General features: G+C 37.3%; 13 protein-coding genes across 14 annotated transcripts in view; 7 read left to right on the top strand and 6 right to left on the bottom strand.

The window, feature by feature from the left end:
- The first annotated feature begins 12,825 nt into the window (after positions 1–12,825).
- On the top strand, positions 12,826–35,482 carry LOC586885 (hyalin). Its single transcript, XM_030979900.1, has 15 exons — positions 12,826–13,291; positions 19,639–19,761; positions 22,514–22,897; positions 25,068–25,316; positions 26,220–26,468; positions 27,303–27,560; positions 28,002–28,259; positions 28,529–28,786; positions 29,190–29,447; positions 29,809–30,060; positions 30,343–30,456; positions 31,602–31,715; positions 32,542–32,670; positions 33,428–33,626; positions 34,616–35,482. The coding sequence occupies exons 3-15, from the start codon at positions 22,804–22,806 to the stop codon at positions 34,671–34,673; spliced, it is 2,490 nt and encodes an 829-aa protein (XP_030835760.1). The 5' UTR covers positions 12,826–13,291; positions 19,639–19,761; positions 22,514–22,803; the 3' UTR covers positions 34,674–35,482.
- A 3,944-nt stretch (positions 35,483–39,426) lies between these two features.
- On the top strand, positions 39,427–50,079 carry LOC100889562 (methylthioribose kinase). The gene is made up of 7 exons (XM_030979901.1): positions 39,427–40,699; positions 42,261–42,386; positions 44,326–44,455; positions 46,749–46,920; positions 47,738–47,975; positions 48,658–48,926; positions 49,818–50,079. Exons 1-7 carry the CDS (start codon positions 40,634–40,636, stop codon positions 49,966–49,968), a joined length of 1,152 nt encoding a protein of 383 aa, XP_030835761.1. The 5' UTR covers positions 39,427–40,633; the 3' UTR covers positions 49,969–50,079.
- Positions 50,080–54,906: 4,827 nt separating this feature from the next.
- On the top strand, positions 54,907–64,509 carry LOC584753 (graves disease carrier protein homolog). The gene is made up of 9 exons (XM_030979902.1): positions 54,907–55,068; positions 57,644–57,736; positions 58,111–58,244; positions 59,809–59,845; positions 60,570–60,691; positions 61,208–61,274; positions 61,891–62,053; positions 62,493–62,555; positions 63,470–64,509. The coding sequence occupies exons 1-9, from the start codon at positions 55,002–55,004 to the stop codon at positions 63,648–63,650; spliced, it is 927 nt and encodes a 308-aa protein (XP_030835762.1). The 5' UTR covers positions 54,907–55,001; the 3' UTR covers positions 63,651–64,509.
- A 3,708-nt stretch (positions 64,510–68,217) lies between these two features.
- LOC588905 (coiled-coil domain-containing protein 6) lies at positions 68,218–104,388 on the top strand. Its single transcript, XM_030979903.1, has 8 exons — positions 68,218–68,472; positions 77,041–77,190; positions 91,953–92,081; positions 94,216–94,319; positions 98,070–98,227; positions 99,012–99,260; positions 100,024–100,160; positions 101,019–104,388. Exons 1-8 carry the CDS (start codon positions 68,251–68,253, stop codon positions 101,121–101,123), a joined length of 1,254 nt encoding a protein of 417 aa, XP_030835763.1. The 5' UTR covers positions 68,218–68,250; the 3' UTR covers positions 101,124–104,388.
- Positions 104,389–107,116: 2,728 nt separating this feature from the next.
- LOC580007 (RNA-binding protein 45) lies at positions 107,117–123,391 on the bottom strand. 2 transcript variants are annotated; one of them, XM_030979904.1, is made up of 10 exons: positions 123,015–123,391; positions 121,115–121,241; positions 120,151–120,276; positions 119,156–119,482; positions 117,138–117,281; positions 115,924–116,062; positions 115,397–115,492; positions 114,443–114,582; positions 113,874–114,024; positions 107,117–107,194 (listed from the first exon to the last, which is right to left on the bottom strand). In XM_030979904.1, exons 1-9 carry the CDS (start codon positions 123,315–123,317, stop codon positions 113,903–113,905), a joined length of 1,524 nt encoding a protein of 507 aa, XP_030835764.1. In that variant the 5' UTR covers positions 123,318–123,391; the 3' UTR covers positions 107,117–107,194; positions 113,874–113,902. The 2 variants fall into 2 exon arrangements, with proteins under 2 accessions (XP_030835764.1, XP_785181.2); XM_780088.5 differs by lacking the exon at positions 107,117–107,194 and adding an exon at positions 112,781–113,304.
- An 11,147-nt stretch (positions 123,392–134,538) lies between these two features.
- LOC105446902 (multiple epidermal growth factor-like domains protein 11) lies at positions 134,539–142,730 on the top strand. The gene is made up of 7 exons (XM_011684311.2): positions 134,539–135,000; positions 135,860–136,204; positions 137,921–138,052; positions 140,234–140,404; positions 140,579–140,689; positions 141,386–141,503; positions 141,902–142,730. Exons 1-7 carry the CDS (start codon positions 134,943–134,945, stop codon positions 142,344–142,346), a joined length of 1,380 nt encoding a protein of 459 aa, XP_011682613.2. The 5' UTR covers positions 134,539–134,942; the 3' UTR covers positions 142,347–142,730.
- Positions 142,731–159,814: 17,084 nt separating this feature from the next.
- Positions 159,815–171,454, top strand: LOC580314 (C4b-binding protein alpha chain). Its single transcript, XM_030979196.1, has 7 exons — positions 159,815–159,889; positions 162,431–162,463; positions 165,333–165,518; positions 167,499–167,678; positions 168,393–168,563; positions 169,009–169,194; positions 171,255–171,454. The coding sequence occupies exons 1-7, from the start codon at positions 159,826–159,828 to the stop codon at positions 171,452–171,454; spliced, it is 1,020 nt and encodes a 339-aa protein (XP_030835056.1). The 5' UTR covers positions 159,815–159,825.
- A 16,580-nt stretch (positions 171,455–188,034) lies between these two features.
- Positions 188,035–204,667, top strand: LOC588414 (inorganic pyrophosphatase). The gene is made up of 13 exons (XM_030979905.1): positions 188,035–188,270; positions 191,077–191,138; positions 193,017–193,073; positions 194,501–194,620; positions 195,048–195,134; positions 196,324–196,387; positions 197,722–197,784; positions 198,661–198,701; positions 199,987–200,073; positions 201,394–201,479; positions 202,318–202,387; positions 203,523–203,562; positions 204,074–204,667. The coding sequence occupies exons 1-13, from the start codon at positions 188,078–188,080 to the stop codon at positions 204,109–204,111; spliced, it is 1,008 nt and encodes a 335-aa protein (XP_030835765.1). The 5' UTR covers positions 188,035–188,077; the 3' UTR covers positions 204,112–204,667.
- Positions 204,668–216,884: 12,217 nt separating this feature from the next.
- Positions 216,885–220,967, bottom strand: LOC115921598 (E3 ubiquitin-protein ligase TRIM71-like). The gene is made up of 2 exons (XM_030979198.1): positions 220,331–220,967; positions 216,885–218,141 (listed from the first exon to the last, which is right to left on the bottom strand). Exons 1-2 carry the CDS (start codon positions 220,961–220,963, stop codon positions 216,885–216,887), a joined length of 1,890 nt encoding a protein of 629 aa, XP_030835058.1. The 5' UTR covers positions 220,964–220,967.
- A 5,521-nt stretch (positions 220,968–226,488) lies between these two features.
- LOC115921599 (E3 ubiquitin-protein ligase TRIM71-like) lies at positions 226,489–231,808 on the bottom strand. Its single transcript, XM_030979199.1, has 3 exons — positions 231,529–231,808; positions 229,924–230,315; positions 226,489–227,845 (listed from the first exon to the last, which is right to left on the bottom strand). Exons 1-3 carry the CDS (start codon positions 231,806–231,808, stop codon positions 226,583–226,585), a joined length of 1,935 nt encoding a protein of 644 aa, XP_030835059.1. The 3' UTR covers positions 226,489–226,582.
- Positions 231,809–235,951: 4,143 nt separating this feature from the next.
- On the bottom strand, positions 235,952–240,060 carry LOC115921600 (E3 ubiquitin-protein ligase TRIM71-like). The gene is made up of 2 exons (XM_030979200.1): positions 239,428–240,060; positions 235,952–237,208 (listed from the first exon to the last, which is right to left on the bottom strand). The coding sequence occupies exons 1-2, from the start codon at positions 240,058–240,060 to the stop codon at positions 235,952–235,954; spliced, it is 1,890 nt and encodes a 629-aa protein (XP_030835060.1).
- A 3,725-nt stretch (positions 240,061–243,785) lies between these two features.
- On the bottom strand, positions 243,786–249,121 carry LOC115921767 (E3 ubiquitin-protein ligase TRIM71-like). Its single transcript, XM_030979906.1, has 2 exons — positions 248,151–249,121; positions 243,786–245,961 (listed from the first exon to the last, which is right to left on the bottom strand). The coding sequence occupies exons 1-2, from the start codon at positions 248,781–248,783 to the stop codon at positions 244,705–244,707; spliced, it is 1,890 nt and encodes a 629-aa protein (XP_030835766.1). The 5' UTR covers positions 248,784–249,121; the 3' UTR covers positions 243,786–244,704.
- A 4,054-nt stretch (positions 249,122–253,175) lies between these two features.
- Positions 253,176–255,646, bottom strand: part of LOC753112 (long-chain-fatty-acid--CoA ligase 5) — a 30,435-nt gene continuing 27,964 nt past the window's right edge. The window contains exons 16-19 of the mRNA XM_030979201.1: positions 255,371–255,514; positions 254,877–254,978; positions 254,016–254,087; positions 253,176–253,316 (exon numbers count right to left, since the gene is read on the bottom strand). Coding sequence (XP_030835061.1) covers positions 253,179–253,316; positions 254,016–254,087; positions 254,877–254,978; positions 255,371–255,514 — 456 coding nt within the window. The 3' untranslated portion in view covers positions 253,176–253,178. The remainder of the gene's footprint in view (positions 253,317–254,015; positions 254,088–254,876; positions 254,979–255,370; positions 255,515–255,646) is intronic.

A 255,646-nucleotide genomic window follows, 5' to 3' on the forward strand; every position in this document is an offset into this window, starting at 1 on the left:
CCGTCACTTCGTGAAACTAGGGACGACATTATGGAATTGAAGTCTACAATTATGTATCCTCTTTTGTAATTTGGGAGAAGAAATACAATTTTTGTCTTTCATCTTTTAGAAATGAATATATGCCTGCATAAATCATTAATGTATAATAGCTCAATTTATATAGCGCAGCTACTATATGAATATACTCTCATGCGCTTAATACGATGTATCATATTATTACCCTGGCTGTATCTGAGCTGCCATGATAAGGCGCTAAAGCATTTAAAGGAATTAAATTCCTGCCAGGTACCCATTTACATCATCTGGTTTGAGTGTGGAAAACGTAGATCAATGTCATGCCAAAGGACATCAGTGTTGCGGCGGGACTCGAACCGCGGACCTTGTGATCGACAGTCAGGTGACGTATCCACTCGACCACGGAACCCCTACGTCAAAGTGTTTTCATTAACAATAAATTTAACTCGTAGTTTAAGTACATAAACGTTTCTGCTGTTTTCATTCCTAGTCTCTTTGGTCGTTCTCTATTTATATAGGAAATATAATATATTAATTTATAGACCGTCCGTAAACTATATCATAATTTTTAGTCAAGGTTATATTTACTACCAACTCTACAAATCCAACACAATCTATGTGGTTCTTGTCTTAAAGAGAAGGTTGAATTACTGGGAAGAGGTGAACAATAATTTAGGAGCGTTATTATCGTATTATGCAAGTGTGGAAGAACACCAGATAAAAAAATGTTTCCTGAAAAGCATGGCTCTTCAAATGCCTTAATATTCTAAATATGGCATGTAACATCATAAAATTTGGACGGAATTTTATGCTGTCCCATATACATCTTCCTGTGTATAGTGATTGAAACTTTACCAAGACTGGGCCAAATTTCTTATCATTTTGATTATTCCCGAACCTTGCAGTACACACCAACACTTTTATCCTAGATAGTCAACCTTTTCTGATCGATTCCACAACGTTTCTTTCACAATGCAATCGCATGACTAGAACTCGACTTCATCTTTAATCATGACGTAAGCAATTTAATTTTGCCACAAGTAAACAAACAAGGATTTGTGATCAAATTATAAAGCATGTTGAAGAGTTGTAATGAAAATGACGGAGAGAATTAATGAAGAGAGAGACAGAGAGGGAAAAAAGAGATTGAGTAAGACAATATGAGTAAGATTATCCTTCTTGTGAAAGGATAAGCACGGCCATGATGGTAGGCCGTCGATTTAGGAGTTTTATGTAAATAAAATTGGGACATGAAACTTTATCGACTAATTTCTAAGTTTTTCCACGATATATTCATTCTTATTATTCAGGATATACAGGTACATTCAGCGTGGTTGGATGTCTATTTGTTTACCTTTATATATAGCGATTAATAGAAAATGCTGTTGTTTTCTGTAATGGGTCGATCAAACACACGCTCACACACACACGCACACATATACAAAATCACGCACACAAACAGGCAGGATGGCTGGCAGGCTGGTTGGTCACAAAAAGGGAAGAGGCATGGGATTTGACCTCTGCAATTAAAATTTCACTGTCGGTAAATAGCAAAAATTAATATATATGTATGTATGTTCTTTTTGTTGTTGAATTGCTTGCTGGAATTGTTTTAAAGCTACCTCCATCATGAATGAACTACCGACGTCCTAAACGACGTCAGCCTAACTATCATTACCTATTTTTAGAAAAGTCTTACATAATCTTCATTAACAAAGATTGACAATATGGTCCAATTTAATTTGTCCGCGGATTCATCACATGTGGGGAGTCTTGGGCCCTGTTTCATCAAACCTGTTATCAATAGCAAGTTTAAATAATTGTTACAAGCTACTGAAATCGTGGCATTTGATTGGCTGAAAGCAAATTTGTCATATAAGTTTTGGAATTTGTTATCAATAGCAAGTTTTATGAAATAGGGTCCTGAAACGGTCTGCTTGGTCTGAAAGGGGACAGACAAAAAAGTTTTGTCAAATGGAGGACTACTTGGTATGTTTGGAGAGAGGTAGAGAAATTAAGACATGTACTCTTTCATGAGAGGAGTCCTGAGAAAGACTGTGAACCAGTTTACGAATGCAAAGAGAGGTCGAGGCTCGATTTTCCGAACAGGTTGACTGTTCGTCATCAGACCTCTCTCCGCATTCATAAGTTGGTTCGTCTATTCCATAGTTCAGGACTACCAACATGGTGAAACCGCAAACGTATGAATGAATTTATGCATACCACAATGCAAAAACTCACATTCAAAGATCGATGCAATAACTTATCCCTTAAATATAGATAAAACAAATTTCATGTATTTCAAGGATGCGAATTCTCATGTCATTGGCTTTCCTTACAACATAATCGTTTTAAAAATGAGTTTTTGTGTCTCCGTCACCTTCAGTCACCCGAAACTTATATATGAAGAGTAAAAAGATATACAATTATGAATGGAATATGTGGTGATGCGTAATATGAGGTATCAATTTCGGGCTTGGATCGCCGCCTTAACAAACCGAACCATTACGCCTATCAAAACGAAGCAATGTTGATATCGTGTGGGGGAACGGACCATAACAAAATGTACATAATATGTAATTGGAATTAAAACAGGAAAGAAAAATAGACAATCCAAACTAGTTTAGCGACTCTCGTGGAGTTAATACACAATTAAAACAAAAAAGTTAGAAAACTGATAATAATGGAGCGTATAGCTCAATCACAGTTTCATATGCTACCATGGCAAGAGGAATTTTCGGGAAGGTTAAAACAGTCTCCTTCAGGAATAGACCATTTTCGTTATGGTATCACATTTAATGCACAAACCTTGCTTTAGTGCCACGTAACAAATGTTTTAATCCACCTAGAAACTTCTTGACACCGCTAACATTTCAGACGTAACATTCATTTTCATGTCAGGACAATAACCCCAAATATCCCTAAAAAATTACCCCTAGGACAATTAACCCCGTGAACAATACCCCTACCCCTACAAATCACCTCTTAGGACAATTCTCCCCCAAGAAAACCAAGGAAAACCACCGCTAGAACAATTTTTACCGACCCCCCAAAAATAACCCCCCTCCTCCTTGTTCATTAAAGGGGAAGTATATCCTGATAATAAGTTCGTTTTAATAAAAGCATTTTTTTTTGTCTGGGGGTAATTGTCCTCGCGGGGGGGGGGGGGGTAATACATCTTTCACGGCTACAAGAGTGCGCATGCGCAGACATGGGCGCCATTTTAATTTACGAATTAACAAAGTTAGCCTATGGACATTTACCCCAACAAATCGTTAAAAATTCATTTTTCGTTTAAACGAAAAGCACATCCACCCCGACGTACGTTATCACTAGCTCTTTCATTGGAACCCTCATGTCCCATTGACTTTTGAAAGTTCACCCACCGTAATTTGATCAAAATAGGTCGCAAGCTCGTCATTGCCTATATAACACATGTACAACAAGTCGAAGTTTGGACTCAATTTACCACGCGATTGTAAGGTTATAAGTCAAGCACACGAAGGATGACAAGCATGAATTATCATAGATCAGTTCTGATTTGTTTATTATGTTCATTTCATCCAACCCCCCCCCCCCACCGTAATTTGTCCATTTAGTATAGGCAAGCATTTTGCCGAGGTAAGCAAAAACATGAATATTCATGAACACCATGGACTATTCGGTTATTAACAGAGGGGTGCAATTGTACACCACATCAAACTCCCCTACTTTCAGTCAAGTATTTCATTGTATTATGTAGTTTGGAAGGTTTATTTTACTAACTGTTTAATTATCAGATATCAATGATAGTTTAAAGATATGGAAAAGATTCTTGTATTCTATATTTAGCAAAGCAATCTCACATACAAAATCACTATCAAGTGTCGTCTGATCCGCCGATTGCCGTCTGCTATATACGCGAACTAGCCTACGTTTGTGCTGGCGAAAATGAGACAACCGGAGCAATATAGATTGTGCGAAATGTCATGCATGCAATATAATGCATGTACAAATCATATAACCTGAACAAAGGCATGGGGAAATCAAGTTTTGGGGATAAAAAGGGACATTTATGGTAAAAACATTTCAAAAGCGATTGATAAATGGTGAGGCAATGACGTCACAAACTGATGACCAAATTGGCAATTTGTGTAGTGATTTTCTAAGTTCCATAGTTTTTCATACTTTAAAACAAATTCAAAACTTCCTTATTAGTTGTGTGATTTTAATCAATTTTTTGTTGTTGTTCTGTTTCTGTTTCTCTTGTTTTTCTGCATCTTTTCAAAGCAAATTATTTTTGGAGTGGACTTGGCCTATGTTCACTGTTAGTCATAGAGGTGGAATAATTATTTTAACCCCAATTTATGGAATGATTTTGACAATGATTTATTCCTGAGAGATCTAAATAATAGTTTACATTTTCAGATTTTATTGAATATTAATTTGTGAGTGTGTGTTATGCGTGACTGAAAGAATATGTGTGCTATTATGCTAATCAACTAGGGGACCTACGTCCTTAAGTCATACCTGACGGTAATGAGGATTAATAAGTATAAGTATAAGTATAAGTATAATCATTTATTGTCCTTTTCAGGAAATGTGTTGTCCACTGGTTACAGAGTATTGCGATACAGATATATAATGAAATATTACAGGAAAGTGATAAACATACACATAGTGATAATCATACGATAGATGAGGTAATATATATGTAAGCCACGGTATATATGGTGGTTAAAGAGGTAATATCAGATTCCATTTTACAAAATATGAAGCTAAATTATTTAATATCAATGATTATTCCATAGTAAATCTTAAAATGATAATAAATACATGAATCATTATTATTGTCATTTGTATTATTATTATTATAATTATTATATATTACCATTTTGAGTAGTATAATTATTACCGGCATCATTTTTATTGTTAAGTTTATTGATGACACATAGATTGTAGTTACTGGCGGTAATGAGGATTAATAAGTAATTGATAGTTAGATGCAATATTCATGGCATATATTTGAAATTTATATTATATTACATTTATATTGATACATTGACATGGTAGGTTCATAGTAATCAACCACGTTTTGCTTTGGAATTGAAAAGATGAATGGAGTCTGGGATAAAGGATCTTCGGAAACGTGCACGTTGAGTTCGTGGTGTGCACAGGCGTATTCCAGATCTGTTATAATTGAAATGCTCATTCAGTGGGTGCGAGGGGTCATGCATTATTTGTTTTACTTTAGAGAGGGCATTTTTCTGATACAGATCTTCTATGGATGTTAGATCGGCTCCTGTGATACGTTTTGCTGCCTTTCTGGGACGTTCGAGTAGTTTCTTGGCAACAATTTTAGCGTTTGCATAATAGCAAATTAGGTTGAAGGTTAGGACACTCTGAATTAGGGACTTAAAGAACAGTTCTATCAACTTACTATCTACTCTTAACTTTTTCCTTACCCTAATAAAGTATAGTCTCTGGTTGGCTTTCTTTTGGATGTCTACAATGTTCTTAGTCCAATCAAGTGACTTTGAGATAGTAGTACCTAAATACCTGTACTCTGTAACTTGTTCTACAGGAGAATCATTAATCAAAATCGGAGTATGTTCGAAGGGGTTTCGACGAAAATCAATTATGATCTCTTTTGTTTTAGTTACGTTTAGTATAAGGGAATGGTCATTGCACCATTTAACAAACTCATCTATAACCTTAACGTATGGGTCTACATCTTCAGAAAGATAACCTGTGATAACAGTATCATCCGCATATTTGATGATGCTGCACTCTCCTACATTACATAGACAGTCACTTGTGTAGAGGGAGAAGAGCGCAGGGGAGATGACACAGCCCTGGGGCGCCCCTGTATTCACAATTCTTGGACAGGATAAGGCGTTTCCTAAGACCACTCTCTGTGGTCTGTCACTTAAGAAGCTCTGTATCCACAGACTTAACTGGGGTGGGACTTCCATATCAATGAGTTTTTTTATCAGAAGGTGGGGGGTAATAGTGTTGAAAGCACTAGAAAAATCCACGAAAGTGGATCTTACGTAGGTCTTAGTCTTGTCTAAATGGGCATATACCTTATGTAGGTATGTTAATACTGCATCATCAACTCCTCTCTTACATCTGTATGCAAACTGCATCGGGTCAATGTAGGGGAAGTGTATTCAAGAAGGTACTTCATCATGATCTTTTCGAAACATTTCATTACACTACAAGTGAGTGAAATGGGTCGAAGATCATTAAGCTCCTTCACTTTCTTCCCTTTAGGAATTGGTCTTATCAGGGATGTTTTCCAGTGATTGGTTGAAAAGTACATTAAATACCCCGGCTAACTGATCCCTACAAAGCTTGAGTACTTTGTTACAGATACCGTCAGGCCCCGGGGCTTTATTGGTTTGAAGTGCCCCAAAACATCGCCTAACATCATGTTCAGAAATACAAATTATATTTTCAGATTCACTTAACATTTGCCTTAGTCTTAGTGTAATTACGTCATTTTCAACTGTAAACTTTTTATCATATCTACAATAGAAGTCATTCAGTTCATCTACAAAGTCCTGTGTTATGTCAAATCCCAGAGTCTTGGGCTTTTGTTTATACCCAGTAATCACCTCCATCGTTTTCCAGGCAGCAGCAGGTTTGTTATTTCGAAAGTTATTTTCGAGCTTGTTTTTATAAGACATTTTGCAAGAGTCAACTAAGCGTTTAATTTCCCTTTGTACCTCTTTGACACGCGTCTTGTTACCGTTGATGAGTGCACCATTCTTTACCTTCAGCAGGTCCCGCAGTTCCTTTGTAACCCATGGCTTATTATTGGGAAAAATTTTAAACGTTTTACGGGGTATAATCGTGTCGACACAAAACTTGACATAACTTGTGATAGCATCAGTGGCTTCGTCTAGTGAGCTCGCTGAGTTGAACAATAGATCCCAGGCCTCACAAAAGGGCACTAATCTAGCAATTTTCCCCTGTCCCCATCAAGGAAAAATTCCTCTGTAGGGCCATGCATTATGGTTCAAGGCATGCCCAAATACAGGATTTTTTAATATTTTGGGGGTCGGAGCAAAATGCAATGAATTATTGATAATTATTGCAGTTTTCTTTTTTTTCCCCTTCTATTTGTGGGGTCGGCGACGTACCCTAGCCCCCGCTGCGTACAGTCATGATTCAGTGGCTAAGCAAAGGCCTCGTTGCTGTGAGCCCCAGGATCAAAACCGTGTCGATGTGCTATATCAGTGCCCTTTTATGAGGCATTAATCCTCATTACTGTCAGTTATTACTTAAGGGCGTAGGTCCCCTATTTGATAAGCATAGTAGCATACACATGCTTTAGCAGTCACGCAATAAAAACACTCACAAGTTATTGTTCAATAAAATCTGAGAAAGTATACTATTATCTAGATCTATTTGGAATAAATCATTGTCAAAATCATTCCATATTTGGGTAAAAATAATTATTCCACCATTATGACCCACAGTGTAATACGGTTTGTGTATGTAAACACTTGATCCCTTTTCGATATTTATAAATAATAATTATAGACCCTAACTCCAGTCAACCATACGTAATAGAGTATTGTTATTGAAAACATAACTGAAAGAAAGAAAATACCCTACCTGACAGATACAACCAAATGCAAAGTTAATAGTAATGTGCAAGATTAAATTTTGTTTAAAGTTAGAGCGTTTTCATAGCATGCATACCTGCAATGAAAACCAAACCCACCATAAACTGACCAAGAATTTAATCTTTCTGCCAAGAGATGGGGCTAACATGACAATTAATCATGTCGCCATTGATCACGGAGGATGCAATATGATTGGCCATGTAGGTTTCCATCGATTTATTCCATGAACACTATGGTTAGAAGGGTATAAAGGTTTGAAGGTTTAAAGTTTATAAAGTAGCGTTTGCAGATTGGGGAATGTTTGTAAGAGGAGGTGAAGGGCATGATGGTAAGTCTTTGGGCATGATGGTAACTCTCTTGGCGTGGATGGCACACAGGTGGGAGGCGCAAACTTTCCAAAATATCTGAAGAGAATAAAGAAAAAACACTCAACCCGAAAAAACAATCTCTCACGAGCAACAACAACAAAGGGGATGGGTTTAGGGTTAGTGTTAGCACAAAGTCAAGAATGTTTAAAAGTACAGCAGAATTTCGTTGGGGGGGGGGGGGGAGAGAGAGGTGAATCCTTAACTGGAACAGTGTTACTGGCATATTGAACAAATTACGAACAAGTGATTCTAGATTTTTGAATAGTCAGGAGCCGGCACGTAGCCACGGGGGGGGGGGGGGGGGGCACGGGGGGCATTTCCCCCCTCCAAAAAAAAAAGAGTAAAGAGAAAGAGAGAGGGAGAGTGAGATCGCTCTAATTATACGACCCCAAAATCAATTTGGAATCATACAGCTTGGTTCTTGTATGTTAAGGGGAAAGGCTTCTCTATCACAGATAAACGAATTTGCTTACACCCCTGTCAATTTACAGGGCAAAGCTCCCCCTTCTTCTCCTCTACAAAATCAAAACAAGTGCTGAATGAACAGGATGATGCTCTGATTCCTTACTGCCACTTAAATTTCAAATTCAAATTCCAAATTTATTCATGTTTCCAACAAAACATTACAAATCAGTTATAAGCATTTAAAACAAATGTAAGAAATACATGTTGGAAACAGAGGGGTCCACTAAAAAGCAATGCTTGTACAAGTGTGAACACCTCAAATGATACTTAGGAATAATGAGTTATTAAATCAACTAATCCGTAACTACAAAAGGAACTACAAAATAGGGGAAAGAAAAAGGGGGATGCCAACAGAGACGAGAAAGGGACAAGACAATGCTTTACTCGACAAAGATAGAAGAACACGGGGTCTGACATGGGATTAGTATAATCAATGATGAGCTCCAAATTGTTGATATAAATTGTTTGTCCAGTGGCTTATCCACAAATCCCTTCTAGAAGGCTGGAAATCCGTAGCAAATTTTTTTTTGGAAGGAGGGGGGGGGGGGCGTCAAACGGGAAGGGGCCAGCTTATATTTACGTCGGCTCTAGTCTATCTTGTTATGAATATGCATATTTTGTTGTTGAATATTCATATCTTCTACATTGTTGAGAGTTGGTATTGGAGCAAATAAAGTGTAGTGCTTCTTAGGCCATTATTTGACTCGTTTGAATCGCTTTTATTCATTAATATTTTTTCATGAGTGAGTGTGTGAAGAGGGAGACTGAATGTTGCATCGCCCGACCTCGCAATGCTGTATATGCTACTGTATGGAAAAAGTACTTCAGCTTGGGCCTACTACATCTAGTACTAAGGATGCTCTGAGTTTCAGCTTAATGGTCTATTTAATCACATGTCAAGCAGGTATTACCATCACTCCCACTCTCACCAACACACACGCACACGCACGCGCCCGCACATTACACACATATATGTCCTCATGCACACACGCCCACGCACAAATTTTTAAAAAATGTTCCAAGAACTATCATTGAGGTCGCTACTAAAAATATTGACACGCACTCTTGTCGCGTTCAACAAAATCTCTGTAATAATAAACAGATTATCTCCGACTTTAATAGAAGAAAAATCAATAAAGAGTAGGCTTATTAATAAGAACAATAATAAGGAATATCAAACATGACCCGAAGTGAATGAAATGGCACACCCTGAAAGGGGGGGGGGGAGATGTTTTATTCTTTACTGAATTTCCTTCGGAATTCAATTTGGGTAATCTCGGCCAAAGATATCTTTTCATCCCATATTGAAACCGTCACCATTGTCAGATTATGGCACTCGGCGGGTTTCTGTTTATGAATATGAAGGGGAAAGAATGAAAGGCGCATACCAATTACACGCAAGAATGTCATATTTGAAAGACAAACCTCAAACAGGGGATTTGTGGTACAATTGATGTACACTCCTTCGTAACCCTGTTATTTGTTGAATAGTGAATATGTAAACGTAATATTCATAAGACTGACACGCTCTTTCACACGATCGTGTAATAAATTAACGTTATCAAACCAAGCATACGGTTAATTCGTATACGAGGGTACACTGGAAGTTGTAATATAAGATATTTGATAGAGATGAACGTGAATATAGGAACTTGAAGGAGAAAATCCGGGGAGACACAATACAATACAAAAGTTTTAACTTTTAGCAAGGCAAAACCACAAACCCTTGAAGAAATAGAGAATAGAAGAGCAAAGAAGAAAGGGAGAGAGGGGAACACATATAGACAGGTGGAGGGGAGGCGGAGGGAGAGAGAGGGAGTGAGATAGAGAGAGAGAGAGAGGGGGGGGAGGGAGAGAGAGAGAGAGAGAGAGAGGGGGAGATTGCATTATAGCTATTGAACACCATCTAAATATAGTAGGGTCACAGAATACGGTTGAGTCTGAGGTCAACGGTGAAATATTTCTATTCACCTAATATAAAGTTTAAAAGCGCCGAAGATGATGATAATATTCACCCACCTAGTTTGCCCTTAAGGGCTTCTTAATTATGTTTCTTTCTCGATCGTCGCTTTACAAACCGCTCTTGATCGTGTTCTGTTATATGTGAAAGGCTGTAGTCTGTTACGTGCCTTGATTATGACAAGCAATAAAACTTCATATTTCTGACGATTTTATATTTGCACCCCTCAATCAAAGTTCATTTTGAAGATAATTAAAAGAAATGAATTTAGCTTTTGCACCTTACGCTTGAGCGCCTTTTAATGGTATAGCTCAGCTAAGGCCGGGGTAATAATTTGATTGCAGTGCCCTCGAGGAGAACAGTATTAATACTGATGAGGCTAACCTGGATAAACAAGACAACAATATTTCAAGCATCTAAATACATATTTATCTCTGATTAACTTTATGTTTGACTGTTTAAAGGTGAAATTCAAAGAAAATCACAAATATGTCAACTAATGTATCACTAGAAACTGGTAAGCTAACATATGGCCATCGTACAAGTTTTAGGTCAACTACATATCGGGTGATTTATAAATATACAAATGCAACCACCTCCATATAGCAGCTGGGATATACGAGAGATTCGCCGGAAAAATAACGATGTTTTAATGACGTCACTATATAGACCAATACTGCCCAAGCAGACGACATCCCATAAAGAATGAACATAATTGCAAAGCAATTATTTGTCAAATTCTAATGAGTTTAGTGTATATAAATGTAATGGCATGTCAAATCATACAAAAGGGGATATGACCCGATTCTGATAACTAAAATCTTTTGCTTGTAAATACACAGGATAGCGATTAATTAACAATCAAAGAAACCAGACTTTCAAATTGAAAAAACCCCCCGGAATGATATTAAGGACGGCATTTGTTCCCTCTTGAACGGCCGAATATACCGCGGTGGGTGCAGATGAATATACAATGGCGTCTTATTTTGTTTACAAGCGACAGATTCCTTTATTTTTGTATTGCTGCATTTGTCATCAAAATAAAACCATGCGCGTGGTTTAGAGTGAGGCAATAGATTATACATTTAGCCTGACGGTAGTGAAGTAAGAGAAAGAACTCAAGAGAAGATGAAAACACAGGCACTGAAAATGTGTGAGATGTCATGGGACATCGTCTGCTTGTGCAAATCATGTCCATACTGTGATCTCACACATCTCAGCAGCGTTCGGAGAGCTCTTCAGGTGCTATGCCGGGGCTGTGTTTAAGCGTTTTTTAATTTATAATAATCATTACTTCGAATGTTTCCAAGAATTGAATTTTGATTACCTTGTCGAATCAAAGTTTCAACTTTGCAATAATGAAAATAAAGTTAGTTTTTAAAATCCATGAATATCTACTTTAAAGTGGAAGTGAACGTTTGATAGGATTTATGGAATGAATAACTAATTTCAGTTTTAAAACATAGTTGGATATAGTAGTAGAAGTTTCGTGGTATTCAGTTGACTCTCGATCTAAGGGTTTATGGTATCGATCCCGGCCTTGCACTAACACTTTTTGTCAAGACATTAATCCACATTTACCACTCTCCACCCAGGTGTTAATGGGTACCAGATAATATGCTAGAGCGCGACATAATGGCCACAGCGCTTTGCTAATATTATGACTGGGGTTATCATGTTGGAGCCCCAAGAGCATCGCACGGCGTGACTGACATGTGCGTTAAACATGTAATAAGCCACCACTATTAATAGTAGATCTATTCCGCCTGAAATCACCCTTTTGATTATTGACCTTTTTTTAAAGTGACGAGAGCATGTCGATCTGGCGCGAGTATCATGCTCATTTGGATTAACTTTAAATGATGCAACCTAGGAGGGGGGGGGGGGGGATATTCGGGAAAAAAATCGAATGTCCTTAAAATAATGTTTTAGAGCCGGAAGATGAGAAACTCTGTGTACAATGATATGAGTTAATACCCTTTTGGCTTCAAATATACGGTTTGAGAAACTGTCGTACATGATATTAACGCTGAGCCTATTGATATCTTCATCAAAATCATTTCGCATGAAACTTCCCTGCAAGTTTTTTTTCGAACACTTCAGAAAACAGCTCGCAGAACTCCCTTTTCATTTCATATGTTTGTATAGAAATGGGAATAAAGGCGAAACCAACTTCAAATCCAACTCATCTTCTTCCTGTATGGAAATACGCGAATACAATCCTTCGGTACGGCAAATATGATATTGTGATTGACTGATTGGAAGCTGTTTGTGTTTGTGTGATCATCCGTGAGCTGAGGTGAATTGAGCAAGAGCAATGTACTATTTACGGCCGACTGATTGCTGTTTCCGATGTTGAGTATACAATACAAGTAGTGTGAAAAATACCAGCTAGAGTGTTGCAGAGTCAACCCAAGCAAAGGCACCGCAAGACATCCTTCCGATTTCTCTCAGGACTACATACGAGTGGAGAGTTTCATTTTTTGAATGGGGAACTTCCCCGGAGAAAGTTGAAGTAAGAAATAAGCCACCTTCAGGCTTCACTTCGAATTTAATGCAAACATCTCGCTTAGGATTGGGATATGTGTATGTAGAGGCAATGAGCTTCATAGATTGGTAGACACAGCAGCAACGCCCTTGTCGCCGCGTTTCTCTAGAGTCTTTGCGAAGATACGACAGGAGTAGTTGCGTGAGGCGGTGTTCGGGCGTTTGTTCGTGCGGGGGACAAGGCCTCATTGATCATGAACCGGTTACGGCTTGAATACACCACAGGGAATAGTCGGAAGGAAGGAAGGAATATGAAGTTCGGTGTCTTTTTGCCGTCTTGGTGTGCTGCTTGGCCAGTGGAGAAGCCCAGTTTCAGGAAGGTTGGTAAAATGTAAAATTCTCCCTAGATCGTCTGATAAAATCACTGTCTAATTGAGTGTTGATGTTGAATTATTTGACTTAATGCACATATAAATTCTCTGGTATATCATTTTATTATCAAATGTGAAAGGAATTCACTGTGCTTTAAAGATGAATTATATGAAATGATAGGAATGTTTTTGACTGTGTTTGTATTGTGAATTTTCATATTAGTGTCGTGTAAAAATACAGGACCTCTTTTTTTTTTTTTTTTTTTTTTGGGGGGGGGGGGTATTGACGTCTTTTTTAATTTACAGTTTTAAAGCTACTTCCTGACAATCATGCATTTTAAAATGACGACAATTTGCTTTTAGTTTTCTTGTCTTTCTAAATAATATGACATTTAAAGTATTCTTAAGTGTGTACAGGTTTCGAAATAAACAACAGAAATGTTCTCATACAGAAATATTGTTATATTTTGTTATCACAGAAGAACCTACCCTGCCCCCCCCCCCCTCCCCCGGGCATCTTGATCTAGGCGTAGCATGCCATAGTAACGTTTACCAGTTAACTCATACGGTTGTATTTTTTATTCTACCTTCTAATAAGAATTCTTGGAATTAGTAAATTTGTTCTTTTCAATGGAGAGTTATTTCCTCTGGTACGCAACTGTTTTGGAATCGCTTTTTTTAAGTTTTGCAAGGTCAAACAATACATTGCTTTTCCCCTAATTTAATTTGAGCACTACTTCTAAATGTACCGTTTCTAAAAAAAATGTCGTTAAAGGTGAAATTCAAAGAAAATCACAAATATGTGAACTAATGTATCACTAGAAACTGGTAAGCTAACAGATGGTCATCGTACAAGTTTTAGGTCAACTACATATCGGGTGATTTATAAAAATACAAATACAACCACCTCCATAGCAGCTGGGATATACGAGAGATTCGCCGGAAAAATAACGATGTTTTAATGACGTCACTATATAGACCAATACTGCCCAAGCAGACGACATTCCATAGAGAATGAACATAATTTCAAAGCTATTATTTGTCAAATTATAATGAGTTTAGTGTATTTAAAAGTAATGTCATGTCAAGCCATTCAAAAGTGGATAAGACCCGATTCTGATAACTAAAATCTTTTGCTTGTAAATACACAGGCTAAGGGATAATTAACAATCAAAGAAACCAGACTTTCAAATTGAAAAAACCCCGAAATGATATTAAGGACGACATTTGTTCCCTCTTGAAACGCCGAACATACCGCGGTGGGTGCAGATGAATATATAATGGCGTCTTATTTTGTTTACAAGCGACAGATCCCTTTATTTTTGTATCGCTGCATTTGTCATCAAAATAAAACCATGCACGGGGTTTAGAGTGAGGCAATAGATTATACATTTAGCCTGACGGTATGTGAAGTAAGAGAAAAAACTCAAGAGAAGATGAAAACACAGGCACTGAAAATGTGTGAGATGTCATGGGACATCGTCTGCTTGTGCAAAACATGTCCATACTGTGATGTCACGTATCTCAGCAGCGTTCGGAGATCTTCTCAGGTGCTATGCCGGGGCTGTATTTAAGTGTTTTGTAATTTATAATAATCTTTACTTCGAATGTTTCCAAGCATTGAATTTTGATAACCTTGTCGAATCAAAGTTTCAACTTTGCAATAATGAAAATAAAGTTAATTTTTAAAATCAATAAATATATTCTTTAACATACACAATACCACTTTGAAAACAGTTCTTAAAGAACACCAATTTCTTTCTTAAAATAAAGTTCTGTTTAAACCATAATATTTCTGCTGAGGCATTTAAACTATATTCACTTTACCTTATACCATGCTAGTAAGATTTCACAATAAAAACATGCGCAATTTTGATACACAATAATGTAAAATTTCTTTCACAGTATAATACTAAAGAGAACCCACTTATGCATATATTTGTCTTAGCATTTGTGCTGGTGAATTAGTGCTTGTCCGACTGGAGAAAAATCGATGTCATTTCGTGAATATCCTACATAGATTTGGCCTTTAACTGCCTTTTATTGACACGCCATTGGCATTAGTTTTTGGAGTTGGCATAGCCCATTTACTCGAAGAAAAACCTTGAATTGAATTGAATTTATTTACGGTAACTCATTTCTAGCCCAAATGACTGTCTTTCAGCCAGTTCGAATTGAACGGATCCCCAAATATGCTATACCTCTAATTTTGAATGCGTCAAGCCCCTTTTTCAATGAAACTTCATTAACGTATCTTAATACCCGTTAAATATTCAAATGGAGTACGCTTGCTTTTAAATTTCCCCTGTGAGATTATGCTGTTTACTCTAGATTTTCAGGTTGATGATTCTAACATGTAAACAAAACAAAACAAACAAATGCTAGAAGCTGAAATGCCTGAAATGTTCCATTGAGGCTTCGACAGATACAATCTCTTGACTTTGTCCCCAAAGTTATGGGGTGATGATTTCATTAACCTAACTTATGTTGTGAAAAAGTCCTCTTATCGTCTAAACGCTGTGCTAAATTCACACGTTTGGCAACAGGACCGGCTTAACAATAACAGGAAAGCATTTCCAAAATATAAACTCGTATTGGTGAACTGACACATTACTCGCTCCACTGGCACGTAACCATACACCGGCCCCGTAGATAGTTGCGTTAAATTGCTTATAATTCTATTTTCATCAATCGTATTATTTCCAGAGATTTATTAAATAACCTATTCTTCTTGTAGTATTTATTATTAACGCTTGGAGAAGTTTCATTTTATATTTTGACAATCTATCTACGCGTTATAACCACAATAAAAGAAGTTAAACCATTCAAAATTGAAATCTTTAAATGATGTTTATTTATCCAAGTAATAAATCTAATATGTTTGGTCAGAGTCAATCGACATGCTCATTCGTCATGTATGTACTTTTGTTATTTGTTGATTGCTTTTTAGTCCGATGTCATCATCCAATATCCTGCTCGTTTAATTCCATGTATTCTACACAAGTCCGTCGTCTATCAAATTGTTGTAATACAATAAGCGTATAGGCATATCGTCATCCAGGGGAGGGGGGGGGGGTGACGCCTCGCGCCCCAATCCCACGTTTCCAGTGTACCACTATATCATTGCAAAAGATATATTTGGTAGTCAAAATGAACAGGGTATAAAGATTGCATATTCTGGCGCCTCACTACTCGAATGGGGGCCTAAGTATTGGATGGCCCTATTGAAAAAAATAGGGGCGCGGCAATGTGAGGGAACAAGGCCATCGAAGGAGGGGTATGGGAGGGTATCGTATTTCTCCCTTTTCCATCTCTCTCTCTATTTCTCTCAGTTCTCTCCCTCCCTCTCTCTCCCTTTTCTCTCTCTCTCTCTCTCTCTCTCGCTCTCCATCATTTTGTCTCTGTTTATCTGTCTATTTGACTCTCTCTCTCTCTCTCTAACTCCCGCTCTCTGTTCGTCATTCAATGGAGAGGGGATTAGGGGACGTAAATTCAGCCCTCCTCGCTAGGCAGCTCTTCTCTAAAGTGAAACAGACAACATCAAAGCTGTTGTGGCCTGTGGTGTATTTTATGATGGGTCCATTATCATTTTGCCAATGCAGCACCACACGTTTACACTTGTAATTTCTAAACAAATTTGACGCAGGTCCATAAGCATATAACAATACTTTCAACCACATTTGATGTAATGTGCTAGCATACAATTTCTCGTGGTTCATCCTGATGCGCTGGTTTACCGAAAACATGGACTTGATTCAGAGTTGCTTGACTACCGATGGGTAGTGAGGGGCGGGGTCGTGTGGTCGGTGTGGTAGTGGATGGGGAGGGGGGGGGGATTGAAACCGCAAAAGTCCATGACATCTCTGTAGCATAACACGTAGCGCCTTGGTAAAAATTCGTTTCAATAAGAGGGGGTGAGGCAGCGAACCCCCCCCCCCCCCATGTTGACCCCGCCATGTAGTAGACGGGACCCCTGTGAAACTATGAAAAAACACTGGTCTCTATAAATCCTATGTTATCTCACGGGTCACTAGTTTAGTCGTACTTGTAGCGAACAACAAGCTCTATGACCAACCATGCTGAATAAAACAAAAGTCATAAATCATGACAAAAAGAAGCATACCTCAATGCAAATGGAATCATACACCATATCTTCTATTAAGTTTATAATGGAATAATAGATGGCGTGTCAATGCGACATGCATTGTAGTTTTTAAATGCGATTTTGTATCAGGTTTGTTGTGTTCAACTGTTTGAGGAAATAGCATGAACTTAAATATCTCCGGCAGAAAAATGCATGAGCTGGAAGAGGCATAATTCTCACATCAAAGGTTTGAAATTCTCACAATTCTCATGATAGTCAGTTCATGCAGTTTTCATTCGGGAACCCTTTTTGTCGGGAACTGTGCTTGATCTTAGCAAATATCAATGTGCCATTGACCACTTTAAACCTTGCCAGGCAATCTAAATTCATTCCTTTGTTGCCCTGGTGACGTTTGAATAAAACAATTGGATCTGGGTATTAATTCGGTTTTTGCAGATCCAAATAACATACCTAACAAAAGTAATTATGCCACACATATCAAAAATCGAATATCAACGAACATTTTGTGCGCGTGTGTGGGTGTTTGTGACTTTGCCCTTTGCAAAAAGCATATTTTATGCAATGCATTTCATTTGATACATTCAATTCATTCTGTCAGTCCGCTAATCCCAACATAATACATACTATAGGCATCACTTTGGCGCAAGTCGATTTTTGCACTCTCGCAAACAATGCCTCATGTTCATCCAAGCATGATCACGTACCACACAAAAATTGTACCAAATGATTTGGGATAAAAACACTCTTTCATAAGGTGTATAATAATTTACTGTTCATAGATGATTTTAAAAATAATTAGCAATTTTCTAGGTGTGAACTTTTTTTTGACTCACACGGTATATATTTATACATATATTTGTGGGGGTGGTGTTTTTGCACTCATTTTCTACATGTGCCTCGCTTAAATTTACAATATAAAACCAACAATTTATGTTCTTTGTGAGGAGTGGGGCTTTAACCCAAAGCCCTCTCCAGATCGGTTACTGTGGTTAACCATTATAATAATTGTGTTCAGTCGAGTTTATGCTGTTCCTTTAACAACTAATTTAATGTGAGAAGATTGACGCCCGAGCATAGTTTTGACATAGTTTTAAAGTTCAGGGTTAAGGTTAGCCAGAAATGTTTGTCTTCAGATTTCAGATTTCAATGATTCGAATTGATGAGTAGAAAGGTATATACAATAATGTTGTACAATGTAGCGGTAAAAAATCATCCTCTTAATTGGAAAGATCCACCACCACTGTGTAAAGAAACGTGTGCTTTCCTTTCTGTCCTGTCGATCCTTTTTGTATATTTAACACGTTTGCAAAGACTCTAAAGAAAGCAACTCAAGTGCATTTTATAATAATAATAATAATAATAATAATAATAATAATAATAATAATAATAATAATAATAATAATAAATTTATATAGCGCAGCTTTTATACAAAATATATTCAGCTGCGCTGGTTAAGAGCTCCTTTTTACTAAATTCTACAAAATAAGATCTCTCAGTTGAACAAATAAGTTTTTAAATTGGATTTGAAAACATTGAGAGATGGAGTGCTTCGTATTTCTATTGGCAAGCTATTCCATAGTTTGGGGGCAGCAATAGCAAAAGCACGGTCCCCAAGAGTTACTTTAGTTTTGCCATGGGGAATCTGAAACAAGAATTTATCTGTGGAACTGCGCAGGCTACGACTGTGTGACTGGACTTTGAGTTGAAGTAATTCTGTAATGTAATTAGGGGCTTGAACACTTAATGATTTATGGACAATTGACAATATTTTGAATGAGATTCTTTGACGGACTGGCAACCAGTGGAGTTCTCTCAGAAGAGGTGCGGTTGAAGTGAATTTTCATGTGTTCTGATTACGAAATACGTCATTAGGAGACCGATATGGCTAGTATTGAAACTGCCTTAGATTGACTTTTCGAAAGTCTTGGCGATCGTATGCAAAGCAGATTCAAGTATAACAAAACAATTTAATAATATCTTACTGTATCAGGTAAAGGTCTGAGCTGTACACGCTATGTGCAGCAAAATTTACGCCAAAGTAAGGGCATATTTTTGACAATAAGCATTCTTAATATAATAAATGGGGATTATGCAAGGATCTGCATTTATTGTTGAAATTATATTTCAATGTGATTTAATATTAGTATTTCCCTGCGGTATTACGTTGCATTGTTGTACTGAAAATAATTAATGAATGGAGAGAAGAAAAAAAATCAGATAATATTCCTTTTTTCATCCTTTTCCTCGCCAGATTGTGCCGTGAACCAATGTCCAGGAAACGAGCAGTGTTATAATAGATACTACTCGACGGCGTCCAACTATGCCTGTCAATGTACCAATGACAATGTGGGATACGACTGCTCTGTTGATGTGTGTAAGTAAATTTACTACCCCGACAATACCCAAGTTGAACATTCTTATGACGTTCACAAAATCTCCCAAAAGCGTTTAAACGTTTGTAGAACGTCCTTCGCGTCCACAGAACGCCTTGGCCCGAATTCACAAAGGAGGTTTGTCGACAAACCTTGGTTTTCGTGCGTCATATGACGCGTTTCGACGCGTTTTTACAAACCAGGTTCGTAAAAAACGCGTCAAAACGCGTCATATGACGTTCATAAACCTCGGTTTGTGTTTACTTGGTAATTGAGCAAAATGGTCACCTTCAAGATCAAGAGGGAAGTGCCGATATTGAGAACAAAGTTTTGGTATGGGGTCATGAATTTGGTTCAAATGAACATATTGGAAGCATATGCGTTCCTACAATATTCATTGATCGTTGTTGCTGTTGAAATCGAGTCTAAAGTTATGAAATTATAAATAATAAACTCTTTATGTTGTATAGCTCCCTCTCAACGTCAAGATATTAATTTAGCTATGAAACAATGTTTCTTGACTAAAATCGACCGATTAGCTATTCCAAATTTGGAAATTATATATCACAACTATTATTCTGAGATTTTCATGGTCGCAGCTACCATCGTACGGCCATAGGCGCTATTTGAAATTTATCAAAATTTACCGGGAGCACCGGTACATTTTTATATTTAATTTTTCTCGAAAACAGAAGTGTTTTAGGGGCTATTTTTTTTAGTGCGTATAATACATCCACAGGGGCATCCAAATATATCAAACTTGTAGATTCACTATCCACCCAATTTTCAACATTTCCCAAAACTTTGTATTACCTTTAAACCGCTATTAGAACACGGGCAAGGGATGTGAGCCAATTAAACAGCGAAACGTAAATAGGATCAAAATACGAAAAAGTCAACAATAACGACTATTGTTAAAAAAGAATGATGCATGGGAGAGGAATTCGTACGGGGAATTACCATTAAATTCCTTTTGAGGAAGAAGATTGATTTGTTTGAACACTGCTTGGCATCATCATACGAGTGCTGATAATAGAGGCAAATATGACATCATTATGAGGCCAAATCTTTAACAATTATCTAAATATAGTCCTGCAAATACGCTTAAGGCTGGAGAATATTTACTTGGGAACCAGGAAAATGAAGGTATTGGTCAAACATGTTACCGCAAGCAGAAATATTTTGACCTTGATGTTTGCCTTCATATTACCTCTCATATACATGGTCTTTCATTTGAGGTCAATGAATAGTGGTCAAGGAACAGTTTCGACCTTTCGCAGGCACATGAAGGAAGCAAATGAGTATACTCCAGGAGAATAAAGTACAGATCAAAATATAACCAGTCGGTAGATCTTTAATTTCGAAGAAAAGTGTAATGTTCCATGAAAAAGGCATAATGAGTTTCTTTTGAAATGTTGATGTACGGCTTAATGGAGGTTTCACAAATACACGAACATATTATTGATGATTTATTTGATGTTATTACACGAGACGGAATATTCCTGCAGTAATCGTATGTTCTCCTCGGAGAGTTCAGGTTAACAATTCAAAGATACTTTTGAATTAAATAGCTTCAGGAGAAAATCAATAAATATAAATGCACAGGGAATATAATTCATATTAGATTTGAAACATGAAAATGCAGCGCTCCATGACAATAAATGTACAGAATAATTGAGTTTGAACAATGTTATTGGACTAGATAAAAAAAAAAAAAACTTGCAGTCCATGAGAATTGTAAACAAAGTTAAGGCTCAATCTTTATCTGTACTTGCGTTCCTTCGAGTCTTTTAAGGCCGCCCAAGAGAAACTAACAAAGTTGCCATTGTAGACAGATGACCTTTATAGAAAGGTTTCATTGTATCTATTATGCATTGGTTTATTATTGCTGGGTATTGGTTTCTCTAATTGTCCAAACGTATTATTGGATGGATATTTTCGCATCACCATATACTATTAAACAGAACCGATCATATTATATACATTTTACTTAACGTTATAAGCAAGCGCGTAGCTAGGATTTCATTTTTAGGGGGGCGGTAGTGAGCACGCGAAGCGTGCCAATGACTTACAGAGCGCGCTCCCTAGGGGGGTGGGTGCCCCCCTCCCGCGTGAAGCGCGGAAGCTTTGACGTTTCATTGCATTATTAGAGAAAGAAGACGATTCGTTGGACGTTCTCGACTCTTAATCCTTATCTAAATTCAGTTTCTTTTGACGCTTCATTAGAGAAAGAAGACGATTCGTTGTACCGTCCTCGACTCTTAATCCTTGCACAAGGATATGAGTCATAAAACCTGGGCAGAAGGCATGGGGAAATAGTCAAGTTTTGGGGGATAAAAATGGAAATTGATGGGATAAAAATATATAAATATTTAAAAATATATAAAATCAATCAAACAAACAATCAAACAATAAAGCAATTGATAAATAGTGAGGCAATGACGTAACAAACTGATAACCAAATTGGCAATTTGTGTCGTGATTCCCATTGTTTATAGTTATTTAGCCTAAATACTTTTTCAAAAATTTATAACTTTCTTAATAGTTATCCGATTTTACTCAAATTTTGGGGCTCTGTTTCTCTTGTTTTTCTGCATCTATTAAAAGCAAATTATTTTTGGTGTGTACTTATCGTGATGTTTATTTGTAAGTTGACGTCAGACAACCATGGTCTACAATGTCTGTAATTGATATTTTGAGAGTTGTTTTATTTTTCTCGATCCTTAAGTAAGTAATTTAAACATCTCTTTACAGTTGCCACATCTCAGCAGACCTGTTACGGATCAGGATGCAACGATGGGACTTTCATATCTCCCAACTGGCCCTCCAATTACAGGAGCACGGATGCAAGAGTCTATCTCATATTCGTCCCTCTTGCAATTCGGCTGACGTTTACATTCCACTCAAACTTCGCCGTAGATTCAGGAGATGAGTTATACATTGGCGCGGGGCTGACTTTCAATGCCGATTCGGACTTGAATGCTGCGAGCGACTCATTGAAGCAGGTATACTTCTTCAGGGGGAACTCGGCCCCAAGTGCGTTGATGCTAGACGGTACGGATTCTGCTTGGTTGTTTTGGCGCACCGATGATGTTGGAACAGACACCGGTTTTCGAGTGACCTGGAGAGCCACGTTAGGTAAGTATTGCGAATGCGTCTATAGCAACAACAACAGCAACATCATCAACAAAAACAACAATATCAATACAACAACAGTAAAAACAGCAAGATTATTATCAACAGCAACAACAACAACAGCACTAATATTACTGATACTACTACTAGCAGATTTGATTAGATTTTAAGAAATGCATTTTACTATCGCCCAATGTACTCAATGAATTCAAATTCAATTTTTCAAAATATTGAATTGAAATATTGAAATATTGAAAAAGATTTTTTTTCTTTAGTACAATTTTTAATCTCGAACCTTTTTTTCTCTCTTATCTTCAAGCGAGGTTTTTATTTCCATAATTTCAATACATATTTACATTAGTAACTCAATGATTGAGTGAAATATAACATAGGCTAAGATTTAAAGTATATTCAACAATTCTTCCAGTTTAGTATTATTTTCTTTGCTAACACATTCATATCTTAAAAATAATCTTAGCAACGACTTGAATAAAAAAAAACAAAGTATGTGGGTAGTAAACAGAACCATTAACAATCTTCTTAATGTAACATTTGTAAATTGCATATTGCGCATGATTTAAAATAATATTAAGGAGTGTGTATTTCTTGTTTCTAATGTCTTTACCTACAACTATTATCTCTTGGTCTATTTGTATTTCTTTTTGGAATAGGTTAAATATCAAATTACATATTATTTTCCAAAACAAAGTAATATCCTTGCAATTATAACATAACGTGAAAAGTTGTATCAGCTTGTCCACAACAGTTGCATAAATTATTATTCACAATTTGCCATTTATATACGTTTTCTTTTGAGGCAATAAACCTATGAATCATCGTGAAATTAAATTGTTTAACTTTATTATTACGAATTTGCTTTAATTTAAATAAAAATACATCCTTCCAAACAAAGACATTATCCAAATCTAAAATGGAATTCAAAATCCAAAATTCCAATCTCTTATATATAATAATAAGCAATGATTGGGATGATTATTTTGTATTGAAACACTTCATGTCATTCAAGTAACAGTTAATGCTTTTCGAGATCTAAGTATTTTGTATAACTTATCTGTTGTCAATATTCAAATACCATTTTAGAAAGAATATGTGAAAGGTCTTCTGCCTGTCGAACTCACGACCTAATTCTTTAAAAGTAATTTGAAAGTAATTCCATTAGACTCATATTTTAGGAGACGTGTATAATAACCAGTTTTCATAGAAAGCATTATGTAGGCCTAATCACCATCGTCCTCGTCATCTTCGTCATAATCATCAGCGTCATCATCATTATAATAATAATCGTTTACACACTGTGAAAAGGTTGGGCAATATTTTCCAACACTTTGCCCAACGTTGTGCCAATAGTCAACCCAACCATTTATTGGGTAATTTTTTTTTATTGGGCAATGTTTTGCCCAACAGCTGGTCAAGATTTTCCCAACAAGTGGGCTACTGTAGTCGGGCAGTTGAAGGGTCATATCTTTGCCCAAATTGTGGTCAAAATACGAAACAATTATGCACATGTGAAGTAGGGTAAGTACGTTTACCACTGGGCAAAATATTGCCTAATAGATGGTTGGGTTTACTATTGGCACAACGTTGGGCAAAGTGTCGTAACAATATTGCCCAACCTTTTCACAGTGCATTATTTCCATCCTCCTCTTCCTCCTCCTCCTCTTCTTCCTCCTCCTCCTCCTCCTCCTCCTGCTCCCCATCATTATCATCATCATCATCATCATCATCATTATCCATCCCTAACCAGTGACGTACGCAGGATTTTTTCAAGGGGGGGGGGGGGGGGGGGGGGGGGGGGGTTAACATTTTGAAATCGGGCCGAAAATTTCGCAACGACTCAGCCAGGGGGGGGGGGGGGGTCTCGAAATTTGAAAATTTGACGTTTTTCGTGGCTTGGGGGGGGGGGTAAGATGAGCTTTTTTAGGTCAGCCATGGGCATCATTTTTTTTTTAATATAATAAAAGAAAAAGAAATTACACACATAAAAATACCAAAGGAGGGGGGTTCAACCCCAACCCCCCCCCCCCCCTGCGTACGCGCCTGTCCCTAACTAACATCTACGTTATTATGAATTATAACAATCACAATGAGGAAAAAGTTCTTTCGTATTTTGTTTCACTCTTTAAGATAAAGACAATATCTGCTTTTCACCCAGATACGAGCCCGCCAACCGTGGATTGTCCACGGGACCAATCCTTAGAGGTTGATACGGGCACCACATCTATACCTTTCTTCTACGAGGAGCCCACAGCCACGGATGAAGGAGCAGTTAGAATCCTCTCACAATCACATCGACCTGGAGATGTATTTGTTTCTGGTCGAGTTACCGCTGTCTTCTATAGATTTGAAGATGCTGCAGGCAATGTTGCCCCTGCTTGTCTGTTCTTCGTAAACGTATTACAAAGTAAATATCATAGATTACATCTTTGAAATGTTTGATTTATGCAAATATGGACCGTTTCAAAGCGAGTAGCAACTAAAAGCAGTGTTGATCATTTTGAAATGGTCGTTGAATTTGAGTTTGAAAACAGTATTGAACTACTGATGGAGCCACCCTACTAAAAAAAGACTAATAAATAAATAAATAAATAAATTTGTGAATTGTACATTTATTTGTTTTTTGTATGTTCAAGCAAATAATCACTGAATGTATTAGTAACAGTGACCAGCGTCTCCATTTCATCTTTTAATTCATTTCGCCTGTTCATTTGATTACAGTAGTATTTCAAATCGAATAGAGATGCTGACACTTACCACTCCAGCAAAGAGTCTACTAACTTAAACAAGATAAATGACAAAAGTTAATTCACTTTTAGGAAGCGAGGTCGCAAAGACTTTCGAAAAAAATCTACCCAATTTCAATATCCTTGTCCATCACCTATCGACAATACGAACGTTACAATCACGTTATACAAATTTCAAACATGATTTCTATGGAATATTCTACACACTATGAACATGACGGACAAAGAAAGAGGACAAAATATACAGTTCCTCATTCTACCCTCAACAATTGCTGTGGTAGACAAAGGAACATCCCTTCACTGCTACTATGTAAAAATGTGTAAAACAGGTGTCACATGCATATTCACCTGTACTACATATTTTTACCTAAAAGCAGTGAAGGGATGTTCCTTTGTCTACCACAGCAATTGTTGAGGGTAGAATGAGGAACTGTATATTTTGTCCTCTTTCTTTGTCCGTCATATTCATAGTGACAGGCTATTGAAATCGCCCTCGACTTTATTTCTCGAAAATCTTTGCGATCGTGGTATAAACACAGCACTATGATCTTTTCGTTTTTCAGAGGACATGACTCCACCTGTTGTCGTTTGCCCTGGTGACTTCACAGAGTACGTCTCGCCAGGTGTTACCTCTGCAGAAGTATTATATGACGAACCAACTGCAACAGACAACGGAGGTCCTGCACTTGTTCTGACCCAAAGCCACGCCCCTGGTGATACCTTTCCTTTCGGGTCAACCAGGGTCTCTTATACCTTTGGAGACCGGGACGGGAACACCGCTCCGGATTGTATATTTTATGTATTTGTTACAGGTAAGAAAGCAGTCACATGAAAGAGACCGAAAGCAGGCCGAACAAACTATTACGTTAACCCCAATGTACAATGTATCTGTCGGTTTGGAGTCGGCTTGGCGGTGTGACTGAGGGCGTTTGACCCCAGTCAGGTCAACGAGACCGACACCAGACCGACTACAGACCAAATAAAAAATGACATTCTCCAATATTGCCCAAAAAATCTATGGGTTTAGAGTCGGTAAAGCAACACGAATTAAGTATGATCAGCAAGGAAAGTTTGGTGACATAGTGGTTATATAATTATGTGCTTGAGCAAGGCATTTCATATCTTTTGCTTCTATCCACTCAGGCGTCAATGGGTAAGCTTACCTCACAGGATGCGAACGTCATTGTAGGTTGATCAGCATTGTGCGCGTCTGTAAAGTGGCGCCTGGCTGGATTGCTCTATAGGGAGTGGAGAATGTGCAAACATTATTTGCCGGGCAAGCCTGACTCCGATGACAGGGGTCATGATTTTGGTAGTAGGGCAAAGTCATGCTCCTATGACGGGCAATTGCTCGTCATTATCGTTGCATTTATTTTGTACATGTGCCTCGCAAATATATATACAGCCTCTAAACCCATCTAGAACCGCTTGTGTTTCCCATATTAACCAAATATTTTAACTCGAAGCCTGGTCCTAAACATAAAACCTAATAATAAACCTAAACCTAATATTCAATAAATTTCCTTTTGTGGCATATGTGTGGCAATAACTTTTATAGTTTTAAAGTAAAATAATTTCTAAACTGAGAGTGCGTATGGATGTTTTCTTTATAATACAATATTCCTTGAAAACATTATTTTCGAAAGATTCTTTAGCGGACATTATCCCTCCGGATGTGAATTGTCCGATGGACATTAGCCGGCCAGTATCCCAAGGGATTTCCTTTCTACCCGTCTCCTTCCCGGACGCCACAGCAACAGATAATTCAGGCACGGCGTCTTTTGTCAGCGTGGACCCTCTATCTGGTAGTTCATTCGCTTTGGGTACAACCGATGTTACCTTCAGCTTCATCGATCCCAGTGATAATATAGGAACTTGCACGTTTACCATCACTATTTACGTAGGTAAGCAACGTTTGAAGAAAAAAAAGAAGAAAGAAAGAAAAGAAATATTCGAAAGGAAGGAGGGGGTATAATTTACTTCCCCCCCCCCCCCTGTCAGCTTGGAAGATTTGTTGTGTTTCGTTTGCATAACGAGACAGATAAGTAAACTTATCAGAACTCTTAAATTTGAAGCGTTTTGAATAAATGTTTTTCGTTCAGTCGCTACGCTCCCTCAAATATTTGAAACAATCTTAAAATTGTAGAAGACCTGTCTGTAGCAGAATAAGCAGATGTTTTTTTTTATTTTTATAGTTATTTAAATGTTTGGAGGGTAAAATTGTGCACCCCTCCCCATGGTAAGACAAGAGTATGACCAATATTCCAGTTTTACATGACTTTTAGTGCTCCTATCAATCATGCTAATACCTCATTTTATTGAATAATCTTTGAAATATCTTTCAGTTGACACCACCTCTCCAGTTGTAACTTGTCCTCCAGACATTGCCCGGTCTGTCCTTCCTGGAGTAACTTCTCTAGACGTTACCTTCCCGTCTGCAACAGCAACAGATGACTCCGGCACTGCGTCTCTGGTCAGTGTTAACCCTCCATCCGGTAGTTCATTTCCTCTTGGACCAACTGATGTTAGCTTCGTGTTTGAAGATCCAAGTGGAAATGATGGATCTTGTACGTTCAGAATTACCATAACCACACGCACAATAAGTAAGTATTGAAAGCATTCGTAAGCAGTTGTTCATACCCTGACGATTTTGTAGTGATGGAATCTCATTAATATAAATGAATCTGTAACACAAAACGATTTATTTTCTATTTACTACAATTTCTAAGTTTATTGTCATAATTATTCAGTTGTTGTATTAATGAACGTTATTTGTATAGCGCATATCACTAACACAAAGAAAGTTTATGTAGCAAGGTCATACTGATGTGGTCCTGTCTCTGTTTTGATTATCCTTTGAAATATCTTTCAGCTGACACCACCCCTCCAGAAGTGACTTGTCCTCCAGACATTACTCGGTCTGTCCTTCCTGGAGTAACTTCTCTGGCCGTTACCTTCCAATCTGCAACAGCAACAGATGACTCCGGCACGGCGTCTCTGGTCAGTGTTAACCCTCCATCCGGTAGTTCATTCCCTCTAGGACCAAGTGATGTTAGCTTCGTGTTTGAAGATCCAAGTGGAAATGATGGATCTTGTACGTTCAGAATTACCATAACCACAAGCACAATAAGTAAGTATTGAAAGCATTTGTAAGCAGTTGTTCATACCCTGACGATTTTGTAGTGATGGAATCTCATTGATATAAATGAATCTGTAACACAGAATGATTACCTATCCTCTCCAACTGCCACTATAATTCTCCTTAGAACTTTAAGCTATTAAAGAAAGATAGCCAACAGTCTTTTCAAGACTACACCATCAGTCCTTTTCAGGACTACACACACTCAAAAAAGAAAGAGTATCGAGAGTCCTTTTCAGGACTTCCCAATCCTCCCTCTCTCTCACATGGTACACCCGCGAGCCTACTGTATACAAAATGATTTATTTTCTATTTAGTTGTTGCATTTATGTAAACAAAGTCAGATTGATGTGCTCGTGTCTCTATTTTGATTTTCCTTTGAAATATCTTTCAGCTGACACCATCCCTCCAGTTGTGACTTGTCCTCCAGACATTGCTCGGTCTGTCCTTCCTGGAGTAACTTCTCTGGCCGTTACCTTCCAATCTGCTACAGCAACAGATGACTCCGGCACGGTGTCTCTGGTCAGTGTTAACCCTCCATCCGGTAGTTCATTTCCTCTAGGACCAACTGATGTTAGCTTCGTGTTTGAAGATCCGAGTGGAAATCAAGGGTCTTGTACGTTCAGAATTACCATAACCACAAGCACAATCCGTAAGTAGTGAAATCCTCTATAAGCAGATATTCATATCCTACATGATTATTATGCAATGTTGAAATCTTTTGAATTATCCGAAATTGATAGTGGAAACAAGGGTCTTGCACGTTCAACAATTACCATAATCACAAGTGATTATCTTAAAACACCTCTACACGTAGAGCGGAATTCCATTCATTCGAGGAATCTCTTAAAGACTATGACATTTTGACAATAACAAAAACATTGAAATTCTACGCCTAAGTTCCTAAGTTCATTGTCGTTATTTACTAATTAATTTATTCATTCATTGGCTAGTTGTATTAATGATGAGAGCCATATCAACACTCATTCAATGATCATTGATTTTTCGTTTAGTGGACACAACTCCACCGGTTGTGACTTGTCCTCTAAACTTCACTCGGTTGGTCCCCCGAGGAGTATCTTCTCTGAGAGTCGTCTTCCCAGATGCGACAGCAACTGATGATTCTGGCAGGACAACTCTAGTCAGTGTGGATCCTCCGTCTGGTAGTTTATTCCCACTCGGACCAACTGAAATCACATTTAGATTTGCTGATCGAAGTGGAAACGTTGGAAATTGCACGTTATGTGTCACAATTGCTGCATTAGGTAAGTTGGTGACAAACCAGAAGAGTAAGTTAATGATACGTACCCCAAGTGAAACCTTCACAGGTGTATACGACACTTGGCGCCACTAATGTATACTACACTGTACTAATTTAACGATTTTCATCAATGAATCGGCCGATATTTTATTGAAGAAATCTTAAAGATCATATTCATTTGAGGAGGGAAACAACTCATTACAATCCTCCAGACCAAGTACAGTTTAAGAGAAGATGGGTGGAACCATTTCAAGAATGGTGATGCTATTTAATCTCTTTTCAATAGGGCCGACTGGATGCGGCAACACTTCTTGTGAAAACGGGGCGACGTGTGTGACTGTAGGAGAGGACTTTGTGTGTGAATGTCTACCAGGCTTTGTAGGCGACCGGTGCGAAATTGGTATGTACATGTGTCTGTCTGTATTGCCCCGATTCCACAAATAACTGCGATTGTTCTCAACTCAGGGTGTAGTATACCTAGGGATTAAACGATACTATGACTTGCTAAAGATGTTGAATTGTTAGAGGGCTGTTCATAGCTTCAACATAGGAATAATGCAACATCTTTGTCATTGTATAATATCTCAATCTTGGACTGAATTTCGAACAATAGTAAACTAGAAAATGTTACAGTTGATGCAATATCAACTTTTACCTGAATATGGTGAAATAAGTATTACCATGATTACCATATTACTAAAGTTTTCGATTATTTCATGGTTTTTTCGTTTGTTTCTTATGTATGCATAGTACATGGGCAAGTCCAAGCAATTTTGTCCCATATCCACGATTTCATTATAATCTGACGACTGTATCAAGCTGACAGCCCTACTAGAGCTTGAATCAGACAACACATCAAATAAAATGCTCTTTTGATTTCAATTTAAGCTAACAATTCCTTAATACAATTCAAACACATTTGGTAAGGTTTGAGACATACCTAAAACTGCACATATATCATAGTTGTCTATGGGTTTTTCTCAATTAGATTCATTTTGCGGTACATCATCATATTAGTATCATTAGTACATCATACCCTTCGTTCATTTGTAGATGCACAAGTAATCACAATAGACTCTGCTCACATAGCAGACAAAAAAATGCCCCTCTCGTTACTGACAGTCATCGTCCAAAGTCCTGTGGGAAGTGCATCGAGAAGTTATATAAAAAAAGAACGGATTGTTATTATTGTTATTATCATTATTAGTTTTATAAGTACAATCATTAGTACTCTCTTAAAAAAAAGACTGAATTTTTACTCTATTTTCACTTTCTTGGGAGTGACGTCCGTGATCACTTGTTTAGGAGTGAAAATCGATTGATTTTAGAGTGCTCTCTAAGAAGAAAAGGGTGAATGTTCACTCTATTTTCACTACATTTTCAATCTCCAGAGGAGTGACGTCCGTGATCACTCGATTTTTTTAGAGAGTATAAATGGTAGTTTTAGTATTGGTAGTTTTAGTATTATCATTATTATTAGTAGTATAGTATCATCATCATCATTATTGTTATCATTATCATTATAACTCCATTATTCTTGTACAGACATCAACGAGTGTTCCAGTCTACCCTGTCTCAATGGAGGTACTTGTATCAACGATGTTGATCAATTCTCGTGCCTCTGTCGTCAGGGCTACTCCGGTATCAACTGTGGGATCGGTATGTAGGATATACATTTTGTGTGTGTGTGAGTGGGGGGGGGGGGGGTTGTGTGCGTATGTATGTAAATATATATAATCTACTATACAACAGCTTTCCATGGAAAATCTCATGGAAACGCAACCATCATTCTCCCCTTTCCTAGTGCATTGCATAGTATATATACAGAGGTATATATGTATGTGTATATTTTCTATATAGAGTGTGTTTATATATTGCATATAACTGTATATATATATATATATATATATAGAGAGAGAGAGAGAGAGAGAGAGAGAGAGAGAAAGTGACATAGAGAAAGAGAGAGAGAAAGAGAGGGGAGACTAAGAGAGAGAGAGAAAGAGACCCAGAGAGAGAGAGAGAGAGAGACAGAGAGATATATAGATGGCTGGGAAGATAGATCATTATAGAGGGGAACAAGAAGACAAACAACGAATTAAAATGAGGGGGCAGACGTGAGTGTATGATAACAATGACCAAACGAAAGAATTTAAAAACTTTGACCTTTTTATCATATTATTATAAATATTTGTCAATAAACCTTTGTTTTTTGTATATGCATACACATTGAAATAGATAAATAATATATATATATATATATATATATATATATATATGTATATATATATATATATAGGGGGAGAGAGAGAGAGAGAGAGATGTGGTTAAAAGGGCATGAGATTATAAAGGATTTTCTATGAATGCTTTACATTTTACATACCTTTTTTAGCACGGCAAAATACGGCAAAAAATACAAAGAAAGTAACAGTAGCATTAACCATTATATTTCACTGAAAATGTATCACTTTTCTCTAATCACAAACAGTTGGATTCTGTGATCTTGAAGGTGATTGGTATAATGAATGCAATGATCGGCTCAGTCTGTCTCCTACGTCGACTGGTTTGATCTTAGGGGATTATTACAGCAGCATTGAACTCATTACAGGATATAATAGTAAGTAGAGCTTGAAAGTGTACCAATCACCTAAAAATAATTCATGTACTCACAGAATTTAGGAGACTCGATAGTTCAGTGGTAGAGTAGTAGTGTCGTAGCAGGGAGGTACCGGGTTCGAAACCTAATCGTTTCCATGGTAGGGTCCATGGTATGGCATTACTCCTCATTACCAAGTCCCTCGGAGAGGACTTAGAGCCGTCGACCCTTGGTTGCTTACTTTCAAGCATGCACATGCTTTCTTAGCAATCAGCTATAATAAACCATTAAACCAACCAAATTTATAATATCTAGCTATACAAAAACTTGACCCGGCATTCTATCGGCAAACAGATGAGGAGTATTACGAAATAAAAAATAACATAAAAAGGAACCCAAGTCGGACTGGGGTTCCCTTCCGGGGCCTTATTCCATGCTTGTTCGTCGAGTAGTTACTATTAAACAAGTTGAATTCATTATAATGTTTGATAATCTTAAGAAATTCTTTGAGTGAATATTCTAATAAGGACTTTTTGTTTATATGAGACACCTTCCTTTATTTAGTAATGACTTTATAAAAAATATATATTTGTAGAATGCAATCCCCAATATGGTTTTATTACTTTTTATACATGCGGTTTCCGGGCAGCTTATTGAAAATTGTGCTAATGCGGATATTGAGGTCTAACACCCATTCAACATTTCCAAAATGTAAACTTAGGACAGGTGTTTCAGTCTTTTATAGAAATATCTGTCTATTATCTGTTCATTATTTTAGACCCTTATTTGGTCGTGGGCTACATCAGCCGAAGATGTGACTTCTCATCATTCGGGTTTATAGTAACCCAGAACAACGGGAAGTCGACAGGCAGTTGGTCTGGTCAGTGTCATCTATGTGATGGACAAGAAGTTCTTTATACCACATGGACCCATAGATTACGAGTAGATACCTGTGCAGATACTAGAAAAGCTACACGGTAAGGAGGTTGTGCCAACTTGAATATTCCTATTTTGTCATAAAAATCTTCTTTTTTTAAATGAAGGCGTGGTGAGTCAATAATATAACAGTGGTCTCGTAACCATGGTCTCGTAACCGTAGCTTCTTGTTCGATCTCGATTCATATCATATCAAATCAAATCAGATCATTTTTTTTTTACCGTTTTCTAAAACAACACAAAAAGATCAATTATACATTATTATTTATAAATACAATTTGAGGCGACAGTGCCCTTTGATAAGTCATCAAATCTTCAATCAGTAAATCATTCAAATTTGATTTTTTTTGTTGTTTTGTTTAGGTTGCTTATCTAATAAGAATATATACTTGTGTTATTAGCTGCAAAGCAAAATAAATACGATGGTACAATAGTGCAATAATGATCATAACTATGACGGCGGAAGCTAAAAGGTAAAAACAAACTTTAAGGGGGTACATAAACTTCCTTTTACTTTGAGTGGCAACGTTTATATGGAAAAACAACACACATGGCAGATCTTATTTTAGTACATGATTATTGATTCAAACAAATTTGGAATGAACAAAATTAATCATGATAATAACATAGACATGTGATATGACAATAACAATAATAAAAATGATAACAAAGATAATAATAATAATACTGATCAAAATAACGGTGATGATCATAATGATGATGATGATGACGAGAACGATACTATCCTACTACTACTACTACTACTACTACTTCTACTTCTGCTACTACTAGTAGTAGTAATAACATTAATAATATAAATAATAGTATTTATATTCATGTCAATAATAGTGTAAAAAACAGATTTTTTTTTTTCGTACCTTATTGCGACAACAGTTTTCTTTGGCTTATATATTTCATAATTGTTTGAACAGGGAAAATGCCGTTTACTATTAACTTATGTAAATGATTTATGTAAATATTTATTATTTGTGTGCGTGTTTTTTGTTGTTGTCTTTTCTTGTATTTCCAGTGTCGGACAAGATAAATGGACCCGCTATAAACAAGACCAAGCACCGCGTGAAGCATGAACAATCAACACCTCGGATATATCAATTTCTTATTTTTCTTCGCAATACCATAATCCTTTCAAGCTAAAGCACAAACGGGGTCATTCTTACTTTTCTCAGATAGATATGTATTTTTCTTGGGTAAAACCAATGAGTCTTTGAATTCGAAAAAAAGATTAGTGTCTATATGATTCATTACCATGTTAAAATGTTTATATGTTGTAATGCTTAAGTAGATGCATGATATGTAACAGTTTTAGCGTGATCTAACGAAAATTGCTGCTGGAAAGCACCTTTGTCTAAGATTTATTATGGTGTATGAAATTTATGATTGAAATATTTATTATTGCTAATTAGAAATGTGTATAGGTTTAGTGATATCATATATCAAACACTCAAAATCTTATAATCATTCGTCGGATTTATTTTAAACTTTCGCCATTCTGTTTCTCTTATTTTCTATTTTTATACAAATGATTTATCACTAGGGTTGGATTGCTCTTTAATTTAATGGGTAGTTACACATCTATTTGATTATTATTGTTCATGAGCTCAGGTGTTTGTAATGGTACATTAATTTCAAATGCTACAATATGTGCTTTAATATGATGAATAAGTGGAAAGGCTACACACCATTTACTTCTACATGAATATAGTAACTAATTTCAGACGGTTTAACGTATCTTTCTCTTCAATTCAGCTTATATAGCCGCCTTTTATTCAGATTAGAAATCGTAGTAAAATTTGTAGCTGTTAACACAAGATCAAAAGAATGAATATACAGCATATTTATTCTTTCTATCTTTCCTTTCGTGTCTATGAAATACTGTCTTATTTTTTTTTTTTTTTTTATAGTGGCGTCATTTAGCGATGCAATTCGGTTATAGCGCGTTCTTCTATTTTTTTGTACACGTTTATTTATTTTCATGGGAAACTTTGGCTGTACTTATTTGTATTCATGCTGTAGAGATATGTTATTATCTAGCAATTTCAAAATTGTTATCCATTGTGTCTTTCACCTATTATAGGATAATGGAGGAATACATAGACTTTACTTTAATTTAACATAGAATGAACTAGGACTAACGATAAAATGGTTATCTTTAGTAATGAGTTACCACAACATGAATTAACATTGTGCCTAATGGTTTGGTTGTTGGAGCTAAAACATACATTCCAATGAACATGTCAAGTCGTTGCCAAAAATGTTGAATTGTTGAATAAAATAAAGATATTTAGGATGGAACATATTACTTAAATAGGCTGTAGTAGTAAGTGTTTTTAGTTGGGCCAAATATAATCAATCAGGCTCTCTTTCTCTGTGTTACGATGTAATTCTAATTTCAGGAACTGTATTCTGATTAGACAGGTAAAGATGTTCAGTGGCGGAAAAAATCATGTAAAATCACGTGATTTTTACCTTTTTGGGGGGTTGGGCCCCCCCCCCTGGCGCTCAAGGGGGGGGGGGGGGTGCAAATTGAATTTTTTTTTGAGGATCAAAAAAAAAAATGTGCTCACTACCCCCTCCCCCCCCCCCCCCCCCCCCCCCCCCCCCCCCCCACTGAGCGAATTTTTGGCCGGCGCGTTTTTCAAATTTTCGGGAGCAAAAAAAAAAAAAGTTGGGCCCCCTCCCCTAAGAAATCCTGGATCCGCGCCTGAAGATGTTACTAGTTGTGCATGTTCTACGTTTAGCAACAACAAATTGTTAACGTACATGACTGTATCTGTATACACTAAAGGGATATACCGCCCTCACGTGGAGTATCATTCCAATTTAACATAACTTAATTTATATGAATTGGCTTAAAAATACAACAATAAGAATGCAATGACACCATATCGTCTTTCGTAGATGGATTTTATATAGATCTCAGTTGTAGCAATTAGAATGCATATGTCGCTGTAGAAGATTACTTACATAATAGACCACTATACAGAAGAATGTCATAATTATATCATTGGGAAATGTACTAATAGAGGTTTTTATGTATATTATATTGAAGTCAGCGAAACAAAAATGAACGAGGAATGTAATTTTCCCAAAATTCTCTTATTATCTATGATATCCTAGAAGTCTATGCATCTTGTTACTCACCAGGGGGGCGTTTCACAAAACTTGTGATCGGTGACAAATGACAGTTTTTGTTATAAGCTACTGAAATCCTTGCTTCTGATTGGTTGTCAGCAGGTTTGTCACTGATTTTTGTCATTTGTCATTGAAAAAGGCTTTGTGATACGGGCCCCTGAATGTTAGTGTCCCACAATCGTGGTCGAAACGTACAGACAACAAAGTTTCAGAGACTGCCTCGAGTAAAATTACAGAAAGTCACTTTTGAAATATGCGATGGTGTTCAGCAGCATTGTAGTCTCATTGAGCTGAAAGATATACATGTATTCGTCGAACAAAGTGGAAACGTTGTGTACAGTATGTTTGCATATTAAAAACATGAATACCACTTTATGAAATGTCTGATTTGTGTGGTTAATGGTTTGGTTTTATTTGCGATCATAAAATATGAAATACAAACATCGTAAAACATGAAGAAACAAAAACCTAATTCTTTACAAGGAATATTCTAAAAGTATAAATATATATATATTAAAATTAAGATGAATATCGAGGGATCACCCGTTTTAGATCGACCAACAAAGTTGACGTGTTCTTTTTCGGGGCCCCAAAATAACTACAATAAATTGATTAATTAATTAATATGTACTACGACAATAATAATAAAAATGATAATATAAACAAAAAGCATGCGTACAGACATATAAATGATTATTATTAACGATCATAACAACAACAACATATTCCTAGAACTATAACACCCTCCTTCTCCCCATATCCCCCATCCTAGCTTATTCAGTTTTAGTTAAGGGTCTATTTTTAGGAAAATAGCATATACTATTAATACAGATTATAGTTCAACTTTTAGTCTACATAATACATGATATGTGCTATTAAATTTTAAGCTAGCAAAGTACATGAAATGAAAAATATATTTAATATTTTCTAGGTATTCATTTTTACTTCTTTCTTAAACTATCCAAACTTATCTTTTTCGAACATTAAGATCACAGAACTATTGTCGTAACTCATTGCAGAAGAGACATAGATAATTGTGATTGTAGTGATTGTAGTGTGTGACAACCAGGCGCGTACGCAGGGGGGGGGGGGGGGGGGGAGGGGGGTCGAACTCCCCAGTTAAGTTTTTGTTTATTTAAAAAAAAGTGACCCAAAAGATGACCTTACCCCCCCCCCCTCCCCCCTCCCCGCTTATTCAGCAGCTGGCTGTGTCGTTGCGAAATTTTCGACGCGATTTTCAAGTTTTAACCCCCCAAGACGAAAATTCAATTGAATCCCAATTGGCAATTTGGAGTAAATGGAAAGTGAAACAATGGGTACCCATTAAAACCAATTGGCAATTTGGTCCCCATTGAAACCAACTGGCAATTGGTTTTAATGGGGACCAATTGCCAATTGGTTCCAATGGGGACTAATTGCCAATTGGTTTCAATGGGTACCCATTGTTTCACTTTCCATGTACTCCAAATTGCCAATTGGTATTGAATTGGGATTCAATGGGGGCATTCAATGGGGATTCAATTGGTAAATCGATCCAGTTAAAAGAACCAGTGATAAAATACTGATACCTCATAATCGATATTGGCAACTGTCCACCAATTAGGTATCTTCCAATCTTATTTGCATTAACCTCATCACATAGATCATTTGAAATGATCAAGATTTACATTTACAGTGACACAGGCTTGTACACATATACTAAATATGCATGTTGTTTCTTGGTTAGTAATCATATAATCAATATATCTATTGCTAAAACGTGAATGTAATTGTAACATGATCAGACAAAAAAATCTATTGGTTAATAAAATTGCCGAAAGAAAATAGAAATCACAAAATTGATGTGCATTGTCATAATTTGCTTAACAAATCATGATAAATTTATTTTTCTGTGACACGTCTAAAGTGATAATGAATATTCATGAAATGCCTAGATTTGTTTGTTTCTATTGGTTTCTGTTGGTTTCTATTGGGCCTACTGGTCATATTGTTTTCTATTGGTCTTATTGGTCCTAATGGTTTCTATTGGTCCAACTGCATGGTTTCTATTTAGCATTGGTCCTATCGGTTTCTATTGATTTCAATTGGCCCTATTAGACTTTAATGGAATTTCAATTGGTTTCAATTGGACCAATTGAAGTCCAAATTAAGGCCAATTGGTCCAATTGAAACCAATTGGGGACCCATTAAAGTCTAATGGGGCCTAGGCCAATGGGGCCAATGGGTCCAATTTATCCAAAGGGGCCAATGGACCAATTGAAACCAATTGGGGACCCATTAAAGTCTAATGGGACCTAGGCCAATGGGGCCAATGGGGCCAATGGGGCCAATTTGTCCAATGGGGCCGATCTGGACTAATTGAAACCATCTGAAGACCTATTAAAGTCCCATTGAAACCTGTTAAAACCTATTGAGACCAATTGAAACCCATTGAAACCAATTGATACCAATTGAAGTTTCAATTGGTGTTCAATTGGTTTCAATTGGATTTTCGTCTTGGCCCCCCCCCCCCTCGGAAAAAATCCTGCGTACGCCCCTGGTGACAACCGACAAGTAGGACTTTTTTATTGTCAGAAAAAAGTGACGTCGGCCAAATTGGATTTGAGTTGGAATAAGCCACGTGGGAGACAGCGCTTGTACAAATGACCCCCCTTAAATGAGTCCACAAATATATATATATATGTATTTCTAATATTACAATGCAGTGTGACGTGACAGTGAGAAACTGTTGTGAACATGCACAATTCAGCGTTTGGCCTCGAATTTTTCTCTCAAATTAAACCCTTTTTAATTGAATTGAAAAGAATTGAATAGGCCATTTTCGTAATTAATGTAGTCAAATTCAGTGCCTCGTTACAAGTTATTTCATTACCTGTAGATGTTACGAATAAATGTATTTAAATAGTTGAGAATGCGAAATGACATACATTCCAATCCGTGTTGTTAGGTAGGCAAGCAATACTTTTTGACCCACCTAGCAGCAATTACTGTATGCAAGAGGCATCATACAGCAGTCGTCTCCGATGGGTTGAAGCATGAACCTCGTACAGTCTTGTACAAATGGCCTATGTGTATCTCCGAAGTAGCTTATATATGGTTTGTCAAGAGTAATTATCGACCAAATGTGCCAGAATTATTTAAACATGCGAAACTGCCCTTGCAAAGTATGATTTAGTTTTAGTGATTTGATTGATTTTGCTATAATGGTTTAGATTGATTTTCTACCAACTTTTGACCGCGTTTACGTTAACACAGAACCCTCCGCACCCACTCGGGTTTTTGTTGTTGTGCATTTCGGCGTGATCGGTAAAATATAGCTCTCCTCTAAATTATACAATGCACGTGATGACATGTTACATCATATCGAACAATAATGGGATCACGAGCCTGATTGAACGAAACTCATTGGCACGGATCTAGGTAAACATTGACATAACAGTGTACCTCGTTTTTGCCACAGACACTTTTTATAATCATGTATGCACAGTACTATTGGTCGTTCAACCAACAGGGATTATTGACCTTTACACATGCCATGTGATCATCGTATTAATAGCATAGGACAATAAAGTCACTGTATCAGTGCATTCATCATTTAGTCAAGACGCGAATTTTGCTCTTTTCTCTTTATAGGAAAACGTAGCACCAGAACGTTTTGTTTATAGTGTAGGATAATTAAGCCATTCTGGAATGATCACATCGAACTTCAAGACCTGCCTCGTTGCCTGCGATAGTTCGAATCATCCTGCGATTTATTTCAAATGAATATAATTACGAGATAACAGGCAGAGGGACTATTATTAAGCGCATTGTAGGTCTACATCATAATTGTGTCACTGATTGGAGATGTAAACTATCCAATAAAACAACTTTCATTAGCTTTTTCTTTTAAACGATGGCGAAAGAGACATTCAACGATTGGATCCAGAGGGTGAAGGAGTATATGCAGACAGATGAAAAGGTAAGATTTAATATGTTATTTATTATCTTTTATCATCATTCTTCTCCCAATCCGTCGTATTTTACACGATAAGCATATTATTATTTTCGATACGGTGATCGATATACGGACTTTTCATCAATTAATTTAGTGAAACGTGATTGATTTGTATAAAATATAGCTTATAAATATAAAACTGCTGGAAAAATTATTTTACACAGTGACATGCAGGTAAATACGTCTAGGCAAGCTATAGTGCCGTGTATATCCGTTTTACCTGATTAAATACATCATTCATATTTTAGACAAATAAAGCATAGGGTATTAGGAGAAGAACCTGTTTGTGCTTTAGGTTAAGCTAATTTGAATCTGTAAGTAAAATTGCTGTCGTTTCAGCATCATTGCTCGTATTTTCATTCTTTAACCCATTCCCTCCTGGAACCTGGTGGTCTCTGTGTATAGCCTATGGGAATGAGAGAATTCAGTACTCAAAGGGTTAAATAAAAATATACTATATCTCTGAACTTATCAAGGGTCAATTACTTTCTTATATTATCATCCAATTGGAAATAAGCCATCGGTTTAACTATCATGTGTTTTCCTGTCGAGGCACATGTATGCATGTTTCCTTTCGTGATTATAATATTTCCCCATGCATGCTTTACTGGACGGCATGATGATACGTACATAATTATAGGCCACTTTCGTTATGTAACCAATACAACCCAATGGAGTACCAACATACACTGTAGATTAGGCTTACTGTAGATTATTGACTTTTGTGAAATAATCGACGGTGCGTAGATATTCCTTTAGAAAATATTTTAACAAATCCTCAACAACTACTTTGGGTCATAATTATTGTTTGCGTATGGACTTTGAATCCTTCGCGTATTGTCCCTATGTATTAGACCTACCACTTCGAGCTACTGTGCGCTAGCATTGAGAGGGTATACGCCCCCATATTTACGATGCCCAGGATACGATAACTAGTATCCGACCTCGTTACATCATTGTCCGGGGCGGGGCTATGTGTCCGGGTGTTGGATAGCTTGCCTGGTTATGGGCTGGGAATAGTCCGGGTTGTCAGTAGCCTATACAGTTCAGATTATTTTTCATAATATTTCACGTTACACATGCCAGTTTTTTTTGCAAGAAAATATAAACACGATAGCAACTACTATCGAAATAATCAACTCAAGGCAATTTCAACACCCTGTTCATAAGGTTCATAAGGTTCAACTTTACTGTCCATTTAACAATGGAAATTCATCGTGTTACATGGTATTGCGATACACATTATATTTAACATATTTCCCATAGATATCACGTTCTGATTACGCAATAAGTGATTGTTATTATGTTGATTAAATATGAAGGGACATTGTGTAATACACGATTAAATCATCTACTTTCTTTCTTCCCCCCCCCTCTCTCTCTCTCTCTCTCTCTCTCTCTCTCACACACACACACACACACACTTTCTCTCTTTCTCTATCACACTTTCTCTCTCTCCCCCTCTCTCTCTCTCTCTCTCTCTCTCTCTCACACACACACACACTCTTATTCTGTACTATTTTAGTTACAAGCTGCAGGGTTTATCGTCGAGGTAATCGGTGATGGAAACCTGAACGACGTCCATCGCGTCATCGAGCAGGACGTCGAGAGAAAGTCAGTCATCGTCAAACATGCACCGCCTTATATCAAGGTATATTAACGAAATAAATCTCGTTATGACAAAAAGATGAGAGAGAAACTTTCAAAAAGAAACTAAAAACCCAACTCTTCCTAGTTCATCATATCGCTATACTGTCAGTCAGAGAGCTATGCGTTAACTCTGTATTAAATGTGATTAACACATATCTGGCTTTCAACAGGACAGGGGAGTGTTTCACAAAGACTACGATTGACTTTAAGTTGGACTTAACTATGGCTATGGCAGGCCGTTCGTGCCAGTGGCGGATCCAGCCGGCGGGAAGAGGGGGGGGGGGGGGGGGGGGGGGGGGGGCAATCCGTGAGAAAATATTAGTTGTGACTCAGCCACCGGTGAATAAGCGGGGGGCGGGGGGGGGGGGTGAGACCACTATTTTTGTTTTTTTCACCTAATTCGTGAGAATTAAAAAAAAAAATGTTGTTGTTGTTGTTAACCCGTCAGCCCCCCCCCCGTGGATCCGCGCCTGCAGAGGATCCAGACGGGGTCAAGGGGGGGGGGGGGGGGGGTAGCCAAATCTTAATACAAAATTTAGTGCCGACTCAGCCGGCCGGTGAATAAGTGGGGGGGGGGGGCGCTTTTGTTTTTTGTTTTATAAAGGTTAACTTTATGTTATTATCCTATTTTTGTTATCGTTTTGGGGGGCTAGGGAGGGGGGGGGCCCGATCCGGAATAATCGCTACGTGGATCCGCCCCTGGTTCGTGCCACTGTTTGCTCTCACCATATACTGATATTGTGTTCTCAACGGACGTACAAATCGTGATCACAAATGTACAGAATATATATTTTTTGATAATTCATTTTTAAAGGAAAAAATATTGGTTAACGTCCCTTGAGAGACCAATGGTGAGAGCAAACAGTGGCATGAATAGCCTGCCATAGTTATAAGTCCAACTTAAAGTCGATCTTAGTCTTTGTGGAACACCCAGGTTAATTTATATCTATGCCGTTGCTGGTTTCATGTCCTTATCTTGTATCATTGTTATTAATATCTTGTCCAAGCTTCGCATATTGATAACTAATATGTTTACTGCTAAGTGCCATATGAATTATACAGTATATCGTTGGAAATACATCTCTGTGTTTATTGTTTCATCGCTTGAATCAGTGTACTGTAATAGTGCTTATGAAGAAATAAATAATATTACAGTTATTATTACTAAATGATTGCATGAATTTAATTCAAACATTAAAAAAAAATCATGGTAACCATTACGGGATGAAGATTTTAGACGCTTGGCGCTTGACGCTTCCAAAATCCAATAAATGTGTTTATTGTTTCAGCGCTTGAATCAGTGTACTATAATAGTGCTTATGAAGAAATAAATAATATTACAGTTATTATTACTAAATGATGGCATGAATTTAATTCAAACATTAAAAAAAATCATGGTAACCATTACGGGATGAAGATTTTAGACGCTTGGCGCTTGACGCTTCCAAAATCAGTGGCCTATTTCCATTGACTTATCGGTATTTTAAAACTTTATCTCGACTTCAAGAACACCGGCCTTTATCTTATTTTTGACAGTCGAAATCACAAATGATTCATAAAGAATAAAGATGGCACTATGAGTATTTATCTTGCGTTAACATGATTTAGTTATAAGTTACGTAGTGATAATAACAATTATGATTACTGATGATGATGATGGTGATGATGATGATAATACTAATACTATATCAATAATACCATTGATAAGAATGATGAAAACAATAATTAAAAATGATAATAAAAGTAATAATTATAGTAATACTACTACTACTACTACTACTACTACTACTACTACTACTGCTACATGTACTACTAATAGGCCTACTACTACTACTACTTCTACTTCTACTACTACTACTACAAGAACCCATTATTATTATTATTATTATTATTATTATTATTATTATTAATACTACTTATACTAATAATTTTCTTTTCAGTGTCTAGGTCCAGAGTATCCTCTATCCGCGGTTAGATCTGAGATAGAGTATGAAGCTCTATGTTGGTTTGATGAGATAGCACAGGGCAGTGTCCCCAAACCCTACCATAAAGACACTGCCAATCATTCATGTGAGTATTTAGATCTTATGCATCTCGGAATAATTATGTAGCCTGTAAAAGAAAAAAAATGTTTCTAATTAGGGCGTCAAGTGAATGTACAGCGCTTTGAAATATTATCATTACCTACTTTATTTAATTTTTTTTTTTTTTATTATTATTATTTTTATTGTTGTTGTTGGTGTTGCTGGAATTATCATTATCATTATTTGTAGAAGATGTAATATAATCGTTATTGTTATTATTATTATTATTTATTATCATCATCAGTGGCATCATCCAGGCGCGGATCCACGGGCCGATTCTACCGCCCCCCCCCCCCCCTCTAGCCTCCCAAACCGGTAAAAAAAAAATAGGATAGTAACGTAAATTTTACCTTAAAAACAAAAACAAAAAAAAACGGCCCCCCTGACCTGCCAGTGACACAAATGCGGCATCAAAATATTTGTGCTTCTCTGACCGTAATTAAATGCCTAAAACCCCTGAGCTTCCTGGGGCTCCGCCCCCTGAAACCCCCACACCAATTTACGCTCGCTACCCTCTACCTGATCGTAAATACTTTAGCCCCCCCCCCCCCACTTTGATAAACGTTCCGCGGGGCCTGTGTGTATATATACACATACAACACTGATCTTTATGATGTCTTTAACGTGACATATCTTCTTCTTCTCCACTTGCAAACGAGAAAGAAAACAAGGTCATTAGAAGGGGTTAAGCGACAAATAATGATTGTGATTCAAATTGATGCGAATATTTGTTTGAATAAGCACTGCTATTCACCAGAATCTTCTTTGTAAAAACAACATTTACAAATCTCAGCCATGCTTACTGAGTTGAGACGTTCCATTCAATTTAAAATACTCATTATAGAATACAATTCTCCTAATCTGAAAGTGATTTTACAACACAATGGCAGAATTGCATGGCTGAGATTTGTAAAAGTCGTTTTTACAAAGAAGATTCTGGTGAAAAGCATTGCTTGTTCAAAAAAATCCTTGCATCAATTTGAATCACAATGATCATTTTGTCGCATGATCCTTTTATTGAATAACCCTGTTTTCTTTTTTATTTGCAGGGGGAGAAGAAGCTATGTTACGTTAAGAAATCATAAAGATCAGTTGTATTATGCGTATATACATATGATAACAGAACGAAATGTTGATTATCAGAATGTCATTTTGGAAAACCTCTATAAAAATACCCGATCCTACTGTGCCGATACCACATTGTCTTTAGCCCGTATCAGTATTAGATTGAGCCAATATAAAGTTATTATTCTTTATTCAGTTCAGTATAATGCTTTTCCTCAAAAATAGTTTCGCTATTTTTTTAGGGTTGAGACACTAAGAAATGGTTTCAAATGTATATTACACAAACCTTGAACCATTGCATAATGATGGTGGTTCTCTCTCTCTCTTTCTCTATTAATTTTAATCATGCATTATCAACTACATATAAAGCAGCAACAAAAAACTAAGGGTTATCTGGGATAGGTGAAAGTGAGGGTTAAAAAGAAAGTCATGCTAAAACGGCGCTTCACCTTCCCCCCTCGAAAAAACGAAGAAGAAATTAGTGATCCTGCTCTCCAGCATCCCCCCTCCCGCTTCAATATTCACCGGCCGGCTGATTCGGCGCAAAAATGTTCCCGAAAACTGGACCCCCCAAAACAAATATATGTGCTCTTATCCACCCCCACCCCCACCCCCCCCCCCCCCCGCTCATTCGCCGGCGGGCTGATTCGCCGCTAAATATTTTCTCAAGATTTGGGCCCCCCTCTTGCCGCCGGCTGGATCCGCCCCTGGCATCATCATCACCATCATCATCGTCATCATCATTATTACCATCACATTTTTGTATAATATTATCGGTTACGATCTGACTGTTACATGTCATACTAGAAATCTTTTCCAAGTAGTCCAAAGTAGTAATAATTCAGAAATTTACACTTGTAAATTACTTACAAAAATACATGGACGCTCTTTCCAGAACACAATTGTGTCAGAAGGTTTCTCTATACAGATGAATCAACATTTCATGTAATCATTGACGTTATATTGATATGTCGGACAAGCCTGCTGCAAGCTTCTGGGACAATGATTTATTGATAAACATGTAATCAGGCGCGTACGCAGGAGGGGGGGGGGGGGAGCTGGCTTTTGGAGGTTAATATCGGTTGGCGCGATTTCCAAATTTTCAAAGACCCTCCTCGAAAAAAATCCTGCGTACGCCACTGCATGACAATTGCGATTATCTTCAAAGTAATGCTTGCTCATCCTCCTGCTTTAAACTTGTTTGTTCTAATCAGTTCTAATGGAAGATCTTCGAGGTTATGAGGTGATGAAGAAGCAACTTGTTCGCGGTCATCTGAATCTTGATGCAGGAAGACAAATCGTCAGATATTTAATCCGGATACACAAACACACCACCGAAAAGGAACTAGGGCGGGAAAAGTTTGATCAACTCAAACAAGCTTTCGAGTAGGTATACCTTTGTTCGAACTTTGGGGGAAAGGGCAGTTTGTGACTTTTGGGAGACCAAAAAAAGAGTGGCAAGAAGAAATCCTCTCTCAGAAAAAAATTTGGCATTGAAATGCAGTTCTATACATCACTTCAACTTGATATCCGAGGAAAAGTTTTACAACAAAATTACCACCCCCATCCCCTCCTTTCAATCTAAAGGATCAAAGAATTTGAAAGATTGGAAGGATACATTCTCGGTCGAAATGTTTTATATGAAATATTGATTGAGGATGCATTTCTTGTGTGGGTAATCGTTGGTATATTGGTTGTTTGCCTTCTTCGTGTTGTTCTTCCTCCGTCGGAGTCGGAGATCAACAGCAGTTTGAGGTTAAAAATGGAGGGGAAGGGCTGTTTGTAATTTGTGCACCATCATAAAACTTTTGTTAATCCAGTGTCTGTAAAGCAAAACAATTTGCTCATTTTGGCCCGAATTCACAAAGGAGGTTTGTCGACAAACCTTGGTTTTCGTACGTCATATGACGCGTTTTACGCGTTTTGTACAAATCTGGTTTGTAAAGAACAAAAGGAGGTTTGGCGAAACAAAAGGAGGTTTGAGCTCAAACCTTGGTCTGAGCTCAAACCTTGGTCTGAGCTCAAACTTTGCTTTGTGAATTCGGGCCATACAGTTTGTACTTTGAAAATAAACAGGAGGCGCTACACGATGGACTACAAAATAAGGGTTCAAAACTGTAAAGAACTGTGACTTCAGTATTGTCATGATTTGGGGGAATTGGTGCCATGGTATAATTTGTTTGCTTTTTTTTCTTTCTTGTAGAAATACTGAAATGGTGTCGTTGACGCGTGATTTCATCTTCACGTATCCCTTTCTCCGTGATCATCCAACGAACCAGTGTTCGCCCGAGGTCGCCGACTGCCTTGCCCTCATCTATGACAACGACGAACTTCTACGAAACGCGTCCGATCTGCGATCAATATTTTTGGAGAAAAAGGACTGCCTCTTACACGGTGATTTACATACGGGTTCTATAATGACCAAAGATCAAGATGCAAAGGTAAAACAAAATTCTGTCAAACTATTTTATACAGATTTCTTCACACGAACTTCACTGTCAACTTGACCTGATTATGTAGGAAGTTTATATTACCGTATACGTTTCCAATAACATCTCAAATTTTTGCAAACACACAGCGCTATATAAGACAGTATTGCGTTATCAATTTTGTGGACGATCTTTCTCAATTATTGTTCATGTTTTTCATTGTATGTGTACGATACAAGTTCAGGTAGAAAATTGCCGGACGTTCAACTTCTAATATCAACGGGGGGGGGGGGGGGGGGGGGGGGGGTCCTCGGAACCGTCATAACTTCTTGGATATCCCGTTGAAACGTGTGTTATAATTATATAGAATTATCTATATCGTTTCTATAGGATGTCCACAAGCTTAGACTCACGACGGTTTCGAGAAACTGGCCCCGGATTCCGTACTTGAACCCTGGACCCAACTCTCTACCTAACATTGTGCCTAACTTGACAGGAATCACAACCCAGGTCGTAACTCTACAAAATCATATGATTTAGACGAGAGAATGTTCGGAGCGAACATCGGATATCCAAACCATATTTCACTTTTTGAAAAATACTTTACTCGAAATAATGTTATATCTAGACCTACCGCCATTATCTCATTAAATAGGTATTATTGTTTCATACTCTCTATATCTGAATTTTTTAGATGATTGACTTGGAATTTTCATTTGTCGGGCCTCTGGGTTTCGATCTCGGTGTCCTCCTCGCGAACTACATCTTCTCTTACCACGCCCATCGAATCGACATGCAGAATAAAAACTCCAGTTGCACTAAGTTTCACGACAAGGTTCGTCATGCAATGTCGGATGCCATCTCGGACTATTTCGGAGATGCCGAGTTGAGGTTGCCGAGCGACGATCTTACATCGCTTGGTCGGGAAGTTGTAGGATTCGCAGGCTGTGAACTCATAAGAAGGTATATAAGCATTTAAGTTTTGTTCTGTTTATTTGTTGTTGTCGATATTGCTTTTTAGATGTGTATTCAGAGAATGACGAGAAAAGACAAGATTAGAATTATCTCTCCCTTTCGTATACAATAGTGGCGTATTTACCATTGGACACTTCCCTTCTTTTGCTTGCTGTAGAGTGGAGAAATGGCATTAGAGGAAAAAATACAGATTATCTTTTATGGACAGTGGTGTATCCCAAATAATATCAGCACCCCCCCCCCCCCCCCCCCAGAAACACACGTTTGGATGGCCAAACCGAACTAACTAATCTTGCTCACGTATTTATTGATTTGTATGGCTAGGTTGCCCAGATAATTAAATCCCCATCGCCTATTCCAAAACGATTTCGTCACCCGTTCGTCATTTTTTTAAAACCCAACTTCTCGGCAGGATTTTAATTAACTTGTGCACGAGACATTCCTAACAGGTTTTGGTGGTAGATATCCTCGTTGACTTACCAATGAACATTTCTTGGATTGCAATTTTTGCAACTCTTTTGTTTGTTTGTTTTATATCCGAAAATCTCCATAAAAATAATAACACAATATTACAAAATCAAAGACTTATATAACAATAATAGAATGATAGAAGGGTTGGATAGTCCATTTCAGAGCCATTAACCTAATCAAATGCTCTGGTCTGCCATTGAGTCCAATAATTGTTTATTATTCTACCTACTCCTAAAGGAATTGATTAGCACCCCACGGATGATGGGGTTCAGATAAGAAAATAACGACCTATACATTAATTTTCTTGATGACCAATTAACTTGTAGTTGTTAATGTCCGTGATTGTCGTGACATTGATTATGTTGAAGGTGATGATGATGCCACTACTATTTGTATTTGTTTATACAGAATTGTCGGCGCTGCCCATGTAGAGGATTTAGACGGAAACCCAGCAGCTGAAATCGAATGTCTTAAACTCGGTGTAAACCTCATCTTAGGTTACAAGGACGTTAACTTCGTCTCAGCTCCAGACTTAATGGCCGTCTTTGGCCTAAGATGATCAATTATAATGAACAAATGGACAAGAGGAGCTTTTTCTTTACATTCTCTGGACCGTAATGAGCTTGTTCTGGGTCCTGTTTCATGAAAGATACAATAATTGTTATAAGCTACTGAAATTGAACATTTAAAAAAAGTTTCATGAAACATGTACCGGAGTGTTGGCTCAGTCAGTAGAGCGTCCGCCACACAACCAGGAGGTCGTGGGATCGAACCCCGGCTGCTTCATACCAAAAGACGTTAAAAGATGGGAGTTGTTGCTACCTTGTTTGGCGTTCAACAATAAGGGATAGAGCAACGTCGATCTGGCGCTGCTCAGTGGCTGCCGGGCTCACGATCAATTGGGCAAAAAGAATTTCCGTTTCGGTTTAATAAAATTTGGAGTAGGCTATTATTATTATTATTATTATATTATTATTATTATTATTATTATTAGGTTTGGGTGCGTGATGTATACGCTGCTTGCAGCGCTTCTCTGAAACTCAAAATGATTCTGAAACAATATTTTTTAAATTTCGATTCTAATCATTTTTGTTTATGTGAATGTGTATGTGTAAATGTTTTTTTTTACAGACGTGAATCAATCAGATATGTGGTCGGTAATACAGTTATTTATGTTAACTGACTATATTTGCAATTCTTCTTTTTATTTGTATTCATTTATGTGTCTTTTAGTACCCAGGGTGGCCTATCCAGTGATATTTACACTGTTGTACAGTAGGGCCCTGCACATATAAACACACGAAATGCAACACAATATATGAATACGAAAATGATGCAACACAAACATCATTTCAACAGTATCATAAATTAACATAAAAATGTTCTACATATTTAAGAGCATATAACATGAACCAACAAAGTTTGCAAATTGTGTAATATAATGTGCAAATATCAATTTATCAGCCCTAACAATTATCAAGTTTTTACCTATGGCATATTTATCACTGACATATACCTCTGGCATTTCACCTCAGAATTGTTTGATTCCTCTGACATTTTTACCTTTATTATGTCTACATCTGACATTTTTACCTCTATTGTCTACACAGGCGCGTAGCCAGGGGGGCGGTGGGGGCGGTCGCCTTCCCCCCAAAAAACGCCAAAAAAAAAAAAAAAAGAGAGAAAGAGAAGAAAAAAAGGAAGAGGACGTAGGAAGAAAAAAGGGAAAAGGAGTCGAAAACGGTACAACTGATCGTCTTCTTTCTCTAATAATTTGATAAAACTTCAAAGCTTCCGCGCTTCACGCGTAAAGGGGGAAATTGAGTTCAAATTAAGGATTACTAGTCGAGAACGGAACAACGAATCGTCTTCTTTCTCTAATAATTTAATGAAACGTCAAAGCTTCCGCACTTCGAAAGAGGGGGACTGAATACAGATAAGGATTAAGGGTCGGGAAAGGTACACTGACGAATCGTCTTCTTTGTCTAATAATACGTCAAAGCTTCGCGCAGGAGGAGGGGGGGGGGGGGGCTGAATTCAGACAAGGATTAAGAGTCGAAAACGGTACTTCGAGTCGTCTTCTTTCTCTAATATTTTAATGAAACTTCAAAGTTTCCGCGCTTTGCGCGGGAGGGGAGAAAACTGGAAAGGTACGACGAATCATCTTCTTTGTCTAATAATACGTCAAAGCTTCTGCGCTATGCGCATGAGGGGCGGACTGAATTCAGACAAGGATTATGAGTCGAGAAAGGTACAAGAATCGTCTTCTTTCAAAGCCTTCATTCAACAAAGGTATAAAAAAAAAAAAGCAAATTCTTTTTATTTGTTTGTTTGCTTTATTTTGTTTCGTTTTCTTCTGTTTCTTTTTTCTTTTTGTTGAACCAGAGGTCAAGTTTATCTTTAAACTCTTGAAGTTCAACATGCATTATTCTATTATAACTGTGCTTATTCACAGTATGAGTTGCCGATATGATAGAAATAAAAACCAGTCAGGGAGAAGAGAAAAAATAAGTAGGACTAGAAAAGGGAGGGATAAAATAGAGAGAGAGAGAGACCGTATTATTTTGTTCTTAATATAGTTTGTCCTGCTCTATACATTTAAAAAAAAAATTATTCATAAAAACGGTAACAAAAACACAGATGTGCAGAGGCCCTAAAGATATAATGGATATTCACTATTCTCTTTGTAAAAAGGCAAAAGAGAGGGCGAGAAAGAGAGAGAGAGAGAGAGAGAGAGAGAGAGAGAGAGAGAGAGGGGGAGGGAGAGAGAGAGAGAGACAGAGAGAGACAGAGAGAGAGAGAGACAGAGAGATAGAGAGAGAGTTGTTGTTGTTGTTGGGTAATTGTTTATTGGCGTTCATTCAATGTTGAATATTATACGCCATAATTATTTTTAATTTTATAAGGAAAATCAGTTATAAAAAGAAAACTGAGGATAAAGATTTGTAATGATATAATTAAAAAGTAACGCAATTTTTTAGGAGTCTCTGGATGGTTTACAACTTCGTGTTTCTGCTTTTTTTAAAAGTTTAATCTGGTCAGCCCGGTTTCGATGGCATGGAAAACTAGCTTTGCCCGATGTGAAACAGGCTTCTCGGCTACTCGGCGTGCGTGCGCAGTGATCTTTTAATTTTATAACGCACGGTGCCTAGACCACTCAGAAACACAGAAACACTATAAATTGAGACACATCGTACAGGGGCGCTCCTGAAACCGAATTTCCAATCCATTCAAGTAAATTGATATACAAATCTTATCACATTATCACTAATTGTAAGCAAACATTTAAGTGGGCTCTTTGTTAGTATCAATGCATAAAAATAGAACAATTGAAAAATTAACGTCTTTATTTAATATTATATATGGCCTATATAGGCCTATATATTACATACCTACATACATTATATTTCTTTATTTATTCCTCCTTTTATTCTCTTTATGAGAATCTCCTAAAGAAGCGATAGGGGAAAGAAGTACTTTTGGCTTATTTTACTTTACTTGTAGGTAAACTTATTAGGTCTCTTGTTTTATTTGAAGCGACCTGTTCTATGGATATATAGTAGGATGGCATATTGAGCCTTCTGTGAAAACTTGAAAAGTATTCTTTTTGTTTCTTCTATTGTTTTGGTGTCTAAATCTGAGAAAAGCATTGCTCGTTCAATGATATACTTATTACAATAAAATATAAAATGTTCTTCTGTTTCACTGATGTTACAATAATCACAATATTCTGTTTCACTTAAACCCACTTTAGCCTTTTGTTGGTTCAGTTGAAGAACACCCATTCTCAATCTATGTAATATTACTTCACTGTATCTGTTTACCTTGATTGATATACATGAATGATTCTCAAATCGTTTTAAAGGTGATTCTATCGTTTTCCATCTTTCTTCCCCAATTTCTCGTACTCTTTTACTCAGTATTGATTTCAGTTCTTGTAAATTAAGATCATTGTTAATTTCTATGTTTTTCTTTAATGCTCTCTTAGCAAAACTATCTACTACTTCATTCCCTACTAGTCCACAGTGAGATGGGATCCATTCTAGCGTTATGTTTATACCTCTATAATGAAGATGTGTTATTTTTATCAGTATTTCTATTACGAAATTTTCTTTTATCTGCGATTCTATTGCATTTATTGTACTCAGAGAGTCTGAAAGAATAACTATACCAACATAAATATTCAAGTTTTCAATCCAATCTAATGCCATAATAATGGCTACTTGTTCTGCCCTGTATGACGATGTGTCATTGTGTAATCGTTTCTGTTCATGAATTTTCATCGCTGGTACGTAGAAGCCTGCTGCTGCGTTGCCTCTTTTAGGATCTTTAGATCCGTCTGTGTATATATGTAGGTGTGTTTTATATCTAGTGTTTATTACTTCTAAAGATTTGGCTTTTTGATAGTGTGGGTTGTCATTCTTGCTGATTAAAGTATGTAATTCAGTGGAGATGGTGGGTGGAATGTAATGCCATGGTGGAAATGGTATTGGTCTGTTTTCTTCAACTTCATCCGATTCTTGAACTATTTTCTCGTTTAGAATTCTAAAACCAAAGGGCTTTTTTCCTTTCTTTTTTTTAAGATTTTCATACTGCCAACAGTTGATTGTACATTTTCGGACTGGGTGTTCGGGAGTAGATTTCACTTTAAAATAATATCTATTCGTCAGCATTTTTCTCCTTATATCTAGTGGTTCTTCTCCTGTTTCTTTAAGCAGGGATTGTAATGAAGTTCCAATAGGGCCACCAGTTATAATTTTTAAAGCCTGATATTGTACTGAGTTCAACGTATTCTTTACTAAGTTTGAAGCTGAATCGTATGCTTCACATCCATAGTCAAATAGTGAACGTATTAATGCTTTATATACAATAAGCATAGAGTGGGAGTCATTTCCCCATGATATACCAGTTATTTTCTTCAAAATATTCAATTTTATTTTACATCTTTTTACTATATCCTGAATATGTGGTCTCCAACTTAATTTTTTATCAAACATTAAGCCTAGGAATTTGTGCTCCTGTACAAAAGGCAAGGGTACTCCTTCAAGATTCAGTTCACATTTTTTATTTTTACTATTTGTAAATAGAAGCGAAACTGTTTTTTCATGAGAAATTGAAATTCCCCAGTATTTAAACCATTCATTTAACCGATGTAGGTATGTTTGAACTTTGTCTTGAACAAAGATAGAGAGAGAGAGACGGGAGAGAAAGAGAAAGAGAGAGTCGAAAGCCCAAAAAGCCAAGTCGAAAGCTACGAGTCGGAATGCACGAACGCCAACAGAGTAGAAAAGTTCGTTGAACTCTTGAAGAAGAGATGGTTCAAGGCCAATTCATTTTCATTTTTTAAAAATTAGACATTTAAGTTTATCCAGACCATTAAATATTAATTTTACAACAAAAATATAATTCATTATATTGTGTTGTTTGTTTAAACTTTTTTCGAATGGTAAAAAAAATCACAGATAGAGATCTGCAATACAAAATAATAAAATGTTATTGAAAAAAACTACGAACCGTTTCTGTATCGTCGCCCCATCAGAGAGAAAGCCCCTCTTAAAACAGTGATTTCTAAGCCGTTTAATCGATGTAACAATGAGGGATTCATCTAGTAAAGCAAATCAAAGTGGAGATGAAATTCTGAAGAATTTCCTTTCAGGAGGTATGATCGACTTGATGTTTAATGGTGGCGAATGTGTGTTCTGAATTGAGCGTTTGAGCTGCGTGTGCCGTGTAGTCAGTAACTGCCGCTACGGACATGACGGATCCATCGGCACGAGCTAGGCGAGCCGAGGCCAGCCACAGTCATGACACCGCTGCGCGGTGTCGGCGGTGTGTCAATTTCAATTTTGTCCAGCTGGGTATTGCAGAATGTAGTTTAGCTAAGGCTACCGGCTAGGACCTAGGTGATAATATGAAATATGGATTATTCTATACTTTAGTGTACTAAGAGGTTGTTTCGGTCCGCCCAACAGCGAGCCACTGGAACACCTCTTGGGCAGTAGGGCCAGGGGCGCTGGTCCGAGAATAAGGATCGTCTTCATAAACGAGGATCGTCTTCGTAAACACAGACCGATGCGTTGGCGATGCAAAAAACAGATTCTGCAATGATTTTCTTGAATAATTTTACATTACAGAGATCTTCACATTATGAGCAGTAAATCCTTGGGAAGACGGACAACCCATAAAAGTAGACGGTGAACTAGGTTTATTTTCCCCTGGGGAATCCATTTTTGGCATCGCCAGCAGGCCGTTCTGTAACATGAAACCCCCAGAGCGCCGATGAAAAAAAACGTCCTCGAAAATGCAGACAACCCATATTTTTGAGGACGCATTTTGTCTGCGTTTATGATAGGCAAATTCATGCAAAAAAATATATTCAAAAAATTGACTTGAAAACACATCACACAATTAGTCTGAACCGAGTCAGGAGCAAATTTGAAGAAATTATATTTTTAAATGTTGTAAAACCAAAGATATAAGAAGAAAACTGACCAAGTATCTACTACTAAAAATCGTACATGTAAAATTGGTCGTAGACATTCGACAGCTGAATATGACGCGCACGGTTGCATTACGTGCGTTCTCGAATCCAAAATCGTACCTCACACACACAATCTCGCCATACCGCGAATGGTCCGTCTTGGGGAGCTAGCCGGCTGAGAGTTTGCAGCGATACCAACGCAGCTTCGGAGCTCCGCAGCGCGCCATTTTAGCGGGACTCGGAAAGGTTTGCGATGGGAAGGCAGCGGCCTAGCTTTTTGCCCAAACAACGCTAGATCGGCTGCTGGCAAAATGAAAATAACTACGATCGAGAACATCGTCGGTTTCTTAACTTTTCAGTGAGATAATTCTGAATTCTAATTGAGACTATATAGTAAATTAAATCGACAAAGAAACCTCGGTAGAACTCTTATAACTATACAAAAGCTTGTTTATTTCTTCATTTGACATTTTGTTTTCGACCATTTTTTTGTGCGCGAGTCAATGTAAACTATGTATTACCAAACTTTCAACACGCAAGGAACGGGGAACACTCGCGGACCTCGTAACAAATTTGTTGCAAAAAAAAAATTTCAATTTGAAAGAAACTTAAAAAATAATACCTGAATTTTCAGAAAATCGTATTTGTATTAGTGTACCTAGATGTGACTTGTTTATAAATCAGATTTTATGAAGATTTGTCGGGAAAAAATGTCAATTTTTTCCGTTTGGTGGTCATTTCTAGGCTAATATTTTAAAAGTTGCATCAGTAATGGGCCCGATGTTTCTCTTATCGTACTCGCATGTTATTTCTACATAGATTAAACATAGGATGGTTAAGGGTAAGACTTTATAACATTATAAAAAAGATATATCCTTCCACCCTCCCATTTCCAAGTTTTGGGCTGATTATTGCCGACCCACCGCAGCAAGGCCATTCAGATTTTCGTACGCGTGCAAAGCGCCCTCAAGTGCCCCATGAATGTGCCTATTTATGAGGATATCCTTGTTTATGAGGACGATCCTCATTCTTGGACCAGCGCCCCTACTTTGGGGGTGGTCCACGAGAGAGCGCGGTCTAGCGCACGCTAGAAAAAAGGGGGTGCTATGATAGACCGTGCTATCTCATTGCGGTGTGAACAGCCTCTAAGTGAGAGAATATAAAGAGGACATTAAAGGCCCTCCCCTCGACTCCCCTCCCTGGCCTTCTCTTCGGATCCGGGCTTATTTTTTAGGATGCGATTTGTCCGCCTTTACGAGGATATCCTCGTTTATGCAGACAATCCTCATTCTCGGACCAGCGCCCCTACCCCCCCCCCCCCTCACCTAGCCCCTAACTATCGGCAGTTAAATAAGGCTCGTTCAGACATGAGGTAGCAAAACAAATTGCATTTTTGTTATATGACGATATAAAGTGTATTACATTTGTACGCTTCTCATTTCTGTATCTTATAACTCATAGCTCAATGAAATAAAAAGCTGGTCCTTTGTTACCTGCAGTCTCCATTCATTAACTCGTTTCAACAAAAATGTGACGGCTTTTTTGCAGCAGTTTACTGCGCCATATCCGAACAAGCTTTAACAGAAAACCTTCAAAATGTTAAAGCAAGATTGGATCGCTCACAAGATTCATGAAAATTTCATGCTGCATTTAAATTTTTGGTTTATTAACAGATTTTAGAAATCATGATAATCTTATTTGAAATAAATATGCATCTTCACTTGTTCATTGTATGATATTTTGCCCTTTTTAGGTATGGCTGGATGTTGTGCTAAGACTGTTATTGCTCCTTTGGACAGGGTTAAGATCTTGCTACAGGCCAGACATAAACACTTCCAGCACTTGGGTAAGCTAACAATGGCTACTAGCCAACTATAATATCTATTTTTATTTTGAAGGTACTAACTACTTGATATTAAATGTAGGGCACTATGTAATAAAGAACCCCCCCCCCCCGATTTTTTTTTTTTTTTTTAAACTCGTAAATCTGCTTGTAACAAGACATCAGATTGAAAAAATGATTTGTCTAAAAATATTAAATGCTTTTAATAATCCAATCCAATTAACCATTGAATAATATAGTTGCATTTTGATAATGGGGAAGAAGTGTGCAAACCCAAATAGTTTTAACCTTAAAGCTGGACATGTAATTACTTTTATTTCTTCATTTTTATATACATGTACACTATAATGCACTATGTACTTTCTGATAATTAACAGGTGTTTGGTCTTCAATAACGGAGGTAGTGGAACATGAGGGATACCGTGCCCTCTATAAAGGCAACGGAGCGATGATGGTTCGGATATTTCCCTATGGAGCCATCCAGTTCATGACTTATGAATGGTGTAAGAAGGTAAGATGGTATAGGGGAGGGGGGGGGGGATGGCATACTGTATACACCAGTAGCCCCTAGGCGCGATAGCTCAGTCGGTAGAGCAGTGGTCTCGTAATCCGGTGACCCGGGTTCGAAACTAAGGCGATGCGCTAGTGCCCTTTGGTAAGGCATTAATCCTCATTACCAGGTCCCTCAGAGAGGACCTAAAGCCGTTGGCTGTCTGGTTGCTTACTTACAAGAATTTATGCTTTCTTAGCAGTCGGGTAAAATAACAACCACCACCATTCATTCCTTGGCACAAGTTACCCTTCACTCTTCAACACCTACTTCAAACAGCACATTGTTGGGGGGGGGGGGGGAGGTTCAAGGTTCAAGTTTATTTGTCTTTCTTCCAACATGAATGTAATACGATTTAAAGAGTTTATAACATGTAGAGTATAACAGGAACACTTATAAGGATCAAGCTCATATAATGCATTTAAGTGAGAGAAAAAAGAAGAAAAGATGAGGCTTTAGCTTGTAGAGGTCAGGTCCCTCAAAACAATAAAATATAGACAAAAAACACAAAAACAGCCTGCTTATATGATAGAATATAATATAACAAATCTTTTTCCATTTTACCCTTCATTGGAGTTGACATCACATAAAAAGAATATAACATAACAAATCATTTTCAATTTTACATCCATTTGAATTGACTTCACATGAAAAAGAATATAACAATGTTTTATCAAAGACAAGTTGCAACTATTATACAATTTATATTTATAAGAATGAACACATAAAGGTGATGAAACATAAGCATAGAGCTTGAATCATTACAACACCTCCATGCTGATTGTGTCAGACAACTTAGGGTGTGTTCAAGCAATTTTTTGACGCTAGAATCATAAACATGAATCACAAATCAAAGCGCCATTAAAAAACATGGTTACTGCAGAAGAGCGTTTAAGCGATTTTTCATCAACGCTGATTCTCACTCATTTCAAGCCCAGCCACTGCTCATCACACTGCGCAGTTTGACCCAGGAAGTAAAGGTTAACTTCACCGCATGCTTTTTTAATTTGTTTATGGTCAACTGCCAGCCATACCGGGAGAATCATGATTGAGATCTCTGTTGTGTTCAAGCGATTTTTAGCGACCATGATTTTGCAGAATCACGATACGAAACGCATCTTTTTTAGAGTTTTCATGTTTGCATTTTGAAACATATTTATTTTTACGACCGACGAAAAATGGCTTGTAATTGCTTGGACGCAACTGTGTTTTAAATTAAACGTCTTTGAAAACTATGTTTCTAGGGTAAAAAGGTGTCGCTTGAAAGCACCCTTACACAACCATTTTCAAGCTGATTGAAGGCTTCATTCTGGCCACCCGACTTAGTTACAGTACAATCATTATCAATAGAGTCTAGTATTTTGTGCTTTTAACATAACACTACTATGCTGACACAGCAACTGACCTTGCAACATTTTTTATGAGTCCTTTGAATTTACTGAAAGAATAATATCATTTTTATCTCATACTTATTTTCAATATTTAGTCTACTAATGTAAAAATATTACTTCTGTTTGCATTTTAGAAAACCAAAATGAAGCTGTTATCTGGATCTGTCGCAGGTAATTATTTTTTTGTTCAACCTTTGTTTATTGTTTGAGAGTTTTGTTTTTTCTGTGAATTTTTTGTTTACATTAATAATAAATCTATTGAATGTTTGCTCTAGTCATGGTATACCATTGGGGCAATATATTGTATTGAATTTTACAACCTTGGAAGTTTATCAAATCATTCTGATAACAGTTCATGTTCTTGAAATGTTGATTTTATGATCAAACATGTCAACATTGAATGAAACAAAGTTCAATCAGATTAATGTCTGTGAATACGCTGTTCTGTTTTCACTCGGACATGAAGATGACTTACAATGTATATGTGTGAAGTTGTGAACTCATACATGTATGAGGTGTTGATTATAACGGACATGAAAAAGGTTCATGTGATGGGTCATTAGTTGTCCAAAATATACAGAGAAAACAAGAAAATCACACAAAAGTTAACATTGTAAGTGTCATTTATATCTCTTGTTTAATGGTCTGATCAAAGCTCTAATGGTGCTTCTGTTCTTATAAAATCATTTATCCGTTTTCTTACCAATTCAATTAATAAACCTGACCTCTAATCTAAATATATTTAGAGTGGACCTCAGACTAACTACCTTTGTTGAACCCAAATACCTTCCACTAGACCACAACAACTCTACAGGTTAAAAATAGCATTTTAATGTTTTGACTTGGACTTGTATGCTTGATACTGATGTATACGTATGGTATATGTTTCCCACAGGGCTAGCAGCCGTTATCTGTACCTATCCCCTAGACATGGTTAGGGCTCGTCTGGCATACCAGAGCAGAGGGGAGATAAAGTACAAGGGGATTATACACACCTTCTACACAATATGGCATCACGTAAGTCTGGAAAACATCTTGTATAGTGAATAAAATGGAACAGTGAGAATGACATTTCAGTAGACTGGTTCATAATAAGCATCTGGTTCAAATTACCCCAAATATCCACACAGCTTTTAAAAACGTTGAGCAGTCTGTCTTGTGCATTGAGGAATAATCAAATCCAAAGTGATTGAGGTGCTTCATAATCATTTGTTTGCCCTCTTTAATAAGCAGAATAGTTCCATAGAATGTACAGAAACTTTTGAAGGCCTACTTATATTGTGAGAGAGCATGGATTGTTATACGTTTATAATTTTGAAGCGCTATTATCATTGTTTAATCATCCTTGTAGTGTGTTGTTGAGCAAGTTGTGGAGCACTTTGTAATTGCAAGGAAAAGGCGCTAGAGCAAATAGTCCGTGGATTGGATTGGATTGGATTAGATTAATCAGCTGCAATTTGTAGTCTTAATGGATACCAGTACACCTTTACATATTATTACCACTTTTTAAAAAAATCTCATCTTTGTTTTTAGGAAGGTCAGTTCAAGGCCCTATACAGGGGAGTAACTCCAACACTCATAGGGATGATTCCATACGCAGGTAAGGATTGTTAATACATTTTATTCAAAATCATACTTCTCATTTCCGCACTGTCAATAACTATACCTACGTCATTTTGTAATTATATTGCTAAGCAACAACAATATTTGGAGTTGGGAAATATGTGGTGTATTTGTAGTGCTGTACTAAAATTTGAAGCCTTTGAAACCATAAAATTATCATTTATTTGTTGCCAGGTAGAATAAACATTATGGCTTGTCCTACTTAACAACACGTCATATATACATTTTGAATTCTGACTATTGAAATATAATTATTCAGTACAGGTGAATTTAAAGTTTGTAATTGAGCACTTCACAAAGACGTATGTATTAAATTTGGTTACATCATGAAAGTGGTCTGTTAAATGATTTGTTTACCTATCCAGGCAGGCATGCAACAAATATTGTAATGTAGGATTTAATGCATGGCTGCCTGGGGCAGAATGGTGCGAGATAGGAAAAAGAAAAAAAAGGGAATTCCCCAGATTGGTTTGTATTGTAATAAAGCTGGGGTTTCATACACCACTATATTTGGCTCAGCTAAGATAGCTCTATGTAAGCAGGTGACCTGTGGTGCCTATAGTTGCTAACATCTTGTGTTCCTCTGTTAACAGGTGCATCTTTCTACACATATGAGACAGCCAAGATCTTCCTATTGACCAAAGGCCCTCCACAGTTCTCCAAACCTATACCCAACAACCCCAGCGAGAGAACACTCACCATAACGGCAAATCTTTGTGTTGGGGGATTAGCAGGTGCAATAGCTCAGACAATCACGTAAGCGAGACAACTTACTAAGTTTACTAATGTATTCAATTCATGCATACCTTAGAATAAAAGTCCTATTGATGCTACTAAGGCTTGCTAGGTCTTTGCTATACCCCAGGCACACAGACAAGACAGACACAACCAAATAAACCTCTCCAAAAACGTTTGGAAATTCAAGTTTGATTGATTATAATTATCTCACTTGTTATGGGATAATTATCGCTTTGTTAAATGTCATTAGAAAATATGTTTATCCCTCTGCAAGATGATACCCTGTTTGTTATGATTTGTCAGTCATGGAATTTGCAGTACATCAGAATAAGGGGCAAGGTCAAAAGTGAAAAATTGCAAAATGCACTTCTCCTGTCTGTCTGTGCATGCTTCTTTCTCTGAAGAGTGTTCTTTGAAGACACTCTAGTGATGTCCCTTTCTCTTTCTTCTTTTGCAGATACCCACTGGACATGGTTAGAAGAATAATGCAGTTAGGCCACATGGTACCAAATTCATCTAAGTAAGAATGAGATTTGTGCTGTGCATTCTTTCTCTCAACTTTTCTTCATATTATAGCATTTGCTCTGCCATGAGAGTACAGTACCTTTTTTATGCCTCCGCTACAAAGTAGCCGGAGGCATTATGTTTTTTGGTTGTCCGTCCGTCCGTCCGTGATCACGTTATCTCAAGAACCAATTGATGGATTCTCTCCAAACTTGGATCATGTATGTATCTAACAGAGCCAATGAACTGATTTGAATTTGGGGTCACAGGGCTCATTATTTATACAAAAATAGCTCGTGATCGCGTTATCTCAAGAACCAATAGACAGATTACTATCAAACTCAAGACATGTATAAGTATCTTGCAGAGCCAATTAACTGATTAGATTTTAGGGTCATCAGGTCAAAGGTCACGGGGCTCATTATGTATGACTATAAATAGCTCTTGAATGCATTATCATTAAAACCGACAGATGGATTACAATCAAACTTGAATTTTAAAAATTGCTTCCGTTTTGGTTTGTAAAATTGCTCTATGGCGGAGGCATCATTTTTGACTGCGCGCAGTCAAAACTCCATCTAGTTCATTTTTAGGCCTGTTCTTTGCCTGTTTTGGTCATCAATATGGATAGCTTGATTATGTTTAGTGAATAAAACAAATGATTAATACATTAAACATGGCATGAGCTTGAAATTAGCTAGTTGCTTTCAGTTTGATGTAATGACTTTTTAAATTTTTATTTTGTTAAAATTGTGACTTCAATTATCACATGTTCTCAAACCGTCATAGATTTGTTAGTCTTGTAAAACTCTTAATTTATTTGTGTGTTAAGGAACTTACATTTAGAGATGTTTCCTTCAAATTCAAGCTTTTTATTAAACACACTCATTGTTCATTCCTCTTTTCATTACCACAACAATCTTTTTCTAGCCACATCATGCAGAACCTGAAGACTGTCGTCGAGAAGCACGGATTCTTAGGACTATACCGGGGTCTTAGCATCAACTACATCAGGGCAATACCAACCGCTGCAATCTCTTTCACTGTCTTTGAGAAGACGAGGGAGTTCCTTAATGACACATTCCCTCCCGCACCAAGCACTAAGTCATGACGATGGTGACTACATCAAGAACATTACCGGTCACTGTAATCTCTTTCTTTGTCTTTGAGGAGATGACGGAGGCCCTTCTACCAGCAGTAAGTCATGACGATGGTGACTAAATGTACATCAAGGACATTACCGGTCACTGCAATCTCTTTCTCTGTCTTTGAGGAGATGACGGAGGCCCATCTTCCAGCACTAAGTCATGACGATGGTGACTATATCAAGGACATTACCGGTCACTGCAATCTCTTTCTCTGTCTTTGAGGAGATGACGGAGGCCCATCTTCCAGCACTAAGTCATGACGATGGTGACTACATCAAGAACATTACCGGTCACTGCAATCTCTTTCTTTGTCTTTGAGGAGATGACGGAGGCCCATCTTCCAGCACTAAGTCATGACGATGGTGACTACATCAAGGACATTACTGGTCACTTCGATCTCTTATACTCTCTTTGAGGAGATGAGGGAGTTCCTTGATGCCATTTTTGTTCTCTCGTCCAGCGCTTGGTCATGACAGCAGTAAATACCTCAAGGCCCTTTAACACAAAGCTCAGCATGTGGTTGTAAAACTGATTGATTGTTTGCATGATTAATTGATTTGTACATAGTGATCACTTTGCAACATGGCACAATGGCGAGCAATGAGTGACTTAGCTTTGTGTTTAATACAGGGCTTGGGATAACAGGATCTGTGCAGTCTGTCCTGTTTAAAAATGATGGGGTTCCTCAATGCCATATTCCCGTTTAAATCCAGTGCCTAGTCATGCCAATAGCTGCAACATCCTATACTGTCTTTGATGAGATGAGGAAGTTCTTTGACCACACATCCCCCTTCCCTGGCATCTATTACCAACCACATAAGACAATAATAATAATAATAATAATAATAGCCTAATAGTCCACTCCAAATTTTATTAAACCGAAACGGAAATTCTTTTTGCCCAATTGATCGTGAGCCAGGCAGCCACTGAGCAGCGCCAGATCGACGTTGCTCTATCCCTTATTGTTGAACGTCAAACAAGGTAGCAACAACTCCCATCTTTTAACGTCTTTTGGTATGACGCGGCCGGGGTTCGAACCCACGACCTCCCGGTTGTGAGGCGGACGCTCTACTGACTGAGCCAACACTCCAATGCTATCATCCATGGGTGCTGTTCAGGAATACTCGGACAGTGAGAAATCTTCATGCATTAATGATGCTATTTTCATATGTGATTTGCTGTCTGCATAAATCAGATAGTATGAACCACCTGAAAAAGTGGGGATGGGGGGGGGGGGGGGGGACTGGGACAGTAGGTTTGATAAGATGTACAAGCTTCTCCATTTAGAGTCTGAGTGACTGTGCAGATTATCCAACCTTTATAACAGATGGACAGATGTAGGAATATGGCTCAAGATGAAACTTTCTAGTAATGAAAATGCAGTACTCAGGGAAATCAGAAATATCTTGATTCTTCCTTTCCTTTCAGTCTTTCTCTAATCTAGTTTTACTCTGCCATTGCCTTTCCTATCTTCCCATGACAATATTTGTCTCCCCTCCCATATTTTCCTTCTATCTTTTTCTCTTTTCCTGCACCCTTTCCCCCTATATACTTCCTTGAATTGTTCACCTGTTATGTACATCCCCGACTTTAATAGCTTTATTTTTAAGGCTATATTAATGTTTTATATGTACATACTTGATTCTTTACAGGTGATAACAGAAAGGGAGAAATAGTTTTCAAAAGTTTTTTAACCAGAGCCTTCTGTCACACTATAGACAGGGCACTTTTTAAAGCAATAAGTTATAAAGCCGAACTATTGCCCTTTTCATGATGGGGATTACCAAAACTGAATGTTATTGATATAAGATATGTATTATATTATTATATTTATATATATATATATGCATTATTTTATTTTGGTTGTTCTTGTCACTGAATTTTTGTTGTTGTTGTTGAGTGATTGCTAACAAATTGGATGAATATTGGAGAAGATAATATTGGTGCTAGAATGGGAATGATGAAATTTGCATTTAATAGGAATTAAGTATTACTACTAGCAACTTATTATTTATTATGATATTAATTACCCTGATAATGATATAGTAACTATAATGTCAGTCTAGAAATGTATGTGATTTAACTTTATATATGCTGTGTAGTGTGTGATACATTTTTAAATGTATATTGGATTTTTCCCCTTTTGAAAGATGTATGGTAAAGATGTACTCGTGATTCTCTTTTTGTACTTTGGCCTATGGACTGTCAGTCAGCTCCAATGTCCCATAAATATTTATCACATCTCATAGAATGTTATGTCAGAAAAATTAAGTAAATTCATGCCCTAGTATTCATGCTTTAGGAGTTATATAGTTGATTGGTTGCAATAGCTTAATGGTATTAACAGTACTTTTTTATTGTTTTATTTCACCAAAAATCTAAGTTTCCAAAGTGTTCAACATCCATTGATGATACATCTTAATCATATATCATCTGAAAGAACTACAGATATATAATGATTACCAATATCAATGTTTAGTATCTAAATATGCTGTGTATTCAATTCCTTTCCAATATTCAGTGATCACTGAGACTAGCTATTGATAATGATCTGTAATAATGCAGATGAAGTATGACCTCGTTTCCCTCATTTCCCTCTTTCCCGTGTTTTTCATATCTTCTGGAGCTATAATTTCCATTATTTTACCATTTTAGAACTCCACCATATCTCAATGTTGCCTTTACGTATTTCTTTCATTCATGAAGACATTTGCAGATGTTTGCAATGAATGATGTAGGATAAGATATTCATTTTCTTTTTTCTTTTCTCTTGGTTAGTTTTTTTAAATTATTTGTAGTTTGTAGTTTTAGCACCACAGAATATTTTTGTATTACTGAGGGGTATTTTGAAATGGTATCCCCATGTGATTTTATTACACTTATTAATATCAGTGATTTATATGTAATGCTGTACATATGGAGATATATATTCAAATGCAGCATAGCAATAAGCTGTCATGTACCTGAATAATAAAGGATTTTATTAATAATAAACAAAATTGATGTGTGTTGTGTTTATGATGGACTAACCATAGGTCATTAAATAGCAATGTGTATATGGTTATCATTAATCTATGATATGGAAAGGTAATGATATGAAATAAAAAACGAATAAATTTATAACCAAAATGAACAAAATACTAGTAAGAGACTATGAGTATGGTACAGAACGCACAGCCACTAGACAGTATGAAGATAATAATAATTGCAGAATTAGTGTTTATCCTTTTGGGGTAGTCCATGTTGAAGAGATAGAAATGAAGCGAGGAAGGAGAGAGAGGGGAGAAGAAAGAAAGCGAATACGAGAAAGGGAGGGAGAACTAAAGTTACAATATGTTGTTAGGAGTTAACCATTAGTTTATGAATTTTCTACGTCCTATGAGAACGAAAAAATAGAGGAAATTATAGAGAGCTGCTAGAAGATAATTTCTCTGCCCAAAATGTAGGCATTTATTGGCGAGAAAGTTTATAATGGGGAAGTAATATACTAGTATTCAGAATTTTCTAGTGGAGAAAGAAGTAGACAATTATTTAATTTTGAAGCACGTGCAAGGTAACAAATTACAACTGGCCCCCCCCCCCAAAAAAAAAAAAAAAAAAAAAATATATATATATCATAACTTATAAACAGCGAAAGGTAGAAATCAAAATATGGATTCATGTCTGAATCGTCGACTGTCTGCATACCGGTATGCAAAGATTCCAATGATCCAATGTAATCAGCAATAGAGTACCTACTTAAAGATCAAGAGCGCCATCTCTTGTTTTCCTCAAATAGCATCGTTCGACCCCAATGATGGCTCAATAATGAAAGATGAACAGTGAAATAAATATTTTTAAAAACACATGACACCAACGAGTTTCCATTTTCAAAATGATAATTCTGCCCTCCTAGTGAATTTGACATTTCACTCTTTAATATTTTATCAAACTGATTTGATATTGGATTCAAAGGCTAGAAGAGAATAGCTGAATAATAAATTACCCCTAACTAACCTAACTCCTCAAAATTATATATTCCAGTATATTAGATCTATGAAAATTTTTTTAAAACAAATTCTTAAGATCACCCTGCAATTTCAGTCAAAAGAAGTGTACTTTCTTTTGGGGCCCCATCAGAGTGTGTTTTTACATACCTCCTTGGAATGCAGATATCATTTCATTTCATTTTCATTCTATTAACAATTATTGTCAACTAAAACCAGGGATATGTGAGTTTAAAACGGAATGACTAATAAAAACAGGTGTTCCTCGCATGAGAACAGAGAAGCATGTGGACGAAATATGACGTGTTCATGAATTATTCATGTTAGACAAACAAAATGTAGTTTTGACCTGTTTCTTTCCAAAGCTTGGATCCATTTATTTTGGTCATGACGAAAGGTTTAACAAATGTATTTTCCCCACAATCAGAGACCTGGTTGTTTAGTTTATATGTAAATTTTCTTTAGTTTTATAAGGTTTCAGAGATTTTATTTACAGTATCACGTGCTCAAGCAGTTGTCTGGATTATAAATATTCATGATAAAAATTAGCATACAGATCATAATCACAGTCAACAACATGGCTACCGACATGGACAGTGCCAGCGCGAGTGAGATTGAAAGTGACACGGATAGTACCAAGATGTCTATCCCCATACCAAGAAGGGAAGAGCTCTTCAACAGGATTGCAAGTTTGGAGCAGGAAAATAAGGTTTTGAAGATGGAATTGGAGACGTACAAGATAAAATGCAAGAATTTAGTGGCCGAAAATCGAGATCTTCGGAAGGCGAGCGTCAATATTGTGAGTTGCCGTGTGTTTTGTATGGAATCCCATTTGTTGCACACCCGTAGCATAGGGCGCATGGCATGGGCCATGGCGCAAGCGAGGCAGAAATGTCAAAAAAATCTGACCCAAATTAAGAGGCTAACGAACGAAAGAGATGATCATGATTAAAATTGTAAATGTATGCATTCTGCTCATTTGTGTTTTCATGTTAAATTCTAACTAAAATATTTAATGAATACAAAATAAAAAAATAGTCTAGACCCTAGGTCTAGAATTTGGGAAAAGACCTTTGCCAGATGGATGGCTTGCTTGAATAAGTTGTATTGAAGAAGATGACTTAGGCATGAGATATTTATTATTGCTGTCGTTCCGATGCAGGATCCTGCAATGCGCGCTCCAGAACGATCGGCGCAATGATCAGTGACAGGAGTACAAATATTATACAACACTGCGCCAGAACGCGACGGCGTGAGAATCGTCCGACTGCAGTTGGATGAATTGATTTAATATTTATACGCGCAGCGCTGGCAAGCGTTTAAGCCGGTACACTGTACATGCGCACGACACAAAATTATGTATCGAGTGTCCCGACATTGACATTTCTATATTATAAACAAGTCGGAGTTAAAATAACTTCTACCACAGCTGTGCGTGTGTTTATAAACATGACATTTACTAATAATTTCTACGTACAATCGTGCGTTTGTTAATAAACATGACGGAGTTAAAATAATTTCTACTACAACTGTTTGGTTGTTTTTAAACATGACGGAGTTTAAAATAATTTCTTCTAAGACCGTGTGTTTGTTTATATTACATGACGGAGTTTAAATAACTTCTACTACAAATTATGTGCGTTTGTTTATGAGCATCACGGAGTTAATATAATTTCTACCACAATTGCATGTGTGTAATTTGTTTATAAACATTACATTTAAAAATGATTTCTACTACAAATATGCGTTTGTTTATAAACATGATTAATCATGGAGTTAAAATAATTTCTACTACAACTACCGGTATTTGGTTGTTTTTAAACATGACAGAGTTTAAACGTATTTGTTCTAATTAAGACCGTGTGTTTGTTTATAAACATGACGGAGTTTAATAACTTCTACTACAAATTCTGCGTTTTTTTACAAGCATGACAGAGTTTAAGTAATTTCTACTGCTACAAGTACAACTGTGCGTAATTTGTTTATAAAAATGACAGAGTGAAATAAATTGTACTACAACCAAGAAGACTGCTACAACCAGGGTATGTGAGTTTCTAAAACACCTCCCTGCTACAACTGTGCGTTGGTTATAAACGCGACAAAATAATTTCTACTAAATCTACATCCGAACACACATGACGGAGTTATGATAGAATTTCTAGGTCATCACAACTGAACCCAACGCTATATCCACACACACAAAAAAAAACATGTGCTCAGATAATGTCCAACACACTGCTTGGGCGTACGTTGGTGGGCGGTGTTAATTGCAAGCCTGTGCCAATCGATAATCAGCTTTGAGACTAATTTCTTTAAAAGTTTATCGGAGTGCTACTGTATATCCAAATCATAATGAAACTGTCTTCTACTCGAAAAGGGTCTTCTCATTGGCTAAATAATAATTTGCAAAGTTTATTTTTTGAAAGCAAATGTTTGCTTGTTTTCAGTTGTCATTTATTCTCCTGAGGTATTCCAAGTGGTATGAAGTCTGAATTGGCAGACTATACAAGCCCTGTAACTTCTTGGTTTCAGCTGGCTGGGGCGTGTCATATATCTTAGATAAGAACTGTCAAAACATGTCTGGGAAATGTAATCACGTACTGTAACCATGGAGATCTCTTCTTATATCTCCATGCTGTAACCCGTATTACGTCTATGTGTAACCCCTCTTACTTTTATGACAATGAGATTACCATCCAGGGGGGGGGGGGGGAGGATTTTGATGTGAAATATTTTCAATCAAAAGTCGCCACCATATTATGTTCTACCTCATTTTCTTTTTCTTTCGCAATTTTGGAATCCTTTCATATAAATATATATTTTAAGTCATGACCTTTTTATACAGGTATGCGAATTTTATATTTTTGACGTAACCTCAAAGGGGCGAGTTAAAAGCACACAGCTATGATGACAATTTGGCAAATCCAAATTCATAATTACTATCGTTTTGTCTACAACTAGTTCATCTAATAAACAAGGAATTACACCCAAGAGTCTGTTGGCCATTGGATAGGCCATGAATTCTTGTCGAACGTGGAGACTTTTTGCGATCGGGGGCGGGGGAACTGAATTCAGACAAGGATTATTTTTTAATTTTTTTTAAATTTGTTTTTTATTGGGTGCTCAAACATAACATGAAAGCCAACTTGCTGTTTACAATCATGTACAGGAATGTGAAATGACAAAAACATCATATAGTCCACTACAACTCAAATATAAACTTTTTAAAATGGAGGCTTAACTTGCCATATTTGGCTGCAATTACATATTCAGATTTAGACTTAATTTTTATCCTAAATATAAGACCATGAAAATTTGGTTTCTCTTTCTTAAATTTGCAGCAGTAAATGTCGAACCTGGTAGGCTGGTACACAGAAGAAAGAAATTTATATATATTGAATTTTGATAGTCCTTGGGACAACCAAACATTCTTTCAAAGCTTCCGCGCGGGGGGGGGGGGGGGGGGGGGGGGGTACTAAATTCAGACAAGTATTAAGAGTCGATAAATGTAAACGAATCCTCTTCTTTCTCTAATAATGTGATGAAATGTCAGAGCTTCCACGCTTCGCGCTGGAGTGGGGGGGGGGGGGACTGCATTCAGACAAGCATTAATAGTCGAGAACGGTACAACGAATCAACTTCTTACTCTAATAATTTAATGAAATGTCAGAGCTTCCACGCTTCGCACTGGGGGGGGGGGGGGGGGGAACTGAATTCAGACAAGGATTAATAATCGAGAACGGTACAACGAATCGTCTGCTTTCTCTAGTAATTTATTGATATCAAAGCTTCCGCACGGGACGGGGGGGGGGGGACTAAATTCAAACAAGGATTAAGAGTCAAGAACGGTACAACGAATCGTCTTCTTTCTCTAGTAATTTAAGGAAATGTCAAAGCTTCCGCATGGGACGGGGGGGGGGGGGGGTGGGGGCTGAATTCAGACAAGGATTAAGAGTCGAGAACGGTACAACGAATCGACTTCTTTCTCTAATAATTTAATGACATGTCAAAGCTTCCACGCTTCGCACTGGAGGGGGGGGGGGAACTGAATTCAGACAAGGATTAATAATCGAGAACGGTACAACGAATCGTCTGCTTACTCTAGTAATTTATTGATGTCAAAGCTTCCGCACGGGACGGGGACTAAATTCAAACAAGGATTAAGAGTCAAGAACGGTACAACGAATCGACTTCTTTCTTTAATAATTTAATGACATGTCAAAGCTTCCACGCTTCGCACTGGAGGGGGGGGGGGAAACTGAATTCAGACAAGGATTAATAATCGAGAACGGTACAACGAATCGTCTTCTTTCTCTAGTAATTTAATGAAATGTCAAAGCTTCCACGCTTCGCGCTGGAGGGGAGTGGGGGACTGAATTTAGATAAGCATTAATAGTCGAGAACGGTACACAAATCGTCTTCTTTCTCTAATAATTTCCGAAATGTCATATTTCCACCTTGGATGGGGGGGGGGGGGGGGGGGGACTGAATTTAGATAAGCATTAATAGTCGAGAAATCGTCTTCTTTCTCTAGTAATTTAATGATTATGTCAAAGCTTCCGCACGGGACGAGAGGGGGGGGGGACTGAATTTAGATAAGCATTAATAGTCGAGAAATCGTCTTCTTTCTCTAATATTGAAGGAAATGTCATATCTTCCGCGCGGGACGGGGGGGGGGGGGGGTGGACTGAATTCAGACAAGGATTAAGAGTCAAGATCGGTACAACGAATCGTCTTCTTTCTCTAATAATTTAAGGAAGTGTCAAAGCTTCCACGCTTCGCACTGGAGGGGGGGGGGGGACTGAATTCAGACAAGGATTAATAATCGAGAACGGTACAACGAATCGTCTGCTTTCTCTAGTAATTTATTGATGTCAAAGCTTCCGCACGGGACGGGGGGGGGGGGGGGGGACTAAATTCAAACAAGGATTAAGAGTCAAGAACGGTACAACGAATCGTCTTCTTTCTCTAGTAATTTAATGAAATGTCAAAGCTTCCACGCTTCGCGCTGGAGGGGAGTGGGGGACTGAATTTAGATAAGCATTAATAGTCGAGAACGGTACACAAATCGTCTTCTTTCTCTAATAATTTCCGAAATGTCATATTTCCGCCTTGGATGGGGGGGGGGGACTGAATTTAGATAAGCATTAATAGTCGAGAAATCGTCTTCTTTCTCTAGTAATTTAATGATTATGTCAAAGCTTCCGCACGGGACGAGAGGGGGGGGGGGGACTGAATTTAGATAAGCATTAATAGTCGAGAAATCGTCTTCTTTCTCTAATATTGAAGGAAATGTCATATCTTCCGCGCGGGACGGGGGGGGGGGGGGGTGGACTGAATTCAGACAAGGATTAAGAGTCAAGATCGGTACAACGAATCGTCTTCTTTCTCTAATAATTTCATGAAATGTCAAAGCTTCCGCACGGGGGGGGGGGGGGGGGGGGGGGGGGGGGGGTGGGGGCTGAATTGATACAAGGATTAATAATCGAGAACGGTATACAACGCCAATCGTCTTCTTTCTCTAGTAATTTAATGAAACGTCAAAGCTTCGCGCAGGAGGAGGGGGGGGGGGCTGAATTCAGACAAGGATTAAGAGTCAAGAACGGTACTACGAATCGTCTTCTTTCTCTAAAAATTTCATGAAACCGCAAAGCTTCCGCACGGGACGGGGGGGGGGGGGGGTGGGGCTGAATTCAGACAAGGATTAAGAGTCAAGAACTGTACTACGAATCGTCTTCCTTCTTTAAAAATGTAATGAAATGTCAAAGCTTCCGCACGGGACGGGGGGGGGGGGGGACTGAATTCAGACAAGGATTAAGAGTCAAGAACGGTACAACGAATCGAGTTCTTTCTCTAATAATTTAATGATCATACTTCCACGCTTCGCACTGGAGGGGGGGGGGGACTGAAATCAGACAAGGATTAATAATCGAGAACGGTACAACGAATCGTCTTCTTTCTCTAGTAATTTAATGAAATGTCAAAGCTCCTACGCTGCGGCTGGAGGGGAGGAGGGGGGGGGGTGGACATTAATAGTCGAGAACGGTACAACGAATCGTTTTCTTTGTGTAATAATTTAATGAATATTTATTGTCACTAAACAGAGATCCATATTTGACTATTCATTAAAATACTGCAGAAAAGGGATTTAATTCTAAAATCACCACTGAGATAATTCGCTATCATGAGTCATGACTGGTATCGTGATCTTAGCATTGCGAACTTAAGACTCCTCAATCATATCGATCGTAACAATTTTTAATAAAATTGCTGAATTTTATAATCAAAATTTTGTATCATTGCTTCAATTTTCGAAAAAAATAACCGACATGACATGACAAGTAGGGCCTAATTCAAACAGGCACATCACAACCACACAAACACACAAACAAGCAACAAAATAGGCCTACACCGCGAATAGATCGAGGAGCTCAAAATGACTGTCTAAATAATAGGAACACTAGACAAGATTAGTTTCGCATTATTACGATTAGAATTTTATAAAAAGAATCATGGGTATTAAATAAATAACTTGATACTTTATCGTCTTTATTAACAATTGATTTTCACATCTATCCCGATTTTGACTCTCGTAGACTTAATTTCCCCATGAATCTATTCTCTCGCTCTTTCCCTCCCTCCATCTTCCAAGTGTACCCCTTCCTCTCCCTCTCTCTTGTCTCCATCTTTTCTCATGTTTGTTTATCAACACCCAAGGAATTGCGCGCAGGGCCTTTGTTCAAACAAAGTTCAAGGGTTCAAATGGGCGGCATTTTGTCTCCTCGCATTCAAATCTCAAAATAGAACTCCAGTTCAGAATTGCGCAATATACCTCTCAGCCAAACATAAACAAAAGGTTTAGATTTTAATGGGTCAAGATTTACGTGTCGATACGTCTTTTTTACACGAGGTCGTGGACAGAATGGAGGTTAGATTTATCATGGAATGTGTTGATAAAACCCAAGCAATTTATATTTTGCATACTTAGATCTATAGCTTGAAATTAAATTGTTAGCAAACAAACTTCACTATTGTAAAACCCATCGATCTATAGCTTGTAATAAAAACTAATCAGGAATAATCTCAATCACATTGCTCTGCAATTCCAACGCTCTAGCTCGCTCACTCCATTTGGCTTGCGCCTATACCATGCGCGGAGATAGCCAACGTGGCTAGCTAGGCTGAGAGTACGTAGCGGCCGCGCTGTGTCTTCAGCTAGCGCATCCTTTTATGATTGCTGTGCATGTGCGCACTGAAATTCGTCCTCCTGCGTCGCGATGATTTCAAACTAATAATTAAATTTGGAGACTGCAGTCAGGCAAAGTGCGCGTACCAAATTCGTCCTCTTGCGTCGCGACGATTTCAATTTGATAATTAAATTTGGAGACTGCAGTCAGGCAAAGTGCGCGTACCAAATCGGCGCCGATCGTTCCATGCAGGATCCTGCATCGGAACGACAGCAATAATAAATATCTCATGCCTTATTTTTTTAGAGTTTTGGTTAGAAAAGGTGTTTGAGTGTTATCATTTAACTGACTACCGCCAGTACCAGTATGTGTCATGACTTATGATCGTCTTGGGTTTGTAAAGGCATTAATGGCAATCTTTCTTTTATATGAATCCTGTTTATGCTTTTTGTTTCTACATTTTTAGCAAGAATAGACCCTAGATTCATTATCTTTGTCCTTCGTGACTTGTATTTTTCCATAATGATTTATGGGCGCTAGTGTAGTTCCGTATCCATTTTGTTAGCAGCTTAATATCCATCATTAGCAAAGGAGTTTTAGCCCAATTTTTTACTCATTTTAATCATAATCATATAGACTAGGGTCTATCGCAATTTCCACCTGAATTTGGATCACATCCGACATCAGGAAGCCTCCGTTTAGGGCTTGGATGTCGACGTCGTCGCTCAGTACCGTCTCTACGCTATAGCTCCGCACTTCAAACTGAAGCTATCAGTCCAAAAATATGCAGACTTCTCGAATGGTTTATGTATTACGAGCATCCACGATACCATAAACCATACGAGAAGTTTGCATAATTTTGGACTGATAGCTTCAGTTTGAGGTGCAGGACTACAGTGTAGAGACGGTACTGAGCAACGACGTCGACATCGAAGCCCTAAACGTAGATCTAGGCTTCCCGATGTTGGATGTGATCCAAATTCAGGTGGAAAATCTATATGATTATGATTTAAATGAGTAAACAACTGGGTTAAAATTCTCTTATTTAGAATGGATATTAAACTGCTAAAAAATGGATACGCAACTACACTAGCGCCGATTTATGTACCATTAATAAAAAGACTGATATGACTTGCCTGATTGCTTCCAAAGAGTCCAAACTTTTTCATACCTTAGACTATTTCCTATTTTCCTTTTCTTTTTTTAGTCATTTTGGTGTAGAAACACTATGAATAGAAATAGAGTCTAGGTCTAGGACGAAAATAAACTTTGAAACTAAATTGAGCCTAAACTTAAAGCCTAAACTAAAGGCTGATGTCAGTTTTGAATTTCATACATTATGATATGATGTCATGATAATTTGTTTTATCCTTTTTTTCTTTCTGTTTCTATTACATGTAGATCTAGACCTACTAGTCTACTTATACCTTGTCTTTTCCTTCATTTTTGCTTCATTCCCCATTAGTGTTCTTTTGACGAAAGAACTTATCAACAGCCTTTTCTGAAAGTCTCCCACGCCATGATATCGAGAGCCATTAGTTGTAAAATTGCCCACTATCAACTTTATGGTTTTGTTTTACACTTTGAAAAAAAAGAAGAAACTACTGTACAGGAGTGTACATGTACTGTAGATCTAGATCTATGCAATATTAATGCACATTATATCTTTTGTGGTTTTGCTCAATAATTTTTTATTCAGAGCCTTCAAAAATATACCACACATACATGAGTAGAAAATGAAAAAAAAAATCTGCACATGCTGCATCCATTTATGTATCATTATTACAGCGTATATTGCATTTGAATGCTAGGAATTTTTAAAAGGAAAATACATGTAAGCTTGAAAATCCTTTAAAATGGCAGCATGTTGACAATTTCAAAATCATTTCATTTTTTTTCTCTACCATCATGTTTTTAAGAGACATAACATTTTATTTTAAAAATGGAGCGTAAAATAAATTATATATTATTTTTTGCCAATTTGAAGAACAACATGTGACCAAACAGACCAATTTAGTTCCCTCCCCCACCACAATTACCCCAGTTCTGAAAGGGTTAAGTATTAACTATTATGCAATTTATCAGAAGCTTATTATTATTATTGTTGTTGTTGCTGTTGTTTTTATCGTCATTATTATTATTGTTACTCAAGTTCCATTTCGTTTTTTTTCTATTTTTAGCAAGCACAAGCAGAGCAAGAGGAGGAATACATTAGCAACACGTTGATGAAAAAGATCCACTCGCTGAAGAAAGAGAAAGAGAAACTTGCTGTTAATTATGAACAGGAAGAGGAGTATCTCACCAATGATTTGTCAAGGAAACTAACACAGGTAAGATAGCAAGGGATTACATCCAAACTGTAGTCCACTTAAATATAATCCATGCAAAGCTAGGTTTATACAGATTTCCTGCATTTTTGCCACTCAAGCATAAATGCCATTTCTAATTTTGACCTCTTGAGAACATTTAGCCAAATATTTAAACCTGTATGATACACACAAATTGATATAGTGTTTTTATGTAATGCCCCAAAAATAATTTTTCATACAAATGTATACATGTACATGTACTGTATGTACAGCATGTGTTTTTCACAACCTCATGAGTGAATGAATACTGGCAGAGTACATCCATTCATAAGTTTTATTTCTCTCAGGAATGTGTTCTTTGTATGATATAGTGGTATTCTGTTGGCTGCTGACTTTTGAAATGGCCAAATGTGCAATCCTAGCAATATTTTTTGCAATTTAAGCAGAAAGTTACAGCGTACACAATTTACAATTTACAATTTGCATGTGCGTGGAGAAGTACTACCCTTTGTTTTCCTACATTTATATTTCTAATGGACTCATTTTCAATGAATAAACAGAAAATATATCAGGAGATTGTGAATTGTGAAGTTTAAAGCTGTGTACATGCACAGTAAATGAGCCAAGATAAGAGTCCTGTTCAAACATGTACTTGACGTGATGAACTGTTGAAAAAGAAGGAGAAAAGTACCAAGGCAAAATGTGCAGATGAAGGACAACTGGAGCCTGGAGGTGAAAAAATAAATTACCTGTTCTCTTTTAAAGGTCACTATTATAAAGCACTCTGATACAAGATACAGATATGTGAAGTGTACTTCTATTAGTGTAGTGTGGTATTTTACTCTGTTTTATTTCTTTGTTAGGCTGTTTGTTTGTTCCATGTCATGTGGGATTGAGTACTTGATAATTTTTTATCTTTGCTTTAGCAAGTACATGTAGACAATGATTCTGTATATTAACCAATTGGCATTTGGCAGATCCCCCCTCCCCCTCCCCAAAGGAAAACAAAATAGCCCAGAGATGTTTATATATAGATCAATTTGAAGATGACTTTCATATTTCCTTGGTCATTACACATTACTAAAAATGAATATAAATTGTATCCTCGTAAGATCTTGTCTAAACTTATTGTAATTAGAAACAATTGTACAGGGTACAATACATGTATGTAACTTTCACTCTCCTTTTATTATTTGTATTACTTGTATGACTTGTGCATACATTATGCCTTTTATTTTTTAGATGTAACGTATATGGACCCAAGGCTCAAATTAATTTTTGTCCACGGGGGCTCTTCCAAAAAAAAAAGAGCCCCCGTGAGCTCTCTCACGGGGGCTCTTTTAGTACCGACGGGGGCTCTTTTTTTAATACAAATTTTCATTGAATTGGTACCCATGAAACTCCTAAATTCCTTGGTATTTTATCATTATCATTTATTTAAGTCGGCATTTTCCCTCTTAGAAATGTACTTGTTACATAGCTGTTATTGACTTTTATCTCCGTAATGACATTCTCTCCATTTCTTCCCGCTCTGCACATAATGTCCTCCTCATTATTTGGAGCAACCTTATTTACATTCTTTCTTTACTTTTGGTTTTTACCATATCCTTCCAAAACACAGGGGCAGATCTAGCTTTTTGCTAAGGATGGGGGGGGGGGGGTAACCCAGATACGATGTGGAGCATCGTCCACGAGCCGCGTAGCGGCGAGGCGATTTTTGTTGTTGCTATTTTGAACTCCCGTAATTGATGTGTTCCTGGCATCTACTAACATGCGGAGCATCGTCGACGAGCCGCAAAGCGGCGAGGCGATTTTTTGGCGCTATTTTGAACCCCCGTTAGTGATGTTTTCCTGGCATCTACTAACATGCGGAGCATCGTCGACGAGCCGCAAAGCGGCGAGGCGATTTTTTGGCGCTATTTTGAACCCCCGTTAGTGATGTTTTCCTGGCATCTACTGACATCTACTAATACTGTGTAGGTCTGGACACAATGACACATGATAGCATTTTTCTATGCACAACACATTTTCACTCGGCAGCCCAAGGGGGAGGGGGGGGGGGTGGTTAAACCCCTAAACCGCCTAAATCCGCCCCTGCAACATCTTTGGTGATCTTCTTCTCAATATTGATTTACTGGTCAAGTTACATTATTTGCTGATCTATTAGAATAACCAGATTTCAGAGGATTCACACTTTTCACAACGAAAAATTTCTCCATGTTTCAGTCCTTGCGCGATCGTCTCCAGCTCCAATATATTGGGCGTCAGCGTGCACACCGGTACTACCGGCGCAGTATAGCCATTGCTGACGGCCGCACTACAGCTGCACTGCGAGCTCTGTTGTTTGTATCGGTAATACTCATAGAGATGGGAGAGAAAGCGCCATCTAATTAGTTCCATTTTATTTGTTTAAGGTTTGAAAATTGATACTCAATATTGTGTTAAAGTTATATCAGAAAAGATAATCTTTTATTTTATAATTCCACGGGGGCGATTTTTAATTTTGCAATCGCCCTCGTGAACCATCTGACGGGGGCGATTGTGGGGCTCACGGGGGCGAATCGCCCACCGCCCCCGTGTATTTTGAGCAATAAATGTTCGATTGGTTTCAATGTTTTAATCATGGAGCTGCATTGCTAACAGAACAGCAATTTATTATGAAAATGCTGTCACTATTGTAATGGATATTTTAATTGCACTATCAACTAGGCAATACGGGCACTGCATTTCAACACACGCCTTGACTGTGACATAGCAATATTTCTTTTTTTTCTTTCACGGAAGCTCTTATTGCATTAGTTTAAATTTAAGTGAGCACTCCTGGGGGCAAATTTATTATTTATTCTCTCTCTCTCTCTTTCTCTCTCTCTCTATCTCTCTCTCTCTCTCTTTCTTTCTCTCTCTCTCTTCTAAGTAAGATGTTTTATTGACTGGGATCTACATAAAGCTGTATATGTGAAGTGCTAGTCTTGTAAAAAGATAATACAAAGTTTTGGGAAATTTTGAAAATTGGGTGAATAGTGAATCTTTATTATTTTGATATATTTGGATGCCCAGCTGTGGATGTATTATACGCACTAAAAAAATTAACCCCTAAAATACTTCTGTTTTCGAGAAAAATTGAATATAAAAATTTACCGGTGCTCCCGGTAAATTTTGATAAATTTCAAATAGCGCCTACGGCCGTACAATGGTAGCTGCGACCATGAAAATCTCAGAATTTATAATTTCCAAACGGGAATAGCTAATCGGTCGATTTTAGTCAAGAAACATTGTTTCATAGCTAAATTAATATCTTGACCTTGAGAGGGAGCTATACAACATAAAGAGTTTATTATTTATAATTTCATAACTTTAGACTCGATTTTAACCGGGACAACGATCAATGAATATTGTAAGAACGCATATGCTTCCAATATGTTAATTTGAACCAAATTCATGACCCCATACCAAAACTTTGTACCTTTAATCGAAGCTGAAAATGTTGTTTACAAATTCAGTTGACTAACTTGATTTTAAAGATTTAGATTCTTCTAACGCAGATAGGGAAAGCGAAGGTGCCCATGTTTAAATTAAAGCAATATAATGAATAAGCCTGAAGAAGCATTAGGATTGACACTAATATAGACCTACATATAATAGCCTCCAAGATTTGAACTCCAGACCAAAGAGTTTTGACATTTGAACAGGGGCCTTTGGGGCACAAAGTTAGAAAAAATAGAAAATAATAAGTGTGGAAGTGAAGCTCTGTATTGGTAGCAGATTTGTGTAGAACCCAGATTTCGTTTAGAAAAAGGATGAAATGATTTCAAATGATATAACCTTGTTGTGAACACCCTGTAGGTAAACATATGACCAGTTCACACGCTGCATTTTCAAGGAAAGGGAAATACCCTTTACTCACTGTACTGGCATTTGATGACTCATCTTGGGATGAGTAATGGTCATGTGAATTTCAGTGTTAAGACTCTGACCACACCCTATCAAAACATCATTAGCGCTATCATCGTCTGAGTAGTTTCTGTTTGTGAATCAAGGCATTGTGTAGAAAATCTAAATTTAGATGCATGTATTGAATTGGGTTTCAAGTCTTTGAAAGGGTGTAATTTTATATTCTATGAATCCAGACTTTTGTTTGATAATTTCAGTAGTAGAGAAAAATGCTCAATAGTTATTACTAGTCAACCTCAAAATATGTGTAGATTGAGCCTGGCTAATGTATTCTTAATCTGATTTAGTATATTGTTCACCTTGAAATTTAATTCTTATGTAGGGAATAAAATAAACCCTTTGAAGTAAGAAAAACAGTGATATTTACAGGTAACTCTCCAAAAGCATGTACGGTCGGTTTGTGCATATACATGTAGATGTGTGTACATGTAGGTCTGTATCCATCAATGATTGTTTGCGGTCCCCAAGTTGTTTTAAGATAAGAATAATTATATTTTGTTACAGCAATTTTATTGTGTTCTGCATATGTACATCTCTGTTTATTTATTTTTCTGCTAGTACTACAGCTCTGTTTAAGATTACCAGAGCTGTACAGCTTCCAGAGACCAGAGTGTTATTGCTCATCGCTTATTTCTGTCACTGTTTCAATAAAATAAAATATAATTGCAAAATCAGCAAAGTGACAGTGCGCTTCGGGTAGTTATCACCTGTAAAGATGTACAACATGCAGGCTTGTGCATGTACTTTGTATGTACAGATATAGATGTGGCCATGTGGTCATGTGAGCAGATCTAATGTTACAGCCATTCGGTGAAGACACCTGTAAATAATCTGTCCCGAGCATGCTTGCTCATCCATGAGCCTAGCTGACATGGAGAATGCTGCAAGGGCTAGGCTGACCTTCTTAAGATACATGTATCTAGGCCTGTCCTCATCAGCTTGAGATTGCCAAATAACTCGCTATTTGAACTATCCCGATCGCAAATTATCCAGTTGATTTGCATCTTTATATGCCCGAAATTGCAATTAGCGGGATATTTGGCCAAGATAATCATCCCAAGATATCTTGGGCTAGTTTGCAAAATATCCCCCTATTTGTCAGGTGCGCTTCACCAGCCTGAAGACTCACACGATGCACGAAGGCTGAGCAAAACATCTCGAGCTAATTTCTCGAGCTTGAGTTTCAAGTTTCGAGGTCAAGTCTCGAGCTGATGAAGATGTGATTTGTAATTTTGGGATTATTTCCCAAATCAGAAATAGTGGGCTCTTTTGCAATCTCGAGCTGATGAAGATGTGATTTGTAATTTCGGGATTATTTCCCAAATCAGAAATAGTGGGCTCTTTTGCCATCTCAAGCTGATGAAGATGTGATTTGTAATTTCGGGATTATTTCCCAAATCAGAAATAGTGGGCTCTTTTGCAATCTGGAGCTGATGGAGACAGGCCCCATGATTACATGCACATTGTATTTTCTGTTAGACGAGCCAATATGTGGTAGGCTACTGTTCAAGGTGTGTAGAAATGCACAGACTCCTGCCAGTTCAGTCTGTGCATGCCAAAGTACTATGTACATGTCTGTGTAAATAACAAAACAAAGCAAAATAGCATAAAACCACATATTCACATTAAGCGCGTCTTCATCATCTCGAGATTGCCAAATAGCCCGCTATTTCTGATTTGGGAAATAAGCCCGAAGACACAAATCGCGTCTTCATCAGCTCGAGACTCGACCTCAACCTCGAAACTCAAGCTCAAGAAATTAGCTCGAGATATTTTGCTCAGCGTTTGCGCATAGTGCGAGTCTTAGGGCTGGTGAAGTCGCACTGGACAAATAATACCCTTTTCTAACTGCACTGATTTTCATCGGATGCATCCGGACGCATCCGATGAAAGTGCCAGTTAGAAAGCAACATAGGAGAAAAAGGCGATTAAATAGCCGATGAAAAGAAGAGAAATAGGCGATTAAATTCTCATTCTATCGGTGTGACACCGATGAAATTGCCAGTTAGAAAACGCTCGGGAGAAAAAGGCGATTAAAACAGCGATTAAAATGGTCAAAGGTCGCAGTATACGTGCGCTTTATCGTAACCAGCTGTGTTTGTTGACTTATGGTTGAACATGCTGCATGCTAGCTAGATGGAGCGCGGGCTTAATAATTACGTAATAATTCTTCACTTCCGGCAAGGGCACGCCACAGCGAGTGAATTTCACCGGCAGTTAGAAACCGACAGGGGGAAAACTGCAGTTTCACCTTTGTTTAAATAAGGAAAATTCAATCGGTATTTTCATCGGTGTGACTCCGATAGAGTGCAGTTAGAAAAGGGTATAAGCAAACTAGCAAACTTTGCAAACTAGCCCAAGATTATATCTTGGGTTGATTATCTTGACCAAATATCCCGCTAATTGCAACTTCGCGCTGATGAGGACTTAATTAACTGGATAAATTTTCAATCGGGATAGTTCAAATTACGGGATATTTGGCAATCTCGAGCTGATGACGACAGGCCTTGTGATTACATGCATAGTGTGTTTTTCGTTGGACGAGCCAATATGTGGTAGGCTACTTTTCAAGGTGTATAGAAATGCACAGACTCCTGCCAGTTCAGTCTTGTGCGTGCCAAAGTATGTAAATAACAAAAAACAAAGCAAAATAGCATAAAAACACATATCCACATTGCTACCCAAGTCATTAAGAATCCAAGATATTGTTATGAGAATAAGGTGTTGTGCCATTGCCAATATGATCATTGGTACAGTACATGCATGCACAAATTTCACCCGGCATTCTAAGGGCTCATGTTTACTGTATGAAGAAAATTGAGAATAACATGAAACTACACACACTATCAAAATACAGAACAAATATCTTTGGGTGATACTGATTAGCACACTTTAAATTGCAAGGTACATGTAACATTTACATGTCACATTACATGTATATTTCTACATGTACATTTAAGAACACATGGTGGCTGCCTGTCCTTAGCATGTCTGGGCACTTGCCTCTTAAAGGTAAAGACCAGTATTGGAAACGCCCCAATTTCAAAAAATGAAATGGAAGCTCTCATTACCAATCATGTGAAAGAATATGTTTTGAATAATACATGATGATAACAAATTTGCCGGGAAACCGCCTACTAATTCATATATTTGGTAAATTTGTTTCTCTCATGGTCTGTGAGAGATATAGGGTAGTCCCATATACATCTTTCTGTGTATAGTGCTTGTAACTTTACGAAGAATGGGCCAAATTTCTTATCATTTTGAAGACTCCAGAACCTTGCAGATGCTAGATGCTAGATGATCAACCTTTTCTGATCGATTCCACAACGTTTCTTTCACAATGCAATCGCATGACCATAACTGGTCTTTACCTTTAACCTTTGGACCATGCATACAAACTACCCTGACATTTGTTTGAGGCAATTATCTTGATCCTGTTTTAATATTTCCTGAGCCACTTTGTTACTTATCGCAAACGAGCATATGATTTAACTTTCCAAACCAATATTGCCAAAGTGCAGGAACGATTTTGCTCCTTACAACATTTATTTTGTTTTTTCTGATAAACAAGTAATTGTCAAATTTGTGTAGCTCTTTAATACCGCCTTTCAAAGCGCTTTACGTTGTAATTATTATTACCCTGGTCATTGGATTCAATTGCTAATCTGTGCGTGATAGTGCACATGCTCTGCTCCCTGGGGAGTATTCCAGCCAGGTGAAATTTTACTTGGTCACACATGCGAATCCAACCACATTATTTGGTACACATTTAACGCCTGGGTGGAGAAAGGCTAATGTACCTTTAATAATAAAGGGTTAAAGGCTTAAAGGTAAAGACCAGTTATTGTCATGCGATTTCATTGTGAAAGAAACGTTGAGGAATCGATCAGAAAAGCTTGATCAATATACATACAGTATTGGTGTGTACTGCAAGGTTCTGGACAGGAATCATCAAAATGATAAGAAACATGGCCCAGTCTTCGTAAAGTTACAAGCACTGTACACAGAAAGATGTATATGGGACTATACGCACACGTGCGTTTATCTCTCACAGACCATGTAGATAAACTAATTTACCAAATTTATCAATTGGTAATTTTTTATCATCATGTATTTATAGTCCAAACATATTCTTTCACATGATTGGTAATAAGAGCTTCCATTTCATTTTTTGAAATTGGGGCATTTCCAATACTGGTCTTTACCTTTAACAGTACTTTTTAATATATGAACATGTTCATGTGGCCTACGTACACGCTGTAAGCACAAATACATGTACCTGTGTTATTTGCACATACATTCTTTTTGCTTTAACTGGTTGTGTTGGAGGCCAATAACCGATTACCTGTGGGGTTTCATATGCCTGTACATATAATTGTCAGATAATGAGGGCAGTTGACAGCGTCTGCAGATGTTACCACATGTATTGTTGGCTGATCTCGCCCGCCAATATTCCGACCCTGGATTGAAACAATACACTGCTTAATTGGAATAACAGGTTTGTTTAATATCAAGAGCTCAGATAGGAATAGAGTGCACACCTTTTCTGATACGTGCAGAATACGATATGTACATGTACATGTTTAGTTTCTTGAATGTATTTGGTACAGTACATTCTTGTCTGCGATGTGTACATTTTGTTTAAAGGGAAATACAAATATTTTGTTTAAAGATAAACTAATTCTAATGTCTGTAGGACCTAAACATTACTGTTCTAATGGAATCATTTGCAAGATACATTTATACTTTAAAAATATATTGTGATGTCCCCTCATTGACAGGGATATTGACATAAAATAAGGATGATTAGTCAGTGCATGCATTTAAACCTGCAAAATGTGGTGTTAGGTCTACCCCCCCCCCCCCGACACCCCATCCCGACACCCCACCCAAGACACCCCACCCCCATCACTCTTGGTGATGTTGCAAATTTATGAACCCTGGTTACACCAAGACCCAGACCCATCTTTAATTTTGATGTAAACGCTCCAAACTTATTCCAGATCGCTCTTCTCTTGATGAACAGAAATTGAAATCTGAAATGGTATTTTTCATGAGGTTTTGTTGTGTTGAATGATGTGTTTAAAGGAAGTAATCAAGTTCAGAAGTAAAATGGATGTCACATGAAAATTGTTTTTAAACATTTATCTGTACCTGTATGAGTTTGAAGGGCATAGGGCATAATCATGGATTTCCTTAGTGACTTTGTCCACTAGGGATATAGTAGGTGATTTGCCACAAGGCTTGTTCTTTGACATTGAACAGAGAAACACTTGAATGCCAGCCAATAGTCCACTCTCATTACATGGATCAACGATGTAGTATGAAACACCTGATTGCACATTGTGCTCGTTTACGATCAAAGAAAATCATTTTAATAATTTTATTGCCAATAACGTTGATGCCTTCATTTTTATGGCCGTGTGTACATCAAATGTTTGCATGTACCAAAAATGATGACTCCCATTTATTTGATGTACAGTAGTTATGGTTGAAAGTTTTTGTCATACTACATTTGTATACCGGTACCATACGGTCTTCAGGTTTGTAGAGGCAGGAGGGGCGTTATTAAACTCATAACATGTCACACAGAGTTAATGCCCTTTCGGCTCTGAACAGGCGATATCTGACTTGCAGTTTCTGCGCTAAGCCCATGAAATGTTGAGAATGCTGCCATTTACATTGCAAGGGGGTGGTGAGATGGATGGGGGCAGCGAGGAGGCGATGGTGACTGGTGTTCCTCACATCAAGAACCTATCATCAGTTGCATCCACCAAGAATCCATCAGCTGGATATTAAAGAGCTATCATTTTTGACGTACTTGGGGTACAGCGAGGGGGGATTAAGTCTACACGACAGCTTCTATATCTGGATCTACAGATGAAAATGAATTTCCCTTCCTGTATGTTTTAATTATTTATCCTTTTAGAAAACATGTTTCCCTTTTTTTTGAGAGCCACATTTTAAATTCAAAATATGAAAATGGTCCCTAGAGGAAAGATTTTAGGAATGCATGTCTTGCATGAAGGCCACTGTTTCTGCACATTGTAGGCCTATGCATACCGATACATGAACATAAACCTACATCTGTATTGTACAAGTAGCTCAATCTGGGCCCCTGCCAGATAGGTCCTTTATAATTTGAGGGAATTATGGCGCCCCCTCCTTGTCTGTTCCTGTTTTATGTCGTCAACGGAGATTGGAAGAAGAATTTTATTTTGATCCTCAATAATCTGAAATTCTGAATATGTTGTCCTGGTATCAAAATAAGATTCCAGTAACTTGTTTAGTCTAGACCCTGATTGCTTGAACAGATGGTAGACTCCAGGTGGGAATCCTTTTCCTGGTTAATTGTTAATTAACTCCATGTATTAAACGATGGTGGTGTTAAGTGTCTTTGGAAAACATCACAATGTCATCACGTAATGCTAGGTGTAACTTAGCCTGTCTCCTAGGCAAAGGAAGTATTTTTATGCCTCTGTTTGGGCCCGTGTGCCCTGGGTGCCTGTTGTACATACCTCTGGCTACATTGAGAAATTATTAAAAAAATCCTGGAAGTCAGACTACATAGAGGTACAGTGTACATGTACATGCTAAAGATCAGATGGAGATGTGAAACGGTTGCACTTGGCTTGAACTCACTTGGAATGATTTTGATTGTCTTAAAGCATTTGATAATATCAGCTACTTGTCGGTATACTGTACCTGGCCTTTAGTTCAACACAGTTCATGAAGGCCCCATGTCCGTGGCATATTTAGTCCCTACTAAAAGAATATTTTGACCTGATGATATTGGGCCACGTATTAATCTTTCAGTAGAAAATATGCACTCATTGCAAGTACATGTATATTGCTTAGGCAGAGATGTACCTCTATTATGTTTTGTTCAGGGAAAAAATTAATATTTATTTTTCGGGGGCTACTTTTCAAGCTTGCCTGCATGAAAATAACATTCTAAAATCTGTTTTGCATTGAACTCTATGCAAATTTATGGGCTTTTTTCTGATTTTCGGGGGCTCTTTTGGGCATTTCGGGGGCTAAATCGCCCTGAGCCCCCGTGTATTTTTTTCAGTGGTTTTGTTTATAAATATGCAATAAATGACTACTTGCTAAGGAAGCCTGAAGGTTTGCTGAACTTAATGCCATAGATATCCAGAAATTTGGTTAAAAAATGACTTTTCAAATTCTAGTTTAAATTAAATTTGGTTAAATAATATTCCTACATTGAAGTGGCAAACTTGTACAATGTATGTCTATGCAGTACAGTACTGATGGAATCAGCAAAAATCCCCACAGCATGCAAACTGAGCTAAAAACAAACACAGGTCATGTTCTGCTTCAAACATTGTCTTTACCCCAGGGAATATCCTCCGTTCAGAGCTGAAAGCGCGTTAACTCTGTGCGAGAATATATGAGTAAAAGTCTGTCTAGGCCCGTCTAGGCCTGTTTTCATCAGCTCGAGTTGGCCAAATAGCCAGCTATTTCTGATTCGAGAAATTAGCCAGATCACGAAATAGCTTTTTTCTGGGGAAATCATCCCACGATATCTCGGGCTAGTTTGTAAAATAGCCCGCTATTTGTTCGGTCCGAAGACTCGCAATATGTGCGAAGACTGGGCAAATTTCTCGAGCTAATTTCTCAACTCGAGTTTTGAGCTGATGAAGACGCGATTTGTATCTTCGGGCTTATTTTCTGAATCAGAAATAGCGGGCTATTCGGCAATCTAGAGCTGATGAAGACAGGCCTTCTAGCTCCAAGCGGGCGATATGTTCTAGATCCACAAGCAATGATCATTGTACATGAAGGAAAGCCTTTGCCCAACAATCCAATGAGTAATATCTATTGAAAAGGTCTTCCCCGAAGATGGATGACCTGCAGGCTGTAATGAGAGGATCGTGTCGTAGTTCATTTGCCTCAGCGGGTCCAATTGTCTTCAATGGTGGCGGACTGGCGGTACAAGAGGGAGGTTGATTTTCCAATTACAAAGATAGTGAATAGATGTTATGGTACAGACTACAATGTATGAACATTGACAGGACATTGTGCAATGATATACATACATACATGTACAGTATGACCGGATGATAATAAATGATGGATAAAATGCTTACTCCCGCTGGCTCCAAGCGGACGACATGTTCTAGATTCATAAGCATTCATATTATTTTGTATTTAGGGCTGGGACATCAAATCCATAATTGTTCATATTGATGTACAATTTTGTACATTTAAGGTCATGTCCCAAGAGCATACAGTATACATCAGGCCATATGCATGTACATGTACATGAAAGTATACAGGGAATGGTGTTCAATTAATAGTGTCAAGCATTTCTGTTATTGTTTCGTTGACCTACATTTTGTATATACATTGTAGGCTATACTGTATGCCTCTTCCACATTATAGTTATGGACCTTCCACACTCTGTTTTGGCTTCTGAATACCTGTGTAAGGCTATGTATATTTTCTCTAAAATATTGTGAAAACATCATATTTAAAACCTCATCATCCCTTCATTCCTACACAGAATGTCCACATATTCAGGCTTCATCCACACATACCCTTTAAAACGCTAGATTCTAATCAATATTTTGGTCGTTTTCCTGTAGACTGGAAAATCTCAAAAGAAACTGAGACACCCAGGGTTGCCTTTTCTCCTCCCTAATTTCCTACCGTTTCCCCAGGGTTGCCAGCCATTGACCAAGTGCAAATTGGCAGATGTTCACCTGCTCGGTTTGAGCTCTATATAATTGCGAAGGTCAAAGCTCAGAATACCTTCTCCTGTTCATACTCATGAAAATGGTGTACTTAGAAACGTATTACTGCAGGCTGATTTTCTAACATTTGACTAACATGTCAGCCTACAATGTATACGGCTGAACGTCCAATGTGTGAACATCTCACTGAATGCATTTACTTTCATGAAGTGAAACATTAATGTTTCATGATCATTTTAATATGATCTTTTTGGCAAAACGGATGATCAGTTGAAAGCTAGAAGGGCATTATTTAACCCTTTGTCTACTGGAACCAATCAACTCTTGTACTAAGCCTATGGGAATGAGAGAATTTAGAAGTCAACTGGCTACTGGTACTATACATACCGGTACATATTGTTAATGCCCATCAGATAATGGCTCTCATCAGATGATATGCAGCAATACCTACACACTGTATGGATGAAAATACATGTACAGTGTAGCTCTTGAATGCCCTGAGGGAGTTCTTGAAACAAAGGTAGAGTGCCAATTTCCAAAGTTGCCCCTTTCTGCATTTCTTAAAATAGGAAATGAAGAAGCATAAGCCTGGACTGTGCGAAGAGACCATCTGATTGAGATTAATTCATCATGCTACATGTACCTGTCTTGGATGTAGCACCTAAGGGCAGAATAAAGGCATCGTGAGCAAGAATAATGCAATTTGTGAAGATTAGTTTGGTCTCTTTTCCTTCACATTTGCTGCTGAACAGGAAATCTGTATTCTTTGTGAACCACGAAATGTGTGATGAAGTCTTTGTTTTTAGGGTTAAGGTAGAGAAATAAAATACTGCAGTTAATTTCCTGTTGACGCTGTGCACATACATGTAGTATCTTACTGGTATATTCTTGCATCAGAGTAAATTAGGAAACAAGTATTGGAGCAGTCTATAGTTGATGTCGAATGTTTGATGTTTGAGGTGGGTTTCACCGTCATGAATTATTCTGGGCATAGAGAAAAATAAGGGTTTTTGGTTTGCGTTGTAAGTGTCAAAATAGGCTGTTCCATTTACGACGTGATCCGAATATTTGTCATGGGAGCCCATAAGGGGGGAAATAGCACTATGGAATAGTTGCATCAAGATTATTAGATGCACACATGTACATGAATATTTGGTAGAAATCAATATTGTACAAATCTTTCATTTCCTGATCATTGTTTTGAGACACCTTCATCAAATTATTCACATTCTTCTATGCTTTAGTGAAGTTTGTTGAGAGCTTTCCACGTGTCTACTCAAATTGACATAGAAAGAAGTAGAATAGTATACTAGTCAAGATATAAGATGCATGTACATGTATTTGTATGATTGTTTGGCAGAAATCAACATTGTGCGAATCGTTCATTTCCTGACCATTGTTTCCGACACCTTCATCATGTTTATTCACATTCTCATATGCTTTAGAGAAGTTTGTTGAGAGCTTTTCACGTGTTTATTCAAGTTGACATAGAAAGAAATAAAATAGTATAGTCAAGATATAAGATGCATTATGATTGTTTGGCAGAAATCAACTTTGTGTGAATCGTTCATTTCCTGACCCTTGTTTTGAGACACATTCATCGTGTTATTCGCATTCCTCAAGGTGTTATGAAGTTTGTAAAGAGATTGCCACATGTTTATTCAAGTTGACATGGAAAGAAATGGAATAGTGAGTGGGAAAACACCTGATATCATGTTGATTTGATCTCACATCCTGGCCTCAATCGAGGCAAGAAGATGCACAAAGGAAGAGGAAGTATAATCTACTCTAGAGATCAATATGTACTTCAAGAAGTAAATTCTTAATGAAAAATATCTTGAGGCCCTCGCTTGCTCCGAATCAGAGCAGTGTGACCTCATTTTTTCTGAAGAGAGTGAAATCTTTCCACAGGGGGCTGTTTGCTACATGCTTGTATGATCATAATTCTTTCTTTTAGAAAAAAAAGAAGTTGTGAGTATAATCTGTTACCTTTGATGTTTTATTTGAATTATGTTCAAATTCAAATGCAAGATACAGTATCTTATCTTTATTCACTGTTTTTGTTTTTGTTGTAATTTATTAGATTTTCTTTCTTTTGTTCTTCACATCCAGTTGAGACATGAGAAACTTCAGCTGGAGCAAACGCTAGAGCAGGAGCAGGAATACCAGGTCAACAAACTGATGAGGAAGATAGAAAGATTGGAGAACGATACAGGAGGAAAGCAACGAAAACTAGAAGAGGTAAAGATAGAGGAATTAATAAGTGAGATTGTTCTACGTACCGTTTTTAGCTCTTCCCTTGTGGTCAAATCGTGTAAAAATCTCTCATTAATTGGAAAATGTTGGAGAGTTTTGTTATTGCATCTGTTCAGAGCTACAGAGGGGTTAGCTCGCTCGTTGTTAATGTACAGTATGTTAATGCCCTTGTGGTGATCTGTACCCAGACAATTTCATACTTCAAGTAGGCCTATTCCTAGAAATGCATGAAGATTATCCCCAGGGCAAGATTTAAACAACCTATCTAGCCACATGTTTGTGTAGTTCCAATTCCATGCTCACGTGTCCATACCGATGCAGCACTTTGCAAGTGTTTGCAGTACTAGTACTTACAGTCCACTGAGATTTTTCATTTTTAGATAAAATATGAAGAAAGAAAAAAAGTTGTCCCGGACGTATTGCATGGATCCGCCTTGCAATGATATTCAGCAAGAGTTTATGCATTTTCATGAATATTTGCATGGTTCTAAACTTCTAATCCCTAAAGCTTAAATATCATTTTGATTTCCTTTATTATTATGACCTTTCAGAGAAAATGTTCTAATTTGAAATTCTAGATTGAAATATTACCACCAGTGCTCAAAAAGATGACTACCGTTTTTTCTGGCGTAAAGGCAGCCTTGAGTTTACATGAACTAGTTGTCAAACTAGGGTGCGACCTTTACGGTACCTTTCAGCCGAGGAATACAGTATTGCCTTTGAAGTACGCTTGTTCAAATCTCGGTGTGGGATTTCCACTCCTGTCATAACAAAGTTCACATGAAGTTGTGAGGGTTTTAAAGATAAGAGTTCAGTACTCATCATTGGATTACAGTGTATTACATCTTTTCAAACCACATTATAGCCAGGCTGGAAGATCTCAGAGGTTGATGGATTCTCAGAGATTGAGCTGTTTGAAATTGAATTGAAGGAATTCATTTTAACAAAAGCACAGCACAAGAGTAAGAAAGTACTCTTGCCTGCGTACTGTACCAGCATTGGAAGAAGAAGAAGAAACTGTCTATTAGTAATTAGGAAAGGTCAATCATGTATACATGTAAGATGAGTTTTGGTATCGTCAAAATGACAAGAAAGGGGCACAGATAATAATAATAATAATAACAATAATAATAGTAATAATAATATTTTAAAGTCCACTCCAAATTTTATTAAGTTAAACCAAAAATGGAAATTCTTTTTGCCCAATTGATCGTGAGCCCGGCAGCCACTGAGCAGCGCCAGAACGACGTTGTTCTATCCCTTATTGTTGAACCCCAAACAAGGGAGCAGCAACTCCCGTCTTTTAACGTCTTTTGGTATGACGAGGCCGGGGTTCGAACCCACTACCAACACATTGCACATTGTTTTCAAAGATTTTTTGAAAACAACAAGTGATCTGCACATGATAACCGATATAGGAAGCTGACAATGTTGTGGTCTATTTACGTTCACATCCCTGCATTGTAAAAGTTAATTGTTATTTTCCTTTTTTTTCTTGCACGTCTGGCAGTTTGAGTCGGCCAGGAAGCAATCAAGCCTCCTAGCTAGATACAAGCTAGGTTCATGCTTGGGTTGACTTGAGAATGTCATAGAACATATTTGGATGTGTTGTGGCATGTGAGCAGCCCAAATAAGATTGTGTGACATTAAAGAGGAGATTGACTTCTAGTGACTATGCAAAATAGTGTGTGTGAGCTTTCTCATTTTACAAAATGAAATATGGAAGAATATTTGCAATGTTGCATGAAAAGAGATGCTCTTGAACTCTTGAAATGCTCTTGTATTCTTAATGACTTGAAACATTGATACATCAGATCAAATTTTGATGCTGTGTTGCTTGCAGTCCTGTTTATACAATTTATATAAAATTAAAAAGGAAATCTCCTGTATATTGCTCTCAAGTTTGCTTTGTTTCAGATTATATTCATAATTGTAAAATCATTTTTGTGTGCTAGCTGCATGACAGATTGACAGGTAAAATTATTCATTCAAGAGAATGTCCTAATATTACCTTTAACCTTGTAACTGATATATCATCATTTCCATCTCCACCCCACCCCTTCTCTTTCTCTCTCTCTCTCTCTCTCTCTCTCTCTCTCTGCTATCTTGTCTACTACAGCTGAAGAGAGAGAAGATAGACCTGGAGAATGCTCTAGAGCAAGAACAAGAAGCCTTAGTCAACAGATTGTGGAAGAGAATGGACAAATTGGAAGCAGAGAAGAGGTAAAGTACTTTCACTATTTCTTGTAACATGAGTAGACGAACCTCACTAATCCATCTTTGTTCACTAATCCATCTTTGCTCACTAATCCATCTTTGATTTAAAAAAAAACTCCATTATATCCAAGATTTACGTACAAGTTTTTGAACTTTGAAGGAGCGGTAAAGTGTTTTCACTATTCGTGGTAAATAAATAAGGGGATCAAATTTTACTAATCCATGTTTGATTTAAAAAATATTGTTTTGATTTTAAAATTGGTGGAACAAATTTTACTAATCTTTCTTTGATTAAAAAAACCCATTATATCCAAGATTTACGTACAAGTATTTGAACTTTGAAAATTGAGGCTTCCTACATTTTTTGCTACAACACCAACATGTACATGTAGTCATGTACTCTACAAATATTTTTAATTATTCTTTTTAGACAAAAATTCCAAGATTTATTCATGAAGATGGGGATCCTGGTCCAAAGTACAAGAGCAAACAATTTCAAGTTTCTCATTTCTCTTAATTTTTTTTTTCTGCGTTCAGTGTGAATAAGTTATTATCAAGCTTAGCGCATCCTTTAAGATAATAAGAATATGCTTAGCGAGGTGCTTGAGAGGCTTTGGTATAAAGTTAAAGACATTAAAACCACATGCTTTGAGGCAGATAGTGAAATCCAATGCTGCCATCATGCTGATGTGGGCAAATATTGGTGATACTTGATAGGATATGTTTATGAACAATGTAAGGGCTCCGACCTGGCCGGTAGGATGTTCCCTTAAAGGGATCGTTTAACAATGTTAAATCTGAGATACACGGCCCTAAGTGTTATCAGTGTCTGTGATATGGTGTAATATTGAAGCCCTAAAAAAATTGCGCTTCAAAATGATCAAGAAGTGCCTCAAAAAAGTAAAAATCTTTGAGTGACCGGTTTTACCATACTCGTTTTCCCCAATAGACTGTAGTGTTATGAAAACCGTCAGGCGAACGGTTTTCAAAATTTGTAATTCCAACTCATAAATATCTTGATAATCAGACAGGCGATCGGCTTGTAAAAGTCATGGGGCTCCTGACTGACCTAAAGGTTTATAATCATCACTGCATCACAAGCTAAATCGAGGATTTTTTTTCAGAATCTGAGACAAAGTTACCGGATCCCTTTAAAGACATGTGTGTTTTGCTAAAGGTAGGAAATGGTTTGTGAGCTTTCTCCATCTTTGTTTTATTCCTGTTTGGAGAATATAATCGTAGCAGTGTTATTGAAAAGGATATCTCTTGAAATGCACTCATATTCCAAATATGTAACAACTGAATTAGTCATACCCTTGTAAATTTGATATACTTTGTGTGTTTTCATAACTCAAGAATGAATGACGGACTGGTTGAAATATTCTCAAGTACATTCATCAGGAAAATCAATATTTCACATACTTAAAAAAATACAAAACTTGGCAAGGGTATGAATAATAGAGTTCTTAACTGTACATGTAAATAATAAATATTAGTTTGAAACTTGGACAGAATGTTGATGCCATATGTGTGTGTAGTCACATTTACTCATATCTGTGTGTATTTTGTTTGCAAATTATAAGCTCTATTATTGAGTCTGTGTTTACAATCATTTCAACGATTGGAAAAGCTCTCAAGACACAACAATTCTTATCTCATGATCAACCTAGCCGTGCCTTTCCTGATAACTTCTTAGACAGTCTCTTTCACAATGCAGTTGCATTGGGCTTCCAACGATTTGATGTGATTTCTCTGTGACTTTGACCTTACCCCCCCCCCCCCCCCTACATGTATGAAAGGAGCTTTATCAGCTCAGGGGGGTGTTTCACAAAGATCCTAAGTTCAACTTATCTCTAAGTTGGACTTAACAGATATGGAAAGCCGTTAGCATCTATGAAAATATTTTGTAAAAGTTATGTTAAAAGGCATCAAATGTTGATTCAAATCATTCGGATATTCTATCATCAAGGAGATTTCATGTTCTTGATGTGGAATTTATAAAAAGTCTAAAATAATTGAATTTTTCGCTTCTGAATATATTTTATTTTAAGACTGCAAATAGCTCCCCATAATGTTTAAGTCCAACTTAGAGTTAAGTTCAACTTAATAGGATCTTTGTGAAACACCCCCCTGATATTGAAAGGCGACAAAAAAACAGAGAAAACAACACCAAGGGTTAATTTATAAATATTTTATTCACATGTAATCTATAGATAGCATGATGGGAAAACATGACCATCACAGATGTGTCTTATTCCAAAGTCTATCTGAGAGATTATGTACAGAAAATTACCAGCATAAATCTTTATGTACATAATCCTGCAGGTTAGTTAGGGCCATATTCCTGGAGAGTTATGATCCATGACAGATTTATGTAAGGTCATCATAAATAAAAGATGACAGACAATTTGGATGGTGCCATTATGCATGTTAAAGCTATACTCAGACATGACTTAGTGGATCAGTTAGAAAATATGCCACAGCGACTACAGTGTACCGTACATGTCAAACCATTTTAGGTTTATGTTTTTATGAATGGCTAATGGGGGTAACAAATTAGTAGCTGCATACAACAAACATAAGGCTCTTCTTTTTGTAGCTTACTGACTGATCCGTTTGTTGTAAAGAAATGGAACCATCTACATTTTTATTTCAAAATGTTATAGACCCATTATACAAATATGAAACTGTACAGCCTTGCATATAATAAAATGCTCCCAGCTGTGTTTGTAGGCCTTGTGGGTTACATTGGTTTACATGTTTATTGGTCATTGGAAGTCACAAGAACAAACAATTAAACTTTAATGACTAACTGACTTTAATGGAAAATAGATAAAGATATTATTCTTTGGGTGATGCGCTAAGCAAGCTGTATATCATACAATAGAATAATTCACATGACTTCACAGTTTAGACACTGTATTGGACGATTAGATATCTGTTTGTTTTTAGAATGTACATGTACAGAAAATATTTCCTGAAGATTGTTAGGGAAAAAAAGTGAACAATTAAAGAGGGTACTATGATTAAAGGAAGAAAGAAAAAAAGAATAAGACGCATCCATGGGATAACATGCTCCTGGACATCTTGGAAGGGAAGATACATTTAGATAGTAACCGTGCAAGAGGAAGACCAAGAATTCGGTTGGTGTCAGACTTGGTAGATGAAGGATAATAATAATTATAATACTATTTAGCTTTTATATAGCGCTTAATACAATGTCTCTAAGCGCTTTAAAAATATACTTTTACCTCGGTCATTGGATGCAGTGCTTGCCCACACACACTGTGTGCACAATCTCCACTCCCTGGGGAGCATTCCAGCCAGGCAATACTTGACGCTTAAAATCTGTTTGACCAACAATGGCGGTCGCATCCTACCAGGTACCTATTTAACACCTGGGTGGAGAGTAGCAAGTGCAGGTTAATATCTTACCAAAGGATATTTCCCTCGACCTTCGCATCTCCAGTCAAGCGCCTTAAACCAGATCATATGACATAATGAAGAAGAAGGTTAAATATAGAGAGGGATGGATGGAGAAAGAACTACAAATGACCCAGGTGCGTGGACCTGTCCTTGGCAGAACACTTGAGAGAGATGATTGGAAACTTGTTCAACAGAATTTCAAATATACAATTCTGTGGCATAGTAAGAGAGAAGAGATAAAAATGTCTTGAGATCTTCTGATAACACAGCACGATTGCTGCTGTAAAAATCTAATAAATCACTTTTTCTTCATTGTTATTTCCCTAATAGAAATCTGCAGGAGAAGTTGGACGAGCCTGTTTCAGCACCACCATCCCCACGTGAAATAAAAAATGGCGAGACGACAGAAACGCTTTCCCGCTACGTGGAACAGCTCAGGAATGAAGTCCGGAAGCTCAAGAACCAGCTTCTTTCCACTCAGATGGAACGTGAGTCTTTGTGTATTTCATGATTTGCATTGGTTCTGAAGGAAGGCGGTAGAGGTGACCTGGGGGCCGTTTCACAAAACATGTCATCAGTGACAAATGACAGTTTTTGTTATAAGCTACTGAAATCCTTGCTTCTGATTGGTTATCAACAGATTTGTCACTGATTTTTGTCATTTGTCATTGAAAAACAGGCTTTGTGAAACGTTTCCCTGGTCTAGTGGATAGGTCAGCAGACTGTGGATCACATGGTTCGCAGTTCGATTGTCTTTTGAAAAGAAATTTATGTATCGGTAGATTTGCCACTCTCCACCCAGGTGTATTTAATGGGTACCTGGTAGGAATTTATTTCATTAATGCTTTTAGCATCTTAATGCAAATGGACTAAAGCAAGGGTAATATTACTACTTTGTAGGTGCCTTAAGCATCACCTGGGATGGATACAAGAGTTTCAGTTTGTAGCAGTGCGTAGTCAAGTGGTTTAAGCACTTGGCTTGAAATTGAAAGGTCGTGGTTCAATCCCCACATGGCACTAATGTCCTTTGGCAAGGCATTAATCTTCATTTGCCACACTCGACCCAGGTGAGGTAAATGGGTACCTGGCAGGAATTAATTCCTTGAAATGCTGGAGCGCTGTAATGGCAGCTAGGCTAAAGACAGGGTTATAATTAGTGCGCCTCAGAATAGAATTTCTAGATAGACGGCGCTATAGAAATCCCTATTATTATTATTATTATTATTAGCAATTAACAATATTTTTGTCTCCTTTTTCTTTTCTTAAATCCAGACCAAGAGAGGATTGTCCACATCCAGCAGGACGAGAGGGAAGTACGGGAGGAGAACGTCCGGCTCCAGCGCAAGCTCCTTCTGGAGCAGGAGAGGAGAGAGGCCCTAAGCAGACACCTGTCAGAGAGCGAGTCTAGTCTGGAGATGGATGATGAGAGGCAATTCAACGAGATGGCTCAGGGTCTAAGACCTAGGACGATATCATCACCCATCCCCTACTCACCTAACCCAGCCAGGCCTATCTCACCTGGTAAGAATTTGTACCAAAGATTGATAGATGACTAGAGAGGGTTGAGATGGCTCGAGGTCTAAGACCTAGGATGATATCATCACCCATACCCGATAGCTCAGTCGGTAGAGCAGTAGTCTCGTAATCCAGTGACTCAGGTTCAAAACCAAGGTGATGCGCTAGTACCCTTTGGTAAGGCATTAATCCTCATTACCAGGTCCTTCGGAGAGGATAGCCGTCGTCCGTCTGGTTGATTACTTACAAGCATTTATGCTTTCTTAGCAGTCAGGCCTATCTTACCTGGTTAGAGTTACATTTGTTTCAAAATGAGATTTAGAGCATCTGTCCTCAACCAGGCAGATACTGAAGATCATAAGGCTCAGAGAAGAGTCTTAGAGGCCCATCTGCACTAGTTTGGCCAGGGGGGATTAGACCTTTCTGTAAGGTCACTAACAGGTGGTTATCTCATCAAATCAGCTCTCAATTAACATAAGAAAAAGGGAATCATGGGGGACCAACAGGCTCCGATAAAGCATTGTTTGCTATATAGAGGGCGCAAGTAGCTATAAGTAGTGCAGTGGGCTGGGAAATGACATTTTCAACCCCACAGCAGGGAGAAAAACGGACACTAAACGATGATGATGAATCTACGGCACTAGTAATTTTTCTTTAAAGGATTTGGATTCTGAAGCAAACTGAAATGGATCATCACTGGTCTTCATTCAGAGTTGGTATTTTCACGTTTGTTTTTCATGTTTTATTTTGTCTTTTCTTGATATGACAGCATACCCCGCCATGACTCCCCCATCCCCAGCCACCCGTGGTGCCTCGTTTGCCAGCTCCACGGCCAGTCATCCATCACCCATCAGCCCGTATGGCACCTCTCCACCGGTTGGACCAGCACCACTCAACCCTCACATGGTGAGTTGAGGAGGGGGTGGGAGAAAGGACAGTGGGGGAAGAAGGGAGGGAAGGAGGGAGGGGGGGGGGGGGAAGGGGAGAGATTGGGAGATGAAAATAAGTTAGGAGAGAGAAAGTGAAGAATTAGAGGGATTGATGTGTAGTGTAAGAGAGAGAGAGAGAGAGAGAGAGAGAGAGAGAGAGAGAGAGGAAGGGGGAGAGGGAGGTGAGAGACGTAGAGAGAGGGTGACCAGCACCACTCAACCCTCACATGGTGAGTTAAGGAGGGGGCGGGAGACAGGACAGTGGAGGGATGGAGGGAGGGAAGGGGAGAGATTGGGAGATGAAAGGAAGTTAGGAGAGAGAAAGTGGAGAATTAGAGGCATTGATGTGTAGTGGAGGAGAGAGAGAGAGAGAGAGAGAGAGAGAGAGAGAGAGAGAGAGAGGGAAGAGGAAGAGGAAGGGGGAGAGGGAGGTAGAGAGGGGAAGATAGAGAGAGAAGGAAAGAAATTAAACAAATAGAGATGTTAAGAAGTTAGGAGAGAGTAAGTGAAGAATTAGAGGGATTGATGTGTAGTTTAGAGAGAGAGAGAGAGAGAGAGAGAGAGAGAGGGGGGGGGGAGATGTAGAGAGGGGGGATATAGAGGGGGAAAACAAAAAACAAGAAAAGAAAAGGAAATAAATGAAAAAATAGAGATTTGAAGAAACAGAGAGAGTAGAATAGAAGCTAAATGGGAGATAATGAGACAAATCTGACTTCACATTTTAGGACAACCCCCTCAACTGATTTGTTGAAATTATCAAATGTAGTCCATTGTCAAAATCAAAGTCAAATTATATATCTCTTTTGAATTTCTTCCATATCTTCATATTAAACAGAGAATTAGGCCCCAGCCCCAAGGTCCTTCGCCATCAGGCCACCACGACCGCTTCGTCAAGCCAACGAATCCAACCTACACCAGCACACCATCCAGTAACTCATAGTCGCGAATTCAGCCGTCTGAACTTCAGTTCTGATCTGGGGATGATGATGTAATCGGACCCTCTATGCCTTTAGCGCCTCCGTGTATTTCTCCTGATATTGTATCGGCTTTGTATGGACATAAGTTGCATCATTGTGCTCGGCATGGCCAGGAATTATCGTAGCAGGACCGGATCGTTGGAATAAGAGCACGGGCCGTCCATTGCCTATTATGAGGAGTACGGAAGCAGCGTTGTACATGTTTGCGGTTCAGGTTCATTGCTTCATGCAGTGATCATACTTTATATCATATCTGCCGCTCGTATATTCATAACCTTACAAAACTAAATGCGTTTAAGCTCAGTGTTTTACTTATGAATATGCCTTTATGCATGGGATTTCTGACGATCTCATTTACTTTTCTCAAAGGGGGATTCCCCTGCTGATGATATTGAGGGGATTTCCCTTATATCGCTACGATGTACATTATGATACATTGCGTATCATCAATATCAGACATCTTTCTTTGTATCGCATCCATCCTAGGGTTAGTGCATTGCTGTATTTATCAAGGTCTAGTATTAATTTTGTCTCTCGTATGACTTTACAAATTTTTTTTTTATTCATCATTTTATTGTCTTACATGGATGATTGGGCAACTAGAGTTTGCAAGATACTTGAGAATATTTGTTTCAAAACGTTTTGAAAATGAGAAAATAAGAAATGGTTGAGAAGGTTTACATGTTGTGTTCAACATACAAATGGAGCAAGAAATGTGAAAGTGATTTTCTCACGGCTATGCACGATGTGTATATATTTTGCAAGAAGAAGAAGAAGTTTGTAACAGCTTATATAAGTATGGGATTATATATGTATTAAAACAGGTGAATGTATATGAAGTTTGGCAAACTCACCAAACAATTGATCATACATTGGGAAGGAAGGTTCGTTTGGTGTGAAGAAGATATTTTTGTATAGGTTGGATTGTTTCTATATATCAGAGGATATGTATTTACTTGTGCAGATACATGTATAACAAAGTGTGGTTGTTGTGCTGCGTGCGTTCATTTCATGTATGATCAGGATTCACTGTAACTGTACCTGTATGTCGACATCTGTTCTAAGTTGAGTACATAATCTGCTCTTATGGATGATAGGAATAAAGAAATATCTTATGAAAATAGTTGAAGTGTATTGATTGGGCCTTTAACGCCGGAGCTTTGATTTGAAACCTTTCAACATTCATTAATGAATTTTTATTTCAGATTGCAGGAGCTTAAAAAGCCCTTTGTCTTCTTACTTTCATTCTAAAGCACTTGACAAATGTATCGTGTTCAAAAGAATAGGGTAAAAGCACAAATTTCTTCCAAAATTCGCCACAAATATTTGATATCATTAAGTTAACTTTCAGCATTGAGCTGAAGTTTCCAACTTTCCATCATAATTATTTAACTTTATTCTAGTTTATCTGACATTAGAACTCGGTCATTGTATTCAGTCGTTGTGAATTTGTACTTAAATATGTCCAGCATTGTTGCAAAGCACATTATTATAAACTGCACACAGATAAATGTACGCTGTTGCTCATTTTATAGTCAATATCTCACTGTTAATGTTGCTTACAGCACAGTGTATTTACCTAACAAATACATTCTTGATATTTAATCACTTAAAAATCCTCTTTTGATTTAGGTTTACAGAGAAGTTCTATGAATAATATTGTTGTAAAAGGACTTCCCCGTTCATTAAGTTAATATTCTTGTAAACTCAAATCATGTTAAAGATACTCCATAAATATCTTTTTTATCCGACTTGTACTCTGATTGGCTTAGCTATTATGAGGTAGTAGTCTTATTTTGTTCCTCTTGAAAGAGCAATCAAAATATGAAATTTTTGTGTCTTCTAATTTTCTACTTTTCCTAAGAAAGTAAATTCATTGATGCTGTTTTATTACAATTTTTATGCAGTTTTCTTGAGTGGAAATTGCCTTTGCCCCCCTAAATTTTCAACAATTTTGTCCTTACATGTGTATTAAAAAAAATACATGTATATTTGAAGTTGTTATGTGTCAGTTCAGAAAACTTACGACTAGTTGCAAAGACTATCTTACATGTTCAAGTTCAGTAATATACATGTAGGAAGCGACCGAAGGTAGATTGAAATGTACATATTGTAAATTTCAGATTGAAGTAGTTAATTAATTAATGATTTTATGTAAATACTTGAGTTTTTGCTATCCAAAGTAAGTGTTCTTTTTTAAAAACCATGCCATGTTAAGAAAACAAATGGTTGTGAGTTAACGCTCGGAATGTTTTTGTTAATTGTGTCTTTTGAGTGCAAGGGTATTTGACCTTTTAATCAAGAAAAAGAAGAAGCTAATCAGTATTATCACTCCCTTATAATCGCATGCCTGTCCAGAAAATCCATGAAGGAGATTAAGGCCATCTTTGCACTTTAAAATTACCGTATATCTGTTTCCAATTTTCACCTTCATGTCAGTTTTCAATTTCACTTGAAGATATATTCTCTGTCTTGTAATGTACCATGCCTGCCCATCATTAATGTTGTATGTGTTGTTAGTTACGGCAGCAGCATGTATGTGTTTGTTGAGAGCATGTTAACACTGTTTAGAAATTTGATTAAAGCAATTCTGATTTGATGCAGGAAGTAGATTTTTGTCTCAATGAGAACCATCCCGACATGCAGCTTCTGTTTGACATTAGGACTTTATTGGATCGGTTTATGTCAGTAAAGACTTCAGTGTGGTGTACAACCCCTTTCATGTACATCATGTCATATTATAACGAATATTCCCCATAAAGGCTTGTTCATATAAACCAACGCAAAAAAAAATGAACCTGCCACGGTTTTACATGTAAATGAATGACAACTGCATGTGCTACAAGGCTTGTGCGTATTCCCAGAGCCCTGTGTTACAACATGCAGAAATGGGTAGCATATTACACTTTGTCTTATGAAAAACTGCAGGGGTGTTGTCGTGTCATGTTCTAACAAGGCTTAAAGGGGCGAGGGAGTCTGTCCACACTAATATATTTAGCAGCAGTGGTTGTACCGATTTATTCACTCATGTTCATTTATGTAACTTGCCATTTTTATTTTTGTGTATGATTTGTGGTTAACACACAAAATTTGGAAAATACGAGGAAAGTTATGTTGGAGGAATGTAAATCAATGAGTGGTGTATCAAAGAAACTTTTACTTCAAAGTTTTGTTTTTTCTTGTCAGCTGTGAGTTGAATCAATACGAATATATATTGAAAATACGCAAGAATGATGTGTCGAGTTTTTTTACTTTTACTTAAATGTGTCGCATTTTCCTTCTCTCTCTCACTCCCTTCGTTTTCTCTTCTTTCTGTCTGTCTGTCTGTCTCTCTCCCTCTCTCTCTTTCTCTGTCTCTCTCCACACACATGCACTCTCTCCCTTCTCTCTCTTTCATGTTCTCCTCACTACCGTATCTCTAATTAAAAACTTATCTCTAAAAAATAAAATTCAGAAGGAATATCCTCTTCACATTGCTTTTATTCTCCTCAAAGCTGAAAACAATGAGTGGATAGGTTAACCCAATTCTGTAGGAACACCAGATTGGGATGTAAGTGTAACGATAGCTATTAAGCGACCAGACAGTCTTCTGAGAAACATGTTCCCAAGGGTGTTTCATCAATTACATTACATGCAAGATCAATTTGATGGCTTGATGATCCCCTGACAGACTGTTTCAGATAGTTCATGACCAAATCATGAGAGAGAGAAAGTGAGGGGGAGAGAGAGAGGGGGAGAGGAGCGAGGGGGATAGAACATGAGGGGGAGAGGATTGAGGGGGAGAGAGATTGAGGGGGGGGGGGGGGGAGAGATTGAGGGGGAGAGAGAGTGAGGGGGAACGAGTGAGTGGGAGAGAGACAGAGAGTGAGTGAGTGAGAGAGAGAGACGGACGGTGCAATGCAGAAATATAGCTGATTTCATTGAAGTTTCTTCCTTCTACACTTCACACATGGACAGAGTTGAAGCAAGATTCTCAACTTCTTGCTGACTGCATCCAGTATGACAACACCTGAAGGAAGAATGAAAATAAAGGAAAGGAAGATTTGTTACGCTCATGTACGCATTAAAACAGGAATCTTTATGCTAAAGATCACAATATCTGGTTCTTGATAAGAATATCATAACATTTGTTAAATACAGAACAGAAATATTATCATGATTGATACTTGAATGATGGTACAATGTAATATCCTTACCACCTACTTTTGTCTCTCATAATCACATAATCACCAATTTGAGGTTTCAACAACTTAAATAACCTGCTGACATGGTGGAGATGTATCTTGTTATACGTAACCTCATGAGACAGACAAATCGTATCTTCCATTGCAATGAGAAAATGGGTCGTATGTTATTTTTTACAGCCGGTCGGAACGCACCTGGCAATCACAACATTACTTGGGAGTGTAATCGATTTAACTATTTTGTATGACTTGTTATAATGGGACCTCCTCCCCCCCCCCCCCCTTCTTCATCCCCTACAAAAGACTGCATAAATGAAAATCCTTTCACCTCAATCGCTAATTTTCATTTCATGCACAAATTCTTACCTTTAAGCAGTAAGAGTAATGGACAGAATGGCATCTGTTGCTCGATAGAACAGTTGAGTATTTATCTTTGTCCACTTTTGAGAATACAAGCCTCAGTTCACGTCCAAACTTTCTCTACCTTTTGTTGATTTTGTTGTGGATTGACTGGGATGGTCATTCAACCTAGAACAGGCAGCGATTGAGGGATTGAAAAGAACATTACAGACACTATGATTACATTGCAGTATTTTTTAATTTTTTTTAATTTTTTATAATTTATTTATTTTGAGCCACCAAAACCAATGTGAAAAGAGAATAGTGTCACACTCGACCCAGGTGTAGTAAGTGGGTACCTGGTAGAATTCATTCCTTGAATGTACTGGGCGCTACGTTTGCCGGAGCTATAAGGCCAGGGTAATAATATCCATTTCCTTTGGAAGCGCAGAGAGACGTTACACATGTATCATAATGTGGTATGCACTATACATAAACTGCATATTATCATTATAAATTCTTTTTTGTTCAACATGTAAAAGTAGAAGCAGTGGCAGAGGGGTTAATGGTGATGAATCAAGATCATGGCTGCTACACTTTTAACTTCATTTGTATGATAATCCATTACACTTTCAAGCTGCCGGTATGCTTATTATAAGGCTTTAAAAAAAAAGATGTTGTATTGCCCTTTGCGATAGAACCAACAATCTTGAAATCTACGGTGGGCTTTTAAAAAAAAAAAAAATTTATTTGTCTTTTAGAGAATTTTTTTAAAGCATTCAAAACTGAGAAATATCAGCCTAATGGGAGAAAAAAAAAAAATTAAAAATTCCGGCCGACTGACCCATGTTTTGGCACCTAATGGTCCTTCGACATATTCGTCATCCAAGTATTTCATCCAATAATGCATGCATTACAACCCTGAATGCGTGTATTACAACCCGTAATGCGTGTATTTCATCCATGAACGCTAAATCTCATATTATTGTGACCACAAGCAGTGATTCCAGAAAGCACATTAATGGAAGAAGACCTGTCTTCATCAGCTCGAGTTTGCCAAATAATAGCCCGCTATTTTAACTATCCTGATCTCAAGTTAGCCAGTTAATTTGCATCCTCATCAGCCTGCAGTTGCAATTAGCAGGATATTTGGTCGAGAAAATATCCACAAAATCTTGGTGTTGTTTCCAAAATATCCCGCTATTTGGGAAATAGCGGGCAAATTTGGGCCCGTCCGAGCTAGATTGTGATGAGCGTATCGGTCTAGTGGAGACGCAATTTCAAGCTTCGGGATAATATCCCCGAGTCTGAAAATAGCGGGTTATTTGGCAAACTCAAGCTGATGAAGTCAGATCTATAGTCACATAAAGAGATTCTTCATTGTTGGATGAAATATGGGAGAAAATGAGCCAGAATTAAAAAAAATATCTCACCTGGCTTTCTCCTAGTACTGCTTCATAGCGGTCCGCATCCATCTATGTAAGTTGTCCATCTTGATTTATATAGTCCCTCTAGAACATAAAACATGGGTCTCAATCAGTATGGTCAGACATACAGGTAATACATCATCCTACAGCCCTGTTCATACACCACACAGTAAGCCGCCTTTAAAAAAACTACCTCAGCAAAAGAAAATGATAACTGATAAGCGTAGTGTGCTTAACGTCTATAGATTGTAATAACTACGTTTATACTGCGCACGTACCCTGTTCAAGGCGCCTGCAAAGTAGCATCGTTACAGTGGCTTTATCCCAGCTGCTAAGGCACTAAAAGCATTCAAGGAAAAAATTCCTACCAGGTAACCATTTACTGAATCTGGGTGGAAAGTGGCAAATATTGATTAATGTCTTGCTAAAGGACATATGTGCCGTGGTGGTACTCCGCAAACCATGTGATCCACAGTCCGCTGACGTATCCACTAGACCACGACACCTCTTTCTAGACTGTAGACCACAGATAAATGAGTTTGCATATTGCCCCTTGTTGCCTCCAGCTAATCTTCACCGCAGCAGGATGTTTTAAGGCAGTTCACAGCATTGTGTATGTACAAGACTCAACATATTCATTAACATGTAAAACAGAATACATGCAGTGGGCATCCCTATCCCCACTTACAAGATTCACAATTGCTCAAAAATTTGATTATCAACTTCTGAAATAAAAATAAAGACTTGCTGATCATGGCATGGTAATAATCCACTTTTCACTATACTCGTAGAGGAAAAATTATAAGGGAAAACAAAAACATAGTTGAAGCTTTTCAAGCACTTTGGGATGGATAGGAGATGATAAAGAAAAGGAGCTGTAGCTGGAATTTAAAGCCCATCTGTACTAGTTTCCAGGAGGGATTAGACCACCCTGCAAGATCACTGACAGGTGGTTATCTCATCAAATCAGCTCTCACTTAACATAAGAAAAAGAGGATCATGGGGGACCAGTAGTCACAGATTAAGCATTGTTTGCTATATAGAGGGCACAAGAAGCAATAAGTACAGTACAGTGGGGCTTTAAATGGTTGATGGTCGGTTCCGGGCACAGTGGATTACACAAGACCTGTCATTCATAAAAGTGAAGTCCAATCTTTGTGATTGACAATGCCTTTTGTTGGGTAGACACCTGAATGGTGTCAAATTCCAAATGAAAACCCACTAATACGAGCCTTTAATTGAAATAAAAAGCAGTCTAATGATCTTTCACACAATATATGAATTTTAGTGGCTAAATCGAATTAATTGGGAGTATGGAATTCTGGTGCCTATTAATTATTATTATTATTTTTTTTTTTTTGGGGGGGGGGGAGATTAAGATGAAGCACATTCCGGTATCATTTGCAAAATTTTAATTTAAAAAAAGCTTTCACTGTATACACATTTGACAAAAACACAAAGCAAGCTTCAAATAAACATATATTAATAGTGTAATTAAAAGACAATTACCGGGTACAAGTATTTTACTATTCATTCTGCTTTGAACATACAGTCAATGCCATGTGTACAACGTGCCACTGGAATACTTACCTTAGTCAGGTATAAAAGTCAATGTAGTCATGTATACTGGAGTATGTGAAGTCCATTGTGGTCAAAACAGTCAAACCGATGTTAAAAATCTTGTGCTTGTCATTCTTCTCGATAGACTATAATTCTATCAGCTCCAAGTCAGTATTTTCTTCCATCAGAAGAACAAGTGTCGAGACAATTTTATTTTGATCGATACAAGTTGGAGTTGTCAACTTCATTCATGCACATATTAAAGACTGTCAATACTACTGGGCCAGAAGGGATTAGACCACCGAGCAAGGTCACCGACAGGTGGCTATCCCATCAACTCGGCTCTCAACTAACATAAGAAAAAGGGGGATTGGGGACATCTTCTATATAGAGGGAGCAAGTAGCTACAAGTACAACAGTGGGGCTTTAAAAGTCAGCAACATTCTGGATGAGATGCTTTAACCCTACATGTATATAGCCTGGGGGGGGGGAGCAATATCTTTTCTTCTTTTTGCCCTCCCAAATTTGAAAATTGCCCCAATCAATATTTCGCTCAGTGGGGGATGGAGGGGGGGGGGGGGGGGGGGGGGGGTAGTGTAATGAGCACTAATCTTAACACCTCCCCCCCCCCCTTGACAACAACAAATTTGAGGGGGGGGGGGTTTAACCCACAAAACACCCCCTGCCTATGCGCCTGGACTGTAGTGTACTATTATATCACACATGTCTGACGGGCTATAAGAATGATTTGAAATGTCATATTTACTACAACATGATTCAAAAGTACTTCATGTATTTAACTCCAGGAAGAGCTACATCCCAGGCTTAAGGGTTATTAATACTACTACATCGGATAATCCTAAATGTATCTCAATGGATTTGTGGAGGATTAGTCTGTTTCATGTGTTTGGCAACGATGAGAATGTTTACAAAGCAAACATTTCCTACATGCTTGTACCAGAACATTCAAATTATGAGATACTGAAACAGAACGATCGAGTTTGTAACAGGATTCACTGTTTTCAATATCCTGTATATGCTACAGGAAATTTGTAATTTGAAAACATAACTTAAATTCTAGTGCAAAATCTTGACTGAAGTGATATGTTTTTGTAATGAAACCAACTACCGTAATATGTGCATCTTAATTTGGTGTAAGTAGTAGTCAAGGTTTCAAAGAAAAATTCCTGAAGTCCCTTCACTTACTGTAGTAAGACCTTAAATCTATTTTATTTCTATCTGACATTCAAAATGGGGGTCGATTCACCAGTGTCCATGAGCAGTTTCTCCTTTCATGTTATCATATATACATAAGTACCGTAATTAACGTTGTATAAACCGCCCTCGTGTATTAACCGCACCCCTCTTTTTCGCCAACTTTTTTTTTGCCGACTTTTTTTTGCCGACTTAAAAAACAGTAGAGGACCTAGGATAGAACCTTGTGGTACGCCGTGTAATAGAAGAAAAATTGGAGGAATTATTATTATAAACTACATATTAAAATCTATCAGATAGATTACTTTCGAACCAAGATGACAGACAAATTTGAGTGTTGTTCTAGTTTCCGAGTGGTGAGTCAACACACTGATTACTGAGCTGGGAGACATTGCCAGGCATAGCGCCCAAAAAAAGTTTGCAAAAAAAAAAAAAAAAAAAAAAATTTGGGTGTACCGTGTATATACCGCACCCCCGACTTTTAATTTTTTTCGGCGGCAAAAAGGTGCGGTTAATACACCGTTAATTACGGTAGTCAATTTACCACAGATATTCAAAATAAAACTATATGGATAGAATTGCAAACATCAAGACTTTTATTACCATAATACCACATTTCGTACAATGTACTACAAAAAGACAGCTTTAAGAAATATGCATAATAAAGTCATGAAGCGACTGCTAATACTATAGAATTTGAGCTGTTTTGCATCTGCCATCTTGTGTCCAATTTTTTTTGTCAAAAAAACAATCTTTGTACATTTAAAAATTATCATAGCATCTACAAACATATTCCAGTAACAAGAAGTAATGAGCAATATTTTCACATGTAAGTAAAAGAGTACTTTGTTTCCATTTAAAGCATGAGTTTTTTTTCCATTCAGTTCTGAATACATTTTTTGAATGTCTTTTAAATCCAATTATACTGATAACAAATTTTATCATGATTTACAAACAATGATACAAAGGACATGCATTACATTAGAAGCTAAGATACATTGAGGCTACATTGAACACTCTAAAATGATTAAACAATTCTTAAATGTACCTACAAATACTGGACATCTAAACAAACTGATATCAGTTACATTCTTAAGTAACCGTAAGGTGATACTCACTTGAATTAACTTATAAAAAAGGAAAAAATGGTTTTAAAAAAGTAGCACAATTTAAAACGAGCACACGTTCTGAGTAAATTATGTGAGTGGTTTTATCTATCAAATACACATAATAACGGCACAGGATTTGTGCTTGCAAATAGAATTACAAATATTACCTATAGAGGGCATATACAAGTCAAGTGTTTGGAAGTCGTTTCATTCAGATGGGATTTTTTTTAAAGTGCCTAGTATGACATGATATTTTAAGATGGTATATTGATGCGTGTATTTATGGGAAATTTCAATTATATGTTTAGGGGGAATTCACAGTCAAACTACCAAACCACAGAAAATGTCATTCTAGGTATCATTTTTTTTTCTTTCTTTTTTTCGGGGGGGGGGGGGGGGGGGGGGTGCTGGTGCGGCTGCATAATTGAGTCATAATACATATGGGATTCTTTTGTTAACCCTAATGAGGCCGGGGTATTTCAAGGGTTTCTAAATTTTATTGAATAAAGTATACTGAAGAACATGACAACAATATTTTGCTACGTTCTTTTATAATAAATTTATTTCTGATGTGATATGCAAAATTTTTGCAAAATTTTCAAAACGTAATTACAGTATTTTGCAGTTTTACAGTGTAAAATGGTTGGAAAATAAGTTGTTTGATACATAAATGTTTTCTATTGTCATTATATTTTATGTTTTCTTTTATTAAATGAACCTAAGATATGTCTCACTTAGTGGAATAGGAGTGTAAACTTTCCATAGGCAGACCCACTAGCAAACAGACAATATGCACATTTTGATTGGCATGTGATCAATACTTGTAATTTGACAGCCTGCCGTAGGTCCGAATTGCACAAATTTGGTGTCAAAATGTGCAGGAGGCTTGAAAGAAAAAAGTCATGATACATGAATCCGGAAATTCAAGCGGTTAAGACGCAGCGCGACCTCATTAGGGTTAGGGAGTATATCTCGGCAGTTTTTGCCGAAGCATTTGTCAGTAAAGTTCTGATAGAGAAGAGTTATTTGGCTTTATAGAGTCTCGTCTTTTAGATAAACATCTGGAGACCATATATTTAAAATTAGTGTCACACCTTGGACAGATGAGAGCTAGTTGTTGTTCAGAAAATTTTGGCTTGCACCCAGTAAATAAGGATCGAGAATGCGATCTTCATCTACTCGGTGCAAGCAAAAAATTTCAACAGTTGCAACTTCTCCCAGAAAGCCTAACATTCAAGAACAGCTTGTTCATTGACAAAGTAAATCATGTAGAGTCAGAGTTTTGTCCAAAGCATATGGTAAGGAAATGATGTCTTGTAAGGCAGGTGAGTTTGGTCGCTTGCATGTTTGAGGGTCAGGCTGTGTGTACAAGCCTTCCCAAATAGTGCAGACGTGTTAGCCGACTAAACAACTTTCTTGATGAATGTTTTTCCATAAGTGCTTCGTCAGAGTACTTCCGTGTCTTGTAGTGACTGTAGGTGTAGAAAACCTTGTCAAAGTTGTCCTGATGCTTTGTCTGTACATGAGATAACGCTTGCCAGGGGTTCTTGTTCGCTAATGCTTTGTCAGAGAGTCTGGGCGTAGGTAGAGGTTCCCGTCTTGAGGTGGCTTAAGTGCTATTTCTTGTCACAGTTCTTGTTTGCTTTACAAATGTATATACTTTGTATGCATGAGCAGCTCTAGGATATTGTATCGTAGTGACTGTAAACGCTTGTCTGGTTTCTGGTTTACAAGTTTATGTCAGTCTCTGGAAGTTCATAGAGATTTGTTGTCTCGTTATGGTTGAACGCATTTTTCACAAATGCTTCGTCAGTCATGCGCCGTAGAGATGAGGTTCATTCTCTTGTGGTCGCTGTAAGTGATGTAATGCGTGTCAGAGACTCTATTTCACAGATGCTGTCAGATGGTCTGCGGGTACACAGACGAAGTGGCTCTTAGTGAAGTAGACAATGCTATTGTCGGATAGTTGCTGTATATGCGATAACGCTTGTCGGAGTACTTCTTCGCAAAGTCTGTCAACATCTTTGAGCTCAAGTAGATACTCACCGTCCCATAGTGGCTGTCAATGCTTGACAAAGTTCTTGTTTGTGATTTGTCACGGTATCTGGGCGTAAATATAATGTGGTAGTGCAATGTCTTGGGTATCTGTAAAGTGCGATACGCTTGTCACGTTCTCGTTCATGGATGCTTTGTCAAAGTCTCTTGGCGTGCGCAACAGTTCATTGTCTCGTAGTAGCTTATAACGTGCAGGAATAGCTCGGTTACTTGGTTACTGTACAGAAGTCTAAGTCTTGTGTCTTGGAATGAGTTCTGTGTCAATGAAGATAGGTATAACAGTTAAAACATGTCATATCAAACGTCAAACTCTGCACAGAAAAGTTTCCAGTAAAAGAGGTCTTTCAGTTAAGTAATGTCAACTAGAATAGGATAATACAATCGAATACATACAAAATATAATTTTACCTTGATTAGAAGAAAGAAAATGACTTCGCTTGAATTATTAAATTGAAATGAATTCACATGCAATGCTAGAGAATGATGAAAGATGTAAGATAGCTACTAAATGACAGATAAGCCTGACCATCCCTCTCAGAGGAAATATAATCTCCTTGTAAAGAAAAGATAACACTGTATTTATTTCATTATAACCTTATAGTGCAAGTTAGGCTTGATGAAGATGTGAAGTAACAAAGTCTTAATTTGATAGCAATTTATGTTTGGTGTGCATATGAACATGAACAAATCTATCTCTATTTTTTGTTTTCATGAAGTGTACGCTAATTTCTTTCCTAAACCCTTGCTTGTTTGTTTTCTATATCTAAGCTATCATTTTCTATAATACGCGACAGAAAAACCATGCAATACCATTACAGACTTACCCGACTGCTTGGGAGCTTGACTGGCAATTTCATGTTGTACGAGGGCGCTTTCTCTCTTCTGGTTCAGGGTCAGCGACGATGACCTTGAGCTTCTCACCGGCTATCGTCTGCCCGTGGAGAGTATTGAGACATATTTCAGCCGATTCTTTCCCTGGGGGTGATTAGAGAAGGAGTTAGAAGACAAAATGAAAGATTAAAGGTGGGGCTTGGAAATTTCATGAAGAATGCCAGCTTACAAAATGGTGGACTAAGTGATAAGCTCAGTATCTTGTGATCTGTAAGATAATAAAAATGTCAATTCTATTTCATGTTGACAAGATTTGTTTTGTTCATAAAGTTGTATAAATATGGCAATTTTAGCACGATGAGGAGGTTGACATGTGGCGCTCCATAAATCTGTGGACAAACTATACCCACTTAAAACAGGACTATACTCACCTAATCCTGGACTAAACCTGATATGCCATTATAAATACCAGCAATTTTGTTTGAATAAGCTATATATCTGATACGAAACTCTTTTTTTAAAAGGCTGCAGTCTTTGGAAAGTTAATATTAATGAAACTCACTTGCATACTTGGCGTAGCCATAGTTACGTCCATGGACGTTCTTGTAGCTGATGAAGTTTCCAAATCTTCTGAAGACATCACAAATGATGGGATCTGGAAGGGGGCGGGTGCAGATCACAAACAGGCGCTCTTCAACAGGACTGCATTGTGAGAAAGGGTCAATATTTAAGAAAGTTCATACACATAACAAAAAAAAGAAAAAAAAGAAATCTACTGGGCAAGATCAAATAACCGTTGAGGATGGCACCTGGCTTGCCACAGGAGTGAAACCCTTTGAGAGCAATCCGTATCCCTCCTTCCAAACTCTGTCACACCTTCTCCCTCCCCCCCCCCCCCCCTCTCATTCCCTCTTTCTCTCTCTCTTAACACTATACCCCTCATGGATTGTAGGGGGTAGTGTCAAAGAGCAGGATGGTGGCTGGCTTGATTTAATAGGAGTGAAACCTCTAGGATCATAGTCAGATGCTCGTTCAGCCGACCAACCTTTCTGTCTTACACCTTCTCACCTTACAACCTGCTCCATTCTCTCCCCACCTCCTCTCTCTCTTCTCTCTCTCTCTCTCTCTCTCTCTCTCTCTCCATTCTATCCCCTTTTCTCTCTCCATTCTATCCCCTTTTCTCTCTCCATTCTCTCCCTCCCTCTCTCTCTCTCTTTCTTTCTCTCTCTGTCTGTCTGTCTTTCTCTCTCTCTCTCTGTCTGTCTCTCTGTGTCTCTTCTCCATACCTGTCAGGGTCAGCCATGGGTTGTAGTGGAGGTAGAGCCACAGTGCAGGATGGTGGCTGGCGTGATTTAATAGGAGTGAAACCTCTAGGATCAGAGTAAGATGCTTGTTCAGCCTGTCAACCTTTCTCTCCCACCTTACAACCCTCTCCATTCTCTCCCCCCCCCCCCTTCCTCCCTCCCTCTCCCCATCTCGCTGTATCTCTCTCTTTCTCTGTGTCTCTTCTCCATACCTGTCAGGATCTGCCATAGGTTGAAGAGGAGGTAGAGCCACAGTGCAGGATGGTGGCTGGCTTGCTGCAGCAGGGGTAAACCCTCCAAGAACAGACCTGCAAAACATATTTTACAAAGAATTAATAAAGTCCAGGGGGTGTTTCACAAAGATTTTAAGTTGAACTTAAAAATTATGGAAAGCCGTTAGCATCTTTGAAAATATTTTGTTAAAGTTATTTCGAAAGGCATAAAATGTTGATTCAAATGATTCATATTTTCTATCATCAAGGAGATTTCATGTTCTTGATGTGGAATTTCTACTTTTGAATATATTTCATTTTAAGGCTACAAATGGCTCTTCATAATGTTTAAGTCCAACTTAAGTTCTAATTAGGATCTTTGTGAAACTCGTTAAAAAACTTAACTGCTGCTCTGCTAAATACAAAAAGCTATTAAAGAGGTACAACAATCATGAAAATGGGTTCAGTTGAATGAGCTTTGACTTATAAGAATAAATCTGCTACCAGAATAGTTTTTCTTGACTTACCCTGTATTAATTGTGGTCGATGAGTTGTCCTCTACAAACTTGACTTGCATGGGGCAGCCGGGAGGGTACTCAAAGTTATCAAGTTTCTGCTTTGCGTAAGCAGCCTGGGCAGCCGAACTATATCGCACATAAGCAGTACCTGCAGGATATACAGAGAAAGAAGAACTATGTAGTACATATTACTTGGATAAGGAATAAAGATATTCATCAAATGAATACCACTCCCATCTTGTTCTAACTTACGCTTGTAAAAGAATAATTTTACTCAAGGAAGAAAAATAATTATTAAATATATACTGGATTGGAATGACATCAAGTACATGTAGGTGATGTTCATATATTAGAAAATAGATACTGAATAGTTGTTGAGCCCTTTTATCTTTTACTAACAAGGTTGCTACTTTGAAATCGGGCAAATGCTCACTCACATTTCATACATGTACATGTATGTGATTATTTGTTGTATGATGTACATGTACATGTACATTTAATAGCAGTTACATGTAGGCTACAGCCAACAAGAGATGTTTATTCCTTGGAAAAAGCAATATATTACAGAGTCAGACACAAATGAACATTGTTTTGGCTTTTGGTGTACTAAATTATTTATCAAAGGCTTTGAACACTTCACAATAATTGTTAGAACTACCGGTAAATATCAGGCAAATATTTTTCTAAAATAATAAATTTGCCAGTATATCATTATTTCCCCCTTTTCTCCACTCTCCAAGATATGTGATCTTATAAAATCTACCAACACAAGAAACACATGCAACAAATTCTCTTTCAACATGCAAAATAATATTCACTGTACATCAATCTTTAAAAAAATTCTTTTTCATATATTATTCCTCTTCTTTTCAACATAATTTAAGACTAACGCACAGCTTCATAATTTACTAACTAATGCGATTTACAGTAAAACCTGTATATAAAGACCGCTCAAGGAAGAGAAGAAAAGTGGTCTTTGAATTGAATTTATTAAACCATATACATGTAAAAGCAAAAAACATACAATAGAAAATAGAATACATAAAACGTACAAAATACAAAGCAAATACATGATCAGGACCACAAAGAAGCAAATTGCTATACAGGTTTCAATGATAAACTATATTCAAGGGAAATGAAAAATGTGGTCTTTATAGACAGGTGCTCTTTTTATACAGGTAGTCGCTAAAGCAGGTTTTGACTGTAGTTGTATGAAGACATACCTTTGTATCCCCAGCTGACCTGTTCTTCTCTATAATCACAGTACTCCATGCCTGGGATGATGCTAAACAGACCCTTGACCTGCGTCTCTGTGACGGGACCCACGATGTCAGCAACCAGCCTGGGAGAGAGGTTCGTTGGCAATCCTACACAGACGGAAATATATAAATAGAAAATAATAATGATAGATGATATAATGATTTGGATTTATATAGTGCTTAATAAGAGATTCATTGGAAATCCTACACGTATGGAAATAGAATAATAATGAATAATAATGATAATAACAATTTAGATTTATACACCGGTAGTGCTTAATAAGAAATACCCTCTCTAAGCGCTTAACAGATATTGTGACCCCAGTCATCGGATTCATTCATTCACAATGTGCACCATCTCCACTCCCTGGGGAATATTCCTACCATATGGTCAGCATGAGGGCACATGGCAATTACTAACACAAAGGCTTTGGTTATCCTATCAGGTCCTCATTTCTCTTCTGGGTATGGAGTATTAGAGTGGCCAATGTAGATGAATGTCTTGCCAAAAAACAGTGCCGTGTCTGGGAACAACCCACGTCCCACGACCTTTGAATTTCAAGTCGAGTGCTAAAAACCACTTGACCACTACACCTCTACATACATGTATGGAAGATGGAAAGAGTGATTTACATGAACCCCCAGTACCTTTCAAATTTGCCACATCTGTTCATAGCCATAATCAAAAGTAAGGATTTCAGTAGCTTATAACAATAATCTTACTTTGTTATTGATAACAAGTTTTATGAAACAGGGCCCAGGTGTATTTCAAATGAACACAAATGGAAGACAAATAATGTAGTCCAAACCGTGTCCATCTAAATGCTATGAATTTGAAGGAAGGAAAGGTTCATCGGTTTAACTTAATAGATTATCTGTCTCTCTGAAATTAAGTCAAACATGGAATGAGTATTCTAGATTAGGAATTGCAGTAGTACTGAATCAATGCCAATTCAAATTGCTGATTTGGTGACTTACATGACTAATTGAAATCTAAGCCATACATGTATATGTACATGTAAGCCATAATTTGACAAATAAAAACAAATGTGATTTCATTCAACTCAATTCAATTCATGTGATCTAAATTGTTATTAAAAAAAGAATAAACAAAACCAAAAAAATTCATGTGCATAGAAAACAAATCAATAAAAAGCAAAAATATTCATCAAAACATAATTAGGAAATACATGCACAGTCACAGTGTAATCCTTGGCTTTTAATGCAGTGGTCTTGATGCTAGGAGTTAATGCATTGAAACCACATCCGTGCTTCATCAAGTATTTATTCAAGTAATTGATCCTCAAATACCACATTCCTCGCTTGATTATCCCTAAACATTCATGTTCCTAATCTGCTTTCTTAGCATCTCAGGCAGTATCAATTTCAATTAAGCCATATCATACCACAACCAAAGTTCCTCTCTTTTTGTTAGTTTATTAATTTTACTACACTAAGCTGGCTATTACAAGAGTCACAAAATATAATAATAACTACTGTAAATATACTTGTGAAGAAAGCAATCTATGGTTAAGAAATTAGTTGAGTTAAACATGAAAATGTATCTGAAGCTGCTTCGCAAATACCAAAATACATGATGTATGTTAACTCTCCATCTGGTGGTACGCGTGACACACTTCCAATGCAGAAATGTTCATTCCTCATGCTGTTTTTTCCATACAAGCAGGTATTTTTTGTGTGGTTATTTTGGTATTATCTGCTTTTCATTCTTTATGAGAATATTTTTCTCAAGTATGTTTTCAAGTATGTTTTAAAATTAGTTTTCTATTGAATTTGTGATCAAATCACCATTTTAGGGCAGTTGTTTGACTCGCGGAATGTTTAAATAAAACAAAAAACAACGTATTTTATGAAGAAAAAACGTAATACCGTAATTCGGAGGAAAAAACGGAGTAATTCCGGCAAAAACGGAATGGTTGGCAGCTCTGCTTCTCTATATTACAATTATATGATTTGCTTACCTGGACCTTGAGGGAAGAACATGCCATCCACTTCAAAGTTGCCAACTTGAGGAGCAGTGGCCCTAGGGAGGGCAGTGGGTGAGGTATACTCCCCTCTCATAGGGTAATCACTCTCCACCCTGCTGTGGCTAAATCGTCCGTAGTCCGCTGCTCTTCCTCCGTCAGAACCCCTCCCGTAATCCTTCCGCACGTGATCGTATCTGATGTAGTCCGGACGGCCGTAGTCCAAGCGGTCATGGTCAGATGACCGAGAGTAATCCCTCTCAAACACGTCGTCTCGGCTCCGCTTCTCTGACCTCCGTGGTTCGGCCATAACTGCCTTGAAGCCTGATGAGGGAAATATGATAAAAAAAAAATGATTACATGGCTCAATTCATATGAAAGTTTATGACACAGAACTGCTGATCAATTATGGATATAACATACCTGAGTTTTCATTGAACACAATAAAATCTTAAATGAATGAAAACAGTATCACTTCCATAAAGGAGGTTAGAATTCAGTTCATGAGAATGAAAACTCCCATTGTCCTGGTAGCCCTTTCTATCCTCCAAAAATGATTTGGTATACTGTCGCTTATACTTTTGATCTACTGACAAATATTTTTTTCTGGAGTTATTATAAAATTGTGATATTTATCATTCAATCAATCATGATGACTAGAATCGCACGAGGCAGTAAAAATAAGGCAGAATCTTGTGTGCTTATCTGATTTCAACTATTGCTATCCAAAGATACGAAAGGTCAAAATAATTTCTTTTAATTTTATTTTATTTTGTATTTGTTATTTTGGGGGATTTCTCCAACTGTTTATTTACCTCATAAATTCTACTAAAGGAACCCAATTTTGTAAATGAAATAATCTTGTGTATACCGGTACATGTATTTAATCACCAACTTGATAACTTCATCAGCTAGGTATTGTAAGTGTAAATCTCAGCTATTGGTGCCATTTCTAATATATGATGAAACTAATATCCTCATTCTTCACTTACTTCTGTCACAATTCTCCAGTGCGTTGGCAGCCCCCGACACTCTTCTGAACTTGACGTAACCGAATCCTTTATTCGCTCCAGTCTTTTTGTCGGTTATGATGGTCACGTGGTCGATCTCCCCATACTCTGTCAATTGAATGAGAACATTTTGAGACAATGTTTACAATATGAAATTCTTCCAAATGGAATGCAAACTCAAATAGTTTGTATGTGAACACTTCAAAGTGTGTTTACTTTTCTCGAACCAGACTGCGGTACCTTGTCGTTTGATGTGCACTGCAGTAGTGTTTGAATAACAATTTTGTTTTCCTTCAAACTTATCTAGGTGTACATTGTACACACCTACAGGAGCATGTACAACTGTATGAGGGGAAAATATCTAAAGACACCGGAATATACATGTAGAACACATTTTTGATTTATTTTTTATTTTGATTTTTTTTCTTCTTCCGCAGGGGAATTCGAGGGGATAGGGGGGGGGGGGGGGGGGGGGGATGGGTGTTGTTGTGACTCATACATCTGACATCTATACCTCATTTGTGTGGGTTTGTTGATTTGGTACATGAAGTTCTCTAATTTCTTTTGTTTTCATGCTTAAAACTGCTTCACAACACTTGTTTAAATCAAGTTAAATAGAACATAAAGTATATTTGATTTTTAAAATCAAATATTAAATAAATCTGACTGACAACTAAATACTACTAGTAACAATATCCTTACAATCACACACTTGAAATTCCAGAGGCATTGTAGGCTACTTCATACATGCCAACATTTGAAAATCAGAAATCTGTATAAATTATGCTATTTAAAAAAAAAAGAGGAACAATCCTAACTCTCCTATTCAATACTACAGACAAAGTTGTACAGGAAGAGGAACACCTGCATTAAAATGATAATTATCTTCTCCCAAAAAGAGGAATGTTCCTCTTTAATCTGAACAGTTGGCATGTATGCTACTTACCATCAAATTTCTTGTACAATTCATCATCATCGTATGAACTAGGAACAACTACAAAGAGACGGGTGAGTTCAGTCTTCTCGTCAATGTCTTTGGAGCTGTGTGAACCTCGGGAATTTGCAATGATAACCTAAAGGAGGAAAAAAAAATGATGAAAAGAATAATTAGTTAGCCCCTAAAGTGACATCGCTCATAGGTAAATAGATATGTGGGTGTCAGCATGAGGTTGTAACCAATACAAACACTAGTCAAAATCAATCAAAGTAGAATTGCGTTTGCTTACATTGTTGGATGATTTGATTCTGGGGAATCTATCAAACATACATGTACATACACTTGGTGATAAATTTATAGCTTTCAAAATAAAATGGAAGTCTTGAAATGCTTATGTCCCCTTCCTCATTCACCAATTTGCTCCAGATCAGCCGGAAAACTTTCATTTTTATATTTTGAGATTTTTAGTATTTTGAGATTTTAAGTATTTCAATTCTATATTTGTCATAAATATCACAAAAAGCAATCAGACGTTTAACAAAGCTAGAAAAATCGATTTTAGTTCAACATTTTGATCGCCAAAAGTGGATTTGTTGTCATGGAGTCTATACCATTTCCATGTTAACAAAGCGCCATTCAGTTGAAAATTATAACAACTTAAACATAATAGAGTGGTGAAGTGTGCCGTCATCAAAAATCTTTTTTTTTAAATTTCTCAATTTTTTTTTCTTTTTCCGAAAGAGCATCAAAATAATGTCCAAATGTCGAAAACCAATTGAATATGTTAAGTACTGGCTGAGATATTACCATCTGAATAAATATATGTCCTATGGGAGCTCAGTGTTGTATGCTCTGGCTCCTAACCATTAGGAGCCAGAGCATATAACACTGAGTTATCATACATGTACTGTAGGAAATACATTTATTCAGATGGTCATTATTTTTTATGCTCTTTCGGAAAATGTAGAAAAAATTGAGAAATTCTAAAAATAGATTTTTATGATGTCACAGCTTCGGTACTCTATAAACATTATTTGCTGAAAAAAAACATGTATATCCTGAAAGTTTGGTGGTTTCAATATTGATCTTTGTCTAAAATTGTGAATATTTTTGGGGATTTTAGAACCTATTTGGGGCAAAATTTGGGCCTTACTACTTACTTCTAATACTAGGCTACATGCATTTTAATGTCCTCAACTTGACCAAGGGATTTGCATTGTTTTATCTCTCTCTTCTCTCTCTTGTATCCTTCCTCCGCTCAGGTCGGAGATCATCGGCACTGTGAGTCTGCCGAAGTTACTTAATGGCTTTCTATAAGTCGTTAAGTAGATTTTGACGGGTTGTGTGAAGGTTGCGTATAAAATAAAAAAAATATCATAGGTCTAGGTCTATCTCAAAAAAAAAAAAAAAAAAAAAAAAAAATTGGATTTAGTTTATTCAAGCTGGTCCAACAGTCTAAGAATAAGTATCTTCTGCATTTTTGCTGACAATTCCTATTTCCGATTCACGCATTGGCGATGCAAAAAACTGATTTTGGACCCATTTGACTTTGAGATGTTGTTTACCTACCTCTCCGTGGGACCCTATGGGAGCCGTTTAAGGCTCCCTTGAATAATATCATAAAAAAACATTTCAAGGGAGCCCTTAAGGCTACACCTGACAGTCTGAAATTAGATCTAGGTCTAGACTAGATCTACCATAAACATTAGAAAATAAAATATGACAAAACATTCCCTTTAATTTATTATTTATCAAGACTAAGTTAAACATGTTGCAGTTGTTCAGCTGGTTATCATGGTTATTGGTTAACCATCTAGAAAATTACATTCTACATAAGTTTATGATAAAACAACTAGATCATAACTAGATTACATTTTCCCCCATATGTTTACGTTAATCAGTAAATCACCTTGATGGGCTTGCTCATGTTCATCACTCGCTTGCCGTCCGACTCTTCCATCGCCCGAGCAGCCTGTGAGAACTTGGCGAATTTCACGTAAGCGACTCCCTTCGGCTCGCGCGTCACCTTATCCTTGACAAGAAACACATCTTCCACTTCACCAAACTGCCCAAAATAGTCCTTTAAATCGGATTCTGTCTGAAGCTTAGAGCAGATGATGAAGAGACGACTATTAGGAGGTTTATCAGCACTACTTTGTGGGCCCTGCTGGCCCCTTCCAGAGCGATTTCTATCCCGATCAGATGAAGACATCGTGAGAAATATGCACCTGTTTTACCGAGAAAAAAATAGGTGTTGGCTAGTGTTGTACACAATGCATAATGGTAGACCGTCTATGGTAATGTACGTTGTTTGTTGGCGTTTAGATGGCGCTCTTCAATCTTGTCATATTATCCGCGCCACGGCGTTCCTTCTTGATGTTCATCTTTTCGAACTTTTGATCTCATATGGCTCACTTTTACTTTTTAATTTTAGGGGGTCTTTCTTTCCAGGCTCCTGTTTTTCGAGTTCAGAGTTGGCTTAATTACCTGTCTCAGCGAAGTGCTAGTGCAAGTTTAAGTATATTTAATTTCCATTCACCATTAGTAGTGCATTTTCATGTCATCTCTATGATTTTAATATTGATGATATTCAAACATTTCAATTATAATCACATACTCATAAAAGGAAAACGTCCAGTAGGCCCTACGAACATTTCAAATCTGTTTGTAGCTTTAATATAATTTAAGAGGACTCTAGAATCCGATAAATTTCCGAATAATTTTACTAAATCTAATGTATCACATTTCAATCGTCTTTGCATTATCCTTCTTTCTCTTTCATATAACTCTAGAACCTGAATTGCTGACAATGATTCTGTAAACAAAACAACTGACATTCCTCTACAATCTTTTAGCCAATCCAAGGCCATCAATATCGCTACTTCTGCTCTCATTATGTTTATTAATAACTAAACCTATAACTTTTTATAAAAAGCAGATCCATTGCTTTTGTCCTCTTTAGATCCATCAGTGTAAATTTTACATAACCTTCAGTCCATCTTTATTCTTTCTAATACACAGTTCTTCATATCTGAAATAAAATTGTGTTTCTTATTAATAATTGTATGAATATAATAGGAAATATTGGGCGTTGAATAACACCAGAAAGGTTTAATTAACACTCTTTTAGTTGCTCAACTTTAAATCGGTAATGCATGCTCTTTTGATAAAAGGACTTTGACCTGGTTTCCCAGTCAAGTTGCTCAAAATAGGAAGAGAACTTACTTAACCATCAATTTCAACCTATACAGTATCGATTGTGTAAAAATGTATATATCCATCGTATAGTGCTTTTCCCTTCAAACTGGTGACATTTGTATACTATTCCTTAGGCTCCAGAAGGTCATACGCCTTTTCGAGGTCAATGAAAACATCTATAGTTTATTCTTTATTACGTACAAACCATAGAGATGTAAAAAAAAAAAAAAAATCCAGCAGGAAAACCAATCTGAGGAACATAAAAAGTATAACGATCTATGATAAAAATTGGATAAATGCATCAAAATAAATTATTTATTCAGATATAGGATTAAACCATAGAGATATTAAGTATATATCTCTATGGATTAAACCCAAATCGGATAGTTGGAAAAATTATTATAATTAAATTTTATAATTTATGTTAAGATAAAAAAACAAACACACATAACACAAACTGTCATTTCTCACTCTACATTTTGGGCAATTTTAGTTTAGTTTGCTTTAGTTTGTATGTGATATTATTTAATTAAGTTTGTGATAATAATAAAATAATACTAACTTAATGAATACGCATCATTATGTTCTTTAATCTCAAAAGTTAAGACAGTCAAAATTGGTATGCTGCGTATATGTACAGTATAGCTTAAATCAGAAGGAAAATTGCACTCGGCTATGTAATGTCAATGTCAAATAATACCTCTTCATGTTACAGGAAATTGAAAAACAAACAATTATAACTGTATCCGTTAAACCCTGCTTAGTTTCTATCTTATTACGAAAGCGAAAATGAATGCAGTGACTTGCAGTCTCATTACCTTATGGCAAAATTGTCTGCTAACCATGATAGTGCATAATAGATCTATTTTGAGTGACAGAAAACGATAATCATAAAAATAATAATTAAGATTCCCCCTGGAAATTATTTTGGGGAAAATATAGTAATATAAAAGTTTAAAGATATAATAATGATAATATGCCTTTGTTATTATGTTACCTCGGTTTTAGCCAAAGGGAAGTTTCACTCTGTATTTACTGCTTGCAAATAACTTGAGAAATTAGCAATCGAGAATTTGTTATTGTTGTAGGTCTATTAATTAAAGGTCGGAATGAATAGTTATAGGGTGAGATTGATCTTCTTCTCAAATACCAAGAGCCAAAGTCAGCGTGGTCTGGTCAATCAGAAATGGGTCATGGAGTAGGTAAAGTAGCATTCATGTAGTTAGGTATATAGTTAGCTGGAACAGGGAAATGGTTGTCACCTTTTTTAACATATGGATCACTCAGTCAGATATAATGCTATAAAATTGATGCCACAGACTGATTTTGGTACACTGTCTGTAAAGTTGTAAACCCAACTATTAGTGTTCATCCCTTTTTTCCTCATATATTTTGTTCTCCACAACTTCTCTCTCGCTCATCACCTCACTTCCCCCTCCCCCTCACTCTCTCTCTCTCTCTCTCCCTATTTCTCTCTCCCCCTCTCTCTCTCCCCCTCTCTCTCCCCCTTTCCCTCTCTCTTTCCTATCTGTTCTCTATACTCCCTCTCTCTCTCTCCCTCTCTCTTTTACTCGTCTGTTCCTTGTACTCTCTCGCTCTATCATCAATAATACTGCAAGCCTTTTTTGTTCAAGTCTCTCAATTGCACTACCTCTTAAAATGTTTATTTTGTTATGAATACTTTTCATCTTTACGCAGATTTCTTAGGAGTTGTTCAATTCAATTTGTTTGTGTACATAAGCCTGCCCAGCACCTTCAACAGTATGCGAGTACACCAGACGGGGGGGGGGGGGGGAGGGGGGGGGGGGGGGGCTTTGCTCATAAAGAAGAAGAAGAAGAAGAAGAAGAAGAAGAAGAAGAAGAAGAAGAAGAAGAAGAAGAAGAAGAAGAAGACGAAGAAGAAGAAGAAAGAAAAATGATGTAAATATCTTAAGGAAATTTTTGCTGGTTATTTGTTAATTCGAGACATAAAAATGTAACAATGTCTTATAATGTACAGGGCAAGTTGAAGCTGATGGATCGAAAGCCCCCGGTATATGCGAGCCTGGAATGGCTGGAGCCTCAATTGCGGGCAAGGAAGGCGTAGGACTTACGTAAGTTTACGTATTTTGATATGCCCGTTGTGCACGACGCGTCATTTTCCTGATTATGTCTGCGTCAGCACCTGACGTGGTCTTTGACGCCCCGTGTGAGACTGACAATGTACCAAGTATTTGTTTGAAATTGAATAGGGCAAATATTTGTGTTGAAAAACTGGCGTATGGGCTCATTGTCTTCACAGGGTTGATTAGCGCAATCAATAACGCATTCGAAATGACGCCTCGTACGTGACGGTTACTAAATAGTTAAAGTTGCGTCAATATACGGTCCTACCCTTTTAAACTGTTCAAAATTAAGATACAGAAAACTTTTTTTGGTCAGGTGTCAGCATAATTTTTTTTGTTTTAAATAACCTTCTACCGACCTTAAGATTAGTTGGCAACCCCTGTGCCTTTGTCGAGGCAAGTGATTCTTTCACTTAGCGGCTTCTTGGATTCTATTTAGAGATGAGAAAAATAGTACCCAGAATCCCTATTCAGCGAAGGAATGATTCTTCTAATCCCCGTGGATTCAATCTTTCATCTTGCTTGACAATTTAAAAGTACGAGTCAGATTCGATGATACACGCTAAGAAATATAGGTACCACTTGAATCTGCACCCTTAGGGGTCCAGACCCGTGCTCCAATAGCAACACCCTATAGGGTGCAATTCTATTTACAAAGGCAAATATATATAGGAAGGAATAATTACTTGGATTTGAACCAGTACCCTAATCATCATACGCTGACCTTACCGATTGAGCCAACGATGGGTTGATGAAATTATTATTTTTTTTTTTTTTTTTTTTTGGTCTCGAAAAATTTGAAAATTTGACATTTTGCTCCGAAGGGGGGGGGGGGGGGGTAAGGTCACTTTTTTTAGGTCAGCCATTGGCATAATTTTTTAATATTTTTTAAATAAAAAAAATAAAAAATAAACAATAAAAAAAAAAATCCACAATAGGGGGGGGGGTGTGCTAAAAATACACTCATAACAAAAACTAAAGGGGGGTATCCCAAAACCCCCCCCCCCCCCCCTGCGTACGCGCCTGCGCATCAGACTTATTCGATAACATACCTACATGTACGAGGACGGTAGTTACGAATGGGAGCACAAATCTCTGACCCCTGAATGACAAACAATGAGAGTGAGAGACAGAGAGATAGAGATATACAGAAGGGGGAGAGAGAGAGAGAGAGCGAGAAAGAGAGAGAGAGAGAGAGACAGAAAGAGAAAGAGAAGAGAGAGAGAGAGAGAATAGAAAGAGAAAGAGAGAGAGAGAGAGAGAGTGCGTGTGTGTGTGTGTGTGTGTGGGGGGGGGGGGGGGTAAACAACGACAAAAGTAAAAGTACAATCTGTGTTTATAATAAAGTTGTATATATTGTATTATTCTAGAGATAAACTGACCCTTTTCAGCCTGTGCTGCTGGTCAGTTCAATTAGACCAATAAAAAACAACATTACAAGACCCTCACCTGGCCATATATCGGTATAATGCTGAATATCAATAATAATTGTGGCTTACACCCAGGTGTAAGCCACAAATATGTTTAAATAATTGAAATTTTTCCCAGGAAGCATTACATTTATAAAAAAATAATAATAATTTTGTTTCTTCTTCAAAATTAGTTACAAATTATTCTACATTATAAAAGAGGAATTAATTCTATTGTGGCACAAGACATAAAAGGAAAGAAATGGTCAAATAATAAATCCATGCCGTAGTGCATTAGAAATGAAATAAGCTGTTTGAGATTAATTTCGTATAACATGACATTTTGTTTCAAAGGGCAATTTATAATCTTATTCTTTTCTTCCTCAAGAAATGCAAAAAAACAAAATCAAGACAAGTAAAACAATAAATATATACATGATGCAACAATACAAAGTTCAATGAAATATTAAGAGCATAAGGAGATTGATGAAGTAGTCACAACCACCTACATCACACTTCACTTACTGGATTTATGTGCAGCTCTGTTTACTACTAAGTTTTCATTTCGCTTTTAATTAAGTTATCTCAAAACATCATTTACAGAATCCAAGATTAGAGCTTTAAAGGGACTTGGTAACATTGTTCAGATGAGAGATAGTGGTGCTAAGGTAGTGACTTCAATGCTAGATGTACAATTAAAGATAATCTGAAAATTTGAGTGAAAACGACCGTTATTCAAGGTACAAATTGGGAAAAACTGATGTGACCGATTCCTTAATTCTCCCAACTATATTATTACAATTTAATTACATTTTAGGTGAATGGAAATCTCACAAAGCAATACAATGGCTCTACATTCCATTCCAGACATTTAAGTGTTGACAGATTTTTTATAGCCTGTTTTATGTCTTTTTTTCATGGAAAAACGGTTGGGAAAAATTCAAAAATGGTTGGGAGAATTTACTGTTAATCATTGTTAGAGGGTACGTGTCATAGCCGACGCCTACAAAGAAAACCATAGATATCTTCGTGGCTTGAGAATTTTTTCAGGATATTTTGCATGTCAGAGGGTTAGTACAGTAGAGGGAATATAGTAAGTAACATTTTATACAAAAATTAAGCAATATTTTCATCAACCTTCAACAATGTTACCAAGTCACTATAAGACTAACGTTGCATCACATTGGCAAAGATTTCCTTGGCTATTTTTCTTGCCCTCTCACTCGTCATGAAATGCACAAGCGGTTGTATCCATGTGCTGAGACATGGCAAGCAATACGACAGAGCCTCCACTATTTCATTCTTGATAGGCACAAAGAATGCCTCAACAAGAAATGGCAACCAGCATAGGTAGAATGATAAGGTCATGATGACCAGGGTTTTGATGCCCTTCATTCGTGATCGGTGACTTCGGTCAGCACATCTCGATGTCGGTTTCTTTGGGGATTGTAAACGTACTCTATGACTACCGACATGAACTGCACTCGCCAGTACTTCACTCCGGGTATCAAGGGCTATGGAGCCCTGTGATTTGAAGTCAATGTTTGATGTCCCCTCTTTAGGGTCTACCCAAAGAGTCTCTGATTTTCTCACAGCGTTGGTCGTAGTAGTTTGCGGATGGACAGCACGCTTCGTGTGCTTCCACATAATCCAAAGGAGACCACCATTTGACGCAGTTGTACATAATATGGCGCCGACAATAGGAACCATGACACAGACCACAACCGCAAAGTTGATAGCAGAAGCCGTTGTTTCTCCATGATTAGTCCTACATGGGAACGCAGATCCCTGCGAGAGTGAAATCCCTGGAATGGGTAACATCAAGAATGCCGTACCGATCCAGCACACCGTCAAGGTGGTAGCCACAGATATCTTCACGCGTCTTAGCGTGACATGGGTTAGGTAGCGCAGAGGGCGTGACACCATGATGTACTTATTGATCCCGATGAAGCTCAGTGTGGTCATTAGAGAGAACAAGAATACCGATGAGATGAATGGGGAGACTTCTCGTGACACGATGCAATTGATGCTAATAGGTATAAAGGAGAGGAGAATGGTCAACAGCCAAGTGACACAAGAGAGCATGTTGAGGTAGGCCAGTACTTTGTACAGAAATCGCGTTACATCATGCATTTCTCTATCAGAACCCAGTACTAGTAGTAGGAGAATGTTGAGAACTGTGCACAGAAAGGTGCTTATGGAATTACTCGCTATTATCAACACGGTTTCAGATAAAAATATTTCTGAGATTGAACTGTTGTTTGCCATCTTGGTTTTCTGTCCAAGCGTCCCTGTTTATTCATATGACGCGCAAAATGCCTCATGCAAAATCGATACCGTTATGATTTGATCTTGTCGGCGGAGAACGATTAAGCTGTAAACGATGAGAAAGTTACACTCTAAAGTATTAAACTTGAAGATACTCTTTATCGTTGTCCTGAGACGGTTTTTCACATTTACAGTTCTTTCGAAAAAAGTAAGTTTTGTTGGAAAAACTGACTTTTATAACCAGGTCCATGTATTGTTGGCATTTCGTAGAGAATAGTCCATTTGCTTGTTGTCGTATGATACTCACTAGGTAGATACTAATTTATAGCTCGATCTGGTAGAATACTCGGTCTCTTTATTCAGTTCCACCTTCATTTTTGCTCATTGAATGAGATTAAATCACGACCAGCATACAGATCACACGTTTCTTGAGCAAATATATTCAATAATCGCTAAATGGTTCATGGTCATTTTGTCAGTGGAAAGGTAGAACACGTCATGCTGAGATCACTGTCAAAGTCCTAATGATGCTAAGATTGTCAAAATATGTGTAAATTACGCCGATGTTCCTGTATGCTAACATCTAACGATTTGCCTAATTGCTAAGTGCGCATTTCTTTGCTTTACACCAGTCACACCTGATGAGACCGATAGCAAGACCTGCAATATTTTGACTGATCATACAATTTCATTTCACAAGTGTTAATATTGTGTTGGTTTGGCTTCGGTTCGGGGTCGGTCTTACGGTATGACTGGAGTATAAGGCGTCGGACTATCCGCCAATGGAGCAGGCATCAATAATTATGTCGCCGGATATTATGACCTCGCTTGCTCAATTACAGCCGGAAGTCAGCAAACACACTAAGTGATATTGCGTCAGTGTTATTTGTAAATTTGTACCCAATATCGATCATTTCATATTTGGTTAATCACCCGCATCTGAATTGTTCAGAGCAGGCGCGTACGCAGGGGGGGTGTTTGGGGGGTTAAATTGGTATTTTTATGTGTGTAAACCCCCTAAAAATCCTAAAACCCCCCCCCCCCCCCCCTTTGGATTTTTTTTTTTTTTTTTTTTTTAATTATTAAATCAAAAAAAAAAAAAATCACCCCCATGGCTGACCTAAGAAGGTGACCTTACCCCCCACCCAACGGAGCAAAATGTCAATTTTTCAAATTTCGAGACAAAAAAAAAAGTGTCCTCTTCCCACCCCCACCCCCCCCCCCCCCCCCCCCCCCCCCCCCCCACTGAGCGACTTTTCGGCTGGCTGATCGTTGCGATTTTTTTTTGGACTCCCAAAAAAAAAAAAATGTCCGCTTACCCCCCCCCCCCCCCCCCCCCCCCCCCCCCCCCCCCCCACTGAGCGACTTTTTGGCCGGCGCGATTTTCAAATTTTCCTGGTCGTTGCGATTTCAAAACCCCCCCTTGAAAAATCCTGCGTACGCCACTGTTCAGAGTGATGGTAAAGATCATACATATTCAAACAATAGCGATATTAACCTTTTTCATCCTTTTTAATATTGATCGTTAATGCAATTTAAATTGACTTTGTCATTTAAAGCCCCATTTAGAGGTGGTTATCATACTTCGGCATACACGAGGTTAAATAATGTCTCTAATAGCAATGGCGTAGAATGGAAATTCATGAGAAAAGAAAAGCAGAGAAAGAAATATATATAGAGAGAGAGAGAGAGAAGAGAAGGAGGGGAGAGAGAGAGAAAGGGAAAGAGAGAGAGAGAGAGAGAGAGATAGAGAGGGAGAGAGAGAGAGAGAGAGAGAGAAAGGAAGAGAGAGAGAGAGAGAGAGAAGGAAAAGGAGAGGGCAAAATGATGAGAAAAGAGAGGACGATAGGATCCCCATTTCCACCTGCATACTCCCCTAATCGGTAACCTTTTTTAAAAACAATTCGCATTTTATTCACCAGTTTACGTGGGCCGCCCCATGATGTAAGTGCCCCGCAATGGATGGACATAGACACTGCCACAGCTTGTTGCTCATATTTCCACTGCCTGTTTGATTATTTAATGTAAAAGTGAAATATTTACTTACATTATACGTCGCCGGACTGTCGATTTCAAGGTCCGCGGTTCGAATCCCATCGCGGCACTAATGTCCTTTGTCAAGACATTGATCTACATTTGCCACACTCCACCCAGGTGAAGTAAATGGGGACCGGTTGGAAGTAATTCCTTGAATGCTGTGAGCACCGACGTCGTAGCCTAGCAGAGCCGGGGTAATATTGGAGCGCTTTGAGCACCCTGCAGGGTGGATAATTAAGTGCGCTATATAAATATCCAATATTATTATATTATTATTATTATCATTGACGTCATAGTGATGTAAAATGCATATTATCTTGCTACTCTCACCTCTATGTCATCGCACATGTCTTCTCTTTTCCTCCATCTCTTTTTTTTTCCATTCTGATCTCTCACATCCTTTTGCTATCCACAGTTCTCATTTTCTCATTCGTGTTTCATTGTACAAAGTCAAACGAATATTACCCCTTTGTATAATATTACAGTAATTTTAAATCTCTCATTAATTACATGTTTGATTTAAGTCATTTTACTAAAGTTACCGTGTTTGTTGGTAATTTCGTCACCCTCTGCCTATCTTCTCGACTTAATTCTATATAACCATCGATTCGATTAAACGGAAAATATAATTTCATTGAGCACCAAACAAAGTTAAACTCTCATTACCTATACAGGTCCTCGATTCGCACGTGGTTAGGAGCGATGTGATGATTGGCTCATTCAATCTAGACGTGGGATCAGTCTACCAGAGCGAAGAACACACGTTTCATAGCAAATGGCTACTGCTAACGTCTATGGATGAGTCTAAGTCTTCAGGGGCCAAAGGTTAGTTGCTGGTCAGCATCTCGGTGATAGGACAATGAGATGATTTGCCATTATGTCATTTTATGATTCTTATTTTAAGTTAAAGAGTCTCCCTCTCCCACTCCATAAGATGCCGAAGGTCGATTAAAGCAGAACAAAAATTAACGAAACAAAGAAATTGAGAACTTAGATGTATTAAAAGGCCAATGAACAGACAAGGAGTCAATTACAATTCGAATATTATAAGCTATTAGGAGCTTAAATATGTTTATTTTTCTACTTCTCACAGCTTTATTCATTGACTGAAGAAATGTTATGAATGGTATATACTCATATCCAAGAATAATTGACGTTCCAATTCATTGATCAAATAAGTACAGTGCGTATAAAAAAAAATATACCAAACTTGTTAAACTCTTAATTAGAAATTAATAACGATTGTGATCGTAATATATATTTCAATATGAAGAGTAAATTGTTTTCTGTCTAATGATATCCTACTCATTTTTTTTCTTGGACTGATGACTGAGAAACACAGGGTATTTAAAGGTCTCGTTATAATCGCCTTGTACCAAGTTCTGGCCGATGCAATTAACGTGGGTCAAGCCATAGACTTGTTCTTCTTTGGTCTGAAACCCCTTAAGGATTTGACTTCTAGCATCATACTTCAGAGCTTTATTGTTTAAATTGATTCAAGGCAGGCACGTACGAACCCCCCCCCTCAATTTTTGTTTATGTGCTAAAGGGTGACCAAAGCAAAATTTGAGCTTACCCCCCCCCCTAACTAAACGAAATATCGGTCGGCCGAATTTTCAATTTCCTTGAAAAAAATGTACTCTTACCCCCCCCCCCCCCCTCCCCCCGCTTATTCACCTGCTTGGTGAGCCGTTGCGAAATTTTTGGGACCAAGAAGAAAAAAAAATGCTCTTACACGCCCCCCCCCCGCTTATTCAGCGACTGGCTGAGTCGTTGCGAAATTTTCGGCGCGATTTTCAAATGTTAACCCCCCCCCCTTCGAAAAAATCCTGCGTACGCCACTGGTCGGCATCATTATTATTCTCTTCAGCCAAGTTGTCATACAAATCACGTGTAGGCCTAGTACTCGTACTACATGTGTCATTAATTATTATCAAACTTATTTTGAAATAAACAGCCAAATTCGGAGTTGGTTAGGATACTAAAAGTGGAAAGGAAATCACAAACTAGATTATAATAATATGATATAGTCACAAGACAAAATAATGAAATGTAATGAAAATGAATAAAGGTTATACGTGTAAACCGGCCATTTGCATAATTATGAGTGCATTTGAAGCATGTAATTTATTTATTTCATGTTAGAAAATCAAATGTGAGCACTCAACTCCTTGAGATCAGTTTCGTATGTTCCTCTTTTGTTCGTATATTTATTATGCTTATCGATTGAAGGCTGCTTTTACATGCAAGCAAGGAAACAGAAGTAGAAATCCGAGAAGCTCCATCGAAACCAAACAAGCTTTGCATTGAACTACACAAACTGCTAAACGTTATCTGTGTTTTTTTTTGGGGGGGGGGGGGGGAGGGGGCTAGGCATCTCTCTCTGACAGAGGGGGGGGGGTGGTATGTGCAGTTCTAATGACCCCCTCTCCCATTCACACACACAAGCACACACACGCACACGCACAATTGCATAGAAAACAAATCATGTTAAAATTAATGAGCTGTCGAAAATTTTGACAGAATCAATATATATAAGAGACTCTTATAGATAATAAAAATAGTTTTAGAACGTCCTATAAAGTGAGTCCAGTTTCTTTCTTCTCAAAATCTCACATCCATCTCCATTAAAGTCGTATGTGTGGTGTGCTCACGCGAGAAATTCCGGTGCCTGATTGCCATCACCCCCCCCCCCCCACCTCTTCCCAAACCGCCCATCACACACATACACACACCCACACGCACACTCACTGTAAATGAGGAAGTTAGCAATCCGCAATCACGACATATCATCAAATCATGCACTCGTAAGGGTGGAAGATGGACATAATAATGGATTCTCTTCTTGGATTGGTGACGTGTTGTTTAATAATAACAAGTAAGTGTCAACATTATAATCTTTGTACCTTTGTGAAGTTAACTAAACTACTTAAAAACATTTGAAATTAACGAACTATTGTGCAAAAATAATGAATGAATACATGCACTGTTTGGCGTGAACGTGTTTATAATGGCGACTTGTCTACTATCACTGTTCGTTTATTTGTTTAAAATGGAATAGAGCTGTTTAATGTCACCTAAGCGGTAGGCCTAATAATAATAATAATGATAATAGGCATTTCTATAGCGCCGTCCATCTAGAAATTCTATTCCGAGGCGCACTATTTTTTACCCCGGCTTTAGCCTAGCTGCCATTACAGCGCTCCAGCATTTCTAGGAGTTAATTCCTGCCAAGTACCCATTTACCTCACCTGGGTCGAGTGTAGCAAACGAAGATTCATGCCTTGCCAAAGGACATTAGTGCCGTATCGGGGATCGAACCACGACCTTTGAATGTCAGTACACAGTTGACTGGCCTGTTCGGGACTCTCCTTACAGAATCACTTGATCCTACCGGTGATCAGTTCTCAACAAGTGCCTGTTGATTCCCGGAGGAGAAATTGTTTGCATTTGTGCAATCATGACAATACCACCTAAAAATGTATATATTGTTTTGGTCACTGTTACAGTATAGGCCTATTCCAGCGATTCGAATTCAATTCAATTAAAGATTTATTTTAATATTCAAACATTCAGTGACAGAAAATATACATGGTCGACAGTCTAAGGGCTCAAAGAACCCCCACAAACATATTTCTATCATGTTTTCCTGGAATTTCAATTTAATAAAAAAGCAAAAAATTCACTATTAAAATGACATTTCCGACATTTGAAATATTTTCTGAATTTCTGTACAGGGTCTGTTGCTTTGGTTGTGACGAGTGGAGGACCCGTTACCACCTTCGCCGGTGGACAATCTGAGATGACTTGCACCTTCTCTCCTACCAACTCACAAGGATTATCGTTTGCTTGGTCTTTTGATGGTCAAAATGGACACAGCGATCAGATCGGCATCTGTGACGTCACACAATGTACGTCGGCAAATCCAGCTCTGCATCAACTGGTCATATCGGCTGATAATGGCGTGGGTAGGATGAAACTCAACGTTTCTGATACGGTTTCATCGGATGCTGGGGATTACACCTGTTTGGTCTCGACTAGTGAGGATGCTCAATCGGCCCTGGTGAAGTTAAAGGTTACTGGTAAGAACCCGATAAAATTATTATGCAGTAGTCGTGACGTAGCGTGAATCTGCGCTATTGAGTGGATACGATTGGGTCATTGTTTTTGTTGGTAGTTGTTTTATGGCGTTCATTCAGTACTGAAAATATATGCCATATAATAATGATTATTATAGGCATTTCTATAGCGCCGTCTATCTAGAAATTCTATCCGAAGGGCATTAATTATTAACCCAGTCTAGTCTAGCTGCCATTATAACAGCGCTCCAGCATTTCAAGGAATTAATTCCTGCCAGGTACCCAAATTACCTCACCTGTGACGATGTGGCAAATGAAGATTAATGCCTTGCCAAGGATATTTAGTGCAGTATTGGGGATCGAACAACGACCTTTGAATGTCAAGTCAAGTGCTTAAACCGCTCGACTACGACACTTAATTCTACATTATCTTCAGTTATGTAAGAAACTGAATATTATTAATCACAAGAATCTCAATTTATGAGGAGTCTCTTGATGGTTTACAACTTCGTAGTTCTGTTAAATCACGTTTAATCTGGTCAGCCCGTTTCGATTGCATTGAAAGCTTTGCTCGAGCTGAAACAGGCTTCTCGGCTATACTTGGCGTGCGCAGTGATCTTGGCGTGCACAGTGATCTTGGCGTGCGCATGTGATCTTTTAATTTGTTGACGCACGGTGCCTAGATCACTCAGAAACACAGTAACATCTTAATTGAGACACATCGTAAATTCAAATCGATTCGAGAAAATTGTTTTATGTATATATATCTTTATTTATTCTTCTTAACATAATATAATTAATTGTAAGCAAGCAATAAAGTGGGCTTTTTTGTTAGTATTTATGCATGAAAATAATATTTGTAAAAACATTTTTCATTTAAATATAGGCCTATATTAATTTTGTCAAGCGAAACATATACTTTAGGCCTATATCACTGTCTTGTAGGCATACTTATAATCCGGCTTCTGATTTTTAATTTCATTTGAAGCGACCTGTCCTATTTATATACAATGCGTACCAAACGAAACCGAGAATAATCGATGTTTTATCATAACTTAATCAAATTTATTAATAAATGACACACATTTGTAAAGCTTAGATCATAACTTAATCACAATTATAATTAATAAATGACACATATATATAAAGCTTATATAATTTTCTTTCATTTTAAAGAACTCATATGATGCATATTTCACGCATGAGTGATTAAAATCAATTTGAAGAAAGGGTACCAAAAAGTCATTTGGCGGACCGTATCTGAATTTCAAAGAGAAAATTACATTTCTAAAAAGTTCATTTTCTGCCCTTTCGTATGAGCTAGGAATAACAAAGTTCTGTTTGTTCAAAGTAAAGCTTGCGTTTCAACAATTTTTTTATCAAACAAATTCGTAGCACTGGTTGCCTGCCGTATCAACAAACAGAATCTACAAAAGACTTAACTCCGTTCCGTTGACAATCAGCCATAGACGAAAGACTTCATGCATGGTTGATTGTCTACGAAACGGAGTTAAGTATTTTGTCCAAAAATGATGCATGTACATGGCTGTGTCGTAAATTTAAAAAAGATCATTGGGTTTCTACATGTGTTATGTCTCGTTCAAAGCGACAGATCACATGAAGAATTCAATGTCTAGTTTCGATTTCAACTCTGAATACAAGTTTCTTCAGTTTTAACAAATTGCTAATACTGGGAATTACATTATTCGATATTTTTAGCATGCCGCTATGGACAGATTGGCTCTGACTGTCTCCAGTATTGTCACTGTAAAGATGGAATGCCGTGTAATGTGTTTACTGGGAGATGTAAAGAGGGCTGTGAGTCGGGGTGGTCAGGAGAAGGCTGTCAAGGTAAAGTATCATACTGGACGTAGCCAGAGACAGGGGAGGGTTTCAATATAAATCAATTCAAAGATATTTGTTTGAAATATGAATATACAAAGTAATATAATTATGAACAGATGATGCACATAATGGAAACGTTGTATCATCCGCTCAATTTGACTTGCGTGCATAGAACAAATAAGCATTTTTCCATGAAAAAGTGAAGTTTTCTAAAATGTGCGTTTCTTTCCAGCATTGGGGCGCCCGGAAGTCACTCGGGTAACATTTCATAAAGTATAATATAAAAAAACCATATGCAAATTTTCTGTACTTTCGTCGGAAAAAATACATTTATCCAGCACAATGTCGACTCTTTTTGCGTTGAAGAATAACAAATAGCGAGTTTCAATCACACTCTGGCCGCTCTCGCAAGCTCTCACTCGTTTCACTTTGGTCAAGCGACTTTGGGGCAAGCGGTTAATGAAAATACTAATCGTTAGCTTTCTTTTGGCATTAAACTTGTTTTGATTGATTGTATAATTATGTCGGAATAAAGGAAACAAAAAGGCTCGACCAATAATTTATCAGCGTCTGAATTGACCTTTTGACCTTGAATTCCCTGATGCAAGCGCACTGATGAGGTCATCTTCGCTAAATCGGTGTCTTTTATCGTAAAATGCGACACTTTCACATTGTTTTTATATCTTTTTTAATTATTAGTAAGATATAACATATTTTTTCTGATATCACTGAAGTTTTGGGTTTTATTTAATGAGTAATTTTAAAATAAGAGCCATTTTACTGTTTTAATTTACTGGATCGTACCATTAAAGTCGCAGGGTAGAAAGATGCATTTCCAACCGCGCCAAATTTAATTTACGTTCCGACATTCTGTTAAATGGGTTCGAGTTGTTAGGAATCCACTGCTTTCTGCTCCAACAAACATTTACATGCGGAGTCATTTATCAATTAAATTATTCCAATTTATGGATGCTTCTTAGCTTCCCAGATGTTTGTGTTGCTGTTGAAGCATTTTTATTCACCTGCTATCATTCTTTGTACTCCAATTGCCAGAACGCAAATTTCATTTTGGTTTTATAATTTCATCGGAGTCGTTTATCAACTATATGTATTCAAATTTATGAATGCTTCCTCCCCAGGTGTTTGTGATGTTTAAAGCATTTCATTCACCTGTTATTATTCTTTGTACTCCAATTGTTAGAATACAAAATGCATTTTGGTTTTATAGTTGTATGCAATAAAAGAGTATGTTCTGCACAATAAAAACAATGCAGTGTGTCCCTATTCTACAATGTGATGTGTCCCCTCATTTTGTAATAGTTAATTTAGCCATTCATATAATGGAACTACCTGCCCGATGAAGCCAGTGGCTTGTGACCCCTGAGCACTCAACACCGTGTGAGAGTCAGTTTGTGGTCAAATTCTTTTATGAGAAAAATGCAAGCAAACGTTTCCATATGTGTTGTCTTTGTAAAATTAAACAAAAATTGCATTTCTTTAAGATGAAAAAAAATAATTGGAGGATACACCTTTTAATAAGAGATTTTTTAGACATTGAAAAACATTATTTTGTATCTATCTGTCGGTGAGCTGTTCTTTCCATCATTAAACCACTGCTAGGAGCCTTCAAATTGGGGATGAATAATTTCTTTTTACGCTGCATTATGCCACCTATAGGTCCACGAGCTGCAAAGACTTCGAGGAACCATTCAAAGTTCAAATATTTAAGGTTTTTGTTTGATTTATTTTTGGCCGTGATGGTATCCCACCGCTGCCATATTATCCACATGCATGGCCTCAGACAGGGGTGAGGACTTTTCATTAGACATTACAGACACAGAACTATCTGTCCGTGTCGGCCGTAAAAGAAGGAACGTGGGAAAAGAAGAAAACGAAGAAATAGAAGATTAAGAACTTAGAAGAAGAAGGAGAAAGAAACGAAGAAAGAAAAAGAAACCACCTTTGGGTTGTGCTGGTTTTTCACTTTGAATTTGGAAGTTTTAGAGATATTCCATGTCACCGTTGCAACTAAGAAACTAGATAGTCATAACTAATAAATCGAGACCAATATAAATTAAATCTTATAGTAACATATAAAAAGGCCTTTTATAGTACAGGATCCTTGGAAAATATTTACCTGAAGCTTTTATATACAAAAACAAATCTATCGTTGTGCTTGTTTTACAGTGTCATCCGTTTGCCCAGTGGGTTATTTTGGTGTCGACTGCACTGATCATTGTAACTGTCCAGATAATGTTGGTTGTAACAAGGTCTCTGGATTCTGTAGCACAACAGAAGGTCAATGTGAAGTAGGATTCACATCAGACTCAGTGGACATGCCCGATAGCTGCAACTCACGTGAGACTATATTTTTGCATTAAATTGATTTGTAAATATTTTTGGGGATTCATGCATAATTGTTCATCATTTTCTGCCTGCCATCTGTCCTACCATGTTAGGAATATTTACATTGATAATCTACAAGTTATTTATAAATCGTTAAATGCACAATCTTTCCCATTTGTTTTTTAGTTACTGAATGTTACAACCTGTGTTCCCGTAGAGATGATTGCAACTCGGCGATTGGTTCTTGTAGCTCAGGTAGATGCCATCTACAATGGACAGGGGAAAGCTGCCCAATAGGTTTGATATCATTACTGCTTTATTCGTGTTTTTTTCATTTACTTCGATAGAGAGCTGCTAATAAGTTTACACATGCGTTCACATTGTTGTGTTCACATTAGGTTATTATTATCAGTATTATTATTAAAGCATCGTTTAACAATGTTAAACCTGAGATGCATAGCCCTACGTGTTATCAGTGTCTGTGATATGGTGTAATATTGAAGCCCTAACTAAATTTCGCTTCAAAATACTCATGAAGTGCCTCAAAAAAGTAAAAACCTCAGTTTGAGTGACCGGTTTTACCATACTCATTTTCCCCAATAGACTGGAGTGTTACAAAAACCGTTAGGAAAACGCAAAATTTGATTTTGATTTCCAATCAGAAATATCTTGATAATCAGACAGGCAACTCGGCTTGTAAAAGTCATGGGGTTCCTGACTGACCTAAATGTTTATAATTATCATTTCACATGCCATTAGTCATTGCAATCAATTATGATCATATTCCATTAACTGATTTATTTATCATGAAGCCTCTCTATCAACTCTGATGCTATACCTCGGTATTTCTAATCTAGTATCTGATTTATTTATTATGGATCTATCAACTCTGATGCTACCTTGGTATTTCTAACTCATGTCATTTCTTTTCACTACCATCCACCTTCACACCACCATCCTCTTCATCACCTACTACCTCTTCTCCATCAGCAGCAACTTTAGCCCGAGTTCCTTCAGGTTCCATAGCAACAGCCGTAGGAAGCGCTGTTGGTGCTTTCCTTGTGATTTTTATCGTAATAAGTTCGATCTTCATCTTTTACAAGCAACGAAGGTTAGAGAGATACCTTGTACTTAACTTGTCCCTCTCATTAGTCCATTCGCACCGAACTTCTCCATGCAAGATGCTAAAACCGTATGGTCATGACAAAATACAAACTGAATTAAGATTTTTGTTAACGTTTTTTAATCTATAAAGTTATTTAATTACTTTCTTCTTCGTTCCTAATTGCTATTCAATGTAAATATTCTAAAGCAAAACGCTTTTTAAATGCTATGGCAACCCGTTTGAAAGACATTTTGTGTTAATGGCATACGTTTTAAAAGTACCATACCAAGTCTCACATGTCATGTTGACATGTTTCTATATACCATTCTTGGGACTTTATTATTTTTTTAATTATGTATTTCGTCAATGCAAGTTATATATGCGTTTTTAATATTAACTTTCAGCGATGAATCAGCCACTACTGAGTCTACTAAAGGGAAGGAGTCTGATTCGTCTCCGCAGCATGAGAACTCTGTATTTGATCAGTCAAAGACAGACGTCAATACCTACCAAGAACTGAATACGAATCTTACCGACCCTCATGCCTATCAAGCTCTCAAGAAACTTGGTCAAGAAGCTAACTACCAAGATCTTAATACCGACTCTCAGAGATACTCGAATCTTACCGACCCTCATGCCTATCAATCTCTTAAGAAACCCGATCAAGAAGCTAACTACCAAGATCTTAATACCGATTCTCAGAGATACGCGAATCTTACCGACCATCATACCTATCAAGCTCTTAAGAAACCTGAACAAGAAGCCAACTACGAAGAATTGAATGGCGCCTTAAAGAGAGATTATGTCAACGTGCCAGGCATTCAAACAGTACTATCACAACTTGAATGATTTTGAGTTATCAAGAAGGAAAAAAAAAATATAATTTTGAGAGACAAAATATTTTCAATTTGGATTTATTACATATAAATGTCAATGTATCAATATTTCCGTGAAGATGAAACCATGCATTAACCTTTATCGTGAAATATCAAAGTTTATCTTAATAACTGAAAGGAAACTATATGCTGATGGACTGTGGCGTCTATCAAATATGATATCATGACGAAAATTTGTCATAAACTGTCATGGCTTTCTTTTTTTCGTCCTGTGCTCCTCTATCTTCGTTTTCATTTACCATGTCTACTCGCGTTACTCCTAAATCTTTTGATATCGGGGATCAGTCGAAATATTTCCTTTTGAAATACCATGATTTGCACATGATTGTGTGACGAATGTGGGTAAAAATAGTTGTAGGCCTTAGGTCCCACCATTACATAAAAGTCAGGGTATGGGTTTCTTTAAATAAATATACATTATATATGTACATATATAATATATATACATGTATATATCTTTCTTGATTGAAGTTTGTTCTACTGTCATTTTCTGAATAATGTGAAGGATGTATAAGAAAAACATGAATTTTAAATCATGGAGCAGCAAAACATAATTCTATTTTGGATTTTTGATTGATTGATATTTTGTTGTTGATTTTGTTGTTGATTTTTGTTATCTGCTGAGGTATATGATGAAAACGAAATATAAGATATTTTTTGAATGATTCAATGCTGATGCAAATATAAGGAATAAATATTGAGTCATGTATATACACGTATGCCATTAAGTAGGAAGGCATATTCCATCATGCTAATCGGGTTTTGAGAAAATGTTGTACTGTAATTTTTGTCAGTATCGAGTATTAATGTTTTTGCCTGCTATTGGTGATGGAAAGCATTATTACCATATTTTCGGACAATAATCAATAAATTACCAATCATTATTATTATTATTATCATTTTTATTGTTATTAGTATTATAATTATTACTAGTATACTATTACTACTACTACTACGACTACTAAGCAGTGGGATTCAAGTTGATTAATGGGTCAATTATAATGTGTTAGGATGTGAACGATGATATATTAAAATATAAGTTGTGAATATAAACATAGACTATATATGCATAATAAAATAAACGTGAAATCATTGTGTTATATAAGGATGGATGTTTAGGTCAAACATTAGATATAGAGTTAGAAGTTAATTAATAGAGTTAGATAATGCAATCCAAGTAGTGAACATGTATGTATGACCATTCTAGCAGGGGATGTTTAGGCACATATTAAATACGAATACTGATAAATAAAATTATAGAATGCACAATATGTAAACATCAGACAAGTATAAACAATAAAGAGCACAAACAAAGAAAAGTGCTCGTTTGTTTGATTTAAACTTGTCAATTAGTACTTAATTTTCACATTTCTTAACAAAACTAACCCGTCTGATTATTAAAGCAGTTTGAAATTTGGCAGACTTGTTAAATAACTCACTAATTTAGATTACTCATTTGCCATTTAATCACATGTGATAAGCCTAATAACCTGACTGACTGAGTAATTGAAGCATTACTCACTAGTTGAGATGGAGCGATTTACTCACAACATTAGGTTAAATAACTCACGAATTTAAAATACTCATTTGCCATGTCACTACAATGTCCAATTAACAAAACTCATTGTTGTGCATTATCAATCTCAATTTAATGAGTTAATGCATTCAGTTAAGTGTTACTATAGTGTCAAAGTTTATTTCCCTGACCCAAATATTTTGTTGTGTGTGTCCAGGATATGGAATGAGGTGGGAAACAAATTAAACATGTTTCAGTTTCTTAATAATTATGCAATGGATTGATGTGTTACTTCACACAAAAAACAAGAACTCCCTGTTTCGAGTAAAACCCTTAACAAACTCATATAGTCGGGTGAATTCGAAAATAAGTATTTTTACACCTAAACTGAAGTACATGACCAAGCATCACATTTGTTAACGCGTTTTACTCGATGTTATATATTATATGAGCAAAAATCAAGGAGAAATTGCCAATACATTATCTTAAAAATGGGAAAATTTTACCCCTAAAGGCAGCGGGGCTGATTATTCTGCACAACTCTTGCGTTCGAAATCAGAATAGGAATAAATGTTAAACTGGCGCGCTCAGGATGAATTTCTGCACTACTCTTGCGTTTGAAATCAGAATAGGAATAAATGTTAAAATGGCGCGCTCATGATGAAATTCTGCACAACTCTTGCGTTCGAAATCAGAATAGGAATACATTTTAAAACGGCACGCTCAGGATGAATTCGTGCAATACTTTTGCGTTCGAAATCAATCACTTTTACAATTCTTGATATCAAGAAATGATGTTCTGTTTTAAAGCAATGGTTATTCTTGATATCAAGAAATAGGAATAAATGTTAAAAACGGCTTACCATACGCGCGCGCTATGCAATGAATATCCATAAAAGCGTGACGTACTGTATAGGCGGAACAAATAAAATATGGAATACATTGTTCATTATAATTTGCATATGAGAGACATTTAAACATCACCTGACCGCTGTATCCATTGAACCATGGTCCTAAGTACTACGAAGTCCATGATTGAACCCACACAGACAGTAGACTAATGTTTCGGCTGTATCATGACGACAAGCTATTATATACAGAGAACTGTACTGTATGATCCCAAGCGTACCATCATTTCCGTGATAAAACAAATGCCATCAGGAGGTACATTTGGACGCTGAACCTAACGGTAGACTTAGTTTTGACTCCTAGCTACTTTTACCTTTCTTCATTTTGTACCATTGAGGGAGAATTTTCCTATTATTTGAATACATCGAGCGAGATCAGACATTGTGATTGGTCGTAATTAAAATAATTGTGCAAGCTAAAAAGTCTTGACAGTGACTGACAGAGGTAAGCTGTTTTAATTTTTACTGCAGTCCCAGTGGGTCCCAGTGTCAATGAGCACGATCAAAATGGCATTGGACAAGAAATCAGTCGTGTTCCTCAGTACTTTCGTGATTTTGATTTGTGACCTTATTCTGTACGCCAGAGCTCAGACTTTTACAGAACAGCCACAAAGTTTTGTCGGACTTAAACCTGGTGATAATAGTCTGACAGATTTAGAATGCGCTTATACCACTCAAAATGCAAATGATGTCATTGGATGGGTTGTTAATGATGTCAGGATTTCAAATGGAAATGACAAGATCAGTGAAGCTATTACTTCAGTTTTAGGAAGTGAAGCAATTACTCAGTTGCAGCCATCGTCGTCTGGGAATGTATATGGCCTGGTCTTCTACGGTGTTACTCCTGTTGTGGCAGGTGATTACAGATGTCAACTCTGTACGAATGATGGTAATAATGGATGTGGAACTGTACTCATAGAATCTGATGTTTCACAAGTGCAGGTGGAATATGAGCCTACTGAAACGCCAACATGTCTTCCGACATCTAGCACGACGAGAGTTGTTTTGGGAGAGGCTGTGATGTTGTCTTGTGCTTCTGAACCCGGTCTTCCAGTGGTAGAGTTGGAGTGGCTGCGCAACTCGGCCGTGATATCTGGGCAGCCCGAACCAGTGGTGATGAATGGGGTTTTGTACAACAACTTCAGTTACATACCAGATGTCTCTGATATAGGTGTACAGTTAACATGCCGGATGCAGAGTGCATCTAACTCTCTTAACTGCCAATCACCCACTTTCAATATAGTTTCGACACCAAATGTTGTAGTTTTTCCACCGGATCCAAACCAAGTCCCAGAAGGATCAGAAGCAGTGTACACATGCCAGGCTACGAGTGAGACCAATACACCCATTGACACGTATGGATGGCTAGTTGAAGATATACCAGCTTCACGGTATACAGCGAGTGATAATACGCTAACCATTGCATCAGTCACTGTTGGTGATCATGGAAAGACTATTCAGTGTGAGGCAACTGATGAAGAGAATATGAAAGGAATGGGAGAGCGTGTAATCCTTGTTGCTGTAGAGGTGGTTCCATCCAAGCTCCCTACAGTACCAACGCGATTTGTCACCACAGTCATCCCAGGTACTACTAAAACTGAATCTCCAGGGGGCATCTCTACGATAGCAATAATTATTGTCATTATGTGTAGTTGCTGTATTTCTCCTAGAAGTCCAAGGAGATGTTTTTTTTATTTCGCAAGAATCATTACGGTGTTGCCCGTGGTGATAATGGAAGAGTGTATGATGATGACAACCAGTCACATCCAGCTCGTTATTCCACTTATGGAAGTTCTGATTACGATTACCAGCATTCAAATTCAACCGATTACTTTGACGAATCCACACGTCTTAGATTGGTCTTATATTGTGCTTGTTATTGTCTTACCGCAGGAGACTTAAAGATATCTTTTCTCGAACTGATTTTGATTTCTATTTATGCTTGAAAATTTACAGATCAAAATAAGATCTATAATCAGCCTACGAAGGCCTCATCTTAGATTTAACGACCGTCGATACTCCAGACCGTACAGGCAAACGATCTAGACCCCATTCTCGCTCATTTCCTGGACCGATCTTGGCTAGACCGGTCTAGGCTAGATCGGTCTAACTGTGAGTGAGAACGGACAACCGTGCCAGGAAGCGATCTTCTGGACCGATCCAGAATGATCCAGAAGATCACTTCGCGATTTGGTCTTCTGGACCGGTTCGCTTCCTAGACCGCTCTAAACCCATCTAGCATGCAGTGTGAACCCAAACCTTGCCAGGAAGTGATCTGTAATTGGAAGTGAGTGTGTTTTGGAGGGAAAGTAATGAACGAGAGGAAGAGATTACAGTACAAGAATAAAACAGAGAATAATTTAAGGAAAGGCGGACCGGAAATGATAGAATGGTTAAACTAAGAATAACATAATAAAAGGAAGAAAGGAAGAATCAAAATTAAAGGAAAGACAGAAAGAGAAAGTGATAGAATGATAAAACAAAGAATAACATAAGAGAAAGAGAGCGGAAACTGTCTTTCACTTGTGGTCAGCTAAACCACGTGTATTCCTCGCTCCAGACCCTAATTCGATTCCAAATTTCCAACGTTAAATTACACAAGCCGACAAGGGTTCGTATCTTTCTACAAAATACACAATAAATAATTTGCGGAATATAACCTCGTGTCAATTTTAGCTGTATACTAGACCATGGGCCAAGCCTCGAAATTCTTCAGTTCCGTGGTCCCCTCCCCCTGGGCAGTACTTTATTTTGTCCTAAATGATCAATGGACATATATCTAAGAACAATGGTCAAATGTTCCCATCTCTAAATTTGTACATTTTCACAGCTGGGGTGTTAGAGCCCAGAGTGCAATTGACCAATCACAGTCCCTGTACTCTGAGTCTTTGTATGCATGCAGTGTCTGCTGCCATGGAATGAGTGCAGTGCTTGCTACTGTAGCTATATAATTGCGCATGTTTACATGCGATTCACCGATAAAACCAAGATTGAGAGGGCCAGGAAGAATAAAGAAAGATCAGGACATGAAGGTAATTTATTGCTGTCATTTTAAAACTATTTCAAAAGCATTGTTATGAAGTTTTCGTCAGGTTTTAGTCACAAGACTGTTGGGCCCAGTTGTGTTTCTGTTAAGGTCTCGGTTCTCTTGAGTGGGCTTATCTCTAAACAATCTCTTGATTTTACCCACATAATAATTATTCATTTCATAAAATATACAGGCACTATGCATGTAGGTAGGCTATCTTCATGAAAATCATAAAATTATAAAAATAACTTCGTACGGTCTATATATTTTGAAATATTAAGCAGACACTTTCACAGGCATGCAAAAAAATGCAAAGTTAGGACACCCATAGCTGAATTACTATCCTGGCTGCGTATTAAAAGCTGTGCTATTGGTTCTCAACATTTCAAACACCATTGTAAAAAAAACTTAACTGATTTCACTCAAAATCGGTACTTAATTTAGTGACAATTGATGAAACCTAAATAGCAGTAAAATACAATTTTTGTAGGTCTACTGTCAAACTTGCCGATCAGCCACATCGGCATAATTGCGTGAATTTGTGTATTAAAAATGTATTGACTATTCATAACTGCAAATGCTGCCTTTTAACACGTAGTGCAATGCTAAAGGTCAATACGCATTAGCATCGACTCTCTATGCTTTGCCGGAGTGAGTTAGGCTTGCGTTTGGGCCTTTGGTGTCTTATAAATGATAGTTAATACTAGAAGTGAAAACATGACCACTATAGATTCTAAAAAAATTATAAAATCATTGTAAAATACTTGAATTCACTCAAAGGTTCTACTTTAGTTTAATAATTGGTGACATCTGAATGGCAGTAGAGTACAACGTATCGTACAAGAAATGTCAGCCTTGTTGGAAAAAAAAAATACTTAAAAAGAAAATTAAATCTTGACTGTTGTCTATCCTGGCAACTGTTCCAGTTTTAGTCATTATATGTACTTCTGTCTTAATGCGAGTGCTGAATCTCAGTTCTCATACATGTAAGATAAGGTGATGAACTGTTTACGGTTGACCTCGTATAGCATATGAGTAATAAAACGTCTAATGACATATTAAAGTTCGAACGACATTATTGGGTGGAAATTATAAATAATAACACTTTGATTCAGCTAACAGTAATGCCACTCAGAAAATAGCTTGGGTATTCATTGACCACATTAGCAAGTCAGCATTATAAAACCGTTATTCAGCTTTCAATCTTTTAAGATGTTGACAAATTATTTTTTCCACAATGAAAATGTGTGTATTCCTTTTTAGGAAGGGGACTGAACATGTGTTCGAATTGTATATGGGGCATCTCCTGTAATACATGTAAAGCTTGGACCAATAATAAGTTGTTTTCCTGTTTCTCTTTTTGGCTTTAAAAACTTGCTTCAGCCACAAAAACCAACGATGTTCCACATGAGGCATCGGAATCAGTGATAAAGGAGCCACCTTCAAAAATATCTGATAACTTTGACCAAGGCAATCAGATGAGTAATTGTGTTCAACCAAGGGTTCGGCATATTCTTCCACTACAGTGTATCTTATGTAGAAGAGACAAAACAGCTTATGACCATTTTATAAGGAAAAGACAGAAGGAGAAATTAACTCTGTGTGAAACAATTTCTGCAGGTAAGCTAGTACTTGCTGCAGAAATGCACAAAGATGAGAAGATTCTGATAGAGATTCGTGGGAAGGACCCTGTCGCATTGGAAGTGAGATATCACTTGAGCTGCTACCGGAATTATACAAAGTTTCTCACAAAAGGGACAGAGAAGAAAACCTTGAGAACAAATTGTATGAAAAGTCATGATCATTTCTGTAAATCAATCGTAGATGTAAGAGTAGTGAAGGGTTGGGAGGTGTTAAGATTACAGAAATTGCTTGTATTGTACATGAAGTGTGTTATGGAGGAGAAATCCCACGTTTAATACAAGCCGTATAATTTAAAAAGCGAAGGCTTCAGAAGACCTTTCCTATTCTGAAACTTCTTGGTCTTCTTCATACAGTTATTCTAGTGATTTAGGTTTTGTAGAAGATTTGTCAAGGGATGAGGTTGCATCGTTATGGACTGTTGCATATGTTATGATGTGCAACCCATGTCTATTAGAGTTATACTGTTTGGTAGCCATTCAGTTTGAAAGTAATTTTCAGTGTACTTCTGAGTTTTACACTTAAGAATTAAAGTGAGTATAGTAGAGTATAGTTTCTAAAAGCTTAGAAGTTACAATACATGTACAAGCTTACTTTGGCTGAATAATTGAATGTTAGTATGAATAGATCCAGAGCCTTACCGTTTTAATATGACAGGGCTTAATATTCTAGCAGTGTGATTTCTAAACATTTTAAATTGAATCAGATGGTACACATATATGAAATACATCAATTCTGTCATTGCTTTTCATGTGAGGTCACACAGAGAGAAAAAGTGGATGGTAATATCCATCAAGAAAACAAGATAGCAAATGATATTTAAGATGTATGATATGCAATTATGCTTGTGTATGGGGGGCATATGAATGTACATGTCACAAATCATTTTTTTGTAATTAATATCATTCATTAGGGGGCTTGCCTACATTTGTGCATATACATGTAGATCCATGTGTAGTAGGGTGGCTGTGTGTGAATAATATAATATAATGAGCATGGTATGAAATTAAGTTAGAAAACATTTTTTGCTGTATGTTTATGTGAAGTTTTCGCTTCTGGTGCTGTTTTTTTTTTGGGGGGGGGGGGGGGCTGGGTGGGTGAGGAAAGCTAAGTGTGTGTGTGGGGGAGGGGTAAGGGGGTATGGAGCATGTGACTAATAATGCCATCCCTTTGGAAAACTTGATAAATACACAAACGCATCTGATTCTATAGAATTCTACAGAATTTGAGGTTGGCTGCAAAAGGGACATAGTACCTTTAATATACACCTAATAATAATAATACTCCGTGTTTATATAGCGCTCAATACATCGATCCAACGATATGCCTAAGCGCTTTACAGATATATTATTACCCCGGTCATCGGATTCAGGCTTACCCGCACACAATGTATGCATATTTTCCACTCCCTGGGGAGCATTCTAGCCAGTCGCCATTTTACAAGCGCACACTTGCTCGTCCAACCACATGCAAATTATATATGGTTAAACATCAATTCATAACATCACATTTCTCAAAACACCATTTGCACAATAAGCATAATTTTTGCAAAATATGTCAATAAATATCTCCCCTATTATTATCCCTATTATCTCCCTATATTATGTGTTTAAAATGCACATTGCAAGATATCTGGTACATTTGTAGGTACTTCCCAGTCGGAGACCACGGAAACAAGGGTGTTAAATTCAACACCGGTATCTCGAAAAACACCAGCTGATGTTATCTAACACCAGGGTTTGGAATTAAACAATTCAATTCCACTCTTGGTGTTAACATTTGACAACTCCTACTGGTGTAGATTAACACCAATACCTGGAATCATAACAAATTTAATTCCACTTTTGGTGTTTATATTCTTGTTGATCCATTAGAGATTTATCTATGGGTTTCTAAGGGTCCCACATACCATATTCCCTATATTATCGACCATTATCGACCAGGGTAGAAGAACCAGTGTCAACATGATAATTCATATTCGATGTTGGCAACTGTCCACCGATAGGTATATTCTAATCTCCTTGCATTAACTTCATCACACATATCATCTGTAAGTAAATTCAAAATTAACATTTAAATGATACAGGCTGGTACACGAATAGATAATAAACATGCATGTTGTTTCTCGGTTACTGGTAATCATATAATCAATATATCTATTGCTAAAACGTTAATGTAATTGTAACAAGATCGGACAAATAATCTATTGGTCAATAATTGCCAAAGGAAAATACAATTCACAAAATTGATGTGCATTATTATAATTTGCTTAACAAATAATGATAGATGTATTTTGATGTGACAACGTGTAAAGTAATCATTAAGCGCGCGTACACTTTGTGAAAACTTATTCGACCAATCAACCGCCTTAAACGAAATCACGTGATGATACTTTCAAAACCGAGCATAAAACTACACCATGTTACTTAACACCCAGTAATTATTAATGCATGCTAAATGCATATTAAATCTGACCGGTGTTGAAAATAACACCAATGGTTTCAAAAAAATGCAATACCATACTGGTGTAAGAATTTCTACACCCTGGTTTTTACAGTGTGGTATCGAATTAGAAATAAACCCCGCTTGGATTGTATTCCCCCCCCCCCGCCATCAGTACGCCAGTCACTATTTCTATTCCAGTATCTGATTTATTTATTATGGATCTATCAACTCTGATGCTACCTTGGTATTTCTAACTCATGTCATTTCTTTTCACTATCATCCTAGGTCCCACACCTTCCTCTTCACCTACTTCCTCTTCTTCACCAGCATCAACTTCAGCCGGAGTTCCTTCAGGTTCCATAGCAACTGCCGTAGGAAGCGCTGTTGGTGCTATCCTTGTGATTGTTATCGTTATTAGTTCGATCTTCATCTTTTACAAGCGACGAAGGTTAGAGAGATACCTTGTACTTAACTTGTTCCTCTCATCAGTCCATTCTCATCGAACCCCTTCATGCGAGATGATAAAACCGTATGGTCATGACAAAATACAAGCTGAATTAAGATTATTATTATTATTTTGTTTAAATCTATAAAGTTATTTAATTACATTCTTCTTTGTTCTTAATTGCTATTCAATGTAAATATTCTAAAGCAAAACGCTTTCTTAATGTTATGGCAACCCGAGTGAAAGATTTAGTATGTTAATGGCGTATGTTTTAAAAGTACCATATCAATTCCCACATGTCTTGTTGATATGTTACTATGTACCATTTCTTGGAACTTTATAATTTGTTTGTGTTATTTATTTAATAGATACAATTTATCTATGCGTTTATATTACTAACTTTCAGCGATGAATCAGCCACTTCTGAATCTACTAAAGGGAAGGAATCGGATTCGTCTCCGCAGCATGAGAACCCTGCATTTGATCAGTCACAGGCAGACGTCCATACCTACCAAGAACTGAATACCGATTCTCAGAGCTTCGTGAATCCTACCAACCATCATACCTATCAAGATCTTAAGAAACCCGATCAAGAAGCTAACTACCAAGATCTTAATACCGATTCTCAGAGATACGCGAATCTTACCGACCCTCATACCTATCAAGCTCTCAAGAAACCTGGTCAAGAAGCTAACTACCAAGATCCTAATACCGATTCTCAGAGATACGCGAATCTTTCCGAACATCATACCTATCAAGATCTTAAGAAACCTGATCAAGAAGCTAACTACGAAGAAATGAATGACGACATGAAGAGAGATTATGTCAACGTGCCAGGCATTCAAACAGTACTATGATAAAACGTTCATTACAGTCTTAATGTGCTGATTTAGAATTAAATACACGGAGAGAAGAAAGATCCAAGTCCATCACAATGATTTTGAGTTATCAAGAAGAAAAAAAGATTTTATAATTTTGAGAGACAAAATATATTTTCAGTCTTAATTTAGTACATATATAATTTGTCCATGTATCAATATTTCCGTGAAGATTAAGCCATGCTTTAAAACTTATCGTTAAATATTAAAGTTTATCTTAATAACTGAAAGAAAAACTATGCTGATGGACTGGCGTTTCCTTTCATGTATCCAATAATACAATACAAATACCATGACGAAAAGTTGGCATAAACTATCAAGACTTTCTTTTTTTTGTCCTGTGCTCCTCTTTCTTCGTTTTCATTTACCATGTCTACTCACATTACTCCTAAATCTTTTGATATCGGGGATCAGTCGAAATATTTCCTTTTGAAATACCATGATTTGCACATGATTGTGTGACGAATGTGGGTAAAAAATAGTTGTAGGCCTTAGGTCCCACCATAAAATAAAAGTCAGGGTATGGAATTAGTTTCTTTAAATGGATATACATTATATATATATATATATTCCTTCATTGAAGTTCGTTGTTTACTGTCATCTTCTGCAGTGAATAATGTGAATAATGTATAAGAAAAACATGAATTTTAAATCATGGAGCAACAAAACATAATTCCATTTAAAAAACAAAAACATTATTTTATTTTTCTATTTGTTTTTATCTGCTAAGGTATCTGATGAAAACGAAATATACGATATGTTTTGAATGATTCAATGCTGAATCAAATATACGGGGAAAAAATATTGAGTCATGTACATACACGTATGCCATAAAGTACGACGGTATATTCCATCATGTTAATCGTGTTTTGAGAAAATGTTGTACTGTAATATTTGTCTGTATCAAGTGTATAGTGTTTTTGCCTGCTATTGGTGATGAAAAGCATTATTACCATATTTTTGGACAATAATTAATAAATTACCGATTATTATTATTATTATCATTTTTATTGTTATTATTATTATTATTATTACTAATACTATTACTACTACTACTACTGCTACGACTAATAAGCAGTGGGATTCAAGTTGATTAATAGGTCAAATATAATGTATTAGGATGTGAACGATGATATATGAAAATATAAGTTGTGAATATAAACATAATACTGTGCATAATAAAATAAAGTGAAATCATTGTGTTATATAAGGATGAATGTTTAGGTTAAACATCAAATAGTAGAATTAGAAGTTAATTAATAGAGTTCCAAGTGAACATTTATATATGACCATATGTCTGAGCAGGGGAAGTTTAGGCACATATTAAATATGAACACTGATAAAAGTAATTATAGAATGCACAATATGTAAACATCAAAGAAGTATAAACAATAAAGAACGCAAACAAAGAAAAAATGCTTTTTTTTTGTTTGGTTTAAACTCGTCAATTATAGTGCTTTTAAAAATGTTCAACAAAACTTATCCGTCTGATTATTAAAGCAGTTTGAAATTTGACAGAATGTGCTAACAAAAGATCTATATGATTTAAAAAGTTCACTTCCGTGAGGAAATACCAACTTGTCTAATCCTGTGGGTATACGTCTTTTCATGCTGGATGAAGGTGTTGTTGAAAAGTAAATGTCAGGCTGATTTGCATTTACAGATGTTTTTTTTTTTTGATTTTGTATTGCAAATTGTAGATGCAGCGTCATCCCGAGTCGTTTGTAGATCTCCATTCATTCATACCATTCAATCTACCTTGAGTTAGCTAAGTTTGTCCAAAAAGCACAAAACGGAGAGGGTATTTTGATACTCATCTTTCTGGGGCATGTTTCTTGAAACCTACAATAAAATAGTCATAACTTTATCCGCCAACTACGGAGATGTCTCTAATCTTCCTAAACCGTTTCACGAAAAGTTTCCTAGCTAAACATCTCATAATAACGATGCAATTGGCGGGAAGAGGAGCCTATAGACATAAGCCTTATAGTCGCAATTCGCAATACCATAGAAATACTTGTAAAATATAATTCTGGGTATTGACCAGTGAATCATTTTCTTTAAATGGGTACCCCCGGATATTTTCATTTGATAGATAATAGTAAACAAAATAAACCACTATAATTTTCTTAGTAAAAATGCGATGCTAAGTTGTGTCCAATGTTTTAGGCTTCAACAAAATAGTAAAATGACAACATTTAGTTTGAGTTTAGTTTTCAGTTTCACAAATGATAAGCAATAAACAATACGAATGAACAAATTATTCTTTCAATAGATGTAAAAATACATACAATAATGTCAGGCCATGAAAGTAATAATTCAGTCGAAACAACATACGGAGATATAAATACAATTGCATGGTTTTTAAACTGAAATTAGACAAATAAATTTGTAGTGAATTATCGGGGAATCTGATAAAAATGAAGCTAAGCTTGTACATTGTGGTTTCCCTTGTTTTTCTATAAATAAAAACATGGGGAAAAAAGATAGAGGCGATATTAAGATAAAGGACTAATAACAAAAAATAGCAATATATACCAGGGGGTCATGGAATGAATTACGTAAATGTCTAAAATTAAAAATAAAAAAAAATATTTTAAAGGCATACAGCGAGCCAGTATTTTTGACATCTGACGGGAGTTCATTCCACAATAAACACTAAATTATTTCAAAGGAAATCAGATTTTTTGAAAGCTAATTTGGTAAATAGGTCTAAGAATGTTGATAAATCCAGATTAAGTGAAGCAATGTTATGCTCATATACTGGTAAATTGTTACTGTTGTCCTATACTAGTGTACTTCGGAAAACTATGTGTCTCTGACAATATTGTGCATCTAACATAATTTATTTAAGAAACTTTTGCCAAATAATTACTAAATGCCCATTTTCAATTCATTCCGAGCGCTAATAATTTATTCTCTCTCTCTCTCTCGTTCTGTTTATACTGTTCATAAACATTTTCACTTATTAATTGATTCATCTGTCAGTATCATATAGTATACAATCACAACCACAATTGAATGAAATACAACATCATAATATATCAAGAGAAAAATTGAAAAATAAATTATTATGAATATAAATATATAAGTACTAATAATGAAATACATATGAACGATGCATATACAATTGATTCAACTTGTGTAAGACAATAGCAATACCATGTCATGAAAACCTTTTTTTTTTAAATTCCCTTTTGACCAAATCCAGAAATTCTCACCCCCTTTGACAAAATGCCCCAAACCAGAATTTTTTATCTCCTTTAACCAAATGCCGAAATCCGGAAATTGTTATCCCTTTTGGCCAAATGCCCAAATCTGTTTTTTTTTGGTATAGAACATTACTCAAAATCGGTTCGGCTAATTTCCTTTAATTTTGGCACAGTAGGTCATTTTCATAAAATGTTACAGCAACATTTTCAAGGTCGTCAGGTCTTCATGACGTCATCCAGGCGCAAATTGGTGAAAATGAACTCATGATCATATTTCATGACGGAAAGTCATTTCTCATTCATATTTATCATGATAAAGTTCAATATCCGTCCGGTCAATCTGGGGTCAATTAACGCGCGCTTAGAAATGCACCAAATCGTCTCAAAGTGTCGCACACGCGCGCTTTCTCGTTCGTCATAGCCGTACGCAACATAGAATCTTCATTCGTTTTTCTTTCATATTTTCCATATTTTTCCAAACAGTTTGATACCATGTTCATCTCACTGTTAGGCCGGGTCTAGGACACCTACCCCCTGGACAACCACCCCCGGATAATCACCCCTAGGATAACCATCCTCTAGGACAACTACCCCCTAAGACAACTACCACTAGGGCAACCACCCTCTAGGACGACTACCCCCGGACAACTACCCCCAGACAACTACCCCTAGGACAACTACTCCCAAACAAATCCCCCCGGACAACTACCCCCAGACAACTACCCCTACGACAACCCATCCTCTAGGACAACTACCCCCTGACAACTATGTCTTTTTTTTTCTTTTCTTTTTTTCCTATTCAAAACTATAGGACTGGGTTGTCGTATCGTAACGCTTCTATAAAGAGTGACTCTATCTTTGAAAGCTAAATAGCGCCGTCTCACTGCGTGTCGGCACTCAACAATACTCGTGACTGATAAAATATAAATGAAGAAAAAAACTCAACAAACAAACATGCGGGCCATCTATATATTTATCATTATGAGCAAAATAGTTTAGTTAGCTGCACATAAAAGGGTTATGTAAAGTTTGAAAAGAAAAGGAGAAACAGCACGACAAAATAAGCATTGTTTCCATCTTCTGAGTTCTTATCTGGAAAATACAAACACGATAATACAATATTTAGCTGCTTAGTGGTACCTATGGGTTTGTCAATATTGATATTGTATTCTGTTCGCGTCGTTATACTTCTAGACCTTTCTATTTTTAGTGCGGGTTTATTGAAAAGAAAGACGAAACTTAAAGATAAAACCACTCCATTTATCAGTTTGGGAGTAAGGGGATTGGACTGATGTGAAAAGGGGAAAACCAAAAAAAAAAAAAATTAGTTAAACAAATACGGACAATAAACTCGCTCATCCATTGATCAAACAATTCCTTCTTTTACATTTCTATACTTAAAATCAACGCGATTTAATCGTAACTTTTAAGAATTTATACAAAAATCAAATCGTGTATAACAATGAGAGCGTCCGTGCTTTATGTCTTATAATTTAAGCATTGGCTGAAATTTATTCAAAACTGTCGATAAGGCACCAACAAAAAAGGCACTCTCTGGAAGAAAACAAAGGGGGCACGTACTAAGGGAAACATCAGAAAAACATATACCCCCACATCTTCATGATTGTGATTACGCTACCAGGGATGAAATCAATATTTGTTTCTCTCTTTACGTGGTACAAGATAAGCAACATACTTTGCAGTTGGTGTGATGGTCTGAATATTAATTTTCGAGCGAGCGAAGCGAGCGAGCAAAAATGTTAAGATTTGTGAGGTCCCAGTGCGAAAATTACATCTTATAAAGAAGAAGAAAAAACCCTGATGAGTATAAAGGACAATCTAATGAAGAAAGACTGAAAAGTTGTTTTATTAGTAACATAATTATAACATCTATAAATGCGAGCGAGCGAAGCGAGTGAATTTTAGGGAAAATTGTAGAAAAAAGGGGCTCTAAGTCTCCTGAATTAAGGTTGCATATTATGGAGAAAAGAAAAGTAGGCACTTATCAAAAGGGAAAAGGAAGGTTATTAGAAAAGAAAAGGTGCTCGTGTCAAAGTAAAAAGGGCAAGTATCAGAAGTGAAAATGCCACTACTTGCACCTGAAAAGAGACACTCAACAGAGATGAAAAAAGGCACTTGTGAGAAAGGAAATGGGTAATCTGTTGAAGGAAAAGGGCACCTATCAGATTTTAATAGGGGCATATATCAGAGATAAAAAGGGACATTTTGAAAAGGGAGAGGGGCTCTTATAAAAAAGGAAAAGGGGCACTTATCCGAAGGAAATATGGTACTTATTAGAAAGGAAAGGTGGCACTTACTCAGATGTTAAAAGTGGCATTTAAGAGAAAGGGAAGGGGGTCACTTATTACGAAGGAAAAAGTGCACTTATTAAAAAGGAAAAGTCAAAGTAAAAAAGTGCATAAATATCAGAGGTGAAAAGGGGAATTTCTCGCACCTGAAAGGAGGTACTCAATGAACAGAGAGGAAAAGGACAGTAAGAAAGGGGGCACTTTGGGGGTACCTGAAAAAGTGGGAGCACAGTGCCCCCCCCCCAGGAAGTGCCGCATCTGGCGTAATGTGTACAAGTGAGAAAGAAAAAAAGGAAAATCATGTCATTTCATCAACATTATATATGTCACTGGTATCGCATTGGAAATAAACACCTTGCTTTGCATTGAACTGCAAATAAACCATTTGAAGAGGCAACCCAGGATGTTGTCGATGAAGCAAGATCCGTATTAAAGATAATCAAAATGAAGAGGGAGTACAAAATAATCATGTTACTTTAGAGGTGTCGTGGTCTAGTGGATACGTCGACGGACTGTCTATCTTTAGGTCCGCGGTTAGAGTCCCGCCGCGGCACTAATGTCCTTTGGCAAGACATTGGCCTACATTTGCCACACTCAACCAAGGTGATGTAAATGGGTACCTGACAGGAATTAATTCCTTGAAATGCTAGAGCGCCGCAGTGGCTGCCTTGCTAAAGGCAGGGTAATAATCGGGCCAGCGCCAGGAGCGTCACAACGTGATGGACATGTGCGCTATATAAGAAGCCACCATTATTATTATTATTATTAAGTCGTACGTGTCTCAATATTTAGCTAGAATAATGAGCTGATGTGTGCACAATATAATTATAACAAATCACGTGCTAATCCCTAGTTAATAAACAACCAAGATGGGTGTTTCGGGTCAAAGACTAAAGAAGTTAGTTACAAAGTAATATGAATCATTCTCGAAAGAGCTCGTATGAGAGCCACCTACATCTCATTACGGGCGCCTTCAGCAAGTAAATCAAATGTGCGGCCTGGACTAGCGGAGATCGTCTGGTACAGAAGGAAACCAGGGAGACCCTAAACATGAGTGTCCTTGGTTCGAAACTCAGTCCGATTACGATCGTCTTGATTTCAGTCCTTCTTTCAGGTATTGTTTTTTTCTATTTCCCCCCTGCATATTCTCTGCGAATTCATCAACTAACTGTATGTGATACTATGTAGGCTTACATTTATTTTGTATACATTATGTCGGTTATCCAAAGGCTGCCTCTGAAGCAAATACTTAACTTTTGTAACATGAGGATGATGAATTAGTTAACCAAACTTGCTGCTTTTCACTTTGCGTTATATTATTGTAAATGAACAAGAGATATATATAACATGCACATTAAACTGTACTTGTATTCCGTGTACTGTATCCTCGAAGCCCACGCATTTATGATGTTAATACCCAAGTACTAAGGGAGTAATGTTAAAAGAATGATTGTGTAGGTTGGGTACATGTCAGTATGCGAAGACATTGCCTTAGTATATGCATGATATTTGCTTGAAACCAATGGTACATTCATGGAGCATGACGCTAGCAAAATATTTTTTTTTCTTCAAATAAACAAAGTATCGAATGCCATCTATCGTTTTGCGTCAAGTAATTACGTTAATGATCAGTTGCATATGAGTTTACAATTAATTACAGCACTTGTAAATTCGTGAGTGTGGGTTTTCTGATAAATTTCTATGATTCAACCTCTCATTTGCCAGTAGTTCTAACTGGCTCGTTTGGCTCGTTTGTCACACGTGCAGATTGACACGAACTTATTGCAGAATTGCTCTTTTGCAGCACAAAGCATTTACTAAATTACCCATTTCCCGTATTAATTAGCTACATGAAAACTATTTTAACACCGATTAGTTTAACACAAGGAAACTATTCACATTGCCTTGAATTCTTTGGTATAACTGTCGATGTTCAGACTGAATGTTTCTTTTAGTTTGCTGTTGTTACCCTGTGCCTGGTGACGGGCCGTTGCCTTCACTTGCTGGGATGTCATTGTGCTTCGATGGCCGGGGAGCGAGGTGCATGCTTTGTTTGTTGTTAATGTCTGTTCGACCTAGCAGCGACGGGTTATGCACTTCGCGCTCCTGCTGTTGAGTTCCAGTGATTACTACGGGTGGAAATGGCGGCTTGTCATCGGGCTAACATATTTAATTTTACATAAATGTGTATAAAAAAAAACAAAAAACATATAAAAAAATGTTCTATTCATTTTTGTTCCAACATACCAAGATGCTGGCGTCATTGACAACCAGTCCGTTTGCCAGCGCGGCTACACTTAAATTTTCTACAACTTTACCGGCACATAGCCAGCGACACTCCCTGTCAATTGATGCCGACATCTTGGTATGCTCCTATGAGAATTGCCATTGCGTACGGGTAGTGAAAATGTTATACAAATATTGCTAAGTGTATGAATATTGTTTATTTTTCTTCATAATAAGTTTCAATTTAATTAAATTACGTTGTTTTAATATACACAAGACTATGTCATTGTTGTAACTTCCGGAGCCTATGACCTACAAGCATTGCTTTCTCTTTAGGCTCCATCATATTTCTTCCCTTATTCAACTTAGTCTTATGTATCATTCTTTTGTTTGTTTGTATAAACGCATCCTAAAATGAGTTCAAAATGTAACATGCTATATGTAATGATGTACTATACAACATGTGAGAAATATGAAAATAAATTGAAACTGAAAACTGAAACTGAACTGAAACTGAAAAGAAACATATAAATGTGGCACAGGGAGATCAATTTTGCGAGGCACATGATGGGCAAGATATCGACAAGGGGTGCTACCGTTTTGCCCCATAACCTATTTCCCCCCGCCACCCCAAACAAAAATGGTGAACGGCAGAAACAAGTGAGACGCAATCTGAGTCATTCTTCCAAAAACAGTGAAATTATTTAATTAGTGTAGAGCTTGGTGGCTTGATTTCGTTATTGAAATATAATTATGACGTAAATATTCCAAAGAGACAGACTCACTACCAGACTACCAGATGACGGTTGCTGTAATTTAAGTATACTGGGAAGGGGAGGGGCAGTCCTCAGCGACCTCCTTGTACGTCAATAACTCTAATTATTATCATTCTTGAGGGTATACCAGGCCCGTTTTGATTTCAAGTATGTAATGTTTTATTTATATGCAAGTAATGCCTGTTTTTTTTTAAATAAATAAATAAAAAATGCCTATGTCTTTTAGAGATCCCTATAGAAATTCCAATTACTCTTTTCGTCACATAGTATAGCGGACGGTAAGGCACTATATCGCGATTATGTGTTCCTGCTTTTGTTAAATGTTTTAAATTAAAATTGACTTTAAAATACTGTGCAGAAAAACGAACAGATAATAATAATAATATCGTGACAAATTCTTTGAACAGAATGACACTATCATTCAATATCATTGCATATAGTCCCGCTCGTCACACAAATTTGTCCCGTGCTGCGAACCGGTGCCCGGCACAATCGGTCCGGAAAAAAAATGACGTGAGAATGAGACCAGCATGCCTTATACTTGTAACCCTTAAAAAGTGTAGTGTACATGAAAACAGGATTTTCATATCTCTTAACAATTTTCTCTACACAACTACTTAAATCTTTCTCTCTGTTTCTTTTAATCGCCACAGGCCAATTATTTGTTGGGGTTACAGGACAATGCGGTAAGTTTCATTTAATGTGTCAATTCTAATGCGGGTACGTTTTAAACTATTGATTGACTGATTTTTATATTCATACCTTATATATTCATATTATCTTGATGATGATGAGGATGATGATGATGATGATGATGATTGTTATTACTATTATTATTATTGTTATTGTTGTTGTTATTGTTATTGATATTATTATTATTATAGGTTTTCCGGCCAGTTTCGCTACTTTGCCAATCCAATTCATTTTGCGTTTATTTACTTTTAACTCAATTTAGCTCTGTCTCTTTATTCCATAATCATTTGAATTCGCTCTTTAGTCTGTAGCACTGTTGTTAACTGACGTCATTTTATCGTGATTATTCATGTTTTGATGGTGGATTATTGGGGGGGGGGGATGATTGTACAGGCCATCCCCCACCTGAAATATTGGGGGGGGGGGGGGGATATATCCACCCCACCCCCCCCCCCCCCGGGATCGACACCCATGCCCCCCCCCCAATAATTCACCATCAACAACAAAAAATGAAGAAAAAAAGTAATAATGAGAGCCCGATGAGAGTAGTTAATGGTTATTACCGGCAAGATGACCATCAATATACACATTTTGCTATCTCATTTTCATAAAACATACATATATAAATAGAAAACGAAGTAAATGAGACAACCGTATATGAGACAAGAATAAATTGAATTTTCGCTCATACGGCTTCATCAGAAATTGATGAATTTATTCAATTTATTCAATCAACAGCATCATAGAAATGCAATGGGTCAAATGCAAAGCCGCAGCGTTAAAAAGCAACGAGCTAAATGTTAAGCGCGAAGCGCAAAAGTGCAAAAAAGAAGTAGAGGGTGTGAGAGAGAGATAATGGAGACAGAGAGGATAATAACTCAGGTAGCAAGCCCATGTGGGACCCACATGGGTCCCATATTCTCTGAAACATGGCCCCCATATGGAAAACCATCTGGGGGCCCTAAGGCATCTGCACCAAGAAGCATATAGGACCCATATTGACAAACCGATATAAGACAGATGGGACCAATATGGGACTCATACCAAACTGGGCCCAAATGGGTATGCCCAGCTTAATCCCATCTGGTACCCATATTGGATAACCCAGATATATCCCATGTGGGTTAACCCAGATTCCCCCATGTGTAACCCATAAGGGCTGGCTCAGATAGATCCCATATGGGTTACTAAATATTGGCCCCATGTGGGATACATAATATTATATTGGTTCCATTTAGCCTGGATGGCACAAGTGACCCAGATCATCCCCATATGGGCTTGTTACCTGCATGGGGAAAAGGGAAAATGGGAAGAAACGGGCAGAAGAAAAAAGGAAGGGGGAAGAGAAAAGGAAGAAAGACAAGAGAAAGAGGGACATATATGTTCCAGCATTTCCTTCGCGGAACTGATGTGAATGGGCGATGATTGTCGGACATTAGTATGACTTATAAGATAGTTCACTAGTTGTTATGTTGTTTCCGTTCACCCTTTTTAAAATTCACGTAATTCTTCCTTTGTTTGTTTTTTCACTTATTTTATTTCCTGATATTTCCTAAAACATTTTTCAAAACGCGAAAAGTTACAGTCGTGTATTTTTTAACTCTTTTAATTTGGGCATTATTGCCAAGAAAAAATTATCAACCAATTCCTCAATATAAAGAACTCTTAAAGGTAAAGGAAAGCATCTGAGCAAGAATATCACACTATCAGACTTTTGGCCAGTTCAATCTGAAGTGACTTTAAAGCTATGTGGGGTTGATGATGCGTTTTTTTTTCTCATAAATGCAGGTAAAGTAATAAAATATTGTATCATTGAAGAGAAAGACGGGTGTGTCCAAATGGCAGCATGTAGGAGACGAAGCTTTCAGTTTGTTCCCTGATTCATACTAAGTATCTATTTTGTTTTATTGATTTCATCCATTTCTTTGTTTATTTATATCTCTACATGTAAAACATTTGAAGAGCTATTTTCCGAAAGGAGCAAAATCTTTTGATAGCAAATGGAGATAATGATAAACATTTTCCTCTATTTTCCTTGAACAAAATTATTAACCTAAATTACGAGAGAAATTATGAACACATGCATCTTTTAATAACAATTTTCCATAGACACCTGAACAAAATCGGGTAAACAAAGAGTTCTTTCTTAAGTTACACACATGGATCTAGTGCCTCTTGAAAATAAGCTCTTTGTATGTACATAAACAAGCAATACAACAGAATACTCCAGTTCGATATTTTGGAGAACGATTATTATGTCACAACTTATTTTAGTTTTACTGAAAAGCTGATGTAGGCCTATGTATTGTATTCAAACGTAACAGGTATAAGATATTTAAGGTGTTTTTGAAGGTTAGAATGTTATTATGTTTGAAGTTTTGTTTATAACACCCTTCCAATAATAATGCACCTTCTAAGACTGGTTATAGATTTCGAAGAAAAAATAGTGCTCTGGTCAGGGCCTTAGGGGAATATTATGCCTATATTTTAGAGCGTTTATTATTATTATTATTATTATTGTTATTTTTATTATTATTATTATTATTATTATTGTTATTATTATTATCATTATTATTATTATCAGTATTACTATTATCATTGCTATTATTATTATTATTATCATTATCATTATCATTATTATTATTATTATTATTATTATTATTATTATTGTTATTATTATCATTATTATTATTATGCTTTTATCAAATCATCAAAATCATCATTATATATCATAACAGCATTATTGTCATTTTTATTGTTTTTAGACTCAACACTGAAACTCCTTTTCTGACTTTGAAACTCTCATTCATATTATTTGTATATACATGTATAATCATTGTGTTTTATTTCACCATTAAACAGATACTGGCTGCTCACCACCTGATATAGAAGGTGGTGGGACACCGAGTTTCTCTCCGGATGAGGACTGCTACGATACAGGGTCAAGTGTGAACGTCACCTGTAGTGGATATCTATTTGGGATAACGGAAGTTGGCGTGTGCATATCAGCTGGATATTGGGACGCACAGTTCCCACCAACATGCGAGGGTAAAGAAACCAATACATTTACGGCATTATATTTCCTTTAACCTCTAACGCGATCGCAAAGACTTTCGAAAACAAATCAACCCTACGCAATTTCAGTAGCATTTTGCATCACCTATTGAAAGCATTACAGTGGCATTTTAGGTTAGTCAAACATGAATTCTATTGGATACAATCATGAAAATCGGGGTTATAGAAATTGCCTTTGAGTTGATTTCTTGAAAGTATTGCCATCATAAAGATCATGTTCTACGGATTATCGTCAACGTGCAATGGCTATTTTATTAAAGCTTTTGTTACTGTGTATCATTCTATGAACAGTTCTCACGGTGTCCAAGGTATCTTAATCTACACTTATCTCCAAACTTCCAGAGAGCATACCTATACTTCTCCCTTGCCATACTCGTCTCCTCAATGATTGATTACGCGCCCACAGCGTCCTTATTACGTTCTCGTAATTGTTACGGCGAGTATCATGCGCGCTCCGTTATCTAACCAAAATACAATGACAAATATAATATACCACATTCAAACTTATATGTGACAGTTTTGGAGCTACTCTGATGTACCAGGATCTCCAAAGTATCTTTGCCAGTTCAATATTAAGCACCCTTCCTGTGTTTTATTCGGTACATTGATTTGAAAAATATTCAGGACTATTAAGAATGAAATAATGTGCCATTATGGTTTGTCATAGTCCAATACACAGTACTTATATCTCCGCCCCCTCTGACTAAGAAAAAAAAGAGGAAAAGTAATGAAAGTGTAATGTGCATATTCTTGTATATGTATTACCTTTCCTTTATATAAATAATATTGTAAATTTTTCTGATCTCTTTTAACTTTTTCTTGTTTGCCAAAAATACCGTAGCTACTATTAGCAATAAGAATCTACAAACCCTCGTCTCCTCGGTAATCAATGAAATTTGCAATGTTTATTTATGATTTAAAGTAAATAAGTTTTCGCTAAATCTCCCCCCCTCCCCCCCCCCCCCCCAAAGAAAAGGATGTCATTTTTAGAACAAGGAAGAGAAGGGTACCCTCGAATTTACGTTAAATGTTTTTTGATTATATTATGGCATGTAAAGTAGATAATTTCACATTCCTAGGTGTAACAATCAATGAATGATATTGACTGGAATGTTCATATTGCTGTTATATTCAAAATCTGTAGCGAGAAGTGTGGGTGTACTATGTGAATTAAAGTTCATATGCCCAATGACGTACTGAAATTGATATGTAATACTCTCCCTCTTCAACAATTAAATTATTGCAGTGATGTTTGATGAAATACTAGCAAATCTAATATTAAACAATTGCATATACTTCAAAATTATAATTAAATCTAATATCTATACGCCAAGTACTCCAATTTTCCAGTCACCCAACATTTACAAAATACATGATTCAGTTCCTCTTAATACACTGATGTGTACCGGTATGTTTTCCGTCAATTCCAAATTGCTTCCATAAGAATTGAGTAATTCTTATTCTAAAATCAATCGACATTTTCTCTGAACTCATTATCGTGTGCTGGTAATAGAACTTTTGAATTAAAAACAAAAATGAACAAATCTGATAAAGCTTTGTCGTAGTTATGTAATGAACAATTCATCGAATTGTGTGGTTATTTAGGATAAGTACATTCGACTCTCTATGTGTGTGTTTGCCGGTAATATATGTTTGTTTTGGAATTTAGTTTATACAATTTGACTCTGTATTTACTTAATATTTGCTGATTATTTCCCCCATCTACTATCTGTAAGGACCTTCTTCACAAGCATTTGCTTTTCTACTGGTTCTTTCCATATTCGATACTGTATTTTGTATGATTGTTTGTACGTTTTTTATGACTATGGTTAATATAAAATCTTTAATATCTTGAACATTACGTATTTGTTGTCTCTCTCTCTCTCTCTTATCCTCTCTCCCTCTCTATCTCTGCCCCACCCCTCACTCTCTATCTCTTTCTCTCTGAAATAGAATCAAGTTGTCCCGTGCCCACTGCTCCCCAGAACGGCTTAGTAAGCCCGGTAAATCACAACTCCTTGTACGATGAGATTGTGTATTCTTGCGACGATGGTCTGTTCCTTGACGGACCAGGCATGGCCGTTTGTATAGGAACAGGTCAATGGTCCCCAACTACGATCCCAACATGTTCTGGTAAGTACAGAGGCTTGAAAGAGATTGTAGAGGTATTGTGGTCTAATGGATAAGTATCCGTACTGTGAACAACATGATTCGGGGTTCGAATCCGTGCCGCAGCACTAACGTCCCTCGGCAAGACATTAAAGGTACTATGTCCCATTTGCAGGCCAAACAAATGAAAGGTAAAATTCCAACGGCATTTGAAAGATGATACTAATTTAGAACTTCTCTCGAAACAAAAGGAATTTTAAATGTATTGTTGTGGTTAAATAACGACCGTTAGTTGTCAAATCGAATTTAGCGATCGCGGTCGTTTTATTAAATAGTCTGATTTTCAGACCCTTGCTAACGGCTAACGTTTAAATTTCACAGATAGGACATACGTGACACGTTCATAATTCCTGTGAAGTTCTACAGAATTTGATGTTGGCTGCAAAAGGGATATACTACCTTTAATTTACATTTGTCACACTCTACCCATGTGTATATTAGTAAATGAGTACCTCGTAGGATTTATTCCTTGAATGCGCCGAGAGGTACTGTTACCGGAGCTAATATCCTAATTCCTTTAGAAGTGCATTGACATTTTATATCATAATGTAATATGCGCCATACAAGAACTGCATACAAGGAAAAAAAAAGGAGAAATACTTGAAATATTCGATCACGACTCTAACGATGATACTTCCCAAACTACAACTAACAATTAGTTTTGCTTCTCTTTTGAAGGAAACTGTACGATTCCCGTTATAACCAATGGAGAAGCAACATCGTCTGATGACGTACTTCAAGAGGGGAGTCAGATGACAATTTCGTGTTCTGAAGGGTACACTCTGACTGGGGTAACCGATTTCAGGTGTCACAATGAAGAATGGAACCCGGATGTGGGAGAATGTTTAGGTACTGTGTTTTATTATATTTTGGGTAGTTCAATCATTGTTCACTCTTTTCAAAATATCAACATCGGTCACTTTCAAGACGTAGTGACCGGACAGAATGATGTAGGTATCTTTATTTTCACACACCGTTTTTGTGTTTATAATTTTTAAGTTTGTTTCTATCCAAAACGTCACAGTAAGATTGATGAATAGATAAGATGAAAGCAAATTCAATATTTAAATAGATAATCATCATAAGTATTGACCAACATTTAGAAGTTTTACTTTAAGTAATATATCTCTTTACTTTTATTCCTTGAACCGTAAGTATAGATTCTTTACAGAATGTCCGCACACCAAGAATCTATCTTCTATTGTAAACACTGTGTGATGACAGTTGACCGTGAGTTGTTAAACCTGCATACTAGATATTGTGACTATTCCTTTAATTATCAAATCTATCACAGCAAATTGCCCCTCGCCAGACATTGCGAATTCGGACTTTGCAACAAACCAATCGGAAACAGACCACGGCGACTTCATCATCGTGACGGTGACCTGTGACGACGGTTTCACTTCCGGAACAGGGGATAATGTATCAGAACCTCTGACCTGCGGAAACGGTAGTTGGGACGTGGATGTATACTGTTATTGTGAGTATGGCTGTGTTGTTTGGGTGCAATATTTACCCTGTTAATTAACTTAGTTTCAAACATACTTAATCTTAAAGATAAAGACCAGTTATGGTCATGCGATTGCATTGTGAAAGAAACGTTGTGGAATCGATCAGAAAAGGTTGATCATCTAGCATATTATAAGTATTGGTGTGTACTGCAAGGTTCTGGAATCATCAAAATGATAAGAAATTTGGCCCAGTCTTCGCAAAGTTACAAGCACTGTACACAGAAAGATGTATATGGGACTACGCACACGTGCGCGACACGTGCACTTATCTCTCACAGTCCAATAGATAAACTAATCATATTGCTCCGGTCGTCTCATTTTCGCTCGCTGGAACATTGCCAGCACAAACCACTGACCTCTACCTCCTGGACGGATCATCGCCATTCCCATTCACTATACGTTACGTACTAAAAGGCTGTATTGTCTGACCGTTCATGAATATTCATGTTTTTGCTTACCTCGGCAAAATGCTTGCCTCTACTAAATGGAAAAATTACGGTGGGGGGTTGGATGAAACGGACATAATGAACAAATCAGAAACTGATCTATGATAATTCATGCTTCTTATCCTTCGTGTGCTTGACTTATAACCTTACAATCGCGTGGTAAATTGAGTCCAAAGTTCGACTTGTTGTAAATGTGTTATATAGGCAATGGCGAGCTTGCGACCTATTTTGATCAAATTACGGTGGGTGAACTTTCAAAAGTCAATGAGACATGAGGGTTCCAATGAAAGAGCTAGTGATAACGTACGTCGGGGTGGATGTGCTTTTCGTTTAAATAAAAAAATGTTTTTTTTTTTTTTTTTTTTTTTTTTTTTTTTTTTTTTAACGATTTTTTTTTTTTTTTTTTTTTTTAAAGTCCGTAAGCTCACATGTTAGGCTGCTGACTCTGACGATAGGGGGCGTTGTCAAATGAGACTAAACGGAGCTATATTATGTTACCAAATATATCAATTAGTAGGCTGTTTCCCGGCAAATTGGGGCGTTTCCAATACTGGTCTTTACCTTTAAGTGCAATGGGTTCTATGCGCTATTGTTCCTATGTATACATACAGTTTGCCCTACTTATACAATTGGGCAGACTTCCCATTGGTCATATGTTCCACTTGTCGTATATCTATTTACTTCTATGTAAAATCTTTTAGTTTGTCTCATTGGTCGAATGTGCCACTGGTCTTTCGTGCAATAGGTCCATGTGCCTGTCATATCGATCCTATAAAACCCATTGGATCTCTGTCCAAACGGGCTCGTTCCCATTGATTGATCGTACCTCCAACTGGTCCGACGTCCAATTCGTCATAGGCCTACATCAATTTGGTGGGCTATACTTTAACCTAACCTTAACTTAAAGCTTACCTGAAGTTTAAAACTTCGAGTAATCTTATATTATTGCTATAATTATGAACGGGAGGGGGTTTCTTCACTCAAATTTGAGTACCGAGCAAACGGAATTCACTCGAGGTTATGCTTTTTTTGTTAAACTTCGAGGTTTCACAAACTTAAAGTTTATGTCTACGATGCCGTGTGAACATATCCTGTGATAGGTCATGTCTTTCAACTATTTTATATTTTGTTGACAGCGAATTGTCCATCGATCTCGGCCCCTGATGATGGCTACGCCAACAGCCTCGTCGAGCCGTTCTATCATGGCCGCATCGTCGCTTTCAACTGCAGCCTCGGGTTCACATTGGTCGGGGATTCGAGTTCGACGTGCGACGACGGAAATTGGTTGAATGCCGTTCCCGAATGCAAAGGTTTGGAGTTATCGCCTTTCCTTTATCCCAACCTTAACTTAATGCTAACCTGAAGTTTAAAACTTCGAGTAATCTTATATCATTGCTATTATTATGAACGGGAGGGGGTTTCCTCACTCAAATTTTAATACCGAGCGAACGGAATTAACTCGAGGTTATATGCTTTGTTTTAAACTTCGAGGATTTACAAACTTAAAGTTTATGTCTACGATACCGTGTGAACGTACCCTGTAATAGGTCATGTCTTTGAACTATTTTATATTTTGTATACAGCGAATTGTCCATTGATCTCAGCCCCTGACGATGGCTACGCCAACAGCCTCGTCGAGCCGTTCTATCATGGCCGCATCGTCGCTTTCAACTGCAGCCTCGGGTTCACATTGGTCGGGGATTCGAGTTCGACGTGCGACGACGGAAACTGGTTGAATGCCGTTCCTGAATGCATAGGTTTGGAGTCGTCGCCTTTCTTCTAAATTATTTTTTAAACATTATCGATATTGAGCGTAATCTAATATTGTCTCATGATTTATGATCTTTTGTCTATTGTAATGGTTGGACTAAAAGTCAAATGCGATTATATTTTAAAACCTTAAAAGAACAATGAGCAGAGCATGAACAATTTGAAGCTGGCAACGTATCGAAAAGTTCGAAATCTGTATTTTCCTTCATACAAACTGGTAATTATCCCAATATGCATAACAGCATATTTGCCCTTGTATTCTTCTTTCTAAAACACTTTTTGAAATCTCTTTGTAACATGTGAGGGTTTTATTTCAAGCAGAAGAAAAGGTGATTAGTTTGTCTTTTGAATTTTGCTATTCATGAGAATACATTAGAAAGTTTTATATAACTCACTTAAGGAATCCAGCCATCTCATTGGTCGAAATTGCATTCATAAACTTTAACTATTCCTGTAAAATTCCCGGTAAAATTCCAAACCCATGTAATAGTTCTAAAATAATAGTTCTAAAATCCCGGCAAAATTCCAGTTACCATGGTTGCCGGGAAAATAGTTCAGTCTTGGTGAAACACCCATAGGTTCACATGTTAAAAACTGGTATGAGCGATCGAGGATACCGTACGTGTGCGAAGATTGGTCGGTAATTTCAATATCCAAACCGAAGGCAAAAGTGGCTGAAGAAGCTCTCCCAAGATTTCAACCTCTTGATGATGATCAAATGCAAGACTTGCCGACAGTAAGAGCACCAAAATGGGTACGTTAAATTCTCCATAACTAGTAGGCCTAGATTCTAGTAAGTAGGTCTAGACTCTAGTAGGCCCTAGTGCTAAAATCCTTCCCGAAGAGAGTGCACACATCCCTATGCATTGGCCATTGTGCATCGCACTCATGCTAAATTGGTCGATGTTTTAATTGCCAGAGATTCAAACTAATATTGCTCGTGATCCTGAAGGTGATACTCAATAAGTGAGGTGTCATATGAAAGCGCAGGTTTTTCTCCATATTCCCCACAGGGCCGGCCCACCCCAAAAATTGTAAAAATATCTTGCTTAGACTAGAATCTAGATCTAGTCTACTCTCAAAGATAAACTCATAAAAAACAACCGTGCAGATAAACTAGAGAAAGGCCAAGGTGGTGTCATAAGTTGACTCTTTTTTTTCGGCATATAAAAGTATTAATGACTGCTTTAATATTCGAGAAATAGTTGTTTTTATACGCCCTCGGGAAGGTTAGAATTGGGCTATTGCCCTCGGCACGCCTCAGGGCAATAGCACAATTCTAACCTTCCCTTGAGCGTATAAAAACGCCGAGGGCAATAGCCCAATTCTAACCTTCCCGAGAACGTATAAAAACAACTATTTCTCTCAAAGCAGTCATTAATACTATAATATCTAACTGATCTATCTTCTCTTGAACTATTTTGTCCTAAATGGGATAACAGAATATATATTATATACCTCACTTAAGAAATCCAGCCATCTGATTGGTCGAATTGCATTCATAAACTTCAACTGTTCCTGTAAAATTCTCGGTAACCATGCATAAAACATTTCAATATTTTTAATAACCATGGTTATTAAAAAAAGTTGGTCAGCGTCCATGGTTACCCCATAGGTTTACATGTTAAAAAATGGTTTGAGCGATGGAGGATGCCGTATGTGTGCGAAGGATTGGTCGGTAATTTCAATACAATTGAATCTCGATCGATCTTACCGACAATTTTATCTTGCATTGTTGACATGAAGACGAAAATAAACTTCCAAAAACAAAAAAACAACATCTGCCGATAGATCTTGATCTAAGTTCGTGCCAATATGCATTGCAAAAGTAAAAGAAGAGTCCGTATATGGAGCTTTTGGGAAGCATTCATCACACGCGAAGCCGGTTTCAATCCATTTTAATGTATATATTAGAGAAAACTGCCAAGCATGTTAACGGCGGGCCATAGACGAGTGGTCTAAGCGTTGGTTTTCGGTGCACCTTTTGTTGTACGCAAGAGTTCGAATCCCGTCTTCGACAAAAATGATAAATATTTTTAATTTTTCATTTTTTAGTCTATTTTTTTCGGCATATAAAAGTATTAATGACTGCTAGTATTAAAAACAACATCTGCCGATAGATCTTGATCTAAGTTCGTGCCAATATGCATTGCAAAAGTAAAAGAAGAGTCCGTATATGGAGCTTTTGCGAAGCATTCATCACACGCGAAGCCGGTTTCAATCCATTTTAATGTATATATTGGAGAAAACTGCCAAGCATGTTAACGGCGGGCCATAGCCGAGTGGTCTAAGCGTTGGTTTTTGGTACACCTCTTGTTGTACGCAAGGGTTCGAATCCCGTCTTCGACAAAAAAGATAAATATTTTTAATTTTTCATTTTTTAGTCTATTTTTTTTCGGCATATAAAAGTATTAATGACTGCTTTAATATTCGAGAAATAGTTGTTTTCATACGCTCTCGGGAAGGTTAGAATTGGGCTATTCCCCTCGGCAAGCCTCGGGGAATAGCACAATTCTAACCTTCCCTTGAGCGTAATAAAACAACTATTTCTCTCAAAGCAGTCATTAATACTATACTAGTAAATGCTTTTGGAATTCAGCGAAATCGATGTAACAGCGGTAATGGATGAAATGTTTTTCCTCTCTTTACTTCTACTTCGGGTGTTTCAGCCGATTGTCTCTTTTTTCATTTTCTTTTTTGGTTAAAAAATACAAACCACTTTTACTCCTTTACTGATTTTATTTTCGGGGGGGGGGCGAAAATACAACCATTCGGTACGAGGGTCTGAAAATCAGACTATTTACTAATAAGTGATTGCAATCACTTAAGTCGATTTGACAACAAATCGTCGTTATTTTCCCACAAATAGACATTTTCAAGCCCTTTCGTTTTGACAGAAGTTCTATATTAGTACTATCTTTCTAATGCCATTGGAATTTAACGTTTTCATTTTTTTTGGCCTGCAAATGGGACATAGTACCTTTAAGACTGCAACACACTTTTAAGCTCTGGATGGTCCAATAGTGCAGCGTTTAGACTAATACAAATGCAAAAGTCATCTCGCTCGGTCGCTACGCTCCCTCGCAAAATATCCTTCAAAATGTACGATTAAATATTGTAGAAAATCTGTATTCAGTTGGAATCACCGTGATACCAACGGAATACAGATTTTCCCTCGCATTTCGTCGTCCCCCCCCCCCGGTCATGAAATCACTGCTACCTTAATATTTCTAACTCCTGTCAATTCTTTCCATTACCATCCACCATCCTCTTCACCTACTACGTCTTCTCCACCGACATCAACTTTAGCTGGGGTTCCTTCAGGTTCCAAAGCACCTATCGTAGGAATCACTGTTGGTGCTATTCTTGTGATTGTTATCGTTATAATTTCGATCTTCATCTTTTACAAGCGAAACAGGTGAGAGAGATACCTTTTACTTAACTTGTCCTTCTCATCAGTCCATTCTCACAGAACTTCTCCATGAAAAATGCTTAATCCGTATGGTCATGAAAAAATACAAGCTGAATTATGATTATTAGTATTATTATTATTATTTTTTTTAAATCTATAAAGTTATTTAATTTCTTTCTTCTTTGTTCTTAATTGCCATTCAATGTAAATATTGGAAAGCATAACGCTTTCTAAATGTTATGGCAACCAGTTTATAAGACTTATTATGTTAAAGGTCGGGTAAAATTCATGCTTTAATTCAAGTGTATGACTTTGAATATGTGCCTATATTGATATGCCACAATCTATTTTTCAAAGACACAAGGTGACCAGTAGAAGCCAAATTAGCGCAGTACAGGCATCCCGCCCGCTGTCCCCCCGGCCATCCTGGTCGCAGCTAGCTGCAGAATGCAGCAGTAGCCACTACTGAGTGTTAGTGCCTACTGCTAGATCTGCTCAGTGCTACAGGAAGCTTTGCTTCCTGGTGCTACCGCGAGTGAATGACACATTTTATTATAAAAGTCAACGTCGAATCTATTCCAGCTCACCAGTCATTGTTCCCGAGTCTTCTTTCAATGTAGTTTTCTTCGTTGCCAACAACATCATTGTCGTCATCGTCAGCAATTTTTTTGGCGGAGGCTCAAATCTATACGGTTGTACCCCTATCACTGGCTGCCAACGCACATTTAGCAGTTCATCTTCAGGATCTGTCAATAATCAGGGCCCCATTGCATAAAACTTACCATTGATGGTAACTTTGCCATCAACGGCAACTACCATGGTAACAGGGATCAATAGCCAATCAAAATCAAGGTTTCCATGGTAGTTACCATTGATGACAAAGTTGTCATCAATGGTAAGTTTAGTGCAACGGGGCCCAGAACTCGATTCTGACTCCGATCCAGATCCTTCGTCGAATTCACGCACACTGTTGAAATCAGATGAATCTGAGTGTGGATCCTCCATGATATAAACTTAAACAAATGTCTGCAAATATTGAAGAAAACAAAAATCGAAATAATATTATCTCTCTGTCAACGTGAAGCGATGCACTCAGCGTGTACGTCCATGACAATAGAGTACCAGTACCAAGCTCACGAAAATTACTTCTTTTTTTACTTTGTTCAGACTCAATTTTTAAAATCATTTATAGGTGGTCTGTCTTCGACAGAGCACCTATTGATTTCGTCAGAAATTTCTTTCTTCTTTATTATTATTCTTTCTTGTTATTTATTATCCACTCTTTTTTGCAGACAATAACTCTTAGATCCGTTCAGTCAATTTTGGCACAGTCATAGGTCATTGTCATAAGACATGTCCGCAATTGAACATTTTCAAATTCATCAGATTATCGTGACATCATCCAGGCGTCATTTTGTGTAAATAAACCCATGATCATATCTTCATAACGGAAAGTCATTTCTCATTCCTATATCATGATCAAGGTCAATATCCGTCCGGTCAATTCCAGGTAAAAAAAAACGCGCGTACGTACGCGCGCAAAATTTTAAAATGCTTAAAATCACTTTTTATTTAAATTAGAGTACGTTTCAGGCAATTTTAAGATCTTTAAATATTAAGGGAACCCGCTTGAAAGACTTATTATGTTAATGACATGCGTTTTAAAAGTACCATACCAATTCCCACATGTCATGTTGACATGTTTATATTTTCTTGGGACTTTATTTTGTTGTAATTATGTTTTTTATGGATGGAATTTATCTATGAGTTCATAATATTAACTTTCAGCGATGAATCAGCCACTACAGAGTCTAAGGGGAAGGAGTCCGATTCTTCTCCGCAATATGAGAACTCTGTATTTGATCAGTCACAGACAGACGTCCACACCTACGAAGATCTGAATACCAATGCTCAGAGGTACGAGAATTTTACCGACCCTCATACCTACCAGAACCTGAATTTTGATACCCATACCTACCAGGACCTGAATTTTGAAACCCATACCTACCAAGATCTGAATACCGATTCTCATAGCTAAGATCTTAAGAAACCCGATCAAGAAGCTAGCTACGAAGAATTGAATGACGCCACAAAGACAAAACCCGATCAAGAAGCTAACTACGAAGAATTGAATGACGCCACAAAGAGAGATTATGTCAAGGTGCCAGGCATTAAAACAGTACTATGATAAAACATTAAATACAGTCTTAATGTGTTGATTAAGACCTGAATACACGAGGAGAAGAAAGATCCAAGTCCATCACAATGACTTAGAGTTATCAGGAAATTAATTTTTCTAAATGTGAGAGACAAAATATTTTCAGTCTAAATTTAGTACATATATAATTTGTTCATGTATCAATATTTCCGTGAAGATGAAACATGCTTTAAAACTTATCTTGAAATATTAAAGTTTATCTTAATAACTTAAAGATAAACTATGATGATAATCTGTGGCGTTTCTTGTCATGTATCCAATTATAATACCATGACGAAAAGCTGTCAAAAACTATCATGGCTTTCTTTTCTTCGTCCTGTGCTCCTCCTTCATTTTCATTTACCATTTCTACTCGCGTTACTCCTTAATATTTTGATATCGGGGATCAGTTGAAATATCTCCTTTTGGGTATATATATATATATATATATATATACATATATGTTTATCTTCCTTCATTGAAGTTTGTTTCCTACTGTCATTTTCTGAATGATGTGAATGATGTATCAGAAAAACATGAATCTTACATCATGGAGCAACGAAACTTAATTCTATTTTCGATTTTTTTTTGTTCTTTCCATCTGCTGAGGTATCTGATGAAAAAGAAATATAAGATATATTTTGAATGAGTCAATGCAGGTGCAAATATAATGAAAAAATATTGAGTCATGTATATACACGTATGTCATAAAATACGAAGGCATATTCCATCATAAACGATGTTCTACTGTACTTTTTGTTTGTATTGATTATTAGTGGTATTACCTGCTACTGGTGGTGGAAAGAATTATTACCACATTTTTGGACAATAAATTAATAAATAACCAATTGTTATTATTATCATTATTATCATCATTATTATTATCATTATTTTTATTATTACTAGTACTAGTATTACTACTACTACTACTACGACTACTAAGCAGTGGAATTCAAGTTGATTAATAGGTCAACGACAATGTGTTAGAATGTAAACGATGAAATATGAAAATATAAGTTGTGAATATAAACATAGACTATGCATAATAAAATAAACATAAAAACCTTGTGTTATATGAGGGTGGATGTTTAGGTTAAACATTAAATAGTAGAGATAGCAGTTAATAGAGTTAGATAATGCAATCCAAGTGAACATTAAATGTATGACCATTCTAGCAGGGGATGTTTAGGCATATATTAAATACGAGTACTGATAAATATGATTATAGAATGCACAATATGTAAACATCAAAGAAGTATAAACAATAAAGAGCACAAACAAAGAAAAGGTGCTGCCTTGTTTGTTTGGTTTAAACTCGTCAATTAGTACTTTTAACATTTTTGAACAGAACTTATCCGTCTGATTATTAAAGCAGTTTGAACTTTGGCAGAATGTGCTAATGCTAACAAAAGATGATTTAAAAAGTTCACTTCCGTGAGGAAATATCAACGTTTCTAATATTGTGGGTATACGTCTTTTCATCTTTCTTCTTCTTCTTCGTTTGGTATTATAATGTCTATTAGTCAAATTTGACTATTGTTGCCAATTTCATCGCATCTCTTTCTTGGTTTTTTTTTCTTTCTTTTTTTCTTTTGTTTTCCCCTTTCCCAATCTCATTTTAATATAATATTAGTCATAGTCTACCCAGTGTTATGTAACAAAAAAACAAAACAAAATCAAATTAAACCACGATCCGCACACAGTTCCAACTCACGCTGGCCCTGTCCTTTCTATGATGCCTTCTTACCAGCCCAGCGAGTTACGTTACGCCGTACGCTTCTTGGTTGATAAACTCAACCTAGGTCACTCTGGCATAGACAAGGGGGCGTCGTGTACCTGTATGTTTAGAGGGATTGTTTATTTATTAGGAAAAAAACAACTGCAAAAACAGGCATAAGCAAAACACTTGTGGTCTTTAGTAGTTTATATGAGTTAGTTCATGAAATTATTTATATAGTGCATGACTTTTAACTACTATAATTATTATTGGGGGTGACATGCTTTCGAGTAATAGCAATTTGAATTGCTTTTGTCACCCCTGGCCAGCAGATTGTATCCTTCTCTCTCTCTCCTCTCCACTTCCCTAAAGTTGTGTGTATGTATTATATTTCTATGTATTATCTGATTGTTATACTCACTGTATATTTTCCGATTGGTTAAATAAATAATAATAATAATAATAATAATTTGTTTTAATTATTTGTTTGTTTTATTTATTTTTTAAATTAAAAGAGGCCTAAATAAGATATAGGTCTATACGATCAAAACTTCAAATAAACAATACACTAATAGGCCTATATAAGGTTATACACAAAATACCTATTTTATCTTCTATTCAGTTCAAATTGATTGCGGTTTCTGTTTTTCTTTTCTTTTTAATTAAATTTGATTTTACTCTTTACATAATCGCTTCGTTCTAAAAACGAAGCGAGCAATTGCCACTTGTACACGAGAGTCACCTTTTCGTAAACATATCATAATGTCCTCTTCCTTGGAAATATTAACTTCTGACATTAACATGGCCCATTCTATTATATAGTTTGGACATTCTATCAAAAAATGTCTGACCGTTTCTTTTGTTGGACAGCTGTCACAGAAACCTGTGGAGTGGATGCCAAATGTAGGAGGTCCTGGTTGAGTCCAGACACTCCCAGGCGTAGTCGCCTAAGAATAGTATCAGTTTTTCTTCCCAATTTACAAGAATATTGTGAGATGATATTTGGCTGAAGGATTTTTTAATGCCGATGGGTATCATTCCACCTTTCTTGCCAAAGTAACTTTTAACTGTACAAAATTAAACTTGTGTTTTCAAATAAAGTCAATTTATTATGCATTTCAATTTCCTGAGTTAGAGCTTTTTTTGCGTAAAAGTCTGCTTTTTCATTTCCCACTATCCCACAGTGGCCTGGAATCCATTCCAAAGAGATTTCGATCCCTCTATATTTCAATCGGGTCGTTATTATAAATATTTCTGTGACAAAGGATTCGTCACTAAAATGTTTCAAGGCTGTGAGGGCACTTAAGCAGTCGCTAAAAATGACTGAACCTGTATAGATATTTGTTTCTTCGATCCATTGAAGGGCAAGAACAATGGCAGCCAACTCGGCTCTATACGATGAGGTAAAATTCGCTAATCTGGATGAAGGTGTTTTGAAGAGTAAATGTCAGGCTGATTTGCATTTACAGATGTTTTATTTGATGTTGTATTGCACTGAATTGTAGACACCGCGTCATTCCGAATCGTTTACAGTTCTCTATTCATTCATTCATACCATTCATTCTACCCTGAGTTATGCTAAGTTCACACCGACGCCGAATTGATGGCGCATTAAATCGGCGAGCAAAGCGGCGGCAAAGCGTAACAAAGCTTAATTAAAGCGTAAAGACCATTATATAATAGAGCGTGAGAAAGCTTTGAGCAATTCGGGTCATTCGGCAAGAGCGCCAATTTTTTTTAAACTGTTTAAAAATTTGAGGCGATCTGTCACGAATTGCGTAAAGCGGGGAGAGCGTATTAAAGCTTATCAAAGCGTCACAAAGCTTATCAAAGTTTTGCTCAAAGCGTAGGAAAGCTTAACAGAGTTTAAATTTTTGGCGCTCTTGCCGAATGTCCCGAATTGCTCAAAGCTTTCTCACGCTCTATTACGGTCTTTACGCTTTAATTAAGCTTTGCCGCCGCTTTGCCGCCGCTTTGCTCGCCGATTTAATGCGCCATCAATTCGGCGTCGGTGTGAACTTAGCATAACATATGTCAGGAGATCGTGAGATTTTTTGAAAAAATGACGCCGAATTGATCGCCGATTTAAAGCGCGACATTCGGCGTCGGTGTGAACTAGGCATTAGCAAAGTTTGTCCAAAAATCCCAAAACGTAGAGGGCATTTTGATACTCATCTTTCTGAGGCCTGTTTCTCGAAACCAATAATAAAACAGTAATAACTTTATCCGCCAACTATACGGAGATGTCTCCGATCTCCCTTAATGCCTCAGTCACACCTTTGCGTTTTGGGCTTGCGTATTGCTGCGTTTTTATGGCAAGACGTTTTAACATTTATTCCTATTTCTTGATATAAAGAATTACCATTGGTTAACAACAAAAAATCATTTCCTGATATCAAGAAAGAGGAATAAATGTTAAAACGGCATGTCATAAATACGCAGCAATACGCAAGCCAAATATGCATAGGAGTGACTGAGGCATAACAGTTTCACGAAAAGCTTCCTCAAAAAGCTTGTCCGAGCTATACATCTCATTATAACTATACTATTGGTGGGAAGATGAGCCTAGACATAGCCTTAGTTGCAATTAGCAATACCAAAGAATTATACCTGTAAAATATAATTCTGGGTATTGACCAGTGAATCAGTTTCTTTAAATGGGTACCCCGGATATTTTCATTTGATAGTTAGTAAAAAAAAAAAAAAAAAAAAACATTATGATTTTCTTAGTAAAAATACGATGCTATGAAAGTTGTGTCCAATGTTTTAGGCTTCAACAAAATAGCAAAATGACAACATTTAGTTTTAGTTTAGTTTTCAGTTTTAGTTTTATTTCATATTTCACATTCACATTCGTTACATAAATAATAAGTAATATTTCCTGGGCTCCCCCCCCCCCCCCCCCCCCCCATCTTTTAGCCATTGAATAACGAATAGCTCATCATGATTAAATTGTTACAACCATAAATAGACGATCTTGAATTAAAGTCTACGTCATTTGTCCTTTATAAGTGCGAGAATTCTCAACTCTGACATATATATATATATATATATATAAATGATTCATACAAAAAGTGTGTTGCATAAATAGTCAATTGTGACTAATTGCCAAACAAAGTCAAATCAACAAAACAAGAAATAAAGAACAAAATTAAAATACTTCGGATACGTTTTTACAGTTAGGTTGTTCGCACCATGTTCGGTTTACATTCAGCGATTTGTACACTATAATGAATCGCTAGTTTCATAAAGGCATCATTAGATTGGCTCCGTCAAATCAGCCTTTTTCGGATACCAAGAATCTTTGTGATTTCTGCCAGGGTCAAACCACGCTATTGCCTACCTACCTTCATCCTCGAATGAGAGTGTGTGTGGATAGCTTCATCCATGATCCATCAGTTGTTGACTTTAAGCGTTATATGGCAATCAATATATCATCACTAACTTTTTTTGTAGTATGTAATTTGGTTATTAAAAATTAAAAAACCTCTTTTCTGTATTAATTTTTCATTGGTGTCCCTGTATTTTTGTCAGGGCTTCTATTATTGTTATTAGTTACTCGACTCGGCACCATCCTGACGTATAAAGTGCGTCCAAGAAAAAACGAAACCGAGAATTATCGATGTTTTGTCATAACTTAATCACAATTCTAAATGATAAATGACACATATTTGGAAAGCTTAAATCCTCCTTTTACAACTCATAATGCATGTGTCACGCATGATTGATTAAAATCAATTTGAAGAAACCAAAAAGTCATTCGGCGGACGGTATCTGAATTTCAAAGAGAAAATCACATTTCCAGAAATTTGAGTTTCTGCCTTTTCATACAGGCGCTGGGGGGGGGGGGGGGTTTGGGGGTTGAACACCCCCCTTTGGTATTTTTATGTGTGTAAACCCCCCTAAAGACAACCTAACCCCCCCCCCATTGGTTTTTTTTTTATTATTAAAAAAAAATAATAAATAAATAAATTTATGCACATGGCTGACCTAAAAAAGGGGACCTTACCCCCCCCCCCCCCCCCCAACGAAGAAAAATGTCAAATTTTCAAATTTCGAGACAAAAAAAGTGACCTCTTACTCTTACCCCCCCCCCCCCCCCCCCCCCCCGCTTATTCAGCGGCTGGCTTAGTCGTTGCGATTTTTTTGGACTCAAAAAAAAAAAAGTGACCGCTTACCCCGGTGATCTACAAATTATGCTGAAATGACATAATTTCCGAGATTTTTCCTCACTTTTTAGTAATTACACCTTTTTTTTATTCGTTTATTGGAAAATGAAAAATTCCTAAACTTACAGTCAGGGAAGAAAATTGAGATGCCTACATGTCAGGGCCCGTGGAACGGCGGGAATCGGGAGCCTTGAGCTCCCTCCCCCAGCTATTTTTGAAAAGTATATTAAAGAGAAATAGAAAGAAAGAGAGCAAGAAAGAAAGAATAGTTAACTGTCAGTGTCACAAAATAATGAGGTATCAAAATATGCTCATCTGACCGTGATTAAATGCTTAAATCTCCTGAGCTTCCGGGGGTTCTGACCCCTGGATTCCACCTAGGGCACTAAGGCAGGCCCTTAGATGCTCATCTGACGGTAATTTTATGCCTAAAAACCCCTAATTTCTGAGGGCTCCACCCCCTGGACCCCACGCCAAATAGAGTCCTGCCAGTGTCACAAAATAATAAAGGTATCACAAAAATGCTCATCTGACAGTAATTAAACGCCTAAACCCTGAGCTTCCGGGGGCTCTGACCCTTGAACCCAACCAAGGACACTAAGGCAGGCCCCTTGGTACGAACGTAATTTAATGCCTAAAACCCTTTAGCTGAATTTCAGACAAGGATTAAGAGTCGAGAACGGTACAACGAATCGTCTTCTTTCTCTCATGATTAAATGAAACGTAAAAGCTTCGGCGCTTCGCGCGGGAGGGGGAGAACTGAGTTCAGATAAGGATTAAGAGTCGAGAAAGGTACAACGAATCGTCTTCTTTCTCTTATGATTTAATGAAACGTAAAAGCTTCCGTGCTTCCCGCGGGAGGGGGGGATGAATTCAGACAAGGATTAAGAGTCGAGAAGGGTACACTTTTCGTCTTCTTTCTCTAATAATAAAATTAAAAGTCATACCTTCCGCGCTTCGCGGAAGAGGGAGGGGGAAACTCGCCCCTCCCTGCACCCACCCCCCCCCCCATTACGTCAGCGCTTGTTGAGGTCTTAAAGTGTAACATGGTCTTAAAGTGTAACACGGTGCCTAAGTTCCTGAAAAATTAGTCGATGCGCACAGCGCCTTGGCATAATACATCTAGCTAAGTGTTTGCTGTTCACTCGAACTAACCAGCTGGCCGCAGCAATGTCTCGCCGAATTAACTAACTAATCAATATATTCAGGGGGGGGGGGACAAAAAAAAGACACTTTCGGGGGGGGGGGAGGGCACATACAAAGGGAAATCTCAAAGCAAAAATATAAAATTGTTTAAATTGTGGTCACAATAATGAGGGATGATTTCAATATTTGTTTCTCAGACTCTTTTAACTGAACATGCATGGTCCAATTAGCTACTGTTTAAGCATCATGTTACTTTGCACAATCTGAATATTCACTTACATGACATGGAAGCAAAAGTTTCAAGATAAGTGAGGTCGCTGTGCGAAAAATTACAGCTTGGGATTTTAATCACGATGATGAAAGACTGAAAACTATATAACACACTTATATCAACTATAAATGCGATCTAGCGTAGACACAAGCTTGGGGGGGGGGGGGGTTAAAGAAAAAGAGTTGCTCTTAGTCGCTTAAAAAATAGGGGCACATGTTATGGATAAATGAAAATGGAGCACTCAGATGGAAAAAGGACATTTATTTGAAAATAAAAGGAACATGTGTCTAAGTAAAAGGGGCAGTAATCAGTGGTGAAAACGGGGCATTTCTCGCACCTGAAAAGGGGCACTCACCAGAGATTTTTAAAAGGGGCACTAATGATAATGAAAAATAGGCATTTGTCGCAGGAAAAGGGGAACCTATAAGATTTTGATAGGGGCATTTATCAAAGATGAAAAGGGGTATTTATGAAAAGGAGAGGGGCCGTATAAAAAAGGGAAAAGGGGCACCCATTAGGAGGGAAAGGGTACTTACAAGAAAGGAAAAGGAGGCATGTGTCAAAGAGGAATTTATGAGAAAGGGAAGGGGCTCTTATTAAAAAGGGGAAAGTGGCACATATCAAAAAGTAAAAGGGCACTTATTAGAGGGGACGCGTGTCAAGGTAAACAATAAAAAGGGCTATTATCAGATATTATAAGGGGCACTTATGAACTTGTGACAAACATACAATCCAGATGAAATACGCCATAGGATGAAATCATTTCTTCACAGTATACGAGTAAGGAAAGAAAAATATAAGAAACCAAGATTACTTTTAAAATTAGAGAAAAAAATAAGAAAAAGATAAAGGAAAGAAGGGAAAAAAAGGTAGCCAGGCCTATAAAAAAAACAAGAGGTTGACTAGAAGTGAAGACATGGTATCAATATTATCTTGCTCTTTTCCCTTCTTCTTTCGTCTTCTTTTCATTTCAATTTTCGTTCAATTTATTTCTATCTTTCTTGGTTTCTTTTTCCTATATTCTATTCATTTATTATTTATATTTATTTTCTTTTTTTACTTTTTCTTTTTTCTTTCTTATCCCATTTTCTTCTTCCTTTCCTTCCTTCTGCTTCTTCAATTTCTTTTTCATTTGTTTTCTTTTTTTTGCGGCTTACTTTCCGGCATATTTTCATCATCAAGAGAAGTTAAATGTGCTAGATAGATGTAATCAGAAACAATGATATCTCCAAATTCTAATGGCAACTGGTATTGCTATTAGACTGAAGCAGGCGCGTACGCAGGATTTTTTCAAGGGGGGGGTTTTAACATTTATAAATCGGTCCGAAAATTTCGCAACGACTCAGCCAGCCGCTGAATAAGGGGGGGGGGGGGGGGGGGGGGGGGGGGGGGGGGGGGGGTAAGAGGACACATTTTTTTTTTTTTTGGTCCCAAAAAAATCGCAACGACTCAGCCGACCGCTGAATAAGGGGGGGGGGGGGGGGGGGGGGGGGGGGGGGGGGGGGGGGGTAAGAGGACACTTTTTTTTTTTTTTTTTGGTCTCGAAATTGGAAATTTGACATTTTGCTCCGTTGGGGGGGGGGTAAGGTCACCTTTTTTAGGTCGGCCATGGGAATAATTTTTTTTTTTTTTTTTTTTTTTTTTTAATAATTAAAAAAAAAAAAAAAAAAAAAAAAAAAAAAAAAATCCAAAAGGGGGGGGTTTTAGTTTTTTTTAGGGGGGTTTACACACAAAAAATTCCAAAGGGGGGGGTTTAACCCCCCAAACCCCCCCCCTGCGTACGCGCCTGGACTGAAGTCACTTGATGAAACACGCCAGAATTACGTAGTAGGTAGGTGATGGCTTTGTCCCCCATAACGAATGGCGATTAACACGGCCTGCTGTGCATGTAGCGCAGTCGGAGCGCAGTGCTTCGCGGTAATGACAATCTTCGGCCTTTTCCACTTGAATCTCTCCCTCTCTCTCTCTCTCTCTCTCTCTCTCTCTCTTTATGGGATAAAAGAAAGCTTACGAAGCTACTCATGTAAGGCATAATCTTTCCTATCGGTCTGTATTAAGCTTTAAATGTTGAATTGGTACACTTTAGTCGAACAATTGCAGCAACTAGCTAGTTAGCTGGAACGAAAGTGAGCAGTATACTGCTGTACGTAAGCGCCGCGCGCACGCAGCGACTCTTTTTTCAGGAGCTAGGGGGTCGTGTTACACTTTAAGACCATGTTACGACCTCAACAAGCGCTGGTCATCACCACGTACCAATATTTGGCTCGCATAATTTCAAATTTGCCCCCCCCCCCCCTATAAGAAATCCTGGATCCGCGCCTACATTATCAAAGGGCAAAAACTCAAATTTTTAGAAATCTGATTTTCTCGTCGAAATTCAGTTACCGTCCGCCGATTGAATTTTGGTTTCCTCTCTTTAAATTGATTTTAATCACACATGCGTGAAATATGCATCATATAAGTTGCATCAAATGAAAGAAGAGGATCTAAGCTTTCCACAGTGTCATTTATTAATTATAAATGTGACTAAGTTATAATAAAACCTCGATGTATCTCGGTTTCGTTTTTTCTGGGACACACTGTATATCAAGTTTGCATTGACGTTGCCGTTGACGTTCGTTCCTCTCGATCTCTCTTGTTACGGTACAGTTCAATTAAGATGAAATGCTTCAAATAATAACAAAATATTGTGGACTCGTATATTTCCACAAATACGTGGCAAATTTCACTGGTACCAGTTAGTGGATGGGGAATCATTTTAGAAAAATTGTGTGATACCAAAAAAGTTTTTTTTTTTAATGCACACCGTTATCACATTTATCAATAGAATGGAACATCCGTAATATTTATGTTTAACGGAAAGGAGGAAGGAAGATATCCGGGCAACACTTGCTCAAATAAATGGCGTAGGCCTACTGGGGGGGGGGGGGGGGGGTTGTAATGGCAATCAGTCAAGAACTGACTATGATCACCAACGCATTTCATATTAAGTGCTAATTTCTTTCTTTTGTAAATATATAATGTTGATAACAGTATACAAATAAAAAAAATAATTTAGGCTTCTCTCCCCCCCCCCCCTTTTTTTTGGGGGGGGGGGGGGGTTGGGCCTGCAGCCCCGGCGTTTTTAAGGTGGTCTCAATGCCCGAATATCCTGAAAATGGGATAAGGAACAGTAGTACGGTATGAGTAGTAGTAGAAGTAGTAGTAGTAGTAGTAGTAGTAGTAGTAGTAGTAGTATATAGTAGTAGTATTCAGGCGCGTAGACAGGGGGTGTTTTGGGGGTTAACCCCCCTCAATTTTTTTTGGGGGGAAATAAAAATGAATACTCCTTACTACTCCTTACTCAGCTAGATGAGTTAGATGCTATCGTGCACTCTCTCTCTCTCAAAAAAAAAAGAAGGGAGTATTTTACACTCAGAAGCGTGAGATTGTAGGGCCCCTGGTATATTAGAGAGGGATGCCGGTGTGAGGGGGGGGGGGGGGGCTTTTTCACCCAGCAGGACGTTGTGATACCGAATCACTGATCTGATGAACGTTAGACTTTGGACTTTGGACTGTGGACCACGAATGCAGTCAACGAATTAGTCGAATAACGTTATGAAAAACTGTTATCGTGCCACAAATTTTGGTGACAGAGAAGGTCAATTACCGGTTATCTTCAAGGATACCATTAATTACATTTGTTTGTACGTCGCTTCGCGCATGCGTAAAATCATCTGTCCACATGTTTGCGAGTAATTTTCGACGTGTCTTTTCGGCTGCCTTTCATCAGAGAACTTTCACCAAAGTCTCTCTGGCTTCTCATTCCCGTGTACAGCCATCGAAATTTCAGTTCGGAAATTTTCGGATTTTAGCAATGGCCTATTCAGTTGAACCTCGAGGTGCACCCAACTCTCTCGACTACCGCCTGTTCTTCAGTAAGTATGACACTGACAGCGCGCACCCAGTCCGCGCTTCCAGGCCGGACCCGCCGCTCTGGCTGTCCAATGCAGGGGCCCGTTCCTCGAAACCGTCATAAGTCCAACTTCTTGATTATCCCATTGAAACGTGTGTTAATTTTATAACACACGTTTCGATGGGATAGTCAAGATTAATTTGTTAAACAGTTTACCAGGGCGATCGTATGCAATCAATTTGTTTTTGGCTCAACAAGGAAGGGGGAGGGGGTGGGTGTGGTACTGGACAGGACCAATTGGTAATGGTATAGAGTCTAGGCTAGTCTAGATCTAGATCTAGACTAGATCTAGGTCTACTGTTGAGCAGTTGAGTAAAAAAAAATGAATCATAAATACGTTGGTTCATTTCTAGACTACACTTTTACGGGGAGGTTTTTTCATAAACCGGGATATTGCCGGAGGGCGTAGTGGCGGGAGTTTACGACTCTCGAGCTGCAGCTGGTGGGACGGCGGGAGAATGAGCGTGGACGTGGTGGTGTGATGTGAGACTCGCTCAAAATGCGGGAGGGTTGACAGCCCTGGTTTATTCGGGGTTATTTGGGCGCTTGTTCAGAAACGTATCCAAAACTTGACCCGTGACTCCGGCGTGGAGGTACCCTACTAAAACATAGATCTACCCAAAATGAAGTAAATATTCATTAAATGTCCAAATAAAGATCATGAGTTCAAACTAAAAGTCGTTATGTTTATTAATATTACCTGTTTCGTGTCAATTTTCATGTTATTTTTCGAGTATTTTTTTGATAAACGTTGATATTAGTATACACTTTTTCACAGGTTTCACGGCAAACAGCGCCACTGCACTATACAAGTACATACAGAGGTGGGCTGCGGGTGGGCGCGCCCCTGTGTGAAGTTATCTACCGTAATGAGGATCTGAGACACGGTAGATAACTCCTCACAGGCGCCCGCCCGCAACCCACCATCGGTATGTACTTGTATTGTTTTTGAACAAGCGCCGTTATTTGTTCAAGTTTTGTTTCTACCTACAACTGTAAGTTAGGTCGCTGTATGTGCATGTGTGTTGGTTGTGTATCACTACCAGCAACCTTAGGGGGCCGTTTCTCGAAACCGTCATAACTACAAGATCGACGACATCTCGCCACTGTCACGCAACTTGTCAGCTAAGTGTTTCACGAAGCCGTCTTTGCCAAGATGAGCGACAACTTCCGCGACAAGCGAGTTGTCACTGCTCCGAACCTGTCATATCTTTTTAATTGCTGTAAAGCGCCATCACAAGTCAGTTTGTTGCCATTCCATGGGCCGCGAAATGGACGATTAGTTTCACTATCATTTTGAGAAAAATATAGACGGGTTCGGTACGTAATTCTCTGGGATGCGAAATGCAAATGTACAAAAGTGAGAATACAAATTATACAGAAACTTTAAAAAGCTGAATATAAACATTAAATCACAAATCATTACACTATAACATATAAATAAGAGAGGTAAGAATGTTACACACCGTTTTCCATAGTCGATCCATAGTCTTTTCTTAGGATACCGTCATACCTTTGGGGCCTATGTGCATTATTATTCCCTCTCTAATTACTTCTTCCAAATTATATTTTCAATATCAAATCAATTATATAACGAGTTTTTATGAGACTTTAGAATAAAAACTGGCTGAGAAAAGACATTTTGCCTAAAATTCCTCGTCACAATAAACAAAAAAGTACGTATTGATAAACTATCACATTACGGTATCCTTCAACTAACTTTTGATTCGACTGTCGAAAAAAAACACTCACCGGTTTTTCTTCAATTTAAGAATCTTTACAGAAATATGCAAATCGTTTGATGATGTAAATATGATAATGACACTATTTATTATTTATTTTAGGAGAATTTATATGTATATATTTCTTTTGAACAATTTTAGCCCCAAAACTTGTTTTGGGTTATTCTTGATAAATCAAATGGATTGTGACAAAGACTATGTTCTTGAGCTGCTAGTATCGCGATATATCGATATCATGTCTGTCATGGCTTTGTGAAACGGTTTATCCGTTCCATGACATCTCCGTAGGTCGCCGACAAAGATATGACTGTCATGGAGTTGGTTTCGAGAAACGGCCCCAAGATTATTATTTTGTGCATGCAGCATGGTGGGTGGATGCACATATTTTATGGAAGAATTTCGGTGTTGGGAAGACCGGTGTTGAGGAAGACTGGTGTTGGGAAGACGAGTGTTTGTCCAAACTATTTTTTAAAGAATTGAGTGATGTTGCGGAGATGACAGATGAACTTAATGAAGGATCATGACATCATGTTCATTGATTCTGAATTTGTAATCTAACTTCTGTTAAAATTAGCCTTCATCATGTTCATAAGCCCAGCAAGGTGATGTTATGAAATATGATATTGATATATCACAAAGCCATAATTAGAATCTCATTTGTCTGTGTGAAAAGTGATGCAAACACGTCAAATTAATGTGTACAAGACAGTGTAGGTACAGTAGTCTATAGACTACCTTTCATGATTCCAGCACACGACGATTCGCGCAAAATACAATATCGAATTAATCAAATAGTTGAATAAATGAATTACAAGTTGTGTATGCGAAAATGGCTGCTTTTGCATTACTTCACAACAATAGCCATTAGTATTTTATTGTTGTTATTTTAAAATCTGTAGATATCCAGAGAGTGTATTCATGCCATAAATTTGATCTTGCTTACTTGTTTTTCAGATGACCCTATATTTTATTTTAACCATGCTCATTCCATGTATTCACCACATGTTCTTTTTTATGTCCTTTCAGGGAACAGCAATGGTCAAGTGATATCTCCATTCCACGACATTCCACTCTATGCTGATAAAGAAGTAAGAAAAGGAATATTTGTGTTCTATCTTTGAAGTAAAGGTCACTAATTGAAGGCATGGGCCTGAGACTGGGTTTGGGCTTTTGTTCAATAGATCGTTAAACAAACTATAAAGTTAGTCTGAGCCTCTGTGGTCTAGGTTTTCCTTTTGTTCTACATGATCTTAGACACAAGAACAGGCTTAACTGAATTCAACGGAGTTTAAATGAATTTGTAGAAAACGGACCATGTAGTATGAATATCACACAAATTGAGGAGGCTTTCTGTCAGATCATTGTGTGGTATTTAAAAAAAGCAAAATGGCACTTGTTAGTTGTACTCATTGATTGGATATCTGTAAAAAGACTTTGAATCCCTCCGAATATAGTCAACAGCACCTCCTTAGGGATCTTCAAGCAGGGGGTGCAACAAATGAGGCTTTGTTAAGCCTCTGCTGTTTATTAGCCGCACATAGTATCAACTTGTAGTGAGATTTTTTTTTACTTGCACTATTCATCTGGGCACTCGACAAGCACAAGTATGATAATACGCCAACGGGGGTCTTTACTTTACTGGAAGAAGTAGAAGAAGAATACGAACCTTCCATTTATTGTTTTATTTTTCTTGGTCCTCCTTAGTATTACCCTGTCCATGTGTATTGTACTCTGTTTACAGGAACAGATATGCACTGATAAAATTGCTAAAAGGCACAGATACTAGGTCTGTTTTGAAAATGTAGGTAAAAGTTCAATGGCCTACTGCCCTGATAGGGTTAAGATGACATTTCAATAGCAGATTTGCAAGTCTTTTGATTCATCATATTTTTGTAACGGATTTGTATGTTCTACAAAATCAGAGAATAGCAATGAATATAGACATACTAAAGCTTTCCTGTGCTGACAGAAAGAGCTTGTGAGGACTCTCGTGTTATTTTAGCTAGCATTGCTAAAGCTTGTTGTCATTAATGTCTACATTCCGGCAGCCAATCACAGCCTGTTATTTTTCGCGCGCTTTGTTCCGTTAGGTTCCGATTATATTTTTTGATTTTGTCTGATTTTAGCTTTCTGTTGAATGAGTGCAAGATGAAAAGTATAAGTATGTTTGAAGACGCTGCTATTCTTAAATGTTTGTGTGTGTTTTTATTGTATACACAGGAAATTAATTACTCCATGTGTTTGAGTTAGGCAAAGTCCAAGAGGTCATTAATACAGAAATTATTGAACTTTTGTTCTGTCTGAGCTAAGTGTATATTGATCTTTCACAAGCTCATGAAAGATTTATCTGCCAAGTATTTGTGTCTACTTTTATGAAGTTTTGCAATCTGTGTGTGGTTTGTAGTACAAGCTTATTCAAAATAATGACTTTGAATAAATAAAAAAGAAAAGAATTGTTTGCCTAATAGCAACATGTAGGAAAACATTAAAACTATAAAATATCATAGAATTCAGTGAGGAATTGGTGGCTCATCAAAACACTTATGATATTCTATTTTACATATTTTAAAGAGTCAATATTAAATTTTATGTAAACATTTATTCTATTTGTATAGTCAACTTTGACATACATACGTTTATGATTACTTTTATGCAAGCAATGTACTGAACAACTTGATATATTTTAAAGATTACCAATTTACAAATAATGGTACTATATACCAACTTTGACAAATGAAGAATTCACAATCAAATCATACTTTGCAAGTGAGACTTTTTCTATATACATAAAGATGATTTTTTTTTTTTTTAAATGGTAAACAGCCATACTTTCTATTCAGGGCTACAGTAATACACTGAAATATTCTGCTCAAAATTAGTAGCACTGATGTACAAATACATTACAATTCATTTTTGTAAGCGGTAAAAAATTCTTCATCGGTTTCCTTTCCCTTTGTAATTTACAGAATCAGATTTTGAACATGGTTGTGGAGGTTCCTCGATGGACCAACGCCAAGATGGAGGTAAGATTGTATGATGTTAAACACATCCCTAAATAGGCACCATTTTAAAGTTGCCAATTTGAATCTGATTCATTTTGCACTGTTTTAAAACCATCTTAATAAGTTATTCATGCACAGGGCCACTTACTGTAGGTGCTTCTATTGGCATAACACCATAATATTGCGACTTGGAGAGGTACAGTTATGATGTTTTAGTAAATATATATGCACATGAACAAATGAATGAAAGACAACTTCTTGCCATCCCATTCCATCTTTTCAATGCTTTGGGTACCACCGAAGGATTGACCTGTCCATTTGGATTAATTTCTTCACGTCTTTTCTGCTGGTACCCTTTCCTTCTTCCACCCTGCACTTGCCAACAAAGATTTTTATACCTGGTTGACCGTATGCTCACGTAGAGTGTTGAGGTCTTGTGGATGCGTCACTAGTCTAGTTCTGGACCATATATTGATTTTGTTATTCGCCGACTATAAACGTTAAGCCGAGTGATGGCGTGATCCTTAGTGATTGCGCGATCCCCACAAACCGCCGATAATAGTGGGGATCGCGCAATCACTAAGGATCGCGCCATCACTCGGCTTAACGTTCATAGTCGGCGAATAACAAAAATCAATATAGGGTCCAGAACTAGACTAATGCATCACCAGACTATGGATCACATGTTCTGTAGTTCAAGTATGCTTCAGCACTAATGTCCATTAGCTTGACATCAATCTATACTCGCCACTCTCCACCCAGGTGTAGTAACTGGGTACCTTTTAGGAACTGATTCCTTGCAGTTGTCAGCTCCTGAGAAGAACAGCTGAGCGAAAGACAGGATAATAATACACTTTGTTGGAGCATCTCCTGGGATGGATGCTTACTGTGCAATATACATGTATATAGATAAACAGTTAACAACTAAATTATTCATACCCTTACACAGTGTCATTATTTTTTAAAACTATGTGAAATATTTATTTGTCCCGATTCATGTTTCTTGAGAATGTACATTTTAAAGCTTCTATCTAAAAGTATTAAACAAAGGCCCCTAATTCAACCAGTCCATCTTCAGTCTTGAGATTCGAAAAAAACATGAATAATTTTTTTTTTTTTTATAAATATAATGCTTCCTGGGAGAAATTTCAATAGTTTAAACATATTTGTGGCTTAAACCCAGTAAATAAGATCGATTAATCGATCTGTAATTGAAAAACAGTCGCTGCCCGGCAAGCAGTAGATGGCAGGTTCAAATCCCGCTGGTTCCAAGATTTTTTCTGACTTGTTTTTCAATTACAGATCGACCAATCAATCTTTTTTACTGGGTGTAAGCCACAAATATGTTTAAACTATGAATAATTTTGTTAACTGTAGATATAGCTATTATTAACATTGTTTTTCTATTCATTGGTTATGTATTGTATATATTCACTCTTGTTGTTTAGATCGACACCGCCGCTCCCATGAACCCTATCAAGCAGGATGTAAAGAAGGGCAAGCTACGATTCGTCAGAAACTGCTTTCCTCATCACGGCTACATCTGGAATTATGGTGCCTTCCCTCAGGTAATTAACGATAGCCATTGGGCGACTCCTTGCAATATCTTTTTTTCCATGTGTTTCATAACAAAATGAAGAAATCTATTAAAATTTTTATTTATTCATTTCTTTTATTGAATGTTATCCCAATTTAATTCCATATTTGTTGATGCGTTGAATAAAAAAACATCTAATACCATGTACCAGTAAATGAATAATTTGAAATAACATAATAAACAGCTTCTCTGATAAAGTGTTATTTAGTAGACATGTTGAAAACAAATCTAAAGTAAAGTATCAAACAGATATGGCAATTGAATAACAGTATCAATACTTAGTTTAATACATCAAGAGAGTTTTCATTCGTAAATGAAATATTAGAGAGATATTTTCAGCAAGTTTCTTTCACATTGTGTTTATTTCTTTCTTGATCTTTTGTGACATTTTCTTTTAGACATGGGAGGATCCCAACCATACAGACGCTAGTACAAAGTGTAAAGGAGACAATGATCCTCTGGATGTGTGTGAAATCGGCAGGAAGGTATGAAATCTCTTAGCTGTCTCTTTATATCTCTGTCAGAACTAACCTTGTTAATGCCAGACAAGCAGTTGAGGCAGGTCAACCTAATTCAGGGTTCCACACTATTATGTTTAGAAGGGGGTCAGAACTGAACTTTTATTATAGTCTGAATGCAGTACTGTGAGACCTGTCTATAAAGACCACCCAAGGGAGACCAAAACAAATGTGGTCTTTGTAGGCAGGTGGTCTTTATGTACAGGTTCCTTTAGTACATGTACATGTTTCAATGAGAAAGCATTTTCAAGGAAAACAAAAAAATTGTAGTCTTTGTAGACAGGTGGTCTAGGAGGGCGTTCAAGCAGGTTTGACTGTATTTAAGAATTTTGATATTTTGGGGGTCCAGACTTAGATTTTGGGCACTCGGCACCTGCTGGTGTTGACTCCTTTTTATTGTTTCAATTCCTTTTTTTGTTATGCATAGGAATGATATAAATGATTAATTCTCTGATATCGAAAGGAGAGTCACATGTGCAGGATATTAACAGGATATTTTGTCAAAATATGCCTGTGAAAATCTACATGCTGGATGCGGTATGAAAACCAAATATAGACTGCTGATATTTTGGGGTCATGGTTAAAGGCCCACTGCACTACTTGTAGCTACTTGCGCCCTCTATATTACAAACCATGCCTAATCGGTGACCATTGGTCCCCCATGATCCTCTTTTTCTTATGTTAACTGAGAGCTGAGTTGATGAGATAACCACCTGTCCAGTTACCTTGCATGGCAGTCTAATCCCTCCTGTAAACTATGGCAGATACGCTTTAAAACCAGATCTCATTGATAATCTTGAAACTGCACTTTGCCTTTGAATTCATCTCAGAGCACTGTCCAGTCTTGGGCAATATCTGTATAATATATCCTTTCTCTCAGTAGTCATTTACTAACTTCAAAAGATTTTGTGTTGTGGTTGTTAAAGCCCCACTGCACTACTTATAGCTACTTGCCCCCTCTAAGCTCTATATAGCAAACAATGCCTAATCAGTGCCTGTTGGTCCCCCATGACCCATTTTTTCTTATGTTCGTTGAGAGCTGATTTGATGAGATATACACCTGTCAGTGACCTTGCAGGAATGTCTAATCCCCCCTGGTCGAACTACTGCAGACGGGCTTTAAATGTAATTTTCTGATTTGTTTATTGTCTTGCAGGTAGCCAAGAGAGGAGAAGTTATCCAGGTGAAGGTCTTAGGAACCCTTGCTATGATTGATGAAGGTATTTTAATATCTCTTCCTCCTGTCAGTCCTTGGACCCGTTTCACAAAACCTTTTTTCAATGACAAATGACAAAAACTAATGACAAATCTGCTGATAACCAATCAGAAGCAAGGATTTCAGTAGCTTATAACAAAGACTGTCATTTGTCACTGATGACATGTTATGTGAAACGGTCCCTGTGTTGAATTTCCTAAAAGTATTGATAATGGATATCATGATGTCGACTTTTCTGAGTGTTCAATGATGACGTTTCATGCAAAGAAATGGAGTACCCTGATAAAACATGAAAGTACATTGTTTATGGTTATGTTTTTTATGCCTCCGCTGCAAAGTAGCCGGAGGCATTATGTTTTCGGGTTGTCCGTCCGTCCGTACGTTCATACATGTACGTCCGTACGTCCCGTTCTCGTGATCGCGTTATCTCAAGAACCAATTGATGGATTCCCGCCAAACTTAGGTCATGTATGTATCTTGCAAAGCCAATGAACTGATTAGATTTTGGAGTCACAAGATCCAAGGTCAAAGGTCGAAGGGGTCATTATGTATACAAAAATGGCTTGTGATCACATTATCTCAAGAACCCATTGATGGACTCCCGCAAACTTGGGTCATGTATGTATCTTGCAGAGCCAATGAACTTTTTAGATTTTGGGGTCGCGAGATCCAAGGTCAAAGGTCACAGGACTCATTACGTATGCAAAAATAGCTTGGATTCCAGCCAAACTTGGGTCATGTATTTATCTTGCAGAGCCAATGAACTGATTAGATTTTGGGGTAACAAGTTCACATGTCACAGGGCTCATTATGTATGCAAAAATAACTCGCTTCTGTTTTGGTTTGTAAAATTGCTCCATGGCAGAGGCATCATTTTTCGACTGCGCGCGGTTGAAGGTCCATCTAGTTTTTGTTTTTTTAACCCATAAAAACAGCAGAATCGTATAGAAACATGTACAAGTAAGCCCCCTCAACCCCAACAAAAACTTTGCTTTAGTATTTTCTCATTAAATTTTAATGAAAGAGCAAACATTTTATGAAATTTTTCTGGCCCGGGGCCGACGAGCCAGTGGTAGTGTCGAGTTTTCGTGAAAATCTGATTTTTCTCTCCAAAATCTGATTATTTTTTTTAGGATACTCGGTCTGTTTTTTTGTGTCCAGTGGTTGGAATCTCTGCTTTTGGTACAATTTACCTTTAAATATCTGCCCATGCACGGATTGTATTTACGAACTGGCCTATTCAGTAAAGAGAGTAATGTGAAAAGGGATCAGTTTCTTTTAAGTAAAAATGTACGTATTCCAAGTCACCTAACCACCAATGAACCTCTTTATTTCTAGGTGAAACTGACTGGAAGATTTTTGCAATTGATGTGACCGACCCACTGGCGAAAGACATGAATGGTAAGTTACATTGTTTGTGCATTTCTGTGTTTATTTAAACTTTGATACTTTGGAATACTGTATTACCGTGATGCATTTGCAGGATCTCCATCGCCGACCCTCTTTGCATACATGTAGTTGCCATTTCGGAGAAATCAATGAACTGTACTGCAGACTTCATCAATATTAAAGCTTATCTGCCGTAGTTTACAGGAGGAATTAGACTGCCCTGCAAGGTCACTGGACAGGTGGTTATCTCATCAACTCTGCTCTCAGTTAACATAAGAAAAAGAGGATAATGGGGGACCAATGGTCACCGATTAGGCATTGTTTGTTATATAGAGGGCGCAAGTAGCTACAAGTAGTGCAGTGGGCCTTTAAAACAATGATGCAGGGGGTGCCTCATCTTGTTTGCCTCATAGTCGTGCGCACGTGGACATTTTCTGGAAAAAAACGTACAGTCAAACCTGTGTATTTAGGCCACCCCAGGGAAACACAAAAGGTAACCACTGTAGACAGGTGGCCTTTCTAGACAGGTTCTTCAACACATGTTTCTTCCTAGAATGAGATGAAATTAAGAGGTTCAAAATCGCTGTTTTTTCCAAATAAAAATGTTGAACATTTCAACGAGGAGGCGCGATAGCTCAGTTGGTGGAGCAGTGGTCTTGTAATCCGGTGACCCGGGTTCGAAACCAAGTCGATGCGCTAGTACCCTTTGGTAAGGCATTCCTCCTCATTACCAGGTCCCTCGGAGAGGACCTACAGCCGTTGGTCCTCTGGTTGCTTACTAACATGCATTTATGCTTTCTTAGCAGTCAGGTAAAAATAACCACCACATAACTCATAAATATGGAGCTTCATTACTTCTCATTTCTTATCTTAAAACAATTTTTTCAGACATTGATGACATTCGGAGGTTGATGCCCGGATTTCTGGAGGTGAGTAGAAAAGGTTCTTTAAAATAAGATTTTACAACATTTGATGGATACCCTTACAGCTTGTATGTCCATTGAAAGAAAGCATCATCCAATTTAATGTTCAAGATGCAACATAAATTTGGATTGGACAAACAATCTTATGTAATTTATGTATATTTGTGTATAGTTTGGTATTATACCATCAACTAAGTAAAAGGGCCCCCTACAGAACCTCAGTTTCTTTTGGGAATCCCCAGGCGTTGGTTGATGGCTTTCTCTGTTATTGTAATAATTATTGTAATCTGTTTTCTTGTATTATTATTTTTTTTTCTCTTCACCTCTTCAAAGGGACTTTATTCTAACATTTCAAAATACATATAGACTATTTACAAAACAAGTAAAATGAAACATGAATTATACACATATCAAGGGTGATCATTATAACGTTTCTATTACTTTCTTAACTTCTTCATTATCGAAGTATCTAATATTTTCCTTGTATTTCAAATAACATTTCAATGATAAAATAAAATAATTTATTAACCTCTTTTGATTAGTTGGTACTTCCCCAAAGTTTTGCTTTACGTAATCTTAGACAGGCATTAGCTCAAATTATTGTCAACCTTTCAAGTAGTTTTTAGGGATTGCTGAATTTATAATATCACTGATTGGTAACAATTTAGACAATGTACCAACTGAAACATTCTTTGTAGATGTAGTTAAAGAATAATAGAGACCGTTGGACACATTTTTCTCAAAATATTCATCTGTTGCATGTGCATCCATTTTCTCTTCTCCTGGCATATGATATTATTGGGATAGACCACTACATAGTTAGCACATGGTTCAAATGACCCAACATATCCACAGATCTTTTGATCATGGAGAAGTCCCACTTTGTGCATCTTACAATCATCACTGCCAGAGTGATGAAGGTGCTTTGTGAATACATTTTGTTTGCCCTATTGAGAAGAATACTTCCACCAGTATTCCACAGAATGTACAATCAGTGTATAAATGAGTAATGAAAACATAACTTTCATGAGCACTATTCCAGTATTCGTCTCAATGGGTTTTACAATTTTGGAACAAATGACCCTTAAATGAACTGCATTTGACCTGTATATGACCATTCAAAGATTGTATGTATGAACTGGTGTATTGTTTGCTACCATGTGCAGATTGTATGTATGAACTGGTTTATTGTTTGCTACCATGTGCAGATTGTATGTATGAACTGGTTTATTGTTTGCTACCATGTGCAGATTGTATGTATGAACTGGTTTATTGTTTGCTCCTTTTCCAGGCAAGTGTGAACTGGTTCAAGATCTACAAGGTTCCCGACGGAAAGCCCCTCAATGAGTTCGCCTTCAATGAAGAGCCAAAGAACAGGGTAAGCAAATGAAAGGTGTCTTTTTACAGCGTCTGACCTGGAGAAACAGTTTGAGGGGTCATTGACACAAAGACGAAACTCCATTCTGGCCATTTTGAGAAAAAGTGGTTTATGTGTCACTGAGCAATTCGGCCTTAAAGAGTTAAGTACATGTTTCACTAGCCATTGACTTTAATGGGGTGTTGGGTGGAGAACAGTCTTTGTGTTTCCTGGAAAGCCCACATTTTTGTGAATATTTTTATATTAAATACTAGTACTCATTTTGGCAAAATATTGAGTTACGTCTTTCTGTCACTGAACCCTTGATTTAATCTAGTTGAGTGGCATTTAGGCTTCATTTCCTAGTCCTCTTTAAAGGGAAAGTCCACCCCAAAAATAAGTTTGTTTCGATAGAGGCAGAATAATAAGAAAATCAGGTGAGTGAAAGTTTGAGCAAATTCTGAATGAAAATAAGAAAGTTATGAATTATTGAAGTTGTGATCAATCAAATACAAATTGGCAACTCTGTGACTTATCATACGAGCTCTCCTTCATTTGCTTTGTGCATAATATTCCATAAAATCATGTTTTCTTCGTTATTGATGACAGAATATATATTTGTTCCTTGCAGGGGGAGTATAGAAACATATTTGCAATTATTATATTTAGGGTGCATGTATGGTTGAAATTTTTCTTGAGGGAAAATGAAAATTTTAGATTTTTTTAGTACTGAGCAAATGGAAGTTGAGCTCGCATGATACGTCATAGAGTTGCCAATTTGTGTTTGATTGATCAGAACTTCAAAAATCCTAACTTCCTTATTTTTAATCGGAATTTGCTCAAACTTTCACTGACTTGTTTCTCTCATTTTTCTACTCCTATTAAAACTAACTTATTTTGGGGGTGGACTTTCCCTTTAATCTGTGTGTGTAATGTTCCTTCATATATTACTTTCAGCAATATTTGGTGACTTCTTTGGTCTTGCCAGTCTAAGAAACTATATAATACATGAAAACTACTGTACATGGACCATTGTCCCTTGTAAAATCACCCCTGTACAACTTTCCCTATGATAACTGCTCCGGATAATTATTTTTGCTGCTGTTTTGTTTTTACTGAAGGATTAGGAGTTTGCTTCTATCGCCTAAGTTGTAGATTTTAAGTACTGTGTCTTATTGCTTTGAAAATGAGACATGTATAGTTAGTTTTCTTGTTTGAAAGGTCTTACAAAATGCAGCTGAAATATTCTCTCTTTAGTGCACAATCATTTGACATGCAGTGGCAAAATATATGCGCATACATGTATGAAGTCACAATTTGTTTCCTCTTTATTTATCACAGGAGTTTGCCATGGGTATTGTTAACGAGACCTCAGGACAATGGCAGAAGCTTATCTCTGGCGAGTCAGATGCAGGCAAATTAAGCTGGTAAGTTACCTCTCTCAGTTGCTCGTAACACTCAGTATTTTCATGACCATAGCCCCAATGTGGAACCCATTTCAAATTTTATTTAGCTGGTTTTGTTTTGTTTTGTTTTATTTCCTTTTTAAAGATACTATGTCCCTTTTGCAGCCAACATCAAATTCTGCAGAACTTTGCAGGAATTATGAATATGTCATGTATGTTGTAGCTGTGAAATTTAAACATTAGCAGTGTCCTAGTATTCAACTTATGCAAGGAAACCTGTTTAACCTTCTAGACTCCACTGTCGGACACTATTGAGTCATTTGAGTGACTGACTGACATCTTTTTTTCTTTGGTAATAACATACATGAAATGAGCTGTAACAGGTACATGTGCTTTTGTCTACATTAATAACCCACTACTTGTAATGGCCAAAATTTAATTGATTGAATATTTTTGCAGCACAAAACGTACAACCAATTGGCGAAATGTCCTGAAAATCGGACTATTACTTAGGTGATTGCAATCACTCAAGTTGATTTGACTACTAATAGTCGTTAGTTTCCCACTAAAAGCCATTTTCGAACCCTTTCATTTTGAGAGAAGTTCTTAACTAGTATTGTCTTTCAAATGCTGTTGGAATTTAACCTTTTCATTTTTTGGGCCTCCAAATGGGACATACAGTGTAGTACCTTTAAAAGCATGTACATGCAATGTTCTTTATGAACATTAAAAATTATTATTCAAAAAGAATATGGCTGGATTGCTCTACTCAGAGCTATTATGAAATGGCTCTGTTCTTCCTAGATATCCAGCTCCTTGCCATAACGTCACATTATTTATCCCTTTTCTTTATCCACAGTCAAAATGTTACAGTGGACTCCAGCAAGTACAAGGTGTCTGCCGCAGAGGCGCAGGCAGAATTTGACAAGGTTAGTTTTGAGGAGGCGATGTGGCGCAAGAGGATCGTCATCTGGGTCTCATGACTTTTGCATACCTGCCAACCCTTAAGAATAATCCTGAATATTACGTTTTTCGGATTTCTAGGACCTGAAAATCCGGAATATTCTGTTTTTTTCAAAATTTCAATTTTTTTTATTTTTTATAAATAATTAAAATTATTATTATTATTTTGTTATTAGTATTTTTTTTTAAATACTCAAAAGCCATATTAAGCTTGTTTTAACATGCGCCGCGATGTGAGAGTTCACGTCTTGTGCATGATCGAGCAGCGAATTTGTATTCGCTTTTTGGTGAAGATTTACCACGTATTGCCAGTTACGCTGCCGTTGCAAGTCTGATTTCTTATTTTCGAAGGTATACAGTGCTAGAAATTCCTAATCCTATTTTCAAATGTTGGCAGGTATGCTTTTGTTATGCGCTTGGGTTTGAGTCCCGCGCTAAGCAGACAAAAATGCAAAATGGTTGCCGCGCATTGTGTGTATTAGAGCGCGCCCCTCCCCTCCTTATAGATGCATGCTTGGGTTCAGGGGAAAACACTCCGTTTATTGGACGCCCCATCTGGAGTAGAGTCACACGTAAATACGCTACACTTCTCGAAAAAGAGTAGGGTGTAAACCCTGTGTTTCGCGTGCCTGCATACAAAACCGGTAATTTTTCTACAGATCTTCGTGATAGGCTGCATAGCCCTTAGAAGAAGGAGAGGAGGAGGGGTTACAGTTGCTGCATCAGAAATCTCCAATGGATTCCCTCTTATTTTCAGAGATATATCTTGTCTAGAAACCTTAACATTTTCCTTGAAAATGCATGCCTCATCCCCTGTAATGCAGTCTAAGTAAATATTGTTTTTGTTTAAATCATGGATTTTATTTAGAGCACTTTGTTTTTTTTGTTTTGACTTGTCTTTAAAACCCCTACCTTTTTTTAAATAGGAAAACAAAATTCATCCAAAAGCATTGTCAGAGTGAATTTTCAATATTAGTTGCATTATAACATATAAATTATATGTCATTTTGGTAAACATTTTTTTCTAGGAATGTTCCATTTATATACTTTTGAAGAAATGAACTATAATATCAAACACTTGTTTTTCTTCCCCACCTTCAGGCTGCACCTGTAGCTGATCTTATACCTAGGGACCCAGAAGGTAAGATCACTTTCATTTATTCTAGAAAAATGCAGGAATGGTAAATAATATACAAAGCGTTGATGACTATGACAATATCTGTAAGCATTTACAGATATGCTATTACTGTAGTCATCACTGTTACCTTGTCTGTGTGAAGAAGATACAGAAATGTGAAGCACATTGTGGAGGTGTCTAGTGGATACGTCACCGGTCTATGGATGACATGGTTCGCTGTTCAAGTCCCGCTGCAGCACCAATATCCTGCATACAGTAAAAGGATAATTGCATTTACCAGCAAATGTTATTCCTTATGCCTGATTCTGTTGAATGCAAAAGAAAAATTAAGCAGAATCAACATTGAACATGTGAATTTAGAGTAAATAGTATAACATTTTACTGTTATATCTATTCCAGAGTTGTGTTTTGAAGCAAGTGATATAATCCTTTCTTGAATGTGAATAGTAATGAAATGTTTATAACAACACTAATTTGTATTCACCTTTCCTATATCTGTATCTTTAAATTTCAGTTGACAACAACAACCATTTTGTGAACACCAAGGCTTGACTATCTCACCCTGCTCATCCCAAGAAATGTGCCTCTTCTAACCTTTGACCCTGTTATGTAACATGCCTCTCATGTTTCTGCTTTGTATCTTCACCCGGTAGATATCCATTTTTACTGGATTCTTTGATTGTGCTGTGTTGCTCAGTCATCTGTTTGAAAGGCAATTCTATATGGGCAGTATGAATTCTTTGTGAGAAGGGGAGGGTTAGGGGGCGGATTTGAAGATTAAATTGAGGGTGGTCTTAAGATTGCATGTGTCTGTAGATAAGTTAATAGGAAAGGGTGATTATGTATTACATAAGAGATAACTTGTGTATTGGAAGGTTTTAGAATATTATAATCAAAATGGTAACAAATTGTCTCAACCTTGCTGAAAACTGCAAACAATGAAAAGCACTGAAAAGCACTGAACACAGATTTAAGTATATGGAACTACACTGACAAGTTGCATCACAATTTTATCCAAAGTTTGAAACTGTTTTAAATCTAATAGCCGGGTAATACAAATTCTTTTCACGTGACATGGTTTCTATGGTACCCGTACCCTTGTAAAGCTCACAAATTATTACACTAGCACTCAAGGTTCTCTTTATTACAGCTATTTTTGTTATAATTTATATTGAATTTCCACCTGTAGAATCATGCAGCAAATCAGTGATGTAGTCTAGAACTTGTGTTCCAAGACCTGGAACTACATGCATAGGAACAGGTCTATAACACATAGCTGGAAATCTGTATGTGTACCAGTATAAGTGACAGGGAGCATCATGCATCTTACAATTGAAAGTAAAGAGTGTTATTCATGTTACCTCAATTAATTTTAGCTTTATATCTTAACCGACATATAAGGATTTGCAGCTGATTTATAAAATAGATTGTGATATTTATGAGTCATGTCCTGGGTTCCACGCAATAGACCATTTTTGTTATGTGTTACATAATTTCTATGTATATGTAGGTCTTGGCTACGATAGTTAAAATTGATCAAGTGCAAATCCAAGATATCTGGGGGGCGTTTCACACAGCCTTTTATCAATGACAAATGACAAAAATCTGTGACAAATCTGCTGATAACCAATCAGCAGCAAGGATTTCAGTAGCTTTTAAAAAAAACTGTCATTTGTCACTGATGACAAGTTTTGTGAAACACCCCCCCCCCCCCCCCCCCCAGGTCTCATTGTGTTCTCCTTGTGTCCATTACCATGTAGAGTCAAACCTGCTTCAGTGACCACCTGTCCACAAAGACCATGTTTTTAGTTTTCCTTGAAAATGGTTTCTCATTGAAACATGTACTAAAGGAACCTGTCTACAAAGACCACTTTTTGTGTTTTCCTGGGGGGTTTGACTGTATTAGGTAATGCTGAAATTATTGAACATGATAGCTACCTTTGACCTTCATATTTCCTCCCTCTGATCTAAGCTAAATTATGGCTGTCACATTGATGTAATGATCAGAAAAACTAAAACACATTGGACAGAATGCCTTGGAGTTTTCCTCCAATGTTGTAGGTCCATGTTTAAGCCTACCTGCACTAGTTTTGGCCAGGAGGGATAAGACCTCCCTGCATGGTCACTGGCAGGTGGTTATCTCATCAAATCAGCTCTTAATTAACGTAAGAAAAAGGGGACCATGGGGGACCAACGGTCACCGCTTAGGCATTGTTTGCTATATAGAGGGCGCAAGTAGCTATAAGTAGTGCAGTGGGGCTTTGAGGTTTATATGTGCTTGGCTGAAAGGATGGTGAAGACCTGAAGATGCTTTCCTTTGTTTAATCAAGAAAAAAAAGCTCATATTGCATGATATAAAAATATTCTGGATTTATGTAGGTCTTGATAGGGGTGATTGATCTCCTTATGTTACAGATTACTTGCTAATTATGGAATTTAATATTCATTTCCATTTGCTTTGTTGGGGAATCGGTTGATATGAAACATTTGGCCGAAAGGATGAAACATGAAAATGAAACATTTGTTCACAACTCAGATTGGGAATGGAGGGTATCTTCCTCTCATTTATTCTGATGTACATGTATTGACCTGGGATGGCACCAGATGAAGTAAAGCTTGTATCTTTTAACTTCGGTGATTCAAATAGTAATTTTTTTTTTTTTACAATTATTGATTTGTTTTCTCATCACAAGGCTAGGGTTGCTTGAAGAGTTATGTACTTCAGGGCCGGTATTCAATTCAATACTTAGAATAAGTGAGAAATTTACTAAATAAATTACTAAGCTTAGAACTTTACTTATCTCGTATTCAAATCGCATTTTAGACTTTAAAATATGTAAGATAAAATTTAAGTAAAATACGTCGCAATAAATGGGTCCTAATATAATTGTGCATAGGATATTATCCTGGGTTAGAAAACCATATGCCTACCAATCAAGGCCTCCAATTAATTGACTTTAAGTCTGGTAGGGAGCTGTCTTAAATTTATGGTAAAATACTTAGTCAAAAGTTTGAACTGAAAACCAAAATTGGCTAAGGATTTTATCTAAGCCTAAGTAAAATACTCATATTTCAAACTTAAGTATTGAATTGAATACCGGCCCAGACTTATACAGTCCTGATGTAAAATTAGATACATGTTGAACACTTAACCATCACAGCTGATGTATGTATGGTAAATCAATATCTATTTGTGTTTATTCTATTTATTTCATTCCAAATGTGCATGTCTTGGGATATATTGTGCTATCTAAATAGCTTCTTTTTCTGTTACTTTGGTGGTCTTATTATACAGTGTTGTGTGATTTTTTTTTTGTGAGATATTTTTCAAATTGTGAGATATATTTGTTGCTCAAATCTCTTGAATTCTTAGAGCATGTTATCTACTGGGAAGTTTTCTAGCAACACTTTACTGTCCAAATTTTCTTTTTAATATCAGGGAAAAATAGAATCTAAGAGTAACACATCTCCTTTTCACATGACTAGAAATATTGCCAAATAAATCAGAAAGTAAGTAAATCTTTTTGAGATTCTCAAACCATGTAATTTTTTTAATGTACCATTCTTGTAGACTGTCCTCTGTAGAATTATTAAACCGTTAAGACGCTTACTCCAATATGTAATTTCCTATTGTTTCTGATATACAGCACACCTCTCTTATACTTAAAAGTGTTATGCGATTGTAATCCAAAGAGTAATTCAAAATAACTTATTATTTCTTATATTTGTTTCTTTCTTCAGATATGGAAAAAAAATCGTGACATTTGTTTGAGAATGAATACAGTTGTTTTTATTATACATGTATAAATATATATATCTTGTATTCACTATCCATTAATTCAGAATCGATGATTGGCTGTAAGCAATGACGTCACGCATCAGATGGATGTGCATTTTCTTTATGTAGTTTGTATCAAGAATGATTTCCTTATCCGTGTGTTCATGTGACTCTGTGTGTGGCAGAATAAATCAATTGAAATACATGTATAATAAAGTGCAAATACTACCTTGAAAATAAGCGTTTAAGTGTTATTTGTGATGGAGAAGATGAGAAGAAAACTTATTTATTTTTGAATCGTTTGATGAGAGCGAAAGGGTGTTGAATTTATTTTGGATGTTTTTTTATCTCTTTGGTTTATTCACTTGACTTTCAATCTAAGGGTTGAGGGTTCAAATCCCAGCCAGGCACTAACGTCCTCTGGCAATTATAATCGCAGGGATTGAAGAGAAAAAGCATCGAGGCTGATGAAGCTTCTTAGCTTCCTTGGGTAAACAAAATTATTATAATATTATTATTTTATTTTTTCATAAAATCCTCTTCTTTTTTCCAGAGTGATTGTGGGGGAATGTATTGCAGAAGGTTAAAAATCCATGGAATAAATTATAAGGTATTTTGAAACGTGAGAAGAAAAAAATGAGAAAACATGAATGATTTTACGTACGGGTTCTTTTAATACATTTTTCAATGAGAAACACAATTTAAGGGATACAAAAAAAATCTGGTCTTTATATGCAGGTAAGCTTTCTATACATGTGGTATTGTGGTGATATGTACTCAGGATTCAACTATACATATTTATTGTTAAAGAGCCTTTAAAGGTACTATGTCCCATTTGCAGGCCAAAAAAATGAAAAAGTTAAATTCCAACTGCATTTGAAAGATAATACTAATTTAGAACTTCCCTAAAAAAGGTGGGGCTTGAAAATGTCTTCAAGTGGGAAAATAACGACTATTAGTTGTCAAATCGACTTTAGGGCTATAGAGCCCAAAAGTAATAGTCTTGATTTTCAGACAATTGTACTGAATGGTCATATGTTTTATGCTGCGCAAAGATTCAATCAGTTTAATCTTGGCCATCACAAGAAGTGGGTTATTGATGTAGACAAATGCTCATGTACCCTTTACAACTCTTTTCATGTATGTTATTACCAAAGAAGAAAAAAAGCCAGTCAGTCACTCAATAGTGTCTGACAGTGAAGTCTAGCAAGTAAACGGGTTTCCTTGCATAATTTGAATATGAGGACACTGCTAACGTTTAAATTTCACAGATAGGACATACATGACATATTCATAATTCCTGCAAAGTTCTACAGCATTTGAGGTTGGCTGCAAAAGGGACATAGTACCTTTAAAGGTTAATGTACTATCCCATTAAGACACAGCTCTATGAATATAAAATAAGTCTATACATTAAAATATTCACATACTCTAATCTTCGTCTATTCATCGAATACAATACTGTTACCAAGACGTTTGATGAAAATGCATTTCCTTCAATTATTAGCTAGCATGGAATAGATCTATCCTCGGAACTGAGCTCAACTTTTAACTTGTTTGAGGTCTCGAAGCAAACAAAGTACTATCGGACAACCAAAGTCTGTAAAAGAAGATTTGGGTTGGCCGAACTGACCCACTGATTAGCAAACTAAAATTATATTGTATGCTATTTTAGGCAACAAAATAACTCAGTTGATGTCAAAACATGTATACACATTGTGCCTTCTAAGAGATGTATAATTATACCTGAATTCAGGGAGCAATTACTACACTGTCGCTCATATAGTTGGAATATTTTTTTTTTAACCCCAATTTATGGTAATTATCAATAATTCATTGAGTTCCCCCCGGTCCCCGACATAACAAAATTGTCTGTATACGGCTATATGCATTATGGCTCAAGGCATGGGCACACAGAAGATGTTTTTTTTTCTGTTGGGGACCGGGGGGAAAATTAAATGAATTATTGATAATCTATTTTCTTTACCTTGTTTGTTTTTGTCTCGCCTGCGTAGCAAAAAGCGAGACATAGGCGCCGCTTTTCCGGTGACGGCGACGACGGCGACGGCGGCGTCAACATCAAAAACTTAACCTATTAAGGTTAAGTTTTTGAATTTTTGATATAACTTTTTAAGGTATAAGTTCTTAGTCAATGAAACTTTGACTATAGGGTAATCAAGTATCCCCAATCATGTGAGTAGAATTTCAGAACACAAAGTCAAGGTCAAAGGTCATTTAAGGTTAAAGGTAATACAAAGTTTTGGGAATATTTCATCAGGATTGGATCATGAAATTTAAAATTTGCATTACTATTGTGAAATATAGTGTTAGAACACCCAACTCTAAAAAAATTGGTCTCTAAAAAGCTTTTGATTTGGAGTTATTAAAATTTTAAAAAAGAAAAAAATTTACCGGTACTCCCGGTAAATTTGGTATAGCTCCCTCTCAGTTCGAAAATTTACATGTCATCTGAACAGCATAACACATACATAGCACTATTGTCAAAGTGTAATAATTAACATGTTTGGACACCCAATCATATTACCAGACTTAAACAATATATATAATCATGAAGATAGTTATTTTAAAGTCGAGTTGCCTTAGTGTAAGATTTTTATACTGTCTCCTAAATTTGAAGAAAAATATACTTGTCTGTACACTGTAATCGCAATATATAATTTTATAATCGATCGGACCGTCACCATCTTTACTGTATACGTACGTTAATCTATGAATTTCCTGCGCGAACTGGAATATCCTGTGTTGTTCTCTTCAACTCATTTTTCCATTTCCCTCTCTTAATCGTTTCTGTGTTTTCAACTTTGAAATGCATTTGTTATTGCTCGACTTTGATAATATTGTTGTTCGCCAGCTCTGTGAACGAACGCACATATTGCCTGTATTTTGGTCAAGTCAATTGGCCGTGATGAACTGCAAAGATCTGGCATTGATCCCTGTGCATGTGTATTAGGCCTACGTATAGTACATGTTACGTGTGTACGTGTGTTGGGCCGGATTGGCCAGAAGAATTTCCGAGCACATTTTTTTTAGGGATAATCTCAAAATACTCCCCAAAGTCGTTGTACGGGGACAGTTTGGGTAATCATTATATACAGAACGTAACATTATTTATTTTGCATTTCTTTATTAAAAATAAAGAAGATACGTTTAATCTTATAATAAATCAATAATAAGGTTGACTTGACGTTTTCCCGAACAGTCGATCATGTGTATACTTAGACTTTGTTGTGGCATCAACATCAAGATTTTCAAAATGCTTCTTCTTCATTATTTTTCAACCGATTTTGATTCTGATTGTTTCATATGATAGGGCTAGGAGGGGATTTAACATTTCTACACAGAATCGTGAAATTCATTACCTATGCTAATTTATGCAAATTTATTCTAAATCACAAAAAAGGCTTCTTAATATTCTCCTTCATTTCTCAACCGATTTTGATTTGGTTTGTTTTATATCGTAGAGCTAACTTTGGTACACTAAACTGCTACACAGAATTTTGAAATTGTTCTCCATTAATTAATTATGGTAATTAATACAAATTTATTCCAAAAATAACAAAAATTGATTCTTTTCCCTCATTTCTTGACCGATTTTGATGTGGTTTGCCTTATCTGGTAGAGCTAAATTTGGAACACTAAACTTCTACACAGAATTGTGAGATTTTGCTCCATTGATTATTTATTTTTATTTTTTGACCTGTTCAAAAGTGTACCGCATACAATTTACGATATTTGTTGTTGCGAGATGCGGATGAGCGCTACGTCATTGACGTTCTGGTTTATCATATTGAATTGCGTTATGCAGGCGAGACCGCCGAGAGCGTTTCCCTTGTTTATTTGTGGGAACTGTTCCCTACCCTAGCCCCGCGTAGTCCAGAATCTGCACGGTCCTTTATAATTTCCCTACACACTTGATTCAAGCCGTCGAAGGTGGCGTTATCAACAAACCTAGCCTGGCGGGTGGCGAATTTTTTTTCCGTACTCGAGAGGGCAAATACCCCATGTGCGCATGCGCGTGGACTTGTGATTTCTCTGCTACTTCCCATACGAAATGTACATTATTCGCATGTACTGTGCACGATTCGCGTTCTACGAGTAAACGATGGCATAGTAGTCTTCAAACACAGACTCTGATTTGCCAGTTTGACAAATCAATATGCGTATGTGTCGCGATGTGCTTATTCAAGTCTGTGTAGTTGTATGATTCAGACCCAGTAGTGCATATGGAAATACATTGCAACTTGTATAGAATGGTATAGTAGTCTGCAAGCACAGACGCTAATCTGACAGTTTGACAACATACTAGTAGTGTGCTGAGAAGTACTTTATTCAAGTCGCCAACTTGTATAGAATGGTATAGTAGTCTGCAAGCACAGACGCTAATCTGACAGTTTGACAACATACTAGTAGTGTGCTGAGAAGTACTTTATTCAAGTCTGCGTAGATGTATGATTCAGACCCTACTGGTGCGTGCGTTAGAAATGCATCTCAATGTGTAGAGTGTAGTATAGTAGTCTGCAAGGACATAATAATATATTTTACTGCACTGTTGATTCATGTTTGATCATTGTCAAAAACACTCATTTGATGGTAGAGCTCATGTACGATTGTATGCTAATTAATAACTTTTTAATTCAGGCCTACATTTAAAATTAAGTGGTGTGGCGTGTATGGGTGTGTGTGTGTGCTTGTGCTTTAATAAAAGAGATACTTGTAACTTATACTAAATGTTGTTATCAATTTTAACATAATAAATCAATACAAAGGACGGAAACTAGATAAAAATCACAATTTTATTATTCATTCGACCATTGATTGCACTGACAAAAGAGTTATTAGACCAAAGTTAGAAATATTATTACAGAATGACGGTTTTGAGAAGGCCAATAAATGACCTTATGGTGTGTGGGTTTATCATATATAGGCCTACTATCGTTTGTTCAGAGCCAGAAGGGCATTCGTTGTGTTAAGAGTTAACATCCTTCTGGCTCTCAGCAGACCATGATTATAAATAAAAGTAATACAGAGAGTGCGAGCATACTGGAGGGAGAGCTAGAGAGAGAGAAAGAGAGAGAGATAGAGAGAGAGAGAGAGAGAGAGTGAGAGAGGCAGTGGCACAACACAGAAAACTACGAAAACTTGAATAAAAGCACTACTCAATACACAATAGGCCTATATTATTCTGTCAAACTGTCAAAGGAGAGTCTGTGCTTGCATACTACTATGCCACTCTATAAGTTGAGGTGCATTTCCAATACACGCACCAGTAGGGTCTGAATCATAAAACTACTCAGACTTGAATAACACTATTTTGTCAAACTGTCAGATTAGCGTCTGTGCTTGCAGACTACTATGCCACTCTGCAAGTTGAGATGCCTTTCCAATACACGCACCAGTAGGGTCTGAATCATAAAACTACACATATTTGAATATAAAGCACTACTCAAGACACTATGTTGTCAAACTGTCCGATTAGCGTCTGTGCTTGCAGACTACTATACCATGCTATTCAATTTGGGATGCATTTCTGTAAGCACTAAAATGTCTGAATCATACAACTACTCAGACTTGAATACTAGTACTATTGCTACGCACGATATATGCGTAATTGTTTTGTCAAACTGGCAAATCAGAGTCTGTGTTTGAAGACTACTATGCCATCGTTTACTCGTAGAACGCGAATCGTGCACAGTACATGCGAATACATGTACATTTCGTATGGGAAGTAGCAGAGAAATCACAAGTCCACGCGCATGCGCACATGGGGTATTTGCCCTCTCGAGTACGGAAAAAAAATTCGCTGGCGGGTGTCCTAATTTAATGATCACGCCATCATCGGCTGGTAGCAAGTAAGTAGGGAGAGGTAGTGCATGGTGGAGATCAAAATTAAATAGGCCAGAATCTGGACTATAGCCCCCGCTGCATACAGTCATGGTTCAGTGGCAAAGCAATGGCCTCGTAACTGTGAGGCCCCATGATCAAAACCGTGTCGATGTGCCATATTAGTGCCCTTTTGTGGGGCATTAATCCTCATTACTGTCAATTATGACAAGGGCGTTGGTCCCCCAGTTGATAAGCATAGTAGCATACACAATGCTTTAGCAGTCACGCAAAACAAACACTGGCAAATTATTATTCAATAAAACCTGAGAATGTATACCATTATCTAGATCTATTAGGAATAAATCATTGTCAAAATAATTCCATAAATTGGGGTAACAAAAAAATATACCAACTATATGAGCGACAGTGTATATCGGGCCCCTTAGATCACTAGAGTTAGAATTATTTTTTATCAAATAAGCGGATGATAAGTACCAAACATCAATGAAAGGTATCTACATCACTACAAGTCAAATCATATATGCTTTAAAAGTTAAGAGAATGTATAATTGATTAATCATCCAAATTAGAGCAAAAAGGGGCCGTTAAATGGGCTACATTTTACCTTTCATTCCAAGGTCGGCTCGGTCCAAGGGCGTTCACCATTGGCAGCTAGAGGGGTGTGGAGGTGTGAGATCCAATCTTAATTTGTGTCGTCTCATTTCATATTGTTGTCATGAATTGGGACTTTCTTATCTCCAAGTATACATCGCCCCCCCCCCCACCCGCACACATTCGATCTACGTCCTCTGTCACCGTATTGATTAATTGCATGACTACACTTTGCTAGTGTTTTGTCTGCAACATCAGTACCTCAATAAACATAACGAATAGGGAATTCTTGTTATCATGTATTTTATTGCCAGTGCAACCTTGCTTCCTCGTAGCTAAATAAAAAAGAGAGTTATATGTTGTGTGATCATTGAACACGCTTTCCAATATCCATTCACAAACCCTCACACTCATAATTCTAAATTGGTGACCCCGACGTGATTCATTCACAATTCATCCACACAGTCATAATTATCTCTAAAATAGTATTCACCAATAGAGGGCGACTAATATCGGCTTTGAGTCTCACTCTCTCTCTCTCTCTCTCTCTCTCTCCCCATTTCTCCATCTCCCCTATAAACACATGAATATTCCCAAAGTCTATGATATGTGCAATTCCTTCAAGGTTCTTCTTTCTTCTTCTTTGTTTTCCCTGTACATTTATGTGTGTGTTGAAGGGTATGTTTTCATAATAGGGAATCCTTCCTTTCTGCCTATTCCAAATGCTCTCGTAGATTGGCATTGTACTATCTTGTCCTTTTCTTTAAAATTCCATTCTGTATTTGTATGTTTTAAATGTTTTTATGAAGAATGTTGGATAAACTTTGAATTGAAATGAATTGATTAACAATGAAACAATTTCAGGCAAACGATTTTATAATCTGAAAAATATGCTGCTCTTGTTATTTTTTAATTTGGTTACGATTGTAGTAATAACAAAGGGATACCATTTTTTTTTACAGATGGCGACATCAGTGAGTACAATACATTCGACAGAAATATCCAGTGTCAATCAACAATACCATGTAATTACAACATTAAAATGTACATGTAATATATGCTCTCTCTTTACTTTCTATTTTTAATCAAAGAAGAGACCAAAATTTAGAGGAAAAATTCAAAATATGACTTAGAGACAAATTGTGTTAAAGGTACACTTTACAAAACTGTGTACAAAACATTATATGTAGAGGCCAGAAGTCTGTCCCAAAAATAAAAATTGACGAAACAAAAAAATTCTCCCCAAAAATGTCACGTCTGGAGAATGCCCTCGGAGTTGGTCCCCAGAGCCCTCGAAAAGGGAATCCAAGTCGATCACATAGGGTCACCGCATCTAGCCCTTGCACCAAACTTGGTCAGGAGGAAGTTGTAGGTACATTAATATTATGACACAAAAACTGAAACAAAATCTTAGGTCGGGATGGGTTTTCAGACGAAAGATGAAAGCTGTATGACTATACGCCACCAAAAACAAACAATGACATAATTTTCTATCGCGATGCGGTTATTAAAAAAGACCCCCCCCCCCCTATCAAAATGAAATGATAATAAAAGACAACAAATACACGTGAGAGCGAAAATTGTTCCCAAGTCAGGTCGCTTAGGCGTACAACAAAATTCAGTGATTTCTTATTCATCCAAACATATCAACTGGTATGCCAATTTCTAACGATAAGAAAACTTCAAAATGATTTTCTTTTTCCAGATTCACCCCTGGGTATGCCAAGCATGTATATTTGCATGACCAGAGGTAGTTTTGATATCCTCATAATTTTTACAATTTAATCACAACCCTTTCATAACCAATTCTCTTTCGAAGAGTAAAATGATATTATAGAATTAAAACAGAATGATAATACCAATAAATTGACAGGATAACCCGTGAAAGATGAAAAGGTTATTTACAATGTCAATATTAATTAATTCGTCATTTAAAGATACAAAATAATCACAACAATAGTCAGGAACTAAAAGTACGAACATCAAAATAAAATATTTGAGAATAACAATATGAGGTTAATGACACTGATAAGAAGCTAATCAATATCTTACCAATGTTCAAGTTGTTCATAATATTCTAAATTCCACGTCACTAATCGACGGTTTGTATAGCTTTAATTGAATTAAATCGAATTAAGCTAAACTGAATTGAATTGAAGCGGTGATCATTATGAAAAGGAAAACTGCCGAATTCACATGAATATGCCTTCGGTCCTGAAAAGCGCTATTTAAGAACTAGCTATTATTATTATTATTAGAAATGCAGTAAACGTTTACAAAGATATCATAATATTCTTACATCCCTTAAGATGTTTAGTCAAGGAGCAGAACTTCCGACTGTTAAACTAGGCCTATTTTCATTAATACATTGTTCTTCTCTACATCATAACAAACTAATCTGTCACGGTGTCACTTCCCAGAGCATTCAATTTAATTGCTTTTCAGACAGGGTGCAAAGTGAATACGAAGCACTTTGTCATGGAAAATAGCAACATGGTCCTCCAAGGATTAAACAAAAATTGATTTGATGTATTAGGCTAGTTCAATGTATACGAAGAGTAAAATGATATTCTAAATGAAAACAAAATAATAATACCAATAACTTGACAAGATAACCCGTAAAATCTGACAAGCTTATAGACAATGGGGTCTTATTTAGAATATCAATATTAATTAATTCTTCATTTAAAAATACAAAAATTTTACCACAAAAGTCAAGAAATATTGGCACGGACATTAAAGTAAAAGATTTAAGAATAACAACGTAAAGGTAATGACCCTAATAAGAAGTTTAAAAATATCTTACAAATTTTCAAGTTGTTCATTATGATATCAAATCACTGGCTTTCAGTACTTTTCTAGGAGAAACGCTTACACAATTTACGTACTATTTCGAGAAAGGGAAGTTATAATTATATTTGATAATGACAACGGTATTCAGGCAATTACAATCTATCGAGAGAATAGGCATCTTCTCATTCGGTTAGTTATCACATAACAAACAATAGAATATGACACTTGATGGCCCCTTATTAGAGTGGAGCTGGAGCAGAGAGGCATAGGCCTACACACCAACAATAATGGTAATGGATTACAGAGTTACTTTGATAAAATACAACTTCTTGTGACAAGCAAACGCGAGCATGTCTAGAGAGAGGGAAGCCAAGTAACACCAACTATGACCAAGCGTCAGATTAAGTACATTGAACTCAACTTTCTCCTTCAGGTTCAGACCATCAATGTCATAGAGCCTGATCACCACGTGATCATTCATATAATCAACGCTCGCTACATACACCCTGTCCTGCTCATCCACGGCGGCATACAGGTAGACACGGTTTGGAGCTTGTAGAGACTTACCAGCTTTCCCATCCCTGTCATACACCGTCACTACGCTTGGATTGCTGTCACATGAGCTAGTGATGATCAAACCCGACCTGGTGGCAGATACCTGGCTCGTCTCGTTGTGTTTTGTTGGAACAGTGTGTTTGAGAGTGGATCCCGTCGGGTCATAGACGTAGACTTGCTTTTCATTGTTAGCAATGAGGATTTCATCTGATGGACTTCTGTTTAGTCTGAACAAAATGGCATTGCCTTTCACGTGGATGGTAGATTTCCTGGATCCATTGGGAGAATATAGGTGTGCTTCTTTACTACCCCTTGATACGCATAACGACCTGTCTTGTTGAAACACAAGATCAAAACACTTCATGTTACTTGGTATGTTTGCATACTGGTGCTTTTTACCAGCTGAATCAATGATATCTATACCATGTTCAACCAAATATCCGATAGCCACACTATCATCAGAGTACTGGGTCATTCCCCACATAAATCCCCGTAGATCTACACACTGAATGACTTGCAACTTGGGATCTGATTCTGAGATGCTCCCGAGGTCAAGACGATTATCTGCAGGCTTGAACCTCTTCTTCTGTGCTTTCTTCGTAATGGCTGCCGCAGAAGTGTGATCAGTAGCCTTCTTCAGCATGGCATCCAGCTCCTCACAGAGCAAGGTATGAGCAGACAGATTGTCTGTCTCAAGCCGACCAAGTCTGTCATTAGCTACCAGTGTTATTGAACTACAAATACTCTTGATCCTCTGTCGATTGTTGAATTTCAAGACATTGAGGTTGTCATCGAAAATGCGCTTTAATGCATTGATTTGCTCTATGAGATTTCGATGATTTTCTTCAAGCTTTTTGGCCTTGATGCTGTAGGCTTGACTGACATCGTCCAGTAGTTTCTGCACGGCAACGTATACTTCGTGGCGTTGTACTTCCACATTCTGAATGTTCTTCTCCAGTTCTGTCTTCCTAGCGGCACATCGTTGGACAAGGTCATTCACCTAAACAAAACAAATAATAGAGAAGTGAAAAAAACATTTTCTACATAGAATGAGATGTATGCAAATTACATGGAGCTGGTTTGAAAATGAAACACCGATTTTGCACGCGCCTGAAATTTCACTAAAGTTAGAACCACTCTTTTCAAGGCTTCACTTTTAGGGGGCATCGTAACCATTTATTTTGTATTCTTTTTTATATTGCATGCTTATATATTTGATTTTAAATGGTAAAAAATGAACTGAATTTAAGATGATGATATCATGTATGAAGAGGGGGGGGGGGGGGGGGGGGGGGGCAAACACTCTCGATGTTTAAGGATTTTTGACTAATGTATAGCTATGAAATGTAGCTACGCTTACTACCTTCAAATAGCCCCCCCCCCCTCCTTTCTTGATATTTATAAAAGAGAACAAGACTTTTCATTCCTCTTTTTGATTGTAGTATTGGATTGGAATGTAGCTTCTTAAAATAAGCAGATGTTTTAAAACACAGAAATAGATTTAAGATATTTGAAAATTGAAGCATATTTAAAATTATTATTCTAAGAATGACATAGCATACCTCATATACAAGTGTTTCTATGATATCAAGGATTATATAGCTCGACAGAAAGTTTATTATTAAGCGGGGGAGTGTAGCGACCGAGCGAAATTATTTGCTTCTGCGAAATTTAAAAGTTCAAATATAGTTTGAAACACCACGGCAAATGCCAGCCTGCTTCAAAATAATGATTTTGCATATAATTATGTGGGCAACAGAAAGAGCTTCATATCTTCTAAGAGGGGGTGGCAAAAGTGTTGCCCTACCCACTTTACTAGAGAGAAGCATCGATCTTCACTCCCTATCCGCTCCAAGACCATATAAAGTAGACAGGATTTGTACAATGGTAAGAAACATTCCAACTATTAAAATGCAAGGAAGACCAGTGACCAAGAGGGAAAAGAGAGTGTTTTGGAAAGTTATAACCGTATTTTAGAGCACTTAATTGCTTTTCCAATCTGCAATATCATCACATGTAATTGTGCTATTGTCTTGCGAGCCGGGCGGGGCCTTTGCCTTCTCCCCCTTTATAGAGGAAAGCTCTACCCGAATACTCCGGGCCCTTGGGTATTAAAGCGCTTTTGTATTTTATAGCTAAAGAAGACTATACACCGTTATACATGCAAGTTAGGAACTACATTGAGGATTTCAACATGGTTTACTGAAAACGTGAACATTCAGATCATTGCATGTTGCATTTTTGCATCTTTACATAAATATTTAAAGCTAATCGATACACGGCTAAATTGTGGCGTGTAAAGGGGGGGAAATAATTTATAATTTAGCCGCCACCTTGACAGAAAGAAAAAAAATCATCAGCCTCCTCGCTTTTATGTTTTGGAAGAAAGGGTACATTTATTATGCGAGGGTGTGTAGCAATCGAGAGGGAATTTTAGAATATAGAATAGTGACACTTTGTTTTTGTAGAATCTCTTTTTTGTTCTCTTTTATGCTGCACAATTATTGATGTCAAAAGATTTTGTCTGGCAAGGGAGGAGGGAAAAGCAAATCCTCCTTTGTTTGTAAAGATATTTGTGAAGGAGTGGATGCAGAAACTATTTGGCTCCACCCCCGATAGAGGAAATAATATGCCCCTTATAGTTTTTGCTTTTGTAAGGGATGGTAGCGACCGATAAATGAGTAAATTTAGGTTTGGAAATTGATGAATTCTGGATCTTAGATCTTAGAGAACTTATCTGCTTATAAGGCTTTGCTGCCAAACATTTATTGTCAAAAGAGGGGGGGGGGGGGGTCTCACTTTGCCCCAACCTCTTAGAAGATAAGAATATCTTCTCTCATGTTTGCGGTGCATATATTGGAGACAAGGTTTACATAATTATACATGTAGGCTATATGATAAACACGAGTAGGAAAATGTTGATTTTAGGATGCTGAAAATGTACAATTTAGATTTCAGAGTACTTGTTATCTCGTTATAATGCAAAGGAATTACATTTATATATACATTTGTTTTTTCCTTGCGAAGCGAACAACCCCCACGTGATTATTGAACCATGCAGTTCCCTCGACCAGTCCCCTCCCCGCTTCTGGTGCCTATGGTACCTTTCTCTATCTGAATTGTATGAGTAAATCTTGTCAGGCCTTAGCCAAACGCAATTATTTTTTATCAAATGAACCCACTAATTACCTTAAGCCGTAACTGCTGCTCGAAGTCAGCCTGATTCTTGATCTTGTGATTTTGATGACCGACGATCACACACTTGAGACAGACATGGACCTTACAATCCTCGCAAAACATATCTTTGTTCTCTTGTCTGTGGATGCAGCACTTCTCGGATAGATGACCAATACTGACCTTCCCGTTGTTGATATCCTGTATGGATACAATCTCGTGATCTTCATAGACTTTAAGAAATTGATGACAATCCAGACACCTATCACAAATGTAGTTATTACATGTACAGCAGAATGAGACGGCATCTTGCTGAAACTTGCAAGCAGTGCATTTTGGACGCATCTCAAGGACAGCGTTCATCCCTCCACACTGCGCGTGGTAATTGTCTACAAGTCCGTTGACAGTCACATTGGTGAGGAAATCATCGACACGGTTCAGAGACAACTTGGTGATCTTCCTGCAGAGAGGACAGAGCATGTGATCGAGATCCTGGTGGGAAAGGTCATAGTTCTTGAGACATTTCCGACAGAAGGTGTGTCCGCATGAAGTCAGGATGGTTGCCTCGTCGAAGATATCAAGACATAGTGGACACGTCAGGTTCTCTGAAGAGCTTGGAGCTTTCTCTTCCTTGGTCTTCTCAGCCATTGGAGCAAATATAAGATTTTTGGCTTATTACAAAAACGAGCTCATTCTACGCATATATCCAATGTCCAATACAGCTTAAAGTGTGATCAGCTAATGTGTACTTAAAGCCAACAGTCAGTTCATGCAAGCACAAACTATATGCAGTGACGTAGTCACGTAGTAGATTGTACCAAAGAGATATCTCCTTGATTGTACCAATATCCTGAGTCTATGTAACAAGTGAGTCCTATAACTGCATGTAGTTCTATAACTAATTTCTCACGTTGATTACAATTGTGTCGAAAGAGGTTCGGATAACGTTGATCAAAACTAGTGAGTCTCTATTCAAGTGTATACATCAATACAAATGTGATTACAATACTAAACTCGCACTTCGTAGATCGTCTGTAAAAAAAATGCATTTTGTGCATGTTATGAATAGAAGTGGGTTTTCCCACAGATAGAGCGCACGCAGCGTTAAAGCACCTTTGAACTTTCGGCGGTATTCATCATTTTCATCATAGAGGGCGACTTTTTAAGTTTTAATTGCGGATACATTGTGTTGGAGATCCACTTTAGTAGAATCCTAGGTACCGTAAAAGAGCAACACATTTTTTTTGGCTTTTATCACTTTGTTTTGAAGGGTACACGACGATAATCACACTTATATGTCACCCCTCCGTTCTCTACTATTCTTCCCTTATCTCCTTTCATTTCTCTCATTCTCTTTCCTTTTCATTGTCAAAATTTCTCTTAATTTTTTAACTTATGGAATCCTACGAGGCTACAATTATTTCAATGCAAAATTCGCCTGAAAAATATTTCACCACTTCCTCTCTTATAAACATAAACTCATGATTTAGGCTTTTAGGCGATTTGTAATTCTTCACATGCCGTACATGGTTTTTATTTTCTTCATGCCACAAATTTCAACATACATGCAATCTTTCTATAAACTATTATGCTTGATGGATGAACTTGAATTATGTTAGGTTATTTTATCGTTACTCCTTAAATCTATTCACATGTAACATCAGCAGACGTGGAGGACCTCATGACAGAATGACAATTCATTTAGGTAATCCTCATGCGTCCGCTGGTGGCATTCTCACTGTTTTGTAACTATTTCATGTTATATGCTCTGTGTTGTCATTTTTGTTCGTTCATACATGTACCTGGAAATCAATTAAATTAAAATTAAATTAAATTAAATTAAATAACCATGATAAATTAAATTAAATTAAATTAAATAACCATGATAAATTAAATTAAATTAAATAAAATAACCATGATAATGTGAATCACGTTTATCTGAAGAGCTGATAAGAAGAAAAATGATTTCAAAGTAGGCCATACTAGCATATTGCACTGAAATATGATTCATTTGAAATATAAATGTAATCATAAGAGTTTTGTTTGTACTGCATTTTGGGGAAAACTGTTGATTGTTTTGTCCCTTCTCATTGTAAAGACAAAGTGAATGGATTGTGACCAGCAAAGTAGCCAAAATAAGACTGAAACATTGCTCGAATCATAAATCTACGTGCATCTGTTTTTACTGTTTTCGATTTCCCAATAACTTTATAGACAGTTTCCAATCGCGTCTGGACAGTTCCTCTCGTACATGTCATGCAGTTAGATTTAATGGACCAGCACTCATCTTTATCTGTATTGGTATCAAAACTTTAGTCGCTCTGTTGAAATGATTTCAGGTATTAAACAGTTATTAGATGACTGTAATTTCTGTACATTAGTTGCTAATCAACATGAATGTTTATGAATCTGTATGTACTTTGCACATTATCCTGGTGAGACTACATGTGTGACAATATGTACCATGTTTTTACTTGATTTTTTTTCTAATGGCCATTAGCCAAATTCCGAAATGCAAACTCCATTTTTTTAAAAATAAAGTTACAATTGAAATATTTTAATGAAGAATTAAATAGCGCAATGGGTTCATATAGACTACGTGGTAGTGAACTATTAAAACGACCAATATCTCTCTTGTTTATTACAAGCCTTAACTCCCAAAGAACCTCAGGAATGTTAACACTTATTTCCCCCCAAAGGTCGCTTGTACTTTAAAGACCGTCACCACTACTGGGCCAGAAGGGATTAGACCACACAAAGAGCCATCAAGGTCACTGTGAGAGGTGGCTATCTCATTAACCCAGCTCTCATTTAACATAAGAAAAAGAGGATCATGGGGGACCAACAGGCACCGATTCGGGAAGTTTCTATATAGAGGGAGCAAGTTGCTACAAGTATGGCAGTGTGCTTTTAAGAGTACTTTTCAGAATGTGATCGAAACATTAAAGTGCTGAAAATTAGTCATGTAAAGAAGGACCTTGACTTAATTTTTTTAGAAATGTGTACACCATATCCCCTTTAATAGGAGACAATATGTGTATAACCATGCAGGCAGGAAGGGACTCCTTGAGGGTACTTTGTCCCATTTGCAGGCCAAAAAAATGAAAAGGTTAAATTCCAACGGCATTTAAAAGACAACACTGATTAAGAACTACCCTCAAAATGAACGGGCTTGAAGATGGCTTTTAGGGGGAAAACAACAGTTGTCGAATCGACTTAAGTAATTGCAATCAGCTAAGTTATTTTCTGATTTTCAGACCCTTTTACTAAATGGTCGTACGTTTTGTGCTGCACAAAGATTCAATCAGTTTAATTTTGGCCAGTACAAGTAGTGGGTTATTGATGTAGACAAAATAATGCTCATGTACCTGTTACAGCTCATGTTATTGCCAACGATAAAAGATGTCAGTCAGTCACTCAATAGTGTCTGACAGTGAAGTCTAGAAGGTAAACGGGTTTCCTTGCATAATTTGGATACTAGGATACTGATAATGTTTAAATGTCACAGATAAGACATAAATGACATATTCATAATTCCTTCAAAGTTCTACAGAACTTGATATTGACTGCAAAAGAGACAGAGTTTTAATTTAAAAGAGCAGGCGGAAAATACATTTTTGTAGCACAGTTCTATTTCTATAACTCTTAATCGTGTAATTACACAGTATAAACTGTGCTTTCGTGATACCAACGGAATACAGATTCACAATATTTACTTGTACATTTTAAAGGATATTGTGCGATATTATATGAGCCCCTCCCCCTTTTCAAAATGCCCTTTTTAACATCTGATAAATGCCCTATTAAAATCTGATAGAAGTTTTAATAATTGACGTCAATGAAAACAAAACCTTTGAACTTGATGGTATATAGTATTCAGCAATAGAGGGCGAAAAATATCGGCTTTGAGTCCCTCTCTCTCTCTCTCTCTCTCTCTCTCCAGGCTCTCACTGTCACTCTATCTTTGTTATAGCCCTAATGGTGAATTATGTCTGTCTCAAGAGCTGATAATATGAGAAGTATATCAAATTGAAGATGTTACTATACCCTATATTGCACGGACATATGATTTATTTGAAATAATCATGCATAGACCCTACAACATAGGTCCATGAATTAACGATATGATTTTCTCTCATCACCATTCTGTCGGATATATGCTTCTATCTTTCCTTTTGTGTCTCTCTCTCCCTCTATCTCTCTCTCTCTCTCTCTCTCTCTGTCATTCTCTCTCTCTCTCTCTCTCTCTCTGTCATTATCTCTCTCTCTCTCTCTCTCTCTCTCTATCTCTGGCACCCCCCCCCCTCTCTCTCTCTCTCTCTATCCATTTCTCCACCTCCCCTCGTATAAACACATGAATATTCCCAAAGTATATTATGTGCAAATCCTTCAAGGTCTTTCTTTTTTTTTTACCTCAGTAACAATGAAACAAATTCAGGCAAATGTTTTAATAATCTGAAAAATAAACTGCTCTTGTTATTTTTTTAATTTGGTTACGCTTGTAGTAATAACAAAGGTATACCATTTTCTTTACAGATGGCGACATCAGTGAGTACAATATATATGACACAAATATCCAGTGTCAATAAACAATAACATTTACTTACAACAACAAAATGTAGATGTAATATATGCTCTCTTTACTTTCTATTTATAATCTTTTTTTAAAGACAAAAAGTTAGAGGAAAATTCAAAATATGAACTTTGAGACATGTGTTACAGGTACTTTACAAAAATCTGTCCAAAAATATTCATCTGGAAAAAAAAAACGCCAGTCTGGAGAATGCCCTCGCAGTTGTTCCCCAGAGCCCTAAAAAAGGGAATGCAAGTCGATCACATCGGGTCACCGCATCTAAATACCTTGCACCAAACTTTGTCAGGAGGAAGTTGTAGGTAAATTTTTATGACACAAAAACTGAAACAAAATCTTAGGTCGGGATGGGTTTTCAGATGAAAAGATGAAAGCTGTATGACTTTACGTCACCAAAAACGTGATTTTACATCGAGGTGCGGTTATTATTAAAGACCCCCCCCCTTATCAAAATAAAATAATAATAAAAGACAACAAAGAAAAGTGAGAACGAAAATTGTCCACAAGTCAGGTCGTTTAAGCGTACAAGGAATTTCTGCGATGTCATAATATATATTAATCGAAACATACATGTATGCTGGTATGTCATTTTCTAATGATGAGAAAATATTGAAGTTATATTTTTTTCCAGATTCACCCCTGGGTATGCCAAGCATGTCTATTTGCATGACCAGAGGTAGGTTTGATATCCTCATCATTTCTATAATTTTACATGATAATCACAATCCTATGTTACCCAATTCACTTTCTACCATTCTAACATTCAGAGGAAGATATTCCAAATTCTACGTCACTAATCGACGGTCTGTATAGATTTAATTGAATTAAATCGAATTAAACTAAACTGAATTGAATTGAAGCGGTAATCATTATGAAAAGAAAAACTGCCGAATTCACATGAAATATGCAAAGTGACATTACCAATTATAACAGAAATGCAGTAAACGTTTACAAAGATATCATAATATTCTTACATTCCTTAAGATGTTTAGTCAAGGAGCAGAACTTCCGACTGTTAACCTAGGCCTATGTTTCCTTAATTGTTTTTCACTACATCATAACAAACTAATCCGTCATATTATCACTTCCCAGAGCTTTCAATTTAATGGCTTTTTAGACAGAGTGCAAAGTGAATACGATGGAATTTATCATGGGAAATAGCACCATAGTCCTCCAAGGAATTTCTAAAATTGTATTTGATGTATTAGGCAAGTTCAATGTAACATCTATACGAAGAGTAAAATTATATCATTAAATGGAAACAAAATAATAATACCCATAACTGTACAGGATAACCCGTGAAAGCTGAAAAGCTTATTTACAATGAGGTCCTATTCACAATGTCAAATGACACTGATAAGAAGTTAATCAATATCTTACCAATTTTTAAGTTGTTCATTATGATATCATATCAATGGCTTTCAGTAAATATCTAGGAGAAACGATTACACAATAACATACGATTTCGAGAGAGGGAAGTTATAATTATATTGGATAATGACCACGGTATTCAGACAATTAAAATCTATCGAGAGAATAGGCATCTTCTCATTCGGCTAGTTATCACATGATAAACAATATAATATGACACATTATAGGCCCATATTAATTAGTGAAGAGCTGGAGCAGAGAGGTATACACATCAACAATAATGGTAATATAGAGTGTGACATGTATTACAGTGATACTTTGATAAAATACAACTTCTCGCTACAAGCAAACGCGAGCATGTCTGGAGAGAGGGAAGCCAAGTAACACCAACTATCGTCAAGCGTCAGATTAAGTACATTGAACTCAACTCTCTCCTTCAGGTTCAAAACATCAAGGTCATACAATCTGATCACCACGTTACCCTTCTTACTATCAACACTCGCTACATACACCCTGTCCTGCTCATCCACGACAGCATACAGGTTGACATCAACTGGAGCTTGTAGAGACTTACCAGCATTCCCATCCCTGTCATAGACCGTCACCACGCTTGGATTGATGTAACATGAACTCGTGACGATCAAACCCGACCTGGTGGCAGATACCTGCATCGTATCGTTCTGTTTTGTTGGAACAGTGTGTTTGAGAGTGGATCCAGTCGGGTCGTAGATATAGACTTTCTCCGCATCGTTAACGATGAGGATTTCATCTGATGGACTTCTGTTTAGTTGGAGATCGTTGTCATTGCTATTCACGTGGATGGTTGATTTCCTGGATCCATTTGGAGAATATATGTGTGCTTTTAATGTACTGTCCCCCGATACGCATAACGACCCGTCTTGTTGAAACACAAGAGCATTACACTCCATGTTACTTGGTATGTTTGCATACTGGTGCTTTTTACCAGCTGTATCAATGATATCTATACCATGTTCAACCAAATATCCGATAGCCACACTATCATCAGAGTACTGGGTCATTCCCCACATCCATCCCCGTAGATCTACACACTGAATGACTTGCAATTTGGGATCTGATTCTGAGATGCTCCCGAGGTCAAGACGAGTATCATCTGCGGGCTTGAACCTCTTCTCCTGTGCTTTCTTCTTAATGGTTGCCGCAGAAGTGTGATCAGTAGCCTTCTTTAGCATGGCATCCAGCTCCTCACAGAGCAAGGTATGAGCTGACAGATTGTCTGTCTCAAGACGACCAAGTCTGTCATTAGCTACCAGTGTTATTGAACTACAAATACTCTTGATCCTCTGTCGATTGTTGAATTTCAAGACGTTGAGGTCGTCATCGAAACTCCGCTTTAATGCATTGATTTGCTCTATGAGATTTCGATGATTTTCTTCAAGCTCTTTGGCCTTGATGCTGTAGGCTTTACTGACATCGTCCAGTAGTTTCTGCACGGCAGTGTATACTTCATGGCGTTGTACTTCAACGTTCTGAATGTTCTTCTCCAGTTCTGTCTTCTTAGTGGCACATCGCTGGACAAGGTCGTTCACCTAAAAGAAGCAATTAACAGAGAAGTGAAAAGAACATTTTCTAGCAAGAGATGTATGCTAATTACATGGAGCTGGTTTGAAAATGTAACACGGATTTTGCACTCGCCTAAAGTTTCACAAAAGTTAAAACCACGACCAAGCTCCCCCCCCCCCCCATTATCATATACACGTTTCATACGAGGTCAGAGGATTTGAAGGGAAAAAATTGTCTGCTTTCTTTAAAAGGGAATCCAGCCCTTGTAATAAGTCCATTTGTATGAAAGTAGTGATATCAGATCAACAGAATGGAGATGGACCAAATAGTAATAGTATAATAATAATAATAATAATAATAGTCATCATGATGATAATAATGATAAATAATGATAATGCAAATCACTAATACAAGCAATAATTATAATGATACTACTACTTCTATTGCCAACGTGGTAATGATGATAATGATTATGATTTTCATCAACATTATTAATATTATTATTATCATAATAAGTATTAGTATTCTTAGTATTGTTATTGTTATTGTCATTATTTATTATTTATGACAACAAATGTTATTATCATCATCGTCATCATAATCATAGACAAAGACAAATATTTATGTATTGTTACTCTCATGCAAAGTGATTCCAAAAGATAACAAGTGCTATAGGCCCTTTTGAACAACTACAACATAATGAAATTTCACTGATTCCCTACATTTATCTATATGATTTTTGTGGATTTTGATTTTCAGTTCCGAAAAGGCGTAGCTACGAAGTTATCTGGATAATATGGGCACGTGCCCCTTTCACCCCTTAAATGGTAAACCACAAAATGGAGGAGATAGAGGAGTGAGATCAAGAAACAGAAAAACAGGGAGAGAAGAAAGAAACATATGGATTGAGTGGTCCGTTTTTATCAATCATTTGCTTATAATGGCACCCTAAACATTTATTTTGTATTCTCATTAATGTTACATGCTTAGAATATTAGATTTTAGACGGTTGAAAAAAAAGGAACTGAACTAAATAAATAAATTGAGATGATGATACCATGTACTCCTTCATTCCAGGCGCGCCGGAATCGTTCCAATATATAATGATATAACATACATCATGTAAAAGTATTTCTTTAATATTGAGGATTATATAACTCGACAGAAAGTTTACTATAACATTATAATGTAGCGACCGAGCGAAACAATTGACAGGGTTTGTACAATGATAAGACACATTCCAACTATTAAAATGCGAGGAAGCCTAGATGCTGATGGGGCTTTGCTGCCAAATAGGGAGGGGTCTCACTTTGCCCCAAACTTTTAAAAGATAAGAATATCTTCTCCCATGTTGGCGGTGCCTATATTTGTAGACAAGGTTTACATAATATATGATAAACGCGGGTGGGAAAATGTTAATTTCAGGATGCTGAACATTTACAATTCAGATTTCGAATTAAATATATATTTTTTCCTTGCGAGGCAACCCCCACGTGAACTATTGAACCAGTCCCCACCGTCACCCCCTCCCCGCTTCTGGCGCCTATGGAACCTTTAATGAATATCCTTAGGCCGCAGCTAATGCTCGAGGTCAGCCTGATTCTTGATTTTGTGAATTTAATGACCAACTGGGACAGACGTGGATTTTACTATCTTTGTCAGGGAGGGGGATCTCATTTTGCCCCCACCCTTTGTTAGATGAGAGGATCTGCTCCCTCGATTGCGGGTGTATATTGTAGATAGGTTTACATACAATAAACACTGGGCCTATTAATATTCGAGGGATTGTATGTAACGACCTCGTGGAGGAGATTTTATTTTAGGATGTTGACAAATTACTTTCCAGAGCACTTGAAAGCTTATTTTGATGCAAAGGAATATGATGTATTTTTCGTCTCTAGTCTTTTACCTTGCGAGGGGGGCCACAAGGGCTGAAATCAATTTTTGGCCCCAACTTGAATAAAACAGGGACATCATCCCCCTACCTCCCCTCACACTTCCGGCGCCTATACATGTATACCTTCCTCTATCTGAATTGTATGAGTAAATCTTGTCAGGCTTAGCCAAACACAATTATTTTTTGTTGTCACATGAACCCACTTACCTTAAGCCGTAACTGCTGCTCGAAGTCAGCCTGATTCTTGATCTTGTGATTTTGATGACCGACGATCACGCACTTGAGACAGACATGGACCTTACAATCCTCACAAAACATATCTTTGTTCTCTTGTTTGTGGATGCAGCACTTCTCGGATAGATGACCAATACTGACCTTCCCGTTGTTGATATCCTGTATGGATACAATCTCGTGATCTTCATAGACTATAAGATGTTGATGACAATCGAGACACTTATCACAAATGTAGTTATTACATGTACAGCAGAACGAGACGGCATCTTGCTGAAACTTGCAAGCAGTGCATTTTGGACGCATCTCAAGGACAGCGTTCATCCCTCCACACTTGGCGTGGTAATTGTCTATAGTAGGAGACCAGCCTGTAGGTCCCGTGACCAATCTCGGGGAACAAAGGTTTGAAAGTGTTTTTGTGTTCCCTGATGAATACCGAACAATTTTGACTTGGGCTGCCCCCTTGAAAATCCCAGGCATTTTCGTGAGGGGTCAACAAAGGTCATACAGGGTAGAAATTTAAATATATTCCAATCGTGTCGATATGCATATCAAACTACTCGTCTGGTCATGAGGATTCAAAAATAGTATAGTTTACTATACCTCCGACCTTAAATGAGGGCGCTATGGTCAAAAACGTTGAAAGGTCAACACACTTTTGACTGGTGGTCAAATTCACCAACACGGTTAACCTTATCAAATTTCATATCAAATTACTCGTCTGGTCATAACGATTACAAAAATGTATAGTTTGTTATACCTCTGACCTTAAATGAGGGCGATATGGTCAAAAAGGTCAATGCACTTTAGACTGGTGGTCAAATTCACCAACACAGTTAACAACGTCCGATTCTAATGATTTTAGTGTCTAATAATATGTTTTCTGACATAAAAAATTCAACTAAGCAACTTTAAAAACCAAAAGTGGTTGCTATAACCTTGAAATGTCCCTCAAACCCATGGATAAGAAGTTATATATGTTTGTCACCGAAACGGCAGCCATTTTGGATGTACATGGTCAAGGTATGCACTTTTACTTTTGAAAGTTGTATAGTTGAATTTGCCGTGTCAGAAAACATATTATAAGACACTAAAATCATTAGAATCAGACAATGTTAACTGTGTTGGTGAATTTGACCACCAGTCTAAAGTGCATTGACCTTTTTGACCATAGCGCCCTCATTTAAGGTCAGAGGTATAACAAACTATACATTTTTGGAATCCTCATGACCAGACAAGTAATTTGATATGAAATTTGATAAGGTTCACTGTGTTGGTGAATTTGACCACCAGTCAAAAGTGTGTTGACCTTTCAACGTTTTTGACCATAGCGCCCTCATTTAAGGTCGGAGGTATAGCAAACTATACATTTTTTTAATCCTCATGACCAGACGAGTAATTTGATTTGCATATCGACACGATTGGAATATATTTGAATTTCTACCCTGTATGACCTTTGTTGACCCCTCACGAAAATGCCTGGGATTTTCAAGGGGGCAGCCTAAGTCAAAATTGTTCAGTATTCATCAGGGAACACAAAAACACTTTCAAACCTTTGTTCCCCGAGATTGGTCACGGGACCTACAGGCTGGTCTCCTACTACTACAAGTCCGTTCACAGTCACATTGGTGAGGAAATCATCGACACGGTTCACAGACAACTTAGTGATCTTCCTGCAGAGAGGACAGATCATGTGATCGAGATCCTGGTGGGAAAGGTCATAGTTCTTGAGACATTTCCGACAGAAGGTGTGTCCGCATGAAGTCAGGATGGTTGCCTCGTCGAAGATATCAAGACATAGTGGACACGTCAGGTTCTCTAAAGAACTTGGAGCTTTCTCTTCCTTGGTCTTTTCAGCCATTGGTACAAATATCGGATTTTTGGCTTATTACAAAAACGAGCTCATTTTACGCATATATCCAATGTCCAATAAAGCTTAAAAGTTTGATCAGCTAATGTGTACTTAAGTTAAAGCCAACAATCAGTTCATGCAAGCACAAACTGTATGCAGTGACGTAGTAGATTGTAGTTTATACCAATGGCAATACTATGTCCTCAGTCTACGTAATTAACAAGTGCGTCCTAACTGCATGCAGTTCTATACCAATTTCTCAAGTTGATTACATATATGTCGAAAGAGGTGCGAATAACGATGAGCAAAAGTACTGAGTCTCTATTCAAGTGTATACATCAATACAAATGTGATTGCAATGCTGTACGCTCACACTTATTATAAAGTAGATCGTCTGTGAAAATAATACAGTTTGTGCATTTTATGAATAGAAGTGGGTTTTCCCACAGAAAACGCACCTTTGAACTTTTCGGCGGTATTCATCATTTTTAACATATAGAGGGCGACTTTTTAAGTTTCAATTGTGGATACATTGTGTTGGAGATTCACTTTAGTAGAATCCTAGGTACCGTAAAAGAGCAACACATTTTTTTTTTTTGCATTTATCACTTTGTTTTGAAGGGTACACGACGATAATCACACTTACATGTCACCCTTTAGTTCTCCACTATTCTTTCTTTATCTCCTTCCATTTCTCTCATTCTTTTCCCTTTTCATTGTCAACATTTCTCTTAATTGTATGGAATCCTACGAGGTTGCTCTTATTTTAATGCAAAATTCGCCTAAACAATATTTCATCACTGAAGTCCTCTCTCTCATATACAAAATCTCATGATTTAGGCTTTTTACCATGATAATGTGAATCACGTTTGTCTGAAGAGCTGATAATGAGAAAAAATGATAGCAAATAAAATATGAAGGCCATACTAGTAAATTGCACGGAAATATGATTCATTTGGAATACAAATGTAATATTCTAATCATAAGAGTTTTGTTTGTGTTACTGTATTTTGGTAAAAACTGTCGATTTTTGTTTTGTTTTTTCATTGTAAAGACAAAGTAGACGGGTTTCCTTGCATAATGTGGGTACTATGACACTACTAATGTTTAAATTTCACAGATAAGACATACATGACATATTCATAATTCATGCAAAGTTCTACAGAATTTGATATTGGCTGCAAAAGGGACATACAGGGTAGTAAATAAATAATAATAATAACAATATTTATTAAGCGCAACATATCCATCTCTAGAGATGCTCAAGGCGCATACAAAAGAGCAAGCGGGAGATACATTTTTGTAGCACAGTTCTATTTCTATAACTCTAATTACACAGTGTAAACTGTGCTTACGTGATACCAACGGAATACAGATTCACAATATTTACTTGTACATTTTGAAGGATATTGTGCGATTTATATGAGCCCCTCCCCCTTTTCAAAATGCCCCTTTTTGACATCTGATAAATGCCCTATTAAAATCTGATAATAGATAGATAGGAGTTTTGATAATTGACTTGAATAAAAACAAAACCTTTGAACTTGATGGTGTATAGTATTCAGCAATAGAGAGCGACTAATATAATAATTACAGTGCTTATATAGCGCCTAACACTTACTTTGTCAGAAGTCTCTAAGCGGTCTACAATAATGCAGCATAATTACCCTGGCTTATCGGCCTTGATTGTCTCTCTCCCTCTCCCTCTCTCTCTCTCTCTCTCTCTCTCTTTCTCTCTCTCTCCAGGCTCTCTCACTGTCACTCTATCTTTGTTATAGCCCTAATTGTGAATTATGTCTGTCTCAAGAGCTGATAATGTGAAAAGTATATCAAATTGAAGATGTTACTATACCCTATATTGCACGGACATATGATTTATTTGAAATAATCATGCATAGACCCTACAACATAGGTCCATGAATTAACGATATGATTTTCTCTCATCACCATTCTGTCGGATATATGCTTCTATCTTTCCTTTTTTGTCTCTCTCTCCCTCTATCTCTCTCTCTCTCTCTGTGTCATTCTCTTTCTCTCTCTCTCTCTCTCTCTGTCATTATATATATATATCTCTCTCTCTCTCTCTCTATCTCTGGCACCCCCCCTCTCTCTCTCTCTCTCTCTCTATCCATTTCTCCACCCCCCCCCCTCGTATAAACACATGGATATTCCCAAAGTATATTATGTGCAAATCCTTCAAGGTATTTCTTTTTTCACCTCAGTAACAATGAAACAAATTCAGGCAAATGTTTTAATAATCTGAAAAATATGCTGCTCTTGTTATTTTTTAATTTGGTTACGCTTGTAGTAATAACAAAAGGTATACCATTTTCTTTACAGATGGCGACATCAGTGAGTACAATATATTCGACACAAATATCTAGTGTCAATCAACAATACCATGTACTTACAACAACAAAAATGTACATGTATTATATGTTCTCTTTACTTTCTATTTCTAATTTTTGTTTAAGACCAAAAGTTAGAGGAAAATTCAAAATATGAACTTTGAGACATATGTTAAAGGTACTTTACAAAACCGTACAAAACATTATATGTAGAGGCCAGAAGTCTGTCCCAAAATAGTCATAAGAATTGACGAAGCAAAACTTAGACCCTCCATGCTATTATCGAGAGAAAAATGTCACGTCTGGAGAATGCCCTCGGATTGATCCCCAGAGCCCTCGAAAAGGGAATGCAAGTCGATCACATTGGGTCATTGCATTTACCCCTTGCCACAGATTTTGTCAGGAGGAAGTTGTAGAGACGTTATTATGACACAGAAAAATGAAACAAAATCTTAGGTCGGGATGGGTTTTCAGACGAAAAGATGACAGCTGTATGACTATACAGTACGTCACCAAAAACATATAATAACATAAATTTCCATCGAGATGCGGTTATTAAAAAAGACCCCCCCCCCCTATCAAAATAAAATAATAATGAAAGACAACAAATAAACGTGAGAATGAAAATTTTCTCCAAGTCAGGTCACTTAAGCGTACAAGGAATTTCTGCGATGTCATAATTATATTAATCCAAACATATGCTGGTATGTCATTTTCTAACGATGATTTTTTTTATTTTATTAAAATGACGTTTATTCCAGATTCATCACTGGGGGTATGCCAAGTATGTATATTTGCATGACCAGGGGTAGGTTTAATATTCTCATCATTTCTACAATTTAACATATAATAATCACAATCCTATCTTAACCAATTCTCTTTCCACCATTATAAAATTCAGAGAAAGATATTCTAAATTCCACGTCACTAATCGACGGTCTGTATAGATTTAATTGAAATAAATCGAATTAAACCAAACTGAATTGAATTGAAGCGGTAATCATTATGAAAAAGAAAACTGCCGTATTCACATGAAATATGCAAAGTGACATTACCAATCATAACAGAAATTCAGTTAACGTTTACAAAGATTTCATAATATTCTTACGTTCACTACGATGTTTAGTCAAGGAACAAAACTTAATAATGGCTTTTCAGACAGGGTGCAAAGTGAATACGAATGAATTTTCAGGGAACGTAGCAACCATGGTCCTCCAAGGATTTTACAAAATTTAATTTGGTGTATTAGACAGGTTCAATGTATCACTTCTATACGAAGAGGAAAATGATATTATAAAATAAAAACTAAATAATAATACCAATAACTTGACAGGATATAACCCGTGAAAGCTAAAGGGGTCCTATTTACAATGTCAATATCAATTATTTCGTCATTTAAAGGTACAAAATAATCACCACAAAAGTCAAGAAATATAAGCACGAACATTAACAAAAAATATTTGAGCATAACAACATAAAGAAAATGACACTAATAAGAATTGAATCAATATCTTACTTGTTTTTAAGTTGTTCATTATGATATCACTGGCTTTCAGTAAATATCTATGAGAAACGATTACACAATTGACATACTATTTCGAGAAAGGAAAGTTATAATTATATTGGATAATGACCACGGTATTCAGGCAATTAAAATGCATCGAGAGAATAGGCATATTCTCATTCGGTTAGTTATCACATAATAAACAATAGAATAAAATATGACACATTATAGGCCCATATTAGAGCTGGAGCAGAGAGGTATACACACCATAAATAATGGTAATATATAGTGTGGTATGGATTACAGTGTTACTTTGATAAAATACAACTTCATTTCACAAGCAAATGCGAGTATGTCTGGAGAGAGGGATTCAAAGTAACACCAACTATAACCAAGTGTTAGATTAAGTACATTGAACTCAACTATTTCCTTCAGGTTCAGACCATCAAGGTCATAGAGCCTGATCACCACGATACCATTCGCTTGGTCAACACTCGCTACATACACCCTGTCCTGCCCATCTACGGCAGCATACAGGTAGACATCGTCTGGAGCTTGTAGAGACTTACCAGCATTCCCATCCCTGTCATAGACCGTCAACACGCTTGGATTGGTGTTACATGAACTCGTGACGATCAAACCCGACCTGGTGGCAGATACCTGGCTCGTCTCGTTGTGTTTTGTTGGGACAGTGTGTTTGAGAGTGGATCCAGTCGGGTCATAGATGTAGACTTGCTTTTCATTGTTAGCGATGAGGATTTCATCTGATGGACTTCTGTTTAGTCTGAACAAAATGGCATTGCCTTTCACGTGGATAGTTGATTTCCTGGATCCATTGGGAGAATATATGTGTGCTTCTTTACTATCCCCCGATACGCATAACGACCTATCTTGTTGAAACACAAGAGCATTACACTCCATGTTACTTGGTATGTTTGCATACTGGTGCTTTTTACCAGCTGAATCAATGATATCTATACCATGTGTACGATAATATCCGATAGCCACACTATCATCAGAGTACTGGGTCATTCCCCACATTAATCCCCATAGATCTACACACTGAATGACTTGCAACTTGGGATCTGATTCTGAGATGCTCCCGAGGTCAAGACGAGTATCTGCAGGCTTGAACCTCTTCTTCTGTGCTTTCTTCGTAATGGCTGCCGCAGAAGTGTGATCAGTAGCCTTCTTCAGCATGGCATCCAGCTCCTCACAGAGCAAGGTATGAGCAGACAGATTGTCTGTCTCAAGCCGACCAAGTCTGTCATTAGCTACCAGTGTTATTGAACTACAAATACTCTTGATCCTCTGTCGATTGTTGAATTTCAAGACATTGAGGTTGTCATCGAAACTGCGCTTTAATGCATTGATTTGCTCTATGAGATTCCGATGATTTTCGTCAAGCTTTTTGGCCTTGATGCTGTAGGCTTGACTGACATCGTCCAGTAGTTTCTGCACGGCAACGTATACTTCATGGCGTTGTACTTCCACATTCTGAATGTTCTTCTCCAGTTCTGTCTTCTTAGCAGCACATCGCTGGACAAGGTCATTCACCTAAACAAAACAAATAATAGAGAAGTGAAAAAAACATTTTCTACATAGAATGAGATGTATGCAAATTACATGGAGCTGGTTTGAAAATGAAACACCGATTTTGCACGCGCCTGAAGTTTCACTAAAGTTAGAACCACTCTTTTCAAGGCTTCACTTTTAGGGGGCATCGTAACCATTTATTTTGTATTCTTTTTTATATTACATGCTTATATATTTGATTTTAAATGGTAAAAAATGAACTGAATTTAAGATGATGATATCATGTATGAAGGGGGGGGGGGGGGCAAACACTCTCGATGTTTAAGGATTTTAGACTAATGTATAGCTATGAAATGTAGCTACGCTTACTACCTTCAAAAGCCCCCCCCCCCTCCCCCTCCCCTCCTTTCTTGATATTTATAAATAATAGTGTTTGAATTTTCAACAAATGATAGAGAACAAGACTTTGCATTCCTCTTTTTGTTTGTAGTATTGGATTGGAATGCAGCTTCTTAAAATAAGCATATGTTTTAAAACACAGAAACAGATTTAAGATATTTGCTAATTGAAGCATATTTAAAATTATTATTTTAAGAATGACATAGCATACCTCATATACAAGTGTTTCTATGATATCAAGGATTATATAGCTCGACAGAAAGTTTACTATTACGCGGGGGAGTGTAGCGACCGAGCGAAATTATTTGCTTCTGCGAAATTTAAAAGTTCAATTATAGTTTGAAAAACCACGGAAAATCTCAGTCTACTTCAAAATAATGATTTTGCATATAATTATATGAGCAACAGAAAGAGCCTTATGTCTTCTAAGAGGGGGTGGCAAAAGTGTCGCCCTACCCACTTAACTAGAGAGAAGCATCGATCTTCACTCCCTATCCGCTTCAAGACTATAGGAGACAGGGTTTGTACAATGATAAGAAACATTCCAACTATTAAAATGCAAGGAAGACCAGTGACCGAGAGGAAAAAGAGAGCGTTTTGGAAAGTTATAACCGTATTTTAGACCACTTAATTGCTTTTCTAATCTGCAATATCATCACATGTAATTGTGCTTTTGTCTTGCGAGCCGGGCGGGGCCTTTGTCTTCTCCCCCTTTATAGAGAAAAGCTCTACCCGAATACTTGGGGCCTTGGGTATTAAAGCGCTTTTGTATTTTATAGCTAAAGAAGACTATATACCGTTACACATGCAAGTTAGGAACTACATTGAGGATTTCAACATGGTTTACTGAAAACGTGAACATTCAGATCATTGCATGTTGCATTTTTGCATCTTTACAGAAATATTTAAAGCTAATCGATACACGGCTAAATTGAGGCTTGTAAAGGGGGGAAATAATTTATAATTTAGCCGCCACCTTGACAGAAAGAAAAAAATCATCAGCCTCTTCGCTTTTATGTTTTGGAAAAAAGGGTACATTTATTATGCGAGGGTGTGTAGCAATCGAGAGGGAATTTTAGAATATGGAATAGTGACACTTTGTTTTTTGTTGAATCTCTTTTTTGTTGTTGCTTATGCTGCAAATGATTGATGTCAAAAGATTTTGTCTGGCAAGGGAGGCGGGAAAAACAAATCCTCCTTTGTTTGTAAAGATATTTGGCCTTGTGAAGGAGTGGATGCAGAAACAATTTGGCTCCACCCCCCGATAGAGGAAATAATATGTCCCCTATAGTTTTTGCTTTTGTAAGGGATGGTAGCGACCGATAAATTAGTAAATTTAGGTTTGGAAATTGATGAATTCTGGATCTTAGATCTTAGAGAACTTATCTAGTGCTGATAGGGCTTTGCTGCCAAACATTTATTGTCAAAAGAGGGGGAGGGGGGAGGGGGACTCACTTTTCCCCAACCTCTTAGAAGATAAGAATATCTTCTCCCATGTTTGCGGTGCCTATATTGTAGACAACGTTTACATATACATGTAGGCTATATGATAAACACGAGTGGTAAAACGTTGATTTTAGGATGCTGAAAATGTACAATTCATATTTCAGAGTACTTGTTATCTCGTTATAATGCAAAGGAATTACATACATATATATATTTGTTTTTTCCTTGCGAAGCGAACAACCCCCACGTGATTATTGAACCATGCAGTTCCCTCGACCAGTCCCCTCCCCGCTTCTGGTGCCTATGGTACCTTTCTCTATCTGAATTGTATGAGTAAATCTTGTCAGGCCTTAGCCAAACGCAATTATTTTTTGTCAAATGAACCCACTAATTACCTTAAGCCGTAACTGCTGCTCGAAGTCAGCCTGATTCTTGATCTTGTGATTTTGATGACCGACGATCACACACTTGAGACAGACATGGACCTTACAATCCTCGCAAAACATATCTTTGTTCTCTTGTCTGTGGATGCAGCACTTCTCGGATAGATGACCAATTCTGACCTTCCCGTTGTTGATATCCTGTATGGATACAATCTCGTGATCTTCATAGACTTTAAGAAATTGATGACAATCCAGACACCTATCACAAATGTAGTTATTACATGTACAGCAGAATGAGACGGCATCTTGCTGAAACTTGCAAGCAGTGCATTTTGGACGCATCTCAAGGACAGAGTTCATCCCTCCACACTGCGCGTGGTAATTGTCTACAAGTCCGTTGACAGTCACATTGGTGAGGAAATCATCGACACGATTAGCTGACAGCTTGGTGATCTTCCTGCAGAGAGGACAGAGCATGTGATCGAGATCCTGGTGGGAAAGGTCATAGTTCTTGAGACATTTCCGACAGAAGGTGTGCCCGCATGAAGTCAGGATGGTTGCCTCGTCGAAGATATCAAGACATAGTGGACACGTCAGGTTCTCTGAAGAGCTTGGAGCTTTCTCTTCCTTGGTCTTCTCAGCCATTGGAGCGAATATAAGATTTTTGGCTTATTACAAAAACGAGCTCATTCTACGCATATATCCAATGTCCAATACAGCTTAAAAGTGTGATCAGCTAATGTGTACTCAAAGCCAACAGTCAGTTCATGCAAACACAAACTATATGCAGTGACGTAGTCACGTAGTAGATTGTACCAAAGAGATATCTCTTTGATTGTACCAATATCCTGAGTCTATGTAACAAGTGAGTCCTATAACTGCATGTAGTTCTATAACTAATTTCTCACGTTGATTACAATTGTGTCGAAAGAGGTGCGGATAACGTTGATCAAAACTACTAAGTCTCTATTCAAGTGTATACATCAATACAAATGTGATTACAATACTAAACTCGCACTTCGTAGATCTTCTGTGAAAATAATGCATTTTGTACATGTTATGAATAGAAGTGGGTTTTCCCACAGAGAGCGCGCGCATCGTATAAGCACCTTTGAACTTTTCGGCGGTATTCATCATTTTGATCATAGAGGGCGACTTTTTTAGTTTTAATTGTGGATATATTGTGTTGGAGATCCACTTTAGTAGAATCCTAGGTAATAGAGCGACACTTTTTATTTGCTTTTATCACTGTTTTGAAGGGTACAAGGCGGTAAGCACACTTTATGTCACCCCTTCTTTCTCCACTATTCTTTCTTTATCTCCTTCCATTTCTCTCATTCTCTTCCCTTTTCATTTAAACATTTTTCTTAATTTTTTTAACGTATGGAATCCTACGAGGCCACTCTTATTTCAATGCAAAATTCGCCTAAAAAAATATTTCACCACTTCCCTTCTTAAATAAAAAAAATCTCATGATTTAGGCTTTTTACCATGACAATGTGAATCACGTTTGTCTGAAGAGCTGATAATGGAAAAAACAACTATATCAAATAAAATTTGTAGGCCCGATTATTGCACGGAAATATGATTCATTTGAATTAATAATGTAATAAGGTAATCATAAGAGTTGTGTTTGTGAAACTGCATTTCGAGAGGACAGGACTTGCAGAGAGAACAGCTTATGTGATCAAGATCCTGGTGAGACGGGTCATAGTTCTTGAGACAAGGAGTTAGAGAGGAGGAAAGGAAGGCAGAGGGTTTTGAGGTAGATTTTGTGTTTAAGTATAGGAAAAAGTCATAATAATATGTTGAGAAATATGAAACTCGATTTTGTTTATAAAAGTATTCACTCTTATTCTGAAAAAAAAAACATTGCTTGTTCTAGTTTTTGGGATGAAATAATGAGAAAAAGTCATAATAATATGTTGAGAAATATGAAACTCGATTTTGTTTATAAAAGTATTCAGTCTTATTCTGAAAAAAGCATTGCTTAATTGTTCCAGGTTTTGGGATGAAATAACTGTGTAGTTAGCTAATGTTTTCCTATTACTTAATTGCGATATATTTTAGTCATATACTTTGTAAATTTATGATTAATGTATTATGTTGTATTTATGTTCGTTTATCCCATCACAAAAAAGCTTCGATATAATTTTTCGGCTTGTATGAAATAGGACTATGGAATAATTCTTTGCTTCTATGTTATTTACGAAAAAGAAATAGTAGTTTTGAGAAATATATTCAATGAATACATAACCTTTGAACTTGATGGTAGTATTCAGTCATAGAGGGCGACTAATATCGGCTTTGGGTGCAGTCCACTGCCTGGACTATTCCGTTGTGGCGCGCCCAATCAGCTTAGAAAATAAGACACCCTCAACGCTAAAACGGAGACATCCATTGCCTTCCATTCCAGTACCTTTGGGATTTGACGACTGGTGTATCTTAGGAAGTTAGGGGTTTGCGCGATCTGTGTGGGTTGTGTTAAAGGTAGAAGGACATAGATGATCCAAAAATACACAATTATATAGAACGGACAGAATCTGTACTACTTTGAGTGTGGAACTATGTTCCAGATCTACTTTAATAATCCTTGGTAACAGAGCGTTTGTTTTCATGACTACAATGATTTGGAAGGGTAAAGGACGGTAACTTGTATTCCATCCCTTTCTTGTTCCATTATTCTTTCCGGCCTATCAATTTCTCTCTTTCTTTTACTCTTTCTCTGTCAACAATTCCGTTTAACATTTGCCTGGAAAAAAAAAAATTACCACTTCCTCTCATTAAAAATCTTATGATTTAGGCTTTTAACCCTGATATGTGAATTACGTCTCTGTCTCAAGAGCTGATAATGTCAAAAATAGATCAAATTGAATATGTTACTATACCCCATATTGCACGGAAATATGATTTATTTAGAATAATCATGCATAGACTCTATAGTATAAGGACCATGAAATAAAGATATGATTTTCTCTCATCACAATTCTGTCGGATATATGCTTCTATCATTAATTTTGTTTGTCTCGCTCTCTCTCTCTCTCTGTCACTCTATCTCTCACTCTCTCTCTCTCTCTCTCTCTTTCTCTCTAACACTCAAACACAAGGATACACACTCGATCTCATGCTTTCAATCTCTTTTTTTCTCACACACTCTCTCTCTCTGTCTCCGTATCCTCTATCTCTGTCCCTCTGTCTGTCTGTCCGTCTCACTATCTCTCTCTCCCCCCTCTCTCTCTCTCTCTCTCTCCATCTCTCCATATCCCCTATAAACAAATGAATATTTCCAAAGACTTTGATATGTGCAATGCCTTCAAAGTTTTTTTTTTTTACCTCAGTAACACTGAAACAAATTCAGGAAAATGTTTTTATAATCTGAAAAATAGGCTGCTCTTGTTATTTTTAATCTGGTTACGCATGTAGTAATAACAAAATGATACCATTTTTTTTTGCAGGTGGCAATATCAGCGAGTACAATCATCTGACACAAATATCCAGTGTCGATCAACTATACCATGTACTTACAACAACAAAATGTACATGTAATGTATGCTCTCTTTCCTTTCTATTTCTAATTTTTTTAAAAGACAAAAATTTAGAGGAAAATGTTTTAAAGGTACTTTACAAAACTGTGTACAAAACATTATATGTAGAGGCCAGAAGTCTGTCCCAAAATAGTCATAAGAATTGACTAAACAAAGTAAAAACTTAGACCATCCATGCTATTCTCGAAAAAAACGCCAGTCTGGAGAATGCCCCCGGAGTTGGTCCCAAGAGCCCTCGAAAAGGGAATGCAAGTCGATCACCTTGGGTCATCGCATCTATATACCCATGCACCAAACTTCGTCAGGAGTAAGTTGTAGGTACATTATTATGACACAAAAACTGAAACAAAATCTTAGGTCGGGATGGGTTTTCAGACGAAAGACCTAAACTGTATGACTATACGTCACCAAAAACATACAATGACATACTTTTCCATCGAGATGCGCTTACTAAATAAAAATAAAATCATAATAAAAGACAAAAAAAAAACGTTAGAACGAGTGTCTGCGATGTCATAATTATATATTAATCCAAACATTTTGTGCTGGTATGTCATTTTCTAGCGATGAGAAAAAAATAAATTATTAAAATGACGTTTATTCCAGATTTATCACTGGATATGCCAAGCATGTCTTCTAGCATGACCAAAGGGAAGTTTAATATCCTCATCATTTCTACAATTTCACATATAATAATCACAATCCTATCTGACCTTATTCCAAATTCCACGTCACTAATCGACGGTCTGTATAGATTTAATTGAATTAAAACGAATTAAACTAAACAGAATTGGATTTAAGAGGTAATTATTATAGAAAGAAAAACTGCCGAATTCACATAAAATATGCAAAGTTGCATTGCCAATTATAACAGAAATGCAGTAAACGTTTAAATAATAATAATAATAATAATAATAATCTTTTAAAGTCCACTCCAAATTTCATTAAGTTAAACCGAAAATGGAAATTCTTTTTGCCCAATTAAGATGTTTAGTCAAGGAACAAAACTTCCGACTGTTAACCTAGGCCTATTTTTTTTCCAAACCACAATGTTCTTCTCTACATCATAACCAACTTATCCGTCACATTATCACTTCCCAGAGCTTTCAATTTAATGGATCTTAGACAGGTTGCAAATTGAATACGTAGGAATTTTTTCAGGGAACATAGCAATTTGATTTGATGTATTTAACATGCAGGTTCAATGTAACATTTATACGAAGAGTAAAATGATATTTAAAAATGTCAACGTGATAATAATAAATTGATAACTTGACGGGATAACCCGTGAAAGCTGAAAAGCTTATTTACATTGAGGTCCTATTTAGTGTCATTTTTAACTATTTCATCATTTTAATCACCACAATAGTCAAGAAATATAAGCACGAAAATTAAAAACAAATATTTGAGAATAACAACATGAGGGCAATGACACTAATAACAAGTTAATCAATATCTTACCAATTTTCAAGTTGTTTATTATGTTAGCATGTTACTGGCTTTCAGTAAATATCTAGGAGAAACGATCACACAATTTACATACTATTTCTAAAGAGGGAAGTTATGATTATATAGGATATTGGCAACGGTATTCAGGCAATTAACATCTATCGAGAGGATAGGCATCTTCTCATTCGGTTGGTTAACACATAATAAACAATATAATTATGACACTTGATAGGCCCTTATTACAGTGGAGCTGGAGGAAAGAGGTATACAATGATGGTATATAGTGTGACATGGATTACAGTGTTACTTTGATAAAATACAACTTATCGTAACAAGAAAACGCGAGCATGTCTGGAGAGAGGGAAACCAAGTAACACAAACGAAAACCAAGCGTCAGATTAAGTACTTTGAACTCAACTCTTTCCTTCAGGTTCAGACCATCAAGGTCATAGAGCCTGATCACCACGTTACCATTCTCTTGATCAACACTCGCCACATACACCCTGTCCTGCTCATCCACGGCGGCATACAAGTAGACACCGCTTGGAGCTTGTAGAGACTTACCAGCTTTCCCATCCCTGTCATAGACCGTCACCACGCTTGGATTGGTGTTACATGAACTCGTGACGATCAAACCCGACCTGGTGGCAGATACCTGGCCCGTCCCATTGTGTTTTGTTGGGACAGTGTGTTTGAGAGTGGATCCAGTCGGGTCATAGATGTAGACTTGCTTTTCATTGTTAGCGATGAGGATTTCATCTGATGGACTTCTGTTTAGTCTGAACAAAGTGGGATCGCCTTTCACGTGGATAGTTGATTTCCTGGATCCATTGGGAGAATATATGTGTGCTTCTTTACTGCCCCAAGATACGCATAACGACCTATCTTGTTGAAACACAAGAGCATTACACTCCATGTTACTTGGTATGTTTGCATACTGGTGCTTTTTACCAGCTGAATCAATGATATCTATACCATGTGTACCATCATATCCGATAGCCACACTATCATCAGAGTACTGGGTCATTCCCCACATCCATCCCCGTAGATCTACACACTGAATGACTTGCAACTTGGGATCTGATTCTGAGATGCTCCCGAGGTCAAGACGAGTATCTGCAGGCTTGAACCTCTTCTTCTGTGCTTTCTTCGTAATGGCTGCCGCAGAAGTGTGATCACTAGCCTTCTTCAGCATGGCATCCAGCTCCTCACAGAGCAAGGTATGAGCAGACAGATTGTCTGTCTCAAGACGACCCAGTCTGTCATTAGCTACCAGTGTTATTGAACTACAAATACTCTTGATCCTCTGTCGATTGTTGAATTTCAAGACATTGAGGTTGTCATCGAAACTCCGCTTTAATGCATTTATTTGCTCTATGAGATTTCGATGACTTTCTTCAAGCTCTTTGGCCTTGATGCTGTAGGCTTGACTGACATCGTCCAGTAGTTTCTGCACGGCAACGTATACTTCATGGCGTTGTACTTCCACATTCTGAATGTTCTTCTCCAGTTCTGTCTTCTTAGCGGCACATCGCTGGACAAGGTCATTCACCTAAACAAAACAAATAATAGAGAAGTGAATAAAACATTTTCTATATAGAATGAGATGTATGCAAATTACATGGAGCTGGTTTGAAAATGAAACACCGATTTTGCACGCGCCTGAAGTTTCACTAAAGTTAGAACCACTCTTTTCAAGGCTTCACTTTTAGGGGGCATCGTAACCATTTATTTTGTATTCTTTTTATATTACATACTTATATATTTGATTTTAAATGGTTAAAAAATGAACTGAATTTAAGATGATGATACCATGTATGGAGGAGGGGGGGGGGCAAACACTCTCGATGTTTAAGGATTTTAGACTAATGTATAGCTATGAAATGTAGCTTCGCTTACTACCTTCAAAAGCCCCCCCCCCCCCTCCTTTCTTGATATTTATAAAAGAGAAAAAGACTTTGCATTCCTCATTTTGATTGTAGTATTGGATTGGAATGTAGCTTCTTAAAATAAGCAGATGTTTTAAAACACAGAAACAGATTTAAGATATTTGAAAATTGAAGCATATTTAAAATTATTATTCTAAGAATGACATAACATACCTCATATACAAGTGTTTCTATGATATCAAGGATTATATAGCTCGACAGAAAGTTTACTATTACGCGGGGGAGTGTAGCGACCGAGCGAAATTATTTGCTTCTGCGAAATTTAAAAGTTCAAATATAGTTTGAAACACCACGGAAAATCCCAGCCTACTTCAAAATAATGATTTTGCATATAATTATGTGAGCAACAGAAAGAGCCTCATGTCTTCTAAGAGGGGGTGGCAAAAGTGTCGCCCTACCCACTTAACTAGAGAGAAGCATCGATCTTCACTCCCTATCTGCTTCAAGACTACATTATATATAGTAGACAGGGTTTGTACAATGATAAGAAACATTCCAACTATTAAAAAGCAAGGAAGACCAGTGACCGAGAGGAAAAAGAGAGCGTTTTGGAAAGTTATAACCGTATTTTAGAGCACTTAATTGCTTTTCTAATCTGCAATATCACATGTAATTGTGCTATTGTCTTGCGAGCCGGGCGGGGCCTTTGCCTTCTCCCCCTTAATAGAGGAAAGCTCTACCCGAATACTCCGGGGCCTTGGGTATTAAAGCGCTTTTGTATTTTATAGCTAAAGAAGACTATACACCGTTATACATGCAAGTTAGGAACTACATTGAGGATTTCAACATGGTTTACTGAAAACGTGAACATTCAGATCATTGCATGTTGCATTTTTGCACCTTTACAGAAATATTTAAAGCTAATCAATACACGCCTAAATTGTGGCTTGTAAAGGGGGGAAATAATTTATAATTTAGCCGCCACCTTGACAGAAAGAAAAAAAATCATCAGCCTCCTCGCTTTTATGTTTTGGAAGAAAGGGTACATTTATTATGCGAGGGTGTGTAGCAATCGAGAGGGAATTTTAGAACATGGAATAGTGACACTTTGTTTTTGTAGAATCTCTTTTTTGTTGTTGCTTATGCTGCAAAATTATTGATGTCAAAAGATTTTGTCTGGCAAGGGAGGCGGGAAAAACAAATCCTCCTTTGTAAAGATATTTGGCCTTGTGAAGGAGTGGATGCAGAAACAATTTGGCTCCACCCCCCCCCCCCCGATAAAGGAAATAATATGTCCCCTATAGTTTTTGCTTTTGTAAGGGATGGTAGCGACCGATAAATGAGTAAATTTAGGTTTGGAAATTGATGAATTCTGGATCTTAGATCTTAGAGAACTTATCTGCTGATAGGGCTTTGCTGCCAAACATTTATTGTCAAAAGAGGGGGGGGGGGTCTCACTTTGCCCCAACCTCTTAGAAGATAAGAATATCTTCTCCCATGTTTGCGGTGCCTATATTATAGACAAGGTTTACATATACATGTAGGCTATAATAAACACGAGTGGGAAAATGTTGATTTTAGGATGCTGAAAATGTACAATTTAAATTTCAGAGTACTTGTTATCTCGTTATAATGCAAAGGAATTACATATATATATATATATATATACATTTGTTTTTTCCTTGCGAAGCGAACAACCCCCACGTGATTATTGAACCATGCAGTTCCCTCGACCAGTCCCCTCCCCGCTTCTGGTGCCTATGGTACCTTTCTCTATCTGAATTATACGAGTAAATCTTGCCAGGCCTTAGCAAAACGCAATTATTTTTTGTCAAATGAACCCACTAATTACCTTAAGCCGTAACTGCTGCTCGAAGTCAGCCTGATTCTTGATCTTGTGATTTTGATGACCGACGATCACACACTTGAGACAGACATGGACCTTACAATCCTCGCAAAACATATCTTTGTTCTCTTGTCTGTGGATGCAGCACTTCTCGGATAGATGACCAATACTGATCTTCCCGTTGTTGATATCCTGTATGGATACAATCTCGTGATCTTCATAGACTTTAAGAAATTGATGACAATCCAGACACCTATCACAAATGTAGTTATTACATGTACAGCAGAATGAGACGGCATCTTGCTGAAACTTGCAAGCAGTGCATTTTGGACGCATCTCAAGGACAGCGTTCATCCCTCCACACTGCGCGTGGTAATTGTCTACAAGTCCGTTGACAGTCACATTGGTGAGGAAATCATCGACACGATTAGCTGACAGCTTGGTGATCTTCCTGCAGAGAGGACAGAGCATGTGATCGAGATCCTGGTGGGAAAGGTCATAGTTCTTGAGACATTTCCGACAGAAGGTGTGTCCGCATGAAGTCAGGATGGTTGCCTCGTCGAAGATATCAAGACATAGTGGACACGTCAGGTTCTCTGAAGAGCTTGGAGCTTTCTCTTTCTTGGTCTTCTCAGCCATTGGAGCAAATATAAGATTTTTGGCTTATTACAAAAACGAGCTCATTCTACGCATATATCCAATGTCCAATACAGCTTAAAAGTGTGATCAGCTAATGTGTATTTAAAGCCAACAGTCAGTTCATGCAAGCACAAACTATTTGCAGTGACGTAGTAGATTGTACCAAAGAGATATCTCTTTGATTGTACCAATATCCTGAGTCTATGTAACAATTGAGACCTATATAACTGCATGTAGTTCTATAACTAATTTCTCACGTTGATTACAATTGTGTCGAAAGAGGTGCGGATAACGTTGATCAAAACTAGTGAGTCTCTATTCAAGTGTATACATCAATACAAATGTGATTACAATACTTAACTCGCACTTCGCAGATCGTCTGTGAAAATAATGCATTTTGTGCATGTTATGAATAGAAGTGGGTTTTCCCGCAGAGAGCGCACGCAGCGTTAAAGCACCTTTGAACTTTCGGCGGTATTCATCATTTTTATCATAGAGGGCGACTTTTAAGTTTTAATCGTGGATACATTGTGTTGGAGATCCACTTCAGTAGAATCTTAGGTACCGTAAAAGAGCAACACATTTTTTTGCTTTTATCACTTTGTTTTGAAGGGTACACGACGATAATCACACTTATATGTCACCCCTTCGTTCTCCACTATTCTTCCTTTATCTCCTTCCATTTCTCTTATTCTCTTCCCTTTTGTTAATTTTTTAACTTATGGAATCCTACGAGGTTACACTTATTCCAATGCAAAATTCGCCTAATAAATAGTTCACCACTTTCTCTCTTATATACAAAACCTCATGATTTAGGCTTTTAATCAGAGTTTTGTTTCCAACACTGCATTTTGGGGAAACTGTCGAAATTGTTTTTCTTTTCATTGTAAGGACAGAGTGAAAGGGTTGTTTTGCACCAAAAAAGTAGCCAGAATAAGTCTGAAACATTGCTCGAATCATATATCTATGTGTATCGGTTTTGACTGTTTGTGATTTGCATCAAGATTGATATCAGTGTGTTATCTTTTTAATGATTCCGAAATCTCACAATAGCCTACACAATTTACCTTAAACAATTACTCCTATATACTGCAAAATCAACATTTCCCGATTACTTTACAGACAGTTTTCCATCGCTTCTGGACAGTTCCTCTCGTACATATCATGCAGTTAGATTTGTAAAGAGAAACAAATATTTAAATCATTCCTGGTGATGTAATCAACAATCATGAAAATGTAGGGGTAATTACCAATGTCTAAAAATTGCATATTTTCGCTTCGAGGTTTCCCTTTTTTGGTGCCCCCTTTTCCAGAAAGGGACCCTTTTTGTTGTTGCCCCCCCCCCCCCCCCGCGCCGCCCACTTTGGAAGACGCTTCACGCTTTGTACTGGCATTTAACATGTGTTTACGTTATATTTTTACAGTTAAACCAAATTTCTCTCTTTTCTTCATGTGTAACGTATTACTGTCTAATAATAATGGACACATTGGAAGGCCACAGGGATAAATGTGAACAATCTTCTGGTGGCAACGACTTGTCTTTATACTTGATTATATATGTACAGGTGTAGTTCGTTTTCGTCTTAATTCTACTTCTACTTCACCTCTCTTCTTTTTAGCAAGAAAGTGTGCAAATGATTATTACCATACATTCTTTAGCTGGAGTGACTGATGTGTAAAGATTGTTTATGTACAGTGTATACTTGTAAATAGAAAAAAAGAAATAAATTAAGATGTTGAGTTAGTTTTCTTTCCTCCATAGTTATACAGACTCCATTCGTTCATTGTACCGGCTGTACTTTTACTGCAGTTATACAAATAACTCACACAGACTGTTGGTCAAATGTCAAAAGCTAATCGAGGAATGGTCTCTTTATTTTTTAGTGGGGGTGAATGTCTGTGTTATTAAAACAGAATTTCATGGACTGTACGTTCAGTAACGTATCTATCTTCTTTTTTCTTTTTTTCTTTTTTTTTGGGGGGGGGGGGGGGGTAAGAAAGTTGGCCCGTATATCTGACTACAGTGGTTAACTTATAACTGTATGCATTGGATAAGCATTCAACAAAATCTCCTTTCTTAAAACAACTGTCCTTGACCAACACAGAATTACCTTTCGCTCCTTTCTGATCGTGGACAAGTTGGAAAGAAAGAGAGAGAGAGAGAGAGAGACGGATAGATGAAGTAGAGATGTACCCCCCCCCCCCCCCCTCTGAGGTAGGTGCATGTAGGTGCAGACAAGCAGATGGACGGAATATGGAGGAGAAAGAACGTGTAGATCAGAAAGAGAGGAAAGGAAAGAAAAGGTACATCAGAGTGATGGGGTTGAGGGAAGACTAGTCGGAGAGGGACAAGGGGACAAAGAGATGGAGGAAAGGTAAATGAAGATTGAAGGCAGCATTCTTAAAGGAGAAGTCCACCCTGATATTATGCTGTTCTCTATAGAAGCAGACCATGAGAGAAGACAGGTTTTCTTTTTTTTTTTTAATTCTTTATTGATTACATTCAATGCACAAATCATACATAAACAATATTTATTTTGAATACAACTAACCATGTAACAGAACAAATAAAATAATTGCATGTTTATTTCCGCTACGACAATGCTCATTACCTACATAAACAACCCACCTTGCAGGCTATATACACTGAGAACCAATTAGAAAAATAAAATCTTTAAATGAAATCCATTATAACACCCCACATATACACATAACATACTAAACAAAAACAAAAGGAGAGAGAGAGAGAAGAAATGAACGAAAACAGAAATAGGAAAAGAAAGACAGCTTGTAGCGGCTCGGAAGAAGAGGTCAAACAAGGATAGATCATCAGACCATGTAATCCCTGATCCCACGATGATATATTATTCTAACATTGTGTTAAGATGAAATGTTCACATTTTTTTTAATGATGAATATAATTGTAAGAGAAAGACAGGGGCGACAGGGCGTCTTCCAAAGTGTGTGTGTGTGGGGGGAGGGGGGCAACAACAAAAAGGGTCACTTTACTAAACATTACTGAAAGGTACATGTATCTATATCTATCTATCTATTTGAGTATCTTCTCCCGGTTCGGAGGTTGATTGCAACATCTCTCCATTGCACTCTATCTTCTGCCATTCTGGTGCACTCTTGCAGTTTTAGTCCACTCCAGTTCTTGACATTCTCTTCCCAGTTGATTCTGGGATTCTGATCTATATCACTACAAGTAAAATTTTGCTCAAAATAATTTAAGAGAAGATATAAATCATTAATCGTCTAAACTAGTGCTGGAAGGGATAGAACTACATTTTACCTTTCATTCCAAGGTCGACTATGTCCAAAGACGTTGACAAAGTGATGTGGAGGTGTGCAATGGCGGATCCACGTGATGTTTTAGCTTTTTTGGGGGGATGCCCCCCCCCAAAAAAAGTGCTCACTACCCCCCCCCCCCCTCTCCCCCCCCTCCCCCCCCCCCCCCCCCACTGAGCGACTTTTCGGCGGGCGTGATTTTTCAAATTTTAGGGAGCTAAAAAAAAATTTAAAAATTGGGCCCCTCCCCTGGGAAATCCTGGATCCGCGCCTGGAGGTGTGACATCTAAATCTGTGTCGTCTCATCTCAAATTGTTGTCATAAAATGGGACCTTTTTTATCCCCAAACACGCAGCCCCCCCCCCCCCCCCCCACACACACACACACTTTCAAAAATTATCGTAATTTTGTTTTATTCCTCCAAATGTGTAATACAAACATACAATCGAATAAAATAAAAAAACGTTTTCAATGTTGATTGCTTATACATTAACATAATTAAACAAAAACTCATTTGCACTATAGATAACTGAGCAAAAATTGAAAGTAAACTTAAAGTACATAAACATAATTTATAAGTCAATTGTACATATTATTCATTATATAAAAAAATATTTTCAAAAATGGAGGTTATTTTACTGGCACGGCCAGCTCCCCCTCCCTCACACAAACACACACACACACACACACACACACTACTCACTCAGTGGATGTCTGCTAACATTCTCAACTCAAGAAAAACATATGTAATAATTAAGTTTTTAACCAGGCCGCAAAATAGAGTTACACAACAAGCCCACGGTGGAGAGGAAAACTAATCTTGATTAATACTAAGCTGCTCCCACTTTAAAAAATGTAATCCCAGCTTTTCCATTCTAATAGCTTTTTTCTTTTCCTCATCCCTATAATTAAAAATAGTTTTCTTCATCTTCACTAAAGTTGGTGCTTGCCCCCCTCCCCCGATCTTGACATAAATATAACATACTTCACCTCACACAAATAGGCACACACGCACACACACACACTATTCACAATAGTCTGGCCCTGGCCTTGCAGACACACACCCACACACACACAGCACCTTCAATGCTTTTGGTAGGACTTCTAGTTGAGGTTTGAGTAAAGATGATCTATCTCCTCTTTGAATTTGGCTTTGATGGCGGCTCGTTTATTCTTGAAGGTTGGTGTGAGAAGTCCATTCTCTACGGAGAAGGGCTCGGGATGAAGGATGTATTCTTTCACCTGTAAATACAATCAATCGAGATAACATCAATCGAGATGCAATCAATCAAGACGCAATCAATGGACGGATACAATCAACAAAGATGAAACCAATCAATTAAGATTCAATTAACTGAAATGCAATAAAACGAGATGCACTCAATCTAGATGCACTCAATCTAGATGCAACCAATCTAGATGCAATCAATCAATTAAGTTGCAATCAACTTAGATGCCATAAATCGAGATGCGGAGGTATCTCTTTGTGAAGTTAACAATCCAAACTTTGTTTTCTTTTGTTTGTGAGTTACTAAATATTTGGGGCCCTTCAACGTTTTAAAAAGTCCCCTTCTGTAGTCATTAGATTATACAATACGTTCTGAATTGTTGGAATAGCATATACATGTCATTCAAATTGTTCATCAAAATGATTTCATGTGTTAGGTCTACATCAAAATTTTGCTATATTATGTTATTTAGGCTGAAGCCTACCTTCAGATCACTGTCTACATGTTGATGAGTGGTTAAAAAAATTGTGGATCCTTAATTACTTTTATTCAAGCTTCCATTTTCCCCTAAAATTCCTGCAATTGAAGAAATTTTCTAAAATTGAATTTCAAGGTCAATAAACAGTCTGTAAATGCGCATGGTGAACCATAAAAGGGATCGGCGAAAAGTTCATAGGAATTTTCATAATAATGATTCAGGATGAGTGTTCACCTTCTCGAAGCCACACAGATTTGCAGCAACGCATTTTTTGTCGACATCCTCCCGAATAGCCATTCGTACCGTCCGTAGAGGAAAAGAAGAAAATAACAAAAGACAGAATGTCTGATAAATTTACTTACATGTAATAAGTGGTAAACAAGAGATACAACAATACATCAAATGATCTTTTGAATGGTCTAGAACAAAATTGTCCAATTGCTACTCTTTTACCCTTCAATGAATTATATGTCTGAACTACGCTTCAGTGCCTGGAGTATTACACGTCAGTCACACAACGAGACTGACACCAGACAAACAAAAGATAGAACAGAATAGCGTCACCCTGAACGGTCCGAAACGGTTGGGAGTCGGTTTGGCAATGTGACGTGGGTTTCATACCTCTGTCACGGTTCTAGGACAATTATCCCCTGGACAATTATCCCCCTGCCAATTACCGACCTACCGACATACCCCCCCCCCCCCCCCAACGAAAATTACCCTCCGGAAAATGACCCCCAGAAAATTACCCCCAAGGACAACTACCCCCCCCCCCCGAAAACAACTGTATTATCAGGCTGGACTTGCCCTTTAATGAACTGGATTTATTGTGTGTGTGGGGGGGGGGGAGGGGGTAATTCTCCTAGCGTGTAATTTTCAGGGGTGGGGGTTATTGTCCTGGGGGCAATTTTCCCAGGGGGTTATTTTCCCCTCTGTCACACCGCCAAACCGACTCCAAACAGAATGACTCTTATCTATTCCTCGTCGTGTAAACAAAAAATGGTGTTTTGTCAGTCTGGCGTCATCATTGAAGTTTAACATTTTTGTTGTTCTTAATCATGATGAAGCTTGTGATCTTTTTGTTCATTGCCATACCTCATTCTCACAAAGCTCTTCCACTGTGCCGTTGATGGCGTTGTTCTCTGCAAATCTCTTGAGTTCTTCCTCTTCCGGAGCAATGACGGCGATGTTATAGGACTGAATTAATATTCAAGAATGGGTAAATGTGAAAACAAACAAAAAATTGCGAATTTGTTTATTCATACAGTGCTGATTCCCGGTTCCCAATACCCCTCCTCCCCACAAAAAAATAATAATAATAACAAATAAACAACATTGATTGAAGAAAATAAAATCGATTTCAATTCAGTTTTGAATACAATTTGAAGAACATTTTTCAGATTTTGCTCGATAACTCACAAATCATGGATATTTCTCGGAGGTGTGAACAACAACTGTGGAGAAAATAAAGGAATGAAACTTGCAGGGGCATAAATGATATTGTCCCATTGTCCAAACCAAAGGGAAGACATCCCTTTTGGAGTACCGCCCCCCCCCCCCCTGATTGAAAGGAATCACTGTAGATATACCTTGAGACTTTCTCCGTAAACGAAAGCCTGTGCGACCAGGGAGCTTCTCATGATGACGTTCTCGATCTTCTCAGGAGCAACGTATTCTCCCTGAGATAACTTGTAAATGTTCTTCTTGCGATCAATGATCTTCAGTGCACCGTTCTATGAATAAGAAGAGAGAAGAAAGAGAGAGAGAGAGAAAGAGTGGGAGAGGGAGAGAGAGAAAGAGAGAGAGAGAGAGAGAGAGAAAGAGAGAGAGAGAAAAAAATGATTTAATGAATTTAGTCGGAATGA

The sequence above is a fragment of the Strongylocentrotus purpuratus genome, unplaced genomic scaffold, assembly GCF_000002235.5.
Source record: "Strongylocentrotus purpuratus isolate Spur 01 unplaced genomic scaffold, Spur_5.0 spur5_scaffold_10, whole genome shotgun sequence".
Lineage (NCBI taxonomy): Eukaryota > Metazoa > Echinodermata > Echinoidea > Camarodonta > Strongylocentrotidae > Strongylocentrotus > Strongylocentrotus purpuratus.

Excerpts from the sequence above, each read along its gene's own strand:
- LOC586885 (XM_030979900.1), top strand. The coding sequence starts at position 22,804 with ATGCTAGACGGTACGGATTCTGCTTGGTTGTTTTGGCGCACCGATGAT. Across the intron at positions 30,061-30,342 it reads TGTCACAATTGCTGCATTAG|GGCCGACTGGATGCGGCAAC; the intron begins GTAAGTTGGTGA and ends TCTTTTCAATAG. Across the intron at positions 30,457-31,601 it reads AGGCGACCGGTGCGAAATTG|ACATCAACGAGTGTTCCAGT; the intron begins GTATGTACATGT and ends ATTCTTGTACAG.
- LOC100889562 (XM_030979901.1), top strand. The coding sequence starts at position 40,634 with ATGGCGAAAGAGACATTCAACGATTGGATCCAGAGGGTGAAGGAGTAT. Across the intron at positions 44,456-46,748 it reads AGACACTGCCAATCATTCAT|TTCTAATGGAAGATCTTCGA; the intron begins GTGAGTATTTAG and ends TGTTCTAATCAG. Across the intron at positions 47,976-48,657 it reads CCAAAGATCAAGATGCAAAG|ATGATTGACTTGGAATTTTC; the intron begins GTAAAACAAAAT and ends TGAATTTTTTAG.
- LOC584753 (XM_030979902.1), top strand. The coding sequence starts at position 55,002 with ATGAGGGATTCATCTAGTAAAGCAAATCAAAGTGGAGATGAAATTCTG. Across the intron at positions 58,245-59,808 it reads CTTATGAATGGTGTAAGAAG|AAAACCAAAATGAAGCTGTT; the intron begins GTAAGATGGTAT and ends TTTGCATTTTAG. Across the intron at positions 62,054-62,492 it reads GCAATAGCTCAGACAATCAC|ATACCCACTGGACATGGTTA; the intron begins GTAAGCGAGACA and ends CTTCTTTTGCAG.
- LOC588905 (XM_030979903.1), top strand. The coding sequence starts at position 68,251 with ATGGCTACCGACATGGACAGTGCCAGCGCGAGTGAGATTGAAAGTGAC. Across the intron at positions 77,191-91,952 it reads TGTCAAGGAAACTAACACAG|TTGAGACATGAGAAACTTCA; the intron begins GTAAGATAGCAA and ends CTTCACATCCAG. Across the intron at positions 92,082-94,215 it reads AGCAACGAAAACTAGAAGAG|CTGAAGAGAGAGAAGATAGA; the intron begins GTAAAGATAGAG and ends TGTCTACTACAG.
- LOC580007 (XM_030979904.1), bottom strand. The coding sequence starts at position 123,317 with ATGTCTTCATCTGATCGGGATAGAAATCGCTCTGGAAGGGGCCAGCAG. Across the intron at positions 120,277-121,114 it reads ATTGTACAAGAAATTTGATG|AGTATGGGGAGATCGACCAC; the intron begins GTAAGTAGCATA and ends TTCAATTGACAG. Across the intron at positions 114,583-115,396 it reads CCTATGGCAGATCCTGACAG|TCCTGTTGAAGAGCGCCTGT; the intron begins GTATGGAGAAGA and ends CTCACAATGCAG.
- LOC105446902 (XM_011684311.2), top strand. The coding sequence starts at position 134,943 with ATGGACATAATAATGGATTCTCTTCTTGGATTGGTGACGTGTTGTTTA. Across the intron at positions 136,205-137,920 it reads GGTGAAGTTAAAGGTTACTG|CATGCCGCTATGGACAGATT; the intron begins GTAAGAACCCGA and ends CGATATTTTTAG. Across the intron at positions 138,053-140,233 it reads GTCAGGAGAAGGCTGTCAAG|TGTCATCCGTTTGCCCAGTG; the intron begins GTAAAGTATCAT and ends CTTGTTTTACAG.
- LOC580314 (XM_030979196.1), top strand. The coding sequence starts at position 159,826 with ATGAGTGTCCTTGGTTCGAAACTCAGTCCGATTACGATCGTCTTGATT. Across the intron at positions 162,464-165,332 it reads TGGGGTTACAGGACAATGCG|ATACTGGCTGCTCACCACCT; the intron begins GTAAGTTTCATT and ends ACCATTAAACAG. Across the intron at positions 165,519-167,498 it reads GTTCCCACCAACATGCGAGG|AATCAAGTTGTCCCGTGCCC; the intron begins GTAAAGAAACCA and ends TCTCTGAAATAG.
- LOC588414 (XM_030979905.1), top strand. The coding sequence starts at position 188,078 with ATGTTTGCGAGTAATTTTCGACGTGTCTTTTCGGCTGCCTTTCATCAG. Across the intron at positions 195,135-196,323 it reads TGTGTGAAATCGGCAGGAAG|GTAGCCAAGAGAGGAGAAGT; the intron begins GTATGAAATCTC and ends ATTGTCTTGCAG. Across the intron at positions 203,563-204,073 it reads TATACCTAGGGACCCAGAAG|TTGACAACAACAACCATTTT; the intron begins GTAAGATCACTT and ends TTTAAATTTCAG.
- LOC115921598 (XM_030979198.1), bottom strand. The coding sequence starts at position 220,963 with ATGGCTGAGAAGACCAAGGAAGAGAAAGCTCCAAGCTCTTCAGAGAAC. Across the intron at positions 218,142-220,330 it reads AGCAGCAGTTACGGCTTAAG|GTGAATGACCTTGTCCAACG; the intron begins GTAATTAGTGGG and ends TGTTTTGTTTAG.
- LOC115921599 (XM_030979199.1), bottom strand. The coding sequence starts at position 231,808 with ATGGCTGAAAAGACCAAGGAAGAGAAAGCTCCAAGTTCTTTAGAGAAC. Across the intron at positions 230,316-231,528 it reads AGTAGGAGACCAGCCTGTAG|GCTGGTCTCCTACTATAGAC; the intron begins GTCCCGTGACCA and ends CGGGACCTACAG. Across the intron at positions 227,846-229,923 it reads AGCAGCAGTTACGGCTTAAG|GTGAACGACCTTGTCCAGCG; the intron begins GTAAGTGGGTTC and ends TGCTTCTTTTAG.
- LOC115921600 (XM_030979200.1), bottom strand. The coding sequence starts at position 240,060 with ATGGCTGAGAAGACCAAGGAAGAGAAAGCTCCAAGCTCTTCAGAGAAC. Across the intron at positions 237,209-239,427 it reads AGCAGCAGTTACGGCTTAAG|GTGAATGACCTTGTCCAGCG; the intron begins GTAATTAGTGGG and ends TGTTTTGTTTAG.
- LOC115921767 (XM_030979906.1), bottom strand. The coding sequence starts at position 248,783 with ATGGCTGAGAAGACCAAGAAAGAGAAAGCTCCAAGCTCTTCAGAGAAC. Across the intron at positions 245,962-248,150 it reads AGCAGCAGTTACGGCTTAAG|GTGAATGACCTTGTCCAGCG; the intron begins GTAATTAGTGGG and ends TGTTTTGTTTAG.